Source organism: Hypanus sabinus, chromosome 2 (genome assembly GCF_030144855.1).
Source record: "Hypanus sabinus isolate sHypSab1 chromosome 2, sHypSab1.hap1, whole genome shotgun sequence".
Classification (NCBI taxonomy): Eukaryota; Metazoa; Chordata; class Chondrichthyes; order Myliobatiformes; family Dasyatidae; genus Hypanus; species Hypanus sabinus.
The window spans coordinates 182,551,775-182,840,132 of NC_082707.1; the positions used below are offsets into that span (position 1 = coordinate 182,551,775).

The 288,358-nt window shown below is 43.1% G+C and overlaps 2 protein-coding genes across 3 annotated transcripts in view; both read left to right on the forward strand.

The window, feature by feature from the left end:
- The window catches only part of LOC132388551 (calmin-like), an 87,219-nt gene extending 48,219 nt beyond the window's left edge, over positions 1-39,000 (forward strand). For both annotated transcript variants that reach the window (XM_059960928.1, XM_059960935.1), the window contains 11 exons: positions 1,531-1,614; positions 5,379-5,471; positions 8,633-8,823; positions 11,431-11,624; positions 14,325-14,407; positions 16,311-17,645; positions 20,014-20,168; positions 21,200-21,290; positions 23,351-23,494; positions 25,252-25,316; positions 34,127-39,000. In XM_059960928.1, the coding sequence (XP_059816911.1) occupies positions 1,531-1,614; positions 5,379-5,471; positions 8,633-8,823; positions 11,431-11,624; positions 14,325-14,407; positions 16,311-17,645; positions 20,014-20,168; positions 21,200-21,290; positions 23,351-23,494; positions 25,252-25,316; positions 34,127-34,331 (2,640 nt within the window). In that variant the 3' untranslated portion in view covers positions 34,332-39,000. The remainder of the gene's footprint in view (positions 1-1,530; positions 1,615-5,378; positions 5,472-8,632; positions 8,824-11,430; positions 11,625-14,324; positions 14,408-16,310; positions 17,646-20,013; positions 20,169-21,199; positions 21,291-23,350; positions 23,495-25,251; positions 25,317-34,126) is intronic.
- Positions 39,001-42,670: 3,670 nt separating this feature from the next.
- On the forward strand, positions 42,671-186,309 carry dicer1 (dicer 1, ribonuclease type III). Its single transcript, XM_059960942.1, has 29 exons — positions 42,671-42,901; positions 78,294-78,354; positions 82,122-82,220; positions 93,913-94,096; positions 99,068-99,230; positions 99,858-99,988; positions 100,205-100,339; positions 107,083-107,243; positions 108,112-108,283; positions 110,926-111,398; positions 117,123-117,255; positions 119,015-119,257; positions 122,854-123,008; positions 130,288-130,420; positions 133,622-133,697; positions 133,778-133,917; positions 135,411-135,590; positions 136,468-136,681; positions 137,608-137,761; positions 139,243-139,425; positions 142,011-142,116; positions 143,311-143,486; positions 148,492-149,281; positions 161,407-161,562; positions 170,775-171,684; positions 175,707-175,975; positions 180,394-180,556; positions 180,645-180,720; positions 183,106-186,309. Exons 4-29 carry the CDS (start codon positions 93,983-93,985, stop codon positions 183,269-183,271), a joined length of 5,772 nt encoding a protein of 1,923 aa, XP_059816925.1. The 5' UTR covers positions 42,671-42,901; positions 78,294-78,354; positions 82,122-82,220; positions 93,913-93,982; the 3' UTR covers positions 183,272-186,309.
- Positions 186,310-288,358: the final 102,049 nt, after the last annotated feature.

The following is a 288,358-nucleotide window of genomic DNA, read 5'->3' on the forward strand; positions in this document are numbered from 1 at the left end:
GGAATGAGGAGGAATTTCTCTGGTGGTAAATCTGTGGAGGCCAAGCAGTTGGGTATATTTAAAACAAAGCTTGACAAGATTTTGGTTAGTAACGGTGTTGGAGGTTATGGAGAGAAGGCAGGGGAACAGGGTTGAGAGGGAGAATAAACCAGCCATGATGGAACAGCAGGGCAGACTGGCCCAATTCTGCTCACTGTCTTGTGGAAAAGGTTTTGTTTGTGTGCCAGTGCAGTACATTATAAGTACATCCGTTGGTAGAAAAGGGAAAGGAACAAAAGCAGGGTATAGCGTTACAGCTACAGAGAAAGGGCAGCATTGATGTTGGTATATTATTATCACGAGCTCATAAACAGTGAAAAGCTTGTCCTGTAAACTGTTCACAGAGCCGATCATTACACAGTGCATGCAGTCAGGACGAGGGAAAACTGTAACAAGTCAGAATAAAATGTAAAAGCCATTGAAAAGAAAGTGCAGTTAACAAAGTGCAGGATCACAGCGAGGTGACGAGTTCTCACTGGAAACTCGGGTAACAGTGGGACATAGTGAAGCGAGAATGTCCAAGGATGGGAGGTTCAGAGATACAACACAGTTACAGACCCTCTGGCCTAATGACCCCGTGCTGCCCAATTACACTCGTGACCAATTAAGTTATTAACCCGTACGTCTTTGGGATGTGGGAGGAAACCGGAGCTCCTGGAGGAAATCTACATGGTCACAGGCAGAGCATATGGTGGTGGGAAGCGATATGAGAGTGTCACTCTCAAACTGGGGGGGCTTGAGTGATAAGGAAAAGATGAAAGATCAACTTTATTTGTGACATGTACATTGAAACGTACAGTGAAATGTATCGTGAGTCAATAACCAGCTCGGTCTGAAATGTGCTGGGCTCAGCCCAGAAGTGTCCTGCTTCCAGCACCAACTTAGCGCATCCTTACCCGTACATCCTTGGGATGTGGGAGGAAACCGGGACCCCCTCAGGAAACCCACACGGTCACAGAGAGAGCGTACAAACTCCTTACAGACACCAACTGGTGTTGCCCCATGCCTGGCATAAACCAGTGAGCCATGGGTATAACTGTAGATTGGCAGCTGGCCATTCCTGCCTGCATCTGCTGACCAATACCTGGCATAAACCAGTGAGCCATGGGTATAACTGTAGATTGGCAGCTGACCGTTACTGCCTGCATCTGCTGACCAATACCTGGCATAAACCAGTGAGCCATGAGTATAACTGTAGATTGGCAGCTGGCCATTCCTGCCTGCATCTGCTGACCAATACCTGGCATAAACCAGCAAGCCATGGGTATAACTGTAGATTGGCAGCTGGCCATTCCTGCCTGCATCTGCTGACCAATACCTGGCATAAACCAGTGAGCCATGAGTATAACTGTAGATTGGCAGCTGGCCATTCCTGCCTGCATCTGCTGACCAATACCTGGCATAAACCAGTGAGCCATGGGTATAACTGTAGATTGGCAGCTGGCCATTCCTGCCTGCACCGGCTGACCAATGCCTTCTTTCTTTGTTCAGATGCACCAGTACAAGCACTCAAGGCATCGGATTTTCCGGCTGAACAACATTGCCCGAGCCCTGAAATTCCTGGAGGATGGCTACGTGAGTATTGCGTCTGTGTAGCTCTACCTGCCCTTTGCACACCTTTCAAAATAAAGCCAGGACCCCTCACACCGACTGCACAGAGGCACAAGAGATATTGAGCAGCAGACACAGCTGCTCAGGCAGCGTCAATGGAGGGGAGACCTTCCTTCAGGGCTGTGTGGGGGGGAAGAAACCGGAATAGAAAGGTGGGGGAGGGGAGGAGTTCAAACTGGCAGATGATGGGTGAGGGCTGGTGAGGGGAGAGGCTGGGATTGAAGTAAAAAGCTGGCAGGTGATCAGTAGAAGGGCTGTCTCACCCCCTCACCCAGTTTCACAATCTCCTAACAGATTCCTTCTTCAGCCCTCTACCCAATTCCATGCATCCGCCACTCTCTGTGGATTAAATAAAACCTACCTCTGTTTCCTGGACAGGTTGAAGGTTCAGGGTTGAATATTGGTTGTTGTCATTTGTCAAAAATGATTGTTAGCAACACACACAAATAGCTGGATTTCCAGCTCCTGCAGAATTCCTTCTGTTTACAAAATGATTGTTGCTCCAGATTTGACACAGGTTTTAAACAAACACAAGAGTAAAGAACTCAATAAAAACACGATAAATCTAAAGACATAGGGTTAGCTCATATCTATATAGACTGATTCTGTGTGTTGTACAAACGTTTGTACATAAAGTGACTCTAGCCTGCAGTACATAAGATGACTCTGATAGCAAATGATAAAGTAGTGGAGATGGGCCGGGTTAGTGAGTGGAGGTGTTGATCAGCCCAACGACTTGGGGGATGTATCTGTTTGAGTCTGGGGGGGATGTATCTGAGTCTGGGGGGATTGTATCTGAGTCTGGGGGAATGTATCTGAGTCTGGGGGCGGAATGTATCTGAGTCTGGGGAGGGATGTATCTGAGTCTGGTGGGGGTTGTATCTGAGTCTGGGGGAATGTATCTGAGTCTGGGGGCGGAATGTATCTGAGTCTGGGGGGGATGTATCTGAGTCTGGGGGGGTTGTATCTGAGTCGGGGGGGATGTATCTGAGTCTGGGGGGGTTTGTATCTGAGTCTGGGGGGGTTGTATCTGAGTCTGGGGTGGTTGTATCTGAGTCTGGGGGGATGTATCTGAGTCTTGGGGGGATGTATCTGAGTCTTGGGGGGATGTATCTCAGTCTGGGGGGGATTGTATCTGAGTCTGAGGGGGATGTATCTGAGTCTGGGGGGATGTATCTCAGTCTGGGGGGGATGTATCTGAGTCTGGGAGGGTTGAATCTGAGTCGGGGGGGATGTATCTGAGTCTGAGGGGGATGTATCTGAGTCTGGGGGGGATGTATCTGAGTCTGAGGGGGATGTATCTGAGTCTGGGGGGGATGTATCTGAGTCTGGGAGGGTTGTATCTGAGTCTGGGGGGGATGTATCTGAGTCTGGGAGGGTTGTATCTGAGTCGGGGGGGATGTATCTGAGTCTGGGGGGGATGTATCTGAGTCTGGGGGGGGATGTATCTGAGTCTGGGGGGGATGTATCTGAGTCTGGGAGGGTTGTATCTGAGTCGGGGGGGATGTATCTGAGTCTGGGGGGGATGTATCTGAGTCTGGGGGGGGATGTATCTGAGTCGGGGGGGATGTATCTGAGTCTGGGGGGGATGTATCTGAGTCTGGGAGGGTTGTATCTGAGTCGGGGGGGATGTATCTGAGTCTGGGGGGGATGTATCTGAGTCTGGGGGGGGATGTATCTGAGTCGGGGGGGATGTATCTGAGTCTGGGGGGGATGTATCTGAGTCTGGGGGGATGTATCTGAGTCTTGGGGGGATGTATCTCAGTCTGGGGGAATGTATCTCAGTCTGGGGGGGATTGTATCTGAGTCTGAGGGGGATGTATCTGAGTCTGGGGGGATGTATCTCAGTCTGGGGGGGATGTATCTGAGTCTGGGAGGGTTGTATCTGAGTCGGGGGGGATGTATCTGAGTCTGAGGGGGATGTATCTGAGTCTGGGGGGGATGTATCTGAGTCTGAGGGGGATGTATCTGAGTCTGGGGGGGATGTATCTGAGTCTGGGAGGGTTGTATCTGAGTCTGGGGGGGGATGTATCTGAGTCTGGGGGGGATGTATCTGAGTCTGGGAGGGTTGTATCTGAGTCGGGGGGGATGTATCTGAGTCTGGGGGGGATGTATCTGAGTCTGGGGGGGGATGTATCTGAGTCGGGGGGGATGTATCTGAGTCTGGGGGGGATGTATCTGAGTCTGGGAGGGTTGTATCTGAGTCGGGGGGGATGTATCTGAGTCTGGGGGGGATGTATCTGAGTCTGGGGGGGGATGTATCTGAGTCGGGGGGGATGTATCTGAGTCTGGGGGGGATGTATCTGAGTCTGGGGGGATGTATCTGAGTCTGGGGGGGTTGTATCTGAGTCTGGGGGGGATGTATCAGAGTCTGGGGGTGTTGTATCTGAGTCTGGGGGGATTGTATCTGAGTCTGGGGGGGTTGTATCTGAGTCTGGGGGGGATGTATCTGAGTCTGGGGGGGTTGTATCTGAGTCTGGGGGGGATGTATCAGAGTCTGGGGGGGATGTATCTGAGTCTGGGGGGGATGTATCAGAGTCTGGGGGTGTTGTATCTGAGTCTGGGGGTGTTGTATCTGAGTCTGGGGGGGTTGTATCTGAGTCTGGGGGGGTTGTATCTGAGTCTGGGGGGGATGTATCTGAGTCTGGGGGGATTGTATCTGAGTCTGGGGGGGTTGTATCTGAGTCTGGGGGGGATGTATCAGAGTCTGGGGGTGTTGTATCTGAGTCTGGGGGGATTGTATCTGAGTCTGGGGGGGTTGTATCTGAGTCTGGGGGGGATGTATCTGAGTTTTGGGGGGGGATGTAGCTGAGTCTGGGGGTGATGTATCTGAGTCTGGGGGGGTTGTATCTGAGTCTGGGGGGGATGTATCTGAGTCTGGGGGGGGTTGTATCTGAGTCTGGGGGGGGATGTATCTGAGTCTGGGGGGATGTATCTGAGTCTGGGGGGGGATGTATCTGAGTCTGGGGGGGGATGTATCTGAGTCTGGGGGGATGTATCTGAGTCTGGGGGGGGATGTATCTGAGTTTTGGGGGGGGATGTAGCTGAGTCTGGGGGTGATGTATCTGAGTCTGGGGGGGTTGTATCTGAGTCTGGGGGGGTTGTATCTGAGTCTGGGGGGGGTTGTATCTGAGTCTGGGGGGGGATGTGTCTGAGTCTGGGGGGATGTATCTGAGTCTGGGGGGGGATGTATCTGAGTCTGGGGGGATGTATCTGAGTCTGGGGGGGGGATGTATCTGAGTCTGGGGGGGTTGTATCTGAGTCTGGGGGGGGGATGTATCTGAGTCTGGGGGGATGTATCTGTTTGAGTTTTGGGGGGATTGTATCTGAGTCTGGGGGGATGTATCTGAGTCTGGGGGGGATGTATCTGAGTCTGGGGGGGGATGTATCTGAGTCTGGGGGCGGAATGTATCTGAGTCTGGGGGGGATGTATCTGAGTCGGGGGGGGTGATTGTATCTGTCTGGGTGGGGTTGTATCTGAGTCTGGTGGGGGTTGTATCTGAGTCTGGGGGCGGATGTATCTGAGTCTGGGGGGGGGATGTATCTGTTTGAGTCTTGGGGGGATGTATCTGAGTCTGGTGGTCCTGGTGTGGATGCAGCATGACCTCTCTTCCTGATGGGAGTGGGACAGGGAAGTTTATGGCCCACGTTCATACGGCATGAGGGGACGGGCAGTAACTGGAAGCTGTCATTGTGAATGTTGTGACCACTCTGTCTTCTGATGGTAGGTGAAGCTGGTCAGCATCGATGCCCCTGAGATTGCAGACGGCAACCCTTCGATGATCCTGGGCTTGATCTGGAACATCATCCTTCGCTTCCAGGTAAGGCAGTGGCACTGGGCAGTCCATCACAGGAACGTCTGTCACAAACTCACAGAGATCCTTTCTACACGGGATCTGTTTGCAGACTGCACAGTAGTGTAATGCTTTTAAAACACCAATAACCCAAGTTCAATCCCACGGCTGTCTGAGAGAAGTGGATTCTCCCTGCAACCACATGGGTTTCCTCCGGGTGCTCTGGTTTGTCCCACTTCCCTATGATGTACAGTGCTAGGAGGTCATTCCTGGGCACGATTACAGTCGCTGTCTGCATGATCTCCCTGTGACTCTGTGGCCTTTCTCTGAGTGCGTACTGTATGCTTCCTTCCCCTGAATATTCATGTCTCTATCTACAACATACTGGCTCCCCACAGACCTGTATGGCTTTCCCATTGACTTTATTCCTTTTTTTGTAATTTTTTTTATTGGTTCATCATCAAACAAACATTTCCATAAGATGTATTTCAGACATTGTACATATATGTCACAAATAATCATATATGTCACAAATCTCAAAGTATTTATCTGGGGTATACACTTTTAGAAAAGAGTGGAAAGAAAAAAACAAGCAAAAGGAAAGAACTATGTACAGGTAGGGAGTGACGTTTTTCTTTACAACAGATTCATTGATTTGTGAGAATAAAATCAGGCCTATGAGGCATTATGTAGTTAAACCATTTTTCCCAGTATGAATCAAATTGTTCCAGCTTTTGATTAACAGATGCTGTTATCTTCTCCATTTTGTAAATGTCCATTGTAATTTCCATCCATGTATTTAAAGTTGGGTTCTCCTGTGATAACCATTTCCAAGTAAGAGTCTTTTTACCAGCCACCAACAGTATATTCATTAAATATTTATCTCTTTTCAACCATTCTTGAGGTATATATCCAAAATATATGGTCTTACTCTCTAAGGGTATTTCACATTTAAAGATGTCTTGGAGGGCATTGTGTATCCCCCTCCAATAGTCCTTGATAACAGGCCAGTCCCAAAAAATATGATAATGATTTGCATTTTGATTTCTACAATTTCTCCAGCAAACAGAGAGTTTACTATCATAATGGGATTTCTGAGAGGTTGTAATAAAATATCATCAAGTTTTTCCGTCCAAACTCTCTCCATTTCTGTGAACTGGTACACTTCCATTGATACCTCCATATTATCGTCCATTCTTCCTCAGATATAATTATCCCTCCTTCCTTCTCCCATTTTGTTTTAATGTATGAAGTTGAATGTGTTTTAAGATTTGACAACCCCTTATACATTCTTGAAATAATTCTACTACTGTTATCTGAATTATATGATTATCAAGCATGTCCCATTGACTTTATTCCAGGGGTTCCAAGGACCTCTCGGTTAATGGTAGGAGTCCATGGCATAAACAAGGTTAGGAACCCCCCCCCCCCCCACCGCTTTATTCACTTGTAAGCTTCCTCCCCATTGCCACTCTAGGCCAGGCTGTTTTTGATTAAGTTAATTTATTTGCTGCCCCACTCCCAGTGTCTGTGGTTCTTTGGCTAATCACCTTAAATCCCTTCCTGCACCCACTCTATCTTCTCCCACTGGGCTCCCTACCCCTCCCACCTGCCTCGCCCACCTCCCTTATTTGGTTCTAAGCTTCACCTTCCTCTACTACCATCTGCAGCCATTTGCCACCTCCACCCATCACTTTCCAGCTTCTGTAATTATTACCTCTCCCATTTGCTGTTTACCCCCTCATCTGGATCCACCCATCACTTGCCAGTTTTTGTCTCACACCCTTCCCCTTCTATCAGAGTCATAGGTCAGTACAGCACAGATACAGACCCTTCACCCTCCTCTTCCTTTCCAGTCCTGATGAAGTGTCTCAGCCTGAAATGTTGACTGTACTCATTTCCACAGATGCTGGCTGGCCTGCTGAGTTCCTCCAGCATTCTGTGTGTGTCACTTCAGCCCAAGTGGTTGTCCATGCCAAATGGTTGTTCTGCCTGGTCCCATGAGCGTGCACCTGGTCCATAGCCCTCCATACCCTCCCATCCACATATCTATCCAAACCCGCGTTCATGACTTCCTCTGGCAGCTTGTTCCACACTCTCTCCACCCTCTGAAGAAGTTCCCCCTCAGGTTCCCATTAAACATTTCACCTTTCACATTTAACCCATGACCCCTAGTTCTGGTCTCACCCACCCTCAGTGGAAAAAGCCTGCTTGCATTTACCCTGTTTGTACCACTCATAATTTTGTATACCTCCATCAAATCTCCCCTCAATTTCCTACACTCCAGGGAATAAAGTCCAAATCTAGAGTTACACAAAGTGCTGGGTTTGCGTTTCGGCAGATCAGGCAGCAACAATAGAAAGGAATAAACAGTCGTTTGTGCCTGGTTTATTAAATGTTACAAAAGCAAAGAAAAAGAAGCATCAAGGGAAACAAAGTAAAACGAGCAGATTAAAAGCAACACGAGTGATGCTGGAAATAAATAAAAACACAAAATGCTGGCAGAACTCAGCAGGCCAGACAGCATCTATGGCAGGAGGTAGTGACGACGTTTCGGGCCGAAACCTTTCATCAGGGGATTAAAAGTAGTTGTCTTTTCATACCAGACTGGAGATAACAAATTCCAGTGATAACAATTAACTAATTAACTATGAAGATTCATGTGATGTGACAAAAATACAGAAGCAACTGCAGCGTGAGTACTGGAAAACTCTCTGAACAATTACATCTGTGTGGGTGATGGCATAAAATTACAAGCAAGCATGGGAGAGTTAAGCTACAAGAAAACTACACCCCAATCCCGTATACTCCACTTTCAGGGTGCCATGGTAACGTAGCAGTTTGCACAACGCTCTTTCAGTCAGGGTTTTGGAGTTTGGCGTTTGATACTGGTGCCCTCTGTGAGGAGTTTGTACGTTCTCCCCGTGACCGCGTGGGTTTCCTCCCACATTTCAAAAACGCACCCGTTAGTAAGTCAATTGGTCATTGTAAATTGTCCTGCGGTTAGGCTGGGATTAAATGGGTGAGTTGCTAAGTGACGAGGCTCACTGGGCTGGAAAGGCCTGTTCTGCAGTCTATCTCCACGTAAATAACTTCCAAGGAATGATGGATGTGTATCTCCAGGTCCCATCCTGGGGTTTTATTTTGTCTTTTATTTCTGTCTATTGATGGTCTTTCTGTAACTGCAGATAAAGGAAGCAGCGGGCCACCTGAAGATCTTCTCCATGACGAACAGCCTGTCATCCTTGCACAATGGGAGTGAGAGTGACCTGACTGAACAGCCTGCTTCTCTCCAGGAGGCGGTGCCCCTGGCCCCATACAAGGACCAAAGGAAGGTTATTAAAGCGCTACTGAAGTGGGTGCAGAGGGCAACAGCAAAGTAAGTTTCTTCCCTCCATCCCTGCTGTCCGTCTTCCATCTTTATCCTCTGCTGGTCTAGACGAGACCCTGGCTGCTCTTCCATTCCCTCAGGAGGGTTTGGAGAAGGTGCAGAAGATGTTGCCTGGATTAGAGAGTATGAGCTATTAACAGGTTTTAGCTACAGAGAAGTGTGAGCTGATATGTTTAGGAAAGTCAGACCGGTGTAGGACTTCTGCAGTGAATGGGAGTATAATGGAACAGAGAGGTCGAGGAGTGCAAGTACATGGGTGTTACAGACAGACAGGTGAAGAAGGCATTGAGCATGCCGCCCTTCTTTAATCTGATCACATCACTGAGTCCTAGCGTCGATTCTGAAGGTCAGTCGGAAGTCGGCAGAAGCCTGGGTCTGTGAGTCCGCTGGGGAATTCTGCAAATCCATGTGTTTACTGGAAGCCGAAGATTTTCTGTTCTGGGATTGAAGGAGTGTGGATGGGAAGGAAGAAAGGGACTTGTCTTGTTGTTCGTGCTTTGTTGCTTGCTCTGCTCAGCATAGCCTGGGTGATGCTGTGTTGGTGCCAGAATGTGTGGTGACTTGCGGACTGCCCCCAGCACACCCTTGTGTTGGTTGTGAACACAAACGGCACATTTCACTGCGAGCTTCAATGTACGTGTGATAAATAAATTAATCTGGGTCATTGAGTAAGGAGTTGGGATGTTATATTGCAGTTTTATAAGTCATTAGTACTTGGAGAACTGTCTGCAGTTTTGGTCACCTGTTACAAGAAAGACACTGGTAAACTGGAAGAAGTGCAGAAAAGATTACAAGGATGTTGCCAGGACTCAAGGTCTGAGTTATAGGGAGAAGTTGTCCAGGCTAGATCTTTATTCCTTGGAACATAAGAGAATGACGAGGTTACTTTATAGAAGGATTTAAAGTAAGAGAGGCCAAGATAATTGGATGGCAACCATTTTTTCCCCAGGTTAGGGGAGTCCAAAACTAAAGAGAGCAGGTTTCAGGTGAGCTTAAGGTTTGAAAAAGTCTTGAGGGGCAACCTTATCCGCACAGTGGATGGTGTATATATAGAACGAACTGCCAGAGGAAGTGGTTGAGGCATGTACAATAATATCGTTTCAGTACTTGGACAGGTACATGGAGGGGAAGGGATTGGAGATATATGGGCTGAACGCAGGGCCTGCAGTCACGCAGTACCGCCCTGTGACACTACGACCATGAGTAGTACAAGAGGTTGAACAAACGTGGGTTGTTTCTCTGGAGGGTCGGAGGCTGAAGAGGGACATCGTATAAAATTCTGAGAGGAATAGACAGTCTAGACAATCAGAATCTTTTCTCCAAGGGTAGAAACATCAAAGATTAGAGGACCTGAGTTGAAAGAGGGGGAAGGTTTGAAGGAGATATGCAGGGCAAGTTTTTTGATGTAGAGAATGGTGGATGCCTGCAACAGGCTGTCGGGGTGGTGGTGGAAATGGATATAATAGAGGTATTTATGAAACTGTTAGATGAATGCATCTGCAGGTTTAGGATGTATATGGATCTTGTACAGGCAGAAGAAATTAGTTTAATTCAGCCTTGTGTTCAAAGCAGATATTGTGGACTGAAGAGCCTGTTTTAGTGCTCTACTCTTCAATGTTCTATATGCTTTGTGACACAACCACGGATTTGGCAGCACGGCAGATACGGCAACTGCACTTGTGACTATGCAAGTGTCAGATAATTATTATTTCATCGTGGTGCCTGTCAAGACTTGAGATAAGCATAGCGATGTTTTGCTGCCTACTTGCATTCGGCCTTGCCTGAGAAATTGGACTGTTCGAGTCAACTGACTCTGAAGACTAGCAGTATTAGTTTTATATTTAGTTATTCCTTTCAGCCGCAGCGTTGGCTTCAGTTTCTATTTGAAAGTTTTAGTTAAAGGCCCTGTTTGGCCTAGCATTTATTGCTTTCTTTTCCCTCTGACTCTGCTCATGTTAAAGTCTGTGAAAGATCGACCTGCTTCAGTGTCTCTTGCTCCGCACTTGGGCCGTATTCAAACGTAGTGACATGTAGTGTTGTTCATCTTGCAGTGTGCAGGTTAATATAGATCAGCACAATATCGTGGCCAAAGGTTCTGTCCCTGTACTACACTATTTTATAGTAGCATAAGGCCAGTACAGCAGTATAGCATTTAGTACAGTGCCCTTCAGTGCCAGCGCCGCAGATTCAATTCCCACCACTGTCGGTGAGGAGTTTGTGCATCCCCACCTCACTTTGTGGGCTTTCTCCAGATGCTCTGGTGTCCTCCCCCATTCCAAAGATGTATGGGTTAGGATTAGTAAGTTTTTGAGCATGTGACGTTGGCACCGGAGTGTGGTGTCACTTGCAGGTTGCCTACAGGCCATCCTTAAACTGTGTTGGCTATTGACGCAATTGATGCTTTTCTCTGCATGTAAAGATGTTCAAATGTATATGTGACAAATAAAGCTAATGTATATTCTAATCCATATAATATAGAAATGATATTAAATAATTTCCAAATTAAATTACTTGGGCTGTTCTTTATCATCCTTTTTTTGATCATGTCTGCATTCAGTTATCTTTTCTTGCTACCTCAATGTATGCTGCGTGTAGATATGGCGTGGCCGTCCAGGACTTTGGGAGCAGTTGGCGGAGTGGAATTGCCTTTCTGGCTCTCATCAAGGCCGTCAAGCCCAGCCTAGTGGACATGGCGAAGGCGATGGAGAGACCAAGTCGGGTAAACCTTGAAGACGCTTTCAAGATAGCAGAAGACAGTCTTGAGATCCCACCGCTCCTTGAGCCAGAAGGTGGGTCCAAATTTCTCTTCACAATCTTGTGGTCTTTGTTTTTGTGTTTGGATGGAAGGATTGTCTGCAAAATGGCGATGAGTTTTACACCAGCAGAGTGAAGTTCCCTCAACACAGTCCCATCACGTACTCCTGGGGTCAGACACAGAGTGAATCTCCTTCAGTGCCGCCTCATCTCACACTCCCCGTTTGGTTTCTTTGAAAGAAGTTAGGCAACTGTACTAAAACCACACTCCAGTTTAAAAAAAAATGTTGGAAAGGCAATAAAGAATATCTTGACCTTTTTCCACAGTCCAAGACGGTATTCAAACAGATCTTTCCGCAACCAAAAGTCTTGATATAATTTTTTGAACCTTGGCTTAAGCTCAAAGTCATTTTGTAGCAAGATCAGTTCTTTCTCCATCCTTCCTGTTAATTCCTGTTAACAAGTGTTCAGGAATGGATTTATTAGCCAGCCTGGAATTTGGATCGAGAGAAGATCCTGAAATCTCTCTGACATGTCCTTACGCTGCTCACCCCGGTGGGCACAGTATACTTGATCATCATCTGGCAATCTTTCTTTCTCTTCCAACTCAGAGATGCTTAGAAATTGGAAAAGGTCACAACAGCCAATGTTGAACTTAAATAGGGTTAACTTGAACAGAAACCTAGAGAGGACTGATTTGACTTTGATGAAAGTCACATAATTTCCTTGCAATTGAAGATTAATTTCATTAAATTTATTGAATAATTCGGACATGTAAGCTCTGACATGTCTAATATTCTTGAGTTAATTACTGAATGAAGCATTTGAGCATTCAAAGAATTTTATCACAGTTTCAAAAGGCTTTATAACAGCTTCTCAGGAAGTTTCCTTTCAGAGTTGTCTGACTTCTGTGTGCAATGGCAAGCAACTGTTCATCATCTCAATAGAAAGCTCTCAAAGTAGCCGAGAATTGAGCCCAGCATTTAATTTCCTATCCCTAGGTGCCCTTGAGAAGGTGGTGGTGAGCTGCCCTCTTGAACAGCAGCAGACCTTGAGGTGAGGGTACACCCACAGTGCTGGTAGGGAAGGAGATCCCTGGTTTTGATCCAGCAATGGTGAAGCCTGTTTGCATTTACCCTATCTACATTCTGTAAAACTCCGGTTAGACCACACGTGGAGTGTTGTGTTTAGTTCTGGTCACCTCCATATAGGAAGGATGTGGATGTTTTAGGGTGCAGAGAGGATTTTCCAGGATGCTGACTGGATTAGGGAGCACATCTTATGAGGATAGATTGAGCAAGGGGTTTTTCTCTTTGAAGCGAAGGAGAATGAAAGGTGATTTGATTGAGGTGTACATGATGACAGGAGGCTATCCGCAGGGCAGCAATAGCTAATACCAGAGGGCATGCATTTAAGATGAGTTAAGAAAGGTTTCACGGAGATATCAGTTAGTTGATTTGTACACAGAGTGGTGGGTGCCTTGGTGCCTTTTCTTTACACTGTTGGGGGAGTTGGTAGATGATCCGGAAAGGTAAGTGACTATGGGAGTGGGATGAAGTAAAAACACTAGGAGGTGACAGGTGGAAAGGGCAAAGGGCTGGAGAAGAAGGAATCTGATACCATGGAAGAAAGGGCAGGAGGAGGGGCACCAGAGGCAGGTGATGGGCAGGTGAGAAGAAGAGAAGTAAGAGAACAGACAAAGGAAAAATTTTGTAAGACGTGTGACAATAACATGCTAATAATAAACTAATTCCATTGAGTTGAGTAACTGGCAAAGACTTGACAGGAATATAATCTGGGAAATTTAAGTTATTTACTCTCTTGGGAAAGTAGAGATGCAGAATTTAGTTATATATGAGACTACAGAACAGTACTGGGTTTATTATTGTCAAATGTACCAAAGTGCAGTGAAAAACTTGTCTTGCTTACTGTCCATACCGATCATTTTATTACAACAGTGCATTGAGACAATACAAGGGAAAGCGAAAACAGAATGCAGAATAAAGTGTTACAATTACACAGTGCAGGTAGACAACAAAGTTCACGGACCATTACAGGGTAGGTAATGAGGTCGACAGGCCACCTGTCGTACTAGGGAATCATTCATTAGTTTTATTACAGTGAGGTAGATGTTGTCCTTGAGCCCAATGGGAGAGGGGTGAAGAGAGAATGTCTGGGTTGGGTGGGGTCTTCAATTATGCTGCCTACTTTACTGAGGCAGCAGAAAATGTAGACAAAGTCCTCTTCAGTGATGTGCTGAGCTGCGTCCACAACTCTCTGCAGTTTCCTGTGGTCAGGACAGAGCAATTGCCGTAACAAGCTGTGCTGCATCCAGACGGGATGCTTTCTATGGTGCATCGATAATATTAAGGGACAAGCCAAATTTTCTGTGCCTCCTGAGAAAGCAGAAACACTGGTGACCTTGACCATAGTGTCTATGTGGTTGGAATAGGGCAGGCTATCGGTGGCTGTTGTTCACTCCCAGGAAGTTGACACACTCAACCCTTTCCACCTCAACGTCATTGATGCAGGAGTTCGGGAAGACAAGTGATTGGATGTTTAAATCAGAGGTTGATAGGTTCTTGGTTAGTAGGAGTGTCAACAGTTACAGAGGGACATTAGAAAAATTGGGCTGAGAAAGAAAATAAAGCAGCCAGGTTTGAGTGATGGATCAGGCTCGATGGAATGACTGACTAATTTCTGTTCCTATGTCTTGTGTTTCCTTTGATCTTCAGATGTGGATGTTGAACGTCCTGAGGAACAGTCCATCGCCACCTATGTCTCACAGTTTCTGGAACATTTCCCTTATGTGGACGAGGTAGGAGATTCGTGTCTCAGCATCTGGCAAACTCTGCCATCAACAGTCAGCTGTCTTGAGTTGCTCTCTCCACCAGTGTCCGTGAGTCAGATGAGTTTGAACAACATGATTGAATCGAGAAGACAGAAAACTTAGTCAGGAAAATTAATAATGTAGAAGCACTGTTAACAGGCTTGGAATTGGAATTGGTTTATTATTGTCATGTACAGTGATACAGTGAAACACTTGCATACTGTTTACAGAGATCGGATCATTACACAGTGCACTGAGGTAGAACGAGGCAAAACAATAACAATGATGATAAAGATTAGCTTTATTTGTCACATCAACATCGAAACAGTGAAATGTGTCCTTTGCATCAAATAAAGCTGATCTTTAATCGATATAATATTTTAATTAAAGTGTTCAGGTTATTCTTTGTTATCCTTCTTTTGACTATCTTCATTCTATTATTCTTTCTGCTCGTATTTGTGATCAGCAGGATCTGTGTGGATGACACACAAACACGAGCTTTTCACGATATCTCAGTACATGTGACAATGATAAACCGATATCCATACCCTTTCCAGGAGGACAGTCATAGATTGATACAGCACAGAAACGGGCCTTTTGGGTCAACAAGTCTACACCCATTTATACCAATTGTACATTGACCCCATTTTTCACTCTCCCCACACTCTCAGAACTCTCCCATCACTCACCCACATACCAGGGGCAATTCACAGCTGCAAATCAACCCTCCGACCTATATGTCTTTGGAATGTGGGAGGAAACAGGAGCAGGTGGAGGAAACCCTACTGAGTCACAGAGTGAGCATGCAAGCTCCACACCGACAGTACCTGAGGTCAATATTGAACCTGTCTCCATGGTGCTGGGCCCTTGTGCCATCCATTCTGTCAAATAAATGACCGCTGTGCCTGGTGTTACTAAGGGTACTGGGAGATCCACCTGAGAAGATTGAGACCAACTATCACTCACTAACTAGACTTCATTTTCCAGTAATAAAGCCTTCTTTCAATGAGGTCCTGAAGAGCAGAGTGAAGAACGTTGCCAGGACTCGAGGAAGTTGAGTCATAGGGAATGGTTTTATTTGATTTAGAGATGCAGCACAGTAACAGGCCCTTCCAGGGCTATAAGCCTGTGCTGTCCAATCACACCCATGTGACCAATAAACCCGTACATCTGTGGAATGTGGGAGGAAACTGGAGCACACGGAGGAAACCTAAGTGGTCACGGGATGTTTGTACAAACTCCGTACAGACAGCGGCAGGAATTGAACCCAGGACGCTGGTGCTGTGATAGAATTATGCTAACCTTTGCTTTGGCAGGCTAGGACTTTATCCCTTGGAATGTAGGAGACTGAGGGGTGATCTTATCATGGTATATAAAATCATGAGGAACATTGATAGGGTCAATGCACAGTCTTTTTCTCAGGGAAAGGGAATGCAGAACTAGAGGGCATAGGTTTTAGGCAAGACGAGAGAGATTTTATACACACCACCTACTTTTCCACACTTGGTCAGTATGTATATGGAATGAGATACCAGATGAAGAAGTTAAGGTGGGTAGTGTAACAACACTTAAAAGACACGTGGACAGATAAATGGACAGCAAAGATTTAGAGCAGAATTTCCAACCTGGGGACCACTGACCCCTTACTTAATGGTATTGGTCCATGGCATAAAAAAGGTTAGGAATCCCTGGTTTACAGGGACATGGCCCAAATGCAAGTGAGTGGGACTGGCTTAGGTGGGCATCTTGATTGCAATGAACCAATGGACTGAAGGTTTTTGTGCCATTTGGGTCTCCGTCTCTGTAACTAACAATCCATCGCTGTGAGCTTTTAAAAGATTAGGGGATGTGTGTCTGGTTAATACATCTAATTATTTTGTTTTCTTGACAGAACAATTTGGCAGAAGGTGCCTCTGAATTGCCATTGGATAACTCTCACTTCAGCCCTGAAGTTATGCCTTCAAATTTAGGAGTGCAATATTCAAGTAAGAGCCAGGAAGAAGAACTGAACAGTGTTCTAAGCAACGGATCCTATGCTTCAGCAAACCCTACGGAAACTGTGCATACCTCGCAAAGAGAGGAGATGGTCGATGATATACCCTTACCTGATGAAGTTGATCACGTCCTTGATAACGAGAATAGAGGCTCTGAGAGAGAAGCATCTCCTTCATCCATTCCTAATGCCCAAAGCTCAACTCTGTATCTAGATAATGGACCACCATCATCAGATTTGCACAGCCCATCCTCGCAGCATTCCCCCGATTCTACTGAGACCATAGAGGAGATATACGTAGTGCTGCATCCAGTGAGGAGAAAGACTTCAACTGGAGAGAAAATATTGGTTCTGGGGGAGGACCCAACGTCCCCAGTCTCCCTTGACCGCGGTTCGCCAGTCTCAGCCAATGACGTTTTCACAGTTGTACCCGATGTTGAAGCCTCTGCATCATCTGTACAGTGGGCAGGTGATGCCTCCTCGGAAACCTCCGTACAAAAAGGCCTCGTGGACTCTTACAATTCCAGTAACTCACAACCTCATTCTTTACGTCCTGTCGACCTCCAAGCGGAGGCCAGCACTCCTGCCCGGAACCGTACCGTTTCAGAGTCGGGTACGCAGACAGATGAGAAGCCATCTTCTCGGCAGAATGAGCAAACCTCCACGGGGATCGGCTCAATCCTCCAGGGTGACGAGAAAGTGTCAGTGATACCACTCAATCTTGTTTATTACCCTCATTACGACGTACCTGTGTCTGAGGTACTTGAAGCTTTCTCAGTTACCGGTACTTCACAGAAAGATTTTATTCCCAGGATTCAGACTGACAAAGAACTGTCACCACTTACTGACGAAGCCTATCAGTCTTGTTCTGAGTTCAGCGGCACATTCTCCCTGCAGGAACTCAGTCCAACCTCATCTGATTACGCACTATGCTCCCCTGACACTGATCAAGTGGACACTTTGAGTTACTCTAGTCTTTCAGAAACCAGAGAGGTTGTTCAGCCATCGTCTTCCTTGCAAGGGACCGAGACGGCTGAGTTTGTGCCGGAGGCGAAGACTGGTATTCCCAGTGAACTCGCTGTGGTGTGTCAGGATGAGCTGTCAGGTCAGCCAACACTACACCATCCTGATGCACCTTGGGAAGGGAAGTCCTCAGGACCAAATAATGGAGATCTTCAAGTACCTGAGGGAGGATCTCATGAGGATGAAGAAGAAAGGCATGAAGGTTCAGAGGTAATGCTTCTTCATTAAGTAAATTGTCCTGTTTGCAACAACGGTTATATGTCATATTGTCATATATTTATTGTCAAATGCTCAAGTGTAATGAAACCTGTACTTGCAACAGCATGACACACACAAAGCAGCATTCACGTGAAAAACACAAGTTAGGCATAAATTATACATGGCGTAGTTATGGAAGAATGCCATTAGAGCAAAAAAAATGTCCATTTTAGTGCAAAGTGATGATAGTGTTACTGTAGTGATTAGGGTTGCACCGGCTGGTTCAAGAATCAAATGGTTGAATGGAAGTAGTTGTTCCTGGACCTGGTGGTGTGGACCTTCAGGCTTCTGTACCTCCTGCCCAATGTTGTGAAGAGAGGCTGACACGCCCCATGTGGTGGATGTTGCCTTCTCGAGGAAGCACCTCTTGTGGTTACTCCTGAGGTGGTGGATAGGGATGTGCCCATGATGCTTAGTCAATCCAAGTCGAGTTTATTGTCAAGTACGGTGAGGTACAGTGAGGTAATAAGGGCATGTGGGTACAGACAACACACATAGATGCACATGTGCCCTGAGATACAGCACTAAAATAGGCCCTTCGGCCCACACATTCATGCTAAGCATCAACCACCCTCTCACCTAAACAATCAGTTTAGTTTACAGCAGCCACTTAGCCTACTGGGCCACGTGTCACTGAGGTGAATGTCAGAGGAAATCTGTCACGGTCACAGGGACATTGTGCACTCAGACAGTGCCCGAGGTCGGGATTGAACCTGAGTTGCTGGAGCTGTGAGACAGCGACTCTATCCACGGTGCTGCCAGTGTTGTGGGGGCAGAAGCTGCTGATAAGTATTGAAAGATACTTTCCTAAGAAATGGAAATTGAGTTTGAATTTTCTAAAACAAAGAATAATTTCTATTTTTCAAGTTTAATTAAAAATATCAGAAGGCTTGTAAAATCTTTGATTATTTTACAATAGCAACTCAGCGGGTATCCCAACACTTGGATGCAGTCATGAGGAAGGCACATCAACTGCTCTACTCTTTCTTGGATTCGGTATAGAGTCACACAGCCCAGAACCAGGCGCTTTTGCCCAGCTGTTCATACCCACCAAGATGCCCATCCAAGTCCCATTTGACAGAGTTTGGCTCACAACCTTTTAAACCATTCTAATCCATGCACCTGTTCAACTGTCCTTTCAAAGTTGTTCTTGTACTTGCCTCAACCACTATCTCTGGCAGCCCATTCCATAATTATACTACCACTTGGATTTTTAAAAATTTCTCATCAAGTTTCTCTTAACTCTCTCCCCTCTCACCTTAAACCTATGCCCTCCAATGATTGTGTTCCCAAACACTGGGAATAAGACTGACTCCATTCACACTATGTTCCTCATGATATTAAACACCTCTGTAAGACCACCTCTCAGAATCCTACGCTCTGAGGGATAAAGTCCTAGTCGGTCCAGTCTCTTCTTGTAACTCTGCCTCTCAAGAGCGTCTTTCCATCTCGGGCAACTGAAGAAGTTCAGCACGGGCCCCGAGATCCTCAAGACCTTCTACTGGGGCACCATTGAGAGCATCCTGACTGACTGTATCACCACCTGGTACAGGAACTGCACCAACCTGACCTGGGCAGCCCAGCGCATCTGTAGACATGAACGTCCATCCATTGAGGACATTTACGGCAACAGGTGCATGAAGAATGCCTGTAAGATCCTCAGGGACACAGGCCACTCTGACCATAAACTATTTCAGCTGTTTCTGTCTGACAAATGCTACCACAGCATTAAAGCCAGGACCAACAGGCTACAGGACAGCTTCTTTCTACAAGCCATTAGACTTTTAAATTCATGTGTCTGTACATTGCAACAGAGTCATACAGACAGACATACTTTATTGATCCCGAGGGAAATTGGGTTTTGTTACAGCCGCACCAACCAGGAATAGTGTAGAAATATAGCAATATAAAACCATAAATAATTGAATAATAATAAGTTAATCATGCCAAGTGGAAATAAGTCCAGGACCAGCCTATTGGCTCAGGGTGTCTGACACTCCGAGGGAGGAGTTGTAAAGTTTGATAGCCACAGGCAGGAATGACTTCCTATGACGCTCAGTGTTGCATCTCAGTGGAATGAGTCTCTGGCTGAACGTACTCCTGTGCCTAACCAGTACATTATGGAGTGGATGGGAGTCATTGTCCAAGATGGCATGCAACTTGGACAGCATCCTCCTTTCAGACACCAGAGTTTTACTCCTTCATGTTGTCGGATGGATGTAAGATTTTTAAAAAAATTTAAATTCCAACGTTTTGTGTGTGTTACTCACGACATCAAGTTCAGTGATAATAAATCTAATTCTGATTCTGAATATTTTAGGAGGTTGGAGCCCAGCAATGGGACCTGCAGACAAATCCAAGGGACAGGGCAGAGGAGATTGGAGAAGAAGAGGAGGGCTCGGGCAGTGAGACAGAGCTGGTGGCCATCGCCAGCTCACAGCAACTGGCAGAACCACAGAGCACCGAGCTTTCAAGGTGAACATCCATGACTTTTATCTGTCACATCTGGCCCATGCTTCTCGGCCTCTCCTTCCTCCTCCCTCTGCAGCTGATCTGTCATTTTTCTTTGGTACTGCAACTTGATAACCTGAACAAAAGGAACAAAAACTCTTCAGGAGATGTAGGTCACTGCAGACACAGGAATCTGGAACAACCAACAGTCTGCTGGACTAGGTCATCCCTGATGCAGAGTTTTGACAATTTCTTCACCCACCCCACTCCCCCCTCACAGCTGCTGAGTCCTTCAGCAGATTACTTGTTACTGGAGGGACTGAGCGAATGAGGCAGCATTTGTGGGCTTGGTGGGGGGGGGGGCAATGGATGGTCAACATTTTGAGTTGAGATCTCCTTTTGGGCTGAAAGTTAGAAGCCAGTATAAGGAGGAAAGAGGGTCCTCTCCTCCCTCTGGCTGAATTTCATTGCACCTGTGCATATGACAATAAGACCGTAAGAAATCAGAGTAGAATTGGGTCACTTGGACCAGCAATTCTGCTCTGCCATGTCTGATTTATTATCCTCCTCAACCCCGTTCTCCTGCCGTTATCCCACATCCTTTAACACCCTTACTAATCAAGAGCTTATCAACCTCCACTTTAAATATACCCAATGACTTGGCCTGCACAGCCATCTGTGGCAATGAATTCCACAGATTTATCACCCTCTGGCTAAAGAAATTCTTCCTCATCTTTGAGCTAAAGGGACCTCCTTGTATTCTGAGGCTGTCCCCTCTGGTCCTAGACTCCCCCCATGATGGGAACCATCCTTTGCATATCCATTTTATCTAGGCTTTTCAATATTCAATAGACTACAATGAGATCCCAACTCATTCTTCTCAATTCCACCAAGCATGGGCCCAGAGCCATCAAACACTCCTATGTTATGATCAATGAGGCCGAAAGGACAACTATTTTCTTGATTCAAAATAAGCCTGACTGATGAGTTTTCTTATCATATACTTTGTCTGTGTGCTTGTCAAATTATTTGGTTTGTGGCTTTTGTTTTACCAGCTCAACAGTTACAAGAACTGTTGAAGATGTGAGAGATGCAAACAGCTACGATCCTTATGGTCTGGATCAAGAATTGCCCCCAGAAGTGGTGGTGAGTGACGCAGACCGCAAGCTTGTGTATGTACACACCTACCTGCAGCACAATTACAGGCACGCAACATCAAATACACAACATGCACGAGAGATACCAAATTATACAAGAAAGAACACAAGCAGGCAAAATGCATTGTCGTACAAAGTGGTGGTAGTGTTGCTGTACTGACGTGGTGATTTGGGGTATGAAGGTTGCATTAAGAACTGAATTATTGATGAGTTTGTTTATTATTGTCACATGTACCAAGGTACAGCGAAAATCTTTGTTTTACATGCCATCCATCAGCCCAAATCATTGGAAGCTGAGTGGACATCGAGAGGATGTTCCCCATAGTGGGCGAGTCTAGGAGGAGAATGCAGGAATAAAGCTGCAATGATGTCAGGTTTCATTTTCACAGACACCTAGCAGCACAATACAGGCCCTTCGGCCCACAATGCTGCACCAAACGTACTTACTTTAGAAATTACCTTGGGTTTCTCATAACCCTCTTTTTCTAAGCTCCATGTTCCTATCCAGGAGTCTCTTAAAAGACCTTATTGTATCCGCCTCCTTCACCATTGGCGGCAGCCCATTCCACACACTCACCACTCTCTGCACAATCAATCAATCAATAGATAGATAGATAAATAAATAAAAAGATAATAATAATAATAATAATTATTAACTTACCCCTGACATCTCCTCTATATCTACTCTCCAGCACCTTAAACCTGTGTCCACTTGTGGCAACCATTTCAGCCCTGGGAAAAAGCCTCTGACTATCCACACGATCAATGCCTCTCATCATCTTGTACACCTTTATCAGGTCACCTCTCATCCTCCGTCGCTCCAAGGAGAAAAGGCCGAGTTCACTCAACCTATTCTCATTAGGCATGCTCCCCAATCCAGGCAACATCCTTGTAAATCTCCTCTGCACCCTTTCTATGGCTTCCACATCCTTCTTGTATTGAGGCGACCAGAACTGAGCACAGTACTCCCAAGTGGGGTCTGACCAGGGTTCAATACAGCTGTAACATTACCTCTTGGCTCTTGAATTCAGCCCCACAGTTGATGAAGGCCAATGCACCATATGCTGCCTTAACCACACAGTCAATCTGCACAGCAGCTTTGAGTGCCCTATGGACTCGGACCCCAAGATCCCTCTGATCCTCCACACTGCCAAGAGTCTTACCATTAATACTATATTCTGCCTTCATATTTGACCTACCAAAATGAACCACTTCGCACTTATCTGGGTTGAAATCCATCTGCCACTCCTTAGCCCAGTTTTGCATCCTATTGATGTCCTGCTGTAACCTCTGACAGCCCTCCACACTATCCAACCTTTGTGTCATCAGCAAACTTACTAACCTATCCCTCCACTTCCTCATCCAGGTCATTTATAAAAATCATGAAGAGAAGGGGTCCCAGAACAGATCCCTGAGACACAGCACTGGTCACCGACCTCCATGGAATATATGACCCATCTAACCACTCTTTGCTTTCTCTGAGCAAGCCAATTCTGGATCCACAAAGCAATTTCCCCTTGGATCCCATGTCTCCTTATTTTCTCAATAAACCTTGCAAATGCCTCAGAGTTTAGATTTGCTTATCACACGTACATTGAAACATGCAGTGAAAAGCATCTTGACAACCAGTACACCAGGGATGTACACACTTGTCGCCACACATTCCGGCACCAAAGTAGCCACAAAGTTCAGCAGTACCACAACAAGCCAAAATGACTTCAAACCAAACCACCCCACCAGAAGCACACATAGGCTTCCAACACCAGGACAGGATGCCTCCAGGCCTCTAGTCCTTAATTCCACACTCCTTGACTCACAGACACCAGGCCTCCAACCTCCAGTCCGCAGACTCTCTGATTCAACCTTTGGGCCTTTGCCTCAAGACTCACTGACTTCAGTCTTCGACCTTCAGGCATGTGGTCAATGAATGATGGAGTAGATTCAAGGGGCTGAATGGCCTTCTGCTATTAATACATAGTCTGTTTGTTCAAATGCTTCAAGTTTACACCCTCCAGACTAATCAGAGCCTCTTGCTTCCCTCTTACTAAGGATGAAGATCATTTAAATCTTTGGCATCAACACACGAGTGAGCAAGATCAGATGAAGTCACTGCTGGAACCGGGAACACTTCTCCCTGATGAACACTCCCGTGATCTATTGATGACAGCAGCAGAACAGGACGAGCAGCACGAGGTAGTGCTTGTTTACACCCCACCTTCTCTTTATCACGTGCTGAGTACACCCTGATTTTGGAGCAAAGGAGGATGGGAGGCCACTTGGTGAAGGTGTACACGATTATGGGTGGCATAGATAGAGTGAACAGCCAGAGACTTTTTCCCAGGATGGAATTGGCCATTGTTTAAGGTGACTGGAGGAAGGTATGGGGCGGATGTCAGGGGTAGCTTTTTTTTTACATAGTGAGTGGTGGGTGCGTGGGACGCACTGCCAGGTGTGGTGGTAAACGCAGAAAGGTTAGGGGCATTTAAGAGGCTCTTAGATAGGCAGGTGGGTGATAGATAGATGGAGGATTATGAGCTGTGAGGGAGGGAAGGGTTAGGTTGATTGTGGAGTAGGTTTGTATAGGTTGGCAAAACATTGTAGGCTGAAGAGGCTGTGCTGTACATGCAAAGACATAAAACTGCTACAATTTAAAAAATAAATAATGCAAACAAGAAAGGAAGTAATGAGGTAGTATTCAAAACTCTGATGGCAGAGGGGAAAAAAATGTTCCCGTCCTGTGAGGACTGCGCAAAGTTTAACTCCATTCAGAGCTTCTCGTACCCGCAGCAATATCTGGACAATGTGATTAGAATTGGCAAGTAACATCGAGCTATCTGAGTTCCGGGTTTACAACCGGTTCTGACAAAAAATAATCTAATCAGCTGCTCGTGACATTTAAATGTGTTGTGATAGAGGCAGTGTTGTAATCTTTTTCAAAAGTTCCAATAGATGGGTCCCTGGAGTCGAAAAGGATACAAGTTACAATGGAAAGTGAGGGTGGAAGTGCCGTGCCTCAGGAGTAGTCCCAGAAAACTGGAGGGCGAAGATGCTATTCCTTTATTCAAGAAAAGCAATAGGGATAATTGTGAGAATTGTAGACCAATGTGCCGTACGTCATTGGTGGGCAAGCTGTTGGAAAGGATTGACTTTTTTTGAGGAAATTGATGAAGGGAGAGCAGTGGATGTGGAGTATAAGGATTTTAGTAAGGCATTTGACAAGATTCCCTATAGTAAGCTCATTCAGAAAGTCAGGAGTCATGGGATCCAGGGAAACTTGGCTGCATGGATACAAAATTGGGACGCCTACAGAAGACCGGGGGTGGTAGTCGATGGAGCAGATTCCGCCTGGAGGTCAGTGGCCAGTGGTGCTCCACAGGGACCCCTGCTCTTCAGTAAGTTACTTGGAAGTGGAAGTGAGTTAGTAAGTTTGCAGATGACAAGAAAGTTGGTGGAGTTGTGGGTAGTGTAGAAGGTTGTCATAGGTTACAAAGGACATTGACGAGATGCAGAACTGGGCTGAGAAATGGCAGATGTATTGATTCAGATTTATTGATTATGTGTACACCGAAACATAGTGAAATACGTAGTTTGTGTTAACAACTAATGCAACCTAGGGAGTGTCGCCACACCATTCTGACATCAACATAGCATGTCCACAGTGATGGGCCAAATGGCCTAATTCTGCTCATTTTTTATGGTTTGTGGACTGAGATGTTGGTAGAATCTAGTGATGTGATTAGCTTGGTTCTTTAGGATGTCGTGGCAGCCATTTTATAAAGCAGGGGCACCCGATGGCCCTGCTAACTTCTAGTGGAGAACATTGAGCAAAAGTTACATTGGGTTTGTTTGCTGGTTGTGAGCTGTGTTGATGAAATACAGGTTTTGCAAGTAGCATAAAAATGAGTTAATGATTTACTGTTGTCCCCTTTTATTTATTTTTTGAACAACAGATATCAAATTGTCAGCTGCCCTTTAACGAACCAAAAGCAACAGAGCAAACAAGCATGGAAACAGGGTAAGAACAATGGCTTCATATCTGCCTGTAACTATGGCTCTGTCCACCCACAGGATCGCTTGCCAGACGTACGTTACGGCAGCCATTCAAATATGAAATTGTGTCGCTCCAGAGCAGCGTTAAGGTTGTGTTTTGTTAAGCAGCCTTTATACACTGCCGCTTTACACTGACACGGTGCACCTCATACCTACACTGTCCACTGTGCTTTCACCTGCCCTCCTGCTATCTGGAAGAGTTCCTCTTGCCAAGAATCACTTTATCATTTCCTGTCTGTCACCTTATGATCAGACACTCCTGCACTTTGTGTACACACAATCAGTCTATGTCTATACTCTAATCTTGTGTCTCCACGGGCACACTCAAGCAGTTATTTGTACATTGTGTTTTATAGGGTTGCTTTCATATTTATGATTATTATCTTTTTTTTTAATGCTTATTGTGTTTTTTTTTTGTGTTGCATTGGATCCGGAGTAAGTCATTTCATTCTCCTTTACACTCGTGTACTGAAGAATGACATAAACAATCTGCAATGTGTAGATATGTGGGAGCTGGAGATGAAAGCATCTCAGAAATTGAAAGAGCATCTGTATTTCATGATGGGGACAATAGACAGTAGGTGCAGGAGTAGGCCATTCGGCCCTTCTAGCCAGCACCGCCATTCACTGTGATCATGGCTGATCATACACAATCAGTACCCCGTTCCTGCCCTCTCCCCATATCCCTTGACCCCGCTATCTATAAGAGCTCTATCTAACTCTCTCTTGAATGCATCCAGAGACTTGGCCTCCACTGCCTTCTGGGGCAGAGCATTCCACATATCCACCACTCTCTGGGTGAAAAAGTTTTTCCACATCTCTGTTCTAAATGGCCTACCCCTTATTCTTAAAGTGGCCTCTAGTTCTGGACTCACCCATCAGCGGGAACATGCTTCCTGCCTCCAGTGTGTCCAATCCCTTAATAATCTTATATGTTTCAATCAGATCCCCTCTCATCCTTCTAAATTCCAGTGTATACAAACCCAGTCGTTCCAATCTTTCAACATATGATAGTCCCGCCATTCCGGGAATTAACCTTGTGAACCTACGCTGCACTCCCTCAATAGCAAGAATGTCCTTCCTCAAATTTGGAGACCAAAACTGCACACAATACTCCAGGTGGGGTCTCACCAGGGCCCTGTACAGCTGCAAAAGGACCTCTTTACTCCTATACTCAATTCCTCTTGTTATAAAAGCCAGCATGCCATTAGCTTTCTTCACTGCCTGCTGTACCTGCATGCTTACTTTCATTGACTGATGTACAAGAACACCTAGATCTCGTTGTACTTCCCCTGGCATCCGAACTGAGGCTTGAACCCAGCAACATTAGGTGAAATATGATGGCAATAATCTGTGCTGACTTGAAATATTGCAGGTAGATTTACTAGCATGGGTGCAAGGTTTCTCTGAGGAGAGTAGATAATAACTTTGATTTTTACAACACATAAGCAGGCACTTCAGCCCAACTCCTCCGTGCTAACCAAGTTGCTTTACTGATCTGGTCTCATATGCTTGCTCTAGGCCTGTATCCCTCCAACCAGTCCTCGTCGGTTTACCTGTACAAATATCTTCTAAATGTTCCACACACGCGCCACCCTGTTGGTGGGGGGAAGAAGTTGCACATCAGATCTCTCTTAAATCCTTCCTCTCTCATTATAAGCCTACACCCTCTAATTTTTGGCTCCTCTGACTCAGGGAAAAGACTGATCATTCACCTATTCAATGTCCCTGATGAATTTAAATTGGTAGACTGCTTTATTATTGTCACGTGTAGCAGAGTACAGTGAAAACCATTGTTTTGCATGCCGTCCATGGAGGTAATTTCATCATATCAGTACGTTGAAGTAGTACAAAGGAAAACGATTGCAAATGCAGAAGAAAGTGTTATAGTTACAGAGATGGTGCAGGCAGACAAAGGTGTGGTGATATCATTCCAAAAAGGTTTTGGAAGTCAAAAATGAGGCATAAAACTTAGTGATAATAGCTGTTCTATTAAGTGTTACAAAAATAAAGAACTGTCAAAGGAAAGGGAGTCATGGTCATCTCATAGTCAGACTAGAGATAACAACATTCCAGTGATAACAACTAACGAATAAAACAGCATGACACCTGCTGCAGAAAAACCGAGAAGCTTCTAGAAAATACAGAATCACCTATACTACGTTTACTGAAAAATTTATCACTCCCCCGTTGCTGCACACCTCCTTCCCTTTCTCCCATCTTTTACTTCCCTCTTTTATTAGATCCCTTTCCTTCAGCCTTCTATAAAATCTCTTCCACCTGTCACCTGCCCCAACCACCGAATCTAGTCTCACCTCTCACCTGCCAGCTCGTACTCCTTCCCCTCCCTCCACTTTCTTCCCCTTTCCTTTCCAGTCCTGAAGAAGGGGCTCGGCCTGAAACAGTGACCGTAGATGCTGCCTGTCTTGCTGAGTCCCTCCAGCATCTGCAGAACCTCGTGTGCCCCCAGCCTGTTAACATACAGTTTGCCGAACTTGTGCTGCATCTCTGTCACTCCCCTCCGGAATTTCTTCCAACCCTGTCCTGACCTACACGCGCAACAGCCTGTTCTCCAGTGACACCTGAAACCTCCCGTGTGCCTGAGGACGGTCTAACCACAATGACGTCAGCACACAACAACAAACAGACGAGCATACAGATTTGGAAGCAGGGAAAGGTTACCTGACTGGCTCTATTGTAATCTCTACACTACATTCCTGTTTACCTACGCTAACCTCTGACCCACTTGCTCCTCGTCTCTCCATCTACATTAGAAATATTCAAAACTTCCAACTACCTTTGGGGAAGAGTGTTCCAAGTATGCATAAGGTCACAGAGTTCTATAGCAGGGGAAAAGGCCCTTCAGCCCACCTGTTCGTGTTGACCAAGGTGCCACATTCATGAGAGTCCTATTTGCCAACCCTCTAAACCTTTACCATGTGCCAGTCTGGTTGTCTTTTAAGCATTGCTACGACTTTGTATTAAAGGTTAGATTTATTTCTACATGGAAGTATGCAGTGAAACACTTGTTTTTCATCAATGAGCAACGCAGTCCGAGGACCGGCTGGGGGCAGCCGGCAAGTGTCGCTGTGCGTCCCACGCACAACTCACTAACTCACAACTAGCTTTTGGAATGTGGGAGGAGACAGGGCACCCGGAGGAAACCCACACACTCACAGGGAGAATGTAGTAATTCCTTAGAGGCAGCGGTGAGGGTTGAAACTAGGCTGCAGCCACTGTAACGCGTTACACTGACTGCAACACTACCGCGCTACCAGCTTACTCCACATAGAGACCATCCATTACATGTGGGGATAAAAGATTCCTCCCTCAAGTTCCTATGAAATCTTTCCCCTCTCACCTTAACCTCTGCCCTCTAGCTCTTCATTCCCCAGTCCTGAGAAAATGACTGAGGGTCGTTTTCTATGCCACTCACACCCCTGTGAGACCCCAATCTCCTGTGCTTCAAGGAATAAAGTCCTAGCCTGTCCAACTTTCCCTCTGACTCAACCCTCAAGTCCTGCCAACAATCTTCTAAATATTCTTGCACTCTTTCCAACTTAATGACATTTTTCCTATAGCACAGTGACCAAAACTGCCTACAATACTCCAAATGTGGCCTCACCATTTCTTTTGGAAATGATTTGATCTGTGGGCACAGTAGGCAGGACACCTGTACCTTGGCACATGTGACCATCATAAATCAATATATAAATGAGGTACAACCTCCCTGTACCTATGGAGAGGAATAAAGAGTCGACAAGTCAGACAGAGACCATTGATCAGGACTGGAAAGGAAGGGGGAAGAAAGTTCAGGAACTTGGGGGGAGGGAACGAGTACGAGCTGGCGTGTGATGGGTGAGACCAGGTGAGGGGAGAAGTGGGTGGGTGGGGGAGAGGGGTAGGTGGAAGGGGTGAAGAGCTGAAGAAGAATGAACGTGCTGGGAAAGGACAGTTGACAGTGGAAGAAAGGGAAGGAGGCAGGAAACCAGAGGGAGATGATGGGCAGTTCATGAGGGTAAGAGAGGGGGGGAGAGAGAGAGAGAGGGATACCAGAATGGGGGAAACCGGAAGGGGAAGGGGGAACTGGGGAGATGTTAGAGAAATCGATGTTCATTCCATTAGGTTGGAGACTACCTAGAGAGAAAATGAGGTGCTAGAACAGTGTAGCACAGCACAGACCCTTCGGCCCAGAATGTTGTGCTGACCATTTAAGATGCTCTAAGAGCAATCTAATGCTTCTCTCCTGCATAGTTCTCAGCAGGCTTGGGCAAGCACAGGCAGAGGTTCTAAGTAAGTTTCTAGTGAGCTTTTTCCTCTCTTTCTTTGTCTGTTAGTACATATCTAGTGAGCTGAGATTAGGCCCAGAATTAGTCGTATGTTCTTTGTGGGATCTCTGGGAGACAACATCTGCATGAGGTGCATCGAGCAGCAGCTCTTTACAGACCAAGTTAAGGCACTGGAGAAGCTCATACGGGAGAATGAGGAGGTGTTTACTAGGAGCTACAGGGCGATAGTCACGCCCCTCCCCCCCCCCCAAGTTGCAAGAGGCTGGTACCTGGGTGACTGTCAGGAGAGGGAAAGGGAATAGGCAACCAGTGCATAAAACCCCTGTAGACATTCCCCTCAATAATAAGCATTCGACTTTGGATACTGTTGGTGGGGGGAGAGAGCCCTACTGGGGTGAAGCACAGTGACCAGGTCTCTGGCACTAACTCTGGTGCTGTGGCTCGGAAGGGAAGGGGGAGAGGAGGAGAGCTGTAGTGACAGGGAATTCCACAGTTAGAGGAGCAGACTGGAGATTCAGGGGGCATGAAAGAGACACCTGGATGATGTGTTGCCTCCCAGGGTCAGGGACCTCTTGGCCTGGGTCCACAGCATTCTAAAGAGGGAGGGTGAGCAGCCAGAAGTCATGGTACATATTGGTACAAACAATGTAATTAGGAAATGGGAGGAAGTCCTGAAGAGAGAATTCAGGGAGTTGGGTAGGAAGCTGAAAAGTAGGACCTCCAGGGAGTAATCTCTGGATTGCTGCCTGTGCCATGTGCCAGTGAGGGTAAGAATTGGATGATTCGGCAGATGAATGCGTGGTTGACGAATTGGTGTAGAGAGCAAGATTTCAGATTTTTGGATCATTGGGATCTTTTCCGGGGAAGGTATGACTTGTACAAAAGGGACGGGTTACACCTGAACGTGAGGGGGACCGATATCCTTACGGGTTGGAGGTGTTGGGGAGGGTTTAAACTAATTTGGCAGGGGGGTCGGAACTGGAGTGATGGGGCTGAGGATGGGGCATTTGGTATACAAGCAGAGGCAGTGTGTAGTGAGACGATGAGGAAGGACAGGCGGATGACGGGGCAAAATTGTAAGTGGGATGAGATGAAGTGTAACAAGGGGGCAAAATCAAAAAAGGAAATGAATACAGTCCTGAAAGTGTTATACTTGAATGCACGCAGTATATGAAATAAGGTAGATGATCTGGTATCACTGTTAGAGATTGGCAGGTGTGATGCTGTGGCTGAAAGAAGATCAGAGTTAGAAGCTTAACATCCAGGAATACACATTGTATCAAAAAGACAGGCAAGTAGTCAGAGGGGGTGGATGGTTAAAGAAAATATTAAATCAAAACGTTAGAAATAGGTGACATAGGGTAGGAGGATGTAGAATCCTTGTGAGTAGAGTTAAGAAACTGCAGGTTTAAAAAGACCCCAGTGGGAGTTATATGCAGGCCTCCAAACAGTAGTCAAGATACAAATTATAATGGAAGATAGTAAGGACATGTAAAAAAAAGGCAATGTTACGGTAGTCATGGGGATTTCAATATGGGGGTAGATTGGGAAACTCAGATTGAAGCTGGATCCTGAGAGAAGGGATTTGTAGAATGCCCCTGAGATAGCTTTTTAGAGCAGTTTGTGATTGAGCCCATTACTAGGGGAAAGACAATTCTGGATTGGGTGTTGTGTAATGAGCCAGATTTGATTGGGGAGCTTAAGATAAAGGAACCTTTAGGAGCATAATATTATAGAATGCAACCTGCAGTTTGAGAGGAAGAAGGAAATGTCAGGTGTATCAGTATTACAGTGGGGTAAAGGGAGTTACAGAGGCATGAGAGAGGAGCTGGCCAAATTGATTGGATGAGATCCCTAGCTGGAATGATGGCAGAACAGCAATGGCTGAAGTTTCTGGGAGTGAATCAGAAGACGCAGGACAGATACATTTGGAAGGTGAAGTACTCTAAAGGGAGCATGAGGCAACTGTGGCTGACAAGGGAAACCAAAGACAGCATAAAAGCAAAAGAGAGGGCATTAAAATATAGCAAAAATTATTGGGAAGCTAGAGGACTGAGAAGCTTTTAAAAACCAACAGGACACTAAAAATGATATAAGGAGAAAAAAGATGGAACACAAAGGAAAACTAACCAATAATAAAAAAGAGGATACCAAAAGATTTTGCAAATTATATATAAAGGGTAAAAGAGAGGTGAAAGTGGATATTGGGCCACTGGAGATCTAGTAATGGGGGAACAAAGAGATGGACTTAATAAATATTTTGTGTCCATCTTCACTGTGGAAGACACCAGGGGCATGCCAGAAATTTATTATTAAGGTACATATGTGTCACCATATACGGCCCTGAGATTCAGTGCCTTGTGGGCATATTCAATAAATCCACTGAGTATTACCATAACAGAATTAATGAAAGACTGCACCCTTGTGGCCATTCAACCAAAGTGTGAGATCTGCAAATGCAAAAAGAAAGAAAGAAGAAGAATAAATAAATATCAGAAACATGAGATGAGTCCTTGAAAGTGTGTCTGTAGGTTGTAGGAGCATTTCAATGAGGGGGCAAGTGAAGTTGGGTAAGGTTATCCCCTTTGGTCAGGAACCTGATGGTTGAGGGATAATAATTGTTCCTGAATTTGGTGATGTAAACCTGGACCAGGTGGGACTTTTGTATTCATAGGGAAAAAACATCTACTGTACAATAAAACTACTACAAGTTCCACATAGAGGGAAGTGGTCAGTGTTGTTAAACTGAGGTAGTGATCAAGGTTGTGCAGGTTCATTCAAAATGTGAATGGTTGAAAGGAAGTAGCTGTTCCTGAACCTGGTGTTGTGGGACTTCAGGCTTCTGTACTGCCTGCCCAGTGGTAACGGTGAGAAGATGGCATAGCCCAGATGGTGGTGATCTGGTATGATGGATATTCTCACCTTGAGGCAGCAGCATCTGTAGATATTACGGTGGTGGGGAGTTATGGGCCTGTGATGTCATCTAAAACTTTGAGAAACATCTATAGATGCACAGTGGAGCGTATCCTGACAGGTTGCATCACAGCCTGGAATGGAAACACCAATGCCCAGGAATGGAGAATTCTACAAAATGTGGTGGATACAGCCCAGTTCATCACTCCATAGAGGATATTTACAAGGAGCATTATCAGAAGAAAGCAGCATCCATCATCTAGGACCCCCACCGGGCAGGCCATGCCCTCTTCTCACACTACCATCGGGCAGGAAATACAGGAGCCTGAAGTCCCACGCCACCAGGTTCAGGAACAGTTATTATCCTACAACCATCAGGATCCTGAACTGGTGTGAGTAACTCACAACTCTAAACTTATTCCACACCCTACAGGTGTGGAACACCCTTCAATTACTCTACAACTCATCTTCTCAATGTTACTTATTTTTTACTTGCCACAATTTGTCGTCTTTTGCACAGTGGTTGTTTGCTAGTCTTTGTTTTTGTATAGTTTTTCATAAATTGAAAAAAATTCCAGTAAATACCTGCAAGAAAATGAATCTCAAGGTGGTATATGTTAGTATATATGTACCTTGACAATAAATTTACTTTGACTTTGAGGTATTGGGCAGATTACAGTATCCCCTGCGGCTCCTTTTGTTCCTGTGCTTTTGAAATACCGTACCAGACCATGATGTAACCAGTCAGGTGCTTCCAACAGTACATCTGTAGAAGTTTGTTAGTGCCTGGTAATAAGCTGAACTTCCTTAACCTCAATCATACTGAAATAATGAGAGGACACTACCCACTGTGTCAAAGATGAAATAGTGTTCAAAGCAAATTTATTATCAAAGTATGTATTTTTCACCACATACTACCCTGGGATTCATTTTCTTAGAGGCATTCACAGCAGAAAAAGAAACACATTGGTATCAATGAAAGTCAGTATTCAGTGACCATTTTATGTCCATGGTCATCTGCTGTGTAGCCCATCCACTTTAAGTTTCGATGCATTGTGTGTTCAGAGATGCTTTGCACACCACTGTTGTAAGAGCGGGGTTATTTGAGTTACTGTCAGCTTGAATGTCTAGCTGTTCTCAGAAACAAGGTGTTTTTGTCCACATAGCTGCTGCCCATTTGGTTTTTTGGTTTTTTTGTTTCTCACACCATTCTCTGTAAACTAGAGACTTGTGTGTGAAAATCCCAGGAGATCAGCGGTTTCTGAGATACTCAGTCCACCCCATCTGGCACCAACAATCATTCCACAGACAAAGTCGCTTGGGTCACATTTCTTCCCCATTCTGGTGTTAGGTCTGAACTACAACTGAACATCTGGCCATGTCTGCATGCATTGAGCTACTGCCACATGATTTGCTGATAAGGTATTTGCATTAACAAGCAGGTTTACAATTGTACCTAATAAAGTGGCCACTGCGTGATACTTTGCCTGGTACTGCTGTATTTCTTCATACTCAGTGTGACTGGAACTTCAGCCCTTACTTAACCTCTCCTTTTATTCTTGCTGAACTGCAGGTCAGCCCTAGAGTCTTGCAATCCAACTACGTTGACATTTGCCAGCCAAGAAGCCTCCATCAAAAGCTGTGATGAGACACCTTTAGATTTGACCGCACATCCTCATCTTCCATACCTGATTGTTCTGCTTTGGATGGCTGTGTACTGGATGATCATCCTTCTGCACCTCGACCTGGAGACCGTGGGGCTCTTTGCATCCAGCTAATGTTACCAAACAATCCAATCTGCTCTGCTCATGGCTGACATTTTGCTGACTTGTTCTGCATTGTTCGGTTTTACCTTAGTGGAAAATTTTAAAAACTGTTCTGGAATGACAGCCCATATTCCGTAGTGAGATCCCATTCTTCCAATACTCTTAACAAAGATAAATAGCTAATCTTTATAATTGTAGCCTCTGGGTGAAATTTAAGAAACTATTTTCTTTCCATAAAATCTGAAAGGGTTGATTTGTGAGAATGGTCAGATCAGGTCTGGTTATTAATAACTCCTCATGTGCAAGCATGCATATCTTCAAAGAAAGCAGACATTGTATTGTAAACCTATGGTTGTACGTAACCACGTGTGCACAAGAGGTTTGGAGTAAGTGGAGTCCTCACGTGAGCTGGGTAAGAGAAGGAAAGTGACGATTTTCTTGTACATGAAGTGATCTTTTTCTTAATTATTTTGCTTTTCTGCCTGGTACATCATTAATAAGCTACAATGTGGGAAGGAAATGCCAAAACTGAAAAGAAAGTGCAGGAATCTGAAAAGCTGAAACACGTGGCCAAGGGTAATGAAACCAAGATTGAAGATTTGGGCACAGTAGTTAGTCAGATGGGAATGTTCTGGATTCTGGATTTCTCATGGGAAATGCCTGGAGAACAGGGATACTGGTCATCCATGTCCATTTTCCACCTATCATGGCTGGGTGCACACATTTGTGCATCTACCTACTATTCTGTGCAATAAGCATAACTCTGTGTGATTTTGATTCCTGTGGCTTCTGAGATGATCCACCTTGGTTTCCCCACAAAACTGGCCTTCAAGCCTTCTTTGATAAAACCTCTGGTAATACACGAACGAAGTGCCAGAGTATCTCGGGGTCAGGGAGCATCCATGGAGAGGAATAAATATTTGATGTTTCAGGCCAAGACCCTTCATCAGGACTAGAAAGGAAGGGTGGAGAAAGCTGGTATGGTATCCTATACCACCAGGTTCAGGGAGCCAGAAGATCTGATTCAGTGCAAAAGGAAATTAATTAAACTAAGTCCTCATGAAGGGTACTGGCCAAAAACATCAACTGTTTATTCCTCTTCATGGGTGTTGCCTGACCTCCTGAGCTCCTCCAGCATTTGTGTGTATATGTGTGTTACTCTGGATTTCCAGCATCTGCAGAAGCCTTTAAATTAAATTAAGTAGGAGCTGATCCAGATTATGACAATCTTATATTGCTGCTCCAAATCCTCCATCCCTTGCTGAAATAACACAAAATATAGAAATAAGACTCCATAGTGAACAATTGTTTGAACCCTGGTGGTAAATTAATAATAGAATGACTAAAGCCTGCAGAATATTTAAATCCAGGATCTCTTTCCTTCTCTGTAATATTCACAAGCTATCCATCATTTATTACTTATTTGCCAGTGGGTGTCCACCTTCGATAAATATGTATGTAATGACTTTGATGAAACCTGAGGACAAGGCTCGCTTCAGTTTAGTATCACCTTTGTAACATGCAGAGTATCTCAGCAGGTCAGGCAGCATCCATGGAGGGCAATGAACAGATGACCAAAGTGTCTTGGCTCAAAACATTCACTGTTTATTCCCCTCCATAGCTGCTGCCTGATCTGCTGAGTTCCTCCAGCATTTTATGTGTGTTGCTCTGGATTTCCAGCAACTGCAGAATCTCTTGTGTTTTTGGCTTAGCTTTTTCTTGGTGCAGTCTTTTCCTCTTTCATCCAGTTGATGGTAACAGTACTTAAAATGATACGTCAGACTGCTGCGGGAAGTAGAGGCTGGGCCTCTGCTGTTCGTGTAGCTAATGAACAAGTGCTTCTGAATGGCATTTTATGTTTGTGTGTCTGTGTTTATGCAGCCTGAGACAGATTTGATTTTACTACCGAAGAGGTCTTACTGTTACCTTGTGAGCGTAAGTTTGTTTTTAACCTCTTCCTCCCCACACAGTGGAAACATCCTCTATATCTATTAACAACAACACACACAAAATGCTGGTAGAACACAGCAGGCCAGGCAGCATCGATAGGCAGAAGCGCTGTTGACGTTTCGGGCCGAGACCCTTCGTCAGGACTATATCTATTAGTTTTTTTTCCCTGTCAGGCAGCAGTGAGGGAAACTGAAATTATTTTCAAAACGTGTAGATAGGTCAAGCAGGGTGGCAGGGTCTTTTACAAAGGTTACATCCTGTACCTCGGGTGTGCCCTGTAAAATTTATAAACCTGGTCGCTAAAATTGGTGAAGTCACCGCATGTCCTGGGTAACACTGTCGTGTGCTTAAAGATCTGTGCCGGCTTCACTGATGGGCACATTCCTGAGCTGTGTGGCCCCGCCCTCCCACCCACACACCTTCTCCCTCACTTGGTGTCACACCCTGTTGAAGGGTCTCTGTCCAAAACGTCAACTCTAATCCCCCTACATTTTGTGTGTGTTACTCTGGATTTCCTGCACCTTCAGAACCTCTTGTGTTCCTGTCAGCCTTATCGATGTTGGATCTGGTTAGGGTATTCCCAAAGGGATATGTGCAGTATCTGAAGGAACAGTGCCATTCTGTACAGAAAATAGTAACATTCAGGGTAGCAAGCTCGTTTATTCATTACTGCAGCTCTTCGATACTCACACCCTCATCTCCCTCCTCCTTCAGCTCATTGCCTCTTCCACCTAGCACCTCCCATTCCTTCCTTCATCCCCCACCCACTCTTCTTCCCCCTCACTGGGTCTCGTCCCTCAGCTGCCAGCTTGTACTCCTCCCTCCCCCCACCTGTGGGTTCTGAGTTCCCAGTTTGAGGATCAGCAAACCTCCTTCCCTAATCCTAGAATCAAACAAAGCATTATTAACCCACGAGATGCTGGACAAACCCAGCAGGTCAGTCAGCACCTGTGGAAGAAAATGGACAGTCAATGTTTCGGGTCAGGACCCTTCACCTGGACGAGAAGATGGAGGGAAGAGAGCCAGTATACAGAGGTGGGGGGAAGCGATGAAGCAAGAACTGGTGGGTGAGAGGTGGATCCAGGTGAGGAAGGGTGATAGGCAGCTGGAGGGGGAAAGATTCCATTAACACATGGGTCAGTAGAGATGTTTCATGGCTATCAGTTATCTTGACCAATCAGCAGCTTTGAGAATGAGTATAGCACATCATGCCTTGCAGAATCTTTTGTGATTAAAATTTCCTCTGCACCCTCTCTAAAGCTTCCACATCCTTCCTTTGAAGAGATAAGAACTGAACACACAAGGATTGTATGTGGATATAGGCCTTCCCTGGATCACAAACACCTGGTTTATAGACATCCCATACATAGGAGCGAGCGATCTGTAGACATCTTCTACCGGGCAGGAAAGGGGCAATTTCACATGCCTGTTCTCCCTTCCCCCCCCCACCCCCACTGAGCCACAACAGTCAGGAGCCGGGCAGACTGAGTAAGGTCACTCACTCGCAGTCAGTGAGGATGGCTGGTGGTCACTCTCCCTGCTCCTGCTCCCTCTTCAATAACCGTCGTGTCTAGAGAAGCTCTCAGAGTGCTGGAGGGCCTCAACAGGCCAGGCAGCATCCATACGGAGAGGTGGACCCCTTGTTGGGTCTCGGCCTGGAACATCGACCGTCCATATCCCCTCACAGATGCTGCCTGACCCACTGAGTTCCTCCAGTACTGGTCTGCAAATGGCCACTGGAGGCTCATGGCAGTGGTACAGACATCCGAGGCTTGAACAGACTCTGAGTTCTATAGCTAATTTATAAAGAGTACTGGCAGGTACAGTATCAAGTGCTCCATGTTTGATTTTTAAAATCCAGTGAGATAAATTTAATCTATTTTTAGTGGACCAAAAATAATGTCAGAAAAGCTTTGATGTCAAGATTGCTGTCCAGTTCTGTTGGGTTAAGGGTGGTTTGTGGTTAAATTGTACTTGGATGTAGAGTTTTATTCAATCTTGCTGGGAAGAACTCTGGAAATGCCTGGAAGTATCTGTAGGTCAGGGGGTGATTCCAGAGTAGGCTTCAATTAATCTCGGGTGAGCAAGAAGCCAGTTACTGAGTGGGCCTGCCATCTGTGGATTGACTCCGGGGTCTCCAGAGCTTTCAGCTAGGAATATTCTCTTGGGACGTCAAACAAAGAAAGAATTTCTCAATCAGGGCATCATGTTTAGTATGAGACTGTTGAGAATCTTCTCACCACAGCTTGGCTGGTAGAGTCACCGTCTGGTGTATTTGCAATCTCCTCAAGGCTAGCATATTCTGAGGGCTGCAATCAGGCTAATTTCTTTCCTGTTGTCCAGACCTCTGACTTGGTCGGCTATTTGGGTTAGAAAACTAATAAGGGAAATGGCTGTCTCGTACCACCATCCTGTAAGGGTCACTTGTACGTTCCTTGACATAAGGGAAAGTGTGGCCCAGAGGCTGGCCCTCCTAGGATGTGCTTTCCGACTCAGAAAATTAGAGGCATCCATCATTTATAGTTCTTGATAGAAGCTGGTTGACTTGGAAGTCTTTCAACTCAATGTTATTGGTAAAATTATATGATGAATCTCAAAATCAAATATTTTCTCACAAATATTGATAATATTTCCATGAGATGGTGTACATTTTTGGAATATTCTGTAAAGAAAATTAGTTTATGTGAATAGAACTTTGTTCAAACTGTTTAATAAATATCTTTAAACTCTGTATTTCTTTGTGTGTTTTAATATTTGACCTCATTTCAACTGGTTAAAGACGCTGGGACACAGTCTCAGCGAAACTGTGGACACAGCGCCTGGGCATCCCGAGACAATGAGGAATTCAGCAGGTCAGGCAGCATCAATGGAGAGGAATGAGCTGTCGATGTCCCAATCCGAGGGCTTTCATCAGAACTGCGGGAAGAAGCCGGAAACTCCTTTAACTGATCTTTGAGCTCTGGTCTGCTGCATGACCTGCTGAATACCTCCAGCATTGTATGTGTTACTCTAGATTTCCAGCATCTGCAGAATTTCTTCTGTTTATGATGAGGAATTTGTGTTTCTTAAAAACAACATTCAGGGATCAATTCAATATGAACACGTCTGAGTTAACCCCACTGCCAGATGGTCACCCTTTACCCTCGAGGGTATTGGAAGCACATCGATCAATAGGCATCCTGGCCATGCTCTCTCCTTGCTGTTGCCTTCAGGCAGGAGGTACAGGTGTCTTTGGTCCCACACTACCAGGTTCAGGAACAGTTATTACTCTCCAAGCACCAGGCTTTTGAACTGGGATGGGTAACTTCACTCACCTCAACTCTGAACTGATTCTACAACCTATTTTTTAAAATTTTTTTGCTCAGCATAATGAAATTTTCAATTTCCAAGTACATTTACATTTCTTCCCCTCACAGATATCCGCTATCATTACACTTCCATCAAAGTATAGACATCACCACCCTATACAAAAGCCTTATTAGTACAGCAGACAGGCATTGTAGAAAAAGTTGCCAGGTTTTACAGACAGACAGACATACTTTATCGATCCCGAGGGAAATTGGGTTTTGTTACAGCCGCACCAACCAAGAATAGTGAAGAAATATAGCAATATAAACCCATAAATAATTAAATAATAATAAGTTAATTATGCCAAGTGGAAAAAAAGTCCAGGACCAGCCTATTTAAACTCTTTGTTTTTGCGTGTACCATACATGTCAAGAAGTCCAAAGGAATGTATTCCATTATTAATTTATGCCAACCGGAAAGTCCAGGGGCTTTATCGGATATCCAACAAAGTAAAATGTTCTTCCTTGCACAAAAAGTCAGGATGTTAAAAAGTTTTTTCTGCTGTGCGTTAGTAATACGACTGCTGGGTAAGCATGAGAGAAAAGACATTGGGTCCAGTTCAAGCTCCACCTTCAGGATCTTTTCCATTTCACCCAAAATATCACTCCAGTAGGCCTGAACTTTGGGACAAGTCCAAAAACAGTGGGTGAGAGTTCCAGTATTTCCTTTACATTTAGAACACATTGGAGAAACCCCCGTCTTAAGTTTCGAGAGATGATCTGGAGTCAGACTTCTGAGAATTTTGAGTTGCAATGCTTTTGTTCTATTACAAATGGAAATTTTCTTTGCATGATCACAGATGTCTTAGACAGCTGTAATTTCTACTAGCAGCTCTTCCTCCCAGACCCTTCCCAGCTGCTCAGCTTCTCCACAAGAACATTGTGGTGGTGCAACAAACTGAGGGCAATGCAGCAAAAATATCACCCGTCACTCTAATAACCGGCAGTCCAGATTGCCTGGCATACTGGATCCTGGGTTTAAACTTGGATTTCTGAGGGCATTTTCCATCTAGACCTGGTTGATGAAGGAATGGTGATGTCTTTTAGTTAAATAGTACAGAAATTCAACATACCCAGCAAGGATCTTTTTCGTTTCTTTCAGATAAGAGATTATATACAGGGGAAAAAACCATCATTGTTAACTGATTTCTATAGTTCTTACATATTAAAGAGGCTGTTTTGTTCTAAGGGTGAAGTCTCCATTAGTACTTCTTACAGCATCCTGAGGGAATGTTCTTGTGGAGAGGCACAACCTATTTTTAAGGATTCTACAATTCGTGTTCTCAGCTTCATCTACTTATGTTTTAGTTTGCATAATTTGACTTCGTTTGCACTTCGGTTGTGTGTAATTTTATCCACCTAACTAATCTAGGTATCTAAATTAACTAATTAATACAGAGCGGAGTATGCCTTCGACTCTCGCCGCCCAGCAACCCCTAACAACCGCGATCTAACCCTAACTTTTAGGATGACTGATTGACCTAGGTCTTTGGACTGTGAGAGGAAGGCCAGAGAGGACGGCGCCGGAACTGAACTCTGAACTCGGCACCCGAGACCTGTAATAGCGTTGTCCTAACCGTTATGCTACCGTGGTGCCTATTGGCTCTACTGCGTCATTTTCTTCTGTTCTACTGTGAATATCTGCAAAAAAAACTCTCAGGGCAGTGTTTGGAAACGTATGTATTTGATAGTAAGTTTACTTTGAACTTTAAATTTTCATGTTCTCGGAATTATTTTTATATTTGCACAGCATGTCTTTTGCACATTGGTTGTTTTTTGTTCATATATAGTTTTATATACATTCTATTATAGTTCTTTCTTCTGTAAGTGCCTGCAAGAAAATTAATGTCGAGGTGGTATATAGTAACTTTGATAATAAATTTACTTGGAACTCTGAACCTGGCGAGTTGTGAATTCCTTATGGATAAATTCGTCGTAAACAGATAAAACCTCCGAGTTCATTCCTGCTGGACATTCTCACAGCTTGCAAAATACAGACTCTGCGGGAGATGGTAAGGGTCAGGTATTGACATCCAGGCATTGACAGGAAAAAAACAGAAATACAATAGGATTTACAAAGGGGGAAAAAAAAACACGTAAACAAAGACTGACAAACAACCAACATGTTAAAAAAAACACAAACTGCAACTAAAATCTACTGAGAACACGCGCCTCAAGTCTGCGAGTCCGCTGGGGAAGCTGAAGTACCAATACCTGTAAATCCATGAGTTCGCAGGGGGGTGAAAATGGCCTGTCCTGGGATTAGAGGTCTGTGGGTGAGTGGGAGGGAGGGAGAGAGGAAAGAGGCTCTTATTGTTTTGTTGCTTGTTTGGTTTGTTCTATTTTGTTGTTCCGCATGCTGTGTTGGCGGTGTGGTGACACTTGCGGTATATCCTTGCGGTATAACACAAACAACGCGTTTCACTGTATGCTTCGATGTACATATGATTAATCAACGAATCTGAATCCTGAAGTAATAATGATGGGACGTAAGAGGCTGCGGATGTTGGAATCTGGAGCCAAAAGCGAGCTGCTGGGAGGAAATCAGTCAGGCAGTGTCTGGACGGGTAAAATCACCGGAACCAATGGTACAGAGACACGAGACTATACCAGAGGGTCTGGGCCCGAAACGTCTTCATTTCCATAGATGTTGCCTGACCTGCTGAGTTCCTCCAGCACTTTGTGTGTGTTGCGTGGGATCGACCGCAGCCTCCTTGTGTTTCCATCGGGTGGAGAACTGGTTGAAAGGTAAACAAGATGCTGGAAACGCAGAGTAACACATACACGAACTCCGCAGGTCAGAAAGCATTCGTGGGAAGGAATAAAATATCGACGCCCCGGGCCGAGACCCTCCGCCAGGACTGGGTTGAAAGGTCACGTCTAAGATGGCAGCCTCTGAATACGGCCTATCCCCGCGTTAGTCCAGCCCGAGCAGGGGCCTGCCGTGACGCGCCGGCTGATTGGACCTGGTCCACGGCTGTTGACGCCCTTCTCCAATGGCAGGCGGCCGCACGGGGTCAAGGGGGGCGGGGCGAGTGCGCGCGCAGCGGCAGGGCCTGACCAGGTGAAGCGCGAGTGAGGAGACACGGAGAGCTGCGGACGAGCGCGACTGCCGCGCTGCACCGGCTACCGCCACAACCCGGGCGGGTTCACCTCGAGCTCGGAGGGCAGCGGAGACAGGGCGGGCGAGCGAGCGAGGGCTCGGGAAGTGGGCACCGTCGCCATCCTTATCCCCTCCCCCTCGCAGAGCCACGCTGCGCTCAATGCTTCGCTGCAGCCCCGGGGGTAAGCGTCCGGCGGGCGGGGGGACCGCGGCGCCGGAGAGTGGGGGGGGGGGTTGGTGGGAGCCCGATCGCTAGCAACCGCCACTCGGCGCCGCTGGGCCGCGCACGTCGCAGAGGTAAATCTTCGCCTCCCTCCGAAAAGGCATCGCGATCGATTTTATGTTTCAGGCTTGCATTGGGGGGGGGGGCTCATTTCCAGATGCGTTAAGTTTTATTTTCCTTCAGGCCGGTGTGGCGGGGCGGGGCAGGGCGGGTCGGGGTGGTGTGGGTTGGTCTCCCAGACTGGGCCAAGGCCAAGGTCGGCCGGGGCCTAGCGGCTCGGCCTGGTTATAGGAGGGGAGGGGAGGGGAGGGGTGCTGATCGTGGGAAGCGCCGCCTCTACTCTTCGTTTTCCCAGCACAGGGACGGGGGTAGGTCAGGTACCAACGCCGGGGGGTCAGGAGAAGATGGAGCAAGAGGAGTGATGATTTGGGGAGGAGGTAGAGGGAGGAAGGAAGGGGGATTCCCCCGAGGTCCCATTGAGGAGGAGGGACCGTTTCGGCTTGCTTTGAGGGGAGGGTGGGAGGAAGGAAAGTGAATGGCAGTCTCGAACTTCGATTTGGGAATGTGGATGTGCTACAGTTGACTCCCAACTTGAATTTTGGGAAGCCAGCGGTGTAGGCTTCTGCTTTTGGTGAAGGTTGTTGAGTTCTTGTTTTGGGGGAGGTGAGGCAAGGGGGTTTATAACTGACCTCGGCTTATTTTGGGAAGGGAAGCCCAATTTTTGAGGAATGATCTAACTTTTTGAAAACTTGATAAGGTTTCACATAGTAAGGGTGGTTTTCATGGGGCCGGGGTTAATAGTCATGGTGTGGGAGAAATACTAAGGCCTGTGGGTATCTGGAACTCTCCCTGAAAGGGAATTGAAGCACCATGGTATTGAAGCAGTACCTGCAGACTATGATTTTAGTACATTTGGACCCTGCTTAGCACTGAGGGTGGGCTTTTCAAAGTTGGAGTGCTGTGTGTGGTCATTATAACATGATATAACTTGACATATGTGTCTGACTTTTAAAAAAAGTCAAACCCGAGATATGATTTATTATTTTATGCAGTAATTCATGAAGTAAGTAGGCCTAACCTGTACATAAGTGGAGCAGCAATGGAAGTGGGTGGTGGTTACATCTTCGGGGAGGGACCAGGCTGTGGGTCCTCCTCGAGCTTTGGCTTCTTCTTCAAGTAGGTTTCGAGATTTGACTGCCGTTTCTTAAGTTTCCTCTCATGAAGCAGTTCTTGATAGCAGGAAATCATGTCAAGAACACCTGTTTGCTTTAGTGATTCGCTCCTGGTCAGGGTCATTATCGATGAACTCTGACCAATGATTCGTGTGATTGTGGTGAAGTTTCTTGCTGATGTTTCCTTTTCTCCATCCATGTCCTCAGATTCACCCAGGATGTGTTGCCCTGCCAGTTCCCAGAGCTCTTTGTTGTTAAGGCTCTCACTATGAGAATGCAGTAACTCTTCAACTTCGTCATCATTAATATCCTCTAACCCCACTTTATTGACTAGTTCAACAATGTTTTGGTTGACTGGTTCTGCCTGAAATCCTAGGATATCTTTGCAAGTTTCTGGCTGTAGCTTCTTTAACACTCAGTTCCTGCAGTTCGAAGTTTCTTCATCCCAGGCTGCTCTGATATCGTCTACAGCTTTCATGACATAGTTTTTCTGAAATTGCCTGATGGATTGTTTTCCTTGGCCTTTTAGTTCCTCTACAAGTTGCTTGAATGTGCAGTGAAGGTAGTAGGCTTTAAAATTCAGTATTACTCCTTAATCCATTGGTTGGAGTAATGAAGTGGTGTTGGGTGGTAGGTAAACTGCATTTACAGGAATGCAGGTCCGAAATGTATCTAGATTCTCAGGGTGGCTTGGGGCATTATCAAGCCCCATCAATACTTTAGATTCAAGGTCATGCTCCTCACAATACTGTTTCACTGCTGGACAAAAATGTGAAACAAACTAAGTTTGGAAAACATCAATGGTCACCCAGGCTTTCTTGTTTGATTTCCAAATCATTGGTAGACCTGAATTTCAAATGTCGTTCATCGCTCATGGTGTTTCAGAGTAATAAACAATGAAAAGCTTTAACTTAAAGTTGCCTTTAGCATTGCCTAACAAGAAAGTTAACCAGTCCTTTGCGGCCTGAACCTAGATGCAAGTTTCTCTTCTTGGGAGGAGAAAGTATAAGAAGGCATTCTTTCCCAAAATAGGCCCGCTTCATCCACATTGAAGACAAACCCAGGAGGAAAATCGTCCTTTACGATTATGGCCATCAGCGTTGCAGGAAAATCCTGAGCTGCCTTGCTGTCTGCACTAGCTGCTTCACCAGAGATGTGTATGCTATCGAGGTTACTGAGCTGTTTAAATGTATGAAACCACCCTCTGCTGGCAGTGGTTGGTTTCTTGAATATGATTGAAGATGCTTTTTGTCTTTTCCATTATTATCAGCTGGCTTGGGGCATGTTTCATTGTGTTTGGTCATCCACCCATATCTTTATTTTCCTTTTTTTCAAGAAAATGACCTTTGTTGATGATAACTTTGAGATTGTTGCCGCAGAAGCTTTTATCTTGCCAGCATTTTTTTATAATTGTTCTGATCGTTGATGTAGCCAATTTCAAAGTGGACCATCATCAGCCTGATGCTCACCGGGTTCCAAATGCTGTTTCACATCCATGCTAATGCTTTTCCTAGACATCTTAGATGTACTCCCCTCACTGGAAGTTGCAGGCCACTTTCCAGACATTATTGGTGAGGGAGCAAGAACATTTACACACGTGGGGGAGGCAGAGCGTAAATTAGTAAGTGATCGTCTGTGAGTGGCTCAGCATATGTAAAGCTCTCTGGTTGATTGAATGTTTACTGTAATGGCAAGTGGTTATGAGAAATCTTAAGTGTTGTTTAGGATGAATTTTTGTCATTTTAAAAAAATTTCCAAAAAGAATTGAATAACCGTTTTGTAACAAATCAGTTCTCTGCGGATAGCGTTAGGCAGGGTCTGAGTGTACTGGAAGATGGGATTAGTCTGAGTCATAGTTTTCATTGGCGCAGATACAATTGGCTGATTGCAGTCAAAACTTGAAACACTCAATTGGGTAATGCCAGTCTGTGTATGATAGTAGTTAAACCACATCTCTTGTACTGTACTAGCAGAACATAATTAGAGGAAAAACATCTTGTATTCTTTCTCTCTCCCCCTGTTGATCTGCATATTCTTCCCTCAGTCTCACTGTCCTTTTCTATCAGATTACATTGCCTGGACTTGCCCGTCACCGTGGTTCTTGTTCCACCTCAACCTTGCCGCCCTCTTTCCAGTCCCGAAGAAAGGTCTCCACCCAAAACATCTAGTGAGTGCAGAGAAGATTTGATAAAATGAATTATAATTATCACATGTACTGAGATACAATGGAAAAATTTTGCTTTGCATGCTTCCATGCAGATCCATTCATTTCAGTGCATTGAGGTAGTACAAGATTAAAAACAATAACAGAATGCAAAATAGATGTGCAGGCAGACAATAAGGTGCAAGTCGTAATGAGGTAGATTGTGAGGTTGAGTCGATTTTATTGTACTAGAGGACTGTTCAGTAATCATAACACTTGGTGGTACATGCTTGCAAGTTTTTATATCTTCTACCTAATTGGGTGGAGGAGGCGGTGGGGAGGAGAATGTCCAGGATGGGTGAGGTCATTGATTATGTTGGCTTCTTTACCAAGGTAGTGAAAAGTACAGATAGTCCACAGAGGTTAGGGTGGTTTTTCAGGCATGCCAAACTGTGTCTACAACTGCTGGTTCTTGCAGACATGTGTAGAGCACTTGCCAGGTCAAGACATGACACATCTGGAAAGGATGCTTTCTGTTGGTAATCCAAAGCAATTGATTGCGATATTAGAAGGCAGTTGAGGCACTGAGAGTGATGGGCCAGGTACTTGCTGTCTGAACTGTAGTAAAGACACAAACCTTTGCCACATTTGATTTATATATCTATTTGTAAGAACTGTGACCAGCACAAATGCAAGTTCAGAGGCTGAATTGGGTGGTGTAGTTTATTTCACTGTCATGGATAAGGTGGGTTAATGGATCTCCTGCATTACAGATTTTACATGATGTAACCATTTCTGTGGAAGCTCTTTCACCTGGAGGAGTGTAGTAGTTCATGAAGGAAGTTAGGAATTGGTAATTAATACTTGTATTATTGCCAGCTGAATCACTGTTCAGCACTAAAGCTTTTCTTTGAATTAGGAGCCCTGGGAATATTTTATTCACCTACCTCATTGTGTCTTTTCTGTGATCAAGTCCTCAGCATGGAAAGTAATTTGAATATACATTTTTTGCCTTGATGAAAAATGATGCTAATGCTTAACAATTGGCCAAATTTTGATGGGTTGGGTACACTTTATGTTAGGTTCTTTTGTTTTCTGACCCGACCATATTTTCTCAGTTTGTTGCTATCTAATTGATTATGAGTCTGCTGGTTATTAATTATTCTAAATAAGAGTAATTCCTTTTGCAGAAGCACTTGATACATAGTCTTTATTTCTGAAAATTAATGTTAGTTCATGTGGATCTGGAGAATCAGTTTTCATTTTAGAAAATCAGATTTTATGTTTTAAAGTAGTTACTGTTTCAGTAAATATTTCATTGGTTCTAAGTTACTTCTGAAATACTGTGATCATGGAGGGTTTAAAAAGATGCAAGTATTTTTTCTTGATGTTTCATAGAAACATTACCTAACAATTTATGGCACTGTTCCTCAATGTCTGTAGGACAAGTGAGGCAAGTTTAGAGTAAATGCAGAAAATACTGGAAACTTTCAAGATCAGACAGACATACATTATTGATCCTGAGGGAAATTGGGTTTCATTACAGCCGCACCAAGAATAGTGAAGAAATATAGCAATATAAAACCATAAATAATTAAATAATAAGTTAATCATGCCAAGTGGAAATAAGTCCAGGACCAGCCTATTGGCTCAGGGTGTCTGACACTCCGAGGGAGGAGTTGTAAAGTTTCCACATCAGTGGAAATGTTAAAGGTTAGAAGCAAAGGAATTGCAGATATTTAAGGAAACTTATGAAGTTGTGGACTAGGTATTTGCAGGTGAGGTTGACAGTGAGGGGGCAATGGTAATTGGCCAAAATCCTTCCCACTGCATCTCACCTGGACTTCATTTTACACTTGACAGATGAGTTTAGGTGGTGATTATTCAATAATCAATGTTATTTAATTTTGATAGTCACACATTTGTCCACAGATGTTTCAGCAGGAGAAAGATCAGTTGTTCAAGGAGTTGCTGATGAGTATATGATTGGGCTGTTTTGGGCAAACCTACAGCAACATTGCTATTTCAGTTTATAAGCAAGCAGATTCACTCAAAACCATGGTTAGTGGAAATAATTAATGACCTCTTCCACAACTTCATAGCCTTTAGTATTTCACACTTCCTAAAGAACAGCACTGATGTGAAAAAGGTTATCAATTATGGATCAGATGTGTACAAAATAAAACTGAATCTGGGAGAATTACACTTTCTTTTTTTAAAAAGGACTTTTTGGCAAGTTTAGAATACAGTATTTTATAGACAAAAGCCAGGATCAGGTTTATTGTTGCTGAAGTTTATCTTGAAATTTAGTAGATTTGCCAGAGCAGTATTGTGCAATATAAAAACTTAATGTAACTTACAAATAATAAACTGTGTAAAGGTATGTGAGGTAGTGTTCATGTGCCATTCAGAAGTCATGGTGGAGGGGAAGAAACTGTTCATAAAACATTGAGTGTGGCTCTTCAGACTCTGGTAGTAATGAGAATATGGCATGCCTTGGGAGGTGAGGGTTCTCTGTGACGGATGCTGTCTTAGGCCGTTACCTTTTAAAGATGTCTTTTGGCAGAGAAGTTGTGTCCATAATGGAATTGGCTGAGTCCGAAACTCTCTGCAGCCTCTTGATCCTGAGCATTGGAGTATCTGTGCCAGACAGTGATACAACCAGTTAGGGTGCTTTCCTGCCTACATCTAGAAATTTGCTTGTCTTCAGTTAACATACCAAATCTCCTTAAATTTCTAATGACGTAAAGCCACTGTCTTGTGTTTTTTCATGATTGTATCAATGTGTTGGGCCAGCACAAGTCTTGATGATGATGCTCACCCTTATTACTGATTACTCCATAAGGAAAGGTGTGGAGCTTCTGCTTCCTTCGTCCACAATCAACTCATTGGTCTTATTGAGGTTGAGAGAGAGTTAGATGTATTTCTATGTACTGGGGTTTAAGGGTTATGGGGAAATGGCAGTTATGTGCTTGGCCAGATTGCCTATTCTGGTGGTACACAAATCACAGCAGGTCTAGGTCATTTTTCAGGGAGGAGTAAAGTGTAGTCAAAGGAGTCCATCACAGTAGATGAGATTGCTACTGAGCAATAATCATTGTGGCAGCTCATCTGGCTCTTGGCAGAATATTTGACAGCATTTTGAAGCAGGTGGGAACCCTTGACTGCAGCAGGAAGATGTCCTTGAACTCTCCAGCCAGTTGGTTTGCACAGGCTTCAGTACCCTGTCAGGTACACCACTGGGGCCTTGCAGGCGTTCACTCTTGAAGGATGTCCTGATATTAATCTCTGAGACAGAGGTCATAGGGTCACCATATGCAGTGGGGATTCACACTGCCTTTTATGGTTGGTTTTTGCACTATAGAAAGTAATGGCAGCTGTTGTGCATCGAATGTGTCTCGAACTTCACCAAATTGACTTAAATGACACTTTGATTGGTGTGAAATTGATTGGTGGAGAAATGCAGAAAGAGCCAGCTGGCAAACAGGTGCTTTGGCCCAACTCATCCATGCTGACTAAGATGTCTTTCTGAGCTAATTCCATTTGCCTGAATTCAGCCTGTATCCCTTTAAAACTTTTCTGTTTATCTACTCATCTGAGTGTCTTTCGGATATTGGGCTTGAACCTCACTCTGCCATTTTGTCCATCACCTTCTGTGTGAAGGTTGTCACTAGGGCACCGTTTAAATCTTTCCTTTCTCACCTCAGACTTGTTCTCTAACCAGGACATGGGCTAACATGATCTACATCCTTTGTGATGTATCTCTAGAGGAAAAAAACCATCAGTTTGCCATACATTTAGTGAAAAGTAGATTTAGTAGTACTACAAACCCCATTTCCAGAAAAGTTGGGATATTTTCCAAAATGCAAAAAAAACCAAAAATCTGTAATATGTTAATTCACGTGAACCTTTATAGTTAAATAAAGGTTTTATAGACAAAAGTACAAAGAAAAGATTTTCAGTAGTTTTACTGACCAACTTAATTGTATTTTGGATACCCTTAATACACAAATTTAGAATTTGATGGCTGCAACACGCTCAACAAAAGTTGGGACAGAGTTAAAATAAGATTAAAAAGTGCGCAGAATATTCAAGTAACACCAGTTTGGAAGACTCCACATTAAGCAGGCTAATTGGTAGCAGGTGAGGTATCATGACTGGGTATAAAAGTAGTGTCCATCAAAGGCTCAGTCTTTGGAAGCAAGGATGGGTCGTGGCTCACCCCTTTGTGCCAAAATTCATGAGAGAATTGTTAGTCAGTTCAAAAGGAACATTTCCAACGCAGGATTGCAGAGTATTTAGGTCTTTCAACATCTACAGTACATAATATTGTGAAAAGATTCTGAGAATTCAGAGACATCTCAGTGCGTAAAGGGCAAGGTCGGAAACCACTGTTGAATGCGCGTGATCTTCGAGCCCTCAGGCGGCACTGCCTAAGAAACCGTCATACTACTGTGACAATTATAGTCACCTGGGCTCGAGATTACTTCAGAAAACCATTGTCACTTAACACAGTCCGTCGCTACATCCAGAAATGCAACTGGAAACGGTATAACGCAAGGAGGAAGCCATACATCCACTCTATGCAGAAACGCCGGCAAGTTCTCTGGGCCCGAGCTCATCTCAGATGGGCTGAAAGACTGGAACCGTGTGCTGTGGTCAAATGAGTACACATTTCAGCTAGTTTTCGGAAAAAACTGGTGTCGAGTTCTCCGTGCCAAAGATGAAAACGACCATCCTGATTGTTATCAGCAAAAGGTGCAAAAGCCAGCATCTGTGATGGTATGGGGGGTGCATCAGTGCCCACGGCATGGGTGAGTTGCATGTATGTGAAGGTACCATTGACTCTGAGGTGTATATTAGGATTTTAGAGAGACATATGTTGCCATCAAGGCGACGTCTCTTCCCAGGACGTCCATGCTTATTTCAGCAGGACAATGCCAGACCACATTCTGCACGGGCTACAACAGCATAGCTTTGTAGACACAGAGTGCATGTGCTTGACTGGCCTGCTGCCAGTCCAGATCTATCTACTATTGAAAATGTATGGCGCATCATGAAGAGGAGAATCAGACAGCAGAGACCACGGACTGTTGAGCAGCTGAAGTCTTATAGCAAGCAAGAATGGACAAAATTTCCAATTGCAAATCTACTACAATTAGTATCCTCAGTTCCAAAATGATTAAAAAGTGTTATTAAAAGGAAAGGTGATGTAACTCAATGGTAAACATGCCTCTGTCCCAACTTTTGTTGAGTGTGTTGCAGCCATCAAATTCTAAATTTGTGTATATTTACAAAATACAATTAAGTTGGTCAGTAAAACTATTGAAAATCTTTTCTTTGTACTTTTGTCAGTTAAGTAAAGGTTCACGTGAATTAACATATCTCAGATTTTTGTTTTTATTGCATTTTGGAAAATATCCCAACTTTTCTGGAAATGGGGTTTGTAAACAAATGATATATAGTGCCGAACTATAACCAGGTTAGTCTAGATATTTTATGACTATTGAATGGTTTCAGTCAGTTAACATTTTAGGACCTGTGATCTAAAATGCATAGTTCACGTTTCTTTTAACATCTTAGATAGTAAGTTATATGTTGGTAACCTACAGATTGGATGTTGGTTTAGATAAACATTTTTCAAGTTTACATGAGTTAATCTGAATTCAGATTTGTGGCATGTGATAAAGGGTTAAAAAAATACAGAAATGACATGTCGTTCCTTTCCATTACCTTTATTCACTTAAAAGACAGGAATGAATTTGCATCTTGAGGCTAGGTTGAGCTACTAGGCCATACTAGGATCCATAACACCCTCCATTGGTCGGCATCAACCACAAATGTTATATCATAGCTGTCTGTGTGATACGCAAGCCAGGGCTGTATGATATGTAGAGCAAGCTGTTAGCCATGCAGCAGGGTCCCCCTTTCCATGCAGCTGATGAATTCAAAGAAATGGCAGAGGCCAATGTAGTTTGGCACCAGCAGCATTGTAGGGGTTGTCAGTTGATGTTGAACTCAACGTGGGATTGCCTTGAGTTGAACTGGTACTGTCAAGGCTAGAATGCAAGTGCACTAATTGGGAAAGTAAATAAAATGTTCATGTTTATTTCAAGGTAAATTAAATGACTATAGGGCATTGTTAAAACCATATCTGATTGTTCTTAACCATAGTAATCTCATTTACCACCATTTCATTGGTAGTTTGTGTGCATTTGTAATTGATGTGGTTCTCTAAATACTGAATATGCTCAATATATCCACCATGGATCTGTATAGGCTGAGAATTCCCAAGATTCATGACCCTTTGCGAACAATTCCTTCCTTTTCTCTTAAATCGATAATCCCTTCTTTTCAATCCTTTGGATTCATCAGCTCCTACATTGGCAACACAGTTTCTCGCCATATTGTACTGCCCTGGCTTGCGTATCACATTGAGACACAACAGCCCACGGTCGAACCTGACCAGTGGAGGGCCTCTCTCTTTTGAATCTATATTCCTAAATTATACCAGTATAATATCCCAATCATATGAGTTCTTTTAAAAAAAAATTTAATTGAATTTTCAAATGGTTACAGAGGGAAAAAAAAAATTATCAACCCTTCCCCCGTCCCCTTAACCCCTCTCCCCTAACATATCCCTGTAGAAAGAGAGAAAAAAAAGAGAAAAGAAAGAATGCCTGGATATCAGAAGATCCCCACATGCTCCATGGAGTTCATAGTAGCTTTAGTATATATATTTATTTCTTTCCCCAAATAACCAATAATTTTATCTTCGGAGCACCTATATATATAATCCTGGCTTTTGTAAATAACGGTGCCAAATTTTCAGTAATATTTCATATTTATCTCTTAAATTATAAGTAATTTTTTCAAATGGAATGCAGCTAAAAGCTATATCTATTTTCATTTTCTTAATGTATGTTAAAATTCTTTTTCTTTTCACTGGTCCATTAAGCCCATTAACAATAAAACTTTAAAAATTCAGTAAATTAGTCATTATTTTTAACAGGGTTACTCCAGTCTATAGTAATACCTAACTTTTCGACTTTTGTAGTACTTTGGGGAATCTTTTTAAAATTCTCCGTGTTGCTATGTGTCTCTCTTCCCCCCCCCCCCATAGTCCAGGCAAAGAAAGAAAGATGAAAGAAAAATAGATTATAAAGAAAAAAATAACAAAATACCCCCCTACTAATGTTGTGAATAATAAAAAAACACAACATTACCCCCCTCCGTTGTACGGGTCATGGCAATTGCCATGATTACACACGTGAATCCCGTAGCAATCGATCCGAAGTTCCCCCAGCTCCCCCGTAACATAAAAAAGTATACATAAGAGAAGAAAAAAAATCACTACTCTCGATTAATGTTCTTCAAATTTTTACTTTTCTCCCCTGTATCATATAATTAAGAATATATTTAAATATTCTTCTGTCCTTAAACATCCATCAACTCCATTCACTGTCCCTGTCTTCATCTTTAATCCATTTCACTTTTAAATCTCTGGCTGTGGTTAGCGAATATTTGGGTTCTTGTGCAAATTCTTCCGCATCCAGATAATCAGTAAACGATCTTCTTTTTCCGTCATCCAAAAAAATTATCAGAGTTGCCGGGTGGCGCAATATAAATTTATAACCCTTTTCCATAAAACTTTTTTTGCTGGGTTAAATTCCTTCTTTCTCTTCAAAAGGTCATAACTTATATCAGGATAGAAAAGGACTGTTTTCCCTTCTATCAGTGGCCCGTTTCTCTTTCTGGCACGTTGGGCAGCCTTTTCTTTATCTTGATATCTTAAGCATTTTATCAAGATTGATCGTGGGTTTTGATCAACTTGAGGTCTTGATCTTAAGGCTCTGTGAGCCCTTGCAATTTCAGTTAACTGGGTTCCTTCTTCAATTTCCAGAATCCATTTTTGAAAAAGATTTATTGGATCCTCTCCCTCTATACCACCTTTAAGTCCAACAACCTTAATATTATTTCGTCTGCTAAAATTTTCAAGTACATCCACTTTTTTCCAACAACCATTTTCTTTCTGATGTCCAGGCAAAAATATTATCTTCCATTTTATTCACTCTATCAATGGTGTCTCCCGTTGTTTCTTCCAAGTTTTTAATTTTCTTGTCCATTTTATCCTGTCTTTTCATCATTTTATCAAACATCTTCATATTTTTAATATCTTTTTTTATTACTTTTAATGCTCTTAATTCATGCATTATTTGCACCAAAGATTTTTTTATGTCTCCAATATCACCTCCAACCTCTTCCTGTTGCTCTTCTTTGTTTGTCTCTTCGTCTTCGTCTGATTTATCCAGAAAATCTGATTCCACCTCATATTCACTTTCACTTTCAGTTCCGATCATAGCTGGGATTTGTAGTTTGGGTTGCTCGTGTTTGCGCATGCCCCTTCCTTCACGCATGCGCAATTCCTGTTGCTCTTTTTTTTTTGGAAACGGTTGATGTTGCCGCAGTTTCCTGTTCTGTATTGCTGGAGGTAAAATGCACTTGAGCCTGAGGCTCTTTCATGGCGGCCGGCCTTGATTCTTTTCCAACTTGTGTTGTCTCCAAAGTAGTAGTTTTCTGCTGCTTCTGTTTAGGAGACATATCTTAAGACAATCCTGAGTAGTTTATAAGTAATTTTTTAAAAGTATTTACTAACTTTTCTTCACTTAAACATTATTTTACTGGTTTTTTTACGGGAGAGCTGGATTTCCACGTCTCGATCCTACGTCATCATTTGACGTCCCCCCTCATATGAGTTCTTGTGCATCAACCTTTTATGTAGTACTTTATCAGTGATTTGTGGGACTCCAAATGCTGTACTGTACTGGTTTCCTTGTTTGCACACTTAAATTTTCAGAGAGCTCTAGCTGGTTTGTCAGTCACTTTCTCCTTCACAAATTCATTATCAACTCTGCTAGATTGTTTCATCATTTTCTGAATGCCATTACTGCCGGTAAGCAGGCGGTAAAAGAGCTTAAAGGCTCACAAAATTTTTCCACATATGCCATCAGATTTCTGAATGGACATGAACACTATCTTGCTATTCCTCTTTTTGCACTGCCCTGTTTTATTGTAACCTTTAATTTGGTCTGCCTGCACTGTGATGGTGCCACAAAGCAACAAATTTCACAATTTGTGTCATTGACAATTCTGATTCTAAATGCCCTATTATTTGCAATGACATTGATATAATCTTCCTATTTTCTGGTCCCAGCCTCTTTTGTTCTTCTGGGTCCTCTCTTGGATCCAGGGAATTTTATTAATTCACATCCATAGAGTTCCAACTGTGCAGTCAGAAACAGATCTTTTATTCTGCTATGTCGAGGCTGACCATTGTTCTCATCCAGAGTAATCTCATTTACCACCATTTTGCTTGCAGCCCTATATGTCTTTGAAACTCAAGGTCTTCTCTAAATGCTTGTGTTGAGAGTGCTTACTGCTTTCTCACTTTATAGTGTGTTCCAAATTTCAGCTTCTGTGGTTTAAAAATAATTAGATCCCCTGAACTTGTAATTGTCACCACTCATCTATGGCAACACACACAAAATGCTGGAGGAATTCAGCAAATCAGGCATAGTCTATTGAAGTGAAGGTGTGGGAAAGGTAAAGGCCTAGAGAAAAAGAAATCTGATAGAAAGGGGAAGGAATAGGGGACACAAGGGGTGGTGGTAGCAGGTGGAAGAGGTCAGGCCAGAATGGGTAATATATGAAGGTGGGGAGGGACATTTCAGTGAATTTCAAGAGAGATCAATATTCATGCCAACACGAGGAAATCTGCAGATGCTGGAAATTCAAACAACAACACACACAAAATGCTGGTGGAACACAGCAGGCCAGGCAGCATCTATAGGGAGAAGCATTGTTGACGTTTTGGTCTGAGACCCTTCATCAGGACGAATTCATGCCATCAGGTTGGAGGGTGGCCTCGTCTTGACACAAGGTGTGGGAGCAGGAATGTTCCTGTCAGAACAGGAATGGGAATTGGTATTAAAATATTTGACCACTGAAGCTCTGCTTTTGGTGGATGGAGCAGAGGTGCTCAACAAAGTGGTCTCTTCCCCCCCCCCCCCCCCCCCCCCGTTTACAACTGGTCTCACCATTACAGAAGAGGCTGCATTGAGAGCACTGGACACAATAGATGGTCCCAGCAGATTCACAGGTGAAGTTTTGCCTTACCTGGTAGGAGTGTTTGGGGCCTTGAATGCAGGTAAATGGGCAGGTGTAGCATTGTTGAAAGGGAGGTTAGTGAAGACAGAGGAGTAGACAAGGAAATCACAGTGGGAACGATCCCAGTAGAAAGCAGAGGATGGTAAGATCCAATTACAGATAGCAGAAGTTGGGGAAGATAATGTGTTGTCATCTATGATTCTTTTGCCTGTGCTCTTTTGGTTTGAACATTTCAACCGGGGAGAAAGATTCTTACAATTTACTCTATCCTTCTCATAATTTCACAGACAGTGGTGCTGCATGGTAATAGAGCATTCGTCCCAACTTGTTCATGCCAACCAAGGTGCTCCATCCAAGCTGGTCCCATTTTCCAGCATTTGGCTCAAAATCTTTTTAAAAGTTTGTACCTGCCTCAGTCATTTCCTTAGGCATCTCATTTCACATACATAATACCATTTGTGCAAAAAAGTGCTCCTCTAATTATTATTAAATCTTTGCCCCCTCACCAAAAATTTAGGCTTTATTGTTCTGATTTCCACGAATACAGAATCAGATCTATTATCACTGGCATTTGTCATGAAATTGTGCACCACATAACTTAGAAGAAAAACAGTAAAAATAAATAAATGATAGTATATGTATATTGGATAGATTAAAAATGTGCAAAATCAGAAATAATATTTATTTTTTAAAAAGTGAGGTAGTGTTCATGTGTTCAATGTCCATTTAGGAATCGGATGGCAGAGGGAAAGAAGCTGTTCCTGAATCACTGAGTGTGTGCCTTCAGGCTTCTGTACCTCCTACCTGATGGTGACAGTGAGAAAAAGGCATGCCCTGGGTGCTGGAGGTCCTTAATAATGGATGCTGCCTTTCTGAGACACCGCTCTTTGAAGATATCCTGGGTACTTTGTAGGCTAGTGCCCAAGTTGGAGCTGACTAAATTTACAACCCTCTGCAGCTTCTTTTGGTCCTGTGCAATAGCATTTCTTCTCTCTCCCCCCCATACCAGACAGTGATGTAGCCTGTCAGAATGCTCTCCATAAAAGTTTTTGAGTGGGGATAGAAAGGATGTGCATTCACCCTTTCTATACCCTCAAGGTTTATACATCTTTATCGATCCTCTATAAGATCACTTGTGAGTCTTGTAAGCTCCAAGGAATATAGTTCTAGTGTGCTTGACCTCTCCTGATAACTCAGGCCCTCACAACTTGGCAACGTCTTGTAATTTTTTTTTAATTTAGGGATACCACACTATAATGAGCCCATGCTGGCCAGTTACACCCATGTGACCAATTAACCTATTAATCCATATGTCTTTGGAATGTGGGAGAAATCTAGAGCACCAGAAGGAAACTCGAGCAGTCGCGGGGAAAATGTACAAACTCCTTACAGAGAGCGGTGGGAATTGACCCTGGGTTTCTGGCATTATATTAGCGTTGTATTAACTGCTACACCATTGTACTAATGTTTTCTGTACTGTTTTCAGTTTAGTAACATTTTTCCTGCAGCAAAACTGAACACTACTACAACTTTAGCCTCACCAGTACCCTACGCAACCGTATCATAATCTCCTAACTTTTATACTCTGCCCTGGCTAGTGAAGAACAGCACTTTTATCATCCTGCCTCTCTGTGACTAAACTTTCAGTGAACTGCATATTTGTACTTGACAATCCCTCTGTTCTACAACACTCCAGAAGGCCCTGCCATTCACAAAGACCAAATGCATTTGATTTTCTAAGTAAGCTGCAGTACCTCATGCTTTTCTGAATTAAATTCGATTTGCTAATCATTGGCCCATTTTCTCAGCTGATTAAGATCCCTCTGTAATTTTTGATAACCTTCACTGTTCACAATACCATTTCTTTATAAACCCTCCAATACAAGGGATTTGATTTACTTTGTTGTGGTTGACTAAAGCTGAGTCACAAGGAAGCTCTAACTGGGAATTATAAGTGCTTATTCACACAGCAAACCTCCAGAAGAGAGTCCAGCTGAATCTCACTCTCCTGGCACAATCATAAAGATGACAATAAATGATTAATTACAGTTTCTGTTGCTATAATCATCTACTTTCACATTTGGAATACAGTCAGGATATCAACTAGCAGAACTCCTTTGAATATTCAAAGCTGGTGTCTGTTCAAAAATCCAGACACCCAAAATATACCACTTTGTTACAGTGTTAGGTTCCGACTCGATGAATGTATACAACTAAGTGACAGACTTGTCTTGAGCTGTACCTTAGTGGCAGGGATACACCTCCAACAATATGCTAATAGCAGGAAAATTCATATAAAGCCTTTCCCTATGTGGTTTCAGTTGGACAATCTGAATGATTGGTTTCGCAGCCACAAAGTATCAGTTATAAGTTAAATTTTGGACAGGTTTTATTTCCTGAAGACTGGTTCTCATTTTAGTTATCCTTGCTTATAATTTCATGCATAATCCTATGATCGAGGGACAACTGTGCAAGCGCATGGACGTCAGCGAGGTAGACAGAGTAAGAGGGCTTTGGCTCAATGGGGCTTCAGCGATAACAGATGGGGGCGATGTGGGTTACCTGTGTAGAATACAAACAGGAAGTATGTCTGTGAGACTGGTGTTCTGTACTGGGTGTCAGATGTGCGAAGTCCGGGACACACTCAGCCTCCCGGAAGGCCACATCTGTGCCAGGTGGATAGAACTGCAGCTCCTTGGGGACCAGATTAGGGACCTGGAGCTGCAGCTCTACGTCCTTCATCTGATCAGGGAAGGTGAAGAGGTGATGGAGAGGAACTATGGGCAATTAGTCACACGGGGGTCTCGGGAGACATAAGTGGGTCACAGTCAGGAGAGGGAAAGGCAAGAGTCAGATACTAGAGAGTACAGCTGTGGCTGTCCCTCTTAACAATAAGTATTGTTGGGGGGGACAGCCTACCTGGGGAAAGCAACAGTGGCCGTTCCTCTGGCACAGAGTCTGGCCCTGTGGCTCAAAAAGGTAGGGAAAGGAAGAAGGCAGCAGTAAATATAGTTGGGGGTCAACAGGCAAGAAAGAAACACGGATGCTAGTTTGCCTCCCAGGTACCAGGGTTTTTCTGATCACATCCATGATATCCTGAAGTGGGAAGATGAACAGTTGGAGGTCGTGGGACATATTGGTGCCAACAACATAGGTAGGAAAAAGGAGGAGATCCTGAAAACAGACTACAGGGAGTTGGGAAGAAAGTTGAGAAGCAGGACCTCAAAGGTAGTATTCTTGGAATTACTGCCTGTGCCACGTGACAGTGAGTATAGGAATAGAGTGAGGTGGAGGATAAATGCATGGCTGAGGGATTGGAGCAGGGGGCAGGGATTCAAATTTCTGGATCATTGGGACCTCTTTTGGGGCAGGTGTGGCCTGTACAAAAACGATGCTTTACACTTGAATCCGAGGGGGACCAATATCCTGGCAGGGAGGTTTGCTAAGGAGAGTATAAACTGGAATTGTTGGGGAGTGGGAACCGAAATGAAGAGACAGAGGAAGGGGCGGTTGACTCACAAATAGAGAAAGCTTGGAGACAGTGCAAGGAGGAGGTTAGGGCATGTGGCAGAAAAGGGATGCTCTCAGATTGATGGTTTGAGATGTGTCTATTTTAATACATCATGAACAAAGCAGATGAACTTAGAGCGTAGATCAGTACAGTACTTGAAGCTATGATGTTAAGGCCATTACTGACACTTACTTGGATGGCTTGGGGGTCAGAATGGTTACTTAGTGCCAGGCTTTAGATGTTTCAGAAAGGACAGGGAGGGAGGCAAAAGAGATGGGGGCGTGGCACTGTTGATCAGAGAGAGTGTCACTGCTGCTGAAAAGGTGGAAGTCACAGAGGGATTGTCTACTGAGTCTCTGTGGGTGGAAGTTAGAGACTGGAGGGGGTCAGTAATTCTACTGAGTTTTTTATATAGACCACCCAAGAGTAACAAGGACATCGAGGAGCAGATAAGTGTAATAATAACAGGGTGGGAGATTTTAATTTCCTAAATATTAATTGGCATCTCCCTAGAGCAAGGGGTTTAGATGGGGTGAAGTTTGTTAGGTGTGTTGAAGGTTTCCTGACAATATGTAGATTAGTCCACAAGAGGAAAGGCTGTACTTGATCTAATATTGGGAAATGAACCTTGATAGGTGTTGGGCCTCTCAGTGGGAGAGCATTTTGGAGATAGTGATTCAATCTCTTTTTACCAGAGCATTGGCGAGGGATAGGAACAAGGGGAAAAATGAAGCTATCGGGTAGGGACTTGAAAGCATTAATTGGGAACAGATGTTCTCAGGGAAATGTACGGCAGAAATGTGGCTAATGTTCAGGGGATATTTGTGTGGCGTTCTGCATTCCAATGAGACAGTGAAAGGATGGTAGGGTGCAGGAACCGTAGTGTACAAAGGCTGTTGAAAATCTAGTCAAGAAGAAAAGTTTAGGAAAGGTTTAAAAAAAACACTAAGTAATGATAGAGATCTAAAAGATTATAAGGCTAGCAGGAAGGAGCTTAAGAATAAAATTAGGAGAGCCAGAAGGGGCCATGAGAAGATTTGGCGAGCAGGATTAAGGAAAACCCCAAGGCATTCAAGTATGTGAAGAACACGAGGATAAGATGTGAGAGAATAGGACCAATCAAGTGTGACAGTGGAAAAGTGTGTGTGGAACCAAAGGAGATAGCAGAGATACTTAATGAATACTTTGTTTCAGTATTCACTATGGAAAAGGATCTTGACGATTGTAGGGATAATTTGTAGGGATCGAAAAGCTTGAGCGTATGGACATTAAGAAAGAGAATGTGCTGAAGCTTTTGGAAAGCATCAAGTTGGATATGTCTCCAGGACCAGATGAGATGTACCCCAGGCTACTGTGGGTGGTGAGGGAGGAGATTACTGAGCCCCTGACTGATCTTTATCCAAGAAAGGGAGTAGAGATAGCCCAGGAAATTATAGACCAGTTAGATTTACTTAAGTGGTTGGTAAGTTGATGGAGAAGATACTGAAAAGCAGGATTTATGAACATTTGGAGAGTCAAAGGCAGGTCGTGCCTTACAAGCCAATTGAATTTTTTGAGGATGTGACTAAACACATTGAGGAGGGGAGAGCAGTAGATGTAGTGTATATGGATTTCAGCAAGGCATTTGATAAGGTACCCCATCCAAGGCTTATTGAGAAAATAAGGAGGCATGGGATCCAAGGGGACATTGCTTTGTGGATCCAGAATTGGTTTGCTCACAGAAGGCAAAGAATGGTTGTAGACGGGTCATATTCTGCATGGAGGTTGGCGACCAGTGGTGTGCCTTGGATCTGTTTTGGGACCCCTTCTCTTCGTGATTTTCATAAAAGACCTGGTTGAGGAAGTGGAGTGATGAGTTGGTGAATTTGCTGATGACATAAAGGTTGGGGGTGTTGTGGTTAGTGTGGATAATGGCAGATGGAGTTCAACCCAGATAAGTTTGAGATGGTTCTGTTTGGTAGGTCAGATATGATGGCAGAATATAGTATTAATGGTAAGACTCTTGGCAGTATGGAGCATCAGAGGGATCTTGGGGTACAAGTCCATAGGACACTTAAAGCTGCTGCGCAGTTTGACTCTGGTTAAGAAAGCATATTTCATCAACTGTGGGATTCATTTTAAGAGCTGAGAGGTGATGTTACAGCTATATAGAACCCTGGTCAGACCCCACTTGGAGCCCTGTGCTCAGTTCTGGTCACCTCACCTCAGGAAGGACGTGGAAACTAGAAAGAGTGAAGAGGAGATTTACAAGGATGTTGCCTGGATTAGGGAGCATGCCTTATGAGAATAGGTTGAGTGAACCCTGCCTTTTCTCCTTAGAGTGGCAAAGGATAAGAGATGACTTGATAGAGGTGTACAAGATAATGAGGGGCATTGATCGTGTGGATAGTCAGAGGCTTTTTCCCAGGGCTGAAGTGGCTAGCATGAGAGGACACGTCAGGAGTAAGTTTTTTATGCAGAGAGTGGTGAAGCGCATGGAATGCGATGCTGACGATGGTGGTGGAGGCAGATACAATAGGGTCTTTTAAGACACTCCTAGATAGGTACATGGAGCTTAGAAAAATAGAGATTATGGGTAACCCTAAGTAATTTCTAAAGTACATGTTTGGCACAGCATTGTGGGCCAATGGGCCTATATGTGCTGAAGGTTTTCTATGTTTTTATGAATATAAAACAATTTGCATCACTGCTTAGAGTTTTCACAACACTTTTCCAAGTGGTGTATACCTGGAATAATGTAGCTGATATTTGAAGTGTTTTCTTAAATATCTGCTATCATTGATCTACTGCCTCACTCTTTAAACTCCCTGAAAAGTATGTGTCACCATATACTATCAGGGATTCATTTCCTTGTAGGCATTCACAGTAGAACAGGGAAATATATTAGAATCTGGAAAAACTATACAAAGACCGACAAACAATCAGTGTACAAAGGAAAAATGTATCATGGGTGAAAATTGTTTTGATTTCATCGGACTTTTTCCACCTTCAGTAAGGTTGGAGGTTCAGTTGTACCCAGAGGTATGAAAGATTCTGTTTCGTCACCGCTTGCTGTTTCACAGTTGTTTATCTTGCTTCATTTCTGTAACAAAGATTGACTGGGTCCAGTTTTGGTTTTATTAACAGGTTTCATTTTCAGGATCAGTGGCTTTCTATAACTAGAAACATCTTTGTGTTATATTTGCAACCTTGGTGTGACGTGATATTAGCCATTTCCATGTTGATCTATAGCTGTGATGCACAGTCAGTTGCAGGGATGATTGGTGAGGTTGGTGTTGATAGTACTGAATCTACAAACCAGTGATGGTTGGTCTGAAGGGTATCTACAGCAAGTAGGTTAAGCATTTTCTATATTAATGAGTCAAAATGTATAAGTAATTCACATCACTATTGTGTAGATTTGTTATTGCACTATAACTGTAAAGAAATATGTTTTTGTATTGCAGAGAAATACTCTTTCTTCCAACATTTTTTTGCAGACCTGTGATTTTTCTTTTAAAGGCAGCTTTTTAGTAAAAGAAATACGAAGTGTGTGTGAATAGGAGAGGTTTGCGGAATGTTGAGAGGAAGAGTCATTCAGTTTGAAGAGTGGTCCTTTTGTTACTTGAAGTAGCAATGTCCATGTTAATGAAAGCAAAACTAATGGGCAAATCAGATTGAGCTGTAATGCTGACAACTGAATGAAGTTTGGTTTTAAATACTTGGTCTTTCTGAATAGCTACTTGCATGTCTTTTTGCTCAGATTGAAATAAACTCTTGAAGTTGGTTTTTGATTCTGTTCCATTTAGGTAACCATTATCAATTATTTGAGGACAGTTCAAGTGACCTTTAGTCTTGACGTCTTAATTTCTTATATCTACCCCTGCGTTCCATTAGTATACCTAACTCTACCAGTTGACTAATATCATGACCAATTGACTGAAACACAATGTTGTTCCACTCTGATACCAGACAGGGAACATCACACGCACCATTTGAAGTTTTCAGGCCGGTGTTACTTGTGTTCTACTTGCATGTTACAGAATAACCCTGGCACATTTGTGAAATATATCGAATGCTAGTAAACCTTATTTGTATTGAGCTTAGGCCATATCTTTTGTTCTGGGTTTTGTAAGATGTGTTTTACAGAGGTAAGTTGAATGTACAGTATGTATATGAACTGATTTCAAATCTAAATTGGTAAGGGTTAGACTTGAACCTTATAATCTCTGTGTTCTTTTAAACATTGTCATTGAAGGTACCATAAGGGAGTAGAATGAATTATGCATTTGCTCCCTCTCCTGAGGATTCTGTCTCGCCAGCATGTTAGAGGGGAATGTAATGTCAAAGGTGTTGACATATTGATGTCTTGGATTTTGTGGATCATTTCATGCACAGTATTGTCAAAGCAAATATAGTTCTTGTAAGCAGATTGTTTTGTATTTGTACGTGTTCAGTAGTTTACAAATATGACGTAGATTTATTTAATTCTAATATGGCACATAAACCAGTATTTATCTAAAAAATCTGTTATAGCTGCCACCAGTATGGTAACTATTGTTACAAATTCCCGTAACTGGATCACTTACCAGTAAAGATAGGGAGGTCCATTGAAGTCTGATGGTACTATTTTTAAAAGTATTTATTGAAAAAAAGGCACATAAATAAGATTAATGCAAACATACGGATAATATACGTCGTCCATACTAAATCTAGCGCGCGGGTATAATAATAATCAATAAGAAATCGTTCTATCGTTGTCTAGGGAATAATGTGTTGTCCGATGGAAAGATAACAGTCACTATCAGTTCGCTCAAGCTGCAGCGTTATTGGGTTTAAAAACAATGTGGTTTAACTTGCCCCTTGTTTTTTATGATGCCAATCCGTTGAGTCAGGGGAGCGGGCTTCCCTGTTGTTAGCTAAAAGCAGTTTTCCGTTGGTTCCAGCCACAGAATTGAACGCACGTGGCTTCCTTCAGATGACTTCCTGCTGTTACGTGGTCACTTAAGGTTTCTTCTGGTGCGTCTGAAGGGGTTGTTCCCCAGACCCTCTTTTATACTTCCTCATGGGGTCTCAGATGTCAATCAGGTTGATATGATGCAATCCCTCAACCAGCCCACTCTGGTCATCCCCTCAGGGGCTTCAATGAATAGTACAGTACTCAATACACAACTTGGTCTTCTGGAGACAATGGCCATGTCCCGTAGCTTTACATCGCTGGGGAAAGAGCCAGCCTGCACGTCTCTTTTCCCCTTTCCTGGGCCCCTTTACCCAACCAAACAGTGATCTTGCGATTCTCACAAAGGAGGGGGCTACGGACGTAACACTATGTCCACCCAAGTGTACTGTGCAGATAACAGTGATAAAGTACTATGTGACTTCCTTCCACAAGGAGGTAAATCAAATTTCGTTTCTGTAGTAGAACAGATGTCATATTTCCTGGGTGTGTTTTTTAAACGGGATATTATGCCATCACTAAATGCCTCATTATTTTCTCCATCTTAGTGTTCCTAGAGGGGTGGTACAGTGGTGTCCCAGTTAGCGCAGTGCTTTACAGCACCGGAGATCAATTGGGGTTCAATTCCTGCTGCTACCTGTAAGGAGTTTGTGCATTCACCTTGTGACCACATGGGCTTCTTCCCCCATTCCAAAGACTATGGCTGAGGGTTAGTAAGTTGTGGGAATTCTATGTTGGTGGTGATACTTGTGGGATGCCCAGCATAATCTTCACTGATTTGATTTGACACAAACAGTGTATTTCACTTGTTTGTTTCAAGGTACATGTGACAAATATAACTAATATTTATCTTGTGCTGGTGGCTGAAATGCCACCCAAATGGCATTCCTGCTCTAGCATTGACAGGTAGTAGCAGCAGGCATTTTGACATTGGTGAAGAAATCGCCACTAGATTTGACACTTGATAACCTTCCGTCTGCACTATGGCTGCTCTTCCTTTTGTTTCTATTTTCATCGCGGCCAGGAGTACTATCCAATCCTATTAAGCTCTGACTAAATTAATAAATGTAGGGAAAGTACTGTAGGTATTTGGGGTGAGACTGGTCATTAAAACCAAGATTTAGATGTGTTTCCTGTGTGAAAGGGGATGTTGACTTTTAGCTTTCAAATGAAAATCTGGAATTACAATCTTCTGTTATACAAGATCATTGTTTTAGAGAGTACAGAATGGAAAGAGGCCATATGGGCCATTGCGCTGACCACCACCCACACATTGAGAGTACAGCCGGGCGTCACTTTATGAACATACAATTGATCTATTGTGTGTATTTGTACTTGTTTTATTGTTTTTTTCTGTGCTGCATCTGATGTGGAGTAACAATTACTTTGTTCTCCTTTTCACTTGTGTACTGGAAACAATCTTGAATCTTGACAGTAATCCTGCATTACACCCATTTTTATTCACCCAAAATTCTTCTCAATGTTCCTCCAGATTTAACTCCTTGCCTACACACTAGGGCAATTTACAGTGATCAGTTCATCTACCAGCCCACATCCTTGGGATAGAACATAGAATAGTACAGTGGGCCCTCCTTATCCGTGAGGGATTGGTTCTGGGATCCCTTGCAGATACCAAAAACACGGATGCCTTATTCAACCTGTCTCAATGCTGTAGGCTTTAGGACCCAGCGGAACCCCAGACCTTATTTAACCTGTCTCAGTGCGATGGACATTAGGGCCCGGCGGCAGAACTCTGAATCCGTAGTGTTTCTGTTCACGAAAATAATCACTATCACGATTGAAAATAAAATGGAAATAATAAAGTGATCGAGAAGAGGTGAAACACCATCGGTCATTGAAAATCGTTAGGCTACAGTCGGTCAACAATCGGAACAATTTTAAAGGATAAAGTGAAAAGGCCCTGCCCCGATGAAAGCTACAAATATTGCTAAGCAACGCAGTGGTTTAGTTATTGGGTTTGGGGTTTTGGCTTTTTGATCCTCCACATCAACCAGGCACGAATGGAGAGCGTGGTCGGGAGTGGTCTGTCACTGGATTGAACTCGGGAACCCGTTCCTGAGCCCGGCACTGAAACATACGTTCTTAAGTGTTTTATATGCATAGAAAGGTAAAATATCTACTATATACCAAGACAAACATTTGACTAACTGACACTAAATAATACAGGATGTACCTGTTCCGACTTACTTAGTAAGATGACTTCCGATTTTTTTCAATCCCGATCCATGATAACATACGCACATCCTCCCATATACTTTAAATCATCTCTAGATTACTTATAATGTCTAATACAATGTAAATGCTATGTAAAATAGTTTTTATACTGCATTGTTTAGGGAATAATGACAAGAGAAAAAAAGTCTGTACATGCTCGAACAACAAGTGCTGGAAGAGCACTTAACGGGTTTTCTCGATTCGCAGTTGGTTGAATTCGTGCTTGCAGAATTCGCAGATAAGGAGGGCCGACTGTATAGCACAGTACAGGCCCTTCGGCCCACAATGTCATGCTGACCCTTAAGCCCTGTCTCCCATATAAGCCCCCACTTTAAATTCCTCCATATACCTATCTAGTAGTCTCTTAAATTTCAGTGTATCTGCCTCCACCACTGACTCAGGCAGTGCATTCCATGCACCAGCCACTCTGAGTAAAAGTCCTTCATCTAATAGCCCCCTTGAACTTTCCTCCCCTTACCTTAAAGCCATGTCCTCTTGTACTGAGCAGTGGTGCCCTGGGGAAGAGGTGCTGGCTGTCCACTCTTGTCTATTCCTCTTAATATCTTGTACACCTCTATCATGTGTCCTCTCAGCATCCTCCTCTCCAAAGAGTAATAGATTTGAGAGGAAACTGGAGCACCCAGAAGAAACCACCATGGTCAGCAGAGAAAGGGCAAACTTCACTCAGCTAGCACCTGAGGTCTCTAGATACAACATTACTTCAGTGATCCACTGTTTGGTATTGCTCTTTGTTTTGTAGATTAGTTTTGAGGAAGCACGAAAATTAACAGTACAATGGATTCTGGTTCATTGGGACACATTGTGACCAGTACATTTTGGCCCAATTAAATGGCTATCCCAATTAGCTAAAGTTTCATGGAAATAGTTAAAAAGAGATAAAAAAGACAAACTACAGTTTAACTGAGTAACAAATTATGTATTTAAATGAAATACATAACAAGTTGGAAAACTACCAATGCTACTACAGTACTATGAAACTATATTAGTTCTTAATGGTTATTGACAGAAGAATTCATTATATAGAGTGTAGAGGGAGGAGTAGCACTTCTGGTGAAAGGGCTTGTGTCTATTCTGGGGCAGCTCACTTTTGGTCAAGATCAGACTCTTATCTCTCACCTGTAGTTCCAAGTAGCTGCTTGCATGCATCAGCAGCTGCACACCAGCACACTGCTTCAACAGTCTGAGGGTAGCTTGCAGGCCTCATATCCTGGTGAATTATGGTCTTGCCTAGCATGTGAAGTCAGCTCTGGTGGGCTGTATGGATGAGATCCAGCACCCATGGATGACCCACAGATGGGTCTTTACCACGTCGTGGTAAAGCATGAAGAGCATGAGAAGGTACAGAGTTCATGGTTATCCACTGTAACCAAGAAAGATCCCAGATTGTGATGACTACTTGTACTGTTGGACCTGAACTTCCAAGGTCAAGAGAGTGGAATTGTTGCAAATTCTACTCTTTCCCACTTTAAAAGCTCACTCACACAGGTTTCACTGTCATTGTCAGATACAATGGACAACCAACAGCATTGTGTTCTTTTGATTGACTGTAAATGAACAAAATTAGCACAAACTCTTGGTTCAGATGGACTACTTTCATGCAGTACTTTCAACAATTACATCCTCCAAATCTTATTTTTCATTCTGACATTCAAGATGGTTATCAATACCTTCAAATCCTTTGTAGTTTTTGACAACTATTAGTGACAAAATCGCTGCTTTTTGAATGCAAACACATGTAACTGATGTTATTTAAAAGCTGTTTGCTCTAAGCGCAGTGTAGTGTCTAATGACTGGCATTTGTTAGAATCTTCAGCAATTATAGTTTCTCAAATGAAAGGAATCTTGGCTATTTTCTTAATTTTTCTTCATTCTTAAAATTTATCATACCAGGAATCATCATGGTGAACCTTTGCTACACACAATTGAAAGTGTATCTTTCCTTGGGCACAGACATGTTCTGTTGCAGATGGCATCTTACTGGGGCCCTATGTGATCAGAAAAAGATGTCTTCACTCTTGGCCTTTACTGTAAGAGGATTTGAAGACAACATGTGCTTTGCCTTCATAATTGCTTGCTTTATCTGTATATGGACTTTGATTCATGTGAAAAGACATGAATCAGATAGCTCTGAACAAGTATACCTTTCAATATTTCAGCAAGTGTATGTAAAATTCACTGCTTATCTGCTTTTATCTCTACCAGAGCAGAAGATGCGCTCATTCTTTTACACAATCTGACATGCCCTTTCCCAACTCACTTAACCTGTCTATATTCATTGAAAGTTTTTCATTGTACTTGTAGACCAAATTGCTACCTTAGCATTATATCGTCAAAAAGTTCAATGAAAGCATTTTGACCATGAATATTACATACCTTTTGTATTCTACAGCGTAGTGTTTCTGATATTGTCTGTCCTATTCTACTTTTTCCATTGTTAACCACTGTTTAATCTTCCTGTTATATATTCAGTTTTGAGGAAAGGTCACTGTCCAGAGATGTTAACTGTTCTCTTTCTACAGAAGTTGCTTAACGATTTAGTTCTTCCAACATTTGTTTTTATTTCAGATTCCAATATCTGGGTTTTGCTGCTACTCCCAATATTGTGCAGACAATTTTAGAAAATGACTATTTGCTGGTCATTGTGCTGGATTAGGAGGAAAAAATAACCAGAATTTGTTTTACGAGACATTGCATAGGGGGTTCTTAGTTGGGAAGGGGCTTAATGGTTATCTCTATTGCAGTCAGTCAATACACCTATTTTGTTAAAAGCAACATGCTTGAAAATGTAACAGTTTGAGAGATGATCTTAGCTTTTTAATTCCTAGAAAAGAGGCACAAGTGAAAAAGCTCTGTCATATACTATTAATTGTCTCTTTGCAATGTTACCTGCTAATAGGACGTGGTGGATTTTGACACCCAAAGTTCATATCAACCGTCTAAGAGACTTTAATTGATTTCTGGGATTTGATTTTTTTTTTACCTGCTGTTGCTGTAAAGCTGGCAGCAATGCCTGTAATGTGTCTGTCTGCATTGGATATATGTACAGTGGTACCTGGCTACTTGGGACATATTGGGACCCAGTTAAGCGGCTGCCCCGTGAAGTTTCATGGATATAGTTAAAAAGGTATTTTAAAAAATTCACTGAGTAACCAACTATGTATTTAAATGAAATACAGAACAAATTAGATCACTAACAATACTATTATAGTATGATAAAACTATATTAGTTCCTAATAGTTTCTGATGGAGGAATTCATGCAATGAACAAAATGAGCAGATACATCCAATGCAGATAATGGACTGCCTTCAAACAATGTTTTTGATGCTTGTATCCTCCAAATCTTCATTTTTTGCAATATTCAAAATGATTATCAATAACAAGTTCTTCATAATTCCTAACTTGCGTATTTCACTTTCGCTCCCAGCCGCTTCTGGCATCTCCGAGCCTGAATGCTTGAAATCACAGTGAACAAAACAGTTCTGAATTGTCTTAATGCTTATTTTTCGCTATCAGTAACAAAAATCACTCTTTTGAACACCTACGTGCAACTGATTCTATTTAAAAACTGATCATTCTGAGCACGGTATAGTGTCTAGTGGCTTCACACTAGTGACTGACACTGGTTAGGACCTGTTCAGCTACAATTTTCTGTCCCAATTAAGCGGCATAGCGTCCCAGATAAGCGAAGGGAATTCCAGCAGTTTTCTGGTTTAAGTGGCTACCCTGATAAACCGATGGCCCAATTAACCAGAATCCACTGTAATTGACTTCATAATCGCAACCTAATGTTTATTTATTATTAATCAGAAATAATAATAAAGGGACTACAACCAAATGATTCTTTGTTTAAAATTTTCTGTTGCACCTGTTGATCAGGTCTCCTGGCTGAGGGAAGAAATATTACTGTGAGATTCTGGACACAGATTTGTCAATTCTTTGATTTTTGAGTATAACCATTGAGTCAATTATTTCTGAGAATAAAATGTCATTTGTACCAAACCTTTTTTTTAGCATGTGTATAATCATTTTATTGAGTGAAGTAATGGCAAAGCTGAAATGCATATTCTTCATTAGTTTAGTTTCTGTTTTTTTCGCTGTAAAAGACGGTTTAAAACCCAGAGTAGTGTTCTGCATTCTAATCCTCCTCGCAGAAATGTTTTGTGGCTGATGATCATTCTTATTTTGTGATTTTTGAATGCTGTTATCATTCAGCAAGACTTCAAATATTACAATAATACAATATTGCAAATGTTTCAAATACTATGTAGTTAAAATAATAAATGATTCTAAAGAGAGAACCGGCACCATGGAAGTAACTTTTCTCGTAGATAATATCTATTAATTCTCAAATACAGAAATGCTACGGAAGTGATGCTTTGACTGGTGTAAAAAATTACTTTATCCATCTTTTGCAATGGTAATGCAGTGCGCTACAGATAATTGAAAAAAATGTTATTCTCTGGTGTTTAAGTAGTTTCTTTCTGGGAATGCTGTCAAATACTCAGTAGGAATAGCTAAAAGTAGACTTGATCGGGGTTCTGAGTTTTGTTTTCCATTCCTAAATGAAACAGCAATAGTTGGTTTGGTGTGACTGTTCCAGCTAAGTTCACTATCAGATTTTTCATCATTCAGGAGCAAAACTAATTTGTATTCCTCCCCTTCTTCAAGCAATGTATATGTAAGGAGATTAACATCCTCGTTACTTCAAGTTTGTCGCTGTGATGTAGTTAAGAATTGGTGCTGCTTCCTGCACTCATGCAAAGTTCGTCGACTTCATCAACTTTGTCTCTAACTTCCAACCTGCCTTCAAATTTACCTGGTCCATTTCTGACACCTCTCTCCCCTTTCTCGCATTCTCTGTCTGTATCTCAGGAGACAGCTTATCTACTGATGTCAACTATAAACACACTGACTCTCACAGCTACCTGGACTACCTCTTCCCACCCTGTTACTTGTAAAAATGTAATCCCCTTCACTCAGTTCCTCTGTCTCTACTGCACCTGCTCTCGGTGAGGCTTTTCATTCCAGAATGAAGGAGATGTGCTCCTTCAAAGAAAGGGGCTTCCCTTCCACTGCCATCAGTGTTGTCCTCAACCACATCTCTACCATATCATGCACGTCTGGCCTCACTTCCATCTTCCTGCCACCTCACCAGGGGTAGGGTTCCTCTTCTCCCTACCACACGGCCTCTGTGTCCAGCACATAATTCTCATTAACTTCTTCCACCTCCAACAGTATCCCATCACCAAGCGGACCTTTCCCTCTCTTCTTCTCTCCCCCCCCTCCCCACACCTTTATGCTTTCTGCAAGGATTGCTCCCTGCTCCCTTCTCCATTTGTCCCTCCCCATTGATCTCCCTCCTGGCACTCATCCTTGCAAACAGAACAAGTGCTACACTTGCCCCCTGCACCACCTCCCTCACTACCATTCAGGACCCCAAAAAGTCCCTCCAGATGAGGCAACACTTCACCTGTGAGTCTTTTGGGGTCATCTACTATGTCCAGTGCTCCCTATGTGGCCTTCCATATATCATTGGTACCTGATGTAGATTGCAAGACCGCTTAGTCAAACACCTACACTCCATCCACCAGAAAAGGCGGGATCTCCCTGTGGCCATCCATTTTAGTTCCATTCCTATTCTGATATGTCAGTCCATGGCTGCATCTATTGTCGCAATGAGGCCAGACTCAGGTTGGACGAGCAATACCTTGTCTTCCATCTGGGTAGCCTCTATCCTGATGGCATGAACATCGATATCTTGAACTTCTGGTAATGGGCTACCCCCTTCCCCACTGTACCATTCCCAATTCCTATCTCTCACCTTATTTCCTACATCATCACCTCCCTCTGGTGCTCCTCCTCCTTTTCTTCCTTCTGTGGCCTTTTGTCCTCTATCATATACCCCCTTCTCCGACCCTGCATCACCTATCACCTTGTGTTTCTTCCTCCCCTCAGCTTCTTGTTGACTCCTCATCTTTTTATCTCCAGTCGGGTCTCAGCCTGAAGCGTTGACTATATTCTTTTCCATAGATGTTGGCCTGCTGAGTTCCTCCAGCATTGTGTGTGTTGTCAAGCAAATGGTCCCTACTGTGGACACACATACACTGAGGCTGTTTGTATTTTGTTTTGTCCTGATTTCTTCCTTGTAGGTCTCTTCTGACATTGTGGAGTTCCAAAGTGAAACTGAATCCTTTTTCCAAAACAATCAGTGTAGTTTTAAAAAAAGTAAATGCCTTTGTTTTAGTTTCGTAGAATGGGGTTTGGAGAAATTGGGTAGGAGCTTGATGAAAATTCTTTTCACTTTGTTCCCCAACATCCTGTGATTGTGGTGATTTTGTGATGAATTCTATTACTATATTCAGTTGTGACTGCTCTAGTTAAAAATGAATTTCAGAACTTGAAGTCCTTGTGTGTGTTTTTTATTTGTGGGCTTTACTATATATGTTGTTCCTTGAATAGATTCTAGACTTAGCTTCCTATTATAGACCAGCAAGGTATGTGTATATAATTAAAGATCCAGATCTACTTTACTAAATCTCTCAATATGATCCAGTATGTTCCAAAAGTGAAATGTGTCATTTCCAGTCTTACACTAGAGGAGCTATATTAAGATTACAACATGCTACAATCCAACTAAGTCAGTTATTGCTGGATCTAATGGGGTGGTTTATGCTAAGTGCAGTGTTCTTTATTGCAAGAAGGATGAATTTCACCCTGAGGGTTCAGAGGTTGTGCCCACATGCTTTAAACAATTCCCTATATTTCAACTGTAACTGAGATTGGACGCCATTTGTAATTCTTGAAAAGCTGGGAATAGGTGAATGAATGTGTGTTCTACAGCCTTTCTACTACTATTGAACTACTTCTGTACTGTTTAATCTGATGCAATTAATTCTCGGATATTTTTCATGTGGGCGATTAGTCTTTTAATTAAGCAGCAGGATGTTGATATGTTTCATGTACTGCGACTGTTGCGTTGATGCAGCTACCCTTGAGGACTCGCTGCTTGTGTGAATGTTCTGCATGATCCTGCGTTACTGTCTAAAGATATCAAAGGAGTTATTGTGGCTCACGATTGCAGAAGCTTGCAGCTAATTAGCGGCACATTTCTGAGAAGTGTATGCTTTGAATTGTAAGGTGGGAATTTGTTGAGCACTGTCAAAGTCACTGATGGGTGGAGGGGTGGGGAGGGGGTAGTCTACCGCCATATTTGTTTCTTTAGAGAGAGCAGCTGTCTTCTGTAGCTTTTATTTTCACCCACTTTATTGTTCTAATTTTCTTCTGCTTACAGCATTCTTCAGATTCATGCTTTTGTTTTATGCAAGTTTGCGTTTGAGATTTTAATCCAGATTCTTGACAGCCTTAAAACAGGGAGCAGAGGTAGCTAAGGCAGACGCGCAAATTATGATGTCGGCATTAATTTTTTTTACCTTGGATTCCTAAACTCCAGGGGTGAAGCACATTCTCTGCATCCATATTATCTGTGGTGAGTAGTTTGATCCTAAAACAAATTCATTTCACAGATAATTTTTTTTGCCCTTCGCTGCTTGACTGTCGGTGCCGGAATTTACAACAAAATTGTAAAGGTCACGTTCATTGCTGCAGTAACTATTCATTGTGCTCCATTGTTTGGCATCAACACAGGAAGCTGCAGCTGCCTTTGGCCTTCACAATGTGAGAGATGGCCGTGTACAGGCGAACTCCTTTGTTCCAGTAGGTGCTGCGCGCCATTTACATGCTAATATGGGTTACGCTAACTGTTCTCTCTCTGAACTTGACAAAGTATGTGATGTGGCTTGTCTGGCTAGACGTTATCTTTCATATTGAGATCTACAGTGGTACTTTTGATTGATTTTTGTCCATTGCCACCTCTTCTGGGAAGCATTGTGTTATTTTTCTGCGAGCTAAAATAACTGAATTGGGCAGTCTTAATTATAAGCAGAAAGGAATGTGGCGATGGAACAAAAATTACACGTCAGACAGCTTTTCACATTTTTCGTTCTGAGCTGAAGTGCTTGTGGTGCTGCCAAAGTTGCATGTAATTGTGGCCTTTCCCTACCTTCCTCCAAGTGAGGTAGGTTGATTAATTGCTATTGTTTTGAATCTTTCCTCACTACTTTTTAAAACTCCTCTGTGAATAACTTATAGGGAAGAGTAGCAGACCTTTGGCCAAACTATAAATTTAGAGCCAGGTATATTTTCTGTAGAAACATAGGAAGAACTGATTTTCTTTGAATGGATAAGATACGTTATTCATACACACTGCAGTCCATGATGAAGTTCTTTTAAATAGGTTTACAGATATTAACACTTGCTTTTACAAACATTATGCTAACACCAATACAGAAAGGCAAGTAAAAAGTACTTCTCAACTAAGATTGAGCAAACATGCCAAGGTTGCATTGAAGTTGCCCTTTTACGTGAGACCCAAGCTGCAGGTACTGTCAATGCAAATGTACTCTTATGGAAGTATCGGAGTGCATTCAAATCTGGCTTTAGTACATATTACAAAACGTTGCCTGTTCTGGCACCAGTCTGTATTATTATTTTTCCTCTTAGTGACTTTTTTTTTCTGAAATTGTACCTGTGCTATTTATGCTTTGGGCATTGTGCTGTGTGCTGTAGGTAATGTGTTTTACACCGTTGGCTCTGGAAGAATGCTGTTTCATTTGGCTATATTTGTGTATGGTTGAATGATAGCTCAACTTAAACTTGTAGGTGGGCACTTTACTATAAGCTGACAGCTTTGTAGATGCCTTCACTCTTAGCTATGGAATCTTCTCCCTTAGCCCTCAACCCTTTAAGGTGTTTCTTATTATCTATTACATTCTTCAAATGTTTGTTATCTATCCAAATGATACCTTGTGTTTGGCTTTTAAGAAATGTTAAAAAGAAGTGATGTTTTGTTACATAAAGTTGCTAGGTAAATTGACGTTCTTCCTGTTTGCTCTTGCTGAGCATGACTTGTGCTTTGGAACTTTCTAGCCTCAGTTGCTTGTGTCACCACTTCTCATCTTCCGCCTTGTGGTGGTATAAACAGATGGGCATTAGTTTTCAATCTAGTTCAAAATATGAACTAGCTCCTGGAGGATCTCACGTCAGAAATGTCAACTGTTTCTCTTGTCACAGATGTGTTCTGATCTCCTGGATATTTGAAAAGTTTGAGTATTAAGAAAAATGTGTGGCATTGGAATGGGTCCAGAAGAGGTTCAGGAGAATTATTATGGGAATGAAAGAGTTAATATGAGGAGAGTTTGGATGTGGGCCTGTACTCGCTGGTGTTTAGAAGAATGAGTGGTGATCTCATTGAATCCTATCAAATATTGGAAGGCTTAGACAGAGTGAATGTGAAGAAGATGTTTCCTTTAGTGGGGGAGTCTAGGACTAGAGGACACATTCTCAGAATAGAGGGGCATCCAGTTAGAATAAAGGGGAAGGAAATTCTTTAGCCAGAGGGTGGTGAATCTGCAATTCATTGCCATTGACAGCTGTGAAGGCCAAGTTATAGTGTATACTTAAACAATAGGTTAATAAGCTCTTGGTTAGTCAAGGCTTCAAAGGCTATGGGGAAAAGGCAGGAGAATCGAGTTGAGAGTGATAATAAATCAGCCATGGTGGAGCAGATTTGATGGGCAGAGTGGCCTTTTCCACTCTTATGTACATCTTATTTCCAGCATTTTCTGTTTTGTTTTAGATTTCCAGCATCAGCATTTTTAATTGATTTTCACTTGAGCCAGTTTCTTCCCATTTATTTTCTCTACTTCTACTTCTTTCCCAATATAATCAATGTTTTGCTTTCTTAAAAAGTTCTTTCTACAGCATTGCAATTTAGTAGTGCTCATGGCTCTATATCGTTATTTGGAGATACCCTTTTCCAGTTAAATTACATTTTTATTATGTTGTCCAAATGAAGAGAAAGAAAGTAGTACATCATGTTTACTAGATAAACAAGCAGTTCTGAAGCTTGGTTCCTGAGTGCTTTACATTTGCAGTTATTTGGACACAGTGCTGATATGAAAGACAGAAGATGAATATGCTTGAGGGGTCATGCTGTCTTGGGGTCATCGTGAGTTTACTGTTTGTGTGGGAAACGCACCAGAGGCTGCCATGGTTGAGTGTCTCAAATCAAATTCGTCCATAGCTTAAGCTATGTGAATCAGAATTTACCCCCTCCACTGCCAGCATCAGAGAGGATGTTAGAAAAGGCTAATGAGCTAATTCAAGTTTAAACATTTCAAGTAGTTTGAATAAAGTTGAAATGAAGATTCAACGAATCAGGGTAGAAATAGGAGTAGTAAATTCCTAGGAGGTGTTTCAGTATAACCATTTAAACAAAATGCTTTTGTTACAGTTTATTTCTATCCAAGTGTATGACTGAAAACCTTTCTATATTGCTTGTTATATGCACATGGATTTTTTTTTGTGCCAGACAGCATTTTAAAAGCTAAATGGACTCTTGTCTTTAAAACTTGTTATTCATCAGATAACACACAATGGTATTAATACTTTCCGAATAAAGCGTTGCTATTGACTCTTTATTTCAGTTATCTGCTAATCTGTACTATATTCTTTTAGGCTCAAATGTTTAAAGCATCACTAGGCTGTAAATCAGATTCTTGTAGAACAGGTTCAGAAAGTTATCATTTAATGTCAGCTTTTCAAAACAGTAATTTCACATAGCATTTTTTCCCCTACTGTTGGCATTTCGAAAAGGACTTAACCGTGACCAAGTATGGAAAATTTTTGGTTATGTCATCCAATGCAGCATTGATGCTGATATCTTGTCAGTATTGTCAGAGGAGAGAATTTGGATAAACTGTGGTCTTTTGATTATGTTATGAAGTAGATAAAGTCTTAGTTCAGTTTCTTGGCAGAAAGGCACTTGCATTACTCCAAAGTGTCAGAGTTGATAAGTGCTCGAGTCCTGGTGTGGATTTAGAGCCCTTAGCTTTCTGTCTGACACAAGCTTGCTACCAATGAACTGAGCTGAGTTTTTGTTGACGTAATCGTGGCATCTAAAGCCTTCTCTTGTCCAAACAAACAAGTGTGATAACTGGTTTGTTAAGCCTGTTGTACATGTTCTATAGAACAACCATCAATATCTGGAATCCAGGAGGCAGCCTGTCAGTGGGAGCACTACATAATTGAGTACTTTTCTTCCTCAGGCTATTTCTGCTCAAAGAAGCTCAACCTTGGACTCAAACCAGCAAAGCATCAATGTTCAAGGTATGTCAATAGCTAAAGACAGCATGTGTCTCTTCAACTGCATTTTTTTTTGTCATCAGCATTTTAATAATGTTTGGTCTGAAATTTTGGAGCAATGTAAATCACCCAAAATTGCATTGAATTCTCAACCAGTATTTTGTCTAGATAGAACACTTAAGCTTATCATTAAAAATTTAAAGTCCTGAGATTGGGTCTGTCGCCAATGGAGTAATTTAAAATTATGAAGAGAATTGTATTGCAGAGTTTTGAAGGTGTCTCATCAAATTTTAGTACTGATGTGTTACTATGTGTAAGTGTAACACTAGACAGTGTACTCTCTGAAATGAAATATCTGAGATGTGTATTTTTTTCTGTACATAGTTGATGGGTCCAAGGAAAAAACTTCTCTTCCTAAACCTTGAGTTAGAATAACAGGTAGCTGTGGAGTCATTGATTTCTTAGCCAAAGTTCAAGAATTCCAAGAGAAGTACAGTATTCATAGTATAGTATCCAAGACATCTTCAAGGAACAGTGCCTTGAAAGTGGCATCATCATTAAGGACCCTCACCACCCAGGACATACCCACCTCATTGTTCACGTTGGGAGGGATGTACAGACATCTGAAGGTACACAACTGAGTGATTCTGGAACAGCTTTCCCTCTGCTATCCAATTTCTAAATAGACTTTGAACCCAAGAGAATTACCTCAACTTTTTAAAAAATTTCTGTTACTTATTTCAACTTCTATATATATTGTAATTGTATTTTTCTACACTTATCATGTATAGCAAATTTCATGACATTTGCTGGTGATAATAAATCTGATTCTGAATAGTCACTATCCCTCATTTTGGTATGAGCAAGTCCTCAACTCTTTTGTTGAAGTGTTTTAAGTTAATGCTGGTTTAAAAACATTAAGAGACATAATTGAACACAATAATAATGATAAACTTAGAAATTTCCAAAAAATGGTTTCTGCAAGATTTTGAAGACCATTGGTTAATAGAATCAGAATTGTGTTTTTTTTTAATCACTGACATGTGTCATGAAATTTGTTGTTTTGCAGCACATGTACAGTACAATACATAAATTCAACAAGAATATTTCCCAGTACATTAATGTATTAAACTTAGGACCTGGAGGAAAAATATCAAACCGCACAATCTGCAGTAATTTCACATTTTCCCCTTTATTTTTCATTAATGTAGTACATAGTACATATAAACTGTACTACACGATCCAATTTCAAGGCAATGGATCTGAGGAGCTGATTGCATGCTGGAAAGTCTTTGAAAGCAGAGTAGGATTCTGTTTTATTTTCAAATGTGGAGTACAAAAGTAGAAAAGGCAAAGTGACAAATACATAAGGCATAGAAACATATAAAATAGATGCAGGAGTAGGCCATTCAGCCCTTCGAGCATGCACCACCATTCAGTATGATCATGGCTGATCATCCAACTCAACCCTGTACCTGCTTTCACTCCATATCCCTGATCCCTTTAGCCACAAGGGCCATATCTAACTTCCTCTTAAATATAGCCAATGAACCGACCTCAACTGTTTCCTGTGGCAGAGAATTCCACAGATTCACCACTCTCTGTGTGAAGAAGTTTTTCCTCATCTTGGTCCTAAAAGGCTTCCCCATTATCCTTAAACTGTGACCCCTCATTCTGGACTTCGCCAACATCGGAAACAATCTCCCTGCATCTAGCCTGTCCAATCCCTTTAGAATTTTATACGTTTCAATAAGATTCCCCCCCCCCCCCCCCTCAATCTTCTAAATTCCAGTGAGTATAAGCCTAGTCGATCCGGTCTTTCTTCATATGAAAGTCCTGCCATCCCAAGCATCAATCTGGTGAACCTTCTCTGTCTCCCTCTATGGCAAGAGTGTCTTTCCTCAGATTAGGGGACCAAAACTGCACATAATATTCTAGGTGTGGTCTCACCAAGGCCTTGTACAACTGCAGAAGAACCTCCCTGCTCCTGTACTCAAATCCTTTTGCTATGAATGCCAGCATACCATTTGCCTTTTTCACCACCTGCTATACCTGCATGCCCACCTTCAATGACACCCAGGTCTCGTTGCATCTCCCCTTTTCCTAATTGGCCACCGTTCAGATAATCTGTTTTACTGTTCTTACAACCAAAGTGGATAACCTCACATTTATCCACATTAAGTTGCATCTGCCATGAATTTGCCCACTTACCTAACCTATCCAAGTCACCCTGCATCCTTTTAGCAGCCTCCTCACAGCTAACACCGCCCCAAAGCTTCGTGTCATCTGCAAACTTGGAGATGCTGCATTTAACTCCCTCGTCTAAATCATTAGTATATATTATAAACAACTGGGGTCCCAGCACTGAGCCTTGCGGTACCCCACTAGTCACTGCCTGCCATTCTGAAAAGGTCCCGTTTACTCCCACGCTTTGCTTCCTGTCTGCCAACCAATTCTCTATCCACATCAATACCATACCCCCAATACCATGTGCTTTAAGTTTGCACACTGATCTCTGTGTGGGATCTTGTCAAAAGCCTTTTGAAACTCTAAATATACCATATCCACTGGCTCTCCCCATCCACTCTACTAGTTACATCTTCAAAAAAATTCTATAAGAGTCGTCAGACATGATTTTCCTTTCACAAATCCATGCTGACTTTGTCCGAGGATTTCACCTCTTTCCAAGTGTGCTGTTATCACATCTTTGATAACCAATAACAACACACACAAAATGCTGGTGGAACACTGCAGGCCAGGCAGATAGGGAGAAGCGCTGTCGATGTTTCGGGCCGAGAAGGGTTTCTGAATCTATACGTACATTTCTGAATATCATGGGGAAACATTAAAATTAAGTGAGGATACAACAAAGATTCACCATTTACATGCCAGGAATGAGTGGCAATTGCTAAGAAAGGCTTTAAAAATTGAGTCTCTTTCACATGGGAAAAGATTATGGATTACAATAAATGTTTGCAGAAGGTTAATAGTGAAAGATTAATTCTAATGGTTGGCATGTTGATGCCCAAGTTAACACAATAAAAAGGAGGTGATTATGTTTTTGCTTGATTGCTAGAATTTATTATTTTTATTTAGAGATACAGGACAGGCCCTTCTGGCCCAACATGCCTGCACCATCCTGTTACACCCACATGACTAGTTAACGTACTAACCCATATGTCTTTGGAATATGGGAGGAAAATGAGAACCCAGAAGAAACAAATGCAGTTTCGGGGGAGAACGTACAAACACCTTACAGGCAGCAACAGGAAATGAACCCGGTTCATTGCCATTGTAAAGCGATGTGCTGACTGCTAAGCTGCAGAATTGATACTGTATGTACATTCCTGAAAAGCAAGGATGTGCGATTAGTACAAGGTTCTAGATGAGCAATTAATACCTACTTAACTGCAATAAGCTTAAATAACTGCAATAGGCTTAAATAACTGAGTGACTTGGAATGACTAACCGTGCATTATTCAGATCAAAAATACTGTGTTTTGAAATCACTTTTGGATCATTCGTGTCTGTCCCCATCAATGCATATTACCACTTGAAGATTTACTGGTAAGCTGGGAGAAAATTTACCCTTCAAGCACTGTATTTAAAGAGGGGAGAAAAAACAATTATTAAACTTAGATTTTTATTATCATTTTAGATTTGTTAAATCTTCTCAGAAAATTGCTAGGTAGGCTTACTTTGTTTATTACAAAGTGCAGTGTTTATAGTTAATAACTTTCTTTTGTTCTTTCCATCTCTATCTTACCTTTTCTCTTCTTACATCAAACCAGGAATTAAAGGTTGAGGAATGATGTGATTACATAAGGGATACGGATCTCATGATGCTAACGTTTTATACAAACAGAGCAAATGTAGTCATCTGTGAAACTGTAAGTAGACTATTAAAACTGAATTGTTTTAATGGATCAGAGTTGTAATACTGAAGTTATTAAATGATTTAACATTGGCGATTATTTGGTTTAGATTGTAAAAGAATACCATTAATAAACTAGGCCATTAGGCATTTCTGAACCTGACTTTTGAGCTGAATTTATTCATCCACTCAAGAAAAGTGAAAATTGACATAAGAAATAGACCAAGATACTTCCTGGTTAAATTATGAATGACTAAACCCCTACTTTGAGATTAGCCCTGGTTTCATGCATCCCAGCTTTATATTAAAAAAAAATTAAGAGTTTAGAAGTTTTCTTAAATTTAAGAATTTAAGAATTTAGAAATGAAAGAGTTTTGCTTTAATCTCTCAAGGCAATTTATCCTCTATTCCATCGCTCCTGATAAATTTTCGCTGCACTCTACCCATCACAAGTATATTCTCCTTTCAAATAGGAGGCCACACCTCCAATCTCTTTTAAAACTTCGATAATTGTGGTTTTGTTTCTTGTAGTCAAATCCTCTATGCAATAAAGAGCAACTTCATTTTGTCTTCCCAACTGCCTGCTGTGCCCTTGTTAATGTGACTCTGTCATACATTGTCCATTCATCTGGCCCATCCCCAGAATCCTCCCTTCACTCTTCTCATTAGTCAGATTGCTACTGGCTTTACACCGTCAAAGGGCTTGGGTGAAGATCTGAACCCCTGCTCCTAGTCATTAATGTAAACTGAAAATGGGTGGGACCTTGAGCAGCAATCCATTTGGCATCCCATTAGTTACTGTCTGCAGTCTGAACATGGCTGGTTTATTCCTACTGTTTTCTATCCAAACAAATCCTCATTCTCACATCAATACATTGCCCACAGTCTCATGTGCTGTAGTTTTGTTTAATAACTTTTTCTGTGGTACATTATCAGCTATCTGAAAATTCAAAACCAACTTATCATTAGTCATTCCATATCCATGTTAAAATCCAGTAGACTTGTGAAATATGTGCACAGTTACTAATTAATAAGGATTCTATGATTTTTCAGCGCTACTATTGTCAGGCTAACTGTTTTGTAGTTCGCCATCTTTTCATAACTGGTGGGGTTACATTGTGGCAGTTCCAGAATTTCTGGAGTTCTGGAGATAATCAGTGCATTTAGTTTCTCTATGCCATCAGTATTTGTGTTGTAGAGCAATTAAGTCACCTTTGCTGGTATTAAAGAGCAGTAAAGAAACTGCACACTTTAGCAATCTGAAGTGAAATCTGCAGAACCTGGTCAGGGAGTATCTTTGGAGAGTGAGAAATGATTAGTAGTTTAGTTGACCTTAGACCATAGATGGTTGAAGATGTGATTCTTGTGTGTAGCAGAAGCCCGTGAAAATTAAAGCACAGAATTTATAACTTGCCAGTCAAACTCCATTTGGGACGTGCTCCTGTTACATTATTTCGAATTCTGTACTGGCAATGAATATGAAAGAAAACCGCTAATGTTGCCAGTTTTTACTGCTTAAATGAAGGGAATGAATTATTATTATTTTGTACCCTTAATTATGCTGTGATTTGTTTGACACAGGCTATGATGAGAAGGAGTTATATTAGTATGATAAAAGTTAGAATTAGTTATTTATTTTGAATATTGTTATTAATTTTAAGCCAGTTTTGTGTATTGGGTTTGGTAAAGTTGACCTCTCCTGTAAATAAATTCTTACTCAGTTTCTTACTGCCCATGACTCCACTGGCATTTAGGGCAGCAATGAAGGTCTTCCATCTCTGTCAACAATTTTGGTCTTGGTCTTGACAGTGTTCAGGGCTTCATTCATAGTGCCAGTAGCTTCCTCTCCGTTTTCACTGCGGTCAATCATTCAAGTCCTATGTAGAGACTCCAAAATACTGTGGCGACCCATTTCCTGGCACATCCGAACTGGCTCACAATTAGCCAGCTTTCTGGCTAAGGGAGATAGCCTACGGGGGTTTGCGAGCACAGAGTTTTGGAGCCTCTGCGCCATGGGGGGCAGGTTGAGGGAGGCTTAAAAGTGAGGCTGAGGATTTCGAATAAAGTTTTTCCTTCGACTGCAGTTACCGACTCCGTGTCGTAATTTTAGCGCTGCATGTAGCACACCGCTACAATTGGTGACCCCGACGGTCCAAACGATTTTTGGACCAGAAATGACCGACGCCGCCTCTGTTCATGCGGTTTCGTTGAAACTGCCGGGTTTCTGGACACAGCAACCGAACCTATGGTTCTAGCAAGCCGAAGCCCAATTCCACGTTCGCCAGATCACCTCAGAAGACACCCGCTACTACTACGTGGTAAGCTCCCTCGACCAGGACCAGGTTGCGGAGTTCGTACAGTCGCCCCCGGCAGACGGCAGTTACACGGAATTCAAAGCCCTGCTCCTCAGGACTTTTGGACTCTCATGGCGCGAGCGGGCTGCCCGTTTACTGCACCTGGATGGCTTGGGCGACAGACCTCCTTCGGCTTTAATGAATGAGATGTTGTCTCTGGCCGACGGACACACACCCTGCCTCATGTTTGAGCAGGCATTCCTGGAGCAGCTGCCCGAGGACATACGCCTGCTGCTGTCCGACGCAGATTTCAGTGACCCCCCGGAAGGTGGCAGCCCGGGCGGACTTGCTGTGGAACGCCAAAAAGGTGGGCGGGGCGTCCATCGCAAGGATCTCCCAGCAGCAAACCAGTCCAGGCCCGGCTGCAGAGCCCGCCAACCCCCGGCCCAATGAACACTGGTGCTTCTACCACCAGCGGTGGGGTGCAGAAGCCCGCCGTTGTCGCCCGCCCTGCGAGTTCCCGGGAAACGCCAGGGCCAGCCGCCGCTGATGGCTACGGCAGCTGGCCATCGGGATAGCCTCCTGTATGTGTGGGACAGAAGATCGGGACGCCGGTTTTTGGTCGACACTGGTGCTGAGATCAGCTTTTTACCTCCGACGAGTTACGACACCCGCAGCAGGGCACCGGGGCCCCCCCTGAGGGCCGTGAACGGCAGCACAGTAAGGACCTATGGCACCCGACAGGTGCAGCTACAGTTCGGCTTCAGCCAGTTCACGTGGGACTTTACACTGGCCGCCGTAGCCCAACTGCTTCTGGGTGCAGATTTTTTGCGGGCTCACAGCCTACTGGTCGACCTGCACAGGAAGAGACTGGTACACGCCGAGACCTTTCAGATGTTCTCCCTGGGTGCAGCCCAGTTGCCAGCCCCTCACCTCGGCTCCATCACGCTGACCGACAACGACTTCACCAGGGTCCTGGCGGATTTCCCATCGGTTCTGGCACCGCAGTTCACAGCGGCCATGCCCCGATACAGCGTACAGCACCACATCCCGACCCAGGGATCACCCCTCCACGCCCGCGCTCGGCGGCTTCCCCCGGACAAGCTCCAACTGGTGAAGGAGGAGTTCCAGAGGATGGAGGAATTGGGGATCATCCGGCGGTCCGACAGCCCATGGGCCTCCCCCCTGCACATGGTGCCCAAAGCGACAGGAGGCTGGAGACCGTGCGGCGACTACCGCAGGCTAAACGAGGCTACCACACCGGACCGCTACCCTGTGCCGCACATTCAGGACTTTGCAGCAAACCTGCACGGCGCACGGATCTTCTCCAAGGTAGACCTCGTCCGAGGGTACCATCAAATCCCGATGCACCCTGACGACGTCCCCAAAACGGCTCTCATCACCCCGTTTGGCCTTTTCGAGTTCCTCCGCATGCCATTCGGCCTGAAGAATGCCGCACAGACGTTCCAGCGGTTAATGGACGCGGTGGAACGGGACCTGGACTTCGCGTTCATCTATTTGGACGACATCCTCATAGCCAGTAGCAGTCGTCAGGAGCATCTGTCCCACCTCCGTCAACTCTGCGCCCGACTGAGTGAGTAAGGTCTTACAATCAACCCCGCCAAGTGCCAGTTCGGACTCGATACCATTGACTTCCTGGGCCACAGGATTACTGAAGACGGGGCAACCCCTCTGCCCGCTAAGGTAGATGCGGTCCGCCACTTCCCCCGACCCACCACGATCAAAGGCCTTCAGGAATTCGTAGGTATGGTCAATTTCTACCACCGCTTCCTCCCTTCAGCTGCCCGGATCATGCGCCCCCTGTTCGCCCTGATGTCGGGTCCGAGCAAGGACATTACCTGGGACGAGGAGTCCGCCGCCGCTTTCGTTCAAATGAAGGGAGCTTTGGCGAACGCCGCAATGCTAGTACATCCCAGAATGGACGCCCCTACCGCCCTCACAGTGGACGCATCTAACACGGCAGTCGGTGGGGTGCTGGAGCAACTCATCGCAGGTCGCTGGCAACCCCTGGCGTTTTTCAGCAAACACCTGCAGCCACCCGAGCTCAAGTACAGTGCTTTCGACCGGGAACTGTTGGCGCTCTACCTGGCAATCCGGCATTTCAGGTACTTCCTAGAAGGTCGGCCCTTCACCGCGTTCACGGACCACAAGCCGCTTACCTTTGCATTTATGAAAGCGTCCGACCCCTGGTCGTCCCGCCAGCAACGCCACCTGTCCTACATCTCTGAATACACGACGGATGTCCGGCACGTCTGGGGTAAGGACAGTGTCGTGGCGGATGCGCTCTCTCGCCCTACCGTTCATGCCCTTTCCCAAGGGGTAGACTTTGAGGCACTGGCAGAGGCACAGCAGGCAGATGAGGAGATTCCGAGTTACAGAACCACAGTGTCCGGTTTGCAGCTCCAGGACCTCCCCGTAGGCCCGGCTGAGAGGACCCTACTCTGTGACGTCGCCACCGGCCAGCCCCATCCCGTTGTCCCGACAGCCTGGCGGCGCCATGTTTTCAACTCCATTCATAACTTGGCGCATCCCTCCATCCGGACGACTGTCCGGATGGTTTCCAGCAGGTTCGTTTGGCACGGACTCCGCAAACAGGTCAGTGAATGGGCCAAAACGTGCATGCACTGCCAGACGGCCAAGGTGCAGCAGCACACCAAAGCCCCACTGCAGCAGTTCCATCCCGCCCACCGGCGTTTCGACCACATTCATGTGGATATCGTGGGCACCTCCTGACTATCGTGGACCGGTTCACAAGATGGCCAGAGGCGGTCCCGCTCACCGACACCACCTCCGAATCTTGCGCCCGAGCCCTGATCACCACCTGGATATCTCGCTTTGGTGTACCGGCCCACATTACCTCCGACAGAGGCACCCAGTTCATCTCCAGCCTGTGGTCAGCTATGGCCAGCCTTTTGGGGTCTCAGCTGCACCACACAACTGCCTATCACCCACAGTCGTACGGGCTAGTGGAGCGTTTCCACTGTCACCTGAAGTCGGCCCTCATGGCCCTCCTGCGAGGAGCCAACTGGGCGGACGAGCTTCCCTGGGTCCTACTCGGCATCCGCACAGCACCCAAAGACGACCTGCATGCCTCGTCGGCCGAGTTGGTATACGGCGCGCCCCTGGTCGTCCCCGGGGAGTTCCTACCAGCACCACAGGGGCAAGAGGAAGATCCCGCAGCAGTCCTGGGCAGACTACGCGAGAAGCTCGGTAACCTGGCCCCCATACCCACTTCACAGCATGGGCGGAACCCGACCTGCGTACCCAAAGACCTGCAGAACTATAAGTTTGTGTTTGTACGAAGGGGCGGGCTTCGGCCACCGCTGCAGAGGCCATACGAGGGGCCGTTTATGGTGCTCCGGAACAATGGGTCCACGTTCGTGCTGGACGTTGGGGGGGAAGAGGAGGTTTTCACGGTGGACCGACTCAAACCGGCCCATGTGGACCTGGCACAACCGGTTGAGTTTCCGGCACCTCGGCGCAGAGGCCGACCTCCCAAGCAGGTTCCGGCCCAGACTGTGGACATTGAGGGGTGTATCGCCGGTTCTGGGGGGGGGGTTATGTGGCGACCCATTTCCTGGCACATCCGAACCGGCTCACAATTAGCCAGCTTTCCGGCTAAGGGAGCTAGTCTACGGGGGTTTGCGAGCACAGAGTTTTGGAGCCTCTGCACCACGGGGGGCAGGTCGAGGGAGGCTTAAAAGTGAGGCTGAGGATTTCGAATAAAGTTTTTCCTTCGACTGCAGTTACTGACTCCGCATCGTAATTTTAGCGCTGCATGTAGCACACCGCTACAATACCATAGCACACAGATGTAGAAGGGTTCTTCATTGCTGTTTCTGTAACAGTTTTGTTTAGCCAGTCTGGGTTGTTAGTCCTGAGCTGAACCCCCAAACCTGGAGGATCAGTAGACCATTTAGTCTGGCCTCTGCCCTTTGACCTGCTTGGAATGGGTGGCCCTGCCAAGAGCACGAGGCCCTGACTCCAGCCAGCATAGCTCTCCAGATAATGGAATCTCCAAAGTTGTGGTGCTCTTGGAGGTTTAATAGTTTCAGGGTCAGTTACAATCTGGGGATAAATACTGTTCCTCCTGTACTTGCAAGATGACAGGGTCCATAACAAGGAAATCTGGATTGAGTGGAGAGCACTGTAGTATCACATGTTCTGTATTTGATTATATACTTAAACTTAATTTTCCTGCCTTTGCTCTGTGTCTTTTGGTCCATTACCCAACTAAACATTTAAGGTCCAAAATAAGTACTTTGTAATCTTTGTAATTTATGCTACCTTAGCATGCAATCTTCTCTATCCTTTTCCCCATGTTCAAGGTTAATCTCTTTAGTTGTCTGTACATGGTTAGATTAGTGCTGCTGCAATTCTTTGAGGATATGACTAATAAACTAAATAAGGAAAAAACAATTGAACTGGTATATTTGAATTTTTGCAAGGGCATGCACAGAAATTGGTTGGGGCAGGTGGAAGTAATGATAATATACTGACATTGATAGAGATATTGGACAGAAAGCATTGTAGAAGTGTCCTTCTCAGGAAAGTGATTTGTAGAAAAGGTTTGGTCTCCAACTAGTCATGCTCTATATTTTTTAAAGGGGAAATCTTGCCTGACAAAACTTTGTCTATCATGCCTGTTATTTCCTCATCAACGAATTCAAAGGAAAGTCAGTGGGTATTGTTTATTTGGGTATTCAGAAGGCTTTTGACAAGGTGCCACACATGAGTACGTATGACAAGAGCCCATGGTATTACTGGAAATACACAAGCATAGAAAGTTGGCTGACTGGCAGGAAGCATAATGGGAATAAAGGGAGCCTTTTCTGGTTGGCTGCAGGTGACTAGTGGTGTTCTGTGAAGTCGGTTTTGGGACTGCTTTTCTTTCCACATTGTATGTCTGATTAGATGACAGAATTGATGGCTTTGTGACTCTGGATGACACAAAGATAGTTGGAGGGGCAAGTAGTGTTGAGGAAGCAGGGAGTCTGCAGAAAGAAGGTCTTTGATGGTTATGGAGAATGGGCAAAGAAGTGACAGATAGAATATGGTATAGGGTGGTGTATGGATATGCAGTTTAGTAGATGAAATAAAGGCATAGACTGATTTCTAAATGAGAAAATTAAAAAATTAGAGGTGCAAAGGGACTTAGGCGTTCTTGTGCAAGATTCCCTAAAGGTTAACTTGCAGGTTGAGTCGGTGGTAAGGAAGGCAAATGCAATGTTAGCATTCATTTTGAGAGAACTAGAATGTAAGAGCAAGGAAGTGATGTAAGGCTTTATAAAGCATTGGTCAGATTGCACTTGGAGTTTTGTGTGCCGTTTTGGGGCCCTTTTCTAAGAAAAGATGTGCTGGCATTGGAGAGGGTCAAGGGGAGGTTCATAAGAATGATTCTGGAAATGAGAGTTAGTGTATGAGGCATGTTTGGCTCCAGGCCTGTCGCTGGAATTTAGAAGAATAAGGGGTGATCTCATCAAAACCTATTGAATATTGAAAGATCTGGTAGAGTGGATGTAGGGAGGATGTTTGGTATAGTGGTGAGTCTAGGACCAGAAAACAGCCTCAGAATAGAGGAACGTCCATTTAGGACAGCTGAGGAATTTCTTTACCCATAAGGTAGTGAATCTATGGAATGCATTGCCACAAGCGGTTGTGGAAACCAAGTCATTGAGTCTTTTTAAAACAGGTTGATGTGTTCTTGTTTAGTCAGGGTGTCAAGGTTATGGAGAGAAGGATGGAGAACGGGTTTGAGAGGGATAATAAATCAGCCATGAGGAATGGTGGAGAAGACTTGATAGTCTGAATGGCCTAATTCTGCTCCCATGTCTTTTATCAATACTTCCGCTGATGAGATAAAACATAATGGTCTACCAGTATGTATGCAGGACTAAACAGGTGGTTTGAGACACAATGCTAGAGAAACAGCAGGCAGGCAGCATCTATGGAAAAGAGTAAATAGTTGACATTTCAGGCCAAGACCTTTCACCATTCCCGAGTTTCTCCAGCATTTTGTGTGTGTTGCTTGAATTTCCAGCATCTGCAGATTTTCTCTTGTTTGCAGATGGTTTGAGAATATGGATAAGGCTTCAAGGGGATCCTGCGTGAGATAAGAATTTAGCAGAAGGAATATAATGTTGAAAAATGCAAGATTATCCATTTTGGTGCATACAACAGAAAACAGGATATTTAAGTAAAGAGAAATTGTGTAGTAATTGATTTCAAAGGGACATGTGGGTGCTCTATAGAAGACCAACAGACAGGTACAGCAAGTGGTTAGAAGAGCTAATGGTATGTTGGCTTTTACTGTTTATAATGGTTTGATCTATAGGAGTAAAGACATTGTGTTGTAATTGTATAGGGCTTTGGTGTGACTATACCTGGAGTATTGAGCATAATTACCTTACAAATGACATATTCACCGCAGAGGAAATAGAATAGTGATTTAAGCAGGCTAATAGCAAGGATGATATTTTTGCAGAACAAGGAGACATTTGACTTTGCAAGTATTTTGTACAGTTTCAAGAAGTGAAAGACCATCTCCTTGAAACTTCCAAAGAGCTTGATGGGCAGGAAGAATGTTTCTTTTGACAAAGGAATTTAGGTCTGGGGCACAGTTTGAGAATACAGGTTAGTGGACTGCTCTTCATCTCAAGAGGATGGGACATTTGAAATTTGCTACCCTGGTGATTTCTGGACCCTTGGTAGCTGTGTTTGTCAAAAAAGTTGAATATATATTTCAGGAAATTAATCGTCAAGAGGCTAGTGCTAGAAAAGGGCACTGAGGTAGAAGATCAGCTGTGAATGTCAGGCTTGAAGGGCTGGATGTCTAAGTCGGGCTGCTTGTAAATGATTTAAAATAGATGGTGGCATTTGAGTTTTAGCAGGAATTTTACAAGGAACAGAACAATCCTAACAAACGTTTCATTCTATATTTGATGCAAGTCATATTCCACCTGTACCTGATCCCTTGTGATTCCTGAAATAGTTGAAGGTATAACTCTGGGAAGGATTTTCAATTTCATGAAAAGTAATTCTTAAATTTTGAAAAAGGAATATTCTTGATGATCCTGATCATCCTGTGGTGTTCTGAAATTTCTCAAAAATTATCTAAAATACCATCAATGATAACAGAACTACTTAACAGATTTGGACAGTTTTTTTCACTAATTGAATTGGAAGTGTTATTTTAATTGACAGATTGATAACTTCAGGTGGAAAAGTATCAGTTATTTGAAGTATCACAAAAGTAATTATTTGCATGTCTGGAAAGAAATTTTCTTGGATATCTAAAGACCTTTCAATCTCAGCCTTGAATATTCTCAGCAACCAAGCCTCCACAGCTCTCAGGTACCAAAGATAAATTCCTCTCTGGGTGGAGATATTTCATCTCTGTCCTAAATGGTCAATATTTTATTTGGGTCTGAACATTTCAGCCTAAAGAAACAGTATCCCTGTATCTACCTCTGTTAAGCCATAAGGGTTTTGTATGGTTCAATGAGATTGACTATCATTCATCAGCCTGGCTCTTGATTTGCCTTAGTTTAGAGACAGCACAAAAATAGACAGTAGGTGCAGGAGTAGGCCTTTCGGCCCTTCGAGCCAGCACCACCATTCACTTTGATCATGGCTGATCATCCACAGTGAGTACCCCGTTCCTGCCTTCTCCCCATATCCCTTGACTCCGCTTTCTTTAAGAGCTCTATCTAACTCTTTCTTGAAAGCATCCAGAGAATTGGCCTCCGCTGCCTTCTGAAGCAGAGTATTCCACAGATCCACAACTCTCTGGGTGAAAAAGTTTTTCCTCAACTCCATTCTAAATGGCCTACCCCTTATTCTTAAACTGTGGCTTCTGGTTCTGGATTCCCCCAACATCAGGAACATGTTTCCTGCCTCTAGCGTGTCCAGTCCCTTAATAATCTTATGTTTCAATAAGATCCCCTCTCATCCTTTCTAAATTCCAAGTACTGACCAATAAATACTGACCAATTCAATTATGAAGTGGTGGTCCTTTGAGGAAAGATTAAGTAAGCTGAACTTTTATTCTCTTGAATTTGGAACAAGAAGGGATCATATTAATATTCTGTGACTGCTGGATATAGTAGATGTTTGCCCTGGAGGTGAAATCTAGGGGCATGGTCGCCAGATAAAAAGACACAAACTTAAAACTGAGCTGAAGAGTTTATTTTCTAAAGTATTTTTTAAAAACATGGAAAAGTTGAAAAAGAGCTGGAATTCATGTTGTCACTTGGACCCCGAAGCCTTTATCTGGAAATTGCATAGGAACACAGAAATAAGGAGGAATGTTCATCTGGTCCCTGGTGTCTATTCAGCTGTTCAACATGATTCTGGCTGATCTGATTGGCTTCTTTTCCACTTTCCTGCCTGATTCCTGTAATCTTTCAACTGTGTTCAAAAATCTGTCTTCCAACCTTGTGTTTAACAAGTTAGCATCAGCAACTCTCTGGGGTAGAGAATTCCAAAGATTGAGAAAATAAACTTTTCAACTCAGTCTTAAATTCGTGTCTTTTTATCTGAAGACCATGCCCTTAGATTTCCCCTCCAGGGCAAATATCTACTATATCCAGTGGTCACAGAATCTTGATATTTCAATATGATCCCTTCTCATTCCAAATTCAAGAGAATAAAAGTTCAGTCTACTTAATCTTTCCTCAAAGGACCACTGCTTCATAAGAATTGATTTGGTCTGTATTTTTGTGCTGTCTCTAAGTTAAGGCAAACCTAGAACCATGCTGATGAATGATAGGCAATCTTATTGAACCATACAAAATCCTAATGGCTTAATAGAGTAGATACGGGAATGTTTCTTTAAGCTGACATAGTTAAAACAAAATAAAAGATTGACCATTTAGGATGGAGATTAAATTTCTCCATTCAGAGAGCTATTAATCTTTAGTGTTTGAGAGCCGTGGAAGCTTGGTTTCTCAGAACTATATCTTTTTGTAGATTTAATTTTTTTCACCTGCCATAGTATTATCACAGTAATAGAATTGTGCAGCATAAAAACAAGCAATGTGTCCCATCACATTCATGCTGACTTTATATATGTACCAATACCATTTACCCATAAAAGGCTCATATTTTTGGCTCAAAATATCGACTATTTATTCCTGTTCATGGATGCTGCCTGACCTGCTGAGTTCCTCCATTGTTGTGTGTTACTCTGGATTTCTAGCATCCACAGAATTTATGTTTATGATTAGCATTGATGAATGTCCTTTTTCTTTATTTTTATTTATTATGCAGTTAGGACAGAATAAAGTGGTACTTGTTAATTTTGAAGTTTACTTTGGTATTTTGTGGTTTGTGATTACAAAGGAGTTTACTTTGGCTATGGTACATTCATTGTTCTGGATGGTTACCTCACAGGCTTTGCTGGAACACATGAAATGACAGAAACACTGGATGTATGAGAGGACCTGCATTGTGATATCTAAGCATGGCAGGACTACAGCTCATGACACCTGCTTCATCACCTATGGGCCCTTTTTTTGGACTGCCGTGGCAACAGGAAGCTATTCACGATAACATTTTTACACCAAGAAAATATCAGGTATGTGTTAATGAAAAAGTTAAATGAAACAAAATGGAATGGGGAAAACATTAAAATTATCTTTGGACTTTCAAAGGCTTTTTAACTCAGAACCTAGCGCCATGTGTTAAAATATAGACTTTTTTCCCCTTATTCCCTCATTCTTCATCCATTCGTATTGTGGATAAAGAATCTGCTTCTGTTAGCCAGAATCCTTCACCTTTGACCTGGAGACCAGTTTGCATCCCACCAAAGCCAGTGGGAAATTCAAAGACAGAGTGTACAGCACATCAACTCACCTTGATCATTAAGCACCCATCTGTACTAATCTCATTTTCTGGCACTTGGCCCATAGCTTCCATGACATGGTAATTCAAGAGCTTGTCTCAATACTAAATTGTTGTATCCAACATCATTTACACTCTCTCCCCCAACACTTCAACTGGAAATGTGTTCCAGATTCTAGCCATCTTTTTGTTTTTTTTAAATCACAGTTCATAGTTCAAGTTTAATCTTCATTCAAAAAAATCATGAAATATTGTTACTGTGGGGCCATGATGCAACACAGAACCAACAGTCACACACAGCTCAAAGCACAAGTGAGATAACAAGCGCAGTAAAATAGTTACCCAAAAATTTTTAAAAATAGTAGTCCAAGACCCCAAGTCAATGAATGTTGCAAAAATCTGAAGACACTTTTGATATCCTCTTTAATGTTATTGGCTGGCTTACATGTATATTTCATCTCTTCCTTAATGGTTTTTTAGTTGACTTTTTTGTTACTTTTTTAAAAGCTTCCCAATCTTCTAACTTCCTAATAATTCCCAATAATAAGATGTAATAGTGGCCAAAGGAACTAGGGTAAAGGATGAACTGAAGGAAATTTATATTAGGCAAGAAACGGTGTTGGATAGACTGTTGAGTCTGAAGGCTGATAAGTCCCCAGGACTTGATGGTCTGCATCCTAGGGTACTTAAAGAAGTGGCTCTGGAAATCGTGGATGCATTGGTAATCATTTTCCAATGTTCTATAGATTCAGGAACAGTTCCTGCTGATTTGAGGGTGGCTAATGTTGTCCCACTTTTCAAGAAAGGAGGGAGAGAGAAAACAGGGAATTAAAGACTGGTTAGCCTGATGTCAGTGGTGGGAAAGATGCTGGAGTCAATTATAAAAGAGGAAATTATGACACATTTGGATAACAGTAGAAGGATCAGTCCAAGTCAGCGTGGATTTATGAAGGGAAAATCATGCTTGACTAATCTTCTGGAGTTTTTTGAGGATGTAACTATGAAAATGGACAAGGGAGAGCCAGTGGATGTAGTGTACCTGGACTTCCAGAAAGCTTTTGATAAAGTCCCACATAGGAGATTAGTGGGCAAAATTAGGGCACATGGTATTGGAGGCAGAGTACTGACATGGATTGAAAATTGGCTGGCTGACAGGAAACAAAGAGTAGCGATTAATGAGTCCCTTTTGGAATGGCAAAATTTTGGAAAGGCTGTGACCAGTGGGGTACCGCAAGGTTCAGTGCTGGGACCGCAGCTGTTTACAATATACATTAATGATTTAGATGAAGGGATTAAAAGTAACATCAGCAAATTTGCCAATGACACAAAGCTGGGTGGCAGTGTGAAATGTCAGGAGGATGTTATGAGAATGCAGGGTGACTTGGACAGGTTAGGTGAGTGGGCAAATGTATGGCAGATGCAGTTTAATGTGGATAAATGTGAGGTTATCCACTTTGGTGGCAAGAACAGGAAGGCAGATTACGATCTAAATGGAGTCAAGTTAGGAAAAGGGGAAGTACAACGAGATCTAGGTGTTCTTGTACATCAGTCAGTGAAAGCAAGCATGCAGGCAGTGAAGAAAGCTAATGGCATGCTGGCTTTTATAACGAGGAATTGAGTATAGGAGTAAAGAGGTCCTTCTGCAGGGCCCTGGTGAGACGCCACCTGGAGTATTGTGTTCAGTTTTGGTCTCCAAATTTAAGGAAGGACATTCTTGCTATTGAGGGAGTGCAGCATAGGTTCACAAGGTTAATTCCCGGAATGGCGGGACTGTCATATGTTGAAAGATTGGAACGACTGGGCTTGTATACACTGGAATTTAGAAGGATGAGAGGGGATCTGATTGAAACATATAAGATTATTAAGGGATTGGACACGCTGGAGGCAGGAAGCATGTTCCCACTGATGGGTGAGTCCAGAACTAGAGGCCACAGTTTAAGAATAAGGGGTAGGCCATTTAGAACAGAGATGCGGAAAAACTTTTTCACCCAGAGAGTGGTGGATATGTGTAATGTTCTGCCCCAGAAGGCAGTGGAGGCCAAGTCTCTGGATGCATTCAAGAGAGTGTTAGATAGAGCTCTTACAGATAGCGGGGTCAAGGGATATGGGGAGAGTGCAGGAATGGGGTACTGATTATGTGTGATCAGTCATGATCACAGTGAATGGCAGTGCTGGCTAGAAGGGCCGAAGGGCCTACTCCTGCACCTATTGTCTATAATTTCTACTCTATTATACGCCGTCTCTTTGGCTTTTATATTGACCTTGACTTCTCTTGATAGCTATGGCTGTGTCATCTTTCCTTTAGAATAATTCTCCCACTTTGGAATGTATATATCCTGATCCTTCCAAGTTGCTTCCAGAAATTCTAGCCATTGCTGTTCTGCTGTCATCCCTTCCAGAGCTCTCTTCCAATTAGTTTTGCCCAACTCCTCTCTCGGGCCTCTTTAATTCCCTTTACTCCACTGTAATACTGATACATCTGACATTCGCTTCTCAAATTTCAGGGTGAATTTAATCATATAAGATCACTTTCCCTAAGGGTTCTTTTACCTTAAGCTCTCTAATCAATTCTGGTTCATTGCATGACACACAGTCTAGAATAGCTGATCTCTTAGTGGGCTCAACCATAAGCTGCTCTAAAAAGCCATCTCTTAGAAATTTTTAGAAATTCTGTCCTGAATAACTCTAGCAAGCTTGCCCGTAAGGATATTGGATCCATCCCTTTTGCACAGGTCGTACTTTGCCTATAAGAAATTCCAATGATCTAGAAATTGAACCCCTGTCCCCTGCAACAGTTCCTCATCCTAAGCTAAATCATCCTACTCTTACCCTCAGCGGTGCATGGCATAGGAAGCAATTCAGAGATTACTACCCTGAGGGCCTGTTTTTTCAACTTCCTACCTAGCTCCCTAAAATTCCTCTTTAGGAACACCTCACCTTGTCTATCTATCTATCAACCCACAGAATCTTATCTCTGTTCCTCTGACTATGTAATCTCCTATCAATACTGCAGTCCTCTTCACTTCTCTTCTCAACCACAGCACCAGACTCTGTCAGAGACCCATTCACCATGGCCTGTCCCCCACTAGTTCATCCCCCCTCAACAGTACCTAAAGTTGTGTACTTACTGAGGGGAACAGCCACAGGAGTACTCTTCATTGGCTGTGCATTTCCTGTCCTTCTCCAACAGTCACCCAGTTGTATGTCTCCTGCAACCTAGGAGTGATTACCTCCCTGTATCTCCTGTCTGTCACCACCTCATTCTCCTGTACGAGTCAAGGTTGAGCTGCAGCTCGATGTACCTGATGCAGATGTGTTAATCTGGAAAATTGGAGTTTTTCCAAGCTTCCCACATCCCACTTATACTATAAAGCACTGCCCATGGAGCCATTCTCACTACATTACTCTACCCTAACAGACAAGGAAAGAACAAACAAGAACAAAAACAGAGAAACCCAATACTTTACCTTGCCCAAACCTGATGAGCTAAAAACTGGCACATTCAAAAGAATGGTCACTTCACTTGCATTTGCACTATTTTTATTCACCCTTTCTAAGGAATCACTCGTTGATTAGTCACAGCACGACTTGGAGAAACTGCTGCAAAGCTGCCTTTTAAATCATGATTGCGACCTGATTAAAAAGGTTGCTCTTTTTACACAGTACCTCATGTTGATTGATTGCTGCACAATTTCATTAGTATCAATATGTTCTACAACCTTTAATTGTTCTTACCTTTCTCATTCTTGGTCTGTTCCTCATCAACTACCCAACTTCTACCACTTGCTTAGACTTTTCCCTCAACTGCTGTGCATCAGAGCCAACTGTGGTGCCATGAACTGTCTTGATTTAAAATCGTTAGTTGGATGATCATAATGAAGCAAAGCTTAATGAAATTAAGCAAGCAGACATTTGAGGAGAGTGTTCCAAAGTTCCTGACAATTTAGTTAAAATACATGTCCAGGGTAAGACTATAGGAAAAATGTGCTACTTCCCATATTTTGGGAGTTCCCTCAATGAAGGTAAACATCAGTGATGAAATTTACGATCTTCAGTGGCTCACACAGTGTTTGGTAGATTTTGGTTGGGGGGAGGGGTCGTGGGAGAGGATAATTGAAGGCAGAATCTCAACCCTACCACTAAACGTTTAATCTTCAGGCAGCAAATAATGTCCTCCTGTATGCTTCTCAGATATGAGCTACTTATAGCTGACACCTTGTGACCTTTGAAAGGTATTCCAGCAATCAAATATCCTTCAAATTTACCAGAAATAAAGTTGAATCTGTCTTGTATTCTTCCCCAGGCCAAGGTTCCCTACCTTGAAGCCACATTCAGTCAGTTAGCTTCAGTGAGCACTTGTAGCACAACAATAGACTCCTGAATTAACTTTTTTTCAGGCTCTGCTACAGAAAGGGATTATCAGGTGGACAGGGGTACAGATTTATTGATGTGCTCAAAGCACTCTTAAATAAATGTAGCACCCCCTGGTAACTTGACATTCCCTGGCTCAAACTTGTGAAGGAGCATTTGAGATGGTATGAGAGCTTCAAGTTCATGCCCACGTGCTTGAAAGGATTCTGACTTAGATAGTATCACTCTTAAATATAGAATGGGAAATCAGCTGAGGAGTTGCTGTAGAGAATGGAGAGAAGTTTAACAGTATTTCATTATTATAATTTGCTGCACAATTTACTATCTTTTACAGGTTGAACTTCTAGAAGCAGCTTTGGAACACAATACTATCGTTTGTTTAAATACTGGCTCAGGGAAGACTTTTATTGCAGTGCTACTCACAAAGGAGTTATCTCATCAGATCAGGGGACAGTTCAACAAGAATGGCTCACGGACTGTGTTTTTAGTTAGTTCATGTAAGTACAGCTACTCTAACTTCCTGAACAGTAAACTTTCACATTATATGGTCTGTTTTTAGTTCTATGTGGATAAAATAATCATTTTGTTTTCAAATGGTTAACCAAAGAAAGTGGTTAGAGCATGTTGGTTTAATATTTTTTAAATAAAAGCTTTAGTAATGCTTACCACAGCTGAAACCTACCTAATGTGCTGTAGAGAAGTAAATCTATCTTCGTTGCTCTGTCTGGCCTAGTTGTGCTTCCGAAGGTATCTTTGAGGTTGATTCTTGACTGACATCAGCTCTGGAGCATTTGGGATACATGATTATGTAAAGCGAAGGATAACGATCGGGCATGGGTATCTCACTGACCATAAGCAGAGAAAATGGGTATGTTGGAATGCTGCAGTCATTTGTAAATCACAACTTCTGACTTGCAGGTTGCAGTCAAACCAAAGACCTTCCTGGATAGTGGCTTTGGTTAATATGAAAGCCCACTGAAATAATCTGTAAGTTAAAGTTGCCATAAATCTGATCGCCAGCATACATAGCTAATATTGCTGTATGTGAAGAAATTAAAATGGAGATGATATAACTTGTTTCTGGAAAGATTGCACTGAGTAACTAAGAGCATTACATCCTCTAGCATCCTCAGTGGCTCAGCTCGCTGCAGCTGTCAAGACCCATTCCGATCTGAAGGTGGGGGAATATTCTATTATGGAAAGTGTTGAGTCATGGGCAAAGGAAGAATGGAATAAACACTTCAGCGGACAGCAGGTAATCAAATACTTATTCATGTCAGGATTGGAGTGTTACTGGAAAAGCCAATGTCTATTGCCCATTATTAAAAGTAAAGTAAGGATACAGTTAATTGCTATCTTGCTCTGTATGTGTGTATTTTGTCTTGCATTGTGAGAGACTTGACCAGACTTGGTATTTTTTGTATAAAATGCACTGTGATTGACATTCCCAAACCTTGTTCTATTTTGACAGGTGCTAGTTATGACTTGCCACATCTTCTTGTACATATTGAAGCGAGGCTACATTTTCCTCTCGAATATCAACTTACTGGTGTTCGATGAATGTCACCTTGCAATTAAAGACCATCCCTATCAGGAAATTATGAAGGTATGATATCATGCTCATTTAGATATCCCAATGTTCAACACCAGGAATTGAAAATGGATGAAAATGCAGGAGTCTTGGGATTTGGTGGTGGATTCCTAGAGAAGGGTACATGTAATTCAATTAAGAATACCATATAGGATTTTAGAACATCAAATTTAAAGGTTAAATTGTATTTTGTCAGGAAGTTGACTGCAATTTGGAGCTGTAATTGCAACTGATTTTTGTGTGATACCTTGTGATTTTTGTGTAGTAGTTTTGCATTGTTTTCTTTTTAACTAGGTGCTAGGGTGTTAAAATGGAAAGTTTATATGAAGGTTTTTCATATTTATTATTTGGTTATGTTGAAGTCAGCCCATCAATCTATTATGTTTTTGTAACTGATTTTCAATTGTATTTCTGTTCATAGAACCACCCCTGATTCTCCCAACATCCACCCTTCACTGTGACTTAACAACCAGCATTTCTTGGAGAAAGTTTGCATAACACTGAGACTAAGTTCTGGTTGTCTGATTCTACCAAGGCTGTGGTGACACTTGACAGATTCACCAGAATGTTGCCTGGATTGAAGTACTTTAGCTGTGAGGAGAGATTGGATAGACTGGAGCAAAGTGGGGAGAGGGATGCATATATATAGAGTCGGTGGAATTTTTTCCTAATGATAAGGGTGTTTTTTTTAAAAAATAGGGCATTGGCTTAAGGCTGGTTTAAGGTGAAAAGGAGGATTCAATAAAGAGGGTTTGAACCACAAGGTTTTTTTGCACAGATTAACTGATATGTGGAACTCACTGTTAGAGGAGGTAAACATTTAGGCTAGTGTTTCAAATGACAAGGTATGGGACATCAAGGCTGTAATGCAGGTAAATGGGGTAAGTCTTGATGAACAAGAAAGGTCAGCATGGATGTGGAGGGCATGTACAAATCTGTTTCTTATGAAACCCCTGATGCTGATCAGAGAAAGTGTGCCAGTCTGCACTGAGTCAGCACTAGAAGGTAGGCCTGAGCCCAGTTGACAGGGGTTTGAGAGATTTTCCCTAGCTGAGACTCAATAGTATTTGCACTGTATACATATTTTTATGTACCTCCTACATAAAAGTGACTGATACTGCAATATTTATATTGTTAGTGTCCTCAGTGTTCTAAGCTTTTGAAATTCCACTTTTGATTACATTTGTGTACTGAAATAGTTAGATTTTCTGTGTTGTGTATTAGCCATAGTGATACATGCCAGAACCTAAACAAAGGGGAATTATGACATTTGCTTTTATCTTTCCGTTAAATTAAAAACAAAAGAAAAGAACAGGAGCAAGCCAAGACTAGCTAAGCCTTTACTTATTGCACTCCATCACCTGTAGGGGTACTAATCAATTATATCGTTTGAAATCTCAACTTGAGGACCCATGTGCACATTTAGCTACAGGTGGCCCCTGTTTTTCAAATGTTCGCTTCACGACAGCTCGCTGTTACAAAAGACCTACATTAGTACCTGTTTTCGCTAACCAAAGAGGATTTTCGCTTTTACAAAAAAAAAAGGCACCCACTTTAAACATGTGTTTACCCCGAGAAAGACTACCCCGAGAAGCCTTGTGCGGGCAGTTGTGTGCACATGCGTATACGCACCGATTTTTTTTTTCTCTCCAAATCGATTTTGGCTCGCTGTCTTCCTGATTTTGATAAGTGAAACTACACCATATATACAATATTTCTACTTTATATAGGGTGTATATTTATCATATCATTCCTGCTTTTACTATGTAAGTGGTATTTTGGGTTTTATGGGTCATTTGGTTTGATTTGGTAGGTTTTTTTTGGGTCTGGGAACGTACAAAAATTTTTCCCATATAAATTAATAGTAATTTCTTCTTCGCTTTCTGACATTTTGGCTTACAAATGGTTTCATAGGAACGCTCTACCTTCAGATAGCAGGGAAACCTGTACACCCTTCTACCCTTGTTTAGTCTATCCTAATTCTTTCTGAAATAGTGTATCAGTTCACACTATTCTTTTGTCATTTGTCTGCCACTTCTGCCAGCATTTCTTTCTCCTCTTCATTTAGTTATCTCATTCCACAGAGCCGGATCCAGCAGTGCCTTTTTTTTGGGCTGAAAGCCTACTGATCACAATTTTTTAAAAAACACCTTCCCTTGCATTCTTCTACAATTATCCAAGTAATGTGTGGTAATTTAAATATGTTATTTGCTTACCTGTAGTCTGATCAGTCTTTGTTAGGACCATCCTCATTGCTTGTCTAAGCACATATAGCTTTGCCTGTTGATTCCTCCAATCTTCCAGCAATTATTTGACTTGAGAAACATTACTATGCACTTTATTCTTTAGTCTTTCGTGACAAGTTCTGCCTTTTGGACTTTACATAAATTTCAGCAAATACTTTAAAGGGCTGTATTATTATTGCTTTTCTTAGGTTCTCTATTTGTGATGTATGAATACTGTTTATACTTAAATGATGTGCTCGACCTTGCAGTGTAGATGGTATAATTTACATTCTGATAGAAACAAAGCATTGCCAATCATTCAGTTTGGGCTCTCTGATGGCCATGCAATCAAATTGACTAAATGAATTTGAGTCAGGGGTATATGTTGCAGGGGTATCATCTTGCACGGCACCAGTGTAGACTTGTATCATTCTCAATCTGACTGGACTCGCCCCATGAATCTGCATGTTGCTGCCTGTGTTCAAAAAGAAGTGTAGCAGCTGTTTCTCTTTTACTTTCTCTATGCTTGCCTTCTTTTGGCACGATGCAAGCAAGTTTTCAGACTTCAAGCTTTACGACTGGGCTTCATTTGCCATTATTGCTCTTTGTTAAACATGGAGTTCATTTGTGTTATTGAACTTGTCAACTTGATTGATTTGTCTAATCCTGTGGGTGGAGAGACTATGGAAATAATTATTGAAATTTTTATTGCATCTGGCAAGAATTGCTGAGACTTGTGTTTCCTCTGATAAAGCATAAATGATTTAAATATTTAAAAATGACATTTTAACTCAGATATACTTAACAGTAATCTTTGACTAGGAAATTTTTGATCCGTTTGCTGCTAGCAGGCGGCATGCTAAAATTTTAATGACATGGTATATTATGCCAAAATTTATTCAGTATTCATTTTATTTTTTAAAAATCTTGAAATGACAATAGCTATAAGGTGTGGTAAACCTATGGCACACATGTTGGCATGTGGCATGCAGTGCTGCCTTTCAATTTAAACCCCCACCCATAATAAATAGATATAATGATTAACTTTACTACCAAGGGAGTGATATTATCTTTACATCCCAAGAGCAGTGAAATGTTTTTACAGTAAACATCCTACATGGTTTGGCACCAGCTAGATGGTTACAAAAATGCATAACATTCAATAATACACTTTGAAATCCTCACAGCCTTGTACACATCAGTATTTGAATAGTAAGTAGTTAGAATAACACTATTTAGAAGTGTTATTTTTCATTTGCCTTTTTAAAAGATTTAATACGGTGATTCCAGTTAATTGGGACATCGGGACCGGTGTATTTTGGCCCAATTAAGCAGCTGCCCTGTAAGTCGAAGGTTCATGGAAATAGTTAAAAAATATATATTAAAAAAAGACAAACTACTGTTTAAATGAGTAACAATTTGATATGTTTAAATTATATACAGATTAGATTATAATACTACCAATACATATGTAGCACATTTCCTAATAGCTATCGATGGAGGAATTCTGTGTTCTTTTGACTGACAGTGAGGTGAGGGCCTCTGTTGATCAGAGTTGACCATGAATATTGTGGTCTTAGCTGTCTCGATACACAAGCCTGGGTAGTACGATATGGAGAGCGAGCTGTTGCCCATGTAGCAAGCTCCCCCTCTCTACGCATCTGATGAAACTAAAAAGCAGAGACCGATTCAGTTTGGTACCAGTAGCATCGCAGGAATTACCAGTCAGCATTGAACTCAATGTTGGACTGCCTTAGGGACTCCAGCTCCAGATTTTTCCCTCAGGGTTTACTCCCGAAGCCTTCCCCATGAGTGGGTATAGCCGCAAAGCAGGGAGTGGTTGAAATCAGTGTTTCCCTTCTCTGAGGTGAGCTGCCAACCATGGCTGACGAGCCCCATCTGCCTGAAGCGACTGGTTTTAAAGTGCCAAAAACCCACCTTTGCCCTTTCTTTTGTCAACAGAAAAGGCTCTGCCGGACTTAGTCGCTAAGCCAGGCATGAAGGCCAGGAACTGGACTTGGTTGTCAAAGGCTATTTGAGGCACACGCCTTTAGGAACATTTAATAGGTAGTGGGAGCTTGTCCCTATTACCACCCTTTGGTTATATTGACTAAATGAACAAAATCAGCGTAAGTGCATTACAGTGATTGCATCATCTAAATCTTCTTTTTCATTGTAACATTCAAGAAGGTTGGAGATACTTCCAAATACTTCATAATTCCTATATTGTTCAAGTAGTGAAACTGGTGAGCAAAACTGTTTCAAATTTTCTTCCTGCATATTTCTCGTCAACTACTGGTTTCAAAAATTGCTGTACTTTGAACACAAACATACGCAGCTGACGCTATTTTAAAAACTGGCAATAATTTCCTGTCCTTATTTAGCTGCATTACGTCCCAAATAAATGGCTGCCCCAATTAACCAATGGCCCAATTATCTGGAATCCACTATTAATTTTCCAACACATTTTCTAAAATACTTCACTTTTTCAATGTTTCTAGTACTTTTATTGATAGCACAACAATGAATATGTGTAAATAAATAACAGGACTCTTCCTTTTAATTTTGTCCATAATTATTGTTGCTAATTCATTAATCAATGATAATTTCTTCTCAAAATTATCATGGCACACAAGATCATTTTTGGGAAGGTTATGCCAATTTGGGGGCATATGCTTAAAACGGTTTGCCACTCTTAACTGCTGTCATCTGTAAAATTGCTAATGTTGCAGTTTTGACATACAGAACATGTTGTTTTAACTATTTATTACTTTGTAAAAGTTGGCATCAGTGTGATTGGGTTATATTACTTGTCTTTGCAATATTAACCTACCTAGTTTCAAAAGTAGAAAGATTTAATGGTTTTAAACCTTTCATGGTTTCATCCTAAATATCCCAAAGAGCTTTATAGACGATGAAGTGGTTTTGCAATCTAGTACTTATTTACACAGCATTCCTAAAGGGGAGCAAAGTTGTTAAAGTTACATACAGTGAAATGTTTTGTTTGTGTCAAATCAAATCAGCAAGGAATGTGCTAGACAGCCTGCAAGTGTCACCATGCTTCCAATGCCAACATAGCATGCCCACAATTCACTAAGCCTAAGTGTACTCTTTGAAATGTGGGTGGAAACCTGTGCGGTCACGGGGAGAACTTTGCAGACAGCGGTGGGAATTGAATCCTTGGTCCTACAGCTAGTGCTTTAATAGCATTACACTAATCACTTTACTACCATGCCACAGTTACATTTATAGTGTAATAAATATTAGAGTATGAAGGAAAACTCCTGTGCTCTTTGAAATAGTGCCATAGGAGCTTTTGTGGCCACTTATAAGGGCAGGCAAGGCTATCTTTTTGTTAGGTTTAATGCCCCACCTACAAGTACATACAAGCATATGAATTGGGAGTAGACCACTTAAGCATTTGAGCTTAATACCATTTAATAGGTTCGTGAATCGTCCTACCCCTGTTTTACATGTATTCAGACTCCCACTGTGCTTTGAGGGCAAGTATTCCAAAGATCCAGAATTTCAGAACCTGGGTGACTTATTTTTGAACAGTAACCCTCTAATTCTAGATTCAAGAGGAAAAGTCCTCTCCACATCCACCCTGTCAAGCCTCTCAAGATATTGCACATTTCAATCAAGCCCTCTTGATTTTTAAAATTTCAGTGAATGCAAGTACTTCTGACACTTTAGCATTGTCTTAGTGCTGTGCAAAACATCAGCCTAAGTTTTTTGTGCTGAAGTTATTGAGATAAAACATGAAACCAGAGCTCATAGACTTAATGATGGTGCTACCCATTGAGTCACAGCTGGCATCAAAAATTAAGTAACTCCAAAAATACCCTACCATAAAACTGTTGCATTATTAAAGTACTTTTATTTAAACCTCATTTGTAATCTAATTTTGGGATTCGTATGACTTACTGTAGGAATGTTAAGCTTATAGTTGCTACAGCTTCCTTAGTTCATTTACAGAATAGGAATATTGTCATATTGAGCAGTTTGAATATAATTGGAATTGTGGGATAATAAGTAACTACCTTGAACCTGACCCAGTGCACAGGAAAAGTTAGCTGGAATGATCAGATTATTATTATTATTGTATTCCATTTTGTAAAATACAATTCTGAAAGAATGTGTTCGACAGAAATTGAAGTTTGCTGTTGGAATAGGAAAGCATATAATCTTCTGAAAATAACTAAAGAAAAACATTGGTGCAGGCTGCATGCCTGAGAAATTTTAATATGCATAGGGTTCCTTTCTGAGGGTACATTCTCCCTTTCCTTCCAGTATCTTGAACCAGTTATCTTTCTTTGCCTGGCACACTGGCCAGATAATGCATCAATCAAGTCCTGTATCTGTCTCTTGGCACATAGTAGTATCTGTTTGAATAAGGGCCCAAGCATATTGTTTTTCCCCACAATTACTTTTAACTTCACAGCTGGTGATTGTCTTCTGCATTTGATAATTAAACAAATACTTAGTCTGGTAATTTTCTTTTTGAGAGGATCATTCTAATTTTATTTTTAGATGTGTGAAGAAAGTCTCTCGTGCCCTCGTATCTTGGGACTAACTGCCTCCATTTTAAATGGGAAATGTGATCCTTCTGAGTTGGAGGAGAAGATCCTGAAGCTGGAAAAGATTCTCAGGAGCAGTGCAGAAACTGCCACTGACCTGGTGGTGTTGGACAAGTAAGTTGTAAACTCTTAATATTTTCATCTTTTTCATACCATTGAATGTTTATAGTAACATCGAAGGCTAGCTCTCAGAACAATTACATCAATCTGATCCCTCAACTTATTAATGGTAAACCACCTCAGATGCACAGCAACTTCCCCCAGAATCTTCTGCAATGCACCAACCCTAGGGATAACGGTAACCAATTGACAACCAATTTGGAGGAGTTTGGGATGTGGAGGGAACAAGAGCACCCAGAAAAAAAATCTGCATAGACCTAAAGGAATGTGCAAAACTTCACTCAGACAGCACGGGAGGTCAGGATCAAATCCAGGTGTATCTACAATGCTGTCTTGTTGCCCTTCATGTTCTGATAGCTGAATTATTTGTTTTTGAGAGGTAATATTAGTCCTGACCTAAACTTTTATCCTAAACTTCAACCCACTTATGAAAACGGTTCAGTGATCTGGACACAAATTTGTTTTGTCCTAAGCAGTTAGTTGGCCATTAACTTAAAATGCTAACTCTGTTTCTTTCTCCATAGATGCCACCTGATATACTAAAAGTTTCCAGCGCTTGTTCTTATTGCTATCTGTTCCTTGTATGAAGACACTCAACTCTGCATGTCACCACTCATTACCCTTACACAATTGAAATAGTTTTGCTTTCCTGTTCTTCCTTTACTGTTGGCCTCATTAGATTCCATTTGTTATGTTTCTGCCATTAATTTACTATCTTGTATTTCACTTCTCCAGGATAAGGATTCTGCTGGCAGGGCCAGCATTTGTTGGTTATTCTCGCTGCTTTATTTACTGCAATGTGCTGAATCCCTTCATTTACTTCATTTATGCTTCATATATCCTCTTCCTCTTCTGGCTATAGGTATTCTTCTCAGCCTCATGAAGTTGTGCTCGATTGTGGCCCATATGAGGATAAAAGTGGATTATACAAAAAGCTTTTAAAAGAATTGGATGAAGCACTTCATTTTATTAATGACTTCAATAATGTATCTGCACACTGTGATGATCGAGGCCCAACTTCAGTCCCTAAGCAGGTATGTTTTATACTTTTTCTATTATCTATTTTTGCAAATTTGTCACTGACAAGTTTTCAGACATTATTTCTTTCACAACTATGTTGAGTGAAGCGTAGCTGATTCCAGTGAAGTGTTGGTTTGAAATCGCTTCCAATGGATTAAAGGCACAGTCACTGAAAACAGTATTCATATTTGAAGGTGAAGTCATATTTCATCAGGAAAATAGATTTGTGTCATTGATTTAAAAAGCATCACCCTTGTTAATGTTGGTGGCAGAAGAACTGAATGCAAACTAGGCCATTATTTTGTGTCCTGAATTAGTGTTGTGTGAGCTGTTACTTCTGCATTACATGATTGTTATTAACTTTGTTAATAATGAAGGTATAATATCCTGGGAAACCTCTCCTTAACAAGCCAAATGAAATTTATCGTAAGGAATTGAATTGTTTGGGTCGTTGGCAATCCCTTTTTATTATTTTTGTTTTTCAGAGTTTAATTTGTGTACTTTAGTGATACACAGCATTTTATAGGGAATGCCCAGATTTCTTCTGAGATCCACTAAGTGTGCAAAATATTTTAACCATATTAGCTGGATATTGACTTTTTGTCATTTATGTGAATATATAATATTATTAACAGCATAGCTTCTGTTTAGATTACAACCAAACCTGCACAGTTTCTTAGATCTTGGTACAAGTGATTTGCCAGCGTAACTTAAAAACACTTTTAAATCTTGTATCGGTCTTGATACTCTCAAGTTTAAATTTTGTTCCATCCGGGATACTGATTTTTTTTAAAAAGCTGTTGGAAATGTCTATCAGATGAAACAGCATCTATTGAAGTACAAATAATTACAGATGACCTGTTAAGTATTGCCAGTATTTTCAGCATTTTTGGTCAAGATGGCGCCTGTGTACAATGCTCCCACGGTCGGCGTCTTCTAGATAGATCATGAAACCATATATTTCAATTCTTTTATGTCTTTTACATCTGCTTTTCATCTTGAATGTGATTCTGGATCTATTGGAGCATGTGATTTGCAGTTTGGAGATTATTTGGATTTTTCAGTGCTCTGCAGTCTCCAGGAGGATTCTGGGAGACAAGCAGAGTGTGCAAACTTTGTGACAAGAAGGCTGCAGGATAGGCATGAGCAAATGTATGACTCTATTTCACCAATTAAAGCTTTCATTATTCACTGATTAAAGTGAAGAGCAAGACTGAAACATTGATGTGAATGACAAAGGTGAGTGCTGGCTGTCTTTTGATGCTGTGGGATCGCTCTGCTGCCACTGTGTCTGGACAACGTTACCCAGGTTTTCTGCATTTTGGGTATGGACATGGACTATGGACTTTTTTTCCTTGTCTTATAGGATTTTTAAGACTGTTTTTCGCCCAGTTTTTCATGTTATTTTTTGTGTGTGGGGGGTAGTGTTGAAGTGCTTGTTCCATTTATGTTTGTTTTTTTTGTGTGTGTGGTGGCGGTGGGGTGGATTTGGGAGTTGATGGATCATACTGCCATTTCTTGGCATCGTGGCTATCTGGAGAATTTCAGAGTTGTATATTTTGATAATAAATGAACCTTTGAACCTTTTTAGTTTTTGTTGCAGATTTCCATTATCTATACTATTTTTTATTTTAATGTTTACTTTAAATCATAAGCTGCCTTTCAGATTTACATGTTATTTAATTAAATCAAACTTATAAAATTATTTAAAAATGAAATAGTAATGCTTTGTGATTAATTTGTAATTTTATCTCCCAGGACTACTTTGAACAAAATGGAAGCTCTCAGCTTCATTGTATAGTAACTGTTTAGTCAATGTAGTAATATGGGAACTAGCACTGTTCCATTTGGTTAGTTTGATTTTACATCCCCACCCCACTTCTCCTTACACTTCCTCAGTGGCCATTCAATCACCCTTGCCTTGATCGTTACACTAACTTTGATGCATTACGTCAAGTCAACAAAGAAAATAGACCAAGAATGTTGAACAGACATCCTTAATGTATTGGCTTGGGGAGTTGACTTTACATCCCTTAGTGAACAGGTTTAAGGGATTCTGTATTCTGTGTTTCAGTAAAGTAATTATGATTGCATTGCTTGTAAAATCTTCGCACATCGCTTTAGCATGCCTCAGCCCTCACCATCTGCTGAAGAATTTGTTTCCCGTCTCATCGATTAATGTACAGCCAACAGAATAGATCACACCATTCTGTCACCTTGTCTAATCACCAGCAGCAGTTTCTACATGATCCGTGCATCTTCAAGAGAAAGTTCCGTCTGCTGTTGATAGATATTTCAGCATCAGCTTGAGTCATCTTTCTGCAGATCCACACATAGATTCAATAATTTCAACAGTGCCCTCACTGACGGCAATTTGTGGGTGCTGGGAAGTTAGATGATTGTTGACTTGTTATTTTCAGATAAATAAGCATTTTGAACACTTTCAGTTCCAATGGGAGAAACTTGAGACAATTAGTCAACTCTTATGCCTGGTGAGCTTCTGGACAGACTAGAAAGAAATATCCAGCAGTCTCTATGTGGCCCATATGTCACAATTTGTACAACATGTATGTAATTGAATTATTTTGTAGAGTTTAGGAAATAATGGTTCTGTCAGTTTTCACAATGAATAATTATGTTTCTGTGTTCACTATAGGTACTAGTAGATTGCCGTGCAGTTTTAACCGTTCTGGGACCTTGGTGTGCCGATAAAGTAGCTGGTATGATGGTGAGGGAACTCCAGAAGTACATAAAACATGAACAGGAGGAGTTGAACAGGAAGTTCCTTTTGTTTACAGATACTCTTTTAAGGAAGATTCATGCACTCTGTGAAGAACACTTCTCTCCTGCTGCTCTCGATCTGAAATATGTGACCCCAAAAGTCAGCAAACTGTTGGAAATCTTGCATGAGTACAAACCTTTTGAGCGGCAGCAGTTTGAAAGTGTTGAATGGTACAACAACAGAAACCAAGACAATTATGTGTCATGGAGTGATTCAGAAGATGAAGATGAGGATGAAGAAACAGAAGAGAAAGAGAAGACTGACACTAACTTTCCATCCCCTTTCACCAACATACTTTGTGGGATCATTTTTGTTGAGAGACGTTATACAGCAGTTGTACTAAACAGGTAAGAGCATGTTGAAAATCTTGTGTATAGCCTGTTGCGTTCTGAATAGCAAGAGTGAATTAGAAATAACATTTGGGAAGAGTCACTGTGATTTTATTAGACGAGTGAAATGACTAATAGTACAAAACTTTGCCATAGATTTTACTTGCCAAGTGTGGTTGAGCTAGAACATTCAGTCCCTTAGTTCCATCCTGAATTCATTGATCGATCCCAAAATTCCACAGATCACCCTCCCCCCCCCCCCCCCCAAGAATGATTCAGAGTCAGATTTATTGCATGTACATTGAAATTTACAATGAAATACATCAGTTGTGTTAACAGCCACACACCCACGGATGTGCTGCAGGTGTCACCACACAAATCTCTGCTAACTTCAGTTCATTCAAATAGCTGCTAAATTTGTGCTGTGTTTCTAAATGTTTCCACATCACCAAAAGATGACTTCAAATGCATGCTGTGCATGGCATGGACTATATCCAGTGACTTCAGTGTGCCTCATTAGCAGAATGAACCATTTGATCCTGGTAGCATGGGCCACTCAACCCTGGCTCAGTGCTGTGGAGTACAAGATACTAACTCTGGGAAATACAGTAGGTCCTTGTACTGTGCTCTTTAATTAAAAAGAAAGTTGTTATTGTAAAACTATCAGCCTCCTGAACCGGTGCAGAAAACTTCAATCACCACTGCTCTGAACTGATTTTATAACCTACCAACTCACTTTCAACCCTTTACACCTCAGACTTCTTACAACTTGTACAACTCATGTTTTCAGTACTTTTTTACTTGCACAGATGGTCTTTTACACATTGCTTTTTGTTTTTTTTTTGTAAAATTGCATTGTACCTTTTTCTATAATGCTTGCAAGAAAATTAATCTCAAGGTAGTACATGGTAACATATATATTTTAATAATGTTACTTTTAAGCTGGGACTCCAATCTCAACATTCTGTTGCTCCCTAATTTTGTTCTATTTCCGATGTTATCACAACAGTGGATTTAAAAGGCAAGGCATTTGTGCATTTTTTGTATCCAGCAAAAGCAAGCTGTTGGAGGAACTGTAATAATAACAATCTTGTTCTATATTTGAACATCCTTCAAGAGGGGAAACCCTCGTAAGGCATCAGGCTCCAATTGTAGGGTACTGAAGACCTGTGCCAACTAACTGGCGAGTGTTCAGGGACATCTTCAGTCTCTTACTGCTGTATTTAAATGTTCCCACCTACTTCAAAAGAGCAAAATTTATACCGGTGCCCAAGAAGTGAAGGCGAACTGCCTCAATAACTATCACATCTACTGTGAGAAAGAGGTTTGATAGGTTGGTCATGGCTAAAATTAACGTTTGCCTAAGCAGGTAGCTGAACCCACTGCAATTTGCCTATCACCACAACTGGTCTACAGCAGATACAATCTCACTGGATCGGCACTGGATATTATATAGACAACAGTGAAATATGTGTACTGTTGCTGTTTATCAATTACAGCTCAGCATTCAACGTATCATCCTCGCAGTACTAATAAAATGCTTCAAAACCTGGGCCACTGTACCTCACTCTGCAACTGAATCCTTAACTTTATTGGGAAACCACGTTCAGAGCAGATCAGTAATGACCCCCTCCCAATCAACAGAGAATCCTTCAAGGATATGAGCTTAGCCCATTGCTCTAGGGCAGGGGTCAGCAACCTTTACCACTGAAAGAGCCACTTGGACCCGTTTCCCACAGAAAAGAAAACACTGGGAGCCGCAAAACCCGTTTGACATTTAAAATGAAATAACACTGCATACAACGTTTTGTTTTGCCTTTATGCTATGTATAAACAAAATACAATGTGTTGCATTTATGAAATTGATGAACTCCTGCAGAGAAAACGAAATTACATTTCTGCATGCAACAAAAACATTTTGAACTCCGAAAAAAAGAGGTTGGGTTGAAGGTTACTTTTAAGTAAAATACTCAATGTCTATTTGAGTTCTTCTTGTATTTATGAAAAACGCCAAACTTAAATTTGCCACCAGCAGCAAACCAAAAATAACGTCAGCCAGCTGTCAACCTGAAAAATAAAAGGACTATTTCACTGAACAATGAAAACATATGAATATACGTAAAGTAATAGGCAATTAAAATATTTATCATACTTGTTCAGGTTGACTCACACCTGACAATGCAGTCGTATTCAGTAGGGATGGATCGATGCTTAGGGGAGTGACCGGGAAAGATAATGTGTTTTTTTTCCTCTCTGAACTCACAGAAGCGTTTCCCAAACGATGTTTGCATTGCGATGATTGCAGAATGTAAATACTCCGAATTTATCATGTCGTGACCTTGTTTGAACTCTCTCAAATTGTGGAAGTGAGACAATGTGCCTTTCTGTAAATCTCTGGCAAGCAACGTCAACTTGCGCTCGAATGCCAAAACATCCTCCAACATGTGCAGGGCTGTACGTCCTTACCCCGTTGAAGAGCTGTGTTCAGCGTGTTCAGGTGCGCTGTCATGTCTACCATGAAGTGTAGCTTTTCCAGCCACTCTGGCTGTTCCAGCTCAGGAAAGTTGAGCCCTTTGCTGCCCAGGAAAGTTTTCACTTCTTCCAGACACGCGACAAAGCGTTTCAGCACCTCCCCTTTGGACAGCCACCGGACTTTGTTGTGCAGCAGGAGATCAGAATATGCGCTTTCCAGCTCGTCCAGTAACAAACGGAATTGACGGTGATTTAAACTTTTTGCCATTATTTTATTGACAATCTGAATGACAACATCCATTACTTCTGTGCATTCCGGAGGAAATGTTTGAGCGCACAGTGCCTCTTGGTGCAAGATGCAGTGAAAAGTCAGCAGCTTTCTGTCCAGCGACTTCTGCAGTAAAGCCACAAATCCCTTGTGCGTTCCCGTCATATTCGGCGCCCCATCAGTAGCTACTGACACCAGATGGGTGGTCTTTATTCCTTTGGCTCTTAAACAATTCAAGACAGCCTCACAGATGTCCTCCCCCCGTGTTTGGTCTTTTAGAGGTATCAACTCAATCAGTTCTTCCTGTGGCCCGGCAGAGTTTACATACCGGCAGAACAACGCTATTTGTTCAATATCACCTTTGTCTTTAGACTCGTCACAGGCAATCGAGTAGGCCACAGCTGAATTGATGTCTTTAATTTGCTGTCTTGTGATGTCTTCTGCCATTTTTATGGTTCTGTCTTTGACAGTCTTTGCAGAGAGGGGCATATCCCTGATTTTCTGCACAATTTCACTCTTGTTTTTAAAGTCCGTGAATAGATGTTCTGAAATCTTAATGAAAGATTCTTTTATATATTCACCATCTGTAAACTGCTTCCCGTGCCTGACTATTTCCTGAGCGGCAATATAAATGGCATATGTCGTTGATTTTCCAGACTTCATCCATTTCTGGAAATGATTTTTGCTCAGATCAACCTTCCGCATCAGTTCCGAAACGGCTTTTTTTCTCTCATCTCCATCCGGATATTTTTGAGCAAAGGCTGCGTGTTTATTCTGGAAATGCCTTGCGACATTTGACTTTTTGTTGTTTGCTAGTTTCTCATTGCATATTAAGCATACCGGTAAACCAGTCTCGTCAACAGTGAAAGCAAATGAATCTGTCCACGTATCATTAAACGTTCTGTTTTCTTCAGTCACTTTTCTTTTTTTAGAATTCTCCATAGTTGGCTTACCTTGGATCGAAAAATTAAAGAAATCGCGCACTGGCGGGTGTCAGGTATTGGCAGTGGTGACGTATATTAATAGCGATAAAAACACGTTGTAGCGGTGTGCTCACGCAGTCAGTAAACTGCAGTCGAATAACTTTATTCGAACTAACAGCCTTGCTTTTAAGCCTCCCTCAACCCAGCCCCCATGGACGCAGATGCTGCAAAAGACGCGTACTCACAAACCCCCGTAGGCTATCTCCCTTAGCCTGAATGCTGGCTAATTGTGAGCCGTTTCGGATGTGCCAGGAAATGTGTCGCCACACTTAGATTGTACAAGATCACCATAATCTTCAAATTTAGAATTACATTTCAAAAGCTAACAAACTAACATAAAATACATTTTAATTAAATACTGACCAATTATTTCCCAAAGCCACAGGGAGCCGCAGCACAGAGGTGAAAGAGCCACAAATGGCTCGGGAGCCGCAGGTTGCCGACCCCCGCTCTAGGGGTTCCCAACAGTGTCCATGACCCCTCTGCTAATGGTAAGGCTCCATGGCATAAAAAAAGGTTGGAAATCCTTGGTCTACACTGATTCTGTGGCGAGGCATGGCTCAAACACCATCTGAAAATTTGCACATGGCATTACTATAGTTGACAGAATCTCAGGTGGTAATGAGAAGACATACAGGATGAGATAGATCGCTAAATGAGTGGTGTTGCAATAACAATCTCACTCTGTCAGCAAGACCAAGGAATTGATTGTGGAATTCAAGAAAGGGAAGTTGGGAGGATGTGTGCCAGTACTCAGGAGTCACTGATGGAATAAGCAGCTTCAGGTTCCAGAGTGACAACAAAATAGACAATAGACACAGGAGTAGGCCATTTGGCCCTTCTAGCCAGTACCGCCATTCACTGTGATCGTGGCTGATCATACACAGTCAGTATCCTGTTCCTGCCCTCTCCCCATATCCCTTGACCCTGCTATCTATAAGAGCTCTATCTAACTCTCTCTTGAATGCATCCAGAGACTTGGCCTCCACTGCCTTCTGGGGCAGAGCATTCCACATATCCACCATTCTCTGGGTGAAAAAGTTTTTCCGCATCTCTGTTCTAAATGGCCTACCCCTTATTCTTAAACTGTGACCTCTAGTTCTGGACTCACCCATCAGTGGGAACATGTTTCCTGCCTCCAGCGTGTCCAATCCCTTAATAATCTTATATGTTTCAATCAGATCCCCTCTCATCCTTCTAAATTCCAGTGTATACAAGCCCAGTTGTTCCAATCTTTCAACATATCACAGTCCCACCATTCAGGGAATTAACCTTGTGAACCTATGCTGCACTCCCTCAATAGCAAGAATGTCCTTCCTCAAATTTGGAGACCAAAACTGCACACAATACTCCAGGTGGGGTCTCACCAGGGCCCTGTACAGCTGCAGAAGGACCTCTTTACTCCTATACTCAATTCCTCTTGTTATAAAGGCATTGATGCAGTCACCAAGAAGACACGCCAAAGGCTTAACTTTGAGGAGATTTTAGTATGTCACCAAACACTTGCAAATTTCTGTAGATGTACACTGGAAGACATTGAGTGGTGTATCACAGACTGATAGGGGAGAGCAGCCAGTTCCATCCTGAACACAACCCTCCCACCATCAATGATATCTTCAAGAGGCAGTGTCACAAGAAGACAGTCCATTATTAAGGACCCTCACTGTCCGGGACATGCCCACTTCTCACACCATCAAGGAGGAAATACAGGAGCATGAAGACAGGGTCAACATTTTAGGAACAGCTGCTTTCCCTCAACCAATTTCTGAACAATCCATGGATCCATGAACTCTATCTTCATTATTCCTCTTCTGCACTCTTTATTTGGATTATAACATTTTTTTGTTTTGCACTGTCCTGCAACCACAAAATAGCAAATTCTGTTACGTGTCAGTGATGATCATCTTGAGATAGTTTAGATTTGCTATCTTAGATTTGTTAACTTTTGACGATTTTTCTCTCTCAATCCCTCTTCCTCTAATTTAAGAGTTTGATTTATCTTGATTATCTAATCTTCAGATTAATAAAGGAAGCTGGTAAACAGGATCTAGAGTTGGCTTACGTCAGCAGTAATTTTATAACTGGTCATGGCATTGGAAAGAATCAACCTCGTAATAAGCAGATGGAAGTGGAGTTCAGGAAACAAGAAGAGGTGAGAGCATCTCATTTCTTTTCCCATTTTGGTTTCACCTCAGCCAGGGAACTGTAGGCTGTGGTGAGCCTAACATCTGTTTTAGGAAAGTTATGGTACAGAGAAACAGGATCTGCTAGCATCCGAAAGACAAGGATTGATTAAGAATAGGCAGCATGGCTCTGGGTGTGGGCAATCTTGTCTCACAAATTTGATTAGAGTTTTTTTTTTGAAGACATGACCAAGTGGATTGATGAGGATAGGGTGGTGGATGTTGTTCACCTGGGTTTCAGCAAGGTCTTTAACATGGTCCTGCATGGTGGGCTTGTCTGGCAGGTTAGATCACATGGGATCTATGGTGAGCCAACCGGTTGGAAACAAACTGGCTTGATGCTGAGAGTTAGAGGGTGGTAGTGGAAGATTGATTCTCAGGTTGGAGGCCTGTGGCCAGGGTGTGTTGCAGGCATTGTCTTTGTCCACCATTCTTTCATGTTTATATTTATTTGGACCACAATATGCTTGTAAATTTGTACATGGCACACATTGGTGGTGTGGTGGACAGTGAAGAAGATGGTTTAAGATTACAGGATTAGAAAGACAGGTGATCTGATAAACATGTAATAGAATCAGTTAACTAAATGGATTCAACAGAACTCCAGATGGAGTTTAACTTGAACAAGTGTAAAATTATGAATTTTGGGGTGTTAAGCCATGGCGGGACCTGTATGATGAACACTATGACCCTGGAGAAAATTACAGAATGGAGTCTTGGGTACAAGTATGTAGTTCCTTTAAAGTGGAGACACAAGTAGTCAAGATGATGAAGAACATTGGTCAGAGCATTGAGCATAAATGTTGGGCACCATATTACTGCTGCATAAGTTGGCATTATGGGAAGTCCGGCTATGGGAAGGATGCAATAAAGATTCACAGGGTGTTACCAGGACTGGCAGGCTAGAGGTATGAACAAGGGACTGAATAAGCAAGGGATATTGGAGACTGAAAGATGATAATTGGGGGGTCAAAAATTAAATAACATAGATTTAAGGTGGAAGGGGAAAAGGCTTTAAGGGGACCTGAAGAATAGCTTTTTCCACACAGAATGGTGGGTATATGGAGTGAGGTGGCAGAGGAAGCTGTAGAGGTTACAATGCTTAAAATACATTTTAAACATCAGTTGGATAGGAAAGGTTTAGAGGGAATGGAGTGGAGTCAAGTTGGAGCTTGTCCCAAGAGTGGGGAAAGACCCATGGTTTGATTATTTTAATTGCTGGGTCAGGTGCAGGCTGACTCGAGCCGGCGGGGTTCAGGTTGCAGAGCATTTCTAAGTGATAGAACTCGATGTTTGGATGACTTAAGTGCTGGGCCAGATTGAAAAGGTCAGAGTGTTGGGAGCCAGAGGCGAGGGACTGACCAGTTAAGCTCGCAACTCTGCAACATTTATTGGGCCCTGCACTGAATTGAGGTTGCAGCTGTGTGACAGACTCCAGTTCTAAATGCTATTTGCTTGCTGTTGTTGTTTGCATGATTTGCTTTTTCTCTGCGCATTGGGTTGTTTAGTCTTTTAAAATTTTTTGGTGGGGTCCTTTGTGGTTGCTTGTAAGGAGTTAAGTCTCAAGGTTACTTTGTCTTTAGCTCAGTTCTTTGGTTCATGAATATCTTCCTCAAAAATTCAAAGGGCTGGACAAATTGTGCTCTCTTGCATAATTGACTGGTTGTTGAGTTTCAAAAACTGTAGCTGCATTAATGTCATCCTTATTCCTTTCGAACGTTGTTGCAGGTGCTGAGAAAATTTCGTGCACATGAAACCAACCTACTTATTGCAACTAGTGTTGTTGAGGAGGGAGTTGATATTCCAAAGTGCAATCTGGTAGTTCGCTTTGATTTACCAACAGAATATCGTTCTTATGTGCAATCAAAAGGAAGAGCACGAGCTCCCATCTCAAACTACATCATGCTTTCAGATTCTGACAAAATTGAAGATTTCAAAGAGGATCTCAAAACCTACAAAGCAATTGAAAAGGTGCCAGATAATTTATTTGTTAAGTACAATTTGTGCAGTAGCAGTAGCAATGATCACTTTTTAATTGAAATTTACATCATTTTACAAGGGTAGGGAAGTGAAATGTTGAATATTCTTTCATCTGATCAAGTATGTTTAACTTTATTCTTGGGCTTTAGAAAACAGTGACAACCAATGTTTATTATTATATCAATAACAACTTGATTTACTGGACTAGAATCATGAAGGATGGAAAGGAAAGGCCTGCAGCAAAATTAATCTCAGGGTTATATGTGCTGACATATACTTTGGTAATAAAATTTACTTTGAACTTTGGAAGCTAGTTGATGAAGCAGTTGCCTTTTCACCAACTTCCTTGATAACTCATTCATCAGCATTCTTTTCTGAAGTGGTCATCAGTCAGTAACCTGCAACTTTATAAGTTCCATCAAAGCTGTTATTTTAGCCTTTTGCATCAATAGAATTTACATAAATTTCTTGATGGTATCAACATTTTAAGTTGGAACGCTAACTTTTATTATTCAGATTGTCAGGATGTGAATTGAACAGTCAGTTTTGGGTTTCAAATCCATTGTGCTACCAGATCTGCAACTGATCCGCTCTTCAGGTTTATAGAGCGTGGAACAGTATAGCACAAAATAGGCCCTTTGGCCCATCATAATGTCTGTGCCGAGCATCATGCCAAATTAAATCTTTCGCCTGCGTCTGATCCATATAACTCCATATAATATTCATGTTTTAACAGCCTCTTAAATGCCACTGTTATATCTACTTTCACCAATTCCCCATGCATCTACCATTCTCTGTACAAGTTCTTTTTAAAAAAAACTCCCCAAATAGCTCAAATTCCTCACTCTCGCCTTAAATGCTGCTGTCTATTACTAGATACTACTGTCCTGGGGGAGAAAGAGTCTGACCATCAGTGCCTTTCATTGTCATCAGGTCTCCCCTCAACCTCTGTCCCAGAGTCAACAACCCAAGCTTGTCCATATAGCTCATATGGACCTCTAATCCAGGCAGCATCCTACTAAGTAACAATCTGCTGGAAGGAAGCTGGTTGAGCAGCATGTGTGAGAGGAAGGAAGTTGTTGAAGTTTTGGATCAGAGCCCTGCATCAGGACTGAGTGGAAAGGTGAGAAGAGTACCCTGGTAAACATCAACATCCTTTCTGTAAAAGGGAGACCAGAATAGCACACAGTACTCCTAGTGCAACCTAACCAAAGTTTTATATAGCTGATAACATAAATCCCTTATATTCAACATACCAACCAATGAAGTTACCTTTGCTACCCTGTCTAACTGTGTGGCCACTTTCAGTGAGCTATGGGTTTGGACCAAAATATACTTTGTAAATCTATACTGTTATAGGTCCTGTCATTGACTGTAAACTTTTCCCTTACGTTAGACATCCCATCTCACACTTGTTTGGATTAAATTCCATCCTCCATTTCTCTGTCCTTTATCTATATTCTGCTATATCCGTTGACAATCCTCTACACTGTCCACACTTTACCAATCTGCAATGTTACAAACCCACACACCTGAATTTTCATTCAGGTAATTTGTATACATCACAAAAAATATGCCTCAGTGCCAATCTTTGCGGAACACCAACTGGTCACTGGCTAGCAGGATGGGTGCCATGAATAGCATGGTGCTACTACAGTATGGGGCGTTGGAGTTCGGAGCCAGTCCCAGTGTCCTCTGCAAAGAGTTTATATGTCCACCCCATGGAATGTGTGGGTTTTCTCCAGGTGCTGCAGTTTCCTCCTACAGTCCAAAGACGTACCAGTTAATTGGTCATTGTAAATTGTCCTGTGATTAGGCTAAGGTTAAATTGGCAAGTTGTTGGGGAGCACGGCTCAAAGGACCAGGGAGACCTATTCTGTGCTGTATCTCTAAATAAAATTTAAAAAAAAATAGAATGACACTTTCACCACTACCCTCTCATCTGTGGGCAAGCCATTTCTGAATCCAGATTTCAGCCAAGGTAATATTATTGGTTCCCATTGTGTCTTGATGCAACCTCTACAAACTTACACGTGCCCCTTCCAGCAGAGGTTCCTGGATAGAGAATGGAAGCAGAATCCTGGCTGACTCTCCACACATCTACCAGCCCAGGAACATTGAAGCCAATGATTTTGTTGTATGTCACAAAAAATGCAAAATCAAACTTGTTGCTTTTGTGAAAGTGAGAACAAGTTAAAATAAGTTGGCTTTGGCCATGCTGGTGGCTGAGCATCTACAGGTAGCTGCATGGTTAAAGTAGCTAACGTTCATGTTCCTGTCAACTGTCAAGTCTCCTCTGTAGTCTACATTCATGATCCTATTTCTATTTTATGGTCTTGACACAAAACTATAATCATTCTTTCCTATCACAGAAGCTTCTAGACCAGCTGAGTTCCTCCAGTAGTGCTTTTGCTCCAGATTCTGTGCCTGTATTTATGAATGTTATATCAAAACTAAACCAAGTTTATCTTATGTAGTTGAGCAGGCAGGCAGTGGCTTTCTTTGGGGAATGCTGAATGATGTAAACAACATACCAGGTTTCTTAAAAAGTGAGTAGGAAATGCCTTGGGAGTTCATAATCAGAAATGTAGTTAATGATTGAACAGTGATTGTAAAACATTACGTTGTTGCTATATATTCTAGGAAGTTCATATTTCTATTGATACCTTCTTTGCTGCCCACACCACTGTCGTGGGCCGAATCAAAGGTGGTGACAAATCGGCATATAGGACGAAGGTTGAAAATCTGGTGCCACTGAGTGGTTCCATCACAACCTCTTACTGAATGTCAGCAAGATCAAGGAGCTGATTATTGACCGATGAGGAAATCAGAGGTCCGAGAGCCAGTCCTCATTGGGGTATCAGAATTGGAGAGGGCCAGCAACTTTATATTCCTCAGTGCTATTGTTCCGGAGGCCCTTGTCCTGGGCCCTGCATCGCAAGTACAAAGAATGCATGACAGTGCCTGTACTTTAGGAGTTTGTGAAGATTCGTTATGATATCTAAGACTTTGACAGAGTTTTATAGATGTTTCCTGAGAGTACATTAACTGGCTGCATCACAGCATGGTGTGAAACACCAATGCCCTTGAAGGAAGATCCTATAAAAAAGTAGTGGGTACCACCCAGTGATTCATGGATAAAGTCCTCCCCACCATTGAGCACGTTTACATGAAGCATTGTAGGAAAGCAGCATCCATCATCAGGAACCCCCAGGATGTGCTCTCTTTTCACTGTTGCCATCAGGAAGAAAGTACAGGAGCCTCAGGACTCGCACCACCAGGTTCAGGAATGGCTATTACCCCATCTGGCTCCCAATATTGAAATAGTCCCTCAACCTATGGACTCACTTTTGAGGATTTTTCATCTCAATGTGCTCGATATTTTTTGCTTATTTATTTATGATTATTTCTTTCTTTTTGTATTTGCAGAGGTTTTTTTTGCACATTGGTTGAATGCCTAAGTTGGTGTGGTCTTTCATTGATTCTATTTTAGTTATTATTCTATTATGGGTTTATTTAGTATGCCTACAAGAAAATGATCTCAGGGGCTTGTATATGGTGATAATAAATTTACTTTGAAATTTAAGATTCTCCGAAATAAATGCTCAAAGTCTGTGGATTCTGCTGATGTGGAGGTAGAACCTGTAACCGATGATGATGAACTGCTTCCTCCATATGTACTGAGACCAGAAGACGGGAGCCCGCGAGTAACTATTAACACTGCAATTGGACATGTGAACAGGTAAGAGTCTAAGCATTGGCAGAATACACTTCCAGGCATTCAATAACACCAGCCCTGTTTCCGCTATATCTACTATCTGCTTGTGGTTTATTGTTTAGTTTTCATAAAGTAATAACAAAAAGTACAAAAGACCTAGCAGGTAGTGTAGTAAGCTAAATTGTATGTCTTTTAGTTATTCTCCTTTTGACTCATAAAATACTAATTACTGAAGGTCCAAGTTTTTAAGTTTTTTGAATATTTGATGTACACAATTATAATTTGGGGAATTGAATGTCTACATATTTTATCATGTGCCTCCAGGTAATCTGAAAACTCATCCTTAATAATCAAAGGATAAGTAATTTGATTAATAATCAAATAATCCTGACATCTTCCCAATCACTGATGTCAGGCTAATTGGCCTATAATTTACTGTCTTTTGCCTCCCTCTCTTCTTTGAGTGGAGTGATACTTGTAATTTTCCTGTCCTCCAGGATCATTCTAGACTCTGGTGATTCTTGAAGGATCATTGTTAATACCTCTTTCAGAACACTGGTGTTGTCCATGTGGTCCAGGTGACTTATCTACCTTCAAACCTTTCAACTTCCCAAGCATCTTCTCCAGCCTCCTGACACACTCAAGCTTCTGAGTGAGTCTGCCCCTTGATATACTCAAGCTTCTGGTGTCTTCCACATTGAAGAATGACCACCACTTCAGTAAATTACATCACTTGGCTGTCTTTCTACCTGCATACAGGTGGAGACTAAAGAGCAAAGCTCTAGAGATCAGGACAGCAAAACGGTGGTGGCGGGAGGTGGAGGAACGGCTATGGGCTTGCTTCAAGTCAGTTGTCTAGGCGAGTTCAGGCACTCATCTGGGGATCTGAATGAATACACCGTGGTTGTAATGGACTTTATTAAAACAGCTGTAGACAAGTGTATCCCCACAAAATCATTCCGTCTTTCCCAATCAGAAGCCCTGGATGAACCATAAGATCCGAAATCTGCTGAGAGCTAGATCAGAAGCTTTCAAGTCTCCAAGAAAGTTGCAAGTGGTCCAGGTACGATCTCCGGAAAGCCATTTCAAGGCAAAGTGGCAATTCCAAACCAAACTTGAATCAACAAAGGATGTTCGACAGTTCTGTCAAGACTTGAATACAGTCACCTCTTATAAAGTTAAATCAAACGTAGGAGACAGCATGACTTTACTTCCAAATGAGCTCAAGGCCTTCTGTCCTCACTTTGACCATCAAAACATGGAGGAAGCATCACAAACTCCCACATCCCCCAATAATCCTATGCTTTTGACCTCAGAAGCTGATGTGCGAGTAGCCTTCAGGAGGGTGAACTCGTGAGGCATCCTGCCCGGATGCACTACCTGGTCAAGTACTAAAGATTAGTGCTAATCAACTACTGGTAGGTTTATTGAGATCTTTAACCTCTCGCTTTGGTAGCATGGTACCCACTGGCTTCAATTATACTGGTGCCCAAGAAGGGCATGGTGATCTGGCTCAATGACGGTTGCCCAGTAGCACTCACATCCACAGTGATGAAGTGTTTTGAGAGGTTTGTTTTGAAACGTACCAACTGCGGTCTGGGAAATGACTTTTCTCCCACATTCCCAAACGTATACAGGTTGATGGGTTAATTGGCCACTGTATATTGGTCCTTGTGTATAAATAAGTGGTATAATCTCAGGTGAGTTGTGACTGGAGAAAATAAAATGGATTGGGATGGGTTGAGTGGAAAGATGGGTGTTTGATGCACAGCCTGGACTCTGTGCTGAGGGACTTGTTTCTAAGTTGTATCTGCTCTAGCTGTAGCCATTTTAACTTTGGGATGTGGTAGGAAATACAATCACGTGAGGTCAAAATCAAGTTCTTCTTGTTGGAGTTGTGAGACAGCTGTATCATTTTCTGCATTTTTGGGGGAATCCCTGTCCAATAACCTTATTTTTGTTGATGGACCTCAACAAATGGACAGCAGCACTTTTAACAACTCTCTGAAAGGCAGTTATTGATTGGTCATAAATGTTGGCCTCATCAATAATTAATTTTGTAAAAAAAATTTCTTTATGTGAAAGTCATTTCCAAAACTTAAAGCCTGTTGCTTAACTGAAATTTAAGTCTGAAAGATAGAATGCACTACAAACTGAATATACAGGTATTTAATTTGTATGTAGAGCTTGTGTACAAGGTGCTTGAGCACTTGCTGTGAGTGACACATTATTCCTGGAAGTTCGACACAGAACCTGTTGGAAAGGAAGTAACTGAGGGTCAAACACTATCTTTAAAGTAGTTGTACTCAGTTTTCTATCGGGTATTACAAGTACATAATTGCAATCACGAGGTAAACCAAATCAATAGGTATACAGTAAATCAGGTTAAAAGGGTTGTGGAAGCTGGAACATGCGGAGTCTAAAGCAAACACAACCTGGTGAGGCAGATACTGAACAACTGAGATTTCCAAATCATTGAATGACAAATTACTTGTATTTCTACTGGCTTAATATTCAATTCTTTAATAGGCCTTGCTGAGATATTGCCATTCAGAATTGGAATCAGTTCTAGTATCACTGGTATATGTCGTTAAATTTGTTGTTTTGAGGCAGCAGTACATTGTAATTTATAGTTTTTTAAAAATTACATATGTCAATGTGCATATATTTAAAATTTTAAACTAAGTACTGCAAAAAAGAGAGGAATTATTGTGAGGTGGTGGTCATGAGTTTGTTGTCCATTCCAGAAACCTGGGGAGGAAGAAGCTGTTTCCAAATCAGTGAGTGTTGGTCTTCAGGCTCCTGTACCACCACCTTAGTGGTAGTAACAAGAATAGGACATGTAATAGGTGATGGGGGTCCTTGATGATGGATGCCGCTGTTTTGAGGCATCACATTTTGAAAGTGTCCTTTGCTGGGGAGGCTAGTGCCCATGATGGAGCTGGCTGAGGTTACAACCTTAAGCTGCTTTTTCTGATCCTGTGCAGTGGCCCCTCCATAGTAGATGGTGATGCAACCAGTTAGAATGCTCTCCAGTATATCTCCACACAGTCATGGGTGTAGGGAGAGTAGAGCAATGGGCTAAGCATGCATCCTTCAGGTGCACCAATGTTGATGGCCAGCGAGAAGATGTTTTTTTCCAATCCACACTGATACACTGAGGTGATCTTTTAAACTTACTGTGATGGTGCTGCAGTGCTGTGGTTCACACCATTGTCTTAATTACAACACAATCCAGAAGCTCAGTCACATGGCACTTTTTCTCAGTCTAGTGCAGGGGTTCCCTTCCTTTCTTATGCCATGGACCCCTATTAACCGAGGGGTCTGTGGGCTCCAGGTTGGGAACTCTGGCTCTGGTGGATCTGAGGGTTGTTTATTTCTGGAGTTGAAACCACCTGGAGCCATCTTCAATCACTGTGCAGCAGAATTTGACCTGGCACTTTTAATTGAGAATCACCCTTGCACGAACTACACAGTTTTAAAGAAGACTTGCTTTACAAGACCAAGGAGCAGGATTAAGCCACTTGGCCCATCAGGTCTGCTCTGCCGTTTCCTCTCGATAGTGTCATAAGGCGTTCTGGAGTTTGGAGTTCAATTCCATTGCTATCTCTAAGGGGTTTGCACATTCTCCCCGTGTGACTCTATGGGTTGTTGTAAATTGTCCTGTGAGGTGGATTGCTGGTCAATGTGGTTCGTTGGGCCAGAAGGGCCTGTTCCCCTCTGTGTCCCTAAGTAAAATAAAAATAAGATTTCATCATGGCTGATTCATTACCTCTCTCAATCCCATTTTCCTGCCTTCTCCCCATATCCTTTGGGTTCTCCATTGATTGGGGTCGATCATGGATGTTGTGTCCCTGCTATGTATGTGAGACACAAGCCATGGCAGTGCAATATGGAGAGTAAGCTGTTGCCCACGTAGCAGGCTTCCCCCTTCACGCAGCTGATGAATCCAAAGGAACAGCAGAGACTGATACAGTTAGGCACCAGTGGTGTCTCAGGACTTCCAATTAGTGGTGAACTCAACATAGGACTGCCTGAGGATCACCAGCTCCAAATTTTTCCTTGGGGTTCACTTCCAAAGCCTTCCCTAAGAGTGGGTATAACCACAAGGCAGTGGAGGTTGAGATCAGTTTTGCTTCTCCTAAATGTGCTGATAACCATACCCAAAGCGACTGGTTTTAAAGTACCAGTAGCCCACCTTTTCCCCTCCTGTCAGTAGAAATGGTTCCACTGGATTTAGTAGCTAAGCCACATGTGAAGACCAGGAGCTGGACTTGGTTGTCAGGGACTATTTGAGGCGCATACCCTTGGGAGCATATAGTGGGGGCTTATCCACACTACCCTCCCCCCCCCCCCATCCCTTCGTGCACGCTATAACAATCTTAAGGAACCCTTTGACATCCTTACTAATAAAGAACCCATCAAGCTGTGCTTTAGATATATCTAATGACTTGGTCTCCACAGACAACTGTGGCAATGAATTCCACAGATTTCCCACCATCTGTCTAAAGAAATTTCTCTGCATCCCATTCTAAAAGAACGTCCTAGTTTTCTGAGGCTGTGCTCTTTCGTCCTTGACTTCCCCCACTATCAGAAACATCTTCCACATCCACTCTATCTAGGCCTTTCAATAGTTGATACATTTCAGTGAGATTCCCCGACATTCCTCTAAACTCCAGAGTACAGGTTCAGAGCCAGCGAACTCTCCTCATACATTAACCCTTTTGTTACAGGGATCATTCTCGTGAGCCTGCTCTGGTTTCTCTTGAATGCCAACATTGCATTTACTTTTCTTATCACTGACCCATCCTACATGTTAGCCTTTAGGGAATCTTGCACTTGGGCTCCCAAGTCCCTTTGCTCCTCTGATTTCTGATTTTTCTCCCCATTTAGAAAATGGTCTATTTGTCACAAGTACATTGAAAATCAAAGCATAGAGTGAAATGCGTTGTTTGCATTGATGACCAACACAGTCTGTGGATTGCTGAAGACAGCCCATGTGTGTCACTGTACTTCCACCTCCAACGTAGCACCTTATCAGGATGGTAGGGAGGAATCTTCCACTTGAAGCATCACAACATATCTTACAGGAAATTGGCCCCTGCTCTTCAGCCAGGCCACTGATTGTCAGCCCATTGTCCCCTGACGTCAGTACAATGAGAAAAGTGTACAATGGGCATTCAGCAGCAGACCAAAACCATCAGTATTGTGCATGTAAAAGCATTTTTAGGCCAAGTAGATTAATCAGGCAGCTATTATTATAACTGTAGACATGATCCACATTCTTAAGTACATGTCAGTACAGTTCTGACTTAAGGTCAGCATTGAGTATACTAAGGAAAAATAATTGTGACTCTTACGACCTTTATATCATACTCAGGCAGGAAAAATGTACTCTGGAGATTCCCCTTCAATTTAATTGAGCTCCTAAACACAACTCTTTCATGCTGTTTTTAAAAACAGTTCCTTTTGAGTGATAGGATGTCTTGTTAAATTTTCCCATGGTTTTCCTTGAGCAGGGAAGTAACAAAAAGGGGGAAATGTAGAGCAGCATCTTGAGAATCTTCCAGAGGTTAGCAGGTGTATTCATGTCTAAGTGCTTTGATTTTTAGGTTGCATGCAAGATCACTATCAAGTCAAGTCAACTTTTATTGTCATTTCTACCATAACTGCTGGTACAGTGCATAGTAAACATGAGACAACGTTTTTCAGGACCATGGTTTACATGACGCAGTACAAAAAAACTAGACTGAACTATGTAATAAAAAAACACAGAGAAAGCTATACTAGACTACAGACCTACACTGGACTGCATGAAGTGCGCAAAAACAGTACCGGCATTACAATAAATAATAAACAGGACAGTAGGGCAAGGTGTCAGTCCAGGCTTCGGGTATTGAGGAGTCGGATAGCTTGGGGGAAGAAACTGTTATATAGTCTGGTCGTAAGAACCCGAATGCTTCGGAGCCTTTTCCCAGACGGCAGGAGGGAGAAGAGATTGTGTGAGGGGTGCATGGGGCCCTTAATGCTGTTTCCTTTGCGGATGCATCGTGTAGTGTAAATGTCCGTGATGGTGGGAAGAGAGACCCTGATGATCTTCTCAGCTGACCTCACTATCCGCTGCAGGGTCTTGCGATCCGAGATGGTGCAATTTCCAAACCAGGCAGTGATGCAGCTGTTCAGGATGCTCTCAATACAACCCCTGTAGAATGTGATGCGGATGGAGGGTGGGAGATGGACTTTCCTCAGCCTTCGCAAAAAGTAGAGACGCTGCTGGGCTTTCTTTGCTATGGAGCTGGTGTTGAGGGACCAGGTGAGATTCTCCGTCAGGTGAACACCAAGAAATCTGGTGCTCTTTACAATCTCTACTGAGGAGCCGTCGATGTTCAGCGGGGTGTGGGCGCTCCGTGCCCTCCTGAAGTCAACAATCATCTCTTTTGTTTATATTAAGAGACAGGTTGTTGGCTCTGCAGCAGTCCATTAGCCGCTGCACCTCCTCTCTGTAAGCTGACACGTCGTTCTTGCTGATGAGACCCACCACGGTCATGTCATTAGCGAACTTGATGATGTAGTTCGAGGTGTGTGTTGCAGCACAGTCGTGGGTCAGCAGAGTGAACAGTGAATATTGTAATATTCATGAATTAATACACACTGAAATTTGTGTGGTTATATTCCCTGATTGCAATTAGAGATGTATTCCAATTTTCAGATGTACTATTGTTGTTTTAGTGAGTTTGCTTCTTTCTGTAAGTGAGATTTCATGCTCATAATTTTAGCATTACATTACACAATGTAAAGATGATCTATGAATTTTACTGGGTTTGGTATAACTGCATTCTAACTTTCTCCATTACAAAAAATAACATTAAGAAGGGATTATACAGTCCCAGAAACTAATTTTTTTAGCCATTGGAGCTGGATATCTCCCTTAAAAGCTATGCTATCTTTGTACTATTGTCAGCACGAACGTTCATTTCTATATATCTGCTTTATTTATGAAGGTAATGGTATACAAAATTATAAATTGAATAAAAATAGATTGTGAAATATTTTGACATTTGTATTAAGCCAATTCTGTCATACCATGATGATGTCCTTTCCATAATTAAGACTATATGTATTCATGTTTCTCTTGTGAGCCATGATACAAATGATACACTTTGTAGGAACAGCTTTTGTGAAGCTGAATGTTTCAACCTGTTACATATTGAGTTTTGAATAAATATTGATGTAATTTCTGTGCTGCACCAAATACATAACTTGGTAGGAATATGAATTGTAATTTTATTTGTTTTCTTTATAGGTACTGTGCCAGATTACCAAGTGACCCCTTCACACATTTGGCACCAAAGTGTAAAACTCAAGAGCTATCAGATGGTACTTTTAAGTCAACACTCTACCTTCCAATCAACTCACCCCTCCGCATCCCAGTAACTGTGAGTAAACATTGAACTAGTGGTATCCTCATAATGTAAACCCTTGATTATTGTGCTTGCTCATAGTTTCAGCTAATGTTTCCTTTTTTTTCTGACTATGTTAATGATTTGCATTTTGGGGGGAAAGTTCCAATGGATTTTCAATCTAGACTATTCATGAAACTAGTTTGAAATTCATGAAATTAATTTGGAAACTGAGTATCCTTCCAAAAGGCCCTGAACTGGATTGGTCAGGAGAGTACTGTAGCTTTTTAAATAGTGACACGGCATTAAGACATATCCTACCACCTGTGGTTCACATTTCAGGAATAAATTCAAAAAACCTGTCTGTCTTAACCAAAAGAGCTGAAAGTACTCTGATCAACCAGAGAAAAGACATGTTCATATTTGCCTTTACTTTTTGAGTACTGACCCATTGTATAATTCCTACATGTTTGTATTGGAAGGAATTTTGATTTATAAAGTGCCTGTCATGATCTCTGGGATCCCTTAAGTAGAGGCAATGTTTAAAAAAAAAAGACAGCTAAGTCAATACACAGCAGTAAGGTAAAATTTGGTGGTGTAATGTAGGTATAAGGGATGAATTGGCAACATCGCCGAGAAAAACTGTCCTCATGTTGCATTGTGGTGTAGCGATGTGCTACACACAGAGCTAGAAATAACGACAAGCAGTCTGTAAGTTGCACTCCAGCCTAGTTTATTCAAACTTCGCGGCACTGGCTTTTACGCAGTTCCGTTCCCGCCCTCTTCGGGCGGAAATGACATCAGAGGTGCATTACAAAAGTCTCTTCCCGCGCGTGGGCTCTCTCCCCTTGCTGGTGGAGAAGGCCCAACGCCATTTTGGGGCTGGCCTCTGCGGATGCACACACCATTTTGTGAGCCGGTTCACCTGCACAGAAAATGGGTTGCCACATACCCCCCCCCCCCCCCCCCCCAGAACTGGCGATACAGCCCCCCAATGGCCACAGTCTGGGTCTGCCTCTGCGCCGCGGTGCCTGAACCTTGACTGGCTGCGCCAAGTCCACATAGGCCAGTTTGAGTCGGTCCACCGTGAAAACCTCCTCTTTCCCCCCAGTGTCCAGAATGTACGTGGACCCGTTGTTCCTGATCACCTTGAACGGTTCCTCGTATGTGCAGCACGGGGTAGCGGTCTGGAGTTGTAGCCTTGTTCAGTCTGTGGTAGTAGCTGCATGGTCTCCAACCCCTGGCTGCTTTGGGCACCATATGCAGGGGGGAGGCCCATGGGCTGTCGGACCGCCATATGATCCCCAATTCCTCCATCCTCTTGAACTCCTCCTTCACCAGGCGGAGCTTGTCCGGGGGGAGCCTTCATGCGCAGGCGTGGAGGGGTGGTCCCTGGGTCAGAATGTGGTGCTGTACTCTTTGTCTGGGCATGGCTGCCATGAACTGCGGTGCCAGAACCGATGGAAAGTCTGCCAGGATTCTGGTGAATTCGTTGTCAAACAGCGTGATGGAGTCCAGGTGTGGGGCCGGCAACCTGGCTTCACCCAGGGAGAATGTCTGGAAAGTCTTGGAATGGACCAGTCTTTTCCTTTGCAAGTCTACCAGCAGGCTGTGAGCTCGCAAGTAGTCCACCCCCAGGAGTGGTTGGGCCACAGCGGCCAGTGTGAAGTCCCACATGAGCCAGCTGACGCAGAACTGCAGCCGCACTGTGCAGGTGCCGTAGGTCTGTATCATGCTGCTGTTTGCGGCCCTCAGGGTGGGTCCTGGCTTCCTGTTGTGGGTGTTGTACCCTGTTGGGGGTAAGACACTGATTTCCGCTCTGGTGTCGACCAAGAAGCAGCGTCCTGACTGTTTGTCCCAGACATACAAGAGGCTGTCCTGGTGGCCAGCCGCCATAGCCATTAGCAGCGGCTGGCACTGGTGTTCCCCGTGAACTTGCAGGGCGGGTGACAACGGTGGGCTTCTATGCCCCACTGCTGGTGGTAGAAACAGTACTGTTCATTGGCCTCCTCACTCCTGCCTCTGGGTTGAGTGTGCTCCGTTGCTGGGCCTGGTCTGGCCTGCTGTTTGGCGCGTGGCTTGGTAATCTGTCCGATGGACACCCCGCTCTCCCTCTTGGCTTTCCACAGCATGTCTGCCCGGGCCGCTACCTTCCAGAGGTCCCTCAAATCTGTGTCGGCCAGTACAGCTGTATGTCCTTGGGCAGTTGCTGTAGGAACGCCTGTTCAAACATGAGGCAGGGCTTGTGTCCTTCAGCCAGGGCCAACATCTCGTTCATTAATGCTGACAGTGGCCTGTCTCCCAAACCATTGAGGTGCAGCAAGCAGGCACCTCGCTCATGCTGTGAGAGGCCAAAGGTACCTATGAGCAGCGCTTTGAATGCTGCATATTTGAATGCTTACAGGGGTGACTGTATGAAATCCTCAACCTGGGCGGCTGTCTCCTGGTCAAGGGAGCTCACCATGTAAATAGTAACACGTGGAATCAGAGGATATCTGCTGAATCTGCAACTGGGCTTCTGCTTGGCCAAACCACATGCATGGTCACAGCGTCCAGAAAATTGGCAGTTTTAGTGAAACTGCATGAACAGATGAAGAGTCGATCATCTTTGGTCCAAATCCCGTTTGGACCGTCGGGGTCACCAATGTAGCGATGTGCTACATACAGAGCTAGAAATAACGACACGCAGTCCGTAAGTTGCACTCCAGACTAGTTTATTCAAACTTCGCGGCACTGGCTTTTACACAGTTCTGTTCCCGCCCTCCCTGGGTGGAAATAACGTCAGAGATGAATTACAAAAGCCTCTTCCTGCACACGGGCTTTCACCCCTTGCTGGTGAAGAAGGCAAGAAGGCCCAGCGCCATTTTTTGGGGCTGGCCTCTCTGCCGACGCGCACGCAATTTTGTGAGCCGGTTCGCCTGCGTAGAAAGTGGGTTGCCACAGTGGGTCATTTTATACCTTTAGAAATGGAAAAACAGCTTTTCAGTTTGCCAGTCTAATGATATAAGCTATATTATTGGCTCGAGTCAGAGTTGATAGTGCTACATCTTTGATTTCTTGACCATCTCTTTGATATCTTGATGTTCTCTGATTCTCCTGCCTCTCCCTCTAATTTCATGCATTGAATTTGCAAGCTCAGTGTTTGGCCGTGTAATGCAGCCTTGTTTTGACTGTTTTAGTAAAATAGCTAGATATGGTAAAGGTGATATATATCTTTAACTTCTATTTGACACCTAGGGTCTTCCAATGCCCTGCATAAGATTGGCTGAGAAAGCAGCAGCCCTTCTTTGCTGCGAACGACTGCACAAAATAGGTAAGTGATAAACAAACTTGTTCTTGTATTTGAGCAACTGGACAATCTACTGCAGGTATTATAGTTTCTCTTTTGTGCAGGTGAACTGGATGATCACTTAATGCCAGTCGGAAAGGAAACAGTGAAATACGAAGAAGAGCTTGATTTGCATGATGAGGAAGAAACCAATATTCCTGGAAGACCAGGTTCCACAAAACGAAGACAGTGCTATCCTAAAGCAGTAAGTGGAATGGAGTATGCACGTGTAAGGATGAGCAGGAGTAGGCCATCCTGCCCTCAGAGCTGCCTTGTCATTCACCATGGTTATGGTTTACCTCACTGCCACTTTCCTGCACTAAACCCCAAAAACCTTGAATTGCTTGACCTTCTATAGCTGCTGAGGATGGGGAGTTTCATGGTTTCAAGCTTTGCTTCCTAGACCTACATAGCAAGTCAAGCCCTTTAAGAATTTTGAATGTTTTATTCAGACCTCTGTCATTTGAAATCTAAAGAATGCAGTCCAAGCTACTCAATCTTTCCTCCGACAGCAAACCAGTCATCCCTGAACCCATCTTGTGAGCCTTCGCTGAATTCCATCTGCAAGAAACCAAAACCATACTCTGGGAGTGTTTTTATTCGGTCCCTATTATTATTATAAGACCATAAGATATAGGAGCAGAAGTAGGCCATTCAGCCCATCGTGTCTGCTCTGCCATTCAATCTTGGGCTGATCCAATTCTTGCAGTCAACCCCACTCCCCTGCTTTCACCCCATGCCCTTTGATGCCCTATGTAATCAAAAACCTATCTATCTCTGCCTTAAGTACACCCAGTGACTTGGCCTGCACAGCCGTTTATGGCAACAAATTCCACAGTTGTACCATCCTCTGACTAAAGTAATTTCTCTGCATCTCAGTTCTAAAAGTATGTCCTTCAATCCTGAAGTTGTGTCCTCTTGTCCTAGACTCCTCTACCATGCGAAATAACTTTACCATATCTAATCTGTTCAGGCCTTTTAACCTTCAGAATGTTTCTGTGAGATCCCCCCTCATTCTCCTGAACTCCAGGAAATACAGCCCAAGAACTGCCAGACGTTCCTCATACGGTAACTTTTTCATCCCTGGAATTATTCTCATGAATCTTCTCTGAACCCTCTCCAATGTCAGTATATCCTTTCCAAAATAAGGAGCCCAAAACTGCACACAATACTCCAAGTCTGGTCTCATGAGTGACCTATAGAGCCTCAACATCACATCCCTGCTCTTATAATTCTATGCCTCTAGAAATGAATGGCAACATTGCATTCACCTCCTTCACAACCAACTCAACCTGGAGGTTAACCTTTAGGGTATCTTGCACAAGAACTCCCAAGTCCCTTTTCATCTCTGCATTTTGAATTCTCTCCCCATCTAAATAATAGTCTGCCCATTTATTTATTTCACCAAAGTGCATGGCCATACACTTTCCAATGTATTTCATTTGCCACTTCTTTGCCCATTCCCCTAAACTACTAAGTCTTTCTGCAGGCTCTGTTTCCTCAACACTACCTGTTCTTCAAATTTAGCCAAAAATCCATTAGTCTCATTGTCCAAATCATTGACATACCTCCAAGCGTTGTTCTTGTTCTGTCTCAAAAATGGTACTATGAATTGCAAGTCTTTTGGATCCTTCAGAACTGTTACAAAGCCAAATAATTTGGTCTGTTGACCATATACCCCTCTCTCTCTTTTATTAGATTCCCGAATGTCTGAGGAACAGTTACCCTAAAGCAAATCAGCCGTGTTACCTGTATGTGATTGGCATGGTGTTGACCACCCCTCTTCCTGATGAGCTCAACTTCAGAAGGAGAAAGCTGTACCCTCCAGAAGATACAACCCGATGCTTTGGAATTCTGACTGCCAAACCAATACCACAGGTACTTTAATCATGACAGTGTAAGATTTGGTATTTTACAGACAGATGGGAAACTCCATAGATCACAGGGCAAGCAACGTAGTTTAACATATCTGAATCTCGCTTTATGGAAAAGAGACCTAATCCCTGTGGAGAGTTACTTTCAAGTCAGTGACCTTTCATCAGAAGCATTTAATTTTGACTACAGATGATAGAAATGTTGAAGTCAGATGCTAAATCTTTCTTTTTACATTGGTATTAATATTATGACAGTTATAGTGAAGGATTGCATATCTCAAAATCTGATTGAATGGAAGCATGTGCATTAGCTTTCCGTTGTTCTGCACTTGGTTTTTTGATGCAAATTTAAATTGTCTCTTTTGCTTCAGAAAGAGAAAAGTGTAGTAACATTTTTTGTTGGAGGAAGGAGTATATTGGGTCAGGAATTTCCCACAGATTTATGTCTCCCAACATTTCTAAATTTAAAAGCAATTATTTGTTGAAACAACAGCAAAATAATTTATTGCAAAATGCTTGTTTTGTGTAGAATAACCTAAAATATTTGTGGAATTGGAAACTCTGCATTAAGATGGAAGCAAAATAATGAAACCATGCAACTAAGTATTTTGGAACTTTTTATGTTCAGTGCCACCCCCTGCAATTCAAATCCACTTCTTCCAAAGGGGGATACTCTGGAGGTTTGGAAACAGAGCAACATCCCATACATTCCACTCAAAACTTGTTGCCATGAGTTTTGTACTAGGTTGTTGAAAGTATTTTCAATCAAAGTTGTGAAGGGAAAATTAAAATTTGAATCACAGAATAGAAATGAAACCATTCAAAGTAATACTGCAAGGATAATTTTAACCTGTTTTTATGTGGTGTGTCTCATCTGGCAGATTCCACATTTTCCGGTTTATACACGTTCTGGTGAGGTTACCATATCTATTGAATTGGGTAAATTGAACTTCACGTTGAGTTCCAAGCAGCTGGAGCTGATCACTAGGCTACATCAGTATATCTTCTCTCACATTCTTCGCCTGGAGAAACCTGCACTAGAATTCAAGCCTACAGAAGCTGATGCAGCCTATTGTGTTCTACCTCTTGATATAGGTACCCACTATTGACACTCGTATTTCAATGTTGATTAATGGCGGGTGGGTGCCCTTTAAAACTTTTATCGTTATTTCACCTTTGTGTAATTTTGGTGTGTATAGATGTCCTGTTTAATATTTGTCACACTATACCAAGCAATCACTGATTCTGCCCTTCAAGCTCTGTGTATAACTGGGAAGACCATAGATATGCAATTGGATATCAGATTAAATCTTCCAAGAGGAGGACATTTGGGAGGTTCCATTCTCAGTATGGTAGTGGTAACCCCCAGGTGCTATTGACTTACCCTGCTACTTTGAGGATGATAAATGACTTGTTCATTTTAAAAGATGTTCTATTTTGCTGCTTATTTAGCTTTCCCACTTTGTTCCTCCTCTTGGAAATAAACTGCACTAATAATACAAGGAATAATCAATTTAGAGGTACGTGACTACAGATGCTGTGATCTGGAACTAAAACCAAATTGCTGGAGGAGCTCAGCAGGTCAGGCAGCATCTGTGGAGCCAGAGGGATAGTCAAATGTTTTGGGTCAAGACCATGCATCAGGGCTGAGAATTCCCTGTGAGCATTCGTTCTGGTTAAGGTGTCATAACTATTGAATATATTAGGCCATTTTATGGATTGGTCACTATGCAGTGTACCTCTGCACTGGGAGGGGTGTTGATCTGGGATATGTTTCTCAGTAGTTTTGTGTTCCAAGTATGCACATGGAGGCTTTGGTCATCATGAGGGGTCAATAAAACTAAGCAATTAAAGGAAACCACCAACACCAAAAAGATATATAAAACCCTTCATACACATTTCTCATCTCTGATTATTTAACACTAAACTCTATAAATACCTGCTGCCTATTGTGTCCAGCAATTGGTTAATTGGGGAAATGGTCTCAAAAATAATTTGTTTATGAAATGGTACATTTGTAGTTGATGGTTCCAGCCATTTGGATATTGACTTCACCTTCATGGAAGATATAGAAAGGTCAGAAGCTCGCACAGGCATTCCCAATACACAGTACACAAAGGAAAAGCCGTTCACATTTAATCTGGAAGATTATCAGGATGCAGTTATCATTCCAAGGTAAGAATATTTTAGCTTGTATTCAAAGTTCAAAATAAGAATTATCAGAGTCCATATGTGTCACCACATACATTCTTTTTCCGTTGGCATACTTAGCAAAGCTATAGAGCAGTAACTGTAAATATCGGGATCTATAAACTGCAAATGTAGATATAAATAAATAGCAATAAATAATAGGCATGCAATAACAATATATCAGAATCCATAAATGAGTGTAGTTAGAACATAAGAAATAGGAGCAGGAGTAGACCATCTGGCCCATTGAGCCTGCCTCACCATTAAGATCATGGCTGATCTGTCTGTAAACCCATCTCCATCTACCTGCCTTTTCCCTATAACCCTTAATTCCCCTATTATGTAAAAATCTAACTAACTCTATCTTAAATATATTTAGTGAAGAAGCCTCAACTGCTTCCCTGGGCAGAGAATTCCACAGATTCACCACTCTCTGGGAAAAACAGTTTCTTCTTATCTCTGTCCTAAATCTTCTCCCCTGAATCTTGAGGCAGTGTCCCCTCCTAGTTATCCCCTTTTGTTCAAGAGCCTGATGGTTGAGGATACTTACTGTTCTTGAACCTGGTGGTGTGAGCCCTGAAGCACTTGCACCTTCTCCTTGATGGCAGCAGCAAGAAAAGATCGTGGCCTGGATGGGGAGGATCTTTGGATGTTGCTTTTCTAAGTCAACATTTCATGTAGATGTGCTCAACAGTTGGGAGGGTTTACCCATGATGTACTGGGCAGAATCCACTATCTTTTGTAGGATTTTCCACTCAAAGGCTGTAATGCAGCCAGTCAGTACACTTTCCACCACACACCTATAGAAATTTGTTAAGGTTCTCAATGACATGCTGAGCCTCTACAGACTCCTGAGGAAAATTCCAAGAAATTATTTGATTGTAACATGTTAACCACAGGTCCTAGTCTTTTCACTCTGGGTACCACATGCTGAAATCAGCTGCATAGTGCATACAGGAATCACTGCATGCAGTATCCTAACTGATAAGTTTTTGTACTTATTGCAAAGAAAAGTTCTTTTAATCTGGTAAAGTGTATTAAATGGGTTGTGCTCCCAAACCAGTTTTTCTTTGTGGGTCTTCTATTGTGGGAGGTCCAAGGCCTCAGAGGCAGCTCAACTTGGCTTGTACTCTTACTGTGCTCAAGGGTCTTTACTGACGGAGCATGGAGAAAATGGGTTGACGATGGGGAACAGATATCCATCTGTCAGTAGGATAGAGTTACAGGTTCAGGGGTTCAGGCTCCTGCTTGGGATTCAGGAGGGCCATCACGTGGGGGAAATTTTTAAGTTAAAGTGGACTTATTCAGGTTCTGTTCTCAATCGATTGTAACATAGTAACTACTGAAGCACATCTCATTTAATGTGTTTCAGCTTCAGACCTGCTTCAAATTATTATTGAACCTTGTTTGCATAGTTTTGTATCAGCTATCTAACAAACTGTATAAATTTACTCGATTTGGAATAGATATCGAAACTTTGACCAGCCTCATCGCTTTTATGTGGCCGATGTGTACACAGATCTCACACCTCTCAGCAAATTCCCTTCTCCCGAGTATGAAACGTTTGCAGAGTATTACAAAACCAAGTACAATCTGGATCTGACCAACTTGAACCAGCCTTTGCTGGACGTGGACCATACATCTTCCAGGTAACAGGGATTTCCAGAACAGTTCCAGTTCTCCAAAAACCGCAGAAACATTAGCATGAATGTGACTCTTTGTAAATTGTTAAGAGAATCTGTAGAGCCACCCAGTGGTGGGATAACTGTACACTCATATATTTTCACTATGAAGGTCTGCATTGGAACTAAGGTGCGTCTTCTACTACCTTGTCAGTGGTAATTATTCCTTGTGCTTGAACCTGAGCTTGTAGGTGCACTGAGTGCTATATATTTAAGATTCAAGATTGTTGTGATTCTTCAGTACACAAATGTAAAGGAGAACAAATTGATTGTTACTCCAGTTCCAATAAAAAAAAATTATAGTAAGCATAAAGAACACAATAAAAACACCATAAATGTAAATAAGATTAGTTTATATACTTAGGTTGATTGTATGTACACAGAATGACGCTAGGTACAGCAGTAACTGACGGGAAGTGATAAAGCTGGGATGGTGGAATAGGTTAATGGCTAGAGGTGTTGATCAACCTGACGGTGTGGGGCAGTAACTTTTTGAGTTTAATGGTCATGGCATGGAGCTGCATAGCTTCTTCCCTAATGGGAGTAAGATAAACAGTCTATGTTTGTGGGTGGGATCCTTCATAATATTGTTGGCCTTTTTCCAATGCCTTTTAGTATTTATGTCTGTGATGGCAGGTTGGCTGGTGCCAGTGACGTGTTGGGCAAACTTGGCTACCAGTTGTAGAGCCCTCCTGTGCACCCAGGTGCAGTTAACCTGAGGGACAGTTCTGCTCCGCTATATGGAGATGACTGAAACCAGCAGCGTGACTTTCAGCTGCTTTATTTTCCTCCTTACTTCCTAACCCACAGGTGCTGAAAACTCAATCAGCCTTTAACATGTAGCCACAAAGCCCCTCTCCCAGACTTGTTAATTCCCCAACTAACTACTAGATTTGAGTGTCTTTCAGTCAATAAAACAATTAAAAATCACTAAAAGGCCACATCTGTGAAAATATAAGCCATTTCAGCTCAATTTCATGCCCTTTATCTAAAACATAATGACTTTAAGCATTGTGGTTTAAGCACTTTACAGCACCAACGATGACTGGCTGCACTGTTTGTAAGGAAACTGGAAGTTCCCTCCATGACAGTGAGGTTTTCCTCCGGACACTCGGGTCTCGTCCCGTTTTCCAAAGATGTAGGTTTAGGGCTAGTGAATTGTGGCTTTCTATATTAGTGCTGAAACCACGGTTACACTTCTTGGTTGCCTTCAGCATACCTTTGGACTGTGTTCATTGACACAAACAATACATTTCACTGTTTCCGTTGTGATAAATAAGCAATCTCTCTTTATTCATCAATTCCTTTTTGAGTGTTTCTATTGAATTTGACGTGGTCACTTTTTTCTTGTTTTCCAGGTTAACGTTGCACTCATAACATCAAAGTAAATTTATTATATAAGTACATATACTGTATGTCACTATATGCAACCAACGCTGAGATTTCTTTTCTTGTAGGCGTACATTATAAATCACGAATCATAATCAATGAAAGACCACACCAAATAAGACGGACAAATTCCATCCCCTCCCCTTTCAAAATTTTGAAGAGATTCTTGTGATTTCCAGAGCCATCCAATCATTTCTCACACTTTCACTCAAGTGAAGCAGTGATAGAATACTGCTTTCCAATCTAGAGTACTGAATTCGGTGTTCACAATGTGGCTTTTGCCACATTGGAGAAACTAAACACAGAAAGGGGGATATCTTTGTGGAGCATTATTATTTATTTATCAAAAGTGATTGAGCTCTGGTTCGCTGCAGTGCTAATTCCCCATCCAACTTGCACCTGACCAACCTGTCTGTGGCCTCCTATACTGTTACAAGAAGGCCCAATGCAAGCTTAATGAACTGTATCTCATTTTCAGTTGAGCGTTTTGCAACTTAAAAAGTCCAGTTTTAGGTAATTCACTCTGCCTGTCATTGTTCTTGCTCATCTTTTTCCATGGTATACTCTGGTGAGCTATCAACAACACATCACACAAGACAAAGAGGCATAATATGTGGCATTGTTCTACCCATCCCTTTCTGCTACTGAAAACTAGCTTGCTTCTCTCTTTCCTAGTTGTGTGTAAGGATCTCGATCCTGAAATCTTTTCCACAGTCCTGTTTCTCTTTCCAGAGATGCTGCCTGACTTGCAGAATGTTTCCAGCATTGAGCTCTTGTAGACATCAGTGCTGATGCTTTGAGGCAGGGAACATTAGAAGGAGACATTAAGCCGGTTTATCTTGATTATGCTTTCATATGAACTTAATTAACATAATTTATGCTTGCTGTTGGAAGTCAGAAATTTTGTCTAGTCGACCTCAGCAGTAATCCTTGCAGATTAATGTGCAGCAAAATGGAGAGTAAAATTGGTCTTGAACTCATTAACCATATTTTCCTATCTGGTATAATATCATTGCACATGGTGATCATAGTTAATAAAGATGGAGAAGAACCTGCAAAAAGCTTGTTGTTTGGTCTTATTTTCTTTTGGAAGGTTACCTTTAAGTTCAGCCTGCCTTTCTCAAAAATAAGCTAACAGGACCTTTTTTTATGCCTCTTTGCAGACTGAATCTTTTAACCCCCCGACACTTGAATCAGAAAGGAAAAGCACTTCCTTTAAGTAGTGCAGAGAAGCGCAAGGCCAAATGGGAGAGTCTACAAAACAAGCAGGTATGTAGTTCTCACTAAATATTTATCCCTGCCAATATGTTCAATCAAACATCAGAAAAATGGGCCCTTTTGTAGCACTTATGTCATTGACTTGGGAGAACCACCACATGAGAGAAATACTGAAATCAAAGTGGACTTATTCTATTCTCGTGGTCTACCACTACTGTTTTAAGAACTCCATCCAAGTTTGGTCTATTTGGTAACATTGCCAAAGACATACAAGCAAACTATTTTCATGTACTGTACCTTCCCAGCATGTGCTAGTAAAAAAAAAAAACTCTCCTGTGTCCCATACGCAGAGGTGATATACGAGGTTCCATTTTGGTAAAGTTCTGCATGGTAGGCTGGTACAGAACGTTAACATGCGTGTGATTCAAAGTAAGCTGGCTAATTGGATCCAACAGCTTAAATGTTGCTCAGCACTGATGACACGTGAGGGTCAATACTAGGACCTTTGTGTTTGCTACACATTCATCACGTAGATGTGAATGCAGAAGATGTGACTAGTAAGTTTGCAGATGGAACATGGAGAGGTAGGGAAGCTCTCTATAAGCCTCTTCTAAGACCAGATAAAAAGTTGGGTTGAGCATTGTCAGATATTGCAACAGCCCTTCCCACCATCCCCAGCAGTGCATTCCCACGTACCCACCACTGTGTAAAAATAAAATCTGCTTGTGACATCTCTACTAAACTTTGCTCACTCAGTGGTAAATAATGTCGGGTAAAATTAGATTCAGGATAAGTAAGGGGTGAAAGATTTCCAGAGATGGGTACAGTTATGAAGAGTATGGTTCAATCAACCATGTTCTTGTTAAATGAGGGGGTCAGGTAGAAGGGTCTAAATGGCCTACTTCTCCTTATTAATGTAAACAAAATTGCAGGATTTAACAAAAGGTTCATAAAGGCTGAAAAGTTGTTTGGAGCAGATGTTTTGACACTGGAAATATTTTCATTAGTACAGTATCATTTGCTTCTCTTGCCTTTCAGATTTGCTGATGAGCAAAGTTAAAATACTGCAGGTTCAAGATAACAAAAATTGCTCAACTAGTCAGACACCATTTTTGGAATGGAAGATAGTTGATATTTCACGAGTTCTGATTTTTTTGATAATGCACATTTGTGACATGTCTGCATCATTGTGTTGGAAATAAAACTTGTGATGGTTGGTTAATTCATCTGATTCCTTCCTACAAGATTCTTGTCCCAGAGCTTTGCGCTATTCATCCTATCCCAGCTTCCTTGTGGAGAAAGGCTGTATGCCTTCCCAGTATTCTTTATCGACTGCACTGTCTATTAACAGCAGAGGAGCTGAGAGCCCAAACAGCAAAGGAAGCAGGTGTGGGAATCGAAGCTCTCCCTTCTAACTTCAGGTGTGTATGTTTGCTACAGAAAGGAAGACTGGAAATTGTATAGTATTGTCTATAATCTTGGGACATTCCAAAGGACTGTATAACTAATGAAGTTTTTGTACAATATTGTACCTGTAACATTTATAATGCAGCAGCCAATTTGCACACAGCAATGTCCCACAAACAATAATATGGTAACCAGGTAATCTATTCATTTTAATTGAGGATTAAGTGTTTTATTTACTTAGAGATACAGCACGGTAACATGCACTTCCAGACCAACGAGCCTGTATTGATACAGGGCAAAGTATCCTGCTCTTCAAAACTTTGGGATTAGAACATGTATTAAACTTCACATCTATAAAATGTCCCTTGTACAACCTACTACTCCCTCAGTGTTACACAAAGTTGATATTGCATTGTGTGCAACTTGGAATTGGAACTTCAAACCACAGTCTCTTGCCTTAGTGAGAAGTGCTTCACTGTGGAATATAAGGAGGGCATTTGGCGTATTAAATTTAAAAGAAACTACTTCTGATTTTGAATCATTTTCATTTTCAAGATCATAAAGAAAAGAGATGAGGAGGAATTTCTTCAGCCACAGGGTGGTAAATCTGAAATTCATTCCCACAGATGGCAATGGGTATATTTAAAATGGTTTTATAAATTCTTGATTAGTAAGGCCATGAAAGGTCATGGGGAGAAGGCAGGAGAATGAGTTTAAGAAGGATAATAAGCCAGCCATGGACTGGCCTAATTCTGCTCTTTTGGATATTAAATTTAATCTTCTGATATATCTCTTTGTAAGATGTCAATGTCAAAGGCAAATCAATCTGTAGACAGAGTTGTTTCTCCCATTTATGATCTAATTGAATCTAGCGTTTGGTGTACCTGTTTGTTCTCAAGCTTCTTGTCCATTTTTCAAAAAACCTCGCCACCTAATGATCTGTATCCTGTGATTAGTGGTAGAGCAGTAGTGCTTGCCACTGACCTGTTGTAAAAAAAAAACTTTTTCCATTGTCCGCTGCTGTTAGGCATCAGTTCAAGCAAATCCTTTGCCTTCAGCCAGTGATGTCATCAAGCAGGCTAAACAGCCAATCCCCTTAACAAATCCTTACAAACAGTAAACCAAGACCGGAGTTGGCACCATTTTAATTATTTTGAGCATTTTACAGAGTGTGAACTAACAACTGGAATTTTTACTGTTTCCCAAAATAGTATACATGAACACATGCATAGTAAAATGAAGTTTTTATAACTAATTGTAGCCAGCGATTGTACTAGATTGTTGATAAACCTCACTGACCTTGTGAGATAACTTTGGTTGAGACTAGTTTCTAAATCATGCATTTAACTGATTTTCTTGATTGAGATAATAGCACAGCCTGTGAATAAGGATGGAATCAGTGCCAGCATCGGGATTTCTATGATAATGCCAAAATTGCTGCTCTTTTTGTGATGCAGTAATGGTGAACAACAGTTATTTTCCTATTGTTACACCACTGAATACAGGCCATCTGCATTTTTGAAAAAGTTATTCATATTTTTCTACTTGATTTTTTTTAAATTGTGTGTATATAAAAGCCAAATATTTGAGTTCTAATATAGAATGTTTATCTAGTACATCCATGTTCTGGAAAGGCTAATTTATAATCGAGAATGAATTATGCTATGTTCAAACTTCTCCAGGGGTTGAGCTTCACCAAAACCCGTATCAATAACAGTGACAAATTTTATTCAGACACACTCAAGCTGCACTCCCACACTACCTAGCACAAGTTTCCTTCACTCGCGTTTTTATTTTACTTGAGATAGAGCACAAAATAGGCCCTTCCAGTCATTTGAGCCACACTACCCAGCAACTCCCAATTTAACACTAGCCTAATCGAAAGGCAATTTACAATGACTATTTTTTAGTAATCTACCAAATGGTACATCTTTGAACTGTGGGAGGAAACGATAAATTCAGATTCTTATCACATGTACATCGAAACATGCAGTGAAATGTGTTGTTTGCATTAACAACCAACACAACCCAAGGGCAGCCTGCAAGTTTTGTCACACATTACACCATCAACATAACATGCCCACAACACAAGGAATAACAACAGCAGCAAAATACAAATAGCAAAACACGCCCCTTTTCTCCCTCTCACACTTGTATACTGCTCTGCTCCTTCTCCCTCCCAATCCCTCTCCACTTGCTCTGGCTCTAAATTCCAACTCTTGACTCACTGACCTGAGGAGGGGGTTCACCATCCCTTGCCCACGGTGATCATTGGTTTCATCCTGAGCACCTGTCAATCCAGCATCCGTTCTCAAGGATCGCTGGCCTTCGACTGCAGAGCGCTCCAGCCTCAACTCCTCCCCTCCACCCCTCCATCCCTGCTTCTAAGCACTAACTCTCCAATGCTGCCTCCCAAAATCATCCCTACAAAACATATGAGAGAAGTTAGACTCTTTAAATTTCAGTAAAAAGAAACACTCTGGATCACCATCATTTACATCTTAGGGACCCAATTTTGTGCAACAGCAAAACCTGTTGATTTTTTCCCTCTGTAAAGTGGGCATATAATATGTTTTCATTCTTTTCCTCACAGTTTTCTCTTAGTGTGTGCACTTGTTCCTGACTTTTGTCGGGAAAATATTGTCAATCACAGGTCTTGGAGGAGGAACGGCACATCTCAGTTGTTGACAACTAGACTGAGATGCATTTGTTTTCTGGCATGGATGGGATCTGACAGTGAGGATTTTGTGCTATCAAGTGATGTTTGAGTGAAATGCATAGAGCTTTTTAAAAAGGCACCACAATTTGTGTATTCAGTTTCCAAGCATTGATTATTGTTGGTCACGGTCTTGTGTATACACAGAATTAGATTCAGGATCATTTAATGGATCCTGAAACAACAAGGTTGCTTTTAGAAACCATGAATATAACATAACATTTTGGGATAACAGATCACGTCGTAGTAACTGTGTTTGGAACAAACATCACTGCAGTTGACAAAAGAGGTGAAGTTCAAATCAGGAATGCTGGTAACAGTCCAGGGTAAACACTAGCAATGCAATCATTTTTACAGTGATTATTGTATTATACAAAATAGCGACTCTCTTGGGATGGAATTTACAAGGCTCTAATCTAATAGAAAAGGTTCAGATGTCATGAAACCGTGAAGGCATATAGTAAGTGGTATATAACGTCATCTGAACCCTGAGATTGATTACAGTCTTGAACTTCATCCTTGGTGTCTGATTATGCAATGTGTAAAGCATGCTTTTACAGTTAGAAATACTTACTTTTAGATGAATTTGTGTCCTTGTACTGTAATGTTTGAGAGGTTTTCATCTTGTGACCCTGTGCGAAGTACTTTGTGAATAACTTGCAGCAAACTTCAGGAAGGATCTATCCATAGTTTGTACATGTTAGCTTGCGGCAGTAACATAGATGTCATCTAGTCATCACAGCTTAAAGATTATGTTACAGCAAAATCCTGACTACTTGTATAAACGTTTGCTCACTTAAATGGTTGCACTGAAGTACCCCTGAGGGTTCAGCAGTCACTATGACAGTGGTTGAAGGTTGTGGGTTCATTGAATGTTGAGAGCCGTAGTTATCATAGTGCTTTCCATTCTATGGTAGGAAGAAGAAATAAGGCACTGTATTTTCATACTGAGAACAGTGCCGATCAGTTTTGTGGAGCTACGGCAAATTAGTTCCTGCCTGATACCCCAGGCAACATTATTCTGCTTCCCCTTCTGCTTATTAACTACATTGTCTCTGAATTTTGTGGGCAGTTTTGTAAAGGACTCCCACAGCTGTTGCATCATTGTTTGCATAAGAACAAGATATGTCCGATTCTATGATAAATGAAAATCAAGAAGACAGCAGATACTGGAAATGTTAAAATAAAAACACAATTCTAGAAATGCTCAGCATATATCAGGCAACACTATTGGAACAAGAAACTATTAATGTTTACAGTCAAAGACCCAAAAAAATTAATTCTGTTCCCACAAATGCTATGAGACTGGATGAGTGTTCCCAGCACTTTCTATTTTTAAGTTAAAATCTTTTGGGAAAAGTACATTCTGGGAATCTTGAACTAGTGCAGCTTGATATTCCATGAATGTGAAGGTGAGGCTTGTGCATGCCTAGAAAACTCTTTATGAAAAATGGGCAGTTTACTTTGGTTTACAAGCTGATTTAGACTGTTTTCTTTTATTTGTAACTTATGATTTCAAAAGCACAGTGCCTTTTTGAAAAGCTCAAATCTGCATGTTCTGCAATGGGGTAGTGTAAAATTCAAGTGTTTTAGAATTATTTTAGCTTTTAGGTTGATAAAACCAAGTTTAATAGAACATTAATGTTTCTGAAGCCCTATGTTGCAGTTATGAATATAGAAACTTGATTATTGTCTTTTTTCATCCCAACAATTGAAAGGTGCCCAATTCTGTCAACCCAAAGTTTGGTTTGAATGTACCCTATCTAAAGTTCAGAAATTCCTAATGGAAAAATTGGTTTGTTGAGTCTAGGATGGCATCAAAATTGGAAAAAAGATGGAAAAAGTAGCAGTGATTGAATTTTTAAAAACTTGTAGGTTGTAGAAGGAAGACGATGGATTTGTGCATTTTTGTTTTCATAGGATGAGAGAAAGGATCAGTACAATGTTATCAAGAACAAGGCTGGGCTGGGAAGAGATAGCCATCCCACTGGGCTGACACCTTGAATATAACAATTTAAATTCTGTCATGGCAAGATTCAAAATTCATTTCAATATATGTAGAAGTTTGGTGTATTAAATTCCCAGGGTCCTGCCTCGCTGATTCTGACCAATGTGCATATGATTCCATTCTCACATATGTGGTTATTCCTTAACTTTATCTGTTGCATTACAATGATAAGAAACTTTGATTTTGAATTCTGCTCCTGAGAAAATGACCTTGTACCTAAGTTTTGACTTTTTTATTTTCTTGCTGTCCAGAAATTACCAATTTATCATTGTACATTTGTGATTTTTTTTTAAAGGTATTCCAACCTAGACTTTGGGTGGAAAAAGTCTATAGACAGCAAAGCTTATATCCTGGCTGCCAACTGCTGTACAGATGAGAATGAGTGTTACTGTAAACACAGCACAACTGTAGCCCCTGAAGATGCTGCACACCGAGGTGCTATCGACAAGAGCTCCTCTGAGAACCTTCACCAGATGTCTGTGAACAATACAACCACCAAGAATCTGTCTCCCAAAAAGCTCTTCAGTGCTGACAAAGTTACCAAGAGCACAATACTAGTTAATGGTGTAGTTTGTACCGAAAGCCTAACCAATGGAAATGCTGAATTGCTAAACCAAGGGTGCATTTGCCATCAAAATCAAATTAACTCTTACAGGCATGACTTCTTTCTACAACCAGCTACCTCAGTTCCCATGCTTAACACACACCACAGTGAGAACCAGCCCAAGCCCAGTTCTGAATGTAATCTACAAAGTAATAACCTAGATGGAATTACTAACGAATCTACCTCAGATTGTTGCTTAAAAGAGGCAGTTTCCTGCAATTCCTCAGAGCCTCCAGCAATTCCACAATGGATTTTGGATTTGGGTGACTGCCCCCCCGGCGCATATACAACAGAAACCCTTGGCCCTAACCCTGGCCTGATTCTCCAAGCCTTGACCTTGTCAAATGCCAGTGATGGCTTCAATCTGGAGCGCCTGGAGATGCTTGGCGATTCATTCCTGAAACATGCTATCACAACGTATCTCTTTTGTACATACCCTGATGCCCATGAAGGGCGACTGTCTTACATGAGGAGTAAGAAGGTAAGTGTTAAATCTCCAACTATAAAGGTGTCAGTAGGTGTATTATAGCTTTTACATGCTGTGATCTTTGCCATTTCTTCCCGTCTCTTGCTAACACCTGAATACTCGAAGGTTGAAATTTGAATGTAGTCTTTTGAAAAAGTAGCCTCTAATATGAAGTGAAACTAGTTTCAACTGGCGTCAAAGAAAGTTGCTGTATTGTTTACAGGTCTTTTGTTTCCCATATTTATCACCTGCACGTGTTGTGAAATTTGTTAACTTAGCAGCAGCAGTTCAATGCAATACATAATATAGAAGGGAAAAAACAAAATAAAATAATAATAATAACTAAGTAAATCAATTTCAGTATACGTACATTGAATAGCTTAGAAATTGTACAATAAAAACCAAATATATTTTTAAAAAGTGAGGTAGTGTCTGAGGGTTCAATGTCCATTTAGGAATCGGGTGGCAGAGGGGAAGAAGCTGTTTCTGAATCACAGATTGTATGCCTTCAGGCTTCTGTACCTCCTACCTGATGGTAACAGTGAAAAAAGAACAAGCTCTGGGTAATGGAGGTCCTTATTAATGGACACTACCTTTCTGAGGTGGTGTTATCACCAATCCGCACAGATTGTGGTCTTCTGGTTAGGATTCAATTGCAAAGGGAGGTATAGAGGACCAGGTTCTGCAACTTCTCATTCAGGATTGTGGGAATGATGGTATTAAGTGCTGAGCTATAGTCGACATCAAGATGCCATTCATAGGTGTTTATGTTATCCATCTGTTATTGATTAATAATAAGTAACCCACAGTTTGTGCTCTTACAATTTCAGTAATTGGGTATGGACTATTTAAGTACTCATTTGTTATTTTCAGACATGAAGTTGTACCAGGAACATCTGGCTGAATATTGTAAATGTGAGGGAATTCTGTACTGTAGAAGGATGCTCAATTATTGAGGATGGTTTAAGCCAAATCAATAAATTACTGAGGACTTGAAGCTGAGAGATACACGGATCAGGTGAAAGTGATACTACTAGAGACCAGCTGGCACCAAGCTCAAGGCTCTGTCACCTGCTACTGTTTCTATTATTTCAGACAAACAGCATCACATCATCTAAAGCAGACACTGAGCTCAGAGTGAGTGGTCGCCAGTCAGGCACAAAAATTGCTTTCTTAGAAAAAAAGGAAATGGGCTTTCTCTGGGACAAAACTGAGTTTTATAAAGTAAAAGCTGAGTTAATAATTATGCACAAATAGTTTAGGGGGGCAAGCTGCTAAAGTATAGAAGCTTTCACCTCGAGTTGGAATTCTAAGTTTAAAACTAGAAGCTCAATCTCAAAGGAGGATGTCTCAGGAAAGAAAATTCCTGCACTAAATCATGGTGAGGAAGTTCAGTTTTCTTCTTTGACTGGGATCTTTGCCTGTCTTAAGAGGCAATATACTGCTTAACAAAGCATTTTATCCCATTCCAGTCTCAGTATTAGAAATATGCCTTAAGGGATCACAAGCAAAATTAATTACTAACATCACTGCAGTCCTAAGTGGCGAAACAACAAGGAAGAGTAACCTGTGAAAATAATGATTCGCCTTTCTTTTTAAATGTACATTTCCACAAGATTATCAGTTTGAGAACTCATTCATTAACATTTTTATGTCTTGTTTCTTCAAACGTGCAATAAGTCATCACATTTAATGTTCACCTTTATTGAAAATGATTTTCTCAGTGATACGATTTCTCTACCCACTTGAAGTTGTAACAGTGGTACAGTATTGGGATTCCAGTACTTTATCCTTCTGAAGATGTTTTTGTCTGTTGCTGCAGAAGAAGAAAATGTCCCCCTCATTTCATTATCATCCAAACAGGCAGGGTCTCACTTGTTAAATGAATCAACTGAACCACTCTTAAAAGCTTGCAAATGGAGCTCTGGGTCCTTTGCTCGAGCAAATATTGAATTCCAACTAATGTGTGTAATTTTTAAGATTTACTTTAAAGCAGGTTATCAGCCTTTTAAGAAATAAATAGCCCTTCTGAAATGACAGGTACTGTTTAATTGTCACAAGTGACTATCTGGGCAAGTGAAATTAAATGTCAGGTTTCAACATGGTATGTCATAGTCTTCCTGCAAAAGCCTTTTTGTGCTCATGCAAACATTGCCAGGACAATTAACCCTGTCTGTCGTCTTAAATTGGTAGACTCAATAAAAAGGCAGATGGGAAGGATAAAAAAGGCTTTTGATGCACATTCAGCCACACGACAGGAAAATGTAAGGAAATCAGATTTGGAGAATGTTGAAAAAAAAAATCCCATCTGTTCCAAACTGTCAAAAGAAATCAAATGTCATAACAGTAATTATTATTTTATAAGTGCGGTGCAATATTTCCAAACATCTTGACACTTGTACTTTTCATTTGAGTTACTGAATGATTACAGAGTCTGCCCACATCAATCCTGGAGAGTCTTCTAGGTGTCACCATAATGACAGATTGTTAGAAGCATATTTATACATTATACTGTAATACACTGGAATAATGTTATGAAGCCCATGTTCTGACAGAATAATTTCAGATTGGGGAGAATATTGTAGTGTTTAATTATTTCAGAGTGTGGTGTGTAAAGAATAAAATGGATGATTTAGCAGGAAATGTGTTCTAAATTATATTGTTGTAATTGCAGCTGTTTCCTTAATAAATCAATTTTAAAGAAAATAGAAAGGGGGCACCTGGAAAACATTACCAGATTCTGCCTAAATAGTCGCCCCTGGCTTTAGCTATGACGGGCGTGCTGCTGTTTAATTGATGCACTGAACAAAATTGATGCAACCACAAGGATACAAAATGAAGTAAAAGCACAAAAGGTTTGAAGTTCTGAAGAGATAGGTTAACATTCCAGGCTACTAGCAAACCTCTGGCACCATCCAGCATTTCTCCATTACTATTTTTTTTGATTTCCAGTGTTCATAGTTTTTGTTATAATAAGTGGAAATTGATGGTATCAAAAATCTATAAGCATAGTTTGTAATTTCCTCAAAATGGAAAATAAACCTCTCTAAAAGCAACTGAAATCAAATGTGATTTGCTTTACTCTATGTGTGTGTGTATAATATGTATATTAACATTTCATTATTTATTCTTGAGCATTTCTGTGTGATTTTTGATTCCTGGTGTTATTTTGGTTATTGGAAAATAAGCAGTTTAACTGGATGCTGTTTTTTTGGTGCCTTGGAGGTGCTTTGTCATGTGGCCATGATTGAAGTTGTAGAATATCCATAAAGCCTTAAACTCTCCAACTCTTTCCTTTGAAACTAATTCTTATAAACTTTTTAAAGCTCAGCTGTTTGGTTGTTTCTCTGAACCAACTTGATGTTTTATAATCGCTGTTAAAATGCAAGTCATTAGTATTTTAATCTATTCAGCTGAGTAAGTTGAAACTAGTTTTTTTTAAAGGTGATGTCTGTTTATTAACCAAAAGTCATCATGGCCTTCAGGCACTTGGTTCATTTTTTTTATTTCAGCACTTATCAATCTACTTGAAAAGTCTTTTTTTGCTTTTATTTTGATGTGGCAACGTTTCTTAAATCCTGTCAATGAAGTGAATGTTTTAAGTACAGCAAGGCAGCATTACCAGGAAAGGTGCAAGAATCCATTTTAGTTGAATACACACTTCTCATTCAAATATGTGAGAATTTTCACTATTCGCTTCTCTATCTTCCACTCCTTTGATTTTTTTTAAAAGTCCCAAACCTGAAGTAACAGTGAAGCCATGGCAGGAGTTCCCAATCTGCTACACCAGGATCTTTACACAGCTTTGAACCTGACATGTGGATTTTCTATATTAATATGTGGGTTTTGTTGTACTTTGTATGGCACACCTTGTATATAAGTATGTTGTCCTCCTGTGGCTGGTGGCACTTGTAGCTCCATTGGGTTTTTCAGTGATCAAATTAATGTCTTTATACATGGGAATAGTCCTCTGGGTTTACTCTGGTGGCATCCAGACCGACAGCTCACACGGTACATTATTCATTCTGCCTCCTTTAACTGGAGGTCAAGTATCCAGCTCATCAACAATATGCTAAATACTAGTAGGAATCTGGTAGATATGTCAGGTTTTATAATTATTTTTAAAATAGAACTATTCCTGTTATTAGTGGGCAAAATTAGGGCACATGGTATTGGGGGCAGAGTACTGACAAGGACTGAAAATTGGCTGGCTGACAGGAAACAAATAGTAGTGATTAATGGGTCCCTTTTGGAATGGCAGGCTTTGACCAGTGGGGTACCGCAAGGTTCGGTGCTGGGACCGCAGCTGTTTACAATATACATTAATGATTTAGATGAAGGGATTAAAAGTAACATTAGCAAATTTGCCAATGACACAAAGCTGGGTGGCAGTGTGAAATGTCAGGAGGATGTTATGAGAATGCAGGGTGACTTGGACAGGTTGGGTGAGTGGGCAAATGCATGGCAGATGCAGTTTAATGTGGATAAATATGAGGTTATCCACTTTGGTGGCAAGAACAGGAAGGCAGATTACTATCTAAATGGAGTCAATTTAGGAAAAGGGGAAGTACAACAAGATCTAGGTGTTCTTGTACATCAGTCAATGAAAGCAAGCATGCAGGTACAGCAGGCAGTAAAGAAAGCTAATGGCATGCTGGCCTTTATAACAAGAGGAATTGAGTATAGGAGTAAAGAGGTCCTTCTGCAGCTGTACAGGGCCCTGGTGAGACCCCACCTGGAGTATTGTGTGCAGTTTTGATCTCCAAATTTGAGGAAGGACACTCTTCCTATTGAGGGAGTGCAGCGTAGGTTCACAAGGTTAATTCCCGGAATGGCGGGACTGTCATATGTTGAAAGGTTGGAGTGACTGGGCTTGTATACACTGGAATTTAGAAGGATGAGAGGGGATCTGATTGAAACATTTAAGATTATTAAGGGATTGGACACGCTGGAGGCAGGAAGCATGTTCCCGCTGATGGGTGAGTCCAGATCTAGAGGCCACAGTTTAAGAATAAGGGGTAGGCCATTTAGAACAGAGATGCGGAAAAACTTTTTCACCCAGAGAGTGGTGGATATGTGGAATGCTCTGCCCCAGAAGGCAGTGGAGGCCAAGTCTCTGGATGCATTCAGGAGAGAGAGTTAGATAGAACTCTTATAGATAGCAGGGTCAAAGGATATGGGGAGAGGGCAGGAACGGGGTACTGGTTGTGTATGATCACCCATGATAGTGAATGGCGGTGCTGGCTAGAAGGGCCGAATGGCCTAGTCCTGCACCTACTGTCTATTGTCTATTCCCTTTGCTTGCTACTGAGAAAACATGGATCTTCAGATAGCTACGTTTTCAGCCTGAATTCATTTACTTTAGTACTCATTAACAGATTTTTGTTTGGAGGAATAGCTCTAATGGCAAGGTCCTTTTTCTTTCGAGATTTTAAAATCTAGACTAGTTTGGATCTGTTCAGTAACTAATCACTCTTATTCAGTTTTCAGTCTGGCACTTGAACTGTGGAAAATCACTGAACTGGCATAATCTGAGTATAATTTTTTGTTCTTTATCCTTCATCCAATACAATTCTCAATTGACTGATATTTTGCTGCACCAGTTCTCTGCTGCCAGATTTGGTTCAATCGTTTTTGTTTTGCAATTCTGAACTCGCCCTGCTGTTTTCTTTTGCATTAATTTCTTTTCCCATTGTGTTTCCAATCAAAATGCAAGATGTTTTTGCATTTCTTTTGTTTCAAAGAATGAACCTATCCTCTTGCTTTCCTTCTCCCGTGACTCTTTACCTCACAGCACTTGCAGCTTTTCCCAACATTCTTGGAAGGCATTCTGACCCTTGGGTGACCTCCTTTGTGGCCACAGGCTCTGCTTTCACTTCTCTAATCCTTACACTACTTTGACCACACCTGTATTTTTAGAAAGTCCTTGGAACAGGAACTTCTTTAAAGAACAGCTTCGGTTAGAAGTGAATTTTATTAGCTTGTGCTAAAAACTCCTGACAATACCCGTACACTTTTTAGATTGCTTGTTCTCTCTGACCTTGATGTGATGTGATCCGTTTTTAACTGGTATGCTAAATTGCAACTCAATATACCTGCTAAAGTCATATGTTTTTGCCTTTGCAATTTCGTACATCCATACCACATTAACCTACTGTATACTCAAACAGAAGTATTTATCCACGTTTCTTCTCTAGAAGAATTGGGATTCTTGTGCAGTGTTCAAAATAAATTTATTATCAATGTATCACCCTTTTATCATGGCTGATCCAATTATCCTATCAGCTTGAATCTCCTGTCTTCTCCCCATATCACTTCATGCCCTGACCAGTCAAAAATTCATCAACCTCTGCCTTAAATATATATAAAGACTTGGCCTCCACAGGTGCCCATGGCAAAGAATTCCACAAATTCACTGCTCTCTGGCTAAAGAAATTCTTCCTCATTTCCATTTTTAAAAGACACCCCTCTATTCCGAGGCTGTGTCCTCTGGTCTTAGACTCTCCCAGCATAGGAAATATCCTCTCCACATCCAATCTATCAGAGCCTTTCACCATTCAATAGGTTTCAATGAGGTCACTCTACATTCTGAATTCCAGTGAATACTGTACAAGCCCAGAGCCATCAAATGTTCTTCAAATGAAAAACTGTTTAATCTTGGAATCATTTATGTGAACCTCCTATGAACCCCCTGCAGTTTCAGCACATCCTTTCTAATATAAGGGCCCAAAACGGCTCACAATGCTCCAAGTAAGGGCTCACCAGTGCATTATAATCTGTCTACATTACATCCTCGCTTTTATATATTCTTGTCCTCTTTCAATGAATGCTAATATTGCATTTGCATTCCTCAATACAAAGTCAACCTGCAAATTAGTCTTTGGGGCACCCTGCTCAAGGACTCACAAGATTGTTTGCATCTCAGTTGAGCAAGATTTTCCCTTGCGGGAACCATACTGACAATGGCCTCTTATCGTATGCCTCCAAGTACCCTGAGACCTCATAGACCTCATCCTCAATAATCGACTCCAAGATCTTCCCAACTACTGAGGTCAGACTAACTGGCCCATAATTTCCTTTCTTCTGCCCCTCTCTCTTCTTGAAGAGTGGAGTGACATCTGCAGTTTTCCAGTCCAGAACCATTTCAAAATCTAGTGATTCTTGAAAGATCATTACTAATGCCTTGTGGACCACCGTTTTCAGAACCACGGGGTGTACACCGTCTGGTCCAGATGACTTATCTACCTTTAGACCTTTTCAGTTTACACTCTTCATGACCCTGACTCCTGGAACTTCTACCACAGTGAAGACTGACACAAAATACTTATGCAATTTGTACACCATTTCATCATCCCCCATTACTACCTCTCCAGCATAGTTTTCCAGCACTCTCACCTCTCTATTTCACTTTATGTATCTGAAGAAACTTTTGGTATCCTCTTTAATATTATTGACTATCTTACATTCATATTCCATTTTTGCCTTAATGAATTTTCTATTGGTTTTTAAAAGCTTTCCAATCCTCTTCATTGATTTTTACTCTGTTATATGCTCTCTCGTTGGCCTATATGGTGGCTTTGACTTCTCTTGTTAGCCACAGTAGTGTCATCTTTCCTTTAAAATACTCCTTCCTCTTTGAGATGTATATATCCTGTGGCTTCCGAATTGCTTCCGGAAATTCCAGCCATTGTTGCTCTGCCATCATCCCTGCCAGTGTTCTTTTCCAGTCAATTCTGACCAGCTCATCTCTCATGCCTCTGTAATTCCCTCTACTCTGCTGTAATACTGATACATCTGACTTCAGCTTCTCAAATTTCAGGGTGAATTCAATCATGATCACTTTCCCCTAAGGGTTCTTTTACTTTAAGTTCTCTAATCAATTCAGGTTCATTGCACAACACCCAATCTAGAATAGCTGATCCTCTAGTGGGCTCAACCACAAGCTGCTCTAAAAAGTACACTGTGGATGTACACTGGACACTCTAGAAATTTCTCCTCCTCTAATCCAGCATCAGCCTGATTTTCCCAATCTTCCTACATATTGAAATCCCCCATGACTATTGTAACATTACCCTTTAGAATGTATTTTCTATCTCCCTTTCTAATTTGTAGGCCACATTCGTACTGCTGCTTTGGGGTCTGTATACAACTCCCATCAGAGTCTTTTTACCCTTGCAGTTCCTTAGCTTGATTCCCAATAATTCAACACCTTCTGACCCTATGTCAACTCTTTCAAATGATTTGATCTCATTTTTTACCAATGGAGCATCGCCACCACATCTGCCTTCCTGCCTGTCCTTTTGATGCAATATGGATCCTGAGACTTTAAGCTCCCAGATGTAATGTTTTATCAGGCTTGATTCACTGGTGCCTACATCATACCTGCCAATCTGCAACTGTACTGCAAAATTCATCTACTTTATTCCGTATACTGCATGCATTCAAATACAACACCTTCAGTCCTGTATTCACCCTTTTCGATTTTGCCCACCTTTAACATTGCCACTCATCCTGTTATTTGCAGTTTTGTCCTACCACCAGTCTCTCCTCACTACACATTACCTCTGTTTGTAAAACAGCTACCTCATGTTCAGCTCTATTATCTGTCTTGCCCTATGATACTACTTGTTTTGAAATATATGCAGGACACTAGTCATGCCATGCTCAACCTTTTGATTCTTAACTTTGTCTGAGGTCTTACCAACATCTGCTTCCAGGACCTCCCCACTAACTGTTCTGGCACTCTGGTTCCCATTTCCCTGCAACTCTAGTTTGAGCCAAATCATGCAACATTAACAAACCTTCCTGTTAGGATATTCGTCCCCCTCCAGTTCAGGTGCAAGTTGCCCCTTCTGTACAAGTCCCACCTTCCCTTGAAGAGAGCCCAATGATCCCAAAATCTTATGCCCTCCCTCCTACACCAACATCTTCGCCATATATTATACTCTATAATCTTCCTAGTTCTGGCCTCACTAGCATGTGACACAGATAGCAATCCTGAGATCACACCCCTGGAGATCCTTTACTTTAACTTTACACCTAACTCCCTGAACTCCCTATGCAGAACCTCATCACTCATCCTACCCATGTCATTGGTACCTGCATGGACCACAATCTCTGACTGTTCACTCTCCCACTTAAGAATGCTGAGGACTCCATCTGAGATATCCTGGACCTTGGCACCTGGGAAGCAATGTATTATGTGAGAATCTTGTTCTTGCCCACCGAACCTCCAGTCTTTTCCCCTAATTAACAAGTCCCCTATCACCACAGCGTCCTCCTTCCTTCCTTCCATTCTGAGTCACAAAGGCAGATTCAGTGCCAGAGTGACTTTCCTCTGTTAGGGTCATTCTTCTTCTCTCTTCCCCCATTCCCTGACAGTGTCCAAAGTGGTATACCTTTTGTTGAGGAGAGTGGCCATAGGTGCTCTGTACTGGCTCCTTTAACCCTTCCCCTTTCCTGGCTGTGACCCAGTTTCCTGTGTCCTGCACCTTGGGTGTAACTGCCTCTCTCTATGCCCTATCTATTACACCCCCCCCCCCCAGCCTTGTGAATGATCCACAGTTCATCCAGTTCCTGCTCTTCTTCCCATTGTAGTCGGCAGAGACATTGGAGGTCTCCTTGCCTTCACGCATTGCACAAGAGGAGCATTCCACTATCCTGCCTGGCATCCCTACTGTCCTAGCTATGAAGAAAGGAAGGGAAAAAACTTAACCATTAGCTTTTTTTTCTCTTTGCTTTCTTTGACTAAATCCTCTCTTTGCTGAAGCCTCAAGATCACCACTCTGACACTGTCCATTCGGACACTAGCTGCTGCACTTGTCCCGGCCTTCCTTTAATTTGTTCTTGCTAATCAATCAATCCTAAATGCCAACTGGTTACTGGTCAAAGTTCTTTTTCACTGTAGCAACCCGCTGTGCTGTCTTTTGTACTCAGGCAGTGGACCTGAATGAAGTCCCCTCCTCTCAAAACTTTAGATGTTGGATATGCTACCCTGGAATTCATTTTCTTGCAAGCATTCACAGATCAAAGAAATACAATAGAGACAATGACTGATAAACACTTGCACGGTTGTACAGATACTTGGATAGGAAAAGAGTAGAGGGATGCTGGTGTAATACAGACAAATAAGATTAGTGTAGATGAGCATCACAGTTGTCATAGATGATGGGCTCATTTCTATGCTCTATAATTGTATGATGTTTTGGATCCTGATACATTTGCAATCCAAGGGATGTCAAGAATGAGGCATAAAACCTGTTGCTTATAGTTGCTTCATTAAGTGTTCCAAGAATGGAAATTGAACAAGAAAGAGGAGTCGAGAAAAAACAAAGAAAAGTGCAGTTATGGTCATCTCATACTCAGAATAGAGATAGCAAAAAATTCCAGTGATAACTATTAGCCTATAAAATAGCCATATTCAAGTGGTGTGGTCCCTGCTGCTGAAAACTAAGAAGCTTCTAGAAAAATACAATAGCAACTGTGCTGTAATCGCTGGAAAAATCAATTAGCAATTATACGTATGTATATAGGTGATTATGTAAAAATACAGGAAAAATGATAACTCCACATCCCAATCCAAACTGTTAGCTCGCCTACAAATCTATGGCTTCATTCCTGTTCTTTTCCCATTTTTGATTGGACCATATTCCCACTTGTGTTTGTTCGAAAATCCCAGCAGAAATCTACATCTTCTCTTTTCCTGTTCCTCCGCACTACTTTAGTGACTCTTCTGGCACGCACACACCAAACTCTCATATTCCAACCCCCCACATCCCGATTTCCAACCTAATGTTTTGTGGGGATATAGCATACAATTATTTAAATAAAGATTGAACCATACGCATGTGTACAGCAAGGTGCAAAACACAGTACATATATCATATACAGCACAAACTAATATTAACATACAATAAAAATATTCTGTAGATGTACAAGTTGACATAAAGTGCATATCCCACATAGTTAAGTATGCAATGATATAATGCTGCTGACACTGTAATGAATGTGTACTGGCTGATAGCAAGGTGTTCAAAAGTCTCACAGCCTGGGAAAAGAAGCTGTTACCCAGCCTAATAGACTTGTTCTTGTCCTGCAGTATCTTCTGTGTGGTGGTGGGAGATCAACGAACTTGTGCAGCAGATGACAAGAGTCTTTGACAATGCAAGAGCAGTGCTTCTGGTATATGTCCTGCATGTGGGGCAAAGAGAGAGAATGGATTCTACTATTTATTTTATGAGATCTGTATATCACTAGTAAGGGTAGCTTTAATTTTCTAGCCACCTCTTTTAACTTTTGCTGTCATTTAATTGAAGGTACTCCTACAATTTCCCTTTCAGGCTGTTGCTTGGTTAACTTGTGAGGCAGCTCCACCAGTCTAGATCGCAGTTTCCAGATGTTTTGCAAATGAGGGGTTTTTCAAAGTTGAATAGGCTGGAGCAACTTTGCAATAGATGTCAGTTTGGATGCTGGTTGGTCTGCTGGTTTTTATTATTTGTTTCAAGTGGTGACAAAAGGTGATAAATTGTAGTGTGTAGAAATGGGCTGGTAGTAGGGACAAATGTCTGGCAGATGAAGTTGGATGCATACAGAACTAAAAGTAGTGCAGTTGCAACAAAATCTCGTGTTACTTGGTGGATAGGTGTCCAAGTGGTCGCTGCCATTACCACAGTAAATGCAGACTGAGTGTTTATTAGCAAGTATCATTAAGCAATGACAGTTTACGTTAATTGACTTGTGAACTATTAAAGCTGAACATATCTTTCAGTGTCCCATCATGTTGCTTGGATGTATCTTTTAAAGGTTAGAAATTTGAAATGCCTTTCTGTTATCTTTTTGTCCAAGTCAGAACTGAATGGAACAGCAATAGAAAGCAGTACCAAACTTATTGAAATAATTTGCAGTAGGTTGTTGAAAGCTTGATTTGGAATAGTTTCAAAGTCCTGGCATCATCTTAACTGCCCTAATGTGGGACAAGTTACATATTCAATAATACCCCTATTCTTTTAAGGCAGTTAAATAAAATTTCTTCCCACTGTTTGATTGTAGGTATTTCCCTTTTCTGTGAAAATGTTGGTGATAGTTTTGTATTTGAATGCTAGATAAAATTAATAACCTGCCTTTTTGTGTCATTTAACCAGGTCAGCAATTGTAATCTCTATCGCCTTGGAAAGAAGAAAGGTCTTCCTAGTCGAATGGTGGTCTCGATATTTGACCCACCCGTTAATTGGCTTCCTCCTGGCTACGTGGTTAATCAGGACAAATACATTGCAGACAAGAGTGAAATGAAAGAAGCGGTAGGTGTAAGCTCCTCTCTAATGGACGAGGTGGATAAGACTCCTATTTAAAAATGAAAGGGAGCTCTTTGAGCTAGGGGGCCTCCCAGATCCCTTTTTAGTATGAAGTAATATTTTCCACATCAACTTTATAAGACTTGTTTGAAATTGTACCAGTGCCTGAATTCACAATGGACAGTAAACATTTTGTTGCTGAGCAACGTGTTGGCAATGTCCTCATCTGCAAGCTTCAGAACTTTTTACTGATAAGTAATTGTGATAGTAGTTAACTTTGCTTTGATGGAACCATGTCCAGAGTATCATGGCAGGTAGTCATCTTACTAAAGGGCACATACAAGCATCCAAGAGCTTTAGAATAGAATTCTTGACAAAAAAAATTTAGTAGAGAACAAAAACACAAGGAAATTGCATTTGCTGGAAATTCAAGCAACACACACAAAAGTCTTGACAAAGGGTCTCGGCCAGAAATGTTGACTGCACTTCTTCCTATACATGCTGTCTGGCCTGCTGCGTTCCACCAGCATTTTGTGTGTGTTAGTAGAGAACAAGTCCAGATATGTTAAAATCTAACAGGTATCTTGCACAAGAAGAGGAAGCTTTCCCTTTTTACTACCCCTTGTAGTCCACTGCTCCAGGGCTCTTTCATGTGATATCTCGAAATAGGGGCAGGAATGGTTACTTAGAGTGCCAGGCTTTAGATGTTTCTGAAAGGACAGGGAGGGAGGCAAGAGAGGTGGGGGCATGACACTGTTGATCAGAGATAGTCACGGCTGCAGAAAAGAAGGAAGACAGAGGGATTGTCCACGGAGTCTCTGTGGGTGCAAGTTAGGAACAGGAAGGGGTCAATAACTCTACTGGGTGTTTTTTATAGACCACCCAATGGTAACAGGGACATTGAGGAGCAGATAGGGAGAAAGATTCTGTGAAGATGTAATAATAACAGGGTTGTCGCGGTGGGAGATTTTAATTTCCCAACTATCAACTGCCATGTCCCTAGAGCGAGGTGTTTAGATGGGGTGGAGTTTGTTAGGGGTGTTCAGGAAAATTTCTTGACACAGTATGTAGATAAGCCTACAAGAGGAGAGGCTGTACTGGAGATGGTGATCACAATTCTATCTCCTTTACCATAGCGTTGGAGAGGGATAAGAACAAACAAGTTAGTAAAGTGTTTAATTGGAGTAAGGGGAAATATGAGGCTATCAGGCAGGAACTTGAAAGCATAAATTAGGAACATGTTCTCAGGGAAATGTATGAAAGAAATGTGGCAAATGTTCAGGGGGTATTTGCGAGGAATTCTATATAGGTATGTTCCAGTGAGACAGGGAAAGGGTGGTGGGGGGTTACAGGAACTTTGTTGTGCAAAGGCTGTTGTAAATCTAGTCAAGAAGAAAAGAAAAGCTTACGAAAGGTTCAAAAGACTAGGTAATGATAGAGATCTATAAAATTATAAGACTAGCAGGAAGGAGCTTAAGAAAGAAATTAGGAGAACCAGAAGGGGCCATGAGAAGGTGTTGGCAGACAGGATTAAGGAAAACCCCAAGGCATTCTACAAATATGTGAAGAGCAAGAGAATAAGACATGAGAGAATAGGACCAATCAAGTATGACAGTGGAAGAGTGTGTATGGAACTTATTGAGTACTTTGCTTCAGTATTTGCTACGGAAAAGGATCTTGGCGATTGTAGGGATGACTTGCAGGGGTCTGAAAAGCTTGAGTGTGTAGATATTAAGAAAGAGGATGTGCTGGAGGTTTTGGGAAACATCAAGTTGGATAAGTCACCAGGACTGACGAGATGTGCCTCAGGCTGTGGGAGGTGAGGGAGGATATTGCTGAGCCTCTAGCGATGATCTTTGCATCATCAATGGGGACGGGAAAGGTTCCAGAGGATTGGAGGGTTGCAGGTGTTGTTTCGTTATTCAAGAAAGGGAGTAGAGATAGCCCAGGAAATTATAGACCAGTGAGTCTTACTTCAGTGGTTGGTAAGTTGATGGAAAAGGTACTGAGAGGCAGGATTTATGAACATTTGAGAGGCATAATAAGATTAGGATGGCTTTGTCAAAGGCAGGTTGTGCCTTACGAGACTGATTGAATTTTTTGAGGATGTGATTAAACACATTGATGAAGGTAGAGCAGTAGATGGTAGTGTATATGGATTCCAGTAAGGCATTTGACAAGGTACCCCATGCAAGGCTTATTAAGAAAGTAAGGAGACATGGGATCCAAGGGGACATTGCTTTGTGGATCCAGAAATGGCTAGTCCACAGAAGGCAAAGAGTGGTTGTAGACAGGTCATATTCTGCATGGAGTTTGGTGACCAGTGGTGTGCCTGAGGGATCTGTTATGAAAACCCTACTCTTCATGATTTTTATAAATGACCTGGGCGAAGAATTGGAGGGATGGGTTAGTGAATTTGCTGATGACACAAAGGTTGCGAGTGTTATGGATAGTGTAGAGGGCTGTCAGAGGTTACAGCGGAACATTGATAGGATGTAAATCAGAGCTAAGAAGTGGCAGATGGAATTTAATCCAAATAAGTGTGAGGTGGTTCATCTTGGTAGGTCAAATATGATGGCAGAATATAGTATTATTGGTAAGATTCTTGGCAGTGTGAAGGATCAGAGGGGTCTTGGGGTCTGAGTCTATAGGCCACTCAAAGTTGCTGTGCAGATTGACTCTGTGGTTAAAAAACCATGTGGTGCACTGGCCTTCATCAATTGTGGGATTGAGTTTCTGAGCCGAGAGGTAATATTGCAGCTATGTAGGACTCTGGTCAGATCCCACTTGGAGTACTGTGCTCAGTTCTGGTTGCCTCACCAGAAGGATGAGGAAACCATAGAAAGGGTGCAGAGGAGATTTACAAAGATTGGGGATTGGGGGGTATGCCTTATGAGAATAGGTTGAGTGAACTCAGCCTTTTGTCCTTGGAGCAATGGAGGATGAGAGGTGACCTGATAGAGTGTATAAGATGATGAGTGGCATTGATCGTGTGGATAGTCAGTGGCTTTTTCCCAGGGCTTGAATGGCTAGCATGAGAGGGCACAGTTTTAAGGTGCTTGGAAGTAGATACAGAGGAGATGTCAGGGGTAAGTTTTTTACACCAAGAGTGGTGAGTGTGTGGAATGGGCTGCCTGCAACAGTGGTGGAGGTGGATACGATAGGGTCTTTTAAGAGACTCCTAGACAGGTACATGGAGCTCAGAAAAACAGAGAGCTATGGGTAACCCTAGGTAATTTCTAAAGTAAGGACATGTTCAGCACAGCTTTGTGGGCCAAAGGGCCTGTATTGTGCCGTAGGTTTTCTATGTTTCTATCGCCCTCTTACCACTCCAAAATGAAACAACGTTATTGTTGTTTCTCTCCGTGCCTTTTGTCACATCGTTTCCTTTGCATTTATCTGATTTTTTTGTTTTTGCAAGGGCCAGTTGCTAGCTCAACGCTCAACACAGCATGGATGGATAGTGTGCAAGGAGTTGGCCAGATTCAGACCTGGGACCACTTGCCTTGAAGTCCAATGCAGATGCCACTACACCACCAGCGGGCCTAGTTGTTATTTAATCTACCCCAAAACACACAGTAGCTGTCTAACCAACCAGCAGTTTTAGAATGTGGGAAGAGGTTGGAGCACTCACCCAGTTACAGGGAGAGTTCAGAATCAAATCCTGAGTCCACTGTTGCTCCACAATGCTGCTGCACGGTATAGCAAATTCTCTGCCTGAAGTGATGCATAATAATTTTGTATTTAAAAAGGAAATTGAATAAATACCAATACTTGTGTGATGGTGAGGAAAGGATTGACTGGAACTGCCTTTTTGTTGTCAAGACACAGGAAGTTGATGAGTCAGATACCCTACTACTGTGCTGTCACATTCTGCTCCTTATCCATGTCTCTGTCCATTTCTTTAGTGTCTTTGCAGATGCTTTAACTCCAACTCCAATAAACATTTATTGCTTACATACTGACTCACTAATTCCCTCTTGGCTAGCATAGCTTTTCAGATGCAGGCAGTCCCCGGGTTATGAACAGGTACATCCGGTGTTATTTAGCGTCAGTTAGTCAAACATTTGTCTTTGTATATAGCATATATTTTACCTTTCTATGCTTATAAAACACTTAAGAAATATATGTATTCCAATAATTAAACCTCTGTGTTGCTTAGTAATAATTGTAGCTTTCATCACGGTGGGGCCTTTCACATGCTCCATTATTCTCCATTATCCTTTAAAATTGTTCTGATTGTTGACCGACTGTAGCCTAATGCTTTTCCAATAACCGATGACGTTTTGCCTCTTTCCAAACGCTTTATTATTTCCACTTTATTTCCAATTGTGATCGCTTCCTATCAACAGAACAGAAACACTGCGGGCAACGGGTTCCGACCACCACACCGAATTCCCCGGGCCCTAAAGTCCACTGCAGTGAGACAGGTTAAATGGGACATGTGGGGGCTGTGCTGGGTTTGGGTATTTGATCCTCAATATTCTGCGTGGGAATTTAAACTGGAAGTGGCATTTTTTTTTACGGGGTCGAGTTACGAGCTTGACATCAACCCGGCGAGCTTGGGAGCGGTCTGTCACTGGATCGAACTCGGAAACCTCCGTTCTTGAGCCCGGTGCTGATCTCACTGTGCCACCAGCCAACTGGGAAAGGGGAGGGGGGTCAGGGTGAATCTTACTAAAAAAAAATTTAAGCCAAATACAAAGTTACACACTCAACAAAGTGTCAACGGCAACAGCTTAAAATGGCGGACGGCATTCTTCCTCGGTTCGTAAGTCGGACGTCCATAACTCAGGGACTACCTGTATTCAAAAAAAAAACACGATGACTGGGAGATACAATGAATTCCAGTTAATTGAGATACATCAGGACCAGTATATCTTTGCCCAATTAAGCATCTTCCCTAAGTAGCCAAAGTTTCATGGAAATAGTTGAAAGACATAAAAGATATAAGAAGGACAAACTACCATTTAAATGAGTACTACTACAATACTATAAAACTGTGATTTGTTCCTAATAATTATTAACAAAAGAATTCATTGTCATGTTCTTTTGATGGATTGTAAATGAGCAAACATACGCTTAATGTCAGTAATGCACTGACTTGAGGCAATGCTTTTGACGATCAAATTCTCCAAATCTTCATTTTCATTGTAACATTCAAGATGATTGTTGATACCTTCAAATTCTTTGTAGTTCCTATCGGTGCAAGATAGCACCGGTGAGCCACGGCAGTGTTCTACAGGCTATGTAAAATACTTTTAAATACACCTCATTTGAATTACCCTCATTGGAATCTACAGCATGTAATTTCCCTCAAGCTATGTATTTTTAAATTGGCAATGAAGTACAGATTTCACAGTCTTCTGAAGAACTCAGCAGACTTTTATGCAAGCAGGTATGGCACCTTTAAGCAGAGGAAGATTAATTGCAATGGCTGGAAGTAAGATGGAAAGGAGGTGCTCTAAGGCAGGCTGAATTCAGAATGAAACCTCTTCTACTCAGTGTCTTGTTAGCAAATGTGCAGTCACTGGAGAACAAAATTGAGGGCCTGGGGGTAAGATTGCTGTAGTGGAGGGAAATGAGGGATTGTTGTGTTCTATGGGTTATCTAGGTATGCTGGCTTGTCAGATACAGTGATCAGACTTGAAGGCTTCTCAATTCAAAGGATGAATGTGGTGTTTTTGTCAAATTTGTGTTCCCCCACCTTGAAGGCCTAATGGTCGTCTAATGCTACCTGGATATATTTGCTATAAATGCTATTTACTTAGGGAATTCTCCATTGACCTGATTGCAGTTTACGTGGCACCAGCGGCCGACTATAATCACACACTTGAAATACTGCATGATGTCATCTCCAGACAAAAATCAGTCTATCCCGATTGCATTTCAAATCATGGTCGGGGACTTCATCCAGACTTGTTTGAGGAAAACCTTGGCTAATTACCATCAGCATATAAATCGTATCACCCAAGTTCCCAACGCTAGGCTACTGTTTTACCAAGATGAGGAATGTCTACCATACCCAGACTGCATTTTGGGAATCTGATCACTTGGCCGTCCTTCTTTTACCTGCATACAGCGGAGTTCCAAAGATTAGGACAACTAAGAGGTGGTCCAAGGGGGCAGAGGAGCAGCTGCGGGACTGCTTCGAGGGTGTACTGGGCTGATTTCAAGGACTCATCTGAGGATCTGAATGAATACACTATAGTTGTGACAGATTTTATAAAAACAGTTGTAGACGAGTGTGACCCCACAAAATTATTCAGTCTTACCCAACCAGAATCTCTGGATGAACCATCAGATCCATGGTCTGCTGAGGACCAAGTCAGAGGCATTCAAGTCCAGGTACAACCTCCAAAAAGCTATCAAAAAAGCTGTGTCAGTTCTGGACTAAACTTGAATCAAGGATACTCGACAGTTTTGGCAGGGCTTGAATGCTATCACCTCTTGTGAAGTAAACTCAAGCAACATAGACAACAACAGAGCTTCACCCCCAGATGAGCCCAATGCCTTCTACATTTGCTTTGGCCATCAAAACATGGAGAAACCATCACAAATTCCCACAGCCCAAGATGATCCTGTGATTTATGTCTCTAAGGCCAACGTGCGAGCAGCCTTCAAGAGAGTGAACCCACGAGAAGCATCCAGCTCAGATGGGGTATCTGGCCAAGTACTAAAGACCTGTGCTGATAACTCGTTGTTGTGTTCACTGAGATCTTTGATATCCCGCCTCTGCAGTCTGATGTACCCACCTGCTCAAGCAAACTTCACTTATAACAAGAATGTGCTAACCTGCCTTCAATGACTATTGTCTGGTGGCACACATTCACAGTGATGAAGTATTTTGAGAAGTTTGTGATAAAACATATGAACTCCTGCCTGAGAAATTACTTGGATCTGCTCCAATTTGTCTACCAGAGAAACAGGTCCACAGCGAATGTCATCTCATTGGCTCTTCACTCAACCCTGGAGCATCTGAAGAGCAAAGATGCATACATCAGGATGCTCTTTATTGGCTACAGCTTGGCATCCAATACCATCATCCCCTCAAAACCTCAACAACTCCTTGTGCAATTGGGTCCTTGATTTCCTCACTTGCAGAGCCCAGTCAGTTTGGATTAGCAACAACCACATTCTCCATCAGCGCAGGTATACCACAAAGCTGTGTGTTTAGCCCCCCTGCTTATGACAGTGTGGTTAAGCACACCTTCAATGCCATATTCAAATTTGCTGACAACACCACTATCATTGGCTGATTCAAAGGTAATGACATTAGCATATAGGAGGTTACTGTTAGCAAGACAAAAGAGCTGATTATTGACTTCAGGAGGAGGAAAACGGGTCCATGAGCCAGTCCTCATCAGCGGATCAGAGGTGGAGAGGGGTCAGCTACTTTATATAAGTGCTATCATTTCAGAGGACCTGTCAAAGAAAGCACAGCGCCGCCTCTGCTTCCTTGGGAGTTTGCAAAGCATCAGCATGACGTCTAAAACTGTGAGAAACTTTTATAGATGTGTAGTGGAGAGTATCTTTACTGGCATAAAAACATAATGCCTTTGAACGGAAAATTCTACAAAACAGTAGGTGCAGCCCACAAATATGTGAAAATCTGCAAATCCTAGAAATCCAAAGTAACCCTCTCAATGCTGAAGGAACTTGGCAGGTTAGGTGGCATCCATGCAAAAGAGCACAAGTTGACATTTTGGGCTGAGACGAAGGGAAGTGATGGGCAGGTAAGAGAAGGTGTGAGGGAAACACATATGGTGAAAGGTGGCGGGGGGGGGGGGTAATTACCAGAAGTTTGAGAAATTGGTGTCCGTACCATGTTGGAGACTACCCAGGTAGAATATAAGTTGTTGCTCCTCCAACCTCACTGTGACCTCATCACAGCAGTTGAGGATGCCGTGGACTGGCATGTCGGAATAGGATTAGGAAGTAGAATTGAAATTGGTGGCCACCGGGAAATCACACTTGAACATCGATTGATCTCTTCTTACTGCTGCCATTAGGAAGAAGAACAGGAGCCTCGGGGTTCTCACCACCAGGTTCAGGAACAGTTATTACCCCTCAATCATCAGGCTCTTGAATCAAAGGGGATAACTTCACTTGCCCCATCATTGAAATGTTCCCACAGCCTATGGGCTCACTTTCAAGGACTCATGGTCTCAATATTTATTGCTTTATTATTATTTCTTTTTTCAGTTTGTTGTCTTTTGCACACTGGTTGAATGCCGAAGTTGTTGCGGTCTTTCATTGAGAGTAAACCTCCGGGTTGTATATGTATATGGTGACGTATATGTACTTTGATAATAAATTTACTTTGAACTTCAGTGAAATTGTTTTATTTTCACTTTCGGCTGTTTCTGGCCCCTCCAAACCTGAATACTTCAAAACCACAGTGAGTAAAGCAGTTTCAAATTTTCTTACAGCTTACTTCTCACTAACTATCAGTGACAAAAATCACTGCTTTTTGAACACAAACACATGCAACTGATGCTATTTAAAAAGTGTTCATCCTAAAAACAGTGTGGTGTCTTGTAATGGCTGCACAGTTAGAAACTGTTCAGCAACTGTATCCTACCCCATAAAACAGCATGGTGTCCCAAATAAACAAAGAGAATTCCGGCTATTTTCTTGATTAATTTTTGTTGTTTAAGGAAAGAAGTAGCTGCCCAATTAACTAGAATCCACTGAACTGACTACAATTTGTTCTGCTACCTTAACTTCCTCTGCTGTACTACTTTTTCCTCCCTTCTTCCCACCTCCCCACCACACCTTTGAAATACAGAAAGAAAGATCAGCTTTATTTGTTACATCACATGAAAACATTGAAGCATACAGTGCATTCTGTTGTTTGAGTGAATATTCAACACAGTCTGATGTGCTGGAGGCAGCAGACAAGTGTCGCCATACTTCTGGCACCATCATAGCATGCCTACAACTCACGAATACTAACCTATATGCCTTTGGAACGTGGGAGGAAACCAGTGCACCCAGAGGAAACCCACATGATCACGTGGAGAATGTACAAACTCTTTACAGACAGCAGCAGGAATTGAACCTCGGTTGCAGTCACTAGCTCTATAAAGCATTATGCTACCATACATTACCAGTGAAGGTACTGTCAGCTGTTGCTTGCCTTTGGATAATCACTAAGTATAGTAGTGACGTGGGTATATATGAATAAAACCTCTTTCTAATTTTTTTTATTTCAGACAGTAACAGGACAAATGGCTAATGGTGATACGTATGGGGATGATGATGACGATGAGGAGGAGGAGGATGATGACGACGACCCTGATTTCCGTGAAGATCTGATGTGGACAGCCCAGAAGGAGGAGGCAGAATATGACGATGACTTTTCAGAGTATGATCAGGAGCATATAAAATTCATTGACAATATGCTTATGGGGTCTGGGGCCTTTGGGAAAAAGATCTCTTTGCCTGACTTCCCACCCAATGACACAGCTTTTGAATGGAAACCTCCTAAAAAATCTGCAACAGGAAATGGCCATTCCGTCTCTGATGGTGACGAGTTTGACTACAGCTCTTGGGATGCCATGTGCTACTTGGACCCCAGTAAGGCCACAGATGAGGATGATTTTGTTGTGGGTTTCTGGAACCCATCTGAAGAGAATGGTGGGGTTGACACAGGCAAGCAAAGCATCTCTTACGACTTGCACACAGAGCAATGCATAGCAGACAAGAGCATTGCTGATTGCGTGGAGGCTTTATTGGGCTGTTACCTAACTAGCTGTGGTGAAAGAGCTGCCCAGCTTTTTCTCTGCTCTTTGGGTTTGAAAGTACTCCCAGCAGAAGAAAAACTGGATGAAGAGAGAAAATGGCCACCTGAGGAGCAGAGCACCTTTAATACAAACAATAAAGCAGGAGAATCCAAAATTCTTCCTTTGTCCCACTTGAAATCACCCTGCAAAGGTCTAGAATATGGACACCTTCAGATTCCTCCGAGGTGCATGTTTGATCACCCGGATGCTGACAGAACACTGGGCCATCTAATATCGGGTTATGAAAATTTTGAAAATAAAATAAACTACAAATTCAAGAACAAGGCCTACCTTTTACAGGCATTTACTCATGCCTCCTACCACTACAATACAATCACAGGTAAAAAGTTCAGCCAATTATTCTTGATGAATGTGTAGTATTACTGTGTAGGTTTAATGTGTTGTGGTACTGGTGTGCAGAATTATGAAGGAACCAGTGAGTATGGCATGGGGAGGTAGAGCCCTTTGTTAGCAGCATATATTTAAAACTGGCCCTGTGCTCAAAGCAAATGTCTAAGGGCAGCAAGTAAGATTGGAAAGCATTTGGTATATTGGTAACAGAAATCTTTCTCTAACTATTGGGAAAGGTAGATTAATTAGTTGCTAATTGGCCTTTGACCTACATTATGAGCTCAGGCAATGTGACCACAAATTGCATGTCACGTGTCAGTGATAATAAATCTGATTTTTGAACTCTGCTTTTTGGTATCAGGAGCCTATTTTGACTTGTTTTAAGGGCTTGTCATAGAGTTGTGTAGCACAGAAATAGGCTTTTTGGCCCACCATATCCATGCCAACCATCACATACCTATCTAAACAAATCCAAAAGTCAGAAAGTAGCCTTCTAAGAATTGGTGATTCAAGTACTTATTTAGATGCTTTTACTATCTATTCAGGTACCCTCTATATGGAAAGTAATTCCTCATATCCTCTCCAATTTTTGTCCTTTACCCTAAACCTATTGTGTCTGGTTTTAAATGCCTTTACCTACCGTATACAGTATGTGGCTGTGCATGCCTATCTACTTTCAGAAATCCTCAACCTGTGCATGGAAGTCCTTCTGTTCCTGAAAACTCCCTAGGGCTCAACCATTCATTATTCTAGCATTGTTACCTCACATTGCTACAAGTGGCTGTGGAGGCCAAGTCATTTAAGACAGAGATAGGTTCTTGATTAGCCAGGGTATCAAAGGGTATGGGGAGAAGACAGGGGAGAGAGGATGACTGGAAGAATTGGAAGAAAGCCCTGTATTTTACTAAGCTCCATGTACCTATCTAAAAGCATCTTAAAAGACCCTATTGTATCTGCGTCCACCACCACCATTGCTGGCAGCCCATTCCACGCACTCGCCACTCTTTACGTAAAGAAAAAACAGACCTCTGACATCTCTGTACCTACTCTCCAGCACCTTAAACCTGTGTCCTCTTATGGCAACCATTTCAGCCCTGGGAAAAAGCCTCTGACTGTCCACATGATCAGTTCCTCTCATTATGTTGTACACCTCTATCAGGTCACCTCTCATCTTCTGTGGCTCCAAGGAGAAAAGGCCAAGTTCACTCAACCTATTCTCATAGGGCATGCTCCCCAATCCAGGCAACATCCTTGTAAATCTCCTCTGCACCCTTTCTATGGTTTCCACATCCTTCCTGTAGTGAGGCGACCAGAACTGAGCACAGTACTCCAAGTGGTGTCTGACCAGGGTCCTATATAGCTGCAACATTACCTCTCAGCTCCCAAATTCAATTCCACAATTGATGAGGGTCAATACACCATATGCCTTCTTAACCACAGAGTCAACCTGAGCAGCTGCCTTGAGCATCCTATGGACTCGGACCCCAAGATCCCACTGATCCTTCACACTGCCAAGAGTCTTACCATTAATACTATATTCTGCCATCATACCTGACCTACCAAACTGAACCACTTCACACTTATCTGGGTTGAACTCCATCTGCCACTTCTCAGCCCAGTTTTGCATCCTATCAATGTCCCGCTGTAACCTCTGACAGCCCTCCACACTATCCACAACACCTCCAACCTTTGTGTCATCAGCAAACTTACTAACCCATCCCTCCACTTCCTCATCCAGGTCATTTATAAAACTCCCAGAGCAGATCACTGTGGCACACCACTGGTGACAGAACTCCATGCAGAATATGACCCGTCTACGACCACTCTTTGCCTTCTGTGGGCAAGCCAGTTCTGGATCCACAAAGCAATGTCCCCTTGGATCCCATGCCTCCTTACTTTCTCAATAAGCCTTGCATGGGGTACCTTATCAAATGCCTTGCTAAAATCCATATACACTATATCTACTGCTCTTCTTCCATCAATTTGTTTAGTCACATCCTCAAAAAAATTCAATCAGGCTCGTAAGGCAGAACTTGCCCTTGACAAAGCCATGCTGACTATTCCTAATCATATTATACCTCTCCAAATGTTCATAAATCCTGCCTCTCAGGATCTTCTCCATCAACTTACCAACTACTGAGGTAAGACTCACTGGTCTATAATTTCCTGGGCTATTTCTATTCCCTTTCTTGAATAAAGGAACAATATCCGCAGCCCTCCAATCCTCGGGAACCTCGCCTGTCCCCATTGATGATGCCAAGATCGTTGCCAGAGGCTCAGCAATCTCCTCCCTCGCCTCCCACAGTAGCCTGGGGTACATCTCATCATGTCCCGGCAACTTATCCAACTTAATACTTTCCAAAAGCTCCAGCACATCCTCTTTCTTAATATCTACATGCTCAAGCTTTTCAGTCTGCTACAAGTCATTACTACAATCATTAAGATCCTTTTCCATAGTGAATACTGAAGTAAAGTATTCATTAAGTACCTCTGCTGTTTCCTGCAGTTCCAAACACACTTTCCCACTTTTGCATTCGATAGGTCCTATTCTTTCAAGTCTTATCCTCTTGCTCTTCACATACTTGTAGAATGCCTTGGGGTTTTCTTTAATCCTGCTCGCCAAGGCCTTCTCATGGCCCCTTCTGGTTCTCCTAATTTCCTTCTTAAGCTCTTTTCTGGTAGCGTTATAATCTTCTAGATCGCTAACATTACCTAGCTCTCTGAACCTTTTTAAGCTTTTCTTTTCTTCTTCACTAGATTTATTACAGCCTTTGTACATCACGGTTCCGGTACCCTACCATAACTTCCCTGTCTCATTGGAACGTACCTGTACAGAACTCTACACAAATATCCTCTGAATATTTGCCACATTTCTTCCGTGCTTTTCCCTGAGAACATCCGTTTCCAATTTAAGCCTCCAATTTCCTGCCTGATAGCCTCATAATTCCCCTTACTCCAATTAAATGCTTTTCTAACTTGTCTGTTCCTATCTCTCTCCAATGCTATTGTAAAGGAGATAGAATAATGATCACCATCTCCAAAATGCTCTCCCACTGAGAGATCTGACACCTGACCAGGTTCATTTCCCAATACCAAATCAAGTACAGTCTCTCTTCTTGTAAGCTTATCTACATACTGTGTCAAGAAACTTTCCTGAATACACCTAACAAACTCCACCCCATCTAAACCCTTGTCAAGGGAGATGCCAATCGATATTTGGGAAATTAAAATATCCCATTCACCTTTGTTATTATTACACCTTTCCAGGATCTGTTTCCCTATCTGCTCCTTGATATCCCTGTTACTATTAGGCGCCCTATAAAAAACACCCTGTAAATTTATTGACCCCTTCCTCTTCCTAACAGAGAGTCCGTAGACAATCCCTCCATGGCATCCACCTTTTCTGCAGCTGTGACACTATCTCTGATCAGAAGTGCCATGCCCCCACCTCTTTTGCCTCCCTCCCTGTCTTTTCTGAAACATCTAAAATCTGGCACTTGAAGTAACCAATCCTGTCCCTGAGCCATCCAAGGGCATGATTGAATGGCGGAGCAGACTCGATAGGCCAAATGGCCTACTTCTGCTCCTATATCTTATGGTCTTTATCAAAATTAAATACTGTCTGCTGTTGCTCTGCCATCTTGCCAATAGATTGATAATATCCTGTCGGCTGTGACATTCCACAACACTACTAACTATTGTTTTATCTGCAAGCTTTAAATCATACCTCCTATATTCCTATCCAAGATAATGTAGGTAACAGGAAGGATCTCAGCACTGATGCCTGCAATACATCAGTTACAGTCTTCCAATGGAAGGGCTTTGTGTGTGTGTGTGTGTATGTGAGATTAACTGTTTAAATTTTATAAATCAGAAAATTAGCAGGTTTCACTTTTTCCCACAGTATGATTCCTTATAGAAGAAGGCAATTTTGCATGTTTTTCACTATATACAGTGAGATTAATTATTTTTACTCAATATTTTAAGCATTTTTAAATCTTTCTTTTTAAGATTGTTACCAGCGTTTGGAATTCCTTGGAGATGCAATTTTGGACTACCTCATTACCAAGCACCTTTATGAAGATCCCCGGCAACATTCTCCTGGAGTGTTGACAGACCTGCGTTCAGCCCTTGTGAATAATACCATCTTTGCATCTTTAGCTGTGAAATATGACTACCATAAGTACTTTAAAGCCATCTCACCCGAGCTGTTCCACGTTATAGATGACTTTGTTCAGTTCCAGTTAGAGAAGAATGAAATGCAAGGAATGGACTCTGAGGTTAGTCCCTGTATCATATGCAAATTTTGTGAATCATGGTCCCTGGAGAAAAGGATCTTAAGGATTATTTGAAAATGCACATCTTGGTATAGCATGACAAAGGGGCTTTTTCTTTAAGAAGTTCATGGGATGTGGGCATCATTAACAAATCAGTATTTATTAAGCACCTTTAACTTTTGTTGAAGTGAAGTCAACACTTTGAGGCACAGCTGCCTCTGTTGAAAATGCTCCACAATGCCAATGAACAGGAAACTCCTGTACTCTGATAAAGCGGCAGTGAAGGAATTGCTACATCTCCAAGTAAGGACAAGGTGCAACTTTGAAGAAAAAAGTAAAATGGAGGGCTATGTGTGAGAGAAGAATTAGATTGTGTTTAAAGTTGGTTAAGGGTCAGCACAACATCATGGCTGAAGGGCCTGTGCTGTATTATGTTCTATGAAGCATGCCAATAATTTTTAGACATATGGAACATCATCCCTGTCCCTCAGTGGTTGTAGTCACATGTTTAAAAGATGCTATTGGAGAAGACTTGATGAGCTGTTGAAGTGCTTTGTGCAAATGGTAGATATTGTGAGCATTTGGGCTGAAACACTTGGTGTCAAAGAAACAGAGTTTTGTATCGGAGCATAAGCAGATATTAAGAAAGTGAATGTGGTAACCGATAAAATACAGAAGCTTTTTGGAGGTTATTCCATAGCATTGGGCATTGACATTTGAAGGCATGCCCCGACAGAGGATGAAGAAAAATCAATGATGTGCAAAAGGCCAAAGCTGAAACTGTGTAGAGATGCAATATTGGAAGAGCTGGAGAATGTTAAGAAAGTAGGCAGATTAGACCATTGAAGTTGAAGTTGAACTTCTATCTATAGAAGTTTGTCAAAGTATTAAGATATCATGCTGCATCTTCTGCAAATTTCACAGCAATACCTCTACTTAGAAGTTTGTGATGGTTTGACATAGCATCTAATACTTTGACAAACTTCTATAGATGTGTGGTGCAGAGTATGTTGATTGGGTGCGTCATGACCTGGTATGGAAACACCAATGCGCTTGAATGGAAAATACTTCAAAAAGGAGTGGTTACAGCCCAGTCCAACACAGGTAAAGCCCACCCATCACTGAGCACATCTACACAGAGCACTGTTGTAGGAAAACAGTGTCCATCATCAGGGACCCCCGCCACCCAGGTCATGCTCCCTTCTCACTGCTGCCATGAGGAAGAAGGTACAGGAGCCTCAGGACTCTCACCACCAGGTTTAGGAATAGTTATTACCCAACAACCTATGGACTCAATTTCAACTTCTCTTCATCTCATGTTCTCAATAGTTATTGCTTATATATTTATTCATTCTCTTTTGTATTTGTACTGTTTGTCGTGTTTTGCACATTGGTTGTTTGTCCGCTCTGTTGGGTGCAATCTTTCATTGATTCTTTTATGGTTCTAGGATTTACTGAGTATACCTGCAAGAAAATGAATTTTTGGGTTGAATATGGTGTCATATATGTACTTTGATCATATATTTACTTTGAACTTTGCTGCCTTGGTTATTTCAAGAGTGAACCAAGAACTTTTCACTGCAATTGTTACAGATGTGATACCATAAAATGTTGCTGAATTGAGACCTGGCACTTTACCACAGTCTTATGAAAAGGTGACCAAGGTTAGGGATAAGGATAATTTCAAACATCTGAAGAGTTGCTACTCTCAATATTTATCATCAATTGTCGATTACTCTTTAGTAATACAGTCATCTCTAGATCAGCCTTTCTCAACCATTTTGCCCTGGAGGAACCTTTGAAATAATTTTCAGGTTTCAGGAAACCCCTGCATAAAAATTATTATATCTAGAGCTCACAGTACATTAGCATGATCTGTAAGTCCAAAAATGGTTATCAATGCTCTTTTCAGGAGAGAATGAATGTTTAGCCAGCCTTTCCTGGGAAAAAATAGTTAAGCTTAGCTTGCCATTCTTGAAATTAATCTCTTTTCTTAAATTTTAAAATCTCATAAGGCAAACATAATAAATTTCTCAATTCTGGGTCAAACTTGAGATAAGCATGGATTTCACCTTTTACTGAAATGAGACTATTTCTATCCTTGCTCTTGATGTTTGTTAAACAAGGATCAGCTTGCTCACACGTAAGATGTTCATTGGTTTCCTATGAATGGCAGGATACTCTTTCACAGAAATCCAGAACTTGTCTAGAGGCAGGCCATTAAATCTCATCTTGTTCATGATCAGAGTACAGCTCACAAAGTTATTCTTCTTCTCTCAAATGCTCAGGCTGAGCCGAAGGTTCAGAGAAAGGGTCCCTCACCCAGTCATACACTTGAGGGAGGAATAAAATAGTGTTCAATTTTGTTCTCCAGTTCTTTCAGGTGGTTTTTAATAAGACTCAAATTTCTCTTGTCCTTCCTCACTCTCAAGCCCAAACAACAATAGAAACATTTCAAAGATTTCCTTTTGCAGCATGATTTTTTCCAGAGATTCGGTTTCCTTTTAAATTCAAGAATCTTGTCACTGGAAGTCAAAACATTTTCTCCGGGTCCTTACAAAGACTTGTTCAACTGGTTTATATGATTTAAAAAAATGTCTTAAGTAGTCTAGTTTCTGCAGCCATTCTTCATCTTCCAGGTACTTAGCAAAGTCTGGCCTACTATTTTCTTGAAAGTACTACAATTCACCTTTCAGCTCAAACACCCCATTGAAATCTCTTCCTCTGCTAAGCCACCTGATTTCTGTTGTAGCAGGGGAGTGGTGAGCTCTGTGTCCAGGTTTAAACAGTCTGGAGTGAACTGATCTGAAAGCTACTAAATAACTTGTTTCCTGATTTTCTTTGCTGACTGACTTTATTTTCAAAAGTTTTAATCTATTTATTTTGAGATTCCAATAGCCGTTTAAAACAATCAGCACTTTTATGTGTCATATGGCTGTGACTTTAAAGTGTCCTTTCAATTTTGCTGGAGCCATTGCTGCATTTGTCAGTTGTTTACCATAGACAAGGCACAGTGGAATGGGACAACTTGGATCACCAGTCCATGGAAAACCCAATGATAAGTAACTTTCATGTAGAGATGGGCTGTTTTTGTGTCCATTGTTGCACTAGTGCAGTGGAATGACTCAGAAGTTTGTAATTCTTTATCATTAACCTTATCAGAATTGTCCGTAGTCATCAGCCTAGAATCCACATTTCTCACATCTCCTCTTCAAAAATCACCACACTAGACCATCTTTACAATGAAAAATTCCCTCCAATTTTCTACTACACTAGTAGTTTATTTGCTCCCGTAAGTCAGTCGGCAACACATCAGGGAAGTTGGAGGAGGTATTTTGGGAGGGAGAGGCTGATGTCACAGCCCAAGTTGGGCAACTCCATGTAATGCTCTGAAAATGCACTCCTGCTCCCCATCAGCTTACCACCCTCCCCTCTGTGCAATAGTCGATGGCCTCCCCTATTTCACCTCAAAAACTGAGAATGGACTCAATGAAGTAAACACGGTTCTACTGCGCATTGCCATACTGGGCTGAGAGACTTCTAACGAGATTGCTAATGGAGCTTTCAGTCACTGCCCACCACTGAAAGTGCTAGCATGGCGTGTTCCAAAAAGCAATATTTATTTTAATCACAATCTCTTGTGGAACCCCAGTTGAGAAACCCTGATAATTACATAATTACATATTATGGATCCCATTCATGATTCAGTGACTCTGCTGACTCCCTAATATAACCATTCTGCCCATCAAAGATTTAAAAGGCTTTAGCCAGACTGGTTCAAAAATAATCTCTGCTTGTCCCTATTCTTTGCATAAACATTCCTTGTGACAAAATATTGGAGCATCATTGACTCTAAAGCATCTCTTGTATGACAATTGTACTGACAATTTTTAATTAGCCCCTCAAATAAGGTGGGGTGAGAGTGTGATTTGTTCTATGTTGATGGATGAAATGAAGGACCCTTGTATTATCTTGATGTGGGATGCAGGTGTAGACAGATTGATGGCAATGGAGAACCAGCTGGGATTAGGAAATCATCAGATTGGTACAGAGTATCAGAAGCTTCATACAATTGAACACAGGGTAGGTGACAGAATTGAGTGGTGGTGGCAGGGGTTCTTTGGGATGAGAACAGCTGAAACAGTGGGTCTTTGTGAAAAATACTTGGGTTCTTGGGAATCTAAACAGAAATGGTTTGGCAGACCATGCCAATGGCTGCAATGACTGCTTGCTTGGAAAATAGTTTTATTTATTTTTTTTTTAAATTTAATTATTTTACTAGTGTTACAGGTTTTGTGTGTAAACCTCAGGTCAAAATTTTGCCAATTGGAGAAAATCTTCAGTAATCACTTATTCTTCATCTTCTGCTAAACTAAGAGTCTGTCTGCAGTCTTTAACCTAGTGTTTTTTTTTCTTGAAAGCTAAGAAGATCTGAAGAGGATGAAGAAAAGGAAGAAGATATTGAGGTTCCCAAGGCAATGGGGGATATATTTGAATCTCTTGCTGGTGCCATCTATATGGACAGCAGGATGTCCTTGGAGACAGTTTGGCAAGTGTACTACCCAATGATGAGACCCCTGATAGGTAGTGCTGCCTTGTTATCATCCTCATGTTGTTATACCTATTGGTTTAATTTAAATATTAATGCTTTTTGTTGTATTTCATGTTTCAGAGAAGTTTTCAGCAAATGTGCCACGCTCTCCTGTTCGTGAGTTGTTGGAGATGGAGCCGGAGACTGCCAAATTCAGGTAAAGGATTGTCAAAATGTTGTACATCAATAATGAGTAAAGCGGTTCAGGAAACAGCCACACCTGCATATCAAATATATAAGCATCTAAAAGAAGGGATACATGGTTTTTTACAAATATACAAATATTTATTCACACAAGTACATACAATAATCAGAGGTTCACAAAGCTATTTACAGTTTCAAATTAAAATACCTCTCTGCAACAGGTGAGTGTAGCATGAGGCTGAAGTGAAGCCAGAACTTGAGGTGTAGCTCCTTCAGATTCTCAAACAGGGATTGCAACCTCTCACACTCCATATAAGATATATCCAATTATGTTCTTTTATGCTCGGATTTTTATTATTGCATTTTTCACTTCCAGAAGCAGTAGGAACAATGGAAATTGGTAAAATGAATTCAAGTGCATTTAAAATATATTAATATATTTTGTTACTTGCAAAAATATGAACATCTATAAGGATAGGTGTTTTAGGATAGTCACTATGAATAAAATATAAACTGATAATGAAAATTAAGAGACCTTTAACCTGTGGTTAGTACAACCTTGTTCACATTATTATAAGCAATGGATAAAGTACTTGGCCGAGGACCAGAAAAGAGATGTTTTTGAAAGCTACTTTTCATTTGAAAAAAGAAATTTAAAATCATCAATGTGATTGAGATAAATCAAGGCTCTTGTTGACAAGAAAGTAAGAAGCGAGCATTTTTAAAAATGAAAGAAACAGGAACAAAAAATGTTTCTTTTGAATGGATGCTGATTAAAATGTGGACTACTCTGTAAACTTTTATTTAAACATGATCCATTATGTCAAACTCAGAAGTAAAATAGGATGGATGAAATGAGCAGTAGATAGATTAAACTGGAGAGCCTTTGGAGAAAAATAATGGCACAGACTTCATATGCCAAAGGGCTGATGTGACCAAGATTAAATGTGCAAATTGAATAATATCTTTCATAAAACAAAAATAAAGTGCTAAGGGTTCGAATTTCTTGAAAAATACAAGGCATTGATATTTAAAATACAGTTTAAGGGGGCAGTTCAACTGCGTTCAAGTCTTCTGAGATGTCCTTAGTCCTGCTCTGAAATTTCAATTTTCCAACATTGAAGTTTCCCCAACTACACAGCATAATGACCTCTAGAATCAGAAGCTGGAGTTTGACAGCTTATCCACATCAACATTCTAAGGATAAATATGTACAGCAACTCCAAGCACGTTCTGTGCAGAAATCACTAGCTAAATAGAAGACTACAGCACAGTACAGGCCCTTCGGCCCATGATGCTGTACTGACCTTTAGATGATGCCTCTAAAATAGTAAGCATGTTATTGTATATGACTGTTCTGTGATGATTTTGCTGCGCACTATAAAAACTCTTGTTTATAACGAAGGCCACATACCTACAGGTAGAGTTCATTTAACCTCACATTAGCTGAGACCTAAATAGCAGGTTAGATATCTGTTCTGTCATTTAGTATGTAATCTGTTTGATCATAAGCCAACCACAATACTTTCAAGCCTTGTTTAAAGCACTTGCTGTGTTGTTTGTGAATACTTCGGTTTATATGACATAATGAAATGGATTAGAAAGATGATTAGCTGTATTTTACAATCTTTAGGAAGTAGGGGTATTAAAACTGTCCATTAAATATAAAGGGATTATACAAACTAGGATTTTATCGCCTAGCGAATGTTTAGTTGATGGTTATTTGATCCAGTTTTTTTTAGGATATTAAAGGGAACCATAGGATAAATGGAAAGAAATATATTATAATTGCAGAGCCTTGCAGTAGGGGCAAAAGGAGTGCTGGACCTTTCAAAAATGAAGTTAGAAAACTTTTCTATGCTGAGGAAAAACAAAAATATAAGCAAACAAACTGTTACTTGGTTTTAAATCTGAGATGGATTTTCTTTTGTTAATCAGTCAATATGGGAAAGCCTGCTTTCTAGAGTTTGTGTTTCAGCCACATTTTTATTGAGGGACTAAGTGGTTTCCTACTGTCCCTGTATACTGTTTACTTATGGCAATTTAGCAATGAAGTTACTGGACTACTGTCCAGAGGCTAGAGTGGTCAATCCAGTAATACACATCACAGTAACTGGGAAATTTAATCTAATTAAGCAAATTAACAAAAAATTTTGGAAAACAACAAAGTATGGTCTGGTCGGTCATTGGAGCTACATGATGAACAGGCATCCAAATGCAATTAAATAATTTAAAGCCAAGAAATAATTGAACAGCAGCACAGACTTGAGCTAACAGCATAATCCTCCTGTTTTATGTGTATTCTGTACCAAAGTAAACTGCTGATTTTCCCTTGTTTAACTGAAATGTCTCATTAAATAAATTTATTTCTCACTCTTACTTTGCTTTTCCTTAAAAGCCCTGCAGAAAGAACATATGATGGCAAAGTCCGCGTCACCGTGGAAGTGGTTGGCAAAGGAAAATTCAAAGGAGTTGGTCGCAGTTACAGGATTGCTAAATCTGCGGCAGCTCGGCGCGCACTAAGGAGCCTGAAGGCAAACCAGTCTCCATTGCAAAACAGCTGAAGATTTGTCCTCTATTCCCGAACCCCAGCCCAGCCCGCACCTTTTCATAAGCTCACGTGGGGGTCTCAAAAAACAAGACTGGGTTGTCAAGAGTGAGCCAGTTATTCTATGAAGGTGTAAAGTGTTTGTAGTACAGTAGTTAATTTAAGAATAATTGTAGAATATAGTAAGCTCTTGCGCGAACACAATCCTTCCCCTCCTCCTTCCCTTTTTGCTAGATTAATCACAAGAGTGCTTTATATTCATTTTGCAAGCATTTTAACAGTTGTCAGGTTTCCCTATGATGTTTACTGATTTTTTTTTTAATAGCTTTTGCTTGGTGTTTAGTGAGCCAGGAAGCTTATGCTGGAAAGTGATTAGTTATTAGATTGCACATTTTTAGTAATCTTGAAATTCTTGACCTGTGCACTAGTGCCAGTCCAACCACGGTGTGTAAAACTGTCGTGTGTGAGCTGGTAAGAGAGAGCTAGCGTGCCAGTATTGTCCTGTTTCCTTGTCATCTGTTCACATTTTGAGGTGGCATGCCCTATCCTTGTTTTGCACTTAATTTAAATAGGAACAGGTTCCACTTAAAGCGACTGGCATTTACAGTAGCATTTGTTCAACTTAATGCCACACAATGAGTCTCTTGCATTTAATCAAAAGGGTTTTGCCTTAATTGAAAATAACCCCCACTTGTTTTGTTTTCTTGAACCTTTTGATACATTTCTATGGCTGATTTTACATTCCCATTTAATACACACTATGATACTGAACTACAGCCCTCGACTGACCTCCATTGGAGTTGTGGTTGTGTAACTTACTGCAGAGCTAGAGGTAGCTGCGTATATATTTTAATACAGATAAGATGGCTTCAGATACTTAGATTTAAGGTGTTGACAATTTTCTTTTTCATGCAAGTAGCTAAATTTACACTATTTGGTCTCTAGAGAAAGTGCATTGTGCTGACGGTGTGAGTGCGGTGCTTCCAAATGTAAAGGACAGTAAATTGGTGCTGCAGTACTGAAACTGTTGCTCTAATGACAGTGATTTTAGACATATCATTCATAAAATATGCTGCAGATTTTTCTAAAAGAAAATTGGAAAGTTTATTTTTAATGAGCACCTTTCCATTTATAAGTGGGGTGGGGTAAAATGCACATACGTACGCACATACATAGACACAAGCGCATGCAGCAAATTACATGTATATATGTGCATACACAAACACGTACAAAGGCACGCACATGCACACAGGCGCCTGCATATGCATGGGCAGAGAACAAGCACTCGCGCAATTCAGCACATGTACATTCACGCACATGACTATCCTCGGTGTTTTTCCATAGCACCATAACAGTTGAATTTTACACCAAAGCTGTGTATTTGTGAAGAAACCACATTCATGCTGCATCATTTAGTTTATAAGAGTTAAAATGTACATGGCACAGGCAAGGAACAGAAAATCCTGTGATAAGATATGATTACATTTAATCAGTCTTCAGCATACAAGCTTTTAAAGAGAGGATGCATCCTACTTAGCTCAGCTCAAGGTAGTGGTTATGTTTTCAGTAGAAACCAATTAGGCGTTCTTCCCTTTGAATACCTCAGTTCTCATTTGCATGCGTTTTTGATTTCTCGTTATTTTTGGTGCTATGTTTTTATATTATGCTTGAAATTTTTAAATAATTGTTTTTGCACTGTAACTATAATACCTCTTTAATTTACTTTTTGTTTTTAAAATTACATTTGGAAACTTGTCTCAATGCTTGCTCTCCAGGTAAATCCTCTCAATGTTACCCACTTCTCCTACCATGATCCATTTCAGATTTTGAAAGCTAGCCTTTAGCTTTTATTGTTGACATGAAACGGAGACATGAATTTGATACATGTTAAGATGTTCCATTTTCACATCACTTTCTTTTCACTTGGAAAAGTAAAGCCTTTTAAATCTGTTAATTACTAAAGAAATGTGGCTACCTTTTTATTAATGTATAAGCTGACAAATGAGTAATTGTTTTTAAAACTGCTGTCACATGTACGTAATTGATTAGTGCAGACTCCTTTTAATCTGCATGATCCAGAAAACAGATTTGTTCCCCAACATATGGGCATAGACGTGAGCAAACACTCATTTCCATATTTTGTACTTTCAAAGAGATTTTATTTAGCTAGAACTGGCACAAAGAATATGACACCAAACACAATGTCACCAATTTGGAATTATTTTCAGTATTAACAGCGCATCACACTTTTTAAAAATTAAAAGAAGCGTGGGCTGCTTCTATCATTTACAGTCACATATAAAATCATATTTTTCCACTGTAACAACCTTCCTCATTTAAAGTCCTAATCGATGCTGCATTTTATTTTCTTGTCTTTATCAAGACACAAAACACAGTTCTGTCCCCCTCCCCTTTTGCTGTTATATAGATGTAGCACGATTTAAGCATTGCACTTGGCACCATGCTTTACCTCATTTCAAACGAGAAATGTATATGCTAATATGCTTAATGAGAAAAGATTTGTTTTATTTTGGGTCTGGGCCTTGCTGCTGTAATAACTGCTAAGGTTTTATTTGTGAAAGGTGATGAACTTGCTATCTATTGTGTGCCTGCGGTCCCTCATTCACTGTACAACACATGACTTTAATGCACTCTAACCTCATTGCAACAGCGGGTCAGCAGCAGCGGTGGCAGAAATCTATTGTTTTGTTGATATTTTGTACCAGAATGATAACTGTGACATTTAAGAAAAGAAAAAGTGCGTGTTTGCGAGGCGTTTGAGTATTGCGGGCGTTTGCTGTATTGTAAATAGTGTGATTTTTAAAGCACCTGCAGCAGAATGGGAATGAGTACAAAATGTTTTGGAACTAAATGAACTGCAACATCACATACTGCAGCAGTCTTCAAGGGACATCGAATCTATCTCATTCATACTGTAAACTTGCTGCAGAGATTTGCATTCTGCACCTTATGGATCACAATTTACTTTTTAATGGTTTTTTTTTGTAATTGTAGCTAAATATCAACAATAAAGTATGGTCTGGTTGGTCATTATTTTAAAGTGTGGAAGTTTCCTTGCATCAAAATAATGTATGAATTGAGCTTCTGTGCTCAAGAATACTAAAGGGAGTTTATGTATCAGCCCTTTGCATTTTTGCCAGCACACTATTTCTCAGAACTTTACAGCACAAGACAGATACACTATTTAATACCAAAGTCCTATGTCAATATTTATGTTTCATACATACCACCTAATCTAATCAACACATCCTACTATTTACTTCCATGTGGACTTACCTAGCTTTCTATTAAATGCCCCAAGCAATTTGCCTTAATGTTTCTTGAGAAAGAATGTGGCACTACTGAAATTTCCTCTAAAACCGTAGGATTTATTGGTGAAGCTGTTCTATTCATTCTTTCACTGGTCTTTCCTTTTGCATGGAAATGTCTTTATTTTATCCTATCAAATATTTCTTTAATACTCATTTAGGATATCTGTAACTTCTGCTCCAGTTTTTAAAAAAAAGAGTGCAGATTTTGCATAGTTAATATCTTTTATAAATCTTTAATTTTTCTAGTGCTTCTCAGATAACACAAACCATTCTTAGTGTTCTTACTGTAAATGCAGTACATCGATTTTAGGAAGAGCCCTACAGGTCAAACTGGGTCACATACTGCACATCTACGGAAATTAATATACAGTTGACATTTCAAGCCAACACCCTTCTTCAGAACTGAAAAAGAAGCTGGTTAGAATAAAAAGGTGCAGGGGGAGGGGGAGAAGAGTAGCTAAAAGGTGATAGGTGAAGCCAGGTAGGTTGGAAAGATAAAGGGCTGAAGATGATTTCCAGCATCTGCAGACTAGGTGTTTATGAACTATCACCTGTTTTTTTAAAAAAACCTACTTCTAAACTAACTTCCACTCAACTTAAACAAATGCTATCTGGTATTGGTCTTTGCCACCCTGGAAGAAAGGTTCTGGCTTCGCCTCAATTTTCTATACCTCTCATACTCCTTTGCTTTTAAAAAAAACCTAGCTTCCTCGACCTTTCTTCATTAGATATGCTCTCTAATCCAGTCAGCGTCCTAGTAAATTTCCTCTGTACCCCCTCTGAAGTTTCACATCCTTTCTATAATGTGATGACCAGAACTGAACACAATATTCCAAGTGTAATCTAACCAAAGATCTAGAGCTGCAATATTACCTTGTAGCTCTTGAACTCAATCTCCCGACTAATGAAAGCCAACACATCATATAGCCTTCTAAACCACACCATGAATTTTTGTGGGAACTTAGATCTATGGATTTGGTGCTAAGATTCATCTGTTCCTCCACACTGCTAAGAATCCTGCAGTTAACTTTATGCTTCATCTTCAGTGTGAAATCTTGCTAGCAGTCCACATACTGAAAATGTTTATGCTTTTTTTCTTCTGCCAAGTGTTGTGGGCATGTTATGTTGTCACCAGAATGTGTGGTGACATTTATAATCGAGATACAGCAGCCCTTTGAGCTGCACTGCCCCAATTTAATCTTGGCCTAATGACCAATTAACCTACGTCTTTGGACCTTGGGAGGAAACCCACGTGGTCACTGGGAGAATGTACAAACTCCTTATGGGCAGTGGCAGGAATTGAACCCAGGTCACTGGTACTGTAAAATGTGCTAATCACTACACTACCATGGGATGCCCCCACTTGCAGTTGGGTGTATTGGTTGTTAACACAAGTGTCACTTTTCACTATGTTTTGATGTACATGTGATAAATAAATCTGAATCACATAAATGGCTAGGGATTCCCTAATGCTTTCACTGCCAAATTCCAATAAAGATGAATACAAAAAAGAATACTGATTTTTTTTGTTACTCTAGTAACCAGAGGGGCTGAGATCTCAGAGATTGAGAATTATCTGAAAATAGTTCTTCAGTGTTCTTTTGTTTTGGCATGTCTTCTGCGTTTAAGAACTCTTGTTGTTTTGTCTCTTTATAAAGAAAGATCTTGATGTGATTTTGTGCTTATACTTCAAGTACAGCATGCCTCTCAAAGGAAGAACAGCTTTCCAGTCAGCTATTTTTTTTCTCTTTTTTTTGGCATACAGCTTTCACTAGCAAGAGCAGCATTTATCATCTGGATTTAATTGTTCTTGGAAAGGTGGTAGTGAGCCACCTTCACAACCAATACACTGTGTCAGGCTTGTAAGATGATCGGGTAGCCACAGCGAACACAATGGCTGAATGGAGCTCTGTTGGTGAGTAGGCTTTCAAGTATTTTTTTGTGGGAGCTGCAATCATGGGTATTGCACTCCTTTTGTTTGTAGGTATTTTTAAAAATGGGTTGCTGTTGTGAATCATTTGCTTTAAGATATCAAGTGCTACCTGCACTGATCCAAGACCATAAGGCAGGATTATAATTAAGCCATTTGGTCCTTCGGTGCTCCACCATTTGCTTGTGGCTGATTTTATTTTCCCTCTTAACCCCATTCTCTAGCCTTCACCTTGTAACTTTTGACACCCTTAGTAATTAAGTAGATATAAACCTCTGCTTTAAATAGACCACTGATTCACCACCTTCTGCCTGAAGAAATTCCTCATCTCTGATCTAAAGGGATGTACTTTAGTTCTGGTCCTAGGCTGTTCCACTATTGGAAATATCTTATGCACATTCACTCTATCTAGGCCTTTCAGTATTTGGTAGGTTTCAATGAGATCCCCATACTTATAAACTTTAGCAAGTATGGGTCCAGAGCCATGACACTCTCAGGTGTAAACCCTTTCATTCCCAGATCATTCTTATGAGCCTCCTCTGGACCCTCTCCAATGCTATAACATCCTTCCTTAGGAAAAAGAGCCCAAAACTGCTCACGATATTCCACATGCAGCCTGAACAATGCCTTGTATAACCTGTCATATCCTGACTCAACCTATAAGTTAACCTTTAAGAAGTCCTGCACTAGGACTCCCAAGTCTGATTACATTTCTAATTTTTTTTACTGTTAATGGTGAACTCCAAAATGTTCATAGTGAGAGACTTGGAAATGGCAATGTCATTGAATTGCTTTTTCTCTGATTGTTAAATCCAGAAGGATCTGAAAGGCTGGAAATCAGCTGAAATTAATGGCTCCAAAATGTTAATGAAGGCCAACATTGGTAAAGAAGCCTACCCAAAGACAATGGAATACCTTGTATCTGTCTATGAATGGTTACACATCTGGAAAGAATATCTGAGAATGATGAATCCTGTTGGGTGATGGCTATGAGATCTGTCATTAATAGGCCACTTGGTTGGGCTTTGTGGTGTCAGAAACACAATAAATCATTTTGGCTTAAAATCAGTTGGTTAATTGTAGCAGTGTGATCTCTTGAGTCAAGCACTATGTTCTCCCAAGTGATTATTTTTTCTTAATAGAGAATGCCTGTGCATGACTGTTTAATGTAGGGAGGCTGATGCAAGAGCAGCCATCACATGGTCCTTGAAAGATTGTAGTCAGGGCCCAGTGGTATAGATTGCAAGACGACAGGAAGCTTTCACTATTGCAGTCTTCCTCCACCTCTGCCATTGTGATGTGTTATTGTAGGGCATATGTACAAAATTAAGGGAGGGAAGTTTAGGGGAGACATCAGGGTTAAGTTTTTTTACACAGAGGGTTGTGAGTGCCTGGAATGACTTGCCAGGGATGGTGGTGGAGGCTAAAACATTAGGGGTATTTAAGAGCCTCTTGGACAGGCACATGGATGAAAGAAAAATGGAGGGTTATGGGATAGTGCTTTTTTTAAGGATTATATGGGTTGGCACAACATGGAGGGCTGAAGGGCCTGTACTGTGCTGTAGTATTCTATGGTCATCCATGAACTCCACCATTGAGATCTTGGTTGGATCGCTCTTTGTCTGGATCCTCCCCCTTGACCTTTCCACTGTGTGTGGCCCTGCCAGGAGATAAACTCCAAAGGGCACTGGGATCACAGGCCACTCCACTATGACAAGGTGACAATCCTCAGAGATGTGCACTCATCCCACAGTTATTGTAAGATCAGCTAGTTCCACAGTGGAGAGGCACCTCCATTTAGTTCACTGCAATCTCTGGCCTCCAAGTTTGATCTGAAACTTAGTGTTCATTTCACACTCCTAAATTTCTGCACATGCATCCTTGGACAGATCTTGAGCAAAAGGAAACAAGCTATTAGAGAGTCATGCAGCATCTGTGGAGGGAAATGGGAAATCCCCTAGTTGTGATAAAACTATCCTTCATTAAGTTCAGCAATCTGGGGAGTGGTACATGTGTTTCTGTTTGCATCAACAGTGCTAAGGTCAAGAGGGTTGGCAGATTCAAGTGAACATCATCAATATCTTGCCCTTGTCCAATCATTTTGATGCCACAGCTGAGAAAACTCTCATCCTCATATTCTATCCAGATGCACTGTGGCTTGGTATGGTCCACGGCCACGAGAAACTTCAGAGAGTTGTGGACGCAGCTCAGCACATCTTAGAAGCCAGCTCTCCCCTCCATGGATTCTACACTTCTCACTGCCTAGGTAAGGCATCCAGCATAATCAAAAACTCCCTCCTCCTCCCTCCTATTGATCAGAACATGCAAAGGCCTGAAACACACACAACCAGGCTCAAGGGCAGCTTTCTACCCCACTGTTATAAGACCATTGAACAGTTACTTATTATAAAAAGGACTAGACCTCAGTCTTAACTCAATTTTATTATTTTTGCCTACACTACACTTTCTCTGTAACTGTAACAATTTATTCTGCATTGGTACTGTTTTCCCTTTACTACCTCAATCCACTGTTGTAATGAATTGATCTGTACGAACAGTGTATGAGAGAGATGTTTTTCACTGTACCTAAGTACCTGTGACAACCATAATTTTCCCATCTCCCAGTCCCCTGTATGACTACATCTGTTCATCCACTTGAGGAGCAGTTGAATGTCGAGCACAGTAGTGTCTGGGCCATGCTCCTTGGAACTTGGACTGCCATTGTTTTTAATGGCATCCAGTTATGTGTCTTGGACTCTTGTCAAAACTATTATAGCCATGACTCCTGTAGTTAAAACCAACATTCAGGCTGTAACACAGCTCTGTCAGCAAATCCTATGTGAAGACAGGGCTTTGGGTCTTATGACGTGTCAATGTTTGCAGCTCCCTGCTGGATGAGGTTGTTGGGGAAAGGCATCCTTCGATAGGCTGTTGATGAGTTGCAGAATGAGCTAAGAATTCTGGCAAATCTTGGCTTTTCCATTGTTTGAATGATACCACTTAATTAGGGTTGCTTGTATTTTTTGGTTCCTGGCATGATTGTCAAGGACTCCTGTCTCCCTGTCCAGCTCCAGTAGTAGAATTTGCACCCCAACTTTTCCCATAATGGAGAGTTTTTTTTAAATCAGTCAAGGATCAAGTTCAAGTTTATTATAAATTTGAAAAAGGATCTAGTGCTTTCCGGGTATATGTGATGAATACACTTTTCTAGGGCTTCCAGCCAGGAACGGGTATCGATTGTAACTGGCATTTCAATGACCAACTCTGCCATCTTCATCCCTGGTGAAAATGGCACAGCTAGTCATCAAAACATCAGTTATAATCAATACCTATACCTGGCTGGAAGCTGGCGAAGAGTTTTTGTTGTTACAGGTTTATGTAAGTCAAAGCATACAATGAAGTACATCATTTGCAACAAGGTAAAAAGCAGTCTGAGGATGTGCTGAAGGCAGCCCACAAGTGTCACCATGCTTCTGGTGCCAACATAGCATGCCCTCAACTACTAACCCTTGCTATGCATATTTGGAATGTAAGAGGAACCCCATGCAGTGACAAGGAGAACATACAAACTCCTTAAATTCAGTGGCAGAATTGAACCCAGCTTGTTCCATAATAGTGTTGCACTAACTGCTACCCTACTCTTCATTCATTCATGGGCTACGTTCACTTAAATTGTACATCCTAATCATGCCATTCCAAAGGAGTGTTTCTGATGCAAGTCTCGCTTCAGAGCTCCACTCAGGTCCCCACTAGATCATGAGCTGGGGTTCTGGAAGATCTGAAAAGTAACCTTGTGACTTAAGAGGCAAGGATGCAGGATTAGCAGTGAGCCAAGGCTGGAGCTTGTGCTATTTTTAAAACTGCATCAGACGTTAACTGTTGTTTTTTTCATTCCTGATATGGCCTAGGATAGCATAGGAGTTTCTGCAGATGCTGGAGGAGTTCAGCAGGTCAGGCAACATCTATGGAGAAGAATAACCAGTTTCAACTGCATGAAGTCCTGGTGAAAGGTCTCAGCCCAAAACGTTGACTGTTTATTCCTCTCCATAGATGCTGCCTGACTTGCTGAGTTCCTCCAGCATTTTGTATGTATTGATTGAGTAAAGCAGCATTCAAGTCTGAAGGATGCCAGTACTGATTCAGCCACTAGAGGGTATCTGAGAGCAATATAGAGAATGTCACATAAAACAGTACAGCATAGTACAGGCCCTTCAGCCCAAGCTGTTGTATCTATCTTTTAAACTACACAATTAATCTTAAACCCTCCCTATGTCAAAACCTTCTATTCTTCTTCCATCCACATGCCTATCTAAGAGTCTCTTAAATGCCCCTCTAATGTATCTGAATCTACCACCACCTCAGCAGGGAGTTCCACACATACACCACCATGTATTTAAAAATAAAAAACTTAGCACTGACACCCTCTCCCCACCCCCTCACTTTCCTCCAAACTCCTTAAAATTATATCCCCTTGTTTTAGCCATTTCTACACTAGGAACAAGTCCCCAACTATCCATTCAATCTACAGCTCTTATCATCTGCACCTCTATCAAATGACTTGAGTCACAGTATCCCTGATCAGCCTTTTTTTGGATCAACACATCATCCACAATATAAGTTGTCAGACCAGGCAAGTTTTGCTATATTAGCCAATGCCATAAGGAAACTCTGGTTAGAGGACTTGGGCATAGGAGAGGGCTTCACATCTGCATTCACAAATGCTCAACACCTTGACACATTAGCATGAGTAATCATGAAAGTGACAATGAAGGGATGAACCCAGCCTTGTCCATTCCTTGGAAGCCTTCCAAAGCTTTTTTGCTGTAAGGTTTCCTGGTGTTCCCTTCCTACATCTGAGACCACCTTGTCCTCTCTTTCTATGTTTCCACTTCCTGACAAAACACTGTAACAAATGTTCTCACTCTCTCTCTCTCTTTAAGCATATCAGAATCAGGTTTATTATCACTGACATGTTGTGAAATGTGTTGTTTTGTGACAGCAGTACAGTGCAGAGCATAAACTCCACTAAGTGTAAAAATAAATACAGTAGGTGAAGACAACTCTGGTGAAGAGTGTTGAAAAATTCATGGGCCAATCAGAAATCTGATGATGACGGAGGAGGAGCTGTTCCTGAATCACAGAGTGTGGATCTTCAGGTTCTTGTATCAACTCTCTGATGGCAGTAATGAGCATTGGACCACAATACAGATGGCAATGATTTAGAAGAGGGGTTCCCAACCTTTTATATGCCATGGACCAACACCAATACCATTAAGTAAAGGGTCTGTGGACTCCGGGTTGCGAACCCCTGATTTAGAGGTATACGGGCTATATGATGGTTCTGCCTCAGGCGGGCATCTTGTTCAGCATGGACCAGTTGGGCCAAAGGGCCCATTTCCATGCTGTACGATTGCATTATTATGCGGCACCGGATCAATTGCCTTCCAGTATGCATGGAACACTATTACACAGTACAGAACCTTCAGACCATGATGGAGTCTCTTGAAGGTCTGAAATATATCTGCCTACTTGCACTCTCGGGTATGTTTAAAAAACATCTCCCTATACTTTCATCCAAGCACCTTACAGTTGTGCCCCTTTGTATTAACCATTTCCACCCTGGGAAAAAGTGTTTAGAAACATAAAAAACATACAGCACAATACAGGCCCTTCAGCCCACAAAGCTGTGTCAAACATGTCCCTACCTTAGAACTACCTAGGCTTTACCCATAGCTCTCTATTTTTCTAAGCTCCATGTAGCCATCCAGGAGTCTCTTCAAAGACCCTGTCGTTTCCACCTCCATCGCCACCACCGGCAGCCCATTCCACGCACTCACCACTCTCTGCGTGAGAAAAAATTTACCCCGACATCTCCTCAGTACCTACTTCCAAGCACCTTAAAACTATGCCCTCTCGTGATAGCCATTTCAGCCCTGGGGAAAAGCCTCTGACTATCCAGTTTGGCTTTCTATTCGATCTATCTCTCTTATCATCTTGTACACTGCTATCAAGTTACCTTTGGAATGAATGGGGATGAGAGATGACTTGATAGAGGTGTACAAGATGATAAGATACATGGATTGAAGAGTCAGAGACTTTTTCCCAGGGCTGAAATGGGGCCACAATTTGAAGGTGTTTGGAGGAAAGTGTCGGGAGGATGTCGGAGGTATTTTTTTAATACAGAGGGCGTTGGGTGTGTGGAATGTGGTGCCAGAAATAGTGGTAGAGATATAGAGGGGCATTTAAAAGACTCTTAGACATATGGATGAAAGAAAATTTCAGAGCTATGCAGGATGCAAGGGTTAAGTTGACCTTAGAGTGGCCTGAAAGCCCTGTACTAAGCTGTAGTGCTCTGTGTTCAGCTCTCATCTTCTTTCAAACCAAAAAGAAAAACACTAGTTCACTCAGCCTTTCCTCAAAGGGTGTGCTCCCTAATCCAGACAGCATCCTGGTAAATCTTCTCTGCACCTTCTCTTAGTATATCCACTGACTCCCCTTTACCCACAGTATAGGTAATTTCTTCAAAGGACTCCAATAAATTATGATTTCTCTTTCATAAAGTTATGTTAACTTTTCCTGATCGTCTTACAATTTTCAAAGTGCCCTGCTATAAAGTATTTAATAATGGATTCTAACATTTCTTTGTGGCAGATGTTCAGCTAACTGTCCTGTAATTTCCTGCTTTCTGTTTCCCTCACTAAGGAATTGTACTTGTTATTTTCCAGTTTAGTAGAACAAAACATCTCTTTAATTCATCTGTTATCTTCTCATTTTCCATATTTATTTGTAAACTTACCTTCTTTAGGAGCAATCCTCTGCTAACTTTTATTAAATTTCTTTCAAACCTCACTCTTGCTGCCTTGTACTCTTATACCAACATAATCAAAGACACCTCCCACCCAAGGCACTCTCACTTCTCCCCACTCCCAATGCACAGAAGAACCAGCCTCCTCTCCATAGACTTTAGGCATTACGTGCAGAAGTAGACCATTCGGCCCTTCGAGCCTGCACCACCACTCTGAGATCATGGCTGATCATCTACTATCAATACCCGGTTCCTGCCTTGTCCCCATATCCCTTGATTCCCCTATCCATAAGATACCTATCTAGCTCCTTCTTGAAAGCATCCAGAGAATTGGCCTCCACTGCCTTCCAAGGCAGTGCATTCCAGACCCCCACAACTCTCTGGGAGAAGGTTTTTCCTTAACTCTGTCCTAAATGACCTACCCCTTATTCTCAAACCATGCCCTCTGGTACTGGACTCTCCCAGCATCTGGAACATATTTCCTGCCTCTATCTTGTCCAATCCTTTAATAATCTTATATGTCGCAATCAGATCCCCTCTCAATCTCCTTAATTCCAGCGTGTACAAGCCCAGTCTTTCTAACCTCTCTGTGTAAGACAGTCCGGACATCCCAGGAATTAACCTCGTGAATCTACACTGCACTTCCTCTACAGCCAGGATGTCCTTCCTTAACCCTGGAGACCAAAACTATACACAATACTCCAGATGTGATCTCACCAGGGCCCTGTACAAATGCAAGAGGATTTCCTTGCTCTTGTACTCAATTCCCTTTGTAATAAAGGCCAACATTCCATTAGCCTTCTTCACTGCCTGCTGCACTTGCTCATTCATCTTCAGTGACTGATGTACTAGGACTCCTAGATCTCTTTGTATTTTTCCCTTACCTAACTCTACACCGTTCAGATAATAATCTGCCTTCCTGTTCTTACTTCCAAAGTGGATAACCTCACACTTATTCACATTAGACGTCAACTTTGTCTACACTTCCTGCTGTCTCAGTAAAGCAGCCTAAATAATCCCATCCATCATTACTTTTTCCCTCTCCTGTTGGACAGCAGATACAAAAGTCTTAAAGTGTGTACCACCGGGCTCAAGGGCAGTTCCTACCCCATTGTTATGACACTATTGAATGGTTCCCTAGCATGATAGTGCAGACTCCTAACCTCACAATTTATCTCGCAGAACATTGAATGGTACAGACGCTTCTCAAAACCTTTGCTCAACCTGTGCCTGGAAATCTGATTTTGGTCTAATAAAGACCTTGGAAAATACCTCTGTAAGAAGGCACAGAGAATGTTGACAGAGCTCAGCAAATCACAGAAACCAGCCTCTCCTCCATGGACTCTGTCTCACACGTCTGGCTGCCTCAATAAAGCAGCCGGTATAATCAAATACCCCAGCCACCCTGAACATGCTATCTTTATCACCCTCCCATCAGGCGGAAGATACAAAAGCCTGAAAGCACATACCACAAGGTTCAAAGACAGCTTCTGTCCCACAGTCTCCTTGTACAATAAGATGGACTCTTGACCTCACAATCACAATTATGATCTTGCATCTTATTGTTTACCTGCACTATACTTTCTCTGTAACTATAACACTTCATTCTGCACTCTGTATTTAGTTTAACTTTTCCTTCCTGAATGCATTGATTTTAATGAAATGATCTGTGTGCACAGCTCTACTTGTTCACTGAATCAATTTACCAGATCCCCCAATTTAAATTATTTATTCTGTGGCTATCTTTATCTCATTCCCTATTCTTCCCCCTCCCACCCTGCCCACATAATTCTTTCAGTCACTCATTGCGATAATTAAGAACCGACTATATATAGTGATATTTCCCAGGGTAGTCACTATTTTTCAATCTGCTCTGTCACAATTGGCTGAGCTGTTTTCTCAAGGATCAAGAACCCAGTAACCAGCCCCATCTCCCTCCCTTCAAATCTGTCAAAAGTTAAAATTTATTGTCACAGAAAGTTACAGCAGAGTACAGGCCCTTCAACCCACAATGTTGCGCCGTCCTTTTAACGTACTCCACGATCAATCTAACCCTTCCCTCCTACATAGCCCATAACCCTTCATTTTCCTTTCATCCATGTACCCAGGAGCCTCTTAAACACCCCTAATGCACCTGCCTCTACCTCCACTCACACTCTGTTAAAAATACTTCCTCTGACATCTCCTATACTCTTCCTCCAGTCACTTTAAAATTATGTGCCATCATGTAAGCCATTTCTGCCCTGGGAAAAAGGTCCATTTTATCTATGTCTCTTATCATCTTATACACCACTATCAAGTCACATCTCAATCTTCTTCACTCCAAAGAGTAAAGCCCTAGTTCACTCAAACTTTCTTCATAGGTAGTGTGTAGTGTAGGCCTCCGTTAGTCTCGATTGCACCTTGGAAAGTTTCCAGGCCGCAAGCCTGGGCAAGGGTTTTTTTTTATGGAAGACTGGCAGTTGTCCATGCTGCAAGTCTCCACGCCACCGATGTTGTCCAAGGGAAGGGCATTAGGACCCATACAGCTTGGCACCGGTGTCATCGCAGAGCAATGTGTGGTTAAGTGCCTTGCTCAAGGACACCCACGCAGCCTCAGCCAAGGCTCGAACTAGTGACCTTCAGATAATTAGACGAGCGCCTTAACCACTGGGCCATGCACCAACACTCTTCATAGGACATACTGTCTAATTATAGAACATATAACAGTACAACACAATACAGGTCCTTCGGCCAATGATGGTGTGCCGACCTTTTAACCTACTCTATGATTCAAGTTAAAATTCAAATTATTGTCATTCAGCTGTACACACTTATTGGTTGGCTGGCATCCGTCTGTCTCGAAGGACAATGGGTGATGATCATCAGGAACCTGGGCAGAAGGAGATCCTGAGATGCCCAGTCATCAAGATCCCTCTCTTGGCCTCACAGGTGTAGTCCAAAGGAAAGCTTATGAAGCAATACACTTGGCACCAGCTTAGCTACGGGAGCTGCCGGAAGGATGTTCAATGACGTTCAGCCGTCTTAGGGGCTCCACTCCAGATATGAATTGAATGATCTTTATTGTCATTATACATAGTTACAATGAAACTCCATTTAGCTTCCTCTCAGGCAATTAAATAAAGTAGTTGTTAAAAACAAGACAGTAATTTTAAAAAAAACAGTATTAAATAGCAGCACCAGAATATCATAGTAATGCACAAAGTCTGTCTGGGTTTACTCTCGTAGCCTTCGTCTTTCCCGAGGCTGCTCAAGACAGTGAGGCTATTTACCCATAGCTGGAGATCTGGTCTATGAGCACCAGGGCATCACTAGATACCAGTGAGCCTGCGTGTTATGTGTGCAGGGGCCAGACCTCCTCCCAGTCCTCCACAGATGGCTGAGGAGGCCATCACTGGGTATACTTAAGATGGAGTTTGACAGATTCTTGATCAGTCAGGGTGTCAAAAGGTTACAGGGCATGAAAATAGCGCAGAGAAGGAAAATAATCAGCCATGATGGAATGGCGGAGCAGACAAATGACATAATTCTGATACTAAACCTATGATCTTAGGTCCATTTGTTTGCTTCATAAGGACATCATCCAAAACAATCCCCAAGGGAAATCTCGGTGCCTAAGAGATTCAAACTCCGGATTTTCCCTGGGCGTTTACTCTCAAAGCTTTCCCCATGAGTGGGTATAAGCGTAAGGCAGTGGAGGTTTGAGTGTGCAGATTAGATACAGAATATATTCCTCAAAATTGTCCCATCACATACTCCTAGAGTCAAACTCAGAGTGAAGCTCCCTCTCCGCTGTCCCACCACACACTCCAGGGGTCAGACACAAAGTGAAGTCCCTTCTACACTGTCCTATCACACACTCCAGCGTCAGAGCTCCCTTCACCCTGTCCCACCACACACTCCAGAGATCAGATACAGTGATGCTCCCTCTACACCGTCCCATCAACCAGTCCAAGGGTCAGATGCAAAGTGAGGCTCCCTCTACGCCAACCTGTCATAGAACAACATAGAACATAGAATAGTACAGCACATTACAGGCCCTTCAGCCCACAATGTTGTGCTGACCCTCAAATCCTGCCTTCCATATAACCCCCCACCTTAAATTTCTCCATATACCTGTCTAGTTGTCTCTTAAACTCCACTAGTGTATCTGCCTCCACCACTGACTCAGGCGGTGCATTCCATGCACCAACCACTCTTTGAGTGAAGAACCTTCCTCTAATATCCCCCTTGAACTTCCCTCCCCTTACCTTAAAGCCATGTACTGAGCAGTGGTTCCCTGGGGAAGAGGCGCTGGCTGTCCACTCTGTCTATTCCTCTTAATATCTTGTACTCCTCTATCATGTCTCCTCTCATCCTTCTTCTCTCCAAAGAGTAAAGCCCTAGCTCCCTTAATCTCTGATCATAATCCATACTCTCTAAACCAGGCAGCATCCTGGTAAATCTCTTCTGTACCCTTTCCAATGCTTCCACATCCTTCCTATACTGAGGCAACCAGAACTGGACACAGTACTCCAAGTGTGGCCTAACTAGAGTTTTATAGAGCTGCATCATTACATCGCATCTCTTAAACTCTATCCCTCGACTTATGAAAGCTAACACCCCATAAGCTTTCTTAACTACCCTATCTACCTGTGAGGCAACTTTCAGGGATCTGTGGACATGTACCCCCAGATCCCTCTGCTCCTCCACACTACCAAGTATCCTGCCATTTACTTTGTACTCTGCCCTGGAGTTTGTCCTTCCAAAGTGTACCACCTCACACTTCTCCGGTTGAACTCCATCTGCCACTTCTCAGCCCACTTCTGCATCCTATTAATGTCTCTCTGCAATCTTCGACAATCCTCTACACTATCTACAACAACACCAACCTTTGTGTCATCTGCAAACTTGCCAACCCACCCTTCTACCCCCACATTCAGGTCGTTAATAAAAATCATGAAAAGTAGAGGTCCCAGAACAGATCCTTGTGGGACACCACTAGTCACAACTCTCCAATCTGAATGTACTCCCTCCACCATGACCCTCTGCCTTCTGCAGGCAAGCCAATTCTGAATCCACCTGGCCAAACTTCCCTGGATCCCATGCCTTCTGACTTTCTGCACTACCCTCATCTATATGCCTGGTCACCTCCTCAAAGAACTCTATCAGGCTTGTTAGGCACAATCTGCCCTTCATAAAGCCATGCTGACTGTCCCTGATCAGACCATGATTCTCTAAATGCCCACAGATCCTATCTCTAAGAATCTTTTCCAACAGCTTTCCCACCACAGACGTAAGGCTCACTGGTCTATAATTACCTGGACTATCCCTACTACCTTTTTTGAACAAGGGGACAACATTCGCCTCCCTCCAATCCTCCGGTACCATTCCTGTGGACAACGAGGACATAAAGATCCTAGCCAGAGGTTCAGCAATCTCTTCCCTTGCCTCGTGGAGCAGCCTGGGGAATATTCCATTAGGCCCCGGGGACTTATCTGTCCTAATGTATTTTAACAACTCCAACACCTCCTCTCCCTTAATATCAACATGCTCCAGAACATCAACCTCACTCATATTGTCCTCACCATCATCAAGTTCCCTCTCAGTGGTGAATACCGAAGAGAAGTATTCATTGAGGACCTCGCTCACTTCCACAGCCTCCAGGCACATCTTCCCACTTTTATCTCTAATCGGTCCTACCTTCACTCCTGTCATCCTTTTGTTCCTCACATAATTGAAGAATGCCTTGGGGTTTTCCTTTACCCTACTTGCCAATGCCTTCTCATGCCCCCTTGCTCTTCTCAGCCCCTTCTTAAGCTCCTTTCTTGCTACCCTATATTCCTCAATAGACCCATCTGATCCTTGCTTCCTAAACCTCATGTATGCTGCCTTCTTCCACCTGACTAGATTTTCCATTTCACTTGTCACCCATGGTTCCTTCACCCTACCATACTTTATCTTCCTCACCGGGACAAATTTTTCCCTAACATCCTGCAAGAGATCCTTAAACATTGACCACATGTCCATAGTACATTTCCCTGCAAAAACATCATCCCAATTCACACCCGCAAGTTCTAGCCTTATAGCCTCATAATTTGCCCTTCCCCAATTAAAAATTGACCTATCCTCTCTGATTCTATACTTTTCCATGATAATGCTAAAGGTCAGGGAGCGGTGATCACTGTCCCCCAGATGCCCACCCACTGATGGTCAAACAGAGCGTAACTCCTTCTACACCAAACACAAAGTGAAGCTTCCTTTACACTAACCCATCACACTCTCTGTCCATTCACACACACCTAGGGTCAGACACAGAGCGAAGCCCTCTTTATGCTGTCCCATCACATCCTTCCAGGACACAGATAGCGGGGGCTGTATGCCATCCCTGACAAGGATGGGAACATTTTAATGCCGTTCACGTTAGTGGTTGTGTTAGTCACTGCCAATGTCTCTGTTTGGAGAATCTAATTTGGAATAAACGCATTTTTGTCTATAAAACGACACGGACAGTGCCTGACAACAACTTCTGCCTTGCCTGTCCTCGCCACTCATTAACGCGAAGAAAAGCGTATTTACACAGTTACTTTGGCAGACCTGCCTTTCCCTAAACCCCCTTCTCTGCGTTGTGTTAGTGGCTGCCGTTCGCCAGCTAAAGAAATAATCCTGGTCTTGATAGACTTCCCACTGTAGTAATACACACACAAAGGCTAATCTTATTTCGGAGTAATGCGTGAACAGCAATCGTGGCTCTCACCAATATAAGGAAACGCTTTAATAAATAGACTTTTTTTTTAAAGAGAGCTGAAAATCTACAGTGTTCTTGATTAAGGGTGCAGTAAAAAAATAACAAAATACCCGTGACTGTATTTAATATATTTAAAAATTGATAGGAAAAGCGATATGAATTTTTGACAGAAAGAACTCGAAATACATTTTCAGCTGTTTTTTATTCCCCGGATGAATTTAGCGCGGCTCAGATGTATAATAATGACTTATAACCTGCGTAGACACTGCAGACTCCATGTCCTTTAACTCATTTATTCAGCTCGCTATAAAAACAAAGACATGGCAAATAAATATGTGGAAATTCATTGTTTCCCAAGAAGCCCTTGCCAAGAAACTTCCCTCTGACCTCTGGACGCGGTCCCTGGCCAGCACTAAAACGCGCGTCACTCAGCGCGGGCGCTCGCTCGGTTCGGTGCTGTCTGGCCCGGATCATCTTTCCATTTCAGCCGGGGGTCGGGAGTTGTGGGAGGCACAGCAGAAAAAAAAATCATCTGCATATATTTAAGTTTTGTACCAGAGGATTATTGTAAATTGCCACCCTGACAACGACACTCCGCGGCGTATTGATGGTATGTGTCCGGCGCTGCATCGCCTCTGCACACACTCAGGCGTAATTAAATCCAGTTGCGGGCCAGTGTTTCAACGATCCAGCCCGTCATTCCGCAGAAAGCCGCTCGATCTTGGGGTGATTTTAATTGCTGGCGGACATTTTGTCCGCCCCTTATTCCCCTAATGCTGTAATAGCCCATGTACCCGGTGATTTGTAACCATTCCAGAACTTACGTCGCATTAGACATCAGTTTTTTTCAAACGAGATTTTAATAAGTTTATTAACAGAACAATCCGCGCTGATGTATTGCACACACTTCAGTCTATTGCCCTGTATACCCGCAGCCTAGAAATAACACACTGTAACACACACACCCCACACCCCTCACTGTAACACTGACACACTCCACACCCCTCAATGTAACACCAAAACACTCTACACCCCTCAATGTAACACTGACACACCCCACACTCCTCAATGTAACACCAAAACACCCTACAACCCTCACAGTAACACCAACACACCCAACACTCCTCACTGTAACATTCACTCCACACTCCTCACTGTAACACTGACACTCCACACTCCTCAATGTAACACTGACACACCCCACACTCCTCAATGTAACACTGACACACCCCACACTCCTCAATGTAACACCAAAACACCCTACAACCCTCACAGTAACACCAACACACCCAACACTCCTCACTGTAACATTCACTCCACACTCCTCACTGTAACACTGACACTCCACACTCCTCAATGTAACACTGACACACTCCACACCCCTCAATGTAACACTGACACACCCCACACCCCTCACTATAACACTGACACACTCCACACTCCTCACTGTAACACTGACACACCCCACACCCCTCAATGTAACACTGACACACCCCTCAATGTAACACTGACACACCCCTCACTGTAACACAGACACACCCCACACCCCTCATTTTAACACTGACACACCCCACACCCCTCAATGTAACACTGACACACCCCTCAATGTAACACTGACACACCCCTCACTGTAACACAGACACACCCCCACACCCCTCATTTTAACACTGACACACCCCACACTCCTCAATGTAACACTGACACACCCCTCACTCCTCAATGTAACACCAAAACACCCTACAACCCTCACAGTAACACCAACACACCCAACACTCCTCACTGTAACATTCACTCCACACTCCTCACTGTAACACTGACACACTCCACACCCCTCACTGTGACACTGACACACCCCACACCCCTCAATGTAACACTGACACACCCCACGCCTCTCAGTGTAACACAGACACACCCCACACCCCTCATTTTAACACTGACACACCCCACACCCCTCAATGTAACACTGACACACCCCTCAATGTAACACTGACACACCCCTCACTGTAACACAGACACACCCCCACACCCCTCATTTTAACACTGACACACCCCACACTCCTCAATGTAACACTGACACACCCCTCACTCCTCAATGTAACACCAAAACACCCTACAACCCTCACAGTAACACCAACACACCCAACACTCCTCACTGTAACATTCACTCCACACTCCTCACTGTAACACTGACACACTCCACACCCCTCACTGTGACACTGACACACCCCACACCCCTCAATGTAACACTGACACACCCCACGCCTCTCAGTGTAACACAGACACACCCCACACCCCTCATTTTAACACTGACACACCCCACACCCCTCAATGTAACACTGACACACCCCACACCCCTCACTATAACACTGACACACTCCACACTCCTCACTGTAACACTGACACACCCCACACCCCTCAATGTAACACTGACACACCCCACGCCTCTCAGTGTAACACAGACACACCCCACACCCCTCATTTTAACACTGACACACCCCACACCCCTCAATGTAACACTGACACACCCCTCAATGTAACACTGACACACCCCTCACTGTAACACAGACACACCCCACACCCCTCATTTTAACACTGACACACCCCACACCCCTCAATGTAACACTGACACACCCCTCACTGTAACACTGACACACCCCACACCCCTCAATGTAACACAGACACACCCCACACCCCTCAATGTAACACAGACTCACTCCACAATCCTCAATGTAACACTAATACACCCCACACCCCTCACTGTAACACTGACACACTCCACACTCCTCAATGTAACACTGACACACTCCACACCCCTCACTGTGACACTGACACACTCCACACTCCTCAATGTAACACTAATACACCCCACACCCCTCAATGTAACACTGACACACCCCACACGCCTCACTATAACATTGACACACTCCACACTCCTCACTGTAACACTGACACACCCCACACCCCTCATTTTAACACTGACACACCCCACGCCTCTCAGTGTAACACAGACACACCCCACACTCCTCACTCTTCAATGTAACACTGACACACCCCACACCCCTCACTGTAACACTGACACACTCCACACTCCTCAATGTAACACTGACACACTCCACACTCCTCAATGTAACACAGACACACCCCACACCCCTCAATGTAACACAGACACACTCCACACTCCTCAATGTAACACTGACACACCGCACACCCCTCACTATAACACCAAAACACCCCACACCCCTCACTGTGACACTGACACACCCCACACTCCTCAATGTAACACTGACACACTCCACACTCCTCACTATAACACTGACACACTCCACACCCCTCATTTTAACACTGACACACCCCACACCCCTCAATGTAACACTGACACACCCCTCACTGTAACACTGACACACCCCACACCCCTCACTGTAACACTGACACACTCCACACTCCTCAATGTAACACTGACACACTCTACACCCCTCACTGTAACACTGACACACCCCACACCCCTCAATGTAACACAGACACATCCCACACCCCTCAATGTAACACAGACTCACTCCACACTCCTCAATGTAACACTGACACACTCCACACTCCTCACTGTAACACTGACACACCCCACACCCCTCAATGTAACACTGACACACCCCACACCCCTCACTATAACACCAAAACACTCTACACCCCTCACTGTGACACTGACACACTCCACACTCCTCAATGTAACACTCTACACCCCACACCCCTCACTGTAACACTGACACACTCCACACTCCTCAATGTAACACTAATACACCCCACACCCCTCATTTTAACACTGACACACCCCTCACTGTGACACTGACACACCCCACACCTCTCAGTGTAACACAGACACACCCCACACTCCTCAATGTAACACCAAAACACCCTACAACCCTCACAGTAACACCGACACACCCAACACTCCTCACTCTTCAATGTAACACTGACACACCCCACACCCCTCACTGTAACACTGACACACTCCACACTCCTCAATGTAGCACAGACACACTCCACACTCCTCAATGTAACACTGACACACCCCACACCCCTCACTATAACACCAAAACACTCTACACCCATCACTGTGACACTGACACACCCCACACTCCTCAATGTAACACTGACACACCCCACACCCCTCACTGTAACACTGACACACTCCACACTCCTCAATGTAACACTGACACACCCCACACCCCTCACTGTAACACTGACACACTCCACACTCCTCACTATAACACTGACACACTCCACACCACTCACTATAACACTGACACACCCCACACCCCTCACTATAACACCAAAACACTCTACACCCCTCACTGTGACACTGACACACCCCACACTCCTCAATGTAACACCAAAACACCCTACAACCCTCAATGTAACACTGACACACCCCACACCCCTCACTGTAACAGTGACACACTCCACACCCCTCACTATAACACTGACACACCCCACACCCCTCACTATAACACCAAAACACTCTACACTCCTCACTGTGACACTGACACACCCCACACCCCTCAATGTAACACCAAAACACCCTACAACCCTCAATGTAACACTGACACACCCCACACCCCTCACTGTAACACTGACACACTCCACACTCCTCACTGTGACACTGACACACCCCACACCCCTCACTATAACACTGACACACTCCACACTCCTCACTGTAACACTGACACACCCCACACCCCTCAATGTAACACTGACACACCCCACACCCCTCACTATAACACCAAAACACTCTACACCCCTCACTGTGACACTGACACACTCCACACTCCTCAATGTAACACTAATACACCCCACACCCCTCACTGTAACACTGACACACTCCACACTCCTCAATGTAACACTGACACACTCCATACTCCTCAATGTAACACAGACACACCCCACACCCCTCACTGTAACACTGACACACTCCACACTCCTCAATGTAACACTAATACACCCCACACCCCTCACTGACACACTCCACACTCCTCAATGTAACACTAATACACCCCACACCCCTCACTATAACACCAAAACACTCTACACCCCTCACTGTGACACTGACACACCCCACGCCTCTCAGTGTAACACAGACACACCCCACACTCCTCACTGTAACACTGACACACTCCACACTCCTCAATGTAACACCAAAACACCCTACAACCCTCACAGTAACACCAACACACCCAACACTCCTCACTCCTCCATGTAACACTGACACACCCCACACCCCTCAATGTAACACTGACACACTCCACACCCCTCAATGTAACACTGACACACTCCACACTCCTCAATGTAACACAGACACACCCCACACCCCTCACTGTAACACTGACACACCCCACACCCCTCAATGTAACACTGACACACTCCACACCCCTCACTGTGACACTGATATATTGCAACCCTTCACTTTTAAACCACTTCTATACCTATTGCTTTTTTGTTGTTTCCCCTTGATTTTTAAAACTTTCCTCTCTTATCTTCACACTAAATTCTGTTCTGTTGCACACCCTCCTTGTTCCCTGTTAGCCTTTGTTGCATGTTCTTTGCTTTCTGTCCTGTGCCTCAGAATTATTCCCAGAAACTCCAGCTGCTGCTGTTCTGCCATCATCCCTGCTCATGTCCCCTGCCAGTCAACTTTGGCCCGCTCCTCTCTCATGCCTCTGTAATCCCCTTTACTCCACTGTAGTTCTGATATTAGCACAAAATCTGCTTCATGATAGTACTCATAAACACAAGGAATTCAGGTGCTTGAAATCCAGAGGAACACACAAAATGCTGGAGGAACTCGACAGGTCAGGCAGCTTTTGTGGAGGTTTATAACCAGTCTGTGTTATAGGTCGAGACCTGAAGAAGGGTCCCGACCCAAAACATCAACTGTTTACTCTTTTCCATAGAAGCTGCCTGACCTGCTGAGTTCCTCCAGCATTGTGTGTGTGTGTGTTGTTCGCTGTGACAATTCCACCCCCACTTCCCCCTCGCCAGAGATCAATCAGAGTGAAGAGTACAGAAGGAATGTTAGAACAATGTATTCCTGACTTGGGGACCTGAAATATGGGGAATGGTTGAATAGGTTTGGATCTTTTCCCCTAGAGTGTAGTTAAATGAGGGGAAATTTGACAGAGGTATACAAAATTACACAAAAATGGGTATAGATAGGGTAAATGCAAGCAGGCTTTTTTCCCTCTGAGGTTGAGTGAGATTAGAGGTCATAGGTTGAGGGTGAAAGATGAAATAATTAAGGGGAAGTTGAGGGGGCCTTCTTCACTATGCGAGTGCTGCGAGTGTAGCAGGACCTGCCAGCTGCAGGTTTGTTTTGCCGCACTTGGGAGAACTTTGGATAAGGTCATGGATCAAAGGGGTGCGGACAGCAATGGTCTAGGTGCGGGTTGACATGACTAGGTAGAATAACAGGCACAGACTAGATGGGCCAGAAGGCCTGTTTCTGTGCTGTAGTGCTCCATGACTTTATGAAAATTATAATCACCTGACTGTTTGTACTCCTTCTGTCTTCTGCCTCTTCCTTTCCAGTCCTCATGAAGGGTCTCAGCCTGTTTGTTCTTCTGGATAGACGCTGCCTGACCTACTGAGTTTCTCCAGCATACCTTACTGTATGCCTGCACTGAACTTTCTCTGTTAGTATTCTCCCTCGTACCACCTCTGTGCACTGTTATAATGAAATAATCTGCATTAACAGCACGCAAAACCAAGTTTTTCATTGTACATCAGTACGTGTGATAATAATAAACCAATTTACTAATTGGTAAATTGTAACTTGTGCTTTAGAAATACCAACTGTTGTTACATTTGGAGCAGGTAGTCATGTTCTGCCTGGGGCTTTCAGTCTTGAGCTTCAAGGATGTTCGGTCCAAGCCAACCCTCCATTTTATGGGGAGGAGCCTCTCACCTCCTTTGAGATGTGCTCAGTTTCTGGTCACCTCGTTATAGGAAGGATGTAGATGCTTTAGAGAGGGTGCAGAGGAGATTCACCAGCATGCTGCCTGCATTAGAGAGCATGTCTTATGAAGATGTGTTGAGTGAACTGGGGGCTTTTCTCTGTTGCGATTTGATAGAGTTATATGAGATGATAAGAGGCAGCCCTCCATTTTGCCTACCTAAGTGTCTCAGTAATGTCCCGGATGTACTTGGCTTTACCACCGCCCCTGGAAGTGTAGTCCATGCACTCACCACTCTTCGTGTAAAAAAACCTACCTCTGACATCCCCCCTCCATACTCTCCTCCAACCACCTTCAAATTATGCCCCCTCACATGCCCTGGGAGAAAGTCTCTGGCTGTTCACTCAATCGATACCTCCTATCATCTTGTATACTACAATCAAGTCAACTCTCATCCTCCTTCACTCCTACGAGTGAGCCCTACCTCACTCAGCCTACCGAGTACAACAGAAAATGCTGGAAGCATTCAACAGAACGGGCAGAAAAACAGAGCTAGCACTTAATTTCAGCATTTTTCTGTCTTTATTTCCAACACCTACAGATGTTGGGCATATTATGAAAACACATTATAGTAACAGTTTGCCACCTGCCATCAGATTTCTGATTAGTCTATGAACACTACCTTGCTGTTCCTCTTTTAGACCATTTATTTATTCGTAAGGTATGGATGGCCATGTAGGAGGGAAGAGTTAGATTGATCTCAGGGTCAGCACAGCATTGTGGGCTGAAGGGCCTGTACTCTGTTATGGTGTTTCTTCTGTGTTTTATGTTTTACATTATAGTTACATTTATGTCTTTGCACTGTACTGCTGCCAGAAAAAAATAGATTTCATGGCATATCTCAATGATAATAAATCAGATTCTGAATGCAAATTGTCTTTTCAGATGCTTCTTAAACCTTTGACTAAGCTTCTAATCATCTCTCCTCAACTTGCGGCTGGAAAATGAGTTTTAGTCGGATAATAATCTTATAATATTCTTCTGCAGGAGACTGCAGAGAATGTGCGTGTAGCTCAGCGCATTGGGGAAACCAGCCTCCCCTCCATGGACTCTGCCTACTGGCAGCCAGCAAAATCAGTCCCCACCCACCCTGGACATCTCTCTTCCCCCTTCTCCCATCGAGCAGTAGATACAAGAACCTGAAGCAGGCTCAAGGACAGCTTCTATCCTGCTGGTTTCAGACTCCTGACCGTTGTATGGTAAGATGGACCCTTGGCCTCACAATCTATCTTGGTATGGCCTTGCAATGCACCTTCCCTGTAACTTTTACATTTTATTCTGCATTCTGATACTGTTTAAACTTGTATCACCTTGATGTAGATTTCACTGCACCTTGATACACATGACAATGAAAAATAATTTACCAATATGATTGTTTTGTTGTGCTCTAAAAATATGATTTATTGGTACACCTCTTTCACACCATGAAGAAACAGGGGGATGTTTGAGAAAGATTGATCTTGGAGTTGTTTGAAAGGTCAGCACTATGATGTGGGCTGAAGGGCCTGTACTGTGTTGTACTGTTTGGTGTTCTTTGTTCTATATGGTCTTTGCCTGGGTTTTCACAGCCTCGATCTCTAAAGCTGTCTAGAGCAAACCGGCCCTCTGCTTATTGGGAGGAGCCTCACAACTCCTATGAGATGAAGACACAGACAACGGGAAATAGTGAACTTTCTGTAGAGAGCTGATCCCAATTACACTTTCCGATTGTATTTCCTGTTGAGTTTGATTACGGAAAACACCAGCAAGGGATCCCTCAGTGACCCGCAGCTTAGCTAGAGTCTGAGAAACATGGACCAGGATCCATAATACTTTTAAATGACATCCTGTTTTCTTCCTCTCCTCTCTCCTCCCTCTTCTCTTTCTTTCCCTCTCTCTCTCCATTTGTTTCTCTCCTTCTCTCTTTCCTCTCTCCCTCTATCTATCTGTCTGGCTTTCTATCTATCCATCTCTCCCTCCCCCTCTCTCTTTCCCACTGTTCAACGCCATGGACAGCAGTTACTCGTCAGGATCCCACGTAAAGTAAGCCCTTCGTTTTTCTGAAGGGACTCAGTATGTGTGAGCAGACTCTCGGATGCTTGGGGTCATGGTAACTCACTCATTTCCCGGGCTGGGAGAGGCGGCCTAGGAGCAGAGAGTGAGCAGACTGCGCTCATAACCTCTGGAGTTTAGAGGGATGAGAGGTGATCTCATTAAAACATGGAGAATTCTTCGAGGCTTGGCAGGGCAGGAACCAGGCTGGTGAGAAACCATTATTCTCAGGAACCATCATCAGATGGTTATTAGAAAACAAGCAGTGAAAGCAGGAGACCATTCAGCCCCTCAAGCCTCTGCTGCTATCCAGTAAGGGCAGCATAATAGCATAGCAGCTAGAGTAACACTTTACAGCACCAGCAATCGGAAGATCAGAGTTCAGTGTTGCCGCTTTCTGTAAGGAGTTTGCACGTTCTCCCCATGACCACGTGGGTTTCCTCCGGGTGCTTCAATTTCCCCCCACATTTAAAGATGTATGTTGTGGGCATTCTATGTTGCCTCCGGAAGCATGGTGATACTTGCGAGATCCTCGTACTGTCACCTGCCAGCTTCTCACTTCCCTCACCCATCCACCTTCCCCCTCACCTGGTCTCACCTACCAGCTCGTCTCCTCCCTTCCCTACCTTCTTAAACCATCTTCTCAGAAGCTGGCATAGATTTGGTTTGTCGTCTAAAACTGGGACAAACTTTTGACGCAGATACACAGTGGAGAGTATACTGATTGGTTGCATCTTGGCCTGGGATGGGAACACCAATGCTCTTGAAGGAAAACCCTACAAAATGTAATAGATACAGCCCAGACTATCACAGGTAAAGCCCTCCCCTTCAAAGAGCACATTTCCAAGGAACACTATTGCTGAAAAGTAGCATCTATTGCCAAAGACCCCCACCATCCAGGTCATGCTCTCTTTTTGCTGCTGCCATCAGGAAGGAGGTACAGGAGTCTCAAGTCCCACATCACCAGGTCCAGGAACTTCTCAACCATCAGACTCTTGAACCAGAGGGAATAACTTCACTCACCTCAACACTGAACTCACCACAACCTATGGGCTTACTTTTAAGAACTCTACAACTCGTGTTCTTGATACTTATTATAGCTTATTTATTTATTTATCTGTATTTGTGTTTGCACATTTTTGTCTTTTGCACATTGGTTGTTTGTCCATCTCTGCCATATGCTATTTTTCATTGACTCTATTGTGTTTCTTTCTACTTACCGTGAATGCCCACAAGAAAGTGAATCTCAGCATAGTGTATGGTGACATATATGTACCTTCATAATAAATTTGGTATGAACTTTGATCTTCTTCCTTTCCAGTCCTGATGAAGGGTGTCAGATGGAAATGTCGACTGTTTATTCCTCTCTATAGGTGCTGTCCGACCTGTGGCTCCCTCCAGCATTTTGTGTGTGTTGCTTTGATTGTGCTGGTCACTGACACATTAAACTCTGTTTCGATGTACATGTGACAAAGTCTGCAAATCTCCCTTTAATCTATGCATAGTTTCTTGTAAATTCTATTCTAAATTCCAGCAACAAAATTAATCTCAAGGTCATGTATGGTAACATAAGAACTTTGATAATTAATTTATTATAAATAATTTTAAAAATTAAATTTATTAATTTATTCATCGCTGTCGTTAGGTCACACCCGGAATTTCCAGTTGGCGGACGATTTCCCTGCATGCCGCTCTGACATATTGGGAAATCATGTTCGTGGCAGGTTACAGCAGTGGTTTGCCTTTGCCTTCTGCCGGGTGAGTTTAAAGAGATCCCCACCTCCTGCGGTGGATGACCAGGACGTCTACGTGTCTTGTCGCGCTCTTAGCGCTCCACGAACGCCTGCTGGCCTGCCTCCTTGACCGTTGGACTATTAATTGGTCTCCTCTGCTCAATCTGCCAGGGCCAGACTTCACGTGCTGGAACGATAATAATTTATTATTATTTATTTATTATAAAAGCTGAGAAAGGGACAGAACAGTGGAAACAATCCAATAAAGAAAATAAGATGCATAGGGATTGTAGGACTTCATTCCAATCTTGAGCACCTTCTCTCTGCTCCTCCATCTGTCTGTTACCCCTCCTCATCTCGGTCCACCTGCCACTGGTGCCACAGAGTTTGTACAATCTCCCAATGGTCACGTAGCTTTCCACCCACATCCCAAAGACGCACGATAGGGTTGGTAAGTTCTGGACGTGCTACGTTGTTGATGGAAGCACGGCGACACTTGCGGGCTGCCCGCCAGTCCTCAGCCTGCGTTGGTTGATGACACAAACAACGCACTTCACTCATGTTTCGATGTGCATGTGGCAAATAAAACTAACCCGTATCACTTGCCACCTTTGGACCCTCTGCTGACTGTCACCTCCTTATACAGACCAGATGAAGGGTCTTGACCCGAAACGTTAGCTGTTCATTTCCCTCTGCAGATGCTGCCTGACCAGCAGGGTTTTATTGCTACCATTCGGTGACCATGGGTAATCTCTACCTTAGCTTCATTTACCAGCCTGGCTGAAGGGTGCCCAATGCCTTTACACATAGGACATAGAACAGTACCACGCAGTACAGGCCCTGTGGCCAATGATGTTGTGCTGACCTTTTAACCTACTCTAAGGTCAACCTAACCTTTCTCTCCCACACAGCCCTCCATTTTCCTATCATCCATGTGTCTACCTAAGGTATCTGCCTCTACCAGTTCCCTGGCAGCACACTCCATGCACCCTCTACTCTGTGTTAAAAAACTTGCCTCTGACACCCCCACCCCCCATAATTTCCTCCAATCACCTTCAAACCTTTGCCTATTAGAAATCTACCAATCTCCATTAGAACTTTGCAATCAATCCCTGGTACAGTGGTCTGAAACTTTCAAGTAAAGAGGTCCCTACAGCACCCCCCCCCCCACCCACACACTCTCCGTCTCAGCTACTTTTCAAGCTCAGCTTTTAATTTTTCATGCCGAGGCTGCGGGAACCCTGGCTATCGTCAGCGTTCAGTTACGCGCCTGTCAGTCCCCGACACTTTGACAATTCAATATGAGGTCACGGAGGTTTTCCTTTTGTTCGAAACGGAGCCCCCTCCCCCCAACCCGCACCCCAGCGCCAAGTCGGGTGGAGGGGGGTCGTGGGGAAGGCTGTATGGAGACTGTCAAATGTAATATGTTCTGACAAAGGTATTTAGTGGCTGTAATTCAAATCTAATTCAGAACATCTTGACTGCTTTGCCTGTCAGAGGTTCTAAATGTGCAGTGCAGTTCCAAAAACCTCGATTAAGTTCCCAATCATGGCTCTGTGTGGCTTTAAGTAGAAGTGTCAACATGGGTGTTTGCAATAACACTGCCCTTGAAGTGTTTGGAACACTTAGAGGAGAGGCGCACAGTCTTGTCCACACATTAACCACCAGAACATAAATCTCCAGCACATGTGATGCAGCTCCCTGCCCAGCTCTGCTGAAGGAGGGCTTTCACCTGATCCATTGTGCTGGAACACATAGAAGACCACAGCACAGTACAGGCCCTTCGGCCCACAATGTTGGGCCAACCTTTGAACCTACTCTACAATCAATCTCGCCCTTCCCTCTTACATAGCCCTCCAATTTTCTATCATCCATATGCCAATCTAAAAAACTCTTAAATATCGTAATGTATCTGCCTCAACTACCGTCCCTGGCACCTACCATTCTCTGTGTAAAAAAACTTAACTCTGGAGGAAACTTCACTTTCCTCCAAGCACCTTAAAATTGTGCCCCCTTGCCATTTTTACCTTGGGAAAAAGTCTCTGGCTGTCCACTCGATCAATGCCTTTTATCATCTTGTACACCTCTATCAAGCCTCCTGTCATCCTCCTTCACTCCAAAGAGAAAAGCCCTAGCTCACTCAGCCTATCCTCATCAGACGTGCTGTCTAGTCTAGGCAACATCCTGCTAAATCTCCTTTGTAATCGCTCTAAAGCTTCCAAATTTTTCCTATAATGAAGCAGCCGGAACTGAACACAATATTCCAAGTGTGGTCTAACCAGAATTTTATAGATCTGCACATTATGTGTGATTAAGATTGTGTTGACAACCAGATTGAGGCCCTTCTGCCCAGAATCCCCATGCTAGCCATCAACCACCAGGCTCCTGAACTGGTGTGGATAACTTCACTCAGCACAACTCTGATCCAGTTTTTTAACCTACAGACTCACTTTCAAGAACATAAAGGATTCTGTAAATCCTGGGAATCTTCAGCCACACAATCAAAATGCTGGCGGATCTCAGCAAGTCAGGCAGCATCGATGGGGGAGAATAAATTTTGGACCAAGACCCTTCATCAGGACTGGAAAGGAAGGGGGAAGAAGCCAGAATAAGAAGTTGCGGAGAGGGGAAGGAGTAGGAGCTGGCAGGTGATAGGTGAGACCAGGTGAGGGGTAAAGGTGGGTGGGTGGGGCAGGAACTGGGAGGTGAAGGTGGAAAAGGTCTAAAGAAGCTGATAGGGAGGAGTGTGAACTACGGGAGAAAGGAAAGGAGGAGTGGGGGACCAGAGAGAGTTGATGGTCAGATGAGGATAAGAGAAGGGGTAAGAAGGGAACCAGAACAATGAGTGGAAAAAGATACTGGGGTAAATGGGGAGAAATTACCAGACATTAGAGAGATCAGTGTCCATGCTGTCAGGTTGGAGGCCATCCAGACAGAATATGAGGCGTTGCTCCTCCAGTCTGAGTATGGCCTCATTGTGACACTTACAAGGACTCTTTACAACTCATGCTCTTAATATTATTTTTAATTTACAGTTTGTCTTATTCTGCGCATTGTTTTTTGTCAGTCTGTATGTCTAGTTTTTCATAAATTCTATTTTTTATTGTTTTCTGTAAATGCCTGCAAGAAGATGAATCTCAAGGTAGTATTTGCTAACATATAGGTACTTAATAAATGTTGAACTTTGAGCTCTTCGAGGGAACAACCTGATTAAACTCTCCTGTTCCCATCTCTCATCATGGCACTGCAAATATTTCTTAATTGTATAAGACCATAAGGCACAGGAGCAGAATTAGGCCATTCAGCCCATCGAGTCTGCTGTGCCATTTGATCACGGCTGATTTATTGTCTCTCTCAGCCCCATTCTCCTGCCTTCTCCCCATAATTTTTGATGCTCTTACAAATCAAGAACCTATCAGTCTCCACTTTAAATATACTCAATGACCTGGCGCCCCATGGCCTTCTGTGGCAAAGAATTCCACAGATTTACTGCCTTCTGGCTAAAGAAATCCCTTCTCTTCTTTGTTCTAAATGTAAGTTCCCTCTGTTTTGAGGCTGTGCCCTCTGGTCCTCAACTCAACCACGATAGGAAATATCCTCTCCACATTCACTCCGTCTAGGCCTTTCAATATTTGATGGGTTTCAATTAGATCCCCGTTCATTCTTCTAAATTCCTCCCTCTATTCTGAGACTGTGCCTGCTGGTCTTAGACACCCCACTATAGAAAGGCCTAGATAGAGTGGACATCGAAAGGATGTTTTAGACCATTATGTTATGGTCTTATAGACTAAAACATCCTTCCAAATTCCCACTCACCTAAGCCTTCCAATGTTCAATACGCTTCATCTCTGTATCAGCAGTGGACTCTGCCCAATACATCGCCGGCAGGCGTATCCCTCCCTACCGTCGGTCGTCTCATTCCAGAAGGTAACACCCATCATCACCATCCAGGACATGACACCATCTCACTGCTACCATTGGGCAGGAGGTACAGAAGCCTGAAGCTCCACGCCACACTGCTTCCCTTCAACTATTTGGTCCTTGAACCAACTGGCACAACCCTAATCACTACACTGTGCAACACACTCAAAATGCTGGAGGAAATCAGGCAACGTCCATAGGGGGGAATAAGCAGTAACACAAGAGATTCTGCGAATGCTGGAAATCTTGAGCAACACACACAAAATATTGGAGGAACTCAACTAGTTTCTCCAGGATTTTCTGTGCGCTGCCTAAGAGTTCCATCATCTGCAGAATTTCCTATGTCTATGATTAGCAAAGCTGTGATAACTTTGTACTAAAATACACCTTTTTCTGTTCTAATTGCCTTCTAAATTGAGTATAATTTAATGTATAATTTTTGATATTTTTATCTGATTATCTGATGCTATGTGGCTGTGGTGCTGCTGCAAGTTTTTCAGTACACCTGTGCCCAGTTGGACGTGGGACGAAAAACTCAACTTTGACTGTGGCCTGAGACTTTTCCCACTGCCTGTTGTTGGAACATGTCCATCATTGTCCAGTGCTGCCTGTGAGAGCACTGGCCATAGGTGGTACTACTGACAAGGCTGGTGTTTGCTCTCCAAGCGAGTTGCTCGAGGCCCATTTCAGAATCAGGTTGATTATCATTGACATGAGTTGTGAAATGTATTGTCTTGCGGCAGCAATATGGTGCCGCACATTAAAAACATCTAAATAAATAAATTGTGCAAAAGCAGAGCAAAAATACTGAGGTAGTGCTATGGGTTCATGGTCTGTTCAGAAATTTGATGGCAGAGGGGAAGAAGATGTTCTTAAAGCTTTGAATGTGTGCCTTCAGGTTCCTAGATGATAGCAATGAGAAGAGGGCATGTCCTGGCTAATGAGACTCCTTCATGATGGATACCACCTTCTTGAGGCACCGCCTCTTGAAGATGTCCTTGATGATGGGGTTACATCAAGTGCCTAAGCAGAGGACAGCTCAGAGTCAACGATCTTGGTTGGTTCTGGAAGGACGTATAAACCAGGCTGCCCTGAAGAAGAACATTAATGAAGCAGGGTGACCACAACCTGCTAAATTCATGGTCCCTGCTAGTAAGGTTAACTTTTTGTTTCAGATTCAACATCGGTATATCCTGTCGCTGAAACTCTCAATCCCAGTGCAAATAACAAAGAGCTGCTGAACAAACTCGTCAGCCGGCATCTTTATAAAATTATGAGAGCATATGCGAGTAGATCATACAACAGTACAGCTCAATACAGGCCCTTTGGCCCGCAATGTTGTGCTGACCCTTTAACACACTCTAAGATCAATCTCCTCAATTTAACCATGCATGTGCATATCTAAGACTCTCTTAAATGCCCCTATTGGCCTTTCCAACCACCACTGACAGCCCCATGCCACTATGGAAGAAACCCATCTCAAACATCGCCCCTATAATTTCCACCACACACCTTAAAACTATGGCCAGTTGTGTTAGCTGTTTCCCCCTTGGGAAAAAGCCTCTGGCTGTCTATTCTATCAATGCCTCTTATTAACTTGTACACCTCTATCAAGGCTTGTCTCATCCTCCTTTGCTCCAAAGAGAAAAGTCCTAGCTCGCTCAGCCTATCCTCATAAGACACGCTCTCTAATCCCGGCAGCATCCTGGTAAATCTCCTCTGCACCCTCTCTAAAGCTTCCACACCCCCCCTTATAATGAGGTGACTGGGAGTGAATACAATACTCCAAGTGTGGTCTAACTGGAATTTTATAGAGTTGCAGCTGTTGAATTTAATCCTCCAATTAATGAAAGACAACACACCATGCACTTTCATTGCCACCCTATCAACCTGGGCAGCAATTTTGAGGAAACTGTGGACATGGACCCTACGATCCCTCTGGTCCTCCACACTGCTAAGAATCCTGCCATTAACCCTGTATTCTGCCCTCAAATTCAACCTTCCAAAGTGAATCACTTTGTACTTTTCCGAGTTGGACTGCATCTGCCACTCCTCAGCCCAGCTCTGCACTCCAGAGTAGGGTGAGGGTTCATATCTAGACAACAGAAAAGGAGGTGCTTGCTGTCTTGAGGCAAATTAGGGTGGACAAATCCCAGGGACTGGCAAGGTGTCCCCTCAGACACAGCCTCCAACCACACCTTAACACCATCCTCTGACCACACCTTTTAACCCTGCCCTCCAATCTCACCCTAACATCACCCTACAACGTACATTAATGCTAACCTTCCCCCCCCACCCCAGCTGCACCTTAACGCTATCTTTGGGACTGCACCTTAATGTTACCCTTCAACTGCACCTTAACACTACCCTTCAACTGTCCCCTTGGATCCCATGCCTTCTTACTCTCTCAATAAGCCTTGCATGGGGTACCTTATCAATTGCCTTGCTGAAATCCATATACACTACACTACATCTACTGCTCTTCCTTCATTAATGTGAGTGGCTGAAACAACTACAACTTGATTGGAGATCCATCCACCATTTGCATGCCACATCCCCTGCATGAAGCCAACTGAAAGCCAATTTAGAAAGCTACTGGATGATGTCACAACTGTCTCCATGCCAAACAGCATGAACCGTTGCCCAACAGAGGACAGATCGGTGTTGGTGCCGACCTCTGTGCATCTGGTTGGAAAGCGTATTGGATCAAGGAAGGACCATACTGCTTAGAGGAATTGTGGAAGTAATGAATGCAATAGCTAGACTAGAACAGCAATGTATCTGAGAAAGCTTCTGATATTTTTAATCAGGCAGTTATTTATGAAATGTGGTTTGATTTTACACTGGAAGAGAGTTCAAGAAGCTTCTAGAAAGATACAAACATTCTGTTTTTGTGAGTATAAAGGACCAGAATCTATTCTGTGTGCATTAAGGTTATTCCATGAACTTCAAGTGGGAGACAAAAAAGCTGCTTGTAAAAGTAGATGCAAAGACCAAAGCCCAGCTGGATGAATGGAAGGTCATCAATAAAGGAGACAGTGGATGAGGAAATCAAGAGGAGAGAATAGGGAGCAATAGAAGGATCAGTAAGAGAATATTTCAGTGAACTAAATGGACCTTCACAAGATAAAAATACACAAGCTAGAAGAAGGATGAAAATGAAAGGTGGCTACCATTGTCAGAACCACTTCCTGCAGTCTCAGAGTTAACTCCTACAACCACCATGGAGGAGTCCCCAGAACACGAGGTTGTTTCACAGCCACAAGTCTCAGCTGCCAAGCAGAGTGATCCCCCTTGTCAGGAAAGATGCGATCCCACAAGAGTAGGAAATCCTCCACAGCAATTAAATCTTTTGGCTGAATGGGAGAATTACAATGCTGTGGATGTCTGTACAGTAGTTGTATTATATAATGTACTGTGTACGTAGTTAAGGTGCATTCACTATTGAATTGGAGTTTATACCCAGCAGGGAGGAGTGTTGTGTGTTTAATATTTCAGTAGTTTGAGTAATCGTGTGTGTGTGTATATATTAGTTGATTGATGGTATTCTTGCTCCTGTAAATAAGTCATTATAAGTCAAATGTATAAATACGTGAATTTTATACATCGTCATGCTACTACATGATACCTGCACGCCTCATTTAATGTAAGCCCATAGTTGGACTCACGTTTAGGACTCTCGTGCCTTCATTTGAATTAGTTTAATGTTTTGAAGGTACGAAACGTTACACCCCAGACATCTCAAAATGAATGCTAACATTGCATTTCCCTTCCTGGCCACCAACTCACCCTGCAAGTTAACCTTCAGGGAATCCTGTGCAAGAATTCCCAAATTCCTTTGTACCTCTGATTTATGAAGTTGCTCCCCATTTAGAAAATAGCGTCCACCTTTATTCCTTCTATCAAAGTGCCTGACCATATACTTCCCTACAATGTATTCCATCTGCCTCAAAACTATCTGCCCATTCACCCACCTTAGTATCATCCACAAACTTGGCCAGAAAGCCATCAATTCTACCATCCAAATCATTGACATATCACATGCAAAGAAGCCTGATTGAATTTTTTGAGAATGTGACTAAACACATTGATGAAGGAAGAGCAGTAGATGCAATGTATATGGATTTCAGCAAGGCATTTGATAAGGTACCCCATGCAAGGCTTATTGAGAAAGTAAGAAGGCATGGGATTCAAGGGGACATTGCTTTGTGGATCCAGAACTGGCTTGCCCACAGAAGGCAAAGAGTGTTTGTAGACGGGTCATATTCTGCATGGAGGTCAGTCACCAGTGGGGTGCCTCAGGGATCTGCTCTGGGACCCTTACTCTTCATGAGTTTTATAAATGACCTAGATGAGGAAGTGGAGGGATAGGTTAGTAAGTTTGCTGATGACACAAAGGTTGGAGGTGTTGTGGATAGTGTGGAGGGCTGTCAGAGGTTACAGCGGGACATTGATAGGATGCAAAACTGGGCTGAGAAGTGGCAGGTGAAGTTCAACCCAAATAAGTGTGAAGTGGTTCATTTTGGTAGGTCAAATATGATGGCAGATTATAGTCTTAATGGTAAGACTCTCGGCAGTGTGGAGGATCAGAGGGATCTTGGGGTCCAACTCCATAGGACACTCAAAGCAGCTGCGCAGGTTGACTCTGTGGTTAAGAAGGCATACGGTGTATTGGCCTTCATCAATCGTGGAATTGAATTTAGGAGCCGAGAGGTCATGTTGCAGTTATATAGGACCCTGGTCAGACCCCACTTGGAGTACTGTGCTCAGTTCTGGTTGCCTCACTACAGGAAGGATGTGGAAACCATAGGAAGGGTGCAGAGGAGATTTACAAGGCCTGGATTGGGGAGCATGCCTTATGAGAATAGGTTGAGTGAACTTGGCCTTTTCTCCTTGGAGTGACGGAGGATGCGAGGCGACCTGATAGAGGTGTACAAGATGATGAGAGGCATTGATCGTGTAGATAGTCTGAGGCTTTTCCCCAGGGCTGAAATGGTTGCCACAAGAGGACACAGGTTTAAGGTGCTGGGGAGTAGGTACAGAGGAGATGTCAGGGGTAAGTTTTTACTCAGAGAGGGGTGAGTGCGTGGAATGGGCTGCCGGCAACAATGGTGGAGGTGGATACGATAGGGTCTTTTCAGAGACTTTTGGATAGGTACATGGAGCTTAGAAAAATAGAGGGCTTTGGGTAACCCTAGTAATTTCTAAGGTAGGGACATGTTCGGCATAAGTTTGTGGGCCGAAGGGCCTGTATTGTGTTGTAGGTTTTCTATGTTTCACAACCCCACAGTGCTGGCCCTCCTGTTTTTACCCCACACAGGCCCAATGTGGCAGTATGCAATTCACGTAGTTATACGGATAACCAGTACTGAATTATTTGAAGGTACAAGAATGCTGAAATCAGCCAATACATACACAAGATTACTCAAATATCACTGAAATACACAGCACAATGCTGAGGCATTCTAGGGTGCTGGTCAGGCCAGACTGGAATATTGTGAGCAGTGTTGGGCTCCTTACCTAATGTGCTGGCGTTGCAGAAGGTCCAAAGAATCCAAAGAATGTTCAAGAGAATTATCTTGGGAATTGAAAGGGTTAACTATGAGGAGCATTTGATAGCTCTGGAACTGTTCTTACTGGAGCTCAGAAGAATGAGGGGGGGATTTCACTGAAGCTTATGAAATATTGATAAGTGGATGTGGAGAGGATGTTTCTGATAATTACAGCCACTATCGGAACACAAGCACAAAGTACAGATGCTGTGGTCAAAGCATTAGGGCCCCTGCCCCTTCCCTCTTCACTCCTGACGAAGGGTCTCGGCCGGAAATGTTGACTGCTCGTTTCCACGGATGCTGCTCGACCTGCTGAGTTCCTCCAGCATTTTGTACGTGTTGATCAGAATACAAGGACGTCCCTTTAGATCAGAGTTGAGGAGGAATTTCTTTAGCCAGAGGGTGGTGAATCTGTGGAATTCATTGCCACAGATGGCTTCGGAGGCCAAGGTGTATTTAAAATGGGGGTTGATAGGTTCCTGATCAGTAAGGGCGTTAATGGTTATGGGGAGAAGGCATGAGAATGGGGTTGAGAGGGATAATAAATCAGCCATGATGGAATGGAGAAGCAGATCTGATGGGCCAAATGGCCAAATCTGCTCCTATGTCTTATGGTCTATATCTGGGCCACTCTTTGGTTGCCTGAACAGAGCAACTGGACCAGGGAATCCTTGTCCAGCTCTTCTGGAGGGCAGAGCAGGGTCAGTAGGATGTTCTGGGAGAAGATACACCAAGCTCAAGAGCAGCCTGTCCCACTCCAGACATTCTTCCCTCTCCCCCTCCCTGCACTGCATTTTCTCTGTGACTGTAACACTATATTCTGCATTCTGTCATTGTTTCTCCTTGTACTGCCTCAATGTTTGCAATAATCTAAGGATGGCATGCAAAACTAGGGTTTACAGTGTCCCTAGGGACATGTGACAATAATAAGCCAATTCCAATTTCAATTCCACATTTAAATGTAATAGCTCACCAGTTCTTACCTTACCAGCACACGGCACAGAAAGTACACCCAAAATTACAACCCTTGATATCCTACTTTCTAACTTTCTCCCTAACTCCATAAAATCTCTCTGCAGGACCTTCAAAGTTCAAAGCAAATTGTCACCATATGTTACCCTGTAATTTGCTTTCTTGCAGGCATTCACAGATACCACGGTAGTGTAGTGGTTAGCAGCTCAGAGCATCAGAGATCAGAGTTGAGTCTCGGCGTCTGTTGTAAGGAGTTTGTACGTCCCCCTGGTGGAATGCGTGGGTTTTCCGAGTTTCCTGGTTTCCTGCCACAGTCCAAAGACCTACCAGGTAGGTAAATTGGTCGTTGTAAATCATCCCATGGTCAGATTAGGGTTAAATCAGGGTTGTCAGGGTTGCTTGGCAGAGTGATGCATAGGCCTATTCCATACCATAGCTGTAAATAAATAAATAAATAAATAAATAAAACGAGTACAACCTCCTACTTTGTCTTTATATCTCCTACAATGTGTTGTGTTATTCTTATCTTCTACGTACAACCTGTGGCTGCACACTCACCCCTTTCAGAATGTCCTGTGCCTTCTTCGAGGGACCAGAATATCCTGGGGTCAGCTTGTTGATGATGTCATCAAGTAGGTGATGCCAGCAGCTGTACTTCATTAGAACATCTGGGGGGTTCCAGGAGGTAGAAGGTTCTCACTGTATCTTGGCACATGTGACAATAATAAACCCAATTCCAATTTCAATACCCCACTGCTGGCAGACTCCTGAAACCAGTCACGCCTTTCACATCCCCTTCCCAGTAACACTGCTACATTCTAGGACTCTTAAATCTACTCCCTTATTATCACCTTAGCATTTCCTTTTTCATAAAAGCACGCAGACATGGTTAAGAGGTTCAGACCAAACATCAGAATGGGGAAGAAATGTGATCTGAGTGACTTTGGCCATGAAATGATTGTTGGTGCCAGATGGGGTGGACTGAGTATCTCAGAAACTGGTGACCTCCTGAGATTTTCACACACAACTGTCTCTGGAGTTTACAGAGAATGGGGCAAGAATTTAAAAACATACAGGGAGCAGCAGTTCTGTTTTTTGTTGAATGTCATGCCCTTACCAAAAGCAAATTCCTAATACATGCAAATATATATTGCAAATAAACAACACACACAAAATGCCGGAGAAACTCAGCAGGCCAGGCAGCATCAATGGAAAAGAGTACCGTCGGTGTTTCGGGCTGAAACCCTTCAGCAGGACACAGCGAATAAAGATGATCCGTGATAAATAAATTTGAATCTTGAATCTTACATGACAATAAACTAATCTGAATCTGAATCTAAGGCTTGCTGACTGCCCACTTTTTTCCCTCAAGGTGTGACATCAACTGCGACGTAACGAAGGTTGGCCCCTACAGACGACAAAGGTGGTGGGAGTTTGCAAGACCAGGGGACCTCGGGTGTATAAAGGGTTAAACTGCGGCCACTCACCCCCACCACCCCCCTGCTGACAGATCATGAACCATCACTGGTATGTGGAACGGGAGATTCAGTAGATACCCTTCCCTGCTTAGAAACGGAGCTCGGACCCCCGCACAAAAGGATACTGTTTCTTTAAGTCAATAATGCTTTTGCGTTAACATTTCCAAAAGAAAAAGTTCATGTTAAAGTATGAAGCCAGACAGCGAAAGATTTATTGCAATGGTCACAGAAATGATTCGTTCTCAATAGCACTTTAATTGTCTAATTACTCACAGGTGGTTTGAATTTGCATCGAAGTCTTTTAATTAAGACGAGGCCTTCGGTTCAAGCGCACATACTGTGTGATAAGTCGAGAAGTGACCCATGCCTTGGCCCAGCCTCAGGCTGGTTAGAAATGGCTCCCTCTCTCTCCAAGTCTACAGAATACCAATTTGTTATTCATATTTGTCTTTTACCTCCCACCAGGTGGGATCAAGCTTGCAATTTCCTTCTTGTTTGTGTCCCCTTCCTTGGGAAGACTTGCTGGAAGGTGGGAGAGGAGCATAGGGTCAGCGAGGCGTTGCTGGGGGTTGTTTGCTGTGGCAGTGTCTGTGTCCTACATGACAAATCTAACCCCGGTTCGCAGACTTGCCCCGACATACTCTAATCTTTCAGAGACCAGTCAGGTCAGGATTAAGAGCGGCGTTGCAGCTGTGACTGAAGCTAGATCCAGGCCTCCACGCCTGTCCTGTCACAAGTACAGCCTCCTGCTGAGTTGATAATGAAGCTGAGGCTCAGTCGGAACCTAGGAGAATTAGTTAATTTTCCAGAGGAGAATTCGGAGCCTGGAATTGAGAAAGGAAGCATCGGAACGCTGTGTGCAATTAGCCCACACCACATTGACCCAATCATCATTACGTGCCGTGTCGTATGACGTGGGCGATCATGGTCTTGACCATGATTGTTCTTGGCAAATTTATCTTCAGGAGTGGATTGCCATTGACTTGCTCTGGGCAGTGTCTTTACAAGACAGGTGTCCCCAGCCATCAATACTCTCCAGAGATTGTCTGCCTGGCATCAGTGATCGCATAACCAGGACTTATGACATGCACTAGCTGCTCATACGACCATCCACCGCCTGTTCCCGTGGGTTTGTGACCCTGATCAGGGGTGGGAGTGGGGTGTTTAGCGGGTGCTACACCTTGCCCAAGGGTGACCTGCAGGCTAGCAGAGGGAAGGAGCACCTTACACCCCCTTTGGTAGAGACGGATGTCCACCCTACCACCCTATTGACCCAATAGGGGTCACAAATAAAATTTCATCTTCTCACCTCATCGTCTTCATCCCACCATCCCACCTGAGGGATCTGCCATATATCCATTGGGTGTTATTGCATGACTAGTTAACACCATTAGTGGCTGGCTGGTACTGATGGAAGCCAGTTTTATCTAAGAAAGGATATACTGGCTTTGCAGAGAGTACAGAGAAGCTTCAAAAGAACTATCCTGGGAATGAAAGGGTTAACACATGAGACGTGTGTGATGACTCTGGGCCTGTACTTGCTGGTACTTAGAAAATGAGGGGGATCTCGCTGAAACCTATCGAATATTGAAGGGCCCAGATCGAGTGGATGGGGAGAGGTTGCTTCCAGTTGTGGGTGCAGTCTAGGACCAGAGGGCACAATCTCAGAATAGAAGAATGTCCATTCAGAGCAGAGCTGAGGAGAAATTTCTTTAGCCAGAGAGTGGGGAACCTGTGGCCTTCATTACCACAGATAGGTCTGGAGGCCAAATCATTGGATGTATTTAAAGTGGAGGCTGATAGTTTTCTGAATAGTAAGGACATTAATGGTTACGGGGGAAGGAAGGAGAATGGGGTTGATAGGGGTAATAGGTCAGCTATGAAGGAATGGTGACTCGATTGGCTGAATAGTCCGATTTTGCTCCTATATCTTATGATTTCACCCTCACCTACACACTAGGAGCAACTTACAGCTGCCAGTCAGCCCACTGATCTGTACACCTTTGGAATGTGGGAATAAAACAAAGCGTGCGAGGACATCACAGTAGGTCACAGGGAGAATGTGTAGACGCTCACAGTCGGCACCCGAGGTCAGGATCGAACCTGGGCCTCTGCAGCTTTGTGGCAGTGGGTCTAACCAGCATGCCCCACAACACATCTAAGAAAGGACCATTGTGGCACTCTGTTTGTCAGTTAAATAACCAGGTGAGACTTGGGCCGGTCAACCCTGCACACACACCCCTGTACAGGTAGCCAATAAATTGATAAATTGGACTCTTGACCTCATAATCTACCTCATTATGATATTGCACCTCATTGTTTATCTGCACTGCACTTTCTCTGAAGCTGTTACACTTCATTCTGCATTCTATGGACTCTGCAGCTCATATGCTCAGTATTATTTATTTACTTATCTATTATTACTGCTTCTTTTTTGTATTTACACGGTTTGCTTTCTTTTGCACATTGGTTGTCAGTCTTTGTGTGTAGTTTTTCGTTGATTTGATTGTATTTCTTTTTTCTACTGTGAATGTTTGTGAGAAAATTAACCTCAGAGTCAGATATGGTGATATATGCACTTTGATAATAATAAATTTACTTTGAACTTTATAATGATCTGATCTGTATGAACTGTATGCAAGATGAACTTTACACTGCATCTCAGTACAAGTGACAGTCATAAACCAATTCCAATGCTTGCTACCACTTAACTCACAGTAGACATTCTTAGGAACGTGCACCGTTAAGACAGAAAGGTATGTGATCAAACTGTCACAGTCAATAAACTTTGCCTTTAAAATGCATAGCATTTTAATTCGGACATGGGTCAGGGCAGATTGGGAGGAGGTACACAGGATTCACCATCAGAATCAGAATTACTATCACAAACAAGTGTTGTGAAATGAGTCGTTTTGCATCAGCATAAATTACTATATTACTTAAATAAATAGTACAAAATTCTGGATTGGGTGTTGTACAATGAATTGGAATTGATTAGGGAGCTTAAGGTAAAAGAACCCTTAGGAGCATATGATTGAATTCACCCTGAAATTTGAGAAGGAGAAGCCAGTCAGATATCTCAGAATTACTGTGGAGTAAAGGGAATTCCAGAGGCATGAGAGAGGAGTTAGCCTGAACTGACTGGAAAAGAACACTGGCAGGGATGACGGCAGATCAGAATGGCTGGAATTTCTGGAAGCAATTCAGAAGGCACAGGATATACACTATACATTCCAAAGAGGAAGAAATATTCTAAAGGCAAGATGACACAATCATCGCTAACAAGAAAAGTCAAATCCAACATAAAAGGCAAAGGGAGGGCATATAATAGAGCAAATTGGTGGGAAGTTAGAGGATTAAGATGTTTTTAAATATCAACAGAAGGCAACTAAAAGGTCATGAAGAAGGTAAAGATGGAATGTGAAAGTTAGCTACCCAATAATATTAGAGGTTACCAAAAGTTATTTTCAGATGCATAAAGTGTAAAAGAGAGGTGAGAGTGCATATTGAACTGCTGAAGAACAATGCTTGAGAGGTAGTAATGGGGACAATGAAATGGCAGATGAATTGAATAAGTATTTTGACTATTCTTCTCTGTGGAAGACACTAGCAGTATGGTGGAAGTTCCAGGTATTAGGAGACAGGAAGTGTGAGAAGTTACCAAAACTATGGAGAAGGTTCTTGGGAAACTGAAAGGTCTGAAGGTAGATAGATCACCTGGATCAGACGCTGAACACCCCAGGGTTCTGAAAGAGGTGGCTGAAGAGATCGTGAGGGATTAGTAATGATCTTTCAAGAATCACTAGGTTCTAGAATGGTTCCAGAAAAATGAAAAATTGCTAATGTCACTCCATTCTCCAAGAAGGGAGAGAGGCAGAAGAAAGTAAATTTTAGGCCAGTTAGTCCAACTTCAGTGTTTGGGACGATGTTGGAGTCAATTGTTAAGTATGGGGTTTTAGGGTACTTGGAGGCACATGATAAAATACGCTGTAGTCAGCATGGTTTCCTCAAGGGAAAATCTTGCCTGACAAATCTGTTAGAATTCTTTGAAGAAATAACAAGCACAATAGACAAAGAAGAATCAGTGGATGTTGTGCACTTGCATTTTCAGAAGGCCTTTGACAAGATGCCACACATGAGGCTGTTTAACAAGCTATGAGCCCATGGTATTACAGGAAAGGTTCTAGCATGGATAAAGCAGTGGCTGATTAGCAGGAGGCAAAGAGTGGGAATAAAGAGAGCCTTTCCTGACTGCCTGCCAGTGACTAGTGGTGTTCCACAGGGGTCCATGTTGGGATCGATTCTTTTTACATTATATGTCAACTATTTGGATGAAGGAATTGATGGTTTTGTTGCAAAGTTTGCAGGCGATATGAAGACGGGTGGAGGAGCAGGTAGTTTAGAGGAAGTAGAGAGGCTACAGAAGGACTGGACAGATTTGGAGAATGGGTAAAGTGGCAGATGGAATACAGGGTTGGGAAGTGTGTGGCCATGCACTTTAGCAGAAGAAATGAAAGGGTTGACTATTTTCTAAATAGAATTCAGAAGAATGAGGGGTGAAACCTATCGATTGGTGAAAGGCCTTGATAGAGTGGATGTGAAGAGGGTATTTTCTATGGTGGGAGAGTTTTAAGACCAGAGTACACAACCTCAGAATAGAGGGGCATCCTTTTATAACAGAGATGAGGAGGAATTTTTTGCCAGATGGTGGTGAATCTGTGGAATTCGTTGCCACAGGCAGCTGTGGTGGCCAAGTATTTCTGTATACTGAAGGCAGAGGTTGATAGATTATTAATTGTTCAGGGCATGAAGGGATACGGGTGGAAGACAGGAGACTGGGTCTGAGAGGAAAAACGGTGGATTAGATGATGGGGCAAATGGCCTAATTCTGCTCCTATATCTTATGGTCTTAAAAGGTGAATTACAAGGTAGTTTTCATGGATTCATGGACCATTCAGAAATCTGATGCTCCAGCCCTTGACCTTTCCCACTCACCTGGCTTCACCTATCACCTTCCAGCTAGCCCCTCCTCCTCCTCCCCCTCATCTTTTTATTCCAGCGTCTTTCCCCTTCCTTCTCAGTCCCGATGAAGGGTCTCGGCCCGAAATGTCAACTGTCTATTCATTTCCATAGATGCTGAGTTCCTCCAGCATTCTGTGTGTGTTACCTTGGATTTCCAGCGTCTGCAGCAGATGATTTCTGAGGAGAAGAAGCTGTTTCTGAATCATTGAGGACATGTTTTCAGTTTCTTGTACCTCCTCCCTGACAGTAGTAATGAGAAAAGGGCAGGTCCTGAATCAATGTCTAAGTAAATTATTATCTAAGTATGTATATGTTACCATATCGACCTTAGAGTTTATTTTCTTGCAGGAAAATAAAGTACAATAGAATATATGAAAAACTATACAGAAACAAAAACTGATATAGAGCCAATGTCCAAAAGAAGACAAATAGTGCAAAATAAATAACACCAAGAACATGAGTTGTAGCAAGTGAGCCTGTTATTGTGGAATCAGTTCAGTTTTGAGTTGAGTGAAGTTATCCACGCTGCTTCAGGAGCCTGATGGTTGTAGGGTAATAGACAATAGGTGCAGAAGTAGACCATTCGGCCCCTCGAGCCTGCACCACCATTTTGAGATCATGGCTGATCAATTACTATCAATACCCAGTTCCTGCCTTGTCCCCATATCCCTTGATTCCCCTATCCATAAGATACCTATCTAGCTCCTTCTTGAAAGCATCCAGAGAATTGGCCTCCACTACCTTCCGAGGCAGTGCATTCCAGACCCCCACAACTCTCTGGGAGAAGAAGTTTTTCCTTAACTCTGCCCTAAATGACCTACCCCTTATTCTCAAACCATGCCCTCTGGTACTGGACTCTCCCAGCATCTGGAACATACTTCCTGCCTCTATCTTGTCCAATCCCTTAATAATCTTATGTTTCAATCAGATCCCCTCTCAATCTCCTTAATTCCACCATGTACAAGCTCAGTCTCTCTAACCTCTCTGCGTAAGACAGTCCAGACATCCCAGGAATTAACCCCGTGAATCTATGCTGCACTTCCTCTACAGCCAGGATGTCCTTCCTTAACCCTGGAGACCAAAACTGTACACAATACTCCAGGTGTGGTCTCACCAGGGCTCTGTACAAATGCAAGAGGATTTCCTTGCTCTTGTACTCAATTCCCTTTGTAATAAAGGCCAACATTCCATTAGCCTTCTTCACTGCCTGCTGCACTTGCTCATTCATCTTCAGTGACTGATGAACAAGGACTCCTAGATCTCTTTGTATTTCTCCCTTACCCAACTCTACACCGTTCAGATAATAATCTGCCTTCCTGTTCTTACTCCAAAAGTGGATAACCTCACACTTATTCACATTAAATGCCATCTGCCAAGTATCTGCCCACTCACCCAGCCTATACAAGTCACCCTGAATTCTCCTAACATCATCATCACATGTCACACTGCCACCCAGCTTAGTATCATCAGCAAATTTGCTGATGTTATTCTCAATGCCTTCATCCAAATCGTTAACGTAAATGGTAAACAGCTGTGGTCCCAATACCGAGCCCTGTGGCACCCCACTAGTCACCACCTGCCATTCCGAGAAACACCCATTCACCGCTACCCTTTGCTTTCTATCTGCCAACCAGTTTTCTATCCATGTCAATGCCTTCCCCTGATGCCCTGAGCTTTGATTTTACCCACCAAACTTCTATGTGGGACCTTATCAAATGCCATAACTGTTCTGGAAGCTGGTAATGTGAGACCCAAGACTCCTGTACCTCCTGCCCGTTGTTAGTAGAGAGAAGAGGGCAAGGCCTGGATGGTGGGGGTCTTTGATGATGGATGCTGTTGTTCAGTGGCAGCAACTCTGTGTAGATGTGCTCAGTGGTGGGGAGGGCTTTGCCTGTGAGGGGCTGACCTGCATCCACCACTTTCCGTTCCTGAGTATTGGTGTTTCCAGACCAAACCATGGTGTGACCAAAAAGCACAAGAGATTCTACAAATGCTGGAAATCCAAAGCAACACACACAAAACGCTGGAGGAAGTCAGCAGGTGAGGCAGTATCTCTGGAAATGACCCAGTTAGGATACTCTCCACTGTGCAGCTATAGATGTTGTTGAGGTTTTCGATGACATGTTGAATCTATGCAAACTTCTAAGAAAGTCAAGGCACTGTACTCTGCTTTGTGATGGCATTGGCCTACTGGTCCTCTGAAACGATAATGCCAAGGAGTTTAAAGCCACTGACCTTCCCCACCTCCAATCCCATAATGAGATGTCTGCAAACACAAGTCTTCACTACTCGTCCAGGAACACTGTCTGGACCAGATGCTTTCTCTGGATCTTATCAGATCGTGATCTTATCTTTCACTTCAGTCTTTAGTGACAGATGCCACCATCTTGAGGCACCGCCTCTCGAAGAAGTCCTCAATGGTGGGGAGGGTTGTGTCCATGATGGATCTGGCTGAGTCGACAGCCCTCCACATCCTCGTGTGATGCCGTGCTTTGGAGCCTCCTTACCAGGCTGTTACAGAACAGAGGGATTTGCTCTGAGGTTTTGGTTGGGTGGTTTGGCTTTGGATAGCTTCTATCCAAAGAGCCATTGTGGCCATTTTGTACCACTCTGTGACTTGGTGGAGAGCACTGTCCCCAAAGGGAAGTGAGGTGGACTTAAAGGGAGCTGAAGATGTACTGAAAGGGTTAAAACCACAGGCCTTGGAGGAAAGTGTATGGTAGTGATAGAAGTTGTATAACTCTCGAGGAACATGCAGAGGAGGCAGTGAGTGTGAGGGGTGTTGGCCCCAATGGGGAGAGTTCTCTCTGTTGTTACAGGCAGTTCCGTAATGTCAAATCCATAGTCAATAACTCCCTTCTCACCAGGCGACTGGACATCGTTAAGTGAGAGACTTATTATTTATTCATTCATTTGTCCATTCACTTTTACTTACACAGTTTGTCTTCTTTGTCACATTGGTTGTTTGTCAGTCTTTGTTTATGTAGTTTTTCAAAAATTCTATTGTATTTCTTTATTTTCCTGTAATGCTGTTAAGAAAATGAATCTCAGTGTTGTATATAATGCCACATGTGAACTTCGATAATAAATTTACTTTGACTTTGACTTTAACCAGGAGCATTTTGCACACATACACGCAGAGTCTCGATGATTAACAGATCATTGAATACACATTACAGCACACAAGCAGGCCCTTCAGCCCACAATGTCTGTGCCAAACTAGTTAAGCTAAACCCGCTCCCTTCTAGAACATAGACCACTACAGCAAAGTACAGGCCCTTTGGCCCACAATGTTGTGCTGTCCTTTTGCCTACTCTAAGATCAGTCTAATCTACCCATGTGCCTGGGACTATACTCTCTGGAGTTCAGAAGAATGAGAGGGGATCTTATAGAAACATACCATATTTTGAAAGGCGAAAATAAGATAGAAGTAGGAAAGTTGTTTCCATTGGTAGGTGAGACTAGAACTAGGGGACATTGCCTCAAGATTCAGGGGAGAAGATTTAGGATGGAGATGAGGAGAAACTTTTTTTCACAGAGAGCAGTGAATCTGTGGAGTTCTCTGCCCAGGGAAGCAGTTGAGGCTTCTTCACTAATTATATTTAAGATACAGTTAGATAGGTTTTTACATAGTAGGGGAATTAAGGGTAATGGGGAAAAGACAGGTAGATGGACCTGAGTTTATGGGCAGATCAGCCATGATCTTATTGAATGGCGGGGCAGGCTCGATGGGCCAATGGCCTACTCCTGCTCCTATTTCTTAAGTTCTTATGTGCCTATTTAAGAGTCTCTTACATGTCCTAATGTATCCGCCTCTAACACCACCCATGGTAGTGCACTCCACTCTCTGTAAAAGAAAACTTATCCTGCGCATATCCTTTGAACTTGACTCCTCTCACATTAAATGCATGCTCTCTAGTACTAGATATTTCAAGCCTAGTACATAGATACTGGCCGATGACTCTGTCTATGCCTCTCATAATCTTGTAAACTTCTATCTGGTCTCCAGAAGTCATGAACAGAGAGCAGTAACTAAACCATGAACCATGTTTAAACCAGTCAATTCATTAACCAGATCTCATCAACCATATGTAACCCAAGAAGCCCATCCTGCATGGGCCACACTATCCTTTCCTACACCCTCCATACACCCTTGGTTCAAAACCCCTCCGGTGAGAACATTTCTTCATTCATCTCCAGAATGAGAATCAGGTTTAATATTATGAGCATATGCCGTGACATTTATTGTCTTTGCAGCAGCAGTACATAATAATAGAAAAAAACTTAATTGCAGTAAATTAAATTAACTAAGTAGTCCAAAAATAGAAATAAAAGAAGTAGTGAGGTAGTGTTCATGGGTTCAATGTCCATTCAGAAAAACAGCTAACAGAAGGGAAGAAGCTGTTCCTGAATTGCTGAGTGTGTGCCTTCAGGCTTCTGTACCTCCTACCTGATGGTAACAATGAGAACAAGGCATGACCCTGGGTGATGGGATTCCTTCAAGCTGGAGACTGCCCTCTTGAGGGATCTCTCCTTGAAGGTGTCCTGGGTGCAATGGAGGCTAGTGACCATGATGGAGTGATTAAGTTTACAACTCTCTGCAACTTACTTTGATCCTGTGGAGTAGCCCCCACCCCATACCAAACAGTGATGCAGCCAAGTAGGATGCTCTGCAGAAATTCGTGAGTGATTTTGCTGATATACCAAATCTCCTCAAACTCACTGTCATGCCTTCTTTGTTGCTGCATCAATAAGCTGGGTCCAGATCCTTAGAGATATTGACACCCAGGAACGTGAAATTCTCACTTTTTCCACTTCTGATCCCGCTATGAGGACTGGATTGTGTTCTCTCCTCTTGCCTTTCTGAAGTCCACAATCAGTTCTTTGTTCTTACTGACATTGAGTGCAAGGTTGTTGCTATGACACCATTCAACTTGCTGATATATCTCACTCCCGTACACTCTCTCGTCAGCAAATTTATAGATGGCATTTGAGCTGCACCTAGCCACACAGTCATGGGCGTAGATACAGTAGAGCAGTGGGCTAAGCACACATCCTTGACATGTGCCAACAGCGAAAAGTCCCTCAGTACCACCCTTCCAACAGTGTGTCACTCCCTCAGTTCCTCCCTTCCCACAGTGTGACCCTCCTTCAGTGCCTCCCCTCCCTCAGTACTGCCCCCCCAAAAAACAACATACCCTCCGAAGCTCCCATAACAACATGATGCTCCCACAGCACCTCTCCGCCCCTGCTAATTGTGCAAAGTGGTAAATGGTATGGGACTGAAGCAAATAAACTCAAAGCAATAAAGTTTATACTAATAAGCCTGGCAAATCGATCATAGTTCTTAGGTCGAAGTTGCCAAGTCCAGCGGATGAGACTCCACGGCCAAAGCCCGGGTCTGCGACACTGTGGGTCCACTAGGGAGGTCAGAGGCCCAATGTTTGCAGGTCTGCTGGAGGCCTGAGGGTTAGAAGTGGCCTAATCTGGGGTTGGAGGCCTGTCTGTGTGGGTGAGAGGGAGGATAGGGGCTTGGTTGTGCTGTTGTTGGAAACACAGAAAACCTACAGCACAATACAGGCCCTTCAGCCCACAAAGCTGTGCTGATCATGTCCTTACCTTAGAAATTACCCATAGCCCTCTATTTTTCTGAGCTCCTTGTACCCGCCCAGGAGTCTCTTAAGAGACCCTATTGTATCCGCCTCCACCACTGCCACCGGCAGCCCATTCCACACACTCACCACCCTCTGCATAAAAAACTTACTCCTGACATCTCCTGCTTCTAAGCACTTCTAAGGTACTTCTAAGCACCTTAAAACTGTGCCCTCTCATGCTAGCCATTTCAGCCCTGGGAAAAAGCCTCTGACTATCCACACAACAACACACAAAATGCTGGTGGAACACAACAGGCCAGGCAGCATCTATAGGGAGAAGCGCTGTCGACATTTCGGGCCGAGACCCTTCGTCAGGACTAACCGAAAGGAAAGATAGTAAGAGATTTGAAAGTAGTGGGGGGAAGGGGAAATACGAAATGATAGGAGAAGACCGGAGGGAGTGGGATGAAGCTAAGAGCTGGAAAGGTGATTGGCGAAAGTGATACAGAGCTGGAGAAGGGAAAGGATCATGGGACGGGAGGCCTCGGGAGAAAGAAAGTGGGGGGGGAGCACCAGAGGGAGATGGAGAACAGGCAGATTGATGGGCAGAGAGAGAGAGAAAAAAAAACAAACAACTAAATATTGTCAGGGATGAGGTAAGAAGGGGAGGAGGGGCATTAATGGAAGTTAGAGAAGTCAATGTTCATGCCATCATGTTGGAGGCTACCCAGCCGGTATATAAGGTGTTGTTCCTCCAACCTGAGTTTGGATTCATTTTGACAGTAGAGGAGGCCATGGATAGACATATCAGAATGGGAATGGGACGTGGAATTAAAATGTGTGGCCCATGTCCATGTGCCCACACCCATTCCACATCCCAATCCCATTCTGATATGTCTATCCATGGCCTCCTTTACTGTCAAGATGAAGCCAAACTCAGGTTGGAGGAACAACACCTTATATACCGGCTGGGTAGCCTCCAACTTGATGGCATGAACATTGACTTCTCTAACTTCCGTTAATGTCACTCCTCCCCTTCTTACCCCATCCCTGATATATTTAGTTTTTTTTCTCTCTCTGCCCATCACTCTGCCTGTTCTCCATCTCCCTCTGGTGCTCCCCTCCCCCTTTCTTTCTCCTGAGGCCTCCCGTCCCATGATCCTTTCCCTTCTCCAGCTCTGTATCACTTTTGCCAATCACCTTTCCAGCTCTTAGCTTCATCGCACTCCCTCCGGTCTTCTCCTATCATTTCGCATTTCTCCCTCCCCCCACTACTTTCAAATCTCTTAATATCTTTCCTTTCAGTTAGTCCTGACGAAGGGTCTCGGCCCGAAACGTCGACAGTGCTTCTCCCTATAGATGCTGCCTGGCCTGCTGTGTTCCACCAGCATTTTGTGTGTGTTGTTGTTTGAATTTCCAGCATCTGCAGATTTCCTTGTATTGACTATCCACAGGATCAATGGCTCTGTTGTGTTGTGTTGTTCTGCCGGACGTTGTGGGCATACAATGTATGGTGACATTCGCAGGCTGCCCCCAGCACATCCTTGGTTGTTAACGCAAACTGTGCATTTCCCTGATTGTTTTGCTGTACTTATGATAACTAAATGAATCTGAAACAAATACTGTGGACCCAGCAAACCGTGAAGCTGACAGGGTTACTGCTGTCCACACACACTCTCTGGTATGTGTCTTTTCACAGCTTAATCAGAAGTGTTACATCTTAAACCATTTGCTGTGATGAGGTAACAAGACAGAGAGAGAAAGAGAATGCAGCAATAGCAGAATCCCGCCCCCCTCAAAGTACTCGCTCCCCACCTACCGATATACACAAGTAAATCACAGTTGGTAGCCTGGTAGCTGTCCTGATTAAAGTTCAGGAGTTTAATAGCATTTTTTTTATCCCTTGCAAAATAACTCCCATGTCTTGCCGCCGCACCTGGACTCGTGCCCTGGGTATATGGCAGTTTTCACCCAGCACTTACATCAACTAAGTCTAGGCTCATGGTTCCTGCCTATCCCCCCGGGACAGCACACAGCAAGCCTGGACCAACATTCTCAGCTGTATTTAATCTGCTCTGAGACGATCTGGCTATGAGAAGCTGCAAAGCACACACACACCAGGAAAAAAAAAGTTCTCGCAGCAATAGCGAGATGTGGAAAGTTCTCGGATTGTTAACCCTCCGCTCCATTTCACAAATTGGACGACAGCCAGCGGCGGTCGCGGTCCCTTGCGGCTCAGGTCGGTTCCAATTAATTGTGTTTAACCATCCTAATCACACTTTAGCGCAATAATCCTATTTTGCAATCCAAAACACATATAAACGCGAGCTGCGTGTGGGTCTTTGCAGCTGCCACAGACTTTAAGCAGAGAGAGAGAAAGAGAGAAAAACAGAATCTGAACTTAGTCTGCATTCCAAGTGAAGCTAACCCAGACAATTAATAGGGGCTGGGACTGGTCACAATTGCGTTTATGGTCTCAAAACAAAACTCTCATAAACACAAGAGATTCTGCAGATGCTAGAAATCTGGAGTAACACACACCAAATGCTGGATAAACGGAGGTAGCACCTATGGAGGAGTGAACCTTTTGGCAGAGACGCCGCATGGGTCCTGATGAGGTTCTTGGTTCCTGGCTGGTAAGGAGGTCAAAGGTTACAGGGAGAATGGAGCTGAGAGGAATAATAAATCAGGCATAATGGAATGGCAGAGCAGACTTGATGGGCTGAATGGCCTAATTCTGCCCCCTGTGATTAATGGTCTCAAAACTGAGATTTTTTGTGAAGTAAAGGGGAGTAACACCTCGTCTTTCCTTCTGAAACCTGCCCAGTTCTTCAACCCCAGGTTATTAAGATTACAATAGCCAATTTGACATGAAACAGATACTCAGAGTGAGAGAAAATCTGCTGGCAAAGTGGATGAAACCCCCTTTCCATATTCTCAAGGTCTGGTGGGATCACTGCTGCAATTCGATGTGACACCATCCCTGGACAGTGTAAGAGTTCTGCACAGATTAGCTGGGGCAATGAGCCTGTTTCTATGACTCCACTGTCTTCGATCAGAGATCTTATTGGCAACAATAACAAAAGCATTCTCCAGTACTTGGGAATATTGTGTTCAGTTGTGGTCACCTCATTACAGGAGGGAAGTGGACGCTTTCGAGGGAGTGCAGAGGAGATTTACTAGGATGACTTCTATATCCGAGCATATCTTATGAAAAGAGATTGGGCGAGCTAGGACTTTTCTGTTTGGAACTGAAGGCAGCTGAGAGACACCTTGATAGAGGTTTATGAAATAATAATGAGCACAGATCGAGAGAACAGACAACTATTTTGCAGGGCAGAAATGGCTAATACAAGGGAGTGTAATTTTAAGGTGATTGGAGGAAAGTATAGGAGGGATGTCAGAGGTAGGTTTTTTACTCAGAGCATGGTAGGTGCCGATGTACTAAATCTCTGACAGTGACATACAGACGTACTAAATCTCTCCTCACATTCTAGTACACTGAATCTATCACTGTGTAATTCTAATATACCGAATCTCTCTCCACCACATCCTAAATATTAAATCTCTTCTGCAAACATTTAATATATTAAGAATCTCACTATAACATCCTGACCCACTATGACTCTCACTGTAACAACAATACACTAAATCTTCCACTGTAACACTGTTATGTTGGGAGATCCAATATGTTGTAGTCTTGGGGTCCACAGACCCCTTGTTTAATGGTTTTAGTCCATGGCACAAAAAAAACTTTGGGAACCCCTGCTCTGGTCTCTATTATACTAAAATTCCCAGTGTAATTTTGTAATTTATGCACCATCAATAACTCTCCGAGACATGAGGCGAGATATAGGCTTTTATTGACTGGAAGAAAGAACAAGCAGCAATTGACCACCATGCTACATCCTGGAGACTGAGGGCAGGGCTCAGACCTCAATCGCCTTTATACCGGGGTCTGTGGGAGGAGCCACAGGAACAGTCGGGGGGGGGGGCGTGTCCAGATGGGTATATGTAGTTCACCGCTGTAATGTACCTAAACTATCTCTGGATTGCCCGAGTATACAACATTTTTTCCAATAACATTCCAATTGGATTCAGCTGGCTTGCATGCTCTGGGTGGTGATTACTGACCCCACCCCTCACTCAATGGAGATTCTGTGTCAGTAATTAACCCCACCTCAATCACACCACCCTCCAACATTGCAGCAGGCTGGAGGGTTAGTGCTGGTATCGGTATTGGTCTGGTTTATTGACACATGTACAATGACAAGTTTGTCTTGCATATTGCTCAGACAGATCAAATCATTATATAGTCCTCTGAGCTAGAATAAGGTAAAACAATAACAATGCAGAGAAAAGTGTAAAAGTGCAGTGCACATGAATGGTAAAACGCAAGATCATAACTAGGTAGACTGTGAAGACAAGACAATAGGTGCAGGAGTAGGCCATTCGGCCCTTCGAGCCAGCACCACCATTCAATGTGATCGTGGCTGATCATCCACAATCAGTACCCCGTTCCTGCCTTCTCTCCATATCCCTTGACCCTGCCTTATCGTACAAGAGGCCTGTTCAGGAGTCTGCGATTTAAGCAGTCCTGGAGACTGGTGGTACGTGCTTTCAAACTTTTGTATCTTCTTCTCGACTGGAGAGGGGAGAAGAGAGGATGTCCAGGGTAGGTGGCGTCTTTGATTATGTCAGCTGCTTTCCCGAGACAGTGGGAAGTGTAGGCAGAGTCTGTGGAGGGGAAGCTGGTTCCTGGGATGTGTTGAGCTCTGTCCACAACTCTTTTGCAGTTTCTTGTGGTCACATGCAGAGCGGTTGTCCTACCGTGCATTATGCATCCAGACAGAATGCTTTCTATGATGTATCAATAAAAATTGGTAAGAGTCGATAGGGACATCCAGAAATTCTTTAGCCTCTTAGACGCTGTTTCCAACACTGGGAGAGCCTAGTACTAAAGGACACAGCCGCAGTCTGTTCCACTATTTCATCATGGCTGATCCATTTCCCTCTCAGCCCCAGTCTCCTGCCTTCTCCCCATATCCCTTCATGCTCTGACCAACCAAAATCAATCAACCTCTGCCTTAAATATACATAAAGACTTGGTCTCCACAGCTGCCTGTGGCAAAGAATTCCACAGATTCACCACTCTCCAGCTAAGGAAATTCCTCCACACCTCCGTTCTAAAAGGACACTCTCTATTCTGAGGCTGACTCCTCTGGCCATAGACTCTCCCACCATTGAAAACATCCTCTCCACATCCACTCTATCAAAGCCTTTTACCATTTGATAGGTTTCAATGAGGTCACCCCTCATTCTTCTGAATTCTAGTGAATATAGTCCCAGAGCTCTTCATATGACAAGCCATTCAATCCTGGAATCATTTTCATGAACCTCCTTTGAACCCTCTCCAGTTTCAGCACATCCTCTCTAAGGGGCCCAAAACTGCTCACAATCCTGCAAGTGAAGCCTCACCAGTGTGTTATTAGATCATTACATCCTTGCTTTTATACTCTAGTCCTCTTGAAATGAATGCTAACATTGCATTTGCCTTCCTCACCACAGACTCGACATGCAAATTAACCTTTATGGAATTCTGCACAAGGACTCCCCAGTCCCTTTGCTCCTCAGTCTTTTGTATCTACTCTCCATTTAGGAAATAGTCAACCCTTTCATTTCTTTCACCAAATTGCATGATCATACACTTCCCAAGGCATTTCTTTGTCCATTCTCCTAATCTGACTAAGTCCTCTACTTCCTCAAACTACCCGTCCCTCCACCTATCTTCATATCATCTGCAAACCTTTCAACAGAACCATCAATTCCATCATCCAAATCATTGACATATAACATAAAAAGGATCGGTCCCAACACAGAACCCTTTGGAACACCACTAGTCACCAGCAGCCAACTCGAAAAGTCTCCCTTTATTCCCACTCTTTGCCTCCTGCCAATCAGGCACTGCTTCATCCATGCTAGAAGGTTCAGGAGTCTGAAGAAACACACTCAATAATTCAAGAATACCTTCTTACCCTCTGCCATCAGATTTCAGAACAGTCCATGAACATTAACATTACCTCATTATTCCCCTTCTGCACTATTTATTTAGTTTATTTCTTATTGTAACTGATAGTAATATTGTACTTGTTGCAATATCCTGCTGCTGCAAAATAGCAAATTTTATGACCTATGTCAGTGATAATGAACTTGATTTTGAATCATTGTAACCCTTGCGCTTTATTCACTTACCTGCACTACACTTCCTCTGTAACTAACACTACACTACATTCTGCAACACACAAAGTGCTGGAGGAACTCAACAGGCCAGGCAGCATCTGTGGAAACGAGTAAACAGTCAACGATTCAGTCCAAGATCCTTCAGCAGGACTGGGAACATTTTGTTTCATTTTTACTATCTCAGTGTAATTATGTATGGCATGATCTGTCTAGATGACAATTAAAAAAAAAGAGAATTTCATTATATCTCAGTACATGTGACAGTAACAAACCAATAATCTTGTACTCTTACATTACTGGAGACCCCTATTCACCAAAGTTCATACTTGTGTGAAAAAGTTTCAATGCACACAGTAACACAACAGATTCTGAAAGTACTGGAAATCTTGAGGTCTACTGTCCTCTCCTGTCATATTTCTATTTCTTCAGCCTTTTACTTCCTTCACCTATCTCCTCCCGGCTGGCTTCACCCATCACTTCTAATTTGTACCTCACCTTCTTATCCTTGTTTCCTTCCCTTCTTTTTCAGTCCTGCAGAAGGGTCTTGGCCCAAAATGTTGACTGTTTATACTTCTCCATAGATGCTGCCTGGCCTGCTGAGCTCCTCCAGCATTGCGTGTGTGTTGTTAACTGCGCACCGGACCCCAGCATGAACTTGTCAGCCCCAGCTCTGAGACAACCTACAGCAACCTCACTCAGCCATGACCGACTAGCTATGGAACCTCGTTCATCAGCACCAGTGATTCCTGGGCTCGATACTGAAGATCAAAGGCTTTAGGTCAATTGAAAGTACAGAAGTCAAAGCTGTAGCCCTGGCCTGCAAGTCCGCTGGGAAGTCGAAGGCTGGAGAAGGTTTATCCTGGGGATAGAGGGCTGTGTGTGAGTGAGTGGGATGGAGAATCAGGGCTTGTTTTGCTGCTGTTGTTGTTTTTACTGTTGTTGTTGTTGTTGTTGCTGCTCCTCATGTTATCTTGCTGAACGTGTAGACAGGCGATGTTGAGGCTGGAATATGTGGCCACACTTACGGGCTGCCTCCAGCACACCCTTAGGCTGTGCTGGTTGTTAAGGTAAACAACACGTTTCACTGTACATTTCAGTGTACAGTATATGTGATAAATAAATCTGAATCATTCAATCGGACACTGGCAGGTGTACCTCTTCTTACTGTTTGTTTTCACTAGGGACCAAAATCTCAGTAATCAGAAAACCTACCTCACATTGAAATGTTCTTGGATATATAAAACTGAAATCAGCTAAATATATTATTATTTTAAAATAATCTCGCCTTATTCATCAAAGTCGAGACTCCATGGGCTCTGCTCCCAATGAAATGTACAGTTCCTTCACAGACCCTTAATAGATTTACTAACCCAGCCACAACTTGTTCTGTATTAAGTAATTCCAGTTAACTAGTTAAGAGGTGATGCCTGAAAAAGGTAGCATCCATCACTAAGGACCCTCACCATCCAGGGAATGCTCTCTTCTCATTGTTACCATCAAGGAGAAGATACAGAAGTCTAAAGACGCACAGTCAACACTTTAGGAACAGCGTCTTCCCCTCTGTCATCAGATTTCTGAACGGTCCAGGACTCGTGAACTATTTTTGCTCTCTTTTTGCACAAATTTTTAAAGTATTTACATAAAGTTCTTTTTGTAATTTATAGTATACTTTATGTATTGTGCTGTACAGCCGCCACAAAACAACAAATTTTGCAATCTGTGTCAGTGATAATAAACCTGATTCTGATTCTAACTCTCTACCTGATTATCATCTCACTGTAACACAACAGATTATTTTTCATTGCATGTACTGATGTATGCAATACTCCAGAGTAACACTTCAGCAGACTGAAGCTCTCATTGACATGCTTTCTGATATAGAAAACTGACTTTAATCAGCTTGTTTAATTCACCCTAGTTATGGAAGAAATCTTTGATATCTTGGCTCTCCAATCCTTATATACACACTGTAACACTGGTGCACAGTATATAATCTTACTGCAGAACACTTGATATTTGGCCAGTGTTACACATTCTGATGTGCTAATTCAATCTCCAACAATCCCTGACAAATAACGTTCCCTATTATTATAGAAAACAGATCATAGAACACCACTCCAATCCTTCTCTCCTACACGGCCCTCCATTTTTCTATCATCCATGCGCTAATCTGAGATTTTCTTAAATGGCACTAAAGTATCTGCCTCCACCAAGACCCCTGGCAGGATGTTCCATGCACCCACCACTCTCCGTGTAAAGAGTTTACCTCTGACATCCCTCTTATATTTGACTCCAATCACCTTAAAATTATGCCCCCTGGTATTAGTCCTCTCCACCCTGGGAAAAGTCTCCAACTGTCCACTCTATCTGTGTCACAATCAAGTCACCTCTCATCCTCCGTAACAATCTGATCTATCAAACCTCTAACTGTATTGAATCCTATTGTAGCTTTCTTTCATCTGATTAAACTCTCATAACCAATGCAAGAGAGGTCTCTATACAAATCTCTTGCTATCACTTTGATGGGTTGTAAATTGTAACAAAATCTCTCCATTTTCTGATATGTCAAACTTTTCCCTATAACGCTCCAATACAATTACTGGCACAATTAAGATCATTGTAATCCACTGATGTATTGAATCTCATGGTAAATGTTTGAAAAGTCTTTGCAATAAACATCATCCTGTAAAAGACTGATACATTTCTATATTAAGTAACACTATCGACATCTTTTCCAGATGAAGGGTCCTGATGAGGGTCTTGGCCCAAAACATCGATAATTTATTCCTTTCCCTAGATGCTGCCTGACCTACTGAGTTCTTCCAGGATTTTGTAAGTGTTACTCTGGATTTACAGCATCTGCAGAATCTTGTGTTTATATAGGTCTTGCTACTTCAGTCGAGCAGCTAACATAATCAAAGACCATTCCTACCCCAGACGACTTCTATCCCACTGTTGTAAGAATACAAGATTGATTTTTAACCTCACGATATATCACTTAGGCCTGTTTGCCTGCACTGCACTTTCTCTGTGATTGTAATGCCCTATTCTGTAACCTGTTATTGCCTCCCCTTGTACAGTGCTACCTCAGTGCACTGATGTGACACAATGATCTGCGTGGATGGGGTGCAAAGCAAAGTTTTTCGCTGTATTTCAATACTCATGACAGTGATAAACCAATTACCTCTGATCTACCAATTTGCTTACTACAGCACCACTATGTTAAAGCAATATTAAAAATGACATTCTGATGATCTGATATACTAAATTTTGAGTTTTTAAATTCGCTTGTTCAACATGCTGTTAAATATTTAATGCTCACTGTAACACTGGGATATTTCAAATCACTAAAAATCTATACTGAAGATCTCACTGTCCGAATAGGATCAAAAAATCTCAATCTGTAAAAGTGTCTGATACATGAAATGTCCCACGGTGCACTTCTAATACTATAAAACTCTCACTGTATCTCTGAAGTAGTAGCTCCCAGTATAACATTGATAGATTAAATCTCTCACTACCATTCTGAAATACAAAATCTCTTTTTGTAGAATTGATATAGTAGAAGTATCACAGCAACAATAACATATTAAAACTTTCACTGTATTATTCAAATGTACTGAATATCTCACCATAATATTAAATCTTTCACTATAACATTGACACATTGAACTTCTCATTACAATGCTGATACACAAACTCATCACTGTAATATTCTGAAATATTAAATCACTCACTGTATCATTGTTATATTAAATATCTCCCTGCAATGTACTGATATCGTCAATCTCTCAACGTACCACTGATACACTGTCTCAGGTCAAGTCAAGTTCATTCTCCTGTGAACGAGGACAATGAAAAAAATGGCTCACAGCACCATCACAGGCAAAGTAGATTCAGACAACACACAGAACAAAGTTATAATTATACAAGACACTGAAGAATAGAAGACTGTAGTCAGTGCATCTTCTCCACCTTGTCGTGGTGGAGAAGCCTGTGTGGTCCTGAGATCCCGAGCGCGATGCCGTCTGGAGCCGAGCTCCTGGTAGGGTCACCCGTGGCGGTAAGGTCCCTGACAAAGAACAACGGTGGACAGGCGTACGAAGCTACTTCAAACTCAACGGCTGTGAAGGCGGATGAAGGCTGCAATAAATCCATCAGCTCCAATCGTCGTGGTTTCCATGCCATTGGAATTTGTGAAGTATCGTGTGCTTCTTGGAGTGCAACATCAAGTACATGTTAAACAAATACACGCACAGGTGTCTTCGGTCTGTGGATGGAGTGAAAGCCATCATCCTCAACCTTGAGGGATAGCCATGACGACAAGTGCAAACAGTAAGTTATCAGAGATGTCTGTGGTAGAACAAGAGGTAGTCCGTAGAGTGCCATTGCTGAGCTAAGGTAAGGATTGTGAAGGTTGGTTCAGCAACCCTTATGGTTGTAGGAAAGTAAGTGTTCTTGAATCTGGTGATGTGGGACTTCAGGCTCCTGCCCAGTGGTAGTTGTGAAAAGATGGCATGGCCCGGATTGGGAGCAGGGGGGAACTTTGATGATGGATGTTGGCCTCTTGAGACAGCACATCCTGTAGATGGTGTCAACGGTGGGAAGCACTGTCTCTGGGATGGATTGGACTGTGTCCACTATTCTCAGACTCTTGTGTTCCTCTGTATTGGAATTGCTGTATCGGGCTGTGATGCAATCTGTAAGGGTACTTTCAATGGTGCACCTATGGAGGTTTGTTAGCCAAATCTCCTTAAGCTTCTAAGAAGGAGGGTCTGCTGTGCCTTCCTTGGGATTGGATCACCGTGCTGGCCCAGCTCAAGTCACCTTCTCACCCTCACCACCTCTAACCCACCAGTGAGAACTGACACAGGGTCTCCCAACTCCCCCTCACAGAAGTAAACTTCCAGCTCCTCAAGTGACATCGAGTGAGGGGCTGTTCTTGTGGCATCACTCAGCCGGAGATTCTGTACGCAGACTCTCCACCACCCGTGATCCGACCAACAACAGTGAATTTGTAGGTGGTATTGGAGCAATGTAACCTTAAATTTGAGGGTATAAAGAGGTTGATGCAGGGGACTATGTACACAGCCTTGAGGTTCAACTGTATTGCTGATCAGAGAGATTACTGATTGAGGTCCGTCATTGACGATGTCAGATCAGTCATTGCAACATTCTAATGCACAAAAGTCTCGGGACTGTTACTTCCTCGTATATAATATCTTACACCGTAGTACAGCTATGTTAAACCTCTCACTGTGACAGTATGATCTACAAAATTTCTCACCATAACATGGATAGATTCACTCACTCGCTCATGTTGAAACATTAAATTCTCACTGCAAAACAAATATACTAAATCTTTGTTGTAACATTCTCAGATAGAGTGAAACTCTTATATGCACTAAATCTCCCACTGTAATGTTCAAATATCACTGTAACATTGCAATCCAAAATCTATCCCTGCAACACTGTAATATATTAGCTCCCTGTGGTGAACTGCATATACGTGTCTGGACACGCTCCTCTGCTGACTGCTCCTGTGGCTCCTCCCAGAGACCCCTGTATAAAGGCGATTGGAGACACTGCTCCCCCCTCAGTCTCCAGGATGTTGTGTGGTGGTCTCTTGCTGCTAATCGTGGTCCCTTGCAGCTAATAAAAGCCTATCGTTTGCCTCCCGTCTCCGAGAGTTATTGATGGTGCATCACTCCCTAACTTTAAAATTCTGATTCATTAAACCTCCCACTGTAATATTTTGACACGCAAAATCTCTGTCACAGCTCCATTGCTAAATCACTCAGTGTAGCAAAGTCCCACTGCAAGATTGATATACTGAATCTGTTACAGTGGCATTGACACATTCAATCTGTCATCATCATATCAATATATCATCTTCCTCACTGCAACATTTCCCTACACTAAATCTCTCACTGTAACATACTGATTTAGTCAAAAATCATTCACTGTATTCTATTAAATCTCTCACTGTAACACTGATAGATGGATCTCTCCCCGTTACATTGATGCTGCAGTAAATATGGTTTTTGTTGCACCTGTGCAAGCCTCAAATTTCAAAGTAAAACTTACTATCACGGTATGTACGTTCCCAAATACTACCTTGAGATTTATTTTCTTGCAAGCATTTAGAAGAAAATAAAGAAACATAATAGAATTTATTTTAAAATATTATGCATATAAAAATATTAACAAACAACCGATGTGCAGAAGAGAGACTCTCTGATTTAACGGTAAGGAATTTAAAGCTCCTGACCTTGTCCGTCTCTGACCCCCTGATGAAGACTGGCTTCATGAAACCCAGCTTCTGCCTGTCACCAGTGGCAGCTTTTTGTTTTGCTGATGTTGAGTTAGACTCAGTTGTTGTGGCACCATACAATCAGATTTTCAATCTCCCTCCTGTATGCTCTTCAGTCATTACATTTGATTTGGCCGATCTGCATATAACAATAAACTTAACTTTGATTTTGATATAATAAATCTCTGACTGTTAAATTGATACACCAACGCCCTATAACACAGATAAAACAAATTTCTCATTGAAATATCCTGATATATTTCTCAGTAGCATTCTAACGTTCTCATTTCCACACTATAACATTTTTATGTATTGTATAATACTGATATAATAACTCTCCCACAGTGATACTGATACTAAATTAAAAGTGTGTTAGTGAGTTAAGCCCTCCTGGGGCATGGGCCACCAACAGCAGCTCTCCAGACTCCTCTGTCCTGGGACAGTCTTTCAAGTTGTCCCTAGATGAGGCCCATCTTCTGTCTTCTAGATGAAGATCCTTCCTCTCCCAGGGATGAGGTCTTTGGAGATTCTCGTAGCATTTCTGTAGCACTGTTTTTTATGGGATGGGGTTGCTGGCCCCATGACTAACCCTCCTCCTTTTGCAGCCGGACTTGGGACTGTCCGTGGCGACGTTCTATTAGAAATGTGACTGTAACATTAATAATAACATTGATCCAGTGAACGATTCGAATATGTCAAATCTCTCACTATAACATTCTGAATATAAAAATTGATAAAAAGGACATCACAATATTATACCTTTCACTGTAATATCAGCATATTGGAACATTGTAAAACCAGAACTCTTACAGTAACTTTGCTATATTAATGCTTGTACTCTGATCTATTAAATCTCTCACTGTAACACTGAGAAATTAAATCTCACACTGTAATATTTATGCTTTAAATCTCTGCCTGAACACTCTGAAGTTCCACATCTCTCACCCGCAACACACTGAGACATTAAATCTGTCACTGTTACATGGACATATTCATTCTTTCACAGTAACATTCCAGTATATTAAATCTTTCGCTGTAACACTCTGATATATTAAATCTCTCAGCACTGCATTCCGATATATTAAAATTCTCAGTATATATGAAAAATCTCTCATTGTAATATTAAAGTATTACATCTGTTACTGTCAGATTCCAATATACTAAATCCCTCACTATATAACAGTGATATTTTAAATTTCTCTCTCTCTCTGTAACATCCTGATACTGAATTCGGACACTGTCCTACCTGCAAACTGCCTTTTCCAGAAATTCCCTTCTTTAAGCGCTGTAGGGCTATTAAAACAAAACTTTCACACCATCTTAGAAGTTTCTTCGCCGGTAGTTAACCTGATCAACCGTTCAAGTTAGCCCCTCTCACTCCCTCTTACTATTACCCCTGTCACTTCACTGCACTGTAAACTCTTTAAACCACTTTTTATAATGCTGTCTACATTGTAAATATATGCTGGTGTTTGTGCACATTTTTATTCCATGTCTGAACTTTAACCTCTAACTTTATTCCTGTACACTTCTTTATTCTTTAGAAGTGTTGAAAGTTGTTTTTTGTTACATGTTGTGCCCACACACCACAGCAAGTTTTTAATTATGTAAATTCCTAATACGGTGAATAAAGTGATCCTCGATATACTGAGTCTCTCACTGTAACATTAATATATGAAAAATATTTCAGTAACGTTCTGGTATACTAAATCTCTCAGTGTAACAATTAAATTTAAATCTTTCATCGTATTATTGACATATTAAGTCTCCCACTGTAAGACCTATTATTGAAATTTCTCATTGTAACTTTTCAATATTTCTAAAGTCGCACAATAACACAAATAGAACAAACTCCTCACTGTACTATTTATATATTAAGCCTCTCACTGTCATCTCCAAACTCCTAGACTCAGCCCCTCCCTCTGCAACTTCTTGAGCAACAGTTTTACAATCAGTAAGGATAGGCAACAACACGTCTTCAGTGATGATCTTCAGAACTGGTGTCTCACAAGACCATGTCCTCAACTCCTGCTTTATTCTTCACACCCATGATTCAACTCTAACTCTATTTACAAGTTTGCAGAGGACACCACAGTGGTGGACCAGTTATCAAAAACTGATGAATTGAAATACAGGAAGGAGATAGACAGCCTAGCTGTTGAGGTCAAGACAAGAACCTTTCTTTCAGGGTCAGCAAAACAGGTCATTGACTTCAGGAAGTGGGCTGGAGTACAAACCCCTGGAATGTACATGGAATAGCACTTCAAGATCCAAGGTGTAAATATCACCAATAATTTGCCTTGGTCAAACCAAGAAAGTAAATTAGCTCCTCTATTTCCTCAAGGGACTTTGCTACCACAAAACAACAAATTTCACGTCTTCTGTCAGTAATAATAGACTTGATTTTTATTCAAAGATTAAATGAAATTTATTATCAAAGTACATATATGTCACCATATACTACTTTGAGATTCATTTTCTTGCAGGCATTTACAGGAAAAATAAAGAAATACAACAGATTCTAAAGAACCATACACAAAGACTGGCAAATGACAACGAAGACAAAATGTGCAAATAAAGAACAAATAAATAATACTGAGAGCGTGGGTTATGAGGAGTCTGACAGTGAGTCTGTGGGTCTTAGAATCATTTCAGAGTTGTGGAGATTGCATTCTGACATTAAATCTCTCATTATAACATTGATATATTAAATTGCTCACTGTAATATCAAAGAGTTAAATCTGTGACTGCTATATTGTGATACACTAAATCCCTGACTGTACCCTTGCTATTTTATTTATCTGACTGTTTGATTTTAATATTCGTAATCATAGTAACATAGTGCTTACTGCAACAGTTTACAGCACCAGCAATCAGCGACCTGGGTTCAATTGGCGCCACTGTCTGCAAGGGGTTTGTGCGTTGTCGCTGTGACCATGTGGGTTTCCTCTGGCTGCTCACGTTTCCTCCCACACTCCAAAGAAGTAGGGATTAGAAAGTTGTGGGCGTGCTATGTTGGCTCCAGAATCATGGCCACACTTGCGGGCTGCCCCCAGCACATCCTCACACTCTGCTGGTCAGTGACGCAAATGATGCAGTTCACTGTTTTGATGTTCAATGTATGTGTGACAAATAAAGCTAATCTTTCTTTCTTCCTAATATAAGGAATCTCTCATTGATACATCACGTCTCACTGTAACATTATGACATATTAACCTGTAACAGTGTCACTGTGATGTTCTAACATACAGTATCTCACAGTAACTCTGCTTTATTAAATCACTCACTGTAGAATTATAATATTTTAAAGCTCTTACTGCAACATTGATACACTAAACCACGATAATAACTATAATATTAGTATTAATATTCACTCTAATATCAGGACACAGTAAATTTTTCACTGCAACATTGATTACTTCACCTCTGACAGTAAACTTGACATATTAAATCTCGCACTGCATATATATTAAATTACTTACTGTAATATTGACATATTAAATTTTTCAGTGTAATATTGATGCACTAATTCTCTAACATTTTGTTATACAATGACTAGCACAGTAATATTGAAATACTAAACTACTCTGTAATATTCTGACATCTCTCACTATAACATTGATTTAGAGGCATAAGCACAACAGCACAGAAACAGCCCTTCAGCCCATCTAGTCCATCCATCCCAAACCGTTATACTGTCCAGTTCCATCTAACCCTTTCCTCCCACTTAACCCTCAATTTTTCAATCATCCATGTGCCTGTCTAAGAGTCTCTTAATGCCCCAATGTATCTGCCCTACCACCACACTGACAGGATGTTCCACACACACCATTCTCTGTGTAAAAAAATCTACTTCTGACATCCCCTCACCCCTCCCTCCAAACACCTTAAAATTATGTTCCCTTGTACTACCCATTTCTGCAATGGAAAAATTCACTGGCTGTCCACTCTATCTGTGCCTCTTATCATCTTGTACACTTCTATCACATCACCTCTCATCCTCCTTCACTCCAAAGAGAAAAGTTCTGGTTGATAAACCTCTTCCAATTCCAACTCCAATTGCAAGGATCTATTGCCTCTTCTTCTGTAACAATCACTGATAAATCTTTAATTTTGCATCAATGCCTTTCCAAACCCATTCCAACATTGCTATAACAAACCTGCGGACTTGACACACACTGAAAGTTATCAGACATGAACGCATATTCAGATGTACAAACTAAACCCCAGAAATGTCAGCACCTGTTGATGTTTCCAAAATTCACTACAATAAAATTTCCTGAGCAGACAACAATACACTGGGGTGTCTGTGCGTTCACTCCTGTATGTCTCAGCACTGAATATCATTCTTCCAGTTTAAAGTGAAACATGAAGAGGACTATTCCTTGGGCGCATGAGGATTTTAACTGTGCCCTGCCTGTCTGTGAAAACCTTCCAGTGTTTCTTCTGCAACTCTTCTTCTGATGAACTGTGGGGAAGTGTAGAGTAGAGAGCATTCTTGAACACTTGATATTGGTTGTCACATGTACTGAGGTAGATCATAAGATAGATTATAGAGCCATAGATCACTACAGCACAGAAACTGGCACTTTGAGCCATCTCGTCCAAGGTGGCCTGATCATCTGCCTCTTCCTATCTACCTGGGACATAACCCACTATCCATGTACTTATTCAAACTTTCCCTCAATCTTGCTATCAAAGCCACATCCACCATTTCCAACTGCAGCTCATTTCACACTTGCACCATCCTTCAAGTGATAAAATTCCCCTATGTTCCCCTTAAATATTTCTCCTTTCATGTTTAACCCATGATCTCTAGTTCTAGTCTCACCCACCCACAGTGGAGAAAGCCTGCTTGCATTTACTCTGTCTATATCCCTCATAATCCTATACCTCTCTCAAATTTCTCCTCAACCTCATGTACAAAGTCCTAACTATTCAACTTCCAGGTCTTCAAAATCCAAGCAACATCCTTTCTACACTCTTTCACTCTTATTGATGTCAATGAAAAGCTTTTGATTATTGCCATCCTGGCCAATCGTTCCATACTAGTACATTGAGGTCATAAAGAGAAACCAGAACATGGCATATCATGTCACGATTACAGAGAACGGGCAGTGCGGGTGAAGTATAAGGGCCATGATAGGGTTCGTTTTTAGTGTATGTCAAGTCAACTCAAGAATCTGATAATCGATCATGGAGATTAGAGTGGAGTTTGTTTGGAATTATAGTGTAGAAGATGGAGTCAATGAATAGATCTCTTTACTGTCCAGATGCTCCAAAGATGAGTGTGGGGCCAAGGAGATGTTGCCTGCTATAGACTTGTTTTGGTGGTAGGAAAATTGGAGAGAATAGAGGTTCTTTGGAAGTCTGGAGTTCCCTGAAGCCCTTGATAATAGTAGATGTGGGAGCCACTGGACTGTCGTCATTAAGGCACACTATCTTGTTTTTCTTGGGTACTGGGAAGATAGTGGCCTAAGGTAGGAGGGAAGATTAGCGTGAAGCAGGGAGACATTAAGAATGTCTGCAAGTAATCCCACCAGCTGATCAGGACAGGATCGAAGGTCACAGCCAGAGACATCATCCAGGCCAGTTACTTTCTGAAGGTTTACTCTACAGAAGACTGATCTTAAGTCTGCAGTAGTGACTGTAGGCTCAGATGCCATAGAGGCTATCAGGCTGTGTGGTGACACTCCAGTCCCCCTGTACGGAGTATTAGAACTGAGAGGTAATGTCACAGCACAGATTAGACTCCAGTTGCAAAGCTGCATGAAGTTCTTTCACCGCACTGTGGAAGTGATGGGGTTGTGCTGGGAAGAGTGCAGAGGAGATTCATCTGAATTTTGCCTAGGTTGGAGGAGGTACCCAATAAAGTGTGCACTGGGTATGTGTTCATGGCTTTCTGCTGCTGTAGCTCGTCCACGTCACAGTTTAATGTGTTTTGCATTCAGAGATGCTCTTCTGCCCACCACTGTTGTATCACGTGGTCATTTGAGTTACTGTCGCCTTCCTGTGGGCTTGAGTTGGTCTGGCCATTCTCCTCCGACCTCTCTCATTATCAAGGCGATTTTGCCCACAGAACTGTTGCTCACTCGATGTCCTTTCATTTTTTGCATCATTCTCTGTAAACTCCAGAGACTATTCTCCATGAAAATCCCAGGAGATCAGCAGTCCTCAAACCACCCCATCTGGCACCAACAATTATTGTACAAACAAAGTCACATAGATCACATTTCTTCCCCATTCTGATGTTTGGTCTGAGCAACAACTGAGCCTCTTGACCGCATCTGCATGCTTTTATGCGTTGAGTTGCTGCCACATGATTGGCTGATTAGATATTTGCATTACTGAGCAGGTGTGTAGGTGTATCTAATAAAGTGGCCACTGGGTGGCAGGGTAGATCATCAGAATGGTAGGGCGGCCAAAAACAGGTATAAGTTTAAGTTGAAAAGAAGGAGTTTTAAAGGAGACCATAAGACATAAGAGCAGAATTAGGCCATTCAGCCCATTGAGTCTGCTCCGCCATTCCATCATGGCTGATTTATTAACCCTCTTAACTCCATTCTCCTGCCTTCTCCCTACAACCATTGACATCCTTACTAATCAAACACCTCCGCTTTAAATATACCCAATGACTTAGCTTGAGGTGAAAGGATAGGCTCTGGGGTAGGAAGCTTGTCTGTGTGTGTGTATGTGAGGGGCTGAGTGGTAAAGGGGCTTGTTTTGCTGTTGTGATCTTGTTTTGATCTGTTGTTGTTGCTGTTTTGTGTTGTTCTGCTGAACGTCTTGGGCATGCTATGTTGGCACTGCCCCCAGCACATCCTTGGCTGTGTTGGTTGTCAATGCAACAGACACATTTCACAGCCTTTCTGGTATACACACATGATAAATAAATCTGAATCTGAAAGTATTTGCACAGAGAAGTGGTTGATGTGTGGGAGCCTGCTGCCAGGTAAGGTGGTGGAACGGATACTATCTCTATGTTTAACAGGCACTTAAATAGACAAGGCAGAGAGCATATGGTCCAAATGTGGGCAAGTATGATGAGTGAAGATGGACCGAAGGGTCAGTGTGGGCATGGTGGGTTTCTGTACTGTGCAACTCATTGACTCTGTGGGCCATGCACCCTTGAGGAAGTTTTGTGGACAAGCAAAGCTGTGCTATGAAACTACTTCAGAAACCTTTGACTAACCAGCAGCTTCTGCATTGGACAACCCAGGAGCGAGTGTTATTTTCCTGGATAATTTCTGCACCCCTGGAGCCGTGCCCCCCACCAACCCGGTGTATACTTAGAGTAATAGAGCACTACAGTGCAGAAACAAGCCCTCCATCCCATCTGGTCTATGCCAAACTGTTACCCTGCCTAATCGCATCGATCCAATCTTAAACCATAGGCCTCACACCCCTTCCATCCATGTGCTTACCCAAAGTTCTCTTAAATGTCACAGTCAAACCTGCATCAACACTTCCCTCTGAGTCATTACCCCTCAGATTCTGCTTCACTGTTTCACCTTACTCCCTTAACCTATGACCTCTAATTATATAGATTTGTCTGTTTGTTTACTTAGGGATAGTGAGCAGAACAGGCCCTTCCAGCCCAATGACCACACAAACTGGTACGTCTTTGCACTGGGGGAGGCAAGAGGAACGGTCAGAGCAGACCGTACGGTTTCAGTTTCACCCAACCTCAGTGGAAGAAGATCTACGTTAATGAAGTAAATGGAGTCAGCATGGCTCTTGTGACACATCTAGTGTGGTAGTGTAATGGTGCTGCTTGTCACTCCCACTTTCAGCTTCCACTGCTGACTAGCGGTCTCGCGAAAAGGAGAGCTGAATGCGTAAGTCTGTCCCTGCCAGTGCACCGCCTCTCCAACAGGAAGCCTCATGTACCGCCTCCTCGCTGGCGACACACGGAAACTGAACTCCTTTCGGACTCGGGTGAACTATAGAGGACTGGGAGGAGGTCTGGCCCCTGCACACATAGCATGCAGGCTCTCTGGCGTGTGGACCAGATCCCCAGCTACAGGTAAGTAGCCCCACTGCCTTGAGCAGCCTCGGGAGAGATGAAGTCTATGGGAGTAAACCCAGACAGCAAATCTGGAGTGGAGCCCCTAATGCGACTGGACGTCATTGAACATCCTTCCGGCAGCTCCTGCAGCCAAGCTGGTGCCAACCGTATTGCTTCATAAGCTTTCCTTTGGTGAGGCTGAGAGGGGGATCTTGACGACTGGGCATCTCAGGATCTCCATACCTTCCGCCCAGGTTCCTGATGATGACGATCATCACCCATTGTCCTTCGAGACAGACCGATGCCAACCACAATGAAATAAACCTGTTACATTAGGATCTGTTAAAGCCCTCAATATGACATTAATATACTGTCTAATTCAACCTGACGGCAGAAAACCTGCTTGCATTAACTCTATCTATACCCCACATAATTTAGCATAGCTCTCTCAAATCTCCCCTCATTCTCCTCAGCTCCTGTCCCTATAACTCAGGTCCTCAAGTCCAGAAGGTGTGTCAGACTGTGGCTGAGCACAGAGTTCCTGTCTCCACAACTCCAGCTGCCCACTCAAGCGATCGCTGCTTCTTTCTCTGGTTGGCCTGAGTTGATTTTTATCAGCGGGATTCCTACTGCCAGATGGTTTTGGTACTCTGGAAATGTATAATTCTCGATTTACTGCCTTTAGGATCATTGAATAAATATAGAATGACACACAGCCCCGAATGTGTTACAGGGCTGTAATTCAATCGTGGAGTTTCTAAGGGAATGTCATGTTCAGCACAACATGCCTTAAGCGATTTCTGGGCCATCTCATGACCCTATGATTGAATAACAGTCTTGTCTGTTACAAATGCCAGAATCTCTGCAGAGGCTGGAAATCTTGAGCAACACACACACACACACACACACACACACACACACACACACACACACACACACACACACACACACACACACACACACACACACACACACACACACACACACACACACACACACCGTTAGCACAGTGGCTTACATTACCAGCGACCAGGGTTCAATTCCCACTGCTGCCTGTAAGGAGTTTATACGTTCTCCCTATAACTGTGTGGGTTTCCTCCGGGTGCTCCAGTTTTCTCCCACAGTCCAAAAGTTAATTGGTCATTGTAAGTTGTCAGAATCAGAATCAGATTTATTATCACTGGCATGTCTCATGAAACTTAGCAACAGCATTTCAATGCAATACAGTACATAATAGCGAAGAATTATGTTCCTGAATCACTGAGTGTGTGCCTTCAGGTTTCTGTACCTCCCACCTGATGGTAACAGTGAGAAAAGGACATGCCCTGGGTGCTGGAGGTCCTTGATAATGGACGCTGTCTTTCTGAGACACCGCTCCCTGAAGATGTCCTGGGTATTTTGTAGGCTAGTACCCAAGATGGAGCCAAATAAACTTACAACCATCTGCAGCTTCTTCAGTCCTGTGCTGTAGCCCCTCTGTACCAGACAGTGATGCAGCCTGTCACAATGCTCTTCACAGTACATCTGTAGAAGTCTTTGAGTGTTTTTGTTGGCATACCAAATCTCTTCAAACTCCTAATGAAGTATAGTCACTGTCCTGCCTTCTTTATAACTGCATCGATATGTTGGGACCAGGTTAGATCCTCAGAGATCTTGACACCCAAAAACTTGAAATTGCTCACTGTCTCCACTTCTGATCCCTCTATGAGGATTGGTATGTGTTCCTTCGTCTTACCCTTCCTGAAGTCCACAATCAGCTCTTTCGTCTTACTGATGTTGAGTGCCAGGTTGTTGCTGTGGCACCACTCCACTAGTTGGCATATCTCACTCCTGTACGCCCTCTCGTCACCACCTGAGATTCTACCAACAATGGCTGTATCGTCAGCAAGTTTATAGATGGTATTTGAGCTATACCTACCCACACAGTCACATGTATACAGAGAGTAGAGCAGTGGGCTAAGCACACACCCCTGAGGTGCACCAGTATTGATCGTCAGCAAGGAGGATATGTTATCACCAATCCGCATAGACTGTGGTCTTCCAGTTAGGAAGTTGAGGATCCAGTTGCAGAGGGCGGTACAGAGGCCCAGGTTCTGCAACTTCTCAATCAGGACTGTGGGAATGATGGTATTAAATGCTGAGCTATAGTCGATGAACAGCATCCTGATGTAGGTGTTTGTGTTGTCCAGGTGGTCTAAGGTCCTGTGATTAGAATAGGATTAATTTGAGGGATTTCAGGGTGGTGTGGTTCAGAGGGCCAGAGGGGCCTATTCCACACAGCTCTCAATAAATAAATAAGATGCTGCAGGAACTCTGGGTCAGGTGGCATCTATGGAGGGCAATAAACAGTCAACATTTTGGGCCAAAATTCTTCAAGAGGAATGGGAAGAAGTTTGGAGGAAGGGGAGGAGTATGAGCTGGCACGTGACGGTGAAGGCAGGTGAGGGAGAATGTGGGTGATTAGGGGAGGGGGTGAAGTGAGAAACTGGGAGGTGAAAGGTGGAAGAGGTAAAGGGCTGAAGAAGAAGGAATTGATAGGAGAGAACGGTGGACCACGTGAGAACGGGAAGGAAGAGGGACTCCAGAGGGAAGTGTTTGGCAGGTAAGGAGAAGAGAAGGGGTGAAAGGTGAATGGAAAAGGAGAGAAGGAGGGTTAGGGGAAATTACTGGATGCTGAAGAAACTGATTTTTACTGCATCAGGTTAGAAGCTACCCGGATTATGAAGTGATGCTCCTCCAAATTACGTGCTTTCGCTTTGCGGCAGTAGAGGAGGCTGTGAACCGACACGTCAGAATGGAAATGGAAAGTGGAATTGAAATGGTTAACCACCAGGAGATCCTTTAGTATCACCCTGGGACATCTGCTCTCATCCCATCTTCCTGCCACCATAGCTGGGATAGAGTTCCCCTTGTCCTTACCTAGCACCCTACAAGCCTCTGCATCTAGAATGTAATTCTCCCGAACTTGTGCCATCTTCAATGGGATCCTACCACTGAACACGTCTCTCCCCACCACCCCCCCACCCCATACTTACAGCTTTCCACAGCAATCACACTGTCCCTTGTCCGCTCATCTCCCTCCTGGCAATTAACCCTGCAAGTGGGACAAGTGAACGCCTGCCCCTACTCCTCCTCCCTCACTACCATCCAGGGTCCCAACAGTCCTTCTTGGTGAGGCAACACTTCAGCTATGAGTCTGTTGGGGTCATCTGCTGTATCCATTACTCCTGGTGCAGAATCTTCTACATCAGGCAGACCCAACGTGGATTGGGGGACTGCTTCATTGGGCACCTTTGCTCAGTCCACCACAAAATGCAGGACCTCCATATTCTCCAGTTTCTGTCCCCTTCCTTTCCAGTCATGATGAAGGTTCCCAATCGAAACATCAACCTTCCGTTTCTCTCCACAGATGCTGCTGACCCGGTGAGTTCTCCAGTGCTTTGTGTGCTGCTCCCCTCCCAGAGTGTGGACAGACATCTCAGCAAGGATACATTGGGGGAAAGGACTTGTTTCATTCATGTTATCTTGTTTAGAGGTAACGAGCCCTTCTGCCCAATGAACTCGTACTGTCCATTAACACCCATGTGACCAGTTAACTCACTAACGTGTATATTTTGGAATATGGGAGGAAACATTATATGTCTTCTTACGTTCATTGTGTGTTAATGATTTGGATGACGGAATTGAGCTTTGTGGCTAAGTTTGCAGATGAGGCCACGATAGGTGGAAGGGTAGGTAGTGTTGAGAAAGCAGGGAGGCTGCAGAAGGATTTGGACAGATTGGGAGAATGGGAAATGAAGTGGCAGATGGAAGACAGAATCAGGAAATCTAAGGTCATGCACTTTGGTAGAAGGAACAAAAGCATAGAGTATTTTCTAAATAGGGAGAAGATTCAAAAATCCAAGGTGCAAAGGGACTTGGGAGTCCTTGTACAGGATTCCCTAAAGGTTAATTTGCAGGTTGAATCGGTGGTGTGGAAGGAAAATACAATGTTATCATTCATTTCGAGAGGACTAGAATAGAAGAACAAGGATCTAATGCTGGGGCTTTATAAGGCACTAGTGAGGCCTCACTTGGAGTATTGTGAGCAGTTTTGAGCTCCTTATTTAAGAAAGGACGTGCTGACAGTGGAGAGGGGGTTCAGAGGAGGTCCACAAGAATGATTTCAGGAATGAAAGGCTTGTCGGCCGAGGAGCAATTGTTGGCTCTGGGCCTTTACTCGCTGGAATTTAGGAAAATGAGAGGGATTCTCATTAAAACCTACCAAATGGTGAAAGGTCTAGATAAAGTGGATGCGGAGAGCTTGTCTCCCACGGTGGGGTAGTCTAGGACCAGAGGGCACAGCCTGTGAAGAGAAGGGCATCACCTTAGAACTGAGCTGAGGAGAAATTTCATTCACCAGGGGCTGGTGTATCTGTGCAATTTGTTACCTCAGGTGGCTGTCAAGGCCAAATCACTGGGTGTATTGAAAGCAGAGGCTGATACGTTTTGATTAGTCAAGGCATGAAAGGTTACGGGGAGAAGGCAGGAGAATAGGGTTGTGAGGGAAATAGATCAGTCACGATGAAATGGCAGAACAGACTTGATGGGCTGAATGGCCTAATTCTGCTCCTATGTCTTATGATCTTATAGAAACCCACACAGTAATGGGGAGGATGTAAAACTCAGACTCTATGCTGTAAAATTAGTATTGTTTGCAGCAGCAGTATAGTGCAACATATAAAATATACCATAAATTACTACAAGAAATATATAAAATAAAATAAATAACTAGTGCAAAAAGAAGAGCAGAGATAGTGAGGTAGTGTTCATGGGTTCATGTTTTGAAATCCAAAGGCAGAGAGTAAGGAGCTGTTCCTAAAATGCTGAATGTGCACCATCAGGCTCCTGTACCTCTCCTCTGACAGTAATAAGAAGAAGAGGGCAAGTACTGGATAATGAGGGCCCTTAATGATGGATGCTGCCTTTCTGAGACGTCGCCCTTTGAGGGTGTCCTCGGTGCTGGGGAGGCTGGAGCCTCTGGCGGTGCAGAGGAATTGAACCTAGGCCACTGGCACTGCATTAGTGTAACACAAACCCTGACGCCACCGTGCTGCCCGCAGTCCCATATTGTGTAGCTCCGTGACTCTAACAACAGCAGGAAACCTCTTGGAAGCTCATCCAAGACTGACTCCTCAGACATGACCATGACTTTCTCTGCTGTGAACAAATTGGCTCTGGTAATCTCCAAGTTATAAAAGGGTTGACTTCCAAAATTGCTTTAATTGTGAAGGGCTCTGTGACCAAAGTGGGAGATGGCCGCCAACAACCCCCCCCCCCCCCCCCCGCCGGCTCTCCTCCCCACGACTCTGACTCCACGGACTGTTGGCTCTCTGTGCCTTTGGATGTGAGCAGCAAGTCCAGCTTCTCAAGGCCTCTGGAGAACATCAGAGAGTAAGGTCTTGCCAAAGCAACAAATAACATCAGTTGTAAAATCCCCACAGTGTTCTCGTTAAGTGTGGGAAGAAAACAAAAGAGTATATTGATCACTGCGTTTCACAAGTTTAACAAGTGCTCTACAAGAAGGAAAGATGTGAAGAGAAGCAGCGGTTCCAGCACCAGCAATCACTGACGGGGTTCAGTTCCTGCTGGTGTCTGTAAGGAGCTTGTACATTCTCCCCGTGACAGCGTGGAGATTGCAAAGACGCTCTGTATGGGAGTTACGGCCATGTTATGCTACACTGGAATACGTGACGACACTTGTGGGCCCCCCCCAGCTTCGCTCTCAGACTGCGTTGCTCAATGCAATTGACGAATTTCCATGTCTGTTTCGATGTATATAAGAAGTGTCTCGGCCCGAAACGCCAACTGTTTACTGCCTAGCCTGCTGAGTTCCTCCAGCATTTTATGGGTGTTGCTTTGGGTTTCCAGCATCTACAGATTCTCTCTTGTTAGTGATAAGACAAATAAAGTTAATCTTTAATCTTGCTTTAATGCAGGGCACTTGACAAGCAGTGAAGCCCCATAAACTGTGATGCAGTATTGCCCTCAGCTGAGGGTTAAACTTTTCATTGAGCCTGGAATGATACAGCACAGGAATAGGCCCTTCAGCCCATCATGTCTGTGCTGCCCATAATGCCAAATTAAACCAATCCCTCCTGCCTGCACATGATCCATCTCCTGCCATACCCTGCATATTAGAACACAGAACATAGACTATTCGGCCTACGATCTTACCTTGATCTCAATGTCAATGTCCTGCTCCTGTATTTCATCCATATCCCTCCCTTCCCTTCTCATTCACGTGTCTATCTAGAAGCCCGCTTGGCGAGAGGTGGGGGGGGAGCAGAGATTGCCCTGGAATCTATCGCCCAGGTAATGGCAGTCCAGGGGGCTGACGGGCCTTCACGTCAAAGTGAGACCCGAGTGGTTGCGACTCAGCTGACATGAAGTAGGTGAGAACGAGCTGGAGGGTGGCAGGTGTATGCGAAGGGGGTTCCAGCTAGCCACAGCACAGGGCAGAGAGTACCACGTCATTCCTAACACAATGTACGGGGGGTGATTGATAAGTTCATGGCCTAAGGTAGAAGGAGTCAATTTTAGAAAACCTAGCACATTTATTTTTCGACATAGTCCCCTCCTACATTCACACACTTGGTCCAGCGGTCGTGGAGCATACGGATCCCTGCTTTGTAGAAGTCGGCGTCTTGGACCAGAGCAGGAGTGATTGATAAGTTCGTGACCTAAGGTAGAAGGAGATGAGTTATTAACTTCAAACTTTCTGCATAATCACTCAGAGCTGAACTGCACGTGTGCTTAACGAGAGCTGTATAACTCATCTCCTTCTACCTTAGGTCACGATCTTATCAATCACGCCTGCTGTGAACACTTCCTGGAGGTCCAAGATCTGTATGCTCCACGACCGCTGGACCAAGTGTGTGAATGTAGGAGGGGACTACGTTGAGAAATAAATGTGCCAGGTTTTCTAAAATTGACTCCTTCTACCTTAGGCCACGAACTTATCAATCACCCCCCCCCCCCCGCCCCCCATAAGTGGTGGATTGTCCCTGGCGGCACACTTCAGAATAGGAAGGATGTGGAAGCTTTAGAGAGGCTGCAAGGAGATTTACCTGGAATTAGAGAGCATATCTTACGCGAATAGACTGGGTGAGCTAGGGCTTTTCTCTTTGGAGTGAAGGAGGGCGAGAAGTAACTTAATAGAGGTGTACAATATGATAAGCGGCATTTATCGAGTGGATAACCAGAGACAGTTTCCGAGGGAGAAATGCCTAATATAAGGAGGCATAATTTTAATGTGGTTGGAGGAAAGTATGGGGTGGGGGTATGAATGTTATTTACACTGAGGGTGGTGGGTAAGTGGAATGCCCTGCCAGTGGTGATGCAGGCAGTGACATTAGAGATGTTTAAGGAACTCTTAGATAGGCACATGGATGATGAGAAAATGGAGGGCGTTGTGGAAGGGAAGGGTTAGATTGATATTACAGTCGGTTAAAATGTTGAGGCAATGTCACAGGCCAAAGGGCCTGTAACGTGCTCTACTGTTCTATGTGTACAGTCTTCTTCGGCCCATCAGGTCACTGGAGCTTGGGGCAACGATGGAGGCCCTCCAACTCTGGTGGTGTTCACGCCTTCCTTCATCATGTCAGTAGCTTCCTCTTCCTTTACCGTCACTCATGCAAGTGGAGACTCAGGAATACTGTTGTACACAGATGTGGAAGGATTCTTCATTTTGCTGTTTCCATAACAGTTTTGTTTAACCAGTCTGAGTTGTTAGCCCTGAGCTGAACCCCCGAACCTGGTGGACCTCTGCCCTTTGATCTGTTTGGCACGGGTGACCCAACCAAGAGCCAAAACAGAAAGCCCCAGCATAGCAGTCCGCACCATTGAGGCTAGCAAGCCTCCAAACCACAACAATGTTCTGGTCCTCTGCCAGTTGTAAAATCGAGGTTCAATTCCAGCAGCTGAGTTTGTACAGTCTCCCAGCGACTGCATGGATGCACTCCGGGTGCTCCACTTGCCTTCCATACTTCAAAGATGTATGGGATAGGGTTAGTGAGTTGTGGGCATGCCATGTTGGAAGTATTGTGACACTTGCTGGCTGCCCCCAGCACATCCTTGATCATTGACGAAAACTATGCATTTCACTGTATGTATTGATGTTTCAATGTACATGTGACAAATAAAGCTAATGTTTAATTCAGTTCAATTCAAGTACGTTCATTATAAATTATACAGCCTTGAGATTTGCTTGCTTACAGGTAGGCTCAAAGCAGAAAACCCGAAAGAACCCAAGTTAAAGAAATAAAAGAATAAAAATAAAAATGAAAGACCAACAAGAGAAAGAAAAAAAACTTGCAAACAATTGAAGCAAACAACAACATTCCGAACCAAAACTGAGTCCAAACCGGATCCGAATACCAGATCAGCCCAGAGTAGGCCCAAAGCCTCACTTATCAGTTCATCATATTAGTGGGCACAAAGCACAGCAGCCGGGGCAGTCTTCATAACCTCAGTGCCATGGAGAAGACCGTCGCAGAGAACGAGCGAAATTCACTCTTGACCTGACCAACATGCTCTCTTTTCGGTCTTTCTGGGCCGGCCTTTAAGACTGACCCTACAAAAGAACAACGAAAGGCTCCACGGCCTGGAGAGAGGAGTGAAGATTGCCAAAAGTGAGAAAAATCGGCTCTGGCCTCCGATCTGGGCCAGCGTCTAAATTGTCAAAAAAGCGCATGCTACCTCGCACGAGGACACAGGCACCACTGCTGAAAAAGGTTCCAGGCCTAGACCACACCACCCAAAGATTCACTTTGGGCCCAGATTTTGCCACCTAGCCCAAAGCTATCTTCAAGCTCTTCAAATCACCTCAGCACCTAGAACAATTCACCCTCACTCCCGGGCCAGTTGTACGAGCATCGAAATCAAATCTCCTCTGCTCAGGCCCCAACTTCTCCTAATAGTGTTCAGAACAATTCACCCTCACTCCTGGGCCAGTTGTACAGACATCAGAACTCCACCTGCATTGAGTCATCCCCCAAACTCACCCACCATCACTTACCCTTCACTGTTTGCTGTTTAATCTTCAATCTTTGGCAATGGGAGGGAGTGAAATGGGGAAAAAGATTCATCAGGCTTTCTTCATGTCCCGCAGAAGAATACCTGCTTAACACGGCACTACCAGGTTCCTCCAGTATCGGACAACAAACTGCCCTAGCCCTGAAGCTTTGTGACAATGTCATTAAGCAGTGATGCGCATGGAAGTCGAGGCCAGACTTCCAGTAGCATCTTGGACAGGGAAATGGATATGAAAAGTTGCGTCAAACATAGGCAAAAGGGAATGGCTTGGATGAGCATTTGATCCATATGAACATCGGACTGAAGGGCTTCTTTCCACACTATAGAATTCTATAACTCCACCAAACTACCTGATTCCACTACCTCCCTGGTAACCCCTTTCAAGCATCACCCACTCTCTGCGATCATTTCTAAGTGTCTACCGCAGAGCCCTGTGAACACCCCTATCATATCTGCTTCCACAACCTGGTCCAGGCACCCTCCACACTCTGTGTTTAAAAATAACATGCCCTGTGCTCCTACTTGAAATGTCCTTGTCATGGTCCGGATCGTGTTCCCCTTTAAATTTAGTTTGGTTGCATTATGATCCGGACCATTGACTCTTTGTTCCCTTCTAATTCTGTTTCACGTGTCCCTTGAGCTGGCAATTAAGGTGATCTACTCTCGACCCGAACCGGCAGCTTATAAGCCCCTGGCTTTAGCCGTTCGGGGCGAGAGTGTTAAGAAGCCTCAGCAAGTTGCCGTCGCTACCACAAGCCAGAGTGATCCAGCCCGCATCGGAGTACCAGCAATTCACCTTCCTTCTCCAGAGTGGGTCCGGGCAAGGTCAATCTACCAGGGGTGAGTTGAAGGCGGATTCCCGGCTCGATGTTCATGCCCTGTGTCCGTGTTGACCCCTCGAAGAGTCCCGGCTCGGTGCCTGATCTGAAGGAGAAGTCCTGGCTCAAGGTTCCTTGTCCTGTGTTTTGGTGTCCACGTTTCTGGCTGCGGTGAATCAAGGTCCTAGTCTCCTAGTCGAGTCATGGCCACGACGATCCATGTTCCCACTGTCCAAGTCCAAGGTCCGCGGCTGTCCATGTTCCCACTGTCCAAGTCATGGCCACGGCGATCCCAGTTCCCTGTTTCCAAGTCCCAGGTCCGCGGCGATCCAGGTCCCTAGTCCCCTAGTCGGAGGTTCGTGTTCCTCTTTGTCCTCCTTGATTTCCCGATTTTCCGTGTAGCGAGTAATAAACACTATTTTATTGAACCTAAGAAAGACGTGTTTGTGTCCTGCATGTGGGTCCTCTCCCAGCACCCTTGTCCCCACGTCATGACAGTCCTCCCCTTACCTTCAAGCTATGCTCTCTAGCATTTGCAATGTCTACCCTGGGGAAAAGACTTTGTCTACCCTACCAACATAATTACATAAACCTCTTTATCAGGTCTCCCCTCAGCCTCTGACACTCCAGAGAAAATGCATCAAATTTTGCCAGGCACAAGTCACAATGGCTGGGGTAGGAATCCTTTGGCCCTGCCGGGATGTTTGACCCCCATTTCGGTAGACGGACAGAATCGCAAAGAGATGCTGTAACCCTTTAATAAACCAATTCCATCCTGACGTTCAGATAACCTCTTGGAATACAGTTGGGGTGAAGTTGGACTTAGCTTTCATTTGTCATTAACTTCATTTTCTTTTTTTTATTGAAACCATAATATATAATATAAAAAAAATTACAGATGATTATGAGCGAGCAACAGAGTTGAAATATAATCTGTGCGTGTAGATGACAGCCATTAAACCATTGAGCTCCAGAGCTTGTGGTTTGAGATATCATCTATATTCTTCAATTAAATCAGAACATTATTTAATCTTCATCAGGCCCAATCTTCTGGAATTAAGTAAGTTTTCCCATCCCCCATTGCCTCTATTCTCTCAGAGGCTTGCATAGAATCAGCAGGTCAGCAGAAACTTTGACAAACTTCCCCAGATGCACAGTGGAGAGTATCCTAACTGGTTGCATCACAGGCTGGTACAGAAACACCGATGTCCAGGAACAGAAAAGGTGACAGGAAGTGGTGGGCACAGGCCAGTCCATCACAGGCAAAGCCCTCCCCACCACTGAGCACATTTACAAGGAGTGCTGCCACAAGAAAGCAACATCCATCAACAAGGACACCGTGCTCTCTTCTCGCTACTGCCATTAGATAGGAGGTACAGGAGCTTTAGTTCCCACACCACCAGGTTCAGGAACAGATATTACCCTAGAAGCATCAGGTTCCTGAGCCAGCATGGATAACTTCACTCACCCCAACACTGAATGGAATCTTCAACCAATAGGCTCACTTTCAAGGACTTTATAATTCATGTTCTCAGTAACTTTATCTCTTTGCACAATTTGTCTTCTTTTGCACATTGGTTGTTTGTTCATGTTTGTTTATGAATAGTTTTTCATAAATTCTTTTGTACTTCATTGTTTCCTGTAATGCCTGCAAGAAAATAAATCTCAAGTTAGTATATAATAACATATATGTACTTTGATAATAAATTCATCTTGACTTACTTTGACTTTGAAAGCTCATCTCTGCATATCCCAAATTATTTTCCTTGTTGCCAACTTTTTTTAAAGAAGTGTCCTCATTTCAAAGACATGGACTTTCATGACTTCATCCAATCCTTCCCAATGCCCCTGAACTGCCTCAACGTCTCTGACCTCGTCCAATCCTTCCCAAAGCCCCTGAACTGCCCCAACATCTCTGACCTCATCCAATCCTTCCCAATGCCCCTGAACTGCAGTCTATGATGTAATAAGATAATAACACCATAAGGCAATTCGGCCCATCGTGGCTGATTTATTATCCCTCTCAACCTCATTTTCCTGCCTTCTCCCCATATCTTTGAGGCCCTTACCAATCAAGAACTTTTAAAACCTCTGTTTTTAAATATATCCAATGACTTGGCCTCTACAGCCATATGTGGCAATGAATTCCTTGGATTCACAAACCTCTGGCTATGGAAATTCCTCCTCATATCTGATCAAAAGGGGTATCCTTGTGTTCTGAAGGCATGCCTGCTGGTCCCTTACTATTGGACGCATCCTTTCCATATTCACTCTATCAAGGTCTTTCAATATTCGATAGGTTTCAATGAAATCCCCCCTCATACTTCTAAACTCCAGCAGTACAGGTCCATAGCCATGAAAAGTAATGTAGGTAACACAGTAGTTACTCTATCCATATGATTTACAGAAGAAGGTAGGTGATACTGCAGGGCATTTAGAGATTGGCAGGTATGACATTGTGGCCATCACTGAGTCAAGGCTGAAAGAACATTATAGTTGGGAACTTAACATCCAAGAATGCGCATTGCATCAAAAGGACAGATACAGGCCTTCGGACAGTGGCCAGGGTGTGGGGCAATTTTACGATAATCATATCACTTTTATTTCTTTTACCAGTGAAGGAGGTTGATAGATTCTTGATTGGTCATGGTGTAAAAGGTCACAAGGAGAAGACAGGAGAATGGGATTGAGAAGGAAATGGATCAGCCATGATCCAATATCAGAGCAGAGTCGATGGGCTGAATGGCCTAATCCTGTTCATGTGTCATATGATATTATAGTCTTATAACTGAGTTGTTTGGAGGGTCTTCATTTTCCAGGACAGCAAAGGATAAGCCACTACAAGTTTTGTTTGAAGTACTTAGCAGTGTGGAGGAAGAGAAGGACCATGGGGTCCACGTCCACAGTTCCATCAAAGTTGCCAAGCAAGTGTATAGGATGATAACGAAGGTGTACGGCAGGTACGCCATCGTTAGTTGAGGTCTGAATTCAAGAGCCACAAGATAATGTTGCAGCTCTACAAAATTTGTCAGACCACACTTGGTGCATTGTGTTCATTTCTGGTCATCTCATTATGGGAAGGATATGGAAGCTTTAGAGAGGGTGCAGAAGAGATTTGCCAGGATGCTGCCTGGATTAGAGAGCATGTTTTATGAGGAAAGGTTGAGTGAACTAGGAGTTTTGTTTTTCGAGCAAAGAAAGATGAGGGGCAACTTGACAGAGGTGCATAAGGATATGAGAGGCATAAGCAGGCTTGGGTGGGGTAAGTATATGTTAAGTTTCTTCATTCTTCATTGTTAAAGCAGCTCCAGGAGCTGTGTTGTGTTCTGTGTGTGAGATGTGGCAGTTCTGGGAGACGTCTATCCTCCTGGCTAACCACATCTGCACCAGGTGCAGCTCCTTGGGGATTGTGTTACGAAACTGGAGCTGTATCTTGATGACCTTCAGCTCATTTTGGAGAATGAGGAGATGATAGTTTGGAGGTAGTCATTCCTAGGTTGCAAGAGGCAGGTATCTGGGTGACTGTCAGGAGAGGGAAAGGAAATGGGCAATCAGTCAACAATAAGTATACCACTTTGGATACTACTGAGGGCAGCGGGAGTGGGAATTACCCGGGGGAAGCTGCAGCATTCGGGTCTCTGGTACTAAGTCTAGCTCTGTGGCTCAGAAAGGAAGGGGAGAGAAGAGAACAGGAGTAGTGATAGGAGATTCCATAGAAAGAGGAGTAGATGCAAGATTCTGATAGTGACACCTGGATGGTATGTTGCCTCCCAGGGCCAGGGTCAGGGATGTCTTGAATTGGGCCCACAGCATTCTAAAGGGGCAGGGCTCTTGTTTCATAATGGCACCAATGACGTAGGAAAAGGGAAGAGGTCCTGAAGAGAGAATTTAGGGAGTTAGGTAGAAAGCTGAGAAAGTGGACCTCCAGGGTAGTAATCTCTGGATTGCTGCCTGTACCACGTGCTGAAGAGGATAAGAATAGAATGACTTGGCAGGTAAATGTATGGCTGAGGAACTGGTGCAGGGGGCAGGGGTTCAGATTTTTGCATCACCGGGATTTCTTCTGGGGAAGGTATGACCTGTACAAAAGAGATGCGTTACAGCTGAACCCCAGGTGGACCAATATCCTTGTGGACAGGTTTGTAGGAACTGTTGAGGAGATTTTAAACTAATTTGGCGGGGGATCAGAAACTGAGAGATAAGGCAGTTAGTTGATATACAAGCGGAGGTGGTGTATCGTGAAACTGTCAGGAACGAGCAAAATTGCAGTCAGTGGAATGAGTTGCAGAGTAACAGAACAAAATCAAGAAGGGTGATGAGTACAGGACTGAAGGTGTTATATATGAATACACACAGAATATGAAATAACATAGATGATCTTATACGGTGTTAGAGATTGGCCGTTCGAGAATGTCAGAGGACAGAAGTGAGCTGCTATTACTAAAAAGAAAGTGTTTGGGAAGTTGAACATTCTAAAGGTAGATAAGTCACCTGGATCAGATGGACTACCTACCTGTGTTCTGAAAGATGCAGCTGAAGAGATTGTGGTGACATTGGTAATGATCTTCCAAGAATCTTTAGATTCTGGCATGGCTCTGGAGGACTGGAAAATTGCAAATGTCCCCCCACTCTTCAAGAAGGGAGGGAGACAGCAGAAAGAAAATTATAAGCCAGTTAACCTGACCTCAGTGGTTGGGAAAGTGTTGGAGTTGATTGTTAAGGATGAGGTTTCAGGGTATTTGGAGGCAAATAATATACCAAAGTCAGCATGATTTCCTTAAGGAAAATCTTCCCTGTTGGAATTCTTTGAGGAAATAACAAACTGGATAGATGAAGGAGAATTGGTGAGTGTTGTGTACTTGGATTTTCTGAGGGTATTTGACAAGGACCCAGCCGTACATGAGGCTGCTTATCAAGATAATAGCCCATGTTATTACAGGAAATATACTAGCATGGATAAAGCATTGGCTCATTAGCAGGCAGCAAAGAGTGGGAATAAAGGGAAGAGTTTCTGACTGGCTGCCAGTGACTAGTGGTGTTCCACAGGGGTCAGTGTTGGGACCGCTTCTTGTTACGTAGAATGTCAGTGCTTTGTATAATGGAATTAATGGCTTTGTGACCAAATTTGTGGACCACACAAAGATAGGTGGAGGGGCAGATGGTGTTGAGGAAGCAGAGAGGCTGCAGAAGGACTTGGACAGATTAGGGGAATGGGCAAAGATGTGGCACATGGAATACAGTGCTGGGAAGTGTATAGTCATCCACTTTGGCAGAAGGAATAAGGATGTAGACTATTTTCTAAGTAGGGAGAAAATTCTAAAATTGGAGCTGCAAAGGGACTTGGGAGTTCCCATGCAGGATTCCCTAAAGGCTAACTTGCAGTTCGAGTGAGTGGTGAGAAATCCAAATGCAATGTTAGCATTCATTTCAAGAGGACTAGAATATAAAGACAAGAGTGTAACACTGAGGCTTTATAACGCACTAATGAGGCCTTACTTAGAATATTGTGAGCAGTTTTATGCCCCTTATCTAAGAAAGAATGTGCTGACATTGGAGAGGGTTCAAAGGAAGTTCACAGAAGTGATTCTTGGAATGAAGGGCTTGTCATATGAGGCGCGTTTGATGGCTCTGTGCCTGTAGTCACTAGAATTTAGAAGAATGAGGGTTTATCTCATCGAAACCTATTGAATGTTGAAAAGCATGGATAGAGTGGCTATGGAGAGGATGTTTCCTATAGTGGAGGAGTCTAGGACCAGAGGACACAAGCTCAGAATAGAGGGATGTCCATTTAGAATGGAGATGAGGAGGAATTTCTTTAGCCAGAGGGTGGTGAATCTGTGGTATTCATTGCCACAGGCTTCTGTGGAGTATTTATGGCAGCGGTTGATAGATTGTTGATAAAAGGTTATGCAACGAAGGCAGGGGAATGGGATTGAGAGGGAAATGGATCAGCCATGATCAAATGTCAGATCAGACTCGATGAGTCGAATGGACTAATTCTGTTCCAATGTCAGAATGGACAGCCAGTAGCTTTTCCCTAGGGCAGCAGCGGCTAATGCCAGAGGACATCCAGTGAAGGAAAGTTTAGTGGAGATGTCAGAGGTAGGGTTTTTACACAGAGAGTGATGGGTGCTTGGAATGCACTGCCAGTGGTGGTGGAGGCAGGTATATTGTGGACATTTAAAATTCTCTTAGAAAGGCACATGGATGTAAGAAAAATGGAAGGTGGTAGGCTGTGTAAGAGGGAACTGTTAATTGTGGAGTGGGTTTATCTTGGTCAGCACAACATTGTTGGCTGATAGACCTGTTCTGTGCTGGATTATTCTATGCTCTGTGTTCTATGCACTCTGCAGGGGTCTTTCACCAGCACCCAGGCAGCAGAGGTGGAGTAAGGTCAAGACAAAATCCTCAGGCAGTGTGGAACTGCCTCACTCCCACATGGGGAGTGTCAGTCACAGTCCTTGAGTGCGATTTGATGCATCACCTTCTGCCCGCTTTGCTTTGGGATCTCTCTGTGCACAGGTTGGTTGTCATTTTAAACGTTACTCCGAGTATCATATCGATTGGGGTTAAAATCCTGAGTCTAGTGTTTCTTGAGGTCAGGAGCAATGAGACATTCAGAGCAGAGGTCTGGATTATTTAAAGTGGGGGTTGATAGGTGTGTGTGTGTGTGTGTGTGTGTGTGTGTGTGTGTGTGTGTGTGTGTGTGTGTGTGTGTGTGTGTGTGTGTGTGTGTGTGTGTGTGTGTGTGTGTGTGTGTGTGTGTGTTTGTGTTTGTGTGTGTGTCTGCAGCAGCAGCCGCCCATCTGGCATAGGAAGGGTTACGGATTCAGCCGGGTAGCCTGTGTTCGGATCACCATGTGCTCTCTGCTGTGAGCAGGGCAAGGTCAAGGATCAGGAAGCATTACGAGGCAGAGAAATAAACAGATTAAAATCAATCCAGTGCCATTAAACCTTGGCGGGGATAATTGCAACATGTGCATTTCTGTTTATTTACCATGCAGTTGTTGGGTGTGTGTCTCCCCTCGTGCTCATTACCAACCAGCTGGCCGTCACTGTAATCACAATCAGGATCAGGTTTATTATCACCGACATATGTCATGAAATTTGTCGTTTTGCGGCAGCAGTACAGTGCGAGACAAAAATTACTATCAACTACAAAAATAACAAAGTACAGTGGATTCCAGTTAATTGGGACAGATCGGGACCAGAACACTTTGGCCCAATTAAGCCGCTGCCCCAGTTAGCCAAAGTTTCATAGAAATAGTTAAAAAGATATATGAAACAAACTAATTTTAACTGAGTAACAAATTATGTATTTAAATGAAATGCAGAACAAATTACAATACTACCGATACTACTACAGCATTATAGAACAGTATTAGTCCCTAATAGTTATCGATGGAGAAACTTATCCAATGTATGCTGTTGTCATGTTCTTTTGATTGACTGTAGGTGAATAACATCAGTACATAATAGAAACAAGAGATTCTGCAGATGCTGGAAATCCAAAGCAACACACACAAAAGGCTGGAGGAACTCAGCAGGTCTGGCAGCATCCATGGAAATGAATAAACAGTCGGCGTTTCGGGCCAAGACCCTTCTTCAGGGCTGGAAAGGAAGGGAGAAGATTAGACACTTTGAGGGAATGGGTGAAGAAGAGGCAGATAACATAGGGAAGTACATCATCATGCACTTTGGCAGAAGGAATAAAAGCATTTACTATTATGTAAACAGGGAAAAACTTCAAAAATCAGAGTCAGGGGGACTTGGGAGTCCATGTGCTGGATTCCCTAAAGGTTAACTTGCAGGCTGAGTTGGTGGTAAGGAAGTCAAATGCAATGTTAGCGTTCATTTCGAGAGAACGAGAATATAAAAGCAAGGATGGAATGCTGAGGCTTTATAAGGGATTGGTCAGGCCGCGTTTGAAATGTTGTGAGCAGTTTTGGACCCCTTATCTAAGAAAGGATGTGCTGGCATTGGAGAGTTCAGAGGAAGTTTACGAGAATGATTCCAGGAATTAAAGGCTTATCATATGAGCAGCATTTGATGCCTCTGGGCCTGTACGCACTGGAGTTTCAAAGAATGATGGGTGGATCTCAATGAGACCTATCAAATATTGAAAGGTCTGGATAGAGTGGATGTGGAGAGGATGTTTCCTATAGAGGGGGAGTTTGGACCAGAGGGCACAGCCTCAGAATTGAGGGATGTCTATTTAGAACAGAGACGAGGAAAAATCTCTTGATCTAGAAAGTGGTGATTCTGTGGAATTCATTGCCACAAACATCTGTGCAGGTCAAGTCATTGGGTAGATTTAAGGTGGAGCTTGATAGGTTCTTGGTTAATCAGGGTGTTGAAGGTTACGGGGAGAAGGTAGGAGATTGGGCTGATGGAGCAGACTTAATGGGCCAGATGTTATAATTCTGCTCCTAGGTCTATGGTCTTCTGGTCTGAATTGGGACAGGAGACTGCTGCTGAACAGTCCCGACCTAGTGTCAGTCACGTGCACTTGTGTGGCCATTAGACACTGCACTGCACTTAGAGCAGTGTTAAACAGCGTCATTTATGTATGCTTCTGTTATGTTATCCATCCGGGGCGACAGGTGCCAAATCAAAAAGCAATGGTTTTCAATCATTTTGTTTGCTTATTTTGAATTTAAAATATTTCAGACCCTTGACAAGATGCCACAAAAAGATTTGACACTAGCTGAAAAAATTACCCTACTGGACCAAGTTAAAAGCCATTCACCTAACAATACCTATTTATTGTTAGATTCTGTCATTACTCCATGCAGAATATATGACCTCCATTTTCCTACCTCTGTCGTTGGTGCCAATATGCATCACAACTTACAGCTGTTCACCTTCTCCATTTAGAATGCTGTAGACCCAACCCAAGACATCTCTGACCCTGGCACCTGGGAGGCAACATACCACCTGGGCGACTTTCACGTCCACAGGCTCCCTTTCTGCTCCGCTAATTATGGAATCCCCTATCACTACCTCATTCCTCTACTTCCCTCTTCCCTTCTGAGCCACAGAGGCAGACTCAGTGCCAGAGACCTGGTCACTGTGGCTTCCCCCGGTAGGTCACCCCCCCCCCCCCCAACAGTATCCGAAGTGGTATACTCATCATCGATGGGAATGACCACAGGGGTGCTCTGCACTGGTTGCCTATTCCTTTTCCCTCTCCCAACAGTCACCCAGGTACCTGCCTCCTGCATCTTGGGGGTGACTGCCTCCCTGTAGCTCCTATCTATCCTGTCCTCGTTTTCCTGTATGAATCAAGGGTAACTGACATGCAGCTCCAGTTCCTTAACATGGTCTATATGGAGCTGCAACTCAGTGCACTTGGTGCCGATGTAGTTATCAGGGAGACTGGAGGTCGCCCAAAGCTCCCACATCTCACACAAAGAACATACCACTCACTCCAGATGCATTCTCAATGCACCAGGAATGTACTAACAGAAACAACTTACTGGAAAAGTTCTTACTTCGAACCTGCACCTGTGCTTGCCCAATCCTGTTGAGCCAAAGCTGGTCTACCTCGCTGGCGGCTCCGCCTACAGCTCCTTTCTTTTTATTGGCTGATTGAAACCCGTAACAATAAAAGCTGAATAGCGCCCAAGCTCTGTTTAAACCTTGTATTTGTTACCAATGAATATTCTCTCGTGCTGACTGTCACCCACTCAGAAAGAGTCATAGTGTCCCAGATGAACAAAGGGAATTCCAGCTATTTTCTCAATTAGTTTTGTTCTTTAAGAGTTGTCCCAATTAACTGACAGCCCAAATAACCAGAATCCACTGTCGAGCAAAAGGTGAGTAGCTAGCTAGCGTGCATGGGTTCATGGATAATTCTAGTGGTGGAGGGGAATATGTTGAATGTGGATCGTCCGGCTCCTGTACCTCAACACTGATGGTATGTCCCAGATGATGAGGGTTCTTAACGATGGATGCTGCCTCTCGGAGGAACCATCTCTTGAAGATGTTCTTGATGGTGGGGTGGGTTGCCCCATGATGGGGTTGGCCGAGGCTACAACTATCTGCAGTCTCTTGTGATGCTGGGCACTGCAGTATCTAAACCACTTCCATATGCACAGGTACAATGGCCACGTTATGGAGTACATCGGCTCATTAGTGCAAGTATCTCATCAGCCAATCATCGTGTGGCAGCAACTCATTGAATAAAAGCATGCAGACATGGTCAAGAGGTTCAGTTGTTGTTCAGACCAAGCATCAGAATGGGAGAGAAATGCAATCTAAGTGACTTTGACCATGGAATGATTGTTGCTGCCAGAGGGGTAGGGGTTTGAGTATCTCAAAAATTGCTGATCTCCTGGCATTTTCACGCACAAGAGTCTCAGTTTAGAGCCTACAGAGAACGGTGCGAAAAACGAAGAGAAACATTCAGTTCCCTGAGTTAATGAGCGAGATTGGAGGAGAATGGCCAGACTGGTTCAAGCTGATAGGAGGGTGATGGTAACTCAGATAAGAGGTACAGGAGGTATTAATAAAGTGATCTCTGGATATACTTGTAGCAGTGTTAGTTGGTTAATCTACCAAGTAATCATCTTGAAATGGAGTCACAAAGGTGCACAACACAGGAATTCTCTGGAGCAGTGGAGGCTGAGGGGAGAACTGATTCAAATTCATCACGTTATGCAAAGCACAGACAGGATGGACAGCCAGTATATTTTTCCCAGGATCAAAATGTCTAATATCAGTGGGCATGCATTTAAGGAGATGTATGGAGAACTTTACTTTTTCACAGAGAATAGTGAAGGGTGCTGCCCGAGTTAGAATCACAGTGCACTGTAGCATAGAAACAGGCCCTTCAGCCCATCTAGTCTATGCTAAAATAGTATTCTGCCAAGTTCCATTGACAGGCACTTGGACCACAGCCAACGATCTCTCTGATTTTTTTTAAACAGCTATGCAGACAAACCATTGCCCTGAGTAGGAAAGCTTTACGTGGCCTGAAAACAGTGCAAAACTTTAATAAAGCATTATATCAATAAATTAGAGAGAGTGCAGAGACGATTTACTAGGACATTACCTGGGTTTCAGCACTTAAGTTACATAGAAAGTTTGAACAAGTTAGGTCTCTATTCATTGGAGCGTAGAAGGTTGAGGGGGGATTTGTTCGAGGTATTTAAAATTTTGAGAAGGATAGATAGAGTTGACGTGAACAGGCTGTTTCCATTGAGAGTAGGGGAGATTCAAACGAGAGGACATGATTTGAGAGTTAGGGGGCAGAAGTTTAAGGGAAACACGAGGGGGTATTTCTTTACTCAGAGAGTGATAGCTGTGTGGAATGAGCTTCCTGTAGAAGTAGTAGAGGCCAGTTCAGTTGTGTCATTTAAGGTAAAATTGGATAGGTATATGGACAGGAAAGGAGTGGAGGGTTATGGGCTGAGTGCGGGTAAGTGGGACTAGGTGAGATTAAGAGTTCGGCACGGACTAGGAGGGCTGAGATGGCCTGTTTCCGTGCTGTGATTGTTATAGGGTTATATGGTTAATAAAGAAAATTCCAGCTGCTCAGCAACAGAGGCTATGTACGTAGGGACATTTCAGTTGGTGTGTGGCTGTGAACTGGCAAGGCTCAGAGGGAACCATGACCATAGTTCTCCATACACCTCCCATCCATTACTTTCCCAAACTTCTCTTAAATGTTGCAATCAAATCAGCATCCGCCACTTCCGCAGGCAGCTCGTTCCACACAGGCATGAGCTATGAGGAGAGGTGGGACAAACTTGAGTTGTTTTCTCTGGAACAGCAGAGGCTGAAGGAGAGACGGAGTAGAGGTTTATAAAATTACCAGCAGATTAGATTAGTTTCTTCTGTCACAGGTACATCAAAATGTCCAGTGAAATTTGTGTCAAATCAAATCAACGAGTTTGGTCAGACAGACAGACATACTTTATTGATCCCGAGGGAAACTGGGTTTCATTACAGTCGCACCAACCAGGAATAGTGTAGAACTATAGCAATATAAAACCATAAATAATTAAATAATAGTAAGTTAATCATGTCAAGTGGAAATAAGTCCAGGACCAGCCTATTGGCTCAGGGTGTCTGACACTCCGAGGGAGGAGTTGTAAAGTTTGATGGCCACAGGTAGGAATGACTTCCTGTGACGCTCAGTGTTGCATCTCAGTGGTTCTGGGCAATCTGCAAGTGTCACTTCGGGCACATGCCTACAACTTGCCTACACGCCTACATGACCCTAACTGTGGGAGGAAACCGGAACACCTGGAGGAAATCTACACGGTCACGAGGAGAATGTACAGGCTCTTACAGACAGTGGCGGGAATAGTTAGTGCTGTAATAGCGTTATACTAACCGCGGTACCATCACGTAGACAGTCAGTATAGTTTGCACAGGGCTGAAATGTCCAAAAGCAAAAGGCTTCCATTTATTGTGGGGGGGGGGGGTCATTTCAAAGGGGGTGTGTGAAGCAAGCTTTTTGTTTAACACAGAATGGTGGGTGTCTGGAATGCACTGCCAGGGATGGTGGTGGAAGCTAATATGATAGCGCTTAAGAGGCTCTTAGATAGTTAGGTGAATATGCGGAGAATGGAGGGGTAAGGACCCGAAGTAGGTGGAAGGGATGAGGGGGTCACAGGCTTAATCTTGACACCTTCTTCACAGAATCTTGTTGATAGTTACTTGGATCTTGCACTTTATATCGTTCACCTGCACTGCGCTTTCTCTGTAGCTGTTACACTCTATTCTGCATCGTTATTGTTGTACCTTGTTCTAGCTTGTTGTGCTGTGTAACAATGTGATCTGTATGAACAGCATGCAACACAAGCTTCTCTCCTTATCTTCATACATGTCATACAATGAATGAATACAAATGCCAATAATGAGTTTGTCACAGCATGGTGGGCCGAAGGGCTTTTACTGCTCTGAGTTTGATGTTCGGTATTCCATGTTCTAGATGGGGTGGGCATTTGATTTCTTTCTAAGGAGCAAACTCCTTTTGTGACTTACAGGACCCCTGGGCTTATCTGTTGCTGGAGGGAGAGTTTCACTCCCGAATTCCTTTGTTGCTAACACCCAGAAAAGAAAAAGACAAGAAAGTAGTGGGAGTCCAGGAGCAGACGGCACAGCTTTATAATACAAGGGCATCCCATGGGATGAGAAGGAATTTCTTTAGTGGTGGAGTTTTATTTATTTAGAGATACAGTGTGGAACAGGGTCTGAACTACAGACTCTGATGCCCTAAGCTGTAAATAGTATCATGCTAACCGTTACACTACCCTGGTGCTAGTCTAGGATCAGAGGGCACAGCCTCAGAATGCAAGGACATCCCTTTAGAACAGACGTGAGGAGAAATCTGTGCAATTCATTGCCACAAATGGCTGTGGAGGCTAAGTCATTGGATGTATTTAAAGAAGAGGTTGATAGGTTTTTAATCAGTAAGGGCATGAAAGATTTTTGGAGAGAAGGCAGGAGAATGAGGTTGAGCAGGATGCTTGTAATCAATCAGCCATGATTGAATGTCAGAGCAGACTGGATGGGCCAAATGGCCTAATTCTGCTCCTATGTCTTCAGCTCCTACCCTCCCACCATTGGTCAGCGAAACACAGGCAATCCCATAGGGCCTAGAGCAGCTTTACAACTGGACTGCGGGAGACACGAGAGACTGCAGACGCTGGAATCCGGAGCAACAGGCAAAGCTCTGAAGGAACTCAGCTGATCAGGCAGCTTCCGCAGAGGGACGTCCATTCAGTTTGGCAGCGTAGGAGCCATTCTAATGTACTGAGCAACCCACGGACTAACTCCACAACTCTTGGTGTCAATACTATTGATTGATTTACTTCTTATAACTACACATTTATTTGGATTTGCACTGTTTTGTCTTCGTCTGCATATTAGTTGTCTGTGTGTGAATTTTTCCTTAAATTCTATTGTATTTCTCTGTTCTCCTGTGAATGCGCACAAGAAGATGAATCTCAGGGTAGTGCACGTACATCCTTTGATATAAATTTACCTTGATTACAACGCCAGTGACCCCGGTTCAATTCTGCCTCTGTCCATAAGGAGTTTGTACGTTCTTCCCATGACCGTGTCAGTCGTGGGTGCTCTGCATTCCTCCCCCATTCCAAATCCAGAGGGATTAGCGAGTTAATTAGTTGCATGGATGTGCGTGAGCTGTGCGGGCTTTTTGGCCCGGAAGGGCCTGTTACCATGCTGTACGGCACCTCGAAATAAACCAAAATAAATGAAACAACCGTTTCCTTGTCAAGACGTCTACCCAAGCTGGTCCCACTTGCCTGTTTCAGAGTCAAGTTCAAGGTAAAATTTATTATCAACTTCATGATTCATTTTCTCGCAAGCAGTTACAGAAAAATAAAACAAGGCAATGGAATACAGAGACACATGGCTGTGTGAGCTCATTGGGTGGTGAGGGTCTGTTACTGTGCTGTCTCTCTAAGCATTATATATATACAGGTAGATAAGTAGATACAATATGTTTCCGGTTGGTATTTCCCTCCACAGACGCTGCCTGACCAGCTGAGTTCTTGTGGTGAACTACATAGACCTGTGTGGACACCCCCCCCCCCCGCCACCGCTGACTGCTCCTGTGGCTCCGCCCACAGACCCCTGTATAAAGGTGATTGGAGGCATTGCTCCCCCCTCAGTCTCCAGGATGTTGTGTGGTGGTCTCTTGCTGCTGACGGTGCTTTCTTCCAGCCAATAAAAGCCTACCTTAACTCACGTCTCCGAGAGTTATTGATGGTGCATCAATTCCCCCGTTGCTTTTTGTGTTTGTTACAACCAGGAGAGCCTTGACTCCTGAGCAACCTTTTTGTTCTATTTCCAGAGCTTTAAAAACTAACAAATAAAAGCTTCCAAAGAAAGTGAGCGATAGAATTCTCGGTTTTTGTTTAAATGATTGTCCTACCAGTTGCTCTTCAGAGCCACACAGCAAAGATTAAACGTCAGCAGCCTGAGTGGTGATTTTGGCGGGCTGGGACTCTACATTCCAGCAGCTCAAGGTGACATGTTGTCGCAACAGGAGAGCCACTGCCCCACGTCTCCAGTCACCTAGGTTCGATACCCACCGTCGATGTTGTCTGTGTGGAGTTTGATAACACACAATCAAAGTCAGGTCTATTATCAAAGTTCAAAGTAAATTTTATAATCAAAGTACAGCTCCGTCACTGTATACTACACTGAGATTTATTTTCTTGTGGGCATACTCAAACAAATCAATAGAATAGTAACTAAAACAGGATCAGTGAAAGACTGTCCTGACCGATGTTGTGAAGCAGGAGCAGTACTTTGCAATACATAAAAAATTACTATAAATTACAAATAAGAATATACAGAGAATAAATAAGTAGTACAAGAAAAGATCAAAATATTGAAGTGGGGTTTATGGGTTCCTGGTCCATTCAGAAATCTGATATCGGAGGGAGAGAAGCTGACCTTACGATGTTGAATGTGTGTCTTCAAGCTCCTGTACCACCTCCTTGATGGTAATACTGAGAAGAGGACATGTCCAGGATGGTGAGAGTCCTTAATAATGGATGCCACCTTCTTAAAGATCCCTTTTGAAGATGTTCTCGATGGCGGGGGCAGTGTGCCAGTGGTGGCACTGGCTGACTCAACAACCCTCTGCACGGTGGGTTGATGGGCTTGGAACACCTCCCAAGGCTCTGACAGGATGAGATTTGTAGTGCACTTTAGAAGTCAAAATCACATCATTAAAAAATACACAATTTTATCAAAGAATTATTTCAGTTCCTCTATTGTTCCTTATGTAGCTTTAGCTGAGAATAATCTTTAAAATTTAAAATAAGGCTCCAATTGATTCACGCAGGTGAGGAACAACTGTCTGCTTCCACACCACCTCTGCGACACCAATCTCCTCAACCACCCTCACTCCATCGGCCGCGATCACCACACCCCCAGACTCTCCAACCATTAAGCGGAGGTTACCTGAACAAAGGAGCCTGCTGTCGGCTTACAGCGGCTTCTCCTTAATACGTCCATTGTCCAATTAATTATCTGGGATGCTGAGCAGCCTTCCTGGGGATGATGGCTGAATGGCCCCTCTCCAAGTTGGCAGACTGATCTTTTCCTCCAACCCAGGTGGCCTCAAGGGGCTGAAGAGGATGCCGAGGAGAAGAATGAGACTTCTGTGCTTTAGTGTGAAAGCTCGTTACACACAGGGTAATGAAACAGCTTCAGATCACATGCAGAACAAAGGGAAATATTTTATTGTATTTCTTTATTTTCCTGGAAATGCCTGCAAGAAAATTAATCTCAAGAGGGTATATGGTGACATATACTTTGATAATAAATTTAATTTGATTTTTTTTTAAACAAACACCTGCATTTCCCAAATTATTTTCCTTGTTCTCAGTCCTAGATAGATGGAGGGGGACATAAAGAGGATGTTCTAATGGTGGACAGTCTAGGACCAGAGGGCACGGGCTCAGAACAGGAGGGCATCCCTTTACAGAGGTGAAGAGGAGTCTCGTCAGTGAGAGGGTGGCGAACCTGTGGAATTTGTTGCCTCTACAGAGAACCGTGGAGCCAAGTCATTGGGAGTTTGATAGATTCTTGATTTGTAAGGGTTTCAAAGGTTACGGAGAGAAGGCAGGAGAATGGGGTTGAGTGGATTAATAAATCAGCCAAGATCTAATGGCTAATTCTGTTCCTATGTCTTATGGATTCGTAGACCCTTTAGAAGGAATTGAACTCATGTCTTGCAGGAATGCTTCACATCACCAGTTTCAGCCACTGTTCTATTGATTTGAAGGCTGAGGCCCTTCATCATTGCCTAATGATAGACCTTAGTGGCTTAGCTTGCAGGCAGGCCCTTCACCCATCAAGGCCGTGCTGACAATTAGCCATTCTTCCCCTAATCCCATTCCATTGTATCCTCCCCACATTCCCAAGCATGCTCTCCCAGATTCTGACCTTCACCCACTGGGGATCACTTTCAGCAGCCACTGACCTGCCCACACACCGTCGGGACGTGGGAGGAAATTGGAGCAGTGGGGGAAGCCTACACATGCAAACTCCATGCCGACGGTGAGGACTGAACCCCGGTCTCCGGCACCGTGAGACAGTGGCTCTACCCACGGTGCCACTTGGGAAGCTCACTGTTTGCTTTATTATTGCTGCACGTACTGAGGAACCGTGAACACTCTGCTTGCAGTCCGTGCAGACTAACCCATTACAACGGTGCTTTGAGGTAGAACAATAACAGAGTGCAGAATAAAGTGTGACACTTACAGAGAAGGTGTTGTTCAGGTAGACAATCAGGTACAAGATCATCAGGAGCTGGATTGTGAGGTTAAAAGTCCATCTTATTGTACAAGGTTTCCATAGACTTATAGCGATGGGATAGAAGCTGTCCTTGAGCCTGGTGGTACGAGCTTTCGGGCTTTTGTATCTTCTGTCTGATGGGAGGGAGGAAAAGAGAGAGTGTCTGTGGTGAATGGAGCCTTTGATTATTCTGACTGCTTTACTGAGGCAGTGAGAAGTGCCGACAGGGACCTACTCATCACGAATAGGGGAGGCTGATAGGTTGAGCTCTGTCCTCAACTCGCTGCCATTTCTTGCGGTCACGGGCAGAGCAGTGGCTGTACCAGGCCGCTGAGTGACCCCCGTCGGGCTTCAGAGGTGAGGGAACGAGCCCATGGGCCCTAGCTGGAGCAGGCAGAAGTGTCTGGTCTGAATCATCTGGCCAGCAGTTTCCTGGTCCTACCCTTGTGGGTTGTAAAGCTGATTTAACACCTCACTGTGTGTCACCCAATACTGTGTTAGATATTTCCTGGAATTTTCTGCTCTGCATAAATCTGTTGAGATTCATGGCTACATGGGAGTGCCAACGCAGATGGTATTGAATGATTTAATGCCTCGCTCGAGTGCAGATACGTGAGGGCAGGCAGAGGATTGTACAGGGAAGTGTCTGACTGTCAGAAGCTATGTGTAGAACGGCCTGGGGGGCTCATGATGAACTGAGATCAGATGCACCCTGGTCCAGGTGTATTCCACACCAGGTCAGATACAGCCTGTCCACCTGGACCCGTTGATCCGGACTCCCAATGGAGGGTGTCAACCCGAAACATCGACTGTCAACTCTGATCGGTTGGCTCACTGCCTCCAAGCTACAGGAGAGCAAGAGGGTGCAGAGGGTAGTAAACTCCGCCGGCTCCGTTACAGGCTCAACTCTCCCCGCCGTCGAGGACGTCTTCAAAAGGCAGTCCCTCAAGAAGGGGCTTTCATCATTAAGGACTCTCTCCATCCAGGAAACACCCTCTGCTCATTACTCCCATCAGCGAGGAGGTACAGGAGCCTGAAGACCCACACTGAACAATTTAGGAACAGCTTTTTCTCTTCCGCCATCCGATTTCTGAATGGCCCATGAACCAACGAACACTTCCTCCTCGTTCCTCGGTTCCACTCTTTACTTATCGCAACTTACAGTCGTCTCTACGTCTTACGTTATACTGCTGCCACAAAGCAACACACTTCACCACACAAGAGATTAACACAGAGTGCTGGAGGAACTCTGCAGGCCAAGCAGCATCTATGGAAAAGAGTACGGTCGATGTTCCAGGTCGAGACCCCGTCCTGCCGAAGAGTTTCAGCCCGAAACGTTGACTATTTGTTTCCATAGATGCTGCCTGGCCTGCGGAGTTCCCGTGTGTGTCGGCAGATTCTGATTCTGACTCAGTACCTGCCACAGGTGTTCCCTGACACCTTGAGATCCCTGCGCACTTCTTAAGCTGCTCCAGACTGCAGCATCTGTTGCCATTGAGGACTGAGAGCGGACGCAAGGGCAGGACACCGACACGTAGGTAGCATTAACAGAAGTGAGTTTATTAATAGGTGCCAGGAAGGCCGGGGAGTGAGGATTAGATGCTTATGTAGACATGAGCGTTGGACAACAACCCAGAGGGGCCTGTACCCAAAGCTTGGATACGGAGCCGAGACGGACTCGGACTCGGACACGGAGCCGGGACTCGGACTCGGACACGGAGCCGGGACTCGGACTCGGACACGGAGCCGGGACTCGGACTCGGACTCGGACACGGAGCCGGGACTCGGACTCGGACTCGGACACGGAGCCGGGACTCGGACTCGGACTCGGACACGGAGCCGGGACTCGGACTCGGACTCGGACACGGAGCCGGGACTCGGACTCGGACTCGGACACGGAGCCGGGACTCGGACTCGGACTCGGACACGGAGCCGGGACTCGGACTCGGACTCGGACACGGAGCCGGGACTCGGACTCGGACTCGGACACGGAGCCGGGACTCGGACTCGGACTCGGACACGGAGCCGGGACTCGGACTCGGACTCGGACACGGAGCCGGGACTCGGACTCGGACTCGGACACGGAGCCGGGACTCGGACTCGGACTCGGACACGGAGCCGGGACTCGGACTCGGACTCGGACACGGAGCCGGGACTCGGACTCGGACTCGGACACGGAGCCGGGACTCGGACTCGGACTCGGACACGGAGCCGGGACTCGGACTCGGACTCGGACACGGAGCCGGGACTCGGACTCGGACTCGGACACGGAGCCGGGACTCGGACTCGGACTCGGACACGGAGCCGGGACTCGGACTCGGACTCGGACACGGAGCCGGGACTCGGACTCGGACTCGGACACGGAGCCGGGACTCGGACTCGGACTCGGACACGGAGCCGGGACTCGGACTCGGACTCGGACACGGAGCCGGGACTCGGACTCGGACTCGGACACGGAGCCGGGACTCGGACTCGGACTCGGACACGGAGCCGGGACTCGGACTCGGACTCGGACACGGAGCCGGGACTCGGACTCGGACTCGGACACGGAGCCGGGACTCGGACTCGGACTCGGACACGGAGCCGGGACTCGGACTCGGACACAGAGCCGGGACTCGGACTCGGACTCGGACTCGGACACGGAGCCGGGACTCGGACTCGGACTCGGACTCGGACTCGGACACGGAGCCGGGACTCGGACTCGGACACGGAGCCAGGACTCGGACTCGGACTCGGACTCGGACACGGAGCCGAGACTCGGACTCGGACTCGGACACGGAGCCGGGACTCGGACTCGGACACGGAGCCGGGACTCGGACTCGGACACGGAGCCGGGACTCGGACTCGGACACGGAGCTGGGACGGACTCGGACTCGGACACGGAGCCAAGACTCGGACTCGGACTCGGACACGGAGCCGGGACTCGGACTCGGACACGGAGCCGGGACTCGGACTCGGACACGGAGCCGGGACTCGGACTCGGACACGGACACGGAGCCGAGACTCGGACTCGGACTCGGACACGGAGCCTGGACGGACTTGGACACAGAGCTGGGACGGACTCGGACTTGGACACAGAGCTGGGACGGACTCGGACTCGGACACGGAGCCAAGACTCGGACTCGGACTCGGACACGGAGCCGGGACTCGGACTCGGACACGGAGCCGGGACTCGGACTCGGACTCGGACACGGAGCCAAGACTCGGACTCGGACTCGGACACGGAGCCGGGACTCGGACTCGGACACGGAGCCGGGACTCGGACTCGGACACGGAGCCGGGACTCGGACTCGGACACGGACACGGAGCCGAGACTCGGACTCGGACTCGGACACGGAGCCTGGACGGACTTGGACACAGAGCTGGGACGGACTCGGACTTGGACACAGAGCTGGGACGGACTCGGACTCGGACACGGAGCCGGGACTCGGAATCAGACTCGGACTCGGACACGGAGCCGGGACTCGGACTCGGACTCGGACACGGAGCCGGGACTCGGACTCGGACTCGGACACGGAGCCGGGACTCGGACTCGGACTCGGACACGGAGCCGGGACTCGGACTCGGACTCGGACACGGAGCCGGGACTCGGACTCGGACTCGGACACGGAGCCGGGACTCGGACTCGGACTCGGACACGGAGCCGGGACTCGGACTCGGACTCGGACACGGAGCCGGGACTCGGACTCGGACTCGGACACGGAGCCGGGACTCGGACTCGGACTCGGACACGGAGCCGGGACTCGGACTCGGACACGGAGCCTGGACGGACTTGGACACAGAGCTGGGACGGACTCGGACTCGGACACGGACTCGGACACGGAGCCGGGACTCGGACTCGGACTCGGACTCGGAGCCGGACTCGGACACGGAGCCTGGACGGACTTGGACACAGAGCTGGGACGGACTCGGACTCGGACACGGACTCGGACACGGAGCCGGGACTCGGACTCGGACTCGGACTCGGAGCCGGGACTCGGACTCGGACTCGGACACGGAGCCGGGACTCGGACTCGGACACGGAGCCGGGACTCGGACTCGGACTCGGACACGGAGCCTGGACGGACTTGGACACAGAGCTGGGACGGACTCGGACTCGGACACGGACTCGGACACGGAGCCGGGACTCGGACTCGGACTCGGACTCGGACACGGAGCCGGGACTTGGACTCGGACTCGGACACGGAGCCGGGACTCGGACTCGGACACGGAGCCGGGACTCGGACTCGGACTCGGAGCCGGAGCCTGGACGGACTTGGACACAGAGCTGGGACGGACTCGGACTCGGACACAGACTCAGACAAGGAGCCAGGACTCGGAATCAGACTCGGACTCGGACACGGACACGGACACGGACTTGGACACGGACACGGACACGGACTCGGAGCCGGGACTCGGACTTGGACACGGACACGGACTCGGACTCGGACTCGGACTCGGACACGGAGCCGGGACTCGGACTCGGTCTCGGACACGGAGCCGGGACTCGGACTCGGACTTGGACACGGACACGGACTCGGGACTCGGACTCGGGACTCGGGACTCGGACTCGGACTCGGACTCGGACACGGAGCCGGGACTCGGACACGGAGCCGGGACTCGGACACGGACTCGGACTCGGACTCGGACACGGAGCCGGGACTCGGACTCGGACACGGACTCGGACACGGAGCCGGGACTCGGACTCGGACACGGAGCCGGGACTCGGACTCGGACACGGAGCCGGGACTCGGACTCGGACACGGAGCCGGGACTCGGACTCGGACTCGGACACGGAGCCGGGACTCGGACTCGGACTCGGACACGGAGCCGGGACTCGGACTCGGACTCGGACTCGGAGCCGGGACACGGACTCGGACTTGGACACGGAGCCGGGACACGGACTCGGACTCGGACTCGGACACGGAGCCGGGACTCGGACTCGGACTCGGACTCGGACACGGAGCCGGGACTCGGACTCGGACTCGGACTCGGACACGGAGCCGGGACTCGGACTCGGACTCGGACTCGGACTCGGACTCGGACACGGAGCCGGGACTCGGACACGGACTCGGACACGGAGCCGGGACTCGGACTCGGACTCGGACTCGGACTCGGACTCGGACTCGGACTCGGACTCGGACTCGGTCTCGGACTCGGTCTCGGACTCGGACTCGGGACTCGGAGTCGGGACTCGGACTCGGACTCGGACACGGAGCCGGGACTCGGACTCGGACACGGAGCCGGGACTCGGACTCGGACTCGGAGCCGGGACTCGGA

Bases quoted from the DNA above. Each gene is read 5' to 3' on its own strand.
- dicer1 (XM_059960942.1), top strand. From the start codon at position 93,983: ATGGCAGGACTACAGCTCATGACACCTGCTTCATCACCTATGGGCCCT. The intron at 137,762-139,242 runs GTAAGAATATTT...GATTTGGAATAG, and splicing joins GATGCAGTTATCATTCCAAG to ATATCGAAACTTTGACCAGC. The intron at 139,426-142,010 runs GTAACAGGGATT...GCCTCTTTGCAG, and splicing joins GTGGACCATACATCTTCCAG to ACTGAATCTTTTAACCCCCC.